Source organism: Phalacrocorax carbo, chromosome 1 (genome assembly GCF_963921805.1).
Source record: "Phalacrocorax carbo chromosome 1, bPhaCar2.1, whole genome shotgun sequence".
Classification (NCBI taxonomy): domain Eukaryota; kingdom Metazoa; phylum Chordata; class Aves; order Suliformes; family Phalacrocoracidae; genus Phalacrocorax; species Phalacrocorax carbo.
The window spans coordinates 95,823,713-96,112,070 of NC_087513.1; the positions used below are offsets into that span (position 1 = coordinate 95,823,713).

General features: G+C 39.2%; 1 protein-coding gene across 6 annotated transcripts; it reads right to left on the minus strand.

Annotated features, from left to right (window-relative positions):
* Window positions 1–18,891: 18,891 nt before the first annotated feature.
* CBLB (Cbl proto-oncogene B) lies at window positions 18,892–155,003 on the minus strand. Of its 6 annotated transcripts, none has more exons than XM_064467902.1 (19): window positions 154,892–155,003; window positions 153,616–153,774; window positions 144,225–144,475; window positions 86,040–86,186; window positions 74,179–74,335; window positions 69,022–69,143; window positions 66,214–66,351; window positions 64,315–64,402; window positions 61,823–61,954; window positions 57,469–57,672; window positions 48,978–49,163; window positions 46,372–46,737; window positions 43,673–43,767; window positions 36,316–36,459; window positions 31,918–32,006; window positions 31,687–31,818; window positions 30,271–30,420; window positions 27,856–27,975; window positions 18,892–22,733 (listed from the first exon to the last, which is right to left on the minus strand). In XM_064467902.1, exons 2-19 carry the CDS (start codon window positions 153,760–153,762, stop codon window positions 22,471–22,473), a joined length of 2,931 nt encoding a protein of 976 aa, XP_064323972.1. In that variant the 5' UTR covers window positions 153,763–153,774; window positions 154,892–155,003; the 3' UTR covers window positions 18,892–22,470. The 6 variants fall into 6 exon arrangements, with proteins under 6 accessions (XP_064323972.1, XP_064323940.1, XP_064323948.1 ...); XM_064467870.1 differs by lacking the exon at window positions 154,892–155,003 and adding an exon at window positions 154,320–154,793; XM_064467878.1 differs by lacking the exon at window positions 154,892–155,003 and adding an exon at window positions 154,150–154,274.
* Window positions 155,004–288,358: the final 133,355 nt, after the last annotated feature.

Genomic DNA, 288,358 nt, shown 5'->3' on the forward strand with positions numbered 1-288,358 from the left:
ACGTTAAAGCTGACCAAGAATCATTAGAAAAGATTCAAAGGAAATTAAATCAGGAATAAGAATTTCTCAGAACTAAAACAACATCTGTAAATTTCACAGGAGGAAAAAGTAACAGGCTACCCAGAAAAAAAAACAAAAACCAAACCTGCTGTCTGCAATAGCAGTTACAAGTATCCAAACAGGTTTGGAAAGCTGATTATAAAGATCCGGGTAACAATCTGTAAACCCCACCACTCTGAAACGGGTACCACACTGACTGGAACCAAAATAGTTACCAGGGCACATGAGAGAGCAAGACAATTTTGACCCTGTAGGAGCTAATGAGCTACAACTGGGAATAAAGGAGCTTTTCAATCAAATACATCACCTGTAAGGAAAAATTCAAAAGATTGCAGACCACTGTGGAAGCCAGCGTAAGCGGAGGAGAAATCAGACTGATACTTAGAAGGTGTTTGCAGCACCTCCTGACTGCCTCAGGTTCTACAGAGACACAGTCATGCAAGGTCTAGTTTCGTAAGAATTACCTGCTCGGTTGTTGCCTCAGGGTCTGACTCTCCTTTACATCGCAAGCTTGAGACATAACTGATAGAGGCTACAATGCTTACTGGTTAATCAACACATTACTAATAATTAATAAATCAGATAACCAAATTAACTAATAAACAGACTGCTGTTATCCATTTACATTATTTGGCTGGCTATTACACCCAGCTACAAAGCCACCGTTTATCACTGTTAAATCCTATTAGCCACACACAACTACTACTGAAACACAAATCCATCACCCTTCCCTCCCCACACCATTTAGCATTAAGGTGCTAAAGTTATCCCTCTTGGCTCCACCCTCCTACACCAGGTGCTTCCAAAGCAGAGCTGACGGGGAGTCCAGGGAGTAGCCCCAAGGGTTCCCGCCGGCATCCTGGCGGCCTTGGGCGGGTGGGACGGCTACGCTACCATCTGTAAAAGTTCATACTCTTACTGCTGGAAAACCTGCCCTCCTTTGCTCTTTACCTGATCTTTACCTCACTTTCCATTTTTCCGTTTCTGAAGCCATCTTTTTGCTCCCCTTGTCCCTCCTTTTCTCCAGCCAGTCTCCTCCCGAACGAACAACCTGCTTCTAGTTACTTCTTCCCCATTGGTCCCGATTCTGAGGCGTCTACCCAAATTCAGTGGTTTTGATATCAGTACTGCAGCAATCTCAGCTTTAGCTGGTATTACTGATACAGTTACCTAACTGAGGGCGGCCTTGCAAGACAGGCTCCCCTACAGCTCCCTGGTTCACACCAGTTACCTTCAGCTTACCTGCCTGCTCAGACAAATCGCTCTACTTGAGCCTTGATACTGGTTCCAGTTAAGTACAAGCGCTTTCCTATCTCCTGCACGAAGAGCGTGCGGTGCACATGACGGCAATTCATTTGTCCTGACTGCTTCCACTGGCATACACCATCCTGCTCTCGCTTAGCTGATGGATTACAAAGCATTGCCCCTGATGTGTGCCTCGGACAATCTGCAGGTTTCCTGCAGAGAGCTTAAAATACAAGACCTGGTATTCCAGCAGGACATCTTGCCTCCCATAGGTTAACTCAAAGTGATCTGAGGGAGGGCAAAATCCATAGAGGTCGTGGCCAAAGGACTCATTTGTGCAACAGACAGAGGTAGCCTAGCTGTAATGTAGAACAGAAAATGAGTTGATTTAAATCCACAACACTGAAATTCAAAGAGGCAGCAGAAACGTTGTTTTGCCTCCACCCCCTTACCCCCCAAATAAAGGCGACAGAGCAGCGTTAACTATGCCGGGAATGCAGCAAAGCAAAGCGCTGTGCAGCGAGCATCCCAAGCCAGCTGCACCAGTGCCCGAAGTAACCGGCAGACGCTGAGCTTGCTGCTTTGAGCAGAGAGCGATGTTCACCCTCTCACACTTCTGGTGCCTGAGCTAGTGTGAGTAAGCGTGCTCCCAGGGAGAAATTGTCCCACTTGAACACATCTGGGGCAGGGGAAAATTTTAGGTGCAATGTAAAATATCACAGTTAACATTAATGGGAGTTTGACTGTAGACAGTTAACTTTATTAGCCACAAAAATCAAGCAATCATCACAAATGTACCCTTCTGATCCCTAATCATTCTTGACAGCAGGTGGAATTTTGCTTTTTGAATTAGCAGCCCATCTTCCCTCACGTCAGAGATCATTTCCTTCCAGTACAGCCTCAGCGCCTGGAGAGCAAGGCAGCGTTAATAGGTTTCTTTTCCCCCTACTGATGCCAAACAGCCTACGATTAATCACACTGTCACCGGATCCTATTCTGATGAGAGAAGTAAGCTAAGCGTTGTTTATTTTTCTAAATATGTGACGCATTTACAATATGGTTTTAACAGTTGACACACCGAATTTCTGTGTCGCTGGTTTGAACAGCAAAATGACACCAGTTTAGTACGTGGAGATTTGCTAGCCATTTCTAAACCCTGGCTGAAAGTTCCCAGGCTTAATAAAAAGATTACAAGAATTATTTTCTCCTTTTCATCTAAAATCTGTTCTCAGTAAAAACCCAAACTCCATTGCCATTCCAGGTAACATTATGTCGGCAGTTGCTTCTTGGGTGTAATTAGCCTGTTCACAAGGTGCCGGTGACATTGCTTATTTTAACATTTTCTGGTAAAAAGGTTCAACTGTCAGAATTGTTCAGAATTTTTTCAGCATTGAACGGGGCTGCAATCTGTGATGGCTTAGCCACTTTTCATGTTCCTATGGTCTGAAAAATAAAGCATTGTACAACAGCGAGCTCAGGGCCCTTCAGCTGAAACCTCTGCCCTCCTGAGTGGTCGCCTCGGGCAAATGACAGCAACCTACCAGATTTCTCCAAATATACAAGTTTTGCCTCATACACTAAAAGCAAAGATTTCCCTCCTCCCTTATTATTATTTTTTTATTGCAATTAATTGATTTGATAGTGTTCTGCCTGGTTGTTGACTAAGTCCCAGTGCACGTCCTGTGATATTTAATGATTGTCTCAAAGCCCTGTATCATGTTCAGAACCTCACGAGGAAGTCAGACGCTATAATTTTATTACCAGTTTCTTATTGAAAGCAGAACGTCCGACTGAAGCTAATCTATTCTGTTGACACAACAAGCTTCAAACTCCTGGCTTACTCTTTCCGAATCAGAAGCCTAATCAAATTTTACTTGTTAATATGATCTGATTATTAACCTGCCCAGGAAGGAAGCATTTTTTTCCCCCAGTTATTCAAGTCAGAACCCTCCAGGGCTGACTGCCTAAGTCCAGACACTGGCAAGCAGTGGTACAGACCTGCCATCTTGTTTTGCTGGGGTCGGGTTTTGCCACCTCTTCAATAATGGGTAAAACCAGCCACCAATGAGCAAAAGCTCAGCAAATGTTGTGCTTGTGGAAAGGCTAGGGTGCCTCCATAGATGGCACTCCGGTCTACACTTAGCATCTCCCACATCAGTCCCACTGTGTGCTGGAGCTCCAGGTCTCCCTCACGTGTCCTCCAGAAAGAGGCATGTGTTGGATTACAGCCTGATCCTCTAGCCACCATCCCCCGTGAGGCAAGGTTATTGCTGCTTCCTCTGCGGCTGGCAGCTATTACTTAACTGCCAGCTGCGCTCCTTTTTCCTTTCCTGCCTCTCCCTGCGCTAAAGCATTGATAAAGCTGCGGTGCATTTGAGGGCAAGCAGCCTGTTGCTTTGCACGACAGCATGAGAGCATCCTACCCTTTGGTATTCATCTGGCTGTGATGAGGTGGCTGGGGGTCAGGGGCAAGGAGGAAACCTCATAAAAAGAGGCTCTGAAGGGAAGACGGGAGGAAACGCTACAGAGCAACAATATCAGACACATCAGGGAGCCAAGGGGTGCAGGTGGCAAAGGAGAGGGAAATGCATTCCAGAAAATCAGGGGCAGTTCTAAAGCCTACAGAAAAGCTGAGGAGCGGGAAAGGAGAGGAGAGAGCAGAGATCTGAAAGAGCAGGCTAAACATGCAAATTCAGACTAGAAAGAAAAGGCTGGCGAAAGGGAAAACACAGGTCAGGGAAAGCGGCCGAGTAAACAGCAGCAACCATCAGCAAGACAGTGGAACATCACTGAGAAAGGATACGCTGCTCTGCAAAGGGCAGACAAGGAGTGACACAAGGAGGACAGAAGAGGACAGGCTTTGGGGAGACGAGAGGAGATTAACATCCTCAACGCTTTTTCTTGTTTTGTACAGCCACTGTTACTAAACATTCTACGCTGAAAATACACACTAGATTTCTATGTGCAAGGAAGCATTACAGTAAAAAGAAAACGGAGAGGGAAACGTGGAACAGGGAATAAAATATGCCTAGTGAAGTCTACCTTGTGCTTCAGATTTCCACTGGCAGGCACTCAGAGTGGATGAGGAGGCTCTTTTGCACTCCTGTGGGGGCAGTGCTACTGCTTGGAGATTGGGGGAGGGAGGGGAAGGGCTTTGAACATTTCTGGAAAATGTGCACTTCTTCAGAGCACAATCCCTCAAAACAAGGGAGCAGTGACTAGAGTGAGATAAATTATAACATTCTCCCTCCACCACGTAGCAACAAAGATAAGCTCTCACTACAAATTAGTTGGTTTTTCATTTTTTCTGGAAGGGGAATGAGTAAACAAATTCATCTGATGATAGATGGATGTCACCATGGATAGTTCAGGAAACAAAATATTAGAAAAAAATCGTTCTAATTACAGCAAATCTTAGTGGATTTAAAGCATGTGGGGGTCATCTATCAAAATTAAAGCATGCTGTGATTAGAGAACCGCATTAGGACAGGATACATCTTGCATTACAAGGGAGCTTTCCAAATTAAAAACAACATACAGGGGAAAATGTCATTCCTTTGAGCTTTTACTGAAATCTTAGACAACTTGTAATTAATATGCATGCACAATGACTTGTAACTTGGTGGGTAATATCACTGTCATGTGCCTTTTTAGAACTTGGTAATTTTAATGCCTTTTTTATTAATATGATTAATACAAGCCAGTTTGTGTGGATGGGAAGGAACAGAGGCAAATCAAAGTTAGCTGTCTGCTTCATTTAAATTCAGATTGGTAGGAATGTATACTGCTCTCCGGCCTGAGATATCAAACGGGAAGAGGGGGGAAAAAAAACTCAGAGAAATCGAACCATTACTTACTGAAGAGGATTGGAAGTTGTCATCCATTTAACGGAGCTTGTTCAACCATACTTTGGGACATAATTGTACTTTCTGCAAAATGGCAAGATAATGGATAAAGATTTCAAAGGAATTTTAATAAAAGACAACATTTTGTAGGCTGTAAGAGAGTTTTAGATTGTCAAACACCCTCCAATAGTGAGCTGGAAAATTAGTGGGGCAGTTTAATCCACACTGCCTTGATTTAGGCTCACTAGGCTCACGAAATAGCTGCTGAAAAGTGGGGCTGCCATTTATGAGAACTCAAACTTTCTTCTATAATTTGAGACCCTGCTATAAATGAGCATGCAACACTGCAACTCAAGCTCAAGAAAAGAGGAGATGGATGCGTCTCTGAAAGCCAAGCCTATAGTGTCTCAGATTAATACCTTGTAGAGGATCGTTGCCACTTGGCCAGAGTCCTTTTGCTATTGAACAGCACTAAAACACAGGTGAGCCGAATATGAGCCGCAAGCCTACGTGCAGCTTGCTGGGACAATTAATATTCACCCTGCAGCACTGCTCCAAGTAGCCTCTTCTCCTGTAGCTGTGCTCTCTCTCAAGACCCCCACAGCTCCCCTCTCCCCTCCCTTATGCTGCCTGCTATGGCACAGGCATGGCGCAGACGTCTGCGCATGCAAGCGATCCTGCAGAACGCCCATTTTTCTTCTGTTTGCTACACACTTGAAGATCGCATGCAGAAACAGCCTTTTGTTTCAGGAACAGTTTGATTTCAGGGTTTACTAGACACGTGCAGTAAATCCTGTACACTCAGAAGGATGTGCCCTTCACGTCTTCCCGTGCCCACGCACAGAATGGTGGCCTAAACCTGCAGGGGGCTGGATTTTTCAGAAAAACTCTGGGCAGGGCTGTGTATACACACAGAGCCTGGGCCTGTGCAGATGTGTGCAACTCGGCTTACCAGAAAGCCCCTTATGAGGAGGACACAGTTGGGCCCCTGGTTTTACAGGGCACAGGCTTTTAGTAGGACTTTGGTCAAACCGTTCTGAAGTCAAGGGGAGAAATCACTATCCATATATTTGAGTAATTCTGAACTCTGATGGAAAAGTCTTCACAGAGAGAAAGCTGAAAAAATGGAATGAAACCAGCGCTAAAGAGAGAGTCCTCATGGGTGCAAGGGAGCATTAGAGATACTGCATCAGTGCTGAGTCAGTAACTAAGGCAGACACTAAAGGTTTGGAAAGAGCATGTCTTTGGGTAAGGCTAAGTGCGCTAGGCAGGCCATACCTTGGCGCTAGACCACCTTCAGAAGAGCTGTGCATCCACCTGTCAACCAGTTCCTGGACTCTTTTTTGCTTGTTGTTTCTTCTTTTATTAAGAAAACCAGCCACAAGCAGGAAGACTCTTTCTACTTTTCCCCTTCCACTGCCTCCTGCCTGTTTATCTTTTGTCTAATCTCCATCCTGGAAAGCCTCCCTCTGGCTAGTTTTTCTCTTGAAAGAAAGTGAAGCAGAAAGAATCAGTCTTCCAGCAAAAGCCTTTTTTTGCCCATCATTAAATTTCCTTCAAAGCATCTCAATTGCTATAAATCTCTCCCACCAACCTTATATACATGCCATAATTTTACCCTTTATCTTCACTGCTGCTGCAATTCTACCTCCTTTCCATATTCAGCTTTGCTTTATTTGATCGTTGTCTCCCATTCGTTTTTGATCTCATGGCCAGAGATTTGGGTAGTGATGTGACTTCCAGTCTTCCTTAAGCATGTGATTGGCACAGGTGATTAGACAAAAGGAGCAGGAAAGCATCCAAGTTCTTGCTTGACCTACACGCTCTCAAAAAAAGACCCCTCATTGGGGTCACTAAGTGTGAGGGTGCAGATAATACGAACATTGTGTTGTAAGGAAAGACAGCACTCGGGGTGCAATTTCCAGGGCAGAGTCAAGATACTAACCCCCCCGTGGCCAAACAATGCACAAGAATGTTTTTAAAAAGTAAATTAAAATAGTGCAGATATCCCATGAAAGAGGTGGCATACCATTAAACAATCTTTTCAAACAGAAGTGACCAGCTGGAATCCTCTGCTCTTGAGTAACAACCAAGTTGTTACAAGGTAGAAGCCGGATCATTTCAAAGCACACAAACATACCACATTTCATTATAAAACTTAAGAATTGCTAAAAAGTGGATGAAAAGAAATTGTAGAAAAGGAAAAATCCACCTAGAAAAAAACTTACTTTCCCAGTCTATATCTATATAGATATATAATCTGCAAAATTAGTCCCTTCTCTTTAACATCATTTCTCTGCGCTGTTGCAACCTGTAAGCTCTTACACATTTGACCTGTTTTTCACATGTCTAGTTCAGTGGGCTCCTGTTTAAAGTGAAACTACAGGTTATTTATAGTCACTGTGGAGGAAATCACCCAGCCAAGTAGATGAGTTTCTATCATTTGTATCTTCTGACTCACCTCAGGAAAACAGCTAGCACCATAGTCTTCCTGGCTATCACACCTTACTACAACCCACAGGGCATGCTAATATCTGCATTTTCATTAAAAAAAAAAAAATAAGAAAGCAAGCCTCTCCTTTAATAACAGGAGGCCAAGATCACCAGCTTAAACTGCTCCCACAGGTGGCACACCACAGTGCCCCTCCACCTGTTTCCCTAAGGACCTGGTTCATAGCAGGTAAGAATAAGGCAAGCACAGGGTCTGATGCAAGGAATAATATGGGAGTTCTCGCCCAGCCAGCAATTGCACTTCCCTCAACTTTGTAGCCTCCCTTCAAGTAACAGGGAAACACAACATCTCAGGCTGGTGAAAGCAGTCACATTAGTGTTGCCTTGAACAGCAGCCTTCCTCTGGAGTCAACACAGAGCAGCGGTCAGTTGCAGTCGACAGTCCACCCCCTCAGCAGCCATGCCACTGCTCATGTCTTGCCACAAAGCCCACAGCACGCCTTCTTCCTGAGACTCCCCCATGAGTCTATTTAACTTGATTTGAGAGATCCCACATGTTCACAACCTGAGACTCCTGCAATCAAGCATTTCACCTATAGATTGGGAGTTACCAATTCAGCATCACGGAGAAAACTGAAAAGGTGACAGCACTATAGAAACACACAGACAAGTATGATTCCAGCTGCCAGATGCTAAAAAGGAAACAAACCACTGACACATTTAAAAGCTTAAGGTTCTCAACATTGCATTGATATTTGACTGTCCAGGCAAGAAATGACGGCACTTAAAGCAACACTTACAGAGCTGGCCAGGCAGCTAAAAGAAGCCAGGTACTTCAGGACGCCACAAACAGCAGAGGAACAGGTAATGAACAGCAGCTAATGAGATGACAGATACTCCCTGTGGAAGACAGAAGCGGCAAGAAAGAAGGAAAGTGCTGAATGTTCCTGGGCACTGAAGATTGTACAGGAGGAGGAAGGTAACAGTGTGACATGTCAGGATCTTGAAGAGAGGCTCAGCTGAGGTACTTAGGCTGCAATAGCCAGCAAGGGTGGGAACACACAATTTAAAAATTTACTGAGGAAAGTCTTAATAACAGAGGAATAATTTCATAATGAACAAAAAAAGGGGATGAGGGAAGCTTAGAGGATATATAGGAATGTTCAAGATGATCCAGGAGAAAAATGTGAAGCATGAGACTGAAGAAGTTGAGGGCGGACAACTAGCTGGACACTAAGAGAAGCGAGCTGTAAGAGTATAATTCAAAAATGTGTATCTGCTTTTTCTGAGAATGAGACTGGAGGAGAGAATGGAAGTTCTAAGGGAGACCCTAAATGTTTGTAAAGGTATGAAGAGTTCCCCCCCCGCCATATTCCCAGTGTCTGCAAATTGAATCTAACTGCATTTCACAAATATCTGCAAAGGTATCTCAAGACCATACAAACTTTTTCTTGGTTGAAATTCCCATGCTACGTTTCACAGTTGTTGATATAGAGGAAATGGTGCCCATCAAGATATTCTTTTGCTTGTACTCCCCTACATGTCTATTTTCTCATTTTTTCCCTTATCTTATTCCTATTTGATACTACAGTAGGGTATTAATACATGTTTCCACCTTACATTAGGGACAAAATTATTCGTAGAGGACCTAGCTTTTTCTTCTGCGTTCCTCATTTGTCCAGCGTCTAGTTCAATGGGGTCATGTCTCACCACTGTAGCAAGAGTCTCCTTCCTGGATGAGATAAACAGCAGGAATGATAGCAACATATCTTTCGTTTCTGTGTTTTCTCTAATCTCTCAAAGGTGAGAAAAAATGCAGGCCAAACCCGGTGTCAACATCTGGACAGCTTCTTCCTCATGGAGTTCCACATCCTCTGGGGCTGGGGGGAGGGGGAATAAAGTTGTCAGCAGTTAGACTTCGAGGCAGTAGAAGTTTGCCTGAGGATAGGTTAGAACAGAATAAGAAGCAAAAGTTTCTTCCATTATACTAGGAGAAAAGCTTAATGTAAACAAGATACACAGATCAATCAGAGCTTAAGTTCCTTCTAATGGCTTTAGCCCAGATCATCAGCTTTTAACTGTCTGTTATTTCAGACCATGAGGTCTTTGGCATATGTACATTATTTCCATCTATCTGATTTTTAAATCAACAGAAGTGAGTCACATAGAAGTCAGCCTTCACTGACTTAAGTATTCTGATAGAAGCCTAAGAAATAGAAACTTACAGCAAGAGCTGGAGTCCTAAGTGCTTGAACAAGGTATGTTAGAAATACTGAGATCCCAGACAGACTTGTTTGGATCTGCGTTTAGATTAAACTTTCCTCCCTTATATGGCCTTTATCACAGAATCATAGAGTAGTTTGGGTTGGAAGGGACCTTTAAAGCTCATCTGGTCCAATCCCCCTGCAGTGAGCAGGGACATCTTCAACTAGATCAGGTTGCTCAGAGCCCCGTCCAACCTGACCTTGAATGTTTCCAGGGATGGGGCATCTACCGCCTCTCCGGGCAACCTGTGCCAGTGTCTCACCACCCTTACTGTAAAACATTTCTTCCTAATATTGAGTCTAAATCTACCCTCTTTTTGTTTAAGACCATTACCCCTTGTCCTATCACAACAGGGCCTGCTAAGAAGTTTGTCCCCATCTTTCTTATAAGCCCCTTTTAAGTACTGAAATGCTGCAAGTACTTTATGTACTTTAACCATTGCACAGTCTCACAATCCTGGTATTTGAAAGTAAATAAACCAGCTGGCACCAGTAGATCTATATAAACATATATACAATAAAATTAGCACAATCCATACAGTGATAAAATGACAATCACCATATCATGCCATGGCGATAAATATTACAGTTAGAGGATAACTGGTTTTGGTCTCTAATAAAAAGTGCATATTGGTGGGCGTAGGTGCTAAGACAAAGATGTTCATCTTACAACCGAACAGAAGGGCAGATACTGATACATGTTTTTCTTCCTTTTAACATACGCTATTCCAGCAGTATCTGGGAAGCAACACTTGCCTCTGATACTTCTGCAAACCCACATTCCTGCGCTGGACACATACTGACAATTTTTTCTCTTTTCTTTCAGCTTCAGTTTAACACTTTATCAAGCAATACATTTTTTACCTCCTTTCCCTCTAAGCAGTTTCTCCTTTCACTTCCCCACTGTTAATATGCAGAAGGCCATTGTTGTGCCACTCAGCTCTAGCCTCCTGTTTCTCCTTACACCACAGCAAGTGCTTCATGAGGAACTTTGTTTCTGAGACCCTATATCCCAGTACAGTGGGAATGTAGACAACACTGCCACTTGCATCACATAGAGAAAATCTGGATAAACAGGAGGAGAAACTATTAAAGAAAAAGACTAGTTAAGGGAGAAAGGAAACAAACTGTAGACACCCACAAAATGAGGTGGCCCTCATCACGTCCCTTGGCCCACGTGAATTTTGTTTTCCCAGCACAGGGAGGCAAATGCCATTATTTTCACCTACCCTTTGAACTTTTCATGACATCTCCTGCTGAATGCATGATGGTTTAACTCTTCTTTTAAACTGAACTAATAAAATTTTTGTGGTTGCAAAAGGACCCAAAAATCACCAATGAGAGAGCTTGGAGAAACAATAAAACTGACCCTGTAACGCTTTGTTCCATCATTTAGAGCCTGGCTTATCTCCCATTGATCACAGTTCAGCTGCAGAACGGGGAATTTCTGATTCTCTAGACAGAACACGGAACCGCTGTTTTGTGGCTTCCAGTTTGCCTTCTCCAGCATTGTGTATAACACCAACCTCCACTTTCAAAAGTGCAAATAAATGAGCTACAATTATGATGTGTATTTAAATTCCAATTTTCATACAATTAAGCTACAACTACGCTTCTCAAGAAATAGTATGCTCTAACAGCATAAACAAAAGAATCAGCAAAATTACTGAGATATTTTTCTTAGAGACATAAGCCATCTTCATATAATTTTTACTGCTTGCCACAGGGACACTACACCCAAAGGATGCCTTCCTCTATATATGACAGTTCTGGTATCAGCATTCCTAAAATAACTTTCAAAGCATTTTGAAATCCACAAAATCCACACGCACTGAATCTTGTGGAACCTGCCCCCGCCAAATTAATCTGACAGGGCTTTCATAAATAAACAAGCCCCACCCCGCCCCCCTGCCCCTTCCCAATGGGGAAAGGAACAAACCTGTCAAAAACCATGGATTTTACTCAACAGAGTTTAAAGACGAACAACTTCAAGCTAAAGGATTGAAAATAATTGTCAAACCCCCACTCAAACTTGCACAACCAAATACCCTGTTATTATCTGATATTTTTAGTTTCAGTCTCAAAGTCCAATTTCTCTCTAAACTCAAAGGCAAGTCTTAGCAACATCTCCTCCTGTCAGGAGATGGCTTTGTAAAACAGATCCCTTGGCTTGAGTCAGGCCCAATTCACTGATGCAACCGTAGAATGCAAAAAGGTGCCAAAGTCTTAAGGACTTTCCCCCTCTTTCTTATTCTCTAATCCAAGGAAGCCCACTGTCGTTGCAGCTTCAAATTAGCTGACATGCAGCCCAGAGATCAGGCAAGCATTTCTAAGCTTATTATAGGCTATTTTTTTTCCAGGAGTCTCCGTTGCTCTACATGTTATTCAGTAGACATGCAAATGAAGTATTGTCCAGTTTGTTCCCAAGTTCTTACACAAATGCAGAAGGAGTGCTCTCCTTTGTACATTTGTAAACTGCCCTACCGGCCTGGCTTACAAATTTCTGCAGTCTCTAGATGTGTTTCTGTATTGAAACTGAGTGAAATAACACATAAATTGTATTTCTTGAGCAGCAGAACTCACACAAGCTTTACTAGTACCACAGAAAATATAACCTCTACAGTTTAGGGAGAATAATATAACAGACAGACACAGACCTAGAAAGAGGGCATCTCCCTCCCCTCTCTCCTCCCCCTTCTGCCTTCTACACAGTGGAACACCTACTAAGAGCACTTTACAGATTTTCCCTGGATAAATACGTTTAAATTTTGATACCAAAAGCAGCTACTGATTTTAGATGCACAGATAATTTTAAGCGCGCCAGTTGAGAAATCTTAAAATAAGCTGGACTATCAGGAAGTCACTCTTGAAACTGTACCACCCGAAAGTGAGGTATCCCAGTTGCCCCCCAAATAATTTCATTGTATTTGTGCAATGGCAATTTTCAGCATGCCCGATGGCCGTACAATTTAATGCCAATGATGAGCACAAAGTGTAAATCAGAGCAAGGCTGCTCTGTAGTTGGAAAACTATTTCCACCACTCCATTGAAAAGTGAAACCCAGATTTCAATGCTGAGGAAAAAAAAGACCACCTTCCATTTCAAAGAACAACCTGTTGCAAATTCTGCATGGAGGAAGAATGAATGTGTAACTGGACTGCAGGCTGCTGGCACTCGATATAGGATAAAGTACAACCCTTAATATTGTGGGAATTATATGGCTGGGTAAGGATTAAATTGACATTCCTGTAACACACAGTTCTAGCCCCAGATTAAATACACCCTGTTATTCACATGTATTATGAGCCTTCCCAAGACTTAAGAGGAGGTCCTTTGCTGTAGTCTCAACATTTTCTAGATTTAACAGGTTCTCCATACTGGGCTCTGATACAAAACTGCCAGATGACAAATGAGGTTTTCTTTGCTTAGTCATTAATTTGCAAGACTTGGTGAACTTTCTCAGTATCAATTTCAAACCCACTTAATTTTAAAAATATTTTTTCATCTTAGAAGATGTTAATTAAATATATTTTTGCTATAAAGAACAAATGAAAGGCCCGTTCTTTCTGAGATTTCCTGTTAATTTAACACAGCATTAAATAGAATTATTAAGTCATATTATCTACCACCATTTGTGTTTTAGCTAATAATGCTGTTTACATTTCTCAATTTACTGGTGAAGGAATGGTCATCTTATGAACGATTTTCTTTCTATTTTCCTAAGAGTATTTTCTTCACCTGTTTACATTTTCTTCCTTTGCAGGTACCTCTGTCACATCCCTCCTTCCCCTATTTCCTCTGATAAACCTTTTTGTCCTGTTGTCACTGACTTGCCACCAAGAGATAACAACATCTTGTTCAAACAGTGTAACTGTTGGACAAGCATCAGTAGGTTGGCATAATTTCACAAACCGTATAAGGAGCAGAAGTTTTCTTAGTTGTTGATTAACCAAGGAGGAAACAAAATAATTGGAGAATATGTGGCTCCCTCAAAGCCACTGTTCAATATATACCTTGAAAAACAAGGAAGAATACTACTAGCATCTTCCTTTCTTTAAAGGGTTGTGCAATAACTTCTGAAAACTGAAATTAAAAGCTTTTCTACCATAAAATCCATTCTCTTAAAATAATAATAATAAGAATAAATGAGTGCTTCTCCTGAAATCCCTTTTATCCCACAAACACATTCTACTAACAAATCAGCCAACCAGTCAGCCCCCCTCTACACATCTCAGCTATCTTGACAGACTTTGCTACAGTCTTGAAAGGGAGAAGACCGGGCATTCTCAAGAGCTGTGGATAATACTGTAGTGGAGGGAGCTCAAATACAATGATGATACAGTACAAACAACAGAAGGTCCCATAATGGCAGATGACTGAAAAATAAATTTCAGCTCAACAAAGAAAAACCAATCCACATTGCTAAGATAGTTTGTACGTCAACAGGAGCCTCTGTGTATTCGCTGTTAGTTCACACTGCTGTACTCATCGCTAGCAAGAAATTAACCTTTGTCCCGTGCACGCCATCATAGGAACCTGTGCACTTCACAAAGCAAATTATATGAATCCCTAAATAAACATGGAAATGACAGGTGTTTCACGATAGGTTGAATTTTACAGCATTATGTCCATGGCACCACACGTGAATACAGCAAGTTACAGAGCCACAAAAAGTGAAAAGCACACCCAAAACATCTTTGAATGAAGCCACAGATAATTTTAATTTGGTCTCAGGCCCTTAAGAATTGTTATAGGATGTGGTTAAAAAGGGATCCACGAGCCAATCTGATGGCTTGTTCAGAGCCTGCGGTGGTGCCCTGGTCAGCCAGCATCTAACATAATAAAAACGAAGCACAGATACAATTAAGACTCTGCCTATTCTAATAATCTCAGAGACTGTTTACTCAGCAACACCAACACATCAAAGGAAAGGATGCCATGCCTGAAGACAAATCTGTTTAACTCCAAGCTAGCTTTGTTTACTTCTAATGGTCGTCTTGCTAGAACTAAAGCTCAAAACATATAGAAAAGCCTTGAAGGGCCTGGAAACCACCACGTTAAACCACTGGCAAAAAAATGTTGCTATTAGAACTGACTGAGCGGTTTGCCACACAGAATTTCAGAGCTGTGCCAGAGACCACAGCAAGGTGGGGGTGAAGACTACTAGTGTGAGGGTAAATGCTAAAATAAGGGTATTAACTATTGTGCAGGTCACCTAGAAATGATACATGGAGGCATGTAATGCCCTTGTCACGTGACTATGCTGTGACCCAAACACGGTAAGGTTTCCCCCACTGCAGTGCACCCTTGCATGCTACAAATTGCCTCCTCCACCCACACTCTGAAGCACTTGAACATTTTTCTAAGATGTCAGACTTTTTTCCTTCTGCTTTTTGCTGTTTGCTCCAAACTTCTACCTGTCTTCTCTCACCTGATTCACTCCACACTTTCCCCTTCAACCCTATTCCCTCCCTCCTCTTCCCATTACGCTACTCCTGCTCTCCCAAGATAAATCATGGTTCTAACATGCCACCTTCACCACCTCCTTGCTCACTTAGCTTGTACATTCTCAACCCTTCCCTCACCATCCAGCAGTCTTGTCTCTGGCTGATCTCTTCCAGGCGGGCAGTCGACATTTGTACGAGACCTAATATAAACTGTCCATTTCTGTTAGATTTTGGGAAAACTATAACGTGCACCTGCCAGGCAGCAGCACGCAAAACCAGGAACCCTTTATCTACAGTGGTGCTCACAAATATTGGTTCACATAAAAGCTACAAAATTATCATCATCACCACAACCTGACAAATGAAGAATAAAGGTCTTTTGGGGTCTATTGGTGGAATCATTCAGATGCTGCATTTTTACCTTTTCGGTCTAAGAATTTTCAAGCTACATGATACTTATTTCTTTGACACCAAAGGTATAGGGTCAATATTTTATCCTGGCCACTCATGGTAATCAGTTACCTTTATCTGCAAGTTACTTCCCAACTTCACTGGCACGTCCTACAGAATTTACCCCTTCAACCTGCACCTCACTCAGTACTAGAAGTAATCAAATATAATTGTGGCTTTCCAAGCTACGAGCCACATTTGTTGGACAAACTTCTTAACTGTCACGTTGAGACACAAGCCATCTCAAACACAAGGACTGTTATTAGGAGAGGTTGTCTTTATTGGTTTCTTTTCACGTCTCAGAAACAGAATAGGGATCTGCTGAAATAAGCAGTGGATTTCATCTCCGCCCCTGACAAACAAATCATGAAACACAAGAGCTTATTTCCAGGCCGAGAAGGGAACAGGAAAAAATGCCAGCGACAGTAACAAAGAAAACAGTCTTTCTCACAGAATTCTGAACCCATATTGGAAAACTGTGCTCACAGGGGCCCCATTTGGATATGGCATGGAAGATCTGTATAATGATTGAGACAGACAAGACTAGCAGAACACTCATGAGGGGCTACAGAAGAAAACAGAGATGTGGTTGAAAGCTGAGATGGGAGACTGTCAGTGTCTGTTGTTACCGAGATGAAGCATGTGCTGGTCGTGTCACTGTGAAGAGATTGGGGGTAGGAGGAAGAGAGGAAAAAGTCTTAGAGGGAGCAGATGAGGCTGCAGACAAAGTAATGCGTCTGTTGTGGGACAGAAGCAGGGATGAACTTGGCCCAGGCTGGGATGTGTGAGAGCAGGATTATTTGAATTTCAGCGTATGAGCCTAGACAATAAAGGTATTACTGATAACAGCTGTAGCAAAAAGTACAGAGAATAAAAATTTTGAAATAATGGTCCAAGAAGTTTATAAGGACCATATTGAACTGGTAATAAACATGTAAGCTTCAAGAGTAAACATCTGAAAGTAATATGTTCAAGCAAGAAAATAGCTTCAGAAAACTATGCCAGCCACCACCTTGAGGTATTTCTGAATGGCTGACGATGCAGACTTACTTCTCTTTGTATAGTATTTGAAATTCAGTGATTATTAATTTGCTAATTGGAATCAAGGACAAGTTCTCCTTAGGCCCAATGAAAACTAAGGAGTATTTATTATTTTCAGTGACCTAATCATTACAGAGACACATAGAAGAACACTATCTATTTTGGAGTAAATATATGCACCTCCCCAGCTATCTAGGGAGAAAAACTTGCCTTTTAAAATATGGATGACTGTAGCAGCTTGATTATTCTGCAGAATCAGTTCAGCTATCCAAAAGGAGCAGGTATTTTGCGGAGGTGAGTACCACGGCCTAGTTCTGAACTCCGCAGGCTGCCATCAGCTGGAATACTCTCTCCTCCATGCTTCACCAGACTAGCATGTACCTATGCATGTACATATACACACCCTTCAAAATACAAGATGAGGAGCTTCAAAACAGAGGTGTTGCCACTTAAATCTGTTTGAAGCTTTTGGTTGTTTTGCTAGCAACAAAAAACAGTCTGAGCAGAGTGCTGCTTCACGCTTCCCTCTGCTGCCAAGACCCCGGCATCCTGTTCCAAAACAGCATGTCTTTTAAAGAACTTCTTGGAGAAGGACACAGTAATTGAAGACTGGAGTAAACTTAACAAGTACTCCTTCACTCCTTCATTTGTACCAGACACTCAGGCAGTTCAAAACAGCTAAATCTTGTACATCAACAGGAGAGAGGGGCTTGGACTGTTAGGACAGAATCTTCTTCTATGTAGTTCTCTGCTCCTCTCCCATCTTGCTGGCTACCATGGCAGTTTTTGCAATTAAAAAAAAAAAAAAAAAAAAAGCTGACTTTTTTTCCAAACAAGTATTCCTGTAGTTAGACTGGCTGATTCCTTTACAGATTGAGACAGATGCAAGCAGCTTCACAGTCAGAAGATCAGTATTCAATGAGTTTGTGCTTTTGTTTCTGGCAGGTCTAGGAAGCAAGAATCTTGTCATGGTTCATATTATTCTGAGGCCTTTAAATTCCTTATGATGTTCAGGAAAGGTATGGGATTAAGTTTCACAAATTTAGGATTTATTTTGTGATTTAAGAGATCTGGGATTTAGAACATTTTCAACAAGAATTTTCCCTGCTAGGCATGAAATCATCTAAGGACAAATGGACTGTTTAGGTGCCAAAGTAACACACAGTGTTCTAAAATCTAAATTTATTATTTTCCTGATGGAGACTCATTGCAACTGATAAGCGGAGGCAGGTATCTTGTACAGAATTAATGACTGAGTCTACCAAACAAAAACTCCCGCATCGTTCCTAGAGCACCCAGCTGCTAAAATTTGATCATAACACAATGAAGCGACAGCGGTCTTTCACATCGGAAGAATAAAAATTAAAGAAATAGGCAGCAATAGTACACCAAACAGTTAATTTCCCTACTTAGTAATATGACTAGTGACCTATATAATGGACAAGGATTTAACATAGACTGAAGAAAGTACCATGAAAAATCTCATTGAAGGGCTAATCCGACCTGCAGGGAATGGTGTAGGGCTTTAAATAGTAATAGCTGCTTTGTCATGCATAGTAGAGTGGTTAGAAATCCTAAATTTTTGTCAGAATGCTGGAATATAGTAACAGAAAAAAAATGTTTCACACTCCTAAAATATTTTTTACATTAGGAGTACAATGCTTGAGAATGTAAATGCACAGGGTGTTAAAGAAATATCAGTGTGAGCTTACTGAAATATCCTTAAGGAAGAAATCCTGTAAATTAATGTACAATCAGACTATATGTTCACCACTTTGGATACCAAATATTTAATGATTATCATCTTTCTGCCATGCAACTATCACCTCTCCTTCCGAAATCACTGCTAATTTATAGATTTTTACTATTGAAATCTAGAAATGAAGTAATGCATGGGGATATAAAGCAAATGTCTCAATGTAATGATTCACCTTATTTTAGAGCAAGGGCCCATTTTTCTGGCTTACAAAACAATGGCTTCTAAAACCCTTCCACAGGATAGGCTATGTTTCTAAGGCAGCATATGAAAATTAATAATATTCAATAAAAGAGAGACAGAGTCTTAAAAAATCATGGACCAACCCAATGTTCTGTTAACATTAATTTTATAAAATACCTTACAAGAACAGATAAAGAACTTGAGCTTACATAATAACCAAAATTTAAAAAGAATGTTGAATAAAATATAAATTAATCGAACACGTCACTAAGTTTGCCACGTTAGACAAGTTTATAAAAGGCATTTTCAGATAAAATAGTTATTTGAAAGAAAATCCTTCAAAATGGAAACTACTGAAGTCCTTTTTCGAGAAGCCATTCCTAAAAGAGCTAAATTCCAGGTCAACAGATAGTACCTGAATTTGCTTAGAATATGGTATTCGTTTGCTTCAAAATTTGTCAAGTTTTAAGACACAAATTTAAATGCTTTCAGGTCAGAGTCATCAGTGCAAAGTAAAGCTTCAAGCTGAAAATGAGAGAAATATAACAGAAGAAATGATCCCGGTACAAAGCTTCCTAAATTCACATTATGAAAAAGAACTGTGCCAGATGCACTCTTAAGATACTGAACTTGAACAAATTTTACCAGTGGCAATTTTAGGGTTCCAGCCAAGCCACTAACATGGCTAATCACATTAAAGTCATTTATTTTATCACTCTTTCAATTTTTTTTCTACTCATAGTCTTTGGGTAAGACCCATGCTGATGATGCCCACTTACTTTGTTCAATGTCTGATTCAACCGATCTGCTTAAAATGCAGCCATTTAGCCAAAAGGACACAAAACGTGAGGCCAACAGGCATCAGAATGATGGTCTAAAGCCTGCAATGACATTTAATTGGAAGAAATATGATAGCGCATGTTTCTGAGTTTATCCAACTTTGTTCATTCAAGCGCTCTCACTGAAGTCAGTCTTCCTTAAAGTTATATATGTGCATAACGCACTGCCAGGCTCAAAGCCTTAAGTCTTTCAAAGGTTAAAATAAGTTTAGAGAACTAGACTGTAGCCAGATTAATTTCTTTTAAGCCTATTAATTCCTGCAGAGTAAACAGCAACACTCTAGCAAAGCAATTTCGCTCTGTTTGACTTTAAAACTATCAACCAAAACAAGTTTGAAATAGTCTTCACGTTCCACTATTTAGAAGTGTTATTAGCACACTCATTTAAAGATTAATGGAACTCCGGTCAAGTTACCACTCAGAATATTGCTCATCAAGGGTTGTTTTTTTTTTAACACATACTAAAAAGAAAAAAAAAACTGTCTCTGGTGGTCACAATGAGAAAGAAGGAGGAAAAATTTAAAAACCTTTATCTATCAGGCAACAGTTCCAGCCTCTAATTGAAACATAAGGCTGTCACTTAGACTAAACTGCTGCATAAAAATGAGAAAATGAGTTCTTCATTACAACTCAAAATTTCAAAACTCAATCTGCACATTGTTTGCTTATCCTTGTAAAGCGCTCTTTTTTCACTGGGTCATTGCTATACTGGCAGTTCTGCTAGAACCTCATTTAAGTAATTCCAGTGTTTAATTTAATAGCATGAATCATTTTGCATTTATAGTTAGCTAAAATGCTAGAGCGATGTTGTAAACAAAACAAATGAAGAAGAGAGTTCACGGCTACACAAAACTTCCCCCCAAAACAGAGGAAAGATATTTACTTGAACTAAAAGCACAGAATATAATTTCAACCAAAATTTTTCATAAACTGTGAATATGGAATCCACAGGAATTCATAAGGAATAAACATTTAAAGGAAGATGCAAATGCCCTTTTCTAGGACATAAACTCAGAATCATTTGCTTAAATCAAAATGGAACAGAAGCTTTTCCCTATACCCTGAATTCTCCTGATCATCTGTTATCACTGAAGCAGATTAATGATACCCATAGTATGCTTTGTGATGATACAAAATAATTTATTTAGTTTTAAGAATAGGTTCTTTGATGAAATGATGGACTTTGAGATATCACAGTAATCTCCACTGGGTGTTCCCCGTTATTTTGCATCCTGCAATTCAGCCATTTGCTGTCTTTAAAAAGTCTTTAAAGCAAATGCATTGGCTGCCGAGATCGGATCCTGTAGGTGATGTAACTTTTACCACTTGCGCTGAGTGAAGGAGAACACCGACAGCTGAAAGGGAACAATAAATACATATCTCACACCCAACTTAGCACGCTGTGAATTCTCATATACTGGTCACATCTCAAAATATGAAAAATATTCTAACTACCACATGGTTTCAATCTTTTCAACAGTAATAAAAGAAGATTTCAAAAAACCAAGAAAGCAGCAATCTTAAGAATTATTCTGGAAATATTTGGACTCTTGAGTGTACTAAGAACAGAGTTGTCTTCTCTCTCTTGCCTAAAATTGGGAAGATTTTTGATTTGGCTTGCATCAATTTGGGCTCAAAAATAAAACATCAAAGCCTGGAGTACCACTAACCATGTAAAGCAAAAATGCATTTCCAACTAAGCAGCTGGAAAGTGAGTGAATGAATTTGGGTATTAAAACCATACTTGAGAGTAATAAAGTGTGCAGGGGAGGAGGTTACCAAAGAACTTTGTAAAAAATATTGCTACAGTAGCATTAGGAATTAACAGTGCATCAAAGATTTAAAGTTTCCGTGTTAATACAAACTGATCCAAGCCACAACGAACCACAGGATAATCAGTCAAACAGAAAATTAACCACATTCTACTTTACAGAAGCTAGAACTGGAATTTACCTGAATACAGTGATTCAAAAAGATTCCTTCTAGTCTGGCACGCTTCAGTTTACATAGGTCATAGAGAATTGGTGCCGTTAGTGTGTAATTGAAAGACAGTACTATCACGTGCATTTGGCTTTTTTGAACATTTGCAATCAAATACTCAAATTGGAAAGAGCTTTTACATGTCAGAACTCAATATTGCTGCTGCGTGAAGTGTTTTATTTGTTGGTTGGGATTTTTTTTTGTGGAAACCTTGTATAAAAGACCTTGAGGACTACAGGTCATGGAATTAAACAGAAAGCTGCCCAACATTACCGTCAAAATACCTTTGAAAAGGCAGTTCATAGACAGAATAATGCATTTTACATTCAGATACTTCCTCTCTCAACAGCAAAGGAATCTCAGAAGAAAAAAAATCAGTAGTGAAGGCCACATACTTTTTGCATTTGATGAGCTGAAATGCAAAAAACAATTAAAGCATCTTGTAAGAGAAAAAAACCAAACGAACACAGAAATTCTGGAAAGTGATGATTTAGTTGATGGGGTGGCCAGCATGGAAACTGTTGGGAATGCTACAGCAGAACTGACCACAAGTACAAGGGAATATGAATAGGAACATAGTACAGGCATCAACTAGAAAACCGTAACTTGCCAACTTGTAAACAAGAAAAAGCATTTCACAGATTAGAAGTTCTAGGGAAGTAAACTTCTTTAAATTACTTTGTCAGTTCAACCCTGATTTTAAAAAAGTATGGCTAGCAAAAATACATAAGCCTCAGCATATTTATAAGTCTTGATCAGAGCAGCCATGAGCCTTTGATAAACGGCTGGAAACACACACCCTTCTGCTAAGGATGAAAGAAAAATACTCCATTCTTTCTTCTTCCTCTCATTCCCCAGTCCACACACGTATATGCAGAATTCACTTGCTCCAAGAATATCTTGACGCTGCTATAGATTGAGACGTGGGGAAACCGGTGGAGGAAAACAGACAAACTCTCTTAAAATACTACGGGCCACGTCAACATTATTCTGGGCAATTTCAAGTGCCCTCTTGACTTCTTCAAAGGAATAGCCCTCTCCCATAAGTTTTGCAATTTTCGCATCCACATTTTCCGAGGAACTGTCAGAGCTGTATGCTTTCCTGTGGTGTATTTCTGGTGCAGTCCTCCGAGGAAGTGGTTTAGGGGGCCTGGCTGGTGCTTGTGAACTATCTGTTTCAAATAAAGGAGATAGAAATCATTCTAAATTGGCTTAAAATAGTGTTATAGGTAGGCGAAGCCTCACGAACAGTTTAAAAAGTAGAATTCTAAAGAAACATAAAGAGATATTTTAATTCGCAATACATTTCATTTTAAAATTTGGACAGAAACTGAATTCCTCGAGAACATCCAAAATGGAAATAATGTAGTGAAATACTATTTTAATAATGTGATAGGAACGTGCAAGTTACAATGTGAATGCCCCAAAGTTGGAAAAAACAAGAAAGCATAACGAAACAGCAAAGATGGTGAAAATGGCCAGTCAAAATTTTAAAGGTTCTCCACTCTCAACCCACTGCTTGAGAACTTTTTCTTAGTCTGTTTGAAACAAACAAATCAATCCAATCGCAGTTTTATTCAGGACCATAGGTTGTGCAGAAGGGGAACCCAGCCAAATATGCGTGAGTGAGAAAAATCCTTCACTTATCGGTACATCTTGCAGGCTCTGTTCAGTCAGTTGGAGTTCATTTCATGCATAGCTGCTATGCGTAAGCACAGAAATAACTGGTTTCTCATAAAAAAACTCTAGTCCAGTTATTTTCAATGGTGAGAACAGCGCACAACCCTTCCTCTCCAGTCCCCCTTTGGAAATATCTCCCCTTTCCTTCACTTCTATGGAAAGGTTACCTTCACAGTTAATGCTGGTGCTAAGAATCATGATGTTCTGATGAAAAAGCTAATATTCAAACTTCCTAATCTTTTCAGAGTCAAGAGTTTTGTGCTCAAGTACACTTGGTACTTTACTGAAACCTCTTTATCCTTACTGATTCCACAATAAGAAGCTTAAATACAAGCAGGCATAGAGTAGGAAACACTTTCAAGAGCAAAGTATTAAAAAAAAAAAAAAAGTCTTTAATCTTTCAAAAAGGGTTCTAAAAAGTATCATCAACAGTGACTTTGATAGATAAATCAGAGGAATTTATGGCTGTAATACTTCCTGTTTACTTACACTGACAGCAATGGCATTTTGCAGTGTTAAATACTTCAGAGGCAGTTTTTTAGTGATGAAAGAATGCTGTATTTCTAGTACTGCTGTTACAACACACTACCTTACCATAACACTGGATAGCAGAACCGTAATTCAGCTGAGTACATTAAATACTTCAGATGAATGAAAATAGTTCACATTAGTGAACGTTTAACAAAGGTGTATTTTTCTCTCAGTGGTTTCCATGCATTCAGATGACAGTGTTGCTGTAAGTTTTAATTCTATTTCTTAATTCAGAGAAGATAAGCAAACAATGCTTTTAGCAAGATGGTGATATTCATCCAACAAATAGATGAGAGTAATTTGATTAAAAATTTACAGTAAGGGGCTAAGATAAATTTTGTTCTGATTTCATTGCCTCTTTTCCTTGCAAATAGTTATGACACAACCTACAGATAGTAGGGGCTATTTCATATTTGTTATGATTTTTTCCTCTCTGAAGATTAAAAGAATTATACAATGCTAAACATTCTAGTGAACACACTTGAAGCAGATCCAAACCTGCTGCGAAGGTGTGGAAGATCCATGAAACACACTGGTTTGAGAAATTAACTATAGCTCAGGAAATGTGGCTAAAAACTAAAAAACAAATCAAAAACAAGTTTGATTTTCTCATTTCACTTATTATAGAAAACTCAAGACTGTAACAGAAGAACATGCCTTATATTTAAAATAGCAGTATGTCATGTTAAAACCAATCAGTTTTCTTTCACAAACGTTTCAAGCTGTTTTAATATGCACATTTCATTAGGGACTTCATTTCTATAGAGGATGAAATGGAATTAATTTGCAAATTTTACATTTTCACCTGGGCTTGAAGTAGAGAAGAAATTTCTTATGCATAGTTCAGATCCTTCCGTGTTTGTGTTACATGAGGTATTTTTTGCTCTACCCAGTCTAATACAGGCTTAAAACTGAAGTTATTTCTTGTATAAAACCTCCACTTTGCCGAAGCTTCCAAACAAATTTTCTTAAGCAATCACATCATTTAGAAAGGTCATTTTTAATTCTGTCAGCAGATTTGCAGCATAGGCATTTTATTCTCACTACAGTGACATCTCTATATAGGACAGACACTTTAAGATCTTCAGCCCTCTCTCTCTAACTCAATTCCCATTATTATTTTTTTGAGCACTGACATCTCTTTCAATATCTTCACATCCACATAAAATTTTAGCTGAAGCTGGGTATCACATTGGATCCTGAGCTTAAAGATACTAAGCCTAAGCTGCATGTCCATCTGGGCACTGAGATAGAGGTATTTAAGCAGGACTTTCCTTCCCAACCTCCCATCCACTCTGATGTTTAAGCCACCATGGATGCTTAACTAAAAATTTAAATAGATTTTCTAATTGTGTAATTCAATTAACAGTTTCTGCAGCAAGGAGCTTCCTCTACCACTCACATTTCTGTAATTCAGCGCTAGATTTAACCCTTAGGTAATGGGTTAGTATAAAGGCAGAGACAGGCTCATTTAATACGTGTTTAAAAAGCGTGGAAGAAGTTGTAAGGTGAGAGCTCTGTGGCACAGTGGGAGGAGGATATCTGTAACGATGCCAACTGCCTACTCCTCTCTGCTGTGAAATGCCCCTCCTCTTTTCTCCCCTCGTTGCTTCTCTTATATGTTCCATGATCTTCCACCGACAGACTGAGTAGCATCAGAGAACCAGGTGATGAAGGCTTGCTGTGCAAGGCGCTCTGTGGAGCAGTGGCAAGTAGCTACCTCTAATCTAACTGGGGTATGGGAACAAATCATACCCAGGGGACATCGATACCAAGGAACTGACAGAGCAGGGAGAAAGAAAGAAAGGAAGAAAGGAGTAACTAACTGCATTTATTGGCCCATCAAGCTCTTAGGTACGATCTTCCTATTCTGCATTACTGCAGCAGATTAGTCCCCTTAGGGGTAGCTGGAATCCATCCTGAAATAATATGTGACACCCTCCCACCAACATTTCCATGTAAAGGAATTTAAATTTGCATGCAAGAGCTTTAAGAAGGCCAGGTGAGTGAATAGGCAGCAGAAAAATATACTTAACTAGTCATTTGAATCAATTTCTCACAGAATAGCTGAATTCAGTAAAATACAGCAGACATCTATATTAGGAGCCTAATTTTCTTCTACCTTTCCCACGTATCATTGGCTGTGCTTAGGTAAAATATGCTAACTATTAGTAATATCTCCTTCTCTTGCTTTTATTGTAATAATTTTAAAAAGTTGTGTTTAAGAAGTTTGAAAAACTATGTCTTTGGGACAGTTAGGTGCATAGTTGAGAACTATTTCTTACGTATTCAATACTAAATAGTGTTGCTGAATTAGAATAAGTTTCTCATTACATGTTAGCGATTCAGTTAAACATCACGACAGCAATCTTAAAAACAGTCAAACCGAAGCACAGAAGTTAAAGGGCTCCCCATGCTACTCTGGGGAGCCAGTGGCTAAATTATAATTGGATTTTAGAGTAAACTACATTTCTTTTCCAGCTAGTTCAAAGAATCACCATACGAAAGGGCTGAAATGAAGAATTTCCTAAGTAAACTGATTAGTTCAGAATAAATGCAAAACAAAAGTGCTGAGTAGAGTTACATCTCTACATTGTCTTTTTAAATCATAGGTGAAGGTGAATCAGTTCATCCTGAAGCTCATCAGTTCTGTTCTATGGAATTACTGCCACTGTAAAAACAACTTTCCAATTAAGCATATGACATGATCTATCACATAGTTTTCATTTAATTGAAAGTAAATTGAATATCTTGCTGTACATCACGCTGGTTTAGAATGATATTTATAGCAAAGGTCGACACATGTGGGTGTTTTAAAAGATGACTGTGGGAAACATACAGATGGAAAAGTATTTACTAAGTAACATCAGAAAGCTCCAAGAACTTAAGTAGCAAACATTTTGCAGTAATTTACGAAAACTAAAGATTGTTCTACCACGGAACTGCAAGAAATGCAGGAAAACTCCGTAGCTTTAAAAGGTAGTTATATCATTGTCATAATTGGTATTATAAAAGAATTTAAAATGCCCTAAATAAACCAGGCTAACATTGTAAGACAAATAGATTCCTCACAGTGTCACATAGAAAACATGCATGATAAAATACTTTATTTCTAACAACAGGTCAAAAAGAGAAACAATATTATATTGGAGAAGAAAAACACCTCCCCAAAGTGCTACTATTTACCAAAGGCATCACATTAATTCTCAAATGTGCTATTCATTAAAAATTCTGTAGCACTCTTTAGGATTACTTAATTTCCCCTGTTCTTTAAGTTGGAAAACCATATTATTTCATTCCTATACCACAACAGAGATGAACTATGTATTCCTAAGAAGGAGAGATATAATTACAATTTTTAAAATGTATCATTTTTCCACTTGTGATTGTTGCAGTTAAACACTGATGATCATTACAACTGAAAGACTAGAGAAATAAGGCCCTTTATTTCTTTATGCATTAAAAAAAGAGTTTTCATGCACAATTCATTCTTATCTGGAGAATGAATGATGGTTCAAAGCATCACTTGGCTCTTTCTTTGTCTGGTCTCCCCACACAGCAAAATTATGCAGATGGGACAATCTTTCCCCTTCCCCATATACAATGCACATCTGAAGAAAAGAAAATTTGTCTTCAAATTGGTGAAAGTAGCAAAAAGGATCAGAAAATAATAACACAAGAGTGAAGCTACTTTTTTTCTTTTAGGAGCAATGAAACAAAGATGGAAGTGAGATGCAAGCGGTCCCTGCAGAACTTATGATCTCCTGTGAGGTTTAAAGGTGGCAGAAAAATCTCTGCCTTTCTCAAAAAGTAAGGAACACGAGAACTCACATAAGCTTTCAGCTTGGCAGCTGATGAAACTGACACCATAATATCTACACCTACCGAGAACAGGTAGCCACTTCTACCTTTACTGATGAACTTTAATCTCTGTTATCCTTTGATGACTTTGTATTTTTTGTAAAGCAATATTACCATGACCATTTGTTGACCAAATGACAAAAACCGTATTGGGCTTTATGGATGAAAGTTATTTGCTCCATAAAGTTGTTAATTTTCTACAAGAACAGCTTTCTACCTTACCTGAAGAGGGAGGAAGTTGATCATAATCTTGAGATGTCCTATTTGTTTTGACGTTTTCTCCAGTTACTCTACGAGCAGGTGGCAAAGGAACATGACCAGTTATCGGATCAAAATGGGGATCTGTAATAAAAGAACATAAAGGTGTCTTAGAATAATTAGAGTTATTATTTGGGGGAGGGCTGATGCATAGAACCTAGGATTAAAATAGCTTCCCTTCAGACAGAGGAGCCATGAATCCAAAGAGGAGTGTTCCCCCGTCGCACATGCATATGCACATATACATCCAAATTCAACACTTCCATAGTAGACATGTAACTCTGTCTTGCAGCGACAAAACCAAGAGCACAGCTCAAAGGTGGTCTATCCTGCACTGACCATGGCTCTTCTGTTTACATCCATGAGGTACTTTTTAATTACCCAACCCTGACATTGCTAGGTTTGTGCCTTGGCAAAGCATGGAAGAGGTTGCGAAGCCTGACACAGAACAATTAGAAATATTCCAGCTGTTCGGTTTGGTTGGAGCTTGGTAATACTTCTGTACTTTGCAGTTCACAAAGATCGTAGGGCAGATTTTCTATTCATACAGTCCCAGCTGCGGGTAAATATTACAGGTCCTGGTAAAGGCTGCGACTAGGCCTTTCAGTTCTTTCTACTGCTTACAGGAACAGAATTTTAAAAATGAGAGAAATATGTAGTCCTGGCATATTGTGTGCTGTTGAGGATGCAGCTGAGCAAGTGTTAACATCATCCTGGACCTGGTTTCTGCTCTGTACTGTTTGTATGTGAGTGCAGCATTTTGCTGCTGTTGATGATGAGATTATTATTCTAATCTGACAGGCTCTGATGGATAGCTGAGAATTCACCCCCAAGACTTGTATGGAAACCAATCATCAAAAACTCATCACAGTCATCTACAGCAGTTTATTTGACAAGACGCAAAGTGATTAATATGGCTTTAGAAATACCACATGAATAAAAAAGACCAATCCACACAACCATGTATGCCTAAGTAGATGTATACACTTATAAGATTAATGAAAACTGCTATAAGATTGTATTCACTTTGCAAATATGAAGAACAATACCTGGCCTAAGATACATTTTCCAGATTTTTAATTAAAAGCTATTAAATGTTTTTTTTTTTAACATGTCAGTGATGCCTCTTAGATTATTTGGAAATAACACTTAATAATTTAAAACTCTGCATGTTTCTGGGAACTGCACATGGATTGATGGAGCATGTGTGTGTCTGTGTGCGAGGGTTTCTATTCTTATTCTTCATTCCCATTAGAACTGAATGGCACAGTGTGTGTTTCTGCATCAGATAATACAATTGAGGCATCTATTCAGACTGGACCGAATAACAAAAAAAATCCATAAAAGATCATTCCAGTTCAACATGAACTAGCTCACTTTCATCCCAGAGCTACTATCATTCACAAAGCCTAGCCACATGCTCGACAACCTACCAGGCTATTATTGAGTGACTGCTTGTCATCTACATTCTGGCATTCCTGTGATACTATCACCAAAACATTTCATCTATCCCTCTCCATCCAGCTTCTAAGAAAAGTAGATAGGAGGAGGAAGCCATCTAACCGGATCACAAGGTAGATAATCACTGAAAATATTCTTGGGACAGGTAAACTTAAGATACCAACATCCTTTGGAAGCTTCCACAGAGGAAAAACAAAGTCACTTGACAGTTATGCACTATAACCCACAAAAACCCTGTTGTAATCTGTACCATCAGCAGCAGACATATTCAACTTAATTAACCTGACAATCAGAAACACTTCAACTCAAAGACAAAATTTGTCAATTGTGAACATAGCTTTTATGCCTTTTTCAAGCGAAATACCAGACTGAAAAAGTGTCACAGTGATTCATGGGGAGAGATAGGTGAAAATTTGACTTATCAAAAAGGTTATGAACACAGGTGCCTACAACTGTTTTGCAGCAAAATTTTACAACAGTTCTAACAAAGCAGGATGTTCTTATTTTCTAGTTTTTCCTCAAGTTCCAACTGGAAGATAAACCCCATGAATCATATCTTACTACAGAAAACAATGGAGTTGACAAAAGGATACAGACTAGTGTTACCAGTTACAGCAGAGAACTTGGCACTTCACAAGTAACAACTCTTACGAGAAAAGTACAATTTAGCAAAATGCCTAGCCTGGTATAGAAATATTGACCTTATTTCGTTACTTTGGGATACTGAAAAGCTAAGTCTCTTTGTATTCTGAGTTGTTTCAACTCCACCATTAAAAAACCCCTATTTTTGAATATTTGTATAAAGAAGTATAGACAAAACAGACTTTTGAAGCCTGATGACAACTTCATCACAGAACAGATAAGCTTCTGAAGTGAAGGAAAAGTAAATAAAATACATTTTGTACTTTGTATTCCTACCAGAATGAAGGAATAGTTCATGTCCTGAAGGAGGTCGGCTTCCTGAGCCAGCAGGTTTTGTGTGCTCAATCATGCTGTGCCGAGCAGGTGGTGGTGGTGGTGGTGGTGGTGGTGGTAGTGAAGGGGGTGAGTTATCAAACGCATCTTCGCCTGCATTTTAGAAAAAAATTATTAGATGAGCAAGACATCATTAAGAACTGTAGAATAAAGAGTGAAGCTTAAAATTTATTTTTCTCTGGTTGCCAAGGCCGTTACTCCTAGGAATCACCTGGCACTTCAGTGGCTCCAGTAATGAAATTGTAAACCTGACTCAGTATGCATAATCCTCTTTAAAAGATGTTCTCAATGACCTTTTGCAGTGCTCAGTTTCTTTTCTGGAATGGGGGAGAGATTTCTTTCAGTGGCTCGATTGCAAAGAGTGTATTATAATGAACAACATCTATGTTTCAGTAGCTAAGGAAAAATATTGATATTCAAACATCAGTGCTGACTACATTGAATCTGTTACATTCATACTGTGTATTATCTTTGTCTGCTGTTCTAAAGCTCTGACCCCAGATGTAAACTGAATTTTCTAGGGTGTGGCAAAAGAACGTACACCTTACACAAAGGTGGTGCAGACAGGACTACGGTTACCAAGCAGGTGGTTCTGCCTTCGATTCTATGTACTCTCACAACTCGGAACACTTCAGGGACCAGAGGTAGCATAGTGCAGGAATATGGCAAAAATTCAAAAGGTTTTATGGAATCAGAAAACTGGGTGATGACACATACACGACAGTCTAACAATCTTGCAGCTGAGTTTGTCAATGAAGGTGTAGGTGGTGGCCAAGCACAGCCCCAGTATATAGGCAGAGCTCACTGACTTTTGTGTAGGAGAACAGGACAGAAATCAGGGTTGGAAAATACAGCTTTTGGTGACTGTAGGCAGCAGCGAGTTTTGAACTGTCACTTGACAGTAGGAAGAAAAAAAAAATCCAGCAATAAACTAATTTGATTTAGCTTTCTTTGACTTAAATACCACCTCTTTGGCATTCTTCTTTGTATTTGATAAAAGAAATGGAATTATTTAAGCTACAATAGGAAAAACCCTCCACTCTTGCATTAAATTACAATGTTCAAACTTCACATTAAGGGACAAAGAATTATAATTTATTTTTGGGAAAATGGTTTTGCTTTTCTTTATAGCTTGAATACAGATTTAGTATGCCTTCTCATCTGTCTTGCATGAGGGCTTACAGACAGATACCAAATACGTATCATTGACACAAATACTGACTTACAGCTGTAATATTTAGCCCATAGGTTGTTTGGTACTCTTAACATACTCAACAGTGGTTGTTTTTCAATAAACATGGCATGTGGTTCATCTAGGCAATGTTAACCATTAAATGCAATCAGCAAAAAGTCTGCAACCTAAAGGGGGCACCAGAAGATCATAATCGGAGGGTGTCCTGTTGAGCAAAGAGCTGTGTTTTGGGTTGTCTCTTGTAGGAGGTCGTGCAGGTGGCAAAGGTACCGGAACAGTAGGTGCATCATAGACATCTCCTGAATGACACAATCACAAGAAGTGAATGTTTTCTTGCTGTACCCCTAGAACAGCACAGAATAAATTTTCTTGCTAAATAGTGAAAGATAGAAACATACCTAACTCTGGATGTTTTGATTTCTTCATCTCAGAAGTAGTACTGTGTGTCCCATTCGTTACTCCAGCACACTGACCATTCTCACACACCCTGAAGACAGACATTAAACAGGCAGCAATCAACCAGTTATCCAAGTATTAATTCCCAGAATGACCAAATACCTGAGCTGGCAGTCCATTAGAGGGAAATGAATGAAAGACTATAAACTGTATGAATTTTAAACTTTACGGTTTTTTATACTGAGACCAGATACTGGTTAACTGTCAATAAAACTCCCTTGAAGGATTATACTGCTTTCTTGGTAGGATACTGACACGGCTTAAATAACTTACTGAAGGCTGCACTAAAAGATAACAGAGGAACTAACATTAAACATAGTCCTCACTTCAGAGCTAAGGTCATTAGTTTATTCACACAGTTAAGTCAGACTCCTATTTTGCCTTCCCAGCTGCTGAATTTTCCCTAGCAGAAACATGGTAAAGGGAAATGTGGATTTTGGTAATTATCCGTGCTGAAGTACACAGAAAAGTCACTAAACAAAATAAAACAAAATAACAACAAAAAACCCCAAACAGAACACGACAACACACCACTAACAATCACAAATTTCAACTAAACCCTTAGCTGAAAATAAAATAAAATAAATTTAAAAAATTGAACTAGCTAAAGCAGTTTAGCAGGCATCTATTCATTTCTGTGTCAAAAAGCTGAGTCTCACTGATACTTCTACCACAGTTTGTTAATTTTTTAAAACGGATGCATATTACACCCTCAAAATTAAACAACAGTATCCCATTAAATATGAATATCACCTAAACCAAACAGTACAAAGTTGCCTATAATCTTGTCAGAAAATATTGGAGGTTATTTTTGTATGACAACTCTGTTCAAATACTTCAGGGAAAAACATAGAACAAAAGCCTTTTCATAATATTAAATATTGTTTAAATAAATGTGAAAGAACTCGGAAATTACTCTTGTCATTGGAACTGTGGACTCTGCATATTCAGGAAAAACCAGAGAGTTTCTCTGGAAAAAGGCCACCGCGCTAAACAATTCCAGCTTGAAAATAAAAACCCCAACCCACCATGCACCATTATTACTACATACTGGCAAATCTGCTAGAGCTATATACAGCTAAAATTTCAGATCTTGGGTTTTTACCAATAGTATGAACATTAATAAACCTATCAGCTTTGGCCATATGGAAAGGAGGGATGAATAAAGGTCTGGAATAATTTAAAATATATAAACAGGAAAGAGGAAGTGAAATTGCGTTCATGGTCCCAAGAGTTATAACTAGGAGTAACGAAATCAATGTAAGAATAATTATAAGACTTAAAAGACAAAAGGAAAAAAACCTAATGGTAAGAGCTATTTTGTCATGAATTAATTTCCCCAGGGAAGTGGTAAAGGAAGTGTTGCTTCTATCTTTGAAATTAGATTGGTTCAACCTCTCAGATACAATGGATGCAACACTTCCTTCGACTCCTCAGCACATGCACTAAATAACTAAGAATATTTTCTACTTTAATTTGAATCTATTCTGCATTTTCAATACCCTAACCAGCCACAGGTGCTAAAATAACTTAACATGGCACCACTTCAAAAGTCTTCAGGTCATAATGAGCCCAGTTAAGCGATCAGTTTACAAATCGTGCTGAAATACCTGTTTACATCGACAGTAAACACCAGAAAAAATGGCAGTAAATCAGCACTAACAAGCAAGCTTTCTGTCCTTTTCTTTTCCTTTTGGAAAAAGCTTTATTAGGAAAAGATAGTGAATGTAATAATGTATCAATCTTCTAACAGTAGCCTAATCAGTAATGCTGAAATTCTTTCCCTCCATTTCTTATTGCTGAATTTGCCCTACACCTGGGAAGAGATGATCAGCTGTAACAAACCAGACAACTAACTGATCTGCCAGAAAATAAGACTATGAATAATTTTTTGTATTATTCTTGCAATATTTTTAGCATTGTCATATCTATTGGTAAAAGAGCAAAAAGTCTTAGAGGCAATACATATTTGAGGGTAGGATGGAAGAATGCCATAGTTCCTAAATGACAAAAAATCCAGAAGAAATTTTGTAGGCTCTTTAGTTTACTGAAAACTCTTAAGTACTACCCAAGAACTGAGGAAGCAATACTTAGGAAAGAGATAAGAGAAGGTGACACTGGGGGACAGAACTGAAAGGTGCTAAAAATTTATGTCAATTTTAAAAAAATGTTGTTAACACTTTTGCTAAACAATATGGAAAAGTTAACCTTTTATTGACACTTCCCTCCCCATGAGATTAAAAGCAGTGTGTTAAAAGAATACAGCATCAACCCAAATCAAGATTCTTTTTGAAAACTTTATCTCAGCGTTCACATCTAAGCAGTAGCATTAGCTAAAAGGAGATATTTTAAGTATATGGAACATCATATATATTAATATACAAATACTCAACAGGATTTTTTTAAAGTGCTTAGGAGAATGGTTTGTTTCGAGTTAAAATGCTTATCAGAATATATAATGAGAAGAGTTCGTGGTTTTAATCCTAGAGCAACCCAAATGACAAACTGAGGTACTTTCTCTGTAGCAAGTCCTGGATTAATGCCAAAACACCCACCATAAGCACAAGACCAAGTAAACTAGCTAAAAAATAAACTAGAAAAAACTTTTAAATCAGCTTTGCATCTATAGCCTCTATTAATAACTCTAATGGCCTGGTGAAATCCTGTAACAGCCAACTGAAAGCACTCAACTCTCTTTTCTGGAAAAGAAGGTTACTGGAAAATGAGAAGTTTCTAGTTTTCCAGCTGGTTATTTTCTCAAGAATCTTTCAGGGTGCTTCTAACATTTTAGTTCAGGTCAGGAGTATGAACTGAAACAAATCTCCACCAGCCATCGCCACTTACAGCACTTTGGTTTACATTGCAGAGCTATCCCAGAGCACTGCAGACTCAAATGCTTTTGGACGATGCTAACTCAAAAGATGACCTGCCAGAGCTCATCCAGTGTGCTGCAATTACTAAAGAGCACTCTAGCCACAGCACCATGTTAGGGCTAGTCTGAATCCAAAACTTCCCAAAACATACAGTGTGGATGGGGGGTCCTCACAATCGGTCCGCTCTACAGGCCCGCTCCTATTGCACCACGCTACTACTAACCTAGAAGCCTAACAGCCCTCACAGAAGCTGCCAAACCAAGGTAATCTGTTCGCATGCTGTTTTCTTCTGTTGCAGACTTCTTGTCTAAGAAAGGTTACATCCTGCGTAAAGCAACTCAGCCTCTATTAGATGACTTTGCAAGGTACAGAAGGACATTCCCATGCAGAAGCACAACACACTCAAATAAAAAAATGGCATAGGTAAAAAGGATTAGGGCCTTGGAATTATGTTTCTTTTTTTTTTTCCCCATTTTTTTGCTTGACTAACGTTGAGAGTTTCATTCATCATTGGGTAGCATAGGGTAGGTGGTCCTTCACATCACATTCTGACAAGAAGAGGCAAAAATGGCAATATGCTTTTTTTTTTTTTTAATAGCAGAAGAGTCTGAACTTTTTAGATCGACACTTGATTTTATTATCATACTTTTGACCTACAAAAGCAGTAGAGAATTGGCCCTTCTTTCTCCCAAGACTTATTCTCTTAATTCCAGATATTCAGATTTTTTTTAATGACTCAAAGGCAAGGAAGGTCACCAGGAATGACACAGCCTTCAGCTGCCATGTCCCTTGGCTCCAAATCTCCTTGCCATAATCCATAAAGAATTGAGAACCGCAAGTCTGGAGGTATTATTTTAGAACAAATTTAAAGCAAAAGAGATATATTCCATCTGAATTTAAAAAAAGGTTCTCTTCCTGAGAAGCACAAAGAAAATATACTGTGAAACCAGCTCAAAATGCCAAAAAGACACAGTACATATGCAACCAAAAGAGAATAAAAGTATGTACATACAGCTGCCAATTCACATATTTTTCTACACTGCATTGCTTCTTAAAATGAACTATATAAAATGTGAAAGTTTAAGATTTTCAAAGGTGACTTTGGGAATTTCAGGCACACAATCCTCCTAAAAATTATATTTGCAAGTGTTGTGGGGGTTGAATCTCTTGGTCAGTTCTGAAAACCTCAGCCTAAGGGAAAAAGGATCAACTGCAGAAATGGTATTCAAATGCAAAAAATACCCAGTTCTGGCACCAACAGAGATACAATAAAGCGAACTTCACAGGTTTATGACTATGGTGGTGGTCAAATGAAACAGAGGCATGAGTAATCCAAGCTTGAAAAGATAAGACATTTTAGGAGGGAGGCAAGCTTAACCATCATTATAAATGTTGAATCCAGTTAAATTTTTGAAACAGCAAAGTTTCTGTAAATAAGTTGCCTTCAAGGCTGCTAAATAACCTTACCGAGCAAGAGTTTTTATATTATGACTGTGAGGTGGTTGTGAGCTCAGTATTACAGGATGTGAAGAAGGAACTTTGTATTCATCATCATCATCTGTGTGATCCCTTGATTTATCAGACAGAGAATTTGCTGGAGGAACAGGGCACCTAAGGAGATGAGAAAAAGACTGGTTTTGCTCTAAGTCTTACATAATTGACCTCAGTATAATACAGTAAATACTCTTCTTTAGCTTTAATATCCTTAATACATGTCTGCTACATAAAAGGTAACAAAACCACGATGTCAAACTAAAACTTGTAAGGTTACTGGCTTTTTGGTCACTGAGAATGCTTACAGAAAAGGGCAGCTGACCTACGAATTAAACAGCTACTTCAAGCAGGCACAACATAACAGAAAATTGCAAAGAATTAGAGTACTAAATGGGCACTTACAGGCCTTAACCTGTTTGCACTTATCAAAAGAACTAAACAAAAGTGAATTCAGGGCAAACAGTGTTTAGCAGGGCTCAGTGAGGCAGTGGACATTCACCCTTTCAGTGAATTCTTGTTCCTGCCATAACATTTTCAAACTCCCAGAATTCATCTGTATTTTAAATTATTTTTACACCAAACAATAATTGTCTCTAATTGTCCTCCCAGACAGTGACTTATATCACTTCTTGAAAGCAGTGGAAGCCCAGGAAACAGGCAGACTTTACAATCTCCATTTCCAGGTAACAAGTTCCACCATGGAGAATACTGCTGGATATGAGATTTCTTTTAAAATTAAAACTAACTCCTACTCTCTGGTTTTCTGTTATATGACTATAAACAAAACGATGGGCAAAAATTTCATTTTAGTGAGCAGTCTGGGCAAAGTAATTTTGTTAGTTATTAGCAAGCTCAACATATCTTTTGGCCTTCATAAAATATAACTAGTTAGGTTATAGGTCTAGCAATCAACATCATCTACTCTTTTATACATGGAGCCCCTCCATTTACAGCAATTACTCCAATACATTAAGATAAATAAGAAACTCACAAAACATATGAACTACAGAAGCTTCCGTTAAGGACTTAATTTAACTTCAGCTTGATCACACATAAAAACCACAAACAGAAGGTTCATTCTTAAACTAGCTGAACATGAAGAGCAGTCAATGTATAACTTCAAAAATCATCTGGACATTACATTATGCAGCGAATAGCACCTTTATTCTTTGCTACAAAAAAGCCAACAGCTGGAGGGCCTTGAATAAAGACGTGCAGTGCATCCACAGCCATCCTGATTTGTGGCTTGAAAGTACGGCTAATGGCCCCTGAGCTGAACTACATGCTACATTACAAGATACATCTACTTCATACATCATTTAGGGAAGTTCTTAAGGACTATTAGGAAATATGAGAAGGGAGTGGACATTCTTTTCCTGTGGTCTAATTAGTTTGATTTTATCGTAAGTGCAGCTGAAACGACAGGCCAGGCCTGTCTCCTCGTTTTTAACACACGAGCAGCACCTGACTCACACAGCACACTTCACAAATGAAACTGTGTCTTTCACTATGTACTGTAGATGATGCAGCATGACTTCAGAACAAGCAGGTACTCTGTGAACAAAAACGAATAACTGACTACCATGAGTACTAGCCAGTCACTAAACAAACGAACGTATGAATAAATAAATGAAGGGAGAAAGAAAAAGAACAGAGAAAGAAGGGGGCAGATGTGCTGCTTTTGTTTGAATATATTCAAAGCCTAGAGCTCCCTAGATACTGGTAGCTACTCAGACTTAACTCTTCCTTCAATCCTTCACTTGTAACAATTTGTTACAATTAACTTGTAACTTTTCCTTCAATCAGCAAGGTACTTTTGACTTCAGAGACAAGCTCATGACAGATGAGAACCCAACTTCCTTTGCAAAGACACACTAGCCAAAGATAGGGGGAAAGAAGATTTACGGCACTGAACTGCAAACTATATTGCGGTTTGCAACCACCTTCTGTGGAGGGAGCAAAATTTCACACAGCAATGCAGCGTGTAATTGCTTTTTTAATCTTTGATTTCAGAGATGGACAAGAGTTTTGTGCCGCTGCTGTACCGCCATTTAAAGAAGAGAAAGCAAAAATGAACTGGGACAATGAGAACTCTGTAGCATTCTCAGGTAGACAGTTGAAAGGCCCACAAAGAATATATTTTCTCATTTTTGTGCATGTGCAATCATTCTTACGTGACAATCCAGCATGCTCTGGAGATCTTTTTGTATATTAGTATATATAAGCCTGTGTTTTTTGAAAACAATCACAAATTGAATTGCTGGCTTCTGCAGATAGCAATTTTTGCAATATTAATATCTAGACCAGAAATGTCCAATGCTGACCAATGCCGAATGCCCAATACTGACCAAACCAGGTTGGTAGTATCGGTTGAAGCCCTCTTAAAAGGCTGGGGAAAAAACCAACCAAAACCCCCCTTCTCTGAAGGCCCTATCCGAAGCTGGTTATAGGAGAGATTTTGATTCCCAGAATACTGTGAATTAGGTTAATTTTTTAAAGGAAATCTACTGAGAGCCTAATCATCATCTGAACTAAGTACAGCATTATAATAGCTAGTCTTACCAGCTTCCTGATAAAAACAGTTCTCAGACAGGAAAGCTGGAGGATTTACTTACTGACAATTTACAAATTAAATAAATTTGCTATACTCAAGGAATACAAAAAAAGTTTTCCCCTCTTTACCTAGTTCACGTCCCTGCTTTTTTCCTTATTTGTTCAGTAGACACAAGAACCTAACTTGTGTTACAACAAAGCTACACCTTTATTCACAGGATACCAGTGTGTATACATACGCCAAAATCAATTTCCCAACATTATCGCACTGCTGAGAAATTGTTACCGGTTTGGAGCTATTATTAAAGTTCCAAGACATAAGTTCCAAGTCTCCTGCTTCTGGATACTGCCTAGCCTTAGACAAGTCCTTGACACTAGTAAAGTCTCTGTTTCCCTACCTTCAAAGTAAGGAAAATATTTGCCAGACTGTAAACATTATTATGTGATTAATATTGGAAAGGTGCTTTTGATTTGTAAAGCAGTAGAAGAGTTAGAGTACTAACATATAGCTAACATACTCTCCAGTAAAGTAAATTTAAGAAATTAAAATTAAAATAAAAATTTAGGACAGTAAGTTGTCCCATACTTACATAATATTTTATTAACATTTCAGAATTCATATTTTTTAAAAAAATTATGTCACTTTTCCAATTTACTCCAGTTGTAATGGTATTTGACTCCCAACATCTTTTGCATTGTTCTGCTAGATGTCTATCCCATTTTCTCCATGATTATTGAAATGACTTCAAGATCAAATAGTTTTATTAAATCTCTATTGTTCTAAGAGTAACTTTATTGTTCTACACAAAACCACCTAGTAAGATAAATAGACAAATATTTTACAGTTTTTTGTAACTAAACAGATGAACGTTGTCATTGTAAGCGAAGACATGAAACACTTAGGCGTCTGTTTATCAAGCTGGTGAAATTTTCTATAAATACACTTTTAAAAATTTAACTGCTCTTACATCTTTAGATGATCTGTGTACAGAGTAATATAAATCTGACCAGTACCCTGTATTTATATACTCTCTAGTTCCCCCTCCTACTCCTTAAATGGAAATATTTTAAAATTGAAAGTCAGAATTACATTCCGGTAAGTGATGACTTTGTATTTTCTGGTTTGTTGAACAGACGGCTAGATATCAATCTCTCTTATCCTACTGAGCACCAAGGGCCAAAGGCAAAACAGGAAAAGATGTGGGAATTCATTTTTCTCAAGCCACTTAATTTCACACTTATTTTGAAGTATTCCACGGAAAGGTTCCCCTTCCATCATTTGCTGGTAAACCGATTCACGGAACTGAGGCACGATGAACTTGCAGTCCATGTATTCCAGTCCGGATCAGGACTGTGCTTTTGAAATGAATCCCTTTAATCTCCCCACTTGCCATGCTTTGATTCGCACTGAGAAGTGCACAACTTGAATACTTTTCAGATTAAACTAAAATACATGATACACTCCAAGTGTGCCCCTACTATGTCCCGATTGCTAAAGACTGTTCACATTCATGGAACAAGAACTACAGCTAGTTGAACTGCTGCTCCATTACATGTACAGTACAGACGTCAGGTCCTTACTATCAACCCTCTGTCCTATGCAGAGTACTACTTGCTAGTGCAGACAAAAGCTTTAATCTTGTAAGGCCTCAAGCAAACTCTGCTTCAGCAAAGTAAGTGTTAAATTATATGGACCACATGATCCAGTCAACACTTGCCAATTGCCCTTGAATGTGCTCTATCCTTAAAACCAAAGTATGTATAAAATAGTTCACCTTCTTTCATAGAGGAGAACGCAGGTTTCTATTTATCACAGCGTAAGCCTGCAACGCAGCGTGAATTACCACAGAACAGCTGATGCATCCAAACTCAGTGGCCTGTCAAACTATGAGCTAAGGGCACGTTGTGTCCTCCAGAGCATCATCCCTCAGATCTCTAGAACCTGCACGCCAGCAGAGCTCCTCCTAACACTGCTGGAGAAGTGCCATGCCAACGGCTGATTTCAAGGGAGCCAGGATTTTGAAGCCACAGTTGCCTTTAATGGAACTATGATTTCACCTTCAAAGTTTCTAAGAAAGATAGAAGGGATAGCAAGAGAAGTACCTTTCGGTGCTATTTTTCCCTCAACTACCTCAAAGCAACTAGATATTCCTAATGTATCTATAGAACACAAAAGGTATTTGGATGTCTCATTACACACTCAAAAATAGACACTCTCTCACAGAAAACACTGCAGTGCTATAAAGCACTTTTGAGACAAAGTGGGTGATTTTTTTTTTTCTACTGATGTAGCAAAATGGGACCTACTCATCGGAATAAAACAAACAGTATTTAATGTGTAAATTTCTAAGTTTGGGGGAATAATGGTTCTCTATCTTTGACAAGTTTTACTTATTTTTTCAATAAGAAAATAGCAATTTGATCAAAGCTGCTAAAAATAATCTGACATAATTACAGCAGTCCAATAAACAAATAACTATTTTAACATGTAGGGTCGGCAACACAGTGGCTGAGCAGAAAATAAAAATCATATGCTTGGTTAACCTGAGTCCAACAATTCATTATTAAAGTATAGTTAATAATAAACAATTTAGTAACATGAAAATAAATTGGCATTGTTTCCAGAAAAAAGCCACTAGTGTTCTTCTATTAATGTAATTTAGTAAAGAATAAAAGGAGAAATGTCATATTTGTCATGCCTTATTCAGTAAAAACTGACCAAACACGTTAAGTAGGGATATTTTAGGATCATGAAGTTTCGACTAAGGTTCATGTTGCCTCCTCATCATTTCATTGACCATTTCATTCATGGTCAATGTAGCCTTCAGGCAAACCTTTGAAATTACAGACTTATTATAATAACTAGAAAAAATAAAATGCCTGCAGCTGTATGAAACAAACTAGCTCTCAAGCAACAACTCTGCAGAGATCAGAAAGTAGGAAGAAAAATAAAAAAAATAATAAAAAAAGGAGAAACTTGCACCAGATTGATTGCAATAGCACAGTTGTGGAAAGCAAGAGTATTTTGGATCAAGTACAGTTCAACATATTTATGAGGGCTTAGTGCAGCCAATTTAATGGGAGGAAAAATACACTGTAAAAATATTCTCTCCGACAATTCAAATGAAATCGTGCTAAATATTATTTAGGTTATTTTTTTGAAAGCAATTGTTGTGGTTGGTGGAATTATTAAACTTTCTATTTTTGAAGGTATTTGAAGATAACCCCCAGTTATTCCACGTAAATATTGCCGCACACTATTTCTTCATGAAGCAGAATGTTTTGTTATTTCAACACTATGAAAAATAAAAATAAGAAACTTCCTTTCTCCAGAATTCAATTTGCTTTGGAATATGAAAGTATTTAGTTTGTCTATCAGAGTTATTGCTTTCTCTTTCTGACTGACAGGGTGTGGAACATCCCAGGAGTTGCATTGTATCATGGAAGGAGTAGTCAGTCCAAGGGGATTGATTACATGAGGTATCCAAACGGTACTCTTGTGATACCCGATCAGGTTACACAACAACATTCAATTACAAAACTGTCTGAATAACATTCTAAAATTTGCTTCTGAACTGAAAGTAAACATGGAGAGATTCAACTTGGCAATTACTTCACCTGAACACATGCTTCTGAATGAAAAAGTCAATGCTCCCCTGCACCTTTATTCTAGCACTTAGGAAGAAAAAACCCAGCATATTAATGAAATGCTGAAATATATTTGCCTTTTGTGTTACCACTAACTGAACAACAATGGGAAGAGTGCTGAAGGTACGGCAAAATTATAACACTAATGGGAAGATTCTCAGTATTAATATATACTGACTGCCCAATTATTTTTATTTAACAGCAAGAATCACATGGAGTACATTGGAAAGAAACTGTAGGATAACCTCAAGCATTGCTATATGCCCCGATTTCCTTACAAAAACACAAAAAATTGACAAACTGCTTCATAGCACTCCCAAGCTTTCTATTTTAAATACCTCTTGTTCTGTAGAAAAACCTGTGTGATTCAAAGTCCAAAGATACTCGCTAAACACAGCAACATCTTGGTACCACATAAACAGCCATGTTATTGGAAGACTACGAGTAGTCTGCAACTTGAAACGACAAAATTTCCCAAACGACATTCTGGACCTCAGGTAGGTGGGCTCCATTTAAAGTGGATACAAAATGTTTTTGTTTGTTTGTTTGTTTTGTTGTGGGTTTTTATTTGTGGTTTTTGTGTTTTCGTTTGGTTGATTGGGGTTTTTTTTCTTTCTTTCCTTTTTTTTTTTTCTTTTAAACCCACAAGAAAGAGAAGATACTGGTGCAAACCCTGGATAAAGCTTTATGTGTAGGAAGCCCAGAAAGCATGACTAGATTAGAGACAGTACGCACACATATTACACCCTTTATCCTTAGTACTTTCTCTTGAATCTCTCATCTCCTGCAATAAATAGCTCTGATCACACTTCTGTAGTAGTAGTGGAAGCAAAACCAGACAGTGTCTGCTCCCACTGCCAAATGCCTGCGAGCAAGATCTGCCACAATTTATTCTCTGTTCCTATAAAAATGTAGTATGTTCATTTAACATTAGAACTGCTCCCACTTAATCAATACAATTTATGTTTCCTTTGTAAAGCCACATTAGAGTTCATGGAAAATGTATCACCAGGTTATATTAGTTCATTTTATTTGTTTCTTTTTCCCCGTTTTTCTTTAAGCACCAGAGAACCAGTGCCATTATCTAGCATTAAATAACCCATTGCTTTTGCAAATAAAGTTAACTTACTTTATACTAGGGATGATGGAGGCAGCTGGAAGAGGGGGTGAAAGCCGTGGAGGGACGTCATATTCTTCATTTTTCAGATGACCATTTGAAAAGACCTAAAAATCGCACAGGTGTTACAGTGAGTCACTCCTCCCATTTATCACCATGGATGTTCATCAACTAGTTATTACAAAATAGACCTTGAGAAGATTATGGATAAAGGCTTTCCTAGAAGTTGACACTACAGAGCTATTCTCTGCAGTGACTCTCGCATACCTGTTTTAGCTCACCGCATTTGGGACCTGTAGAACACATTAGTTTAAAACCTCACCAAAAGAGGGAGTTCCACATCATGGTTACTAGATGGACTACTCAGTTACAGCTGAACTGCTTGGGGGGAAATTAAGATTTCAAGACTGCAAATCAATCAAAGTAAGAGATGTAAGTACAGTGGGAAAACAACAGGTACAGAATGCTAAATATATTAATGTTTTTTAGAACTCTGTGATACAGTGCCTGCCAGAATCCAGTCCTTACCCACAACATTGTCTTCCTGATTCTTGGCTTTTACCAATAGCAAAAAGATGATATTACAATTGATATATGACTCATGGATGAAAATTCATTAAGTATTTCCCTAGTGAATGTGCATACAGCCTGAAACAATAATTCAGAGTTGTCAGTAAGCTATTTAACCAAATAGCTTAGGTCTATAACTTGAAGATGAGAGGTTGGACTCGATGATCTTAAAGGTCTTTTCCAACCTATACGACTCTGTGTATCCAAATGGCATTTGGTTAAAGAAATACATATGTAACTTCTCCAGACTACAGTGGCACTTCTGCACTGAGTGGTTACTCTGATTTGCGAAGTACGCATTCCATCAACCTCAGTACTGCACCAGACAACTGGAATGCTATATGAAGATATAAACCCAGTATCCTTTTAAAAGCAGATGAAAAGCTACAGCATTTTAAACAACAGCCTAGCTGTAAGTAAAATTTTGGTGGTTTGCCTCAATGCTGGTAAAGCGACATTTTAATTATATATATAACATCATGGACTTCTTAAGCACCTTTCATCATATATGCCAATGTTCTTTACCAATACTCATTGAATTTCTGTAACATACTTTCAAAATAACCAAAACATCCATATAAAAAAAAAATTAAATAGAGATACAAAGGTTAAATAGCTTGTGACCTTGGGAAAAGCAAATAGAGAGGAAAAATGGATGATTGATAACTACCGTGACTTAACCACAAATCCATCCTTTTTAGCACTACCTATGTAGTCTTCAAGAGGAACAAAAGAAAAAAAAAAAGACTAAAAGCAGCTTTTAATAACCTGCTGTATGAATAAATTATTGAGCTGCTTGATAAAACTGATTAGAGCTGAACTAGGAATTTTTCTTAGGCCATCACCACTTGATCTCTTTCCAAACCTTCACCTCCCCAACTGTACATAGCCTTCCAAGTTGTCTGAGGCTGCCGAATACTAGAGCTACTCCCTCTACACTCTCTTCCCCAGATACCTTCAATTAACACATAGAAACAATCCTTCAAGGTTTTTGATAAAAGAAACACCATAGTTATATACATGCATACTATTCACTGCAACCAAGGACAGGAAAACATGTTTCTCCTGTGGGTGACAAGCAGATGCTCCCTAGCCAAACCAAGCTAGACAATCAGTGGAAAGGTTGCAAGTGACACCTCTGGATACCCTCAGCACTGACAATGGATTATTGGACATTACACCGGACAGTTGTGCAAGAGAAGTCCAAAGCTGCTACAGACAAATTATAACAACGTGCAACTCCAGCAGATGGAGTTCTGTTTTAAGTACAAAGGAGGAAACATACAGCTACAGACATGTGTATTAATATAAACAATTGACAAAGAAAAAGGGAGTTGCAATGCTAATTATCCCAAATAAGGCTTAGAGTACTGATGATAAGACCAAATCAAACTGGGGTTGTGCCACTGAGCACTTTCAAGGATGCTGCGCATATAGCCAGTGTTAAAAGATACAATAAATAATTCTACATTCAGCTTCGCTTTGGATGTATTTGTTTCCTCTTTCTTAGGGTCAAGGCAGGTTAGAATTTTTCCATTAGAGTATACCGAACATGATTACTAATTTAATGCTCTTTTGAAAATAATGTTTTATTGCTGAACAACACAACTGACCTGCAGAATATTAAATCTGACAATTTAAGTATATTTGTACACATCATCTGTATGTATTGCATACACTAGAGATTGAAGAGTTTCCAGGTCTTCACCTCAACTATGACAGACATAACTGGAATATCTACTATTCCATCAGCAAATATATACACGTTTTTGGCATAAGACACTTCCAAAGTGGACCTGAGATGCTATGTAACTATATTACTGCACACAGTGCTATATTATCATCATGCACCAACGGTGTGGATAATTTGCTAAAAGAATGTAGCAAATCTAGAGTTTTCTCTCCAAGCCATTTCTGAAGGTTTCATGTTAAAATTGTCACTTAGACCCCCACGTACTGTTGCTTTACAAATTACAGTATTTAACAATTTCTTTATGACCAGCTTATTATTAAATATCAACAGGAAAGATTCAGAAACAGCAGATCAGCACTGACCAATATAAACAGTACCTTAGTCAATGAAGGCCAGCACTGCAGTAGGGAATCAAATTAGGATTCTACACATTCAACTCATTTCATACCTTGGCACCTTCTGCAGGCAGCTCGTGACGCCTATGTTTCCTCATAAATCCTGGATCAGAACTTATGCGGTTGTGCCTTCCATTTATGTTTGAAACTGCAGTCAGTCCTGGTTTGGGAGAAGCATCACTCCCTATTCGACATCCTGCTAACTGACTCGTCCCAAACACGTCTCTGGGACACCAGCCTTCAAGGGGCATCGGCTGGTCTCTGGAAGGCACGCTTTCCGGATGATGGAGGTGTCTACTTATCCTGTTGTCTGGTGGAATTGGAGGGGGTCTTTCCGGTGGAGGAGGTGGAGGATCACGCAAGGGAGGTGGTGGTGCTGGCAGAGGTTTGTCTTGTTTCCTCACCATACAAGGAGAAGACTAAACAACACAGTAAGTTGAAAAAAAAAAAAAAAGTTAACATATAGGCATGCATATTTCTCTCATGATCAATTATGGCTTTACCATTTCTAATTGGGATATTTTTCAAGGCATCACAAGAGTACTTTCAAGTAGGTTAAATGTTAGTCTTGTCTCTGCATTCTGCAGACAACCTGGCCTCTCTTCAGAAAGCATGCTCCCATTTCTGCTGTTGTATGAGTAACCCAAGGAAGGAGGTGGATGTGTGAAAAGAAAACTGACTGAGGCAGATTTACCTGACCCATAACTTTTTTACAGAATCCTTTGCTTTGATCCTTTGAATTGCTTATTTAGCTGCTGAAATGAATTCTGAGGAATGTCTGGAAAAAGCTGAAAACCAAGTTACCAGAAAAGGAGAAAACCAAAACTTATACAGGTAACCGTATAGCTTCTAAGAGCACAAATCTGATAAAACCTAAACATTTTCCCTCGGGGCGAGTTACTAACAGCATTTTACAAAGTAACACTTGGGCCAGGTCTTTATGAAATGCTTTTCTCTTACCACCAGCTACCATAAGAAATACAGGCAAGATGATCTCCCTTGGAAGGTATAATTTTCATGGACTCTGGTAAGCCTGCATATTATTACCACTTGAAGAAATGGGAGTCCACAGAAGTTTTAAAGAATAGTGTTTGCTCTCACTTCACAAGCTAGCCCATTATTCTTTGAGAAGCACCTCAACACATTCCCTAGATAGAAAATGAAGTTATTCTGCTGGCAGGTCTATTCATATAAATAGGACAGTATATTAAATAAAGAAGTGTTTAATTCAGCTGCTTCTGAAGAAAAATAGTTATTCTCACTGTCAAGGCAGGAACATAATGGGTAGGTGCAGATTTTTTGTTAGAGCTTATAGTTATAGTTTTTCATTACAGAAAAAGAGTTTTTGACTGAAGTAGTAGCCTTGGCAGGTCTAAATTGTCTTTTATTTTTTTTTAATATGAAGTTTTTAGAAATATGAAATTATTCCATGTTGCCCCCATCTTATTTCCCTTTCACCCCCAACAGTATTTTTTTTTCAAGAAAAGTTTCAAGATAAAAGCCAGCATTTTTCAAAATAATGTCACTGAAAAATGTATAGCAATATTAATGGTATTTCTGATTTTCTGGTTTTTATAAGACATGAACTTTGTAAAAAAACACTATTGTAAAATTAATTTTTGATGGCTGTGCCAATAATTTAGCATATATCCTCGATGTGTTATAAATTCCCTTGTATAATATAAAAAATTATTAAAGGAGCTTACAGAAACTGTTCGAACTTCTAGATTTTCCTCTAAATTATGAACTGCTAGGATCTTAAAGAGAGGTTGATTTTCAAGCTTGAAGTAAAAACATGACAAAATAAAGAGGGTACTTCATCTTGGATTATTACGAGCACACAGGTTTCAAGTCATGTTTTGAACTTGAATTTGAATTAATCATCTATAAATCAAAATTTAAATCTAATTCCCCCTCTCTATACAGCAATCACAACAAAATGATCAATTCATAATAGACAGCAAGAAACAGTATTTGTTCTCATTCATGCTTATCCACTCAAAAAATCATTAACTCTTTACCATCATTAGTTTCACAAACCACAGCATATGATTTGTTAGCTATAGAGTCATTATTATTTCCCTTGAAACTTGAGTCTTAATATATGCAGTTAAGGTTTTGAAAGCAGTGTATCTGCACGTATTTTTCTTGTAAGGATACTGTGGAAATTGAGCATAAATCATCATCAGAGCTCAGCATACAATTTAAATGAGATAATGACCTTAAAATCTATTTTCAAGAAACTTTCATTTCTATTTATTTTCATGAATCAGGGTTTATTACAGAATTGATCCATTACAGCAATGTGTTTAAAATTCTCACCATAACCAAGGGCAATATAACCATCAGACAAACAGAGGTCACATTCGACCAAAATAGACATCTGACTATGTAAGGTACTATGCAAAGGGACAGGCACTTGCCAAAGTTAACTGAGGGAGATAAGAGATGTCATCAATGTGGATCTATCTCAATTTTTGCTAAACTACAAGGAATTAAAGTTCTTCTGGACAGAGAAATCTCCTGAAAAAGAAAATACACATGGAAAATTTTATAATACTCTATCTTCCAAAATAGCAAAGCAAGCTCACCTTGAAAACAACCAAATACAATTTCTCAGTATTCGTATATAAAGAAATAATGGTTCAATAAGACTTACCTTTGGTGATCCAGTTGGGCTGGCACATGGCGACCGTGCTACTCCCTTCTGAATAAGATCCAGACGAGGAGGTACAGGTGGAAGACTAAGATGTGGGATTTGCAGGGGGTCTGGAAGGGGTTTTCTTCTTTGTGCAAGAGGGGAAGATCCTGGGGAAGTCACTGGTGAATTCTGCCTCTCATTGCACTTCAACACAGAAAAAGAAAATATTACTAGCATTTACCTGATGACCAAGTATACAACTTCCATTCCATGACTAAAATATTTGATACTTGTCAGGTACTAACTAACACTCATTTATCATAATGGTCACCCTGTTGCTCTTAGTTAGTAGACAGTATAGGTATTCAGATTATGGTACTTAAAAAGAAGTCAACAAGTCATTCTACCTCAAAACTAAGATCCATGTTCACTTGTGATGAAAATAAAAGTATATATATTCCAGTAATTTCTTTAAAAACCAAGCAATCATTGCCATACAAAAGGAAACAATCCCAAATGTAGACATTCTACTGTAATACTGCTACTCTTGATGATCTTTTTATTCATAGAGAGTACTCTGCCAAAAATTCTATACCTGTCTTTTAAAAGCTGGATGCCTATGATATTGTCTGTTAACTACAGCCCATTTTCAAATCATACTTCCATAGAAAATGGAACGTATCTGTCTTCTGAAAACTTACAAATCAAAATCATCAGCAAACCAGTAGACAAAGCAGTTATTTCTTTCCTCATTTATTTGCTGATTTACAAAAATCATTTTAGGACTATTCAGGTTCCCATTTTAGCAAATACTAAATTAATGGCACACACACACTTAACCATCATCTTTTTTTTTTTGGTTGACTTGTCCTTTCAAGTCTTTCATCAGAACCAAAGATTTCAATCCTCAATACAAACTCCATCCATTTTTGCAAGTAGCTCCTGAACCTCATCTGGCTGAAGTTTAACAAACACAGTTGAGTTGTTTGCATAAATCAGTTAAAGTTACTTCTGTGAACCCACTGTATTTGTATCAGTGTACTATAAGCAAACCTGGATGTTTATGCTGTTCTTTGCTTCCCCTGACAGTAGACAGGAGTACCTGGAAGAGATTCACACCGAGCATCAGCCTCAGGCCACTTGTGCACTGAGGCATCCCAGTATTCTCACTATACAACCTGCCTACAGAGGCTAACAATCTGCCGTTTTCTTAAAGCAAGCATATAAAATTGCTCACAAAAACGCACCCATCTCTAAACGAAATCACTTTGATGAAAACCTTTCCTTTCTTTTTGTAAGCTTTTTCTCACCAATGCTATACATCCCATAGTGATGACAGGGATGGGACTAGGAAGTTCTTTAACAAGGTAGACAAGTAAACAACGCTGCCTTTCTTTACATATAGTGACTATGTTAAAGGATCTGAAAACTTCATAAATTGCAGAGGAGATCCAGGACAAGAATCTAGTATACTGACTCCTTACCCAATGCACTACAACTTAGTTTAATATTCTGTCCTATACAATTGGGATTGCTACCAGATTTCCTTCTGGAATAGGAGCTACCACAGTATTACTGGGTAATGCTGCAAGAAAAAATGAGACAGAGGAGTGAGGAGGTCTGGAAGAGCTAGAAGGCTGAGGTCGAATTCCATTGCCAGACAATTTTTTTTTTTTTTGATACGTAGGGTCTTACCACTTGGTCTACATGTGTAAGCTCGGTGTCACAACTACACATTCAATTTCAAGAGACTGAGCAACTCAAGCTTCTTGCTCTTCATGGCTACCAGAAGCTTCCCAGTTTCTCGTTTTTATAAAGTGGTCACAATGTTCATATTAAATAGCTTGCATATAATCCTTAAACTTTCTTTGTTTCCTTTAACTGGTGAATGTTCCTGACCTTGAGGATAACCACATGAATGACTGTGAGGTGCTTAGCCTCTCTGAGCATTATGGAAAGTTGAATAACTAAGCTAGATATGTATCTCACAAGCATGCCCGAGCAACCATAATTATAAAATAACTATAAACTGAATGTCAATTCATTTTCCTTAACAGAAAGCATCTAGCAGTTAAGTAGCATAATAAACACTGTATGATTTAATAGCATTAGTTTTCAAAGTTTAGTTATAACTCCATCAAGCATTCCTAAAAGCCAAGAGCCATGTAATATAATATATTCAATGCTTCGGCTTCAGCATCAGACAGAAGATTAATTTATTTCCCAAATTGTTTGAAATAGAACCAAATAAGGACGTGTCTCGTCTCCAAAAAGATACTATTATTTAAAATAAACAAAAGCGTTGCAGTATGCCTCCACATTTTAGGTGTTACACAACACACTGTGTCTCAGCAGGGAATTGCTCCGGAAGATCTAAGAAACAGTCCTATATATATAATAGGAGTTGGACGCAAAGAGTACGAAAAATAGGAAATACTGAAAACAGAGTACTGGACAGGAAACATTTGTTTGGAATTTAAGATGTTCTAATGGTCATACTATCACATCAATTAACTCGACTTCCTGGGAGGGTAACCTGACAGAGTCTCAAATGTCACACTGTGTGTAGTTATGGGAATCCACAGCTAGATGAACAACATTGCAGTGACAGCATTTTAAGAATATCCATCACTGTTTCTCTACGACAACCTTCTCTTACACAGTTCTGCTCGACAGAATCACTAGTCAAATTGATAGGCTCTACCCTCAGTAAGCCCAATGGTCTCATCCATGTGAGAGTTATTTTCTCCTGCCGTAACAACAGCTCAGCTCCAGCAGAGACAGAAATCATGGAAATACTCACTTTTAAAACCCACTGGGGACTGATGTTATTTTCAGATTTATGGAAACTAGTGGCTGAAAGACACACCTAATATGTAGTAGGCAATAACAAAACTAGAACAATGTGAAAATTTATTTAAAATTCAAGATTCTTAGAACATGACATGGTTTTAATCCTGTTGAAACAGGAGATTAATTTATGTCCAAAACTTCAGGTTCCGTATATATTTGGTATTTATTAATCTCAACCCACCATATTCCATGAATGATAAATCACAACTGCCAAAATGAAATGGAAATTCTTCCAAGTTTTAAGTGTGTGAAAGGACTTCAATTTAAGCTTACATCAATGCCTTGTTTCAAAATAGCTGAACTACTATTGCCTACAGACTCACTGCTATCAGAGCATGCTGTGGCCCCAGAGGTTTCAAAAAGAAACTGATGATGGCCAACAGGTCAAAGAGTAAATTTTGAGGCATAAGGAGGGGAAAAATGCAGGGGGGGAGGGGGATGGTGGGGGGAATAGCTGATAGCAAAAGCAGTTTCTCCCCCCTACAAGGAAACTTAATCCTTGTCACTGCTTGGTGCTGAAGAGAGAATGCTTTGCCAGGAGAAACTAAAAATTATGATTCCTTGTTTAGATCTACTGAAACTAAAAATAAAGCAAAGAAAACCAAATATTCCACACCAACAAACAGGTTTTCTTCAGCATTCAGTATCAGTTTTCCACCATATTCCCATTAAAAAAAAAAAACAAACAAACATATTTTTCTTGCCCACCCCCATCCAACCTGTCTACCTGCATCATTTCATGTTTGTTGACAGCTAGGCCAACAAGATGGCCGCGCTTCACGTGGGCACCAGGGCATTAACAGACATACATAATACCTACTCTTTTTGGCCGTCTCCCTAAGGACGGAGAGATTTAAAGTTTTTCTGTTTGTCACCTACTGGAGTTTTCCGTATATTTTCTGTTGACTGGAAATAAAGCAGCAACGAGGGCTGCACTGCGACAAAAAGATAAAACGAGCAAGCAATTAAGACACAAACTAATACAAATGAACTGGCAGTGACAGAAGACAGACCTTCAGCACGCAAATGGGCTCTGCTGCAACACACACAGACCTGTGCAATGAAGATGTAATTAAGGAAAAGAACACAGTCTCCTTTGTAACAACACGGACTTCATCTGGTTGGCATGAATGCTGCCAAGGGAAAAGCAGCTACGACTTACTTTGCAATTGTACTGCAGAGCAGACCACACTTGTGTTATTGTATCGAATGTATTTATTACTGAGACATACTGGTATCGGTTTGACCCTAGCGGCTGTAAAGTCAAGAATAAGACTGCTTCTGACATTGATTACAATTTCTAGTGAAGGTTTTTCTGATGGAAATATTAGCAGTCGGGCTATTGAATTGAGAGTTTTAGCTTCAAACACCTTTCTGCCAGACAGGCACATAAGAAAAGCATACTCAACACGAATCCTAACATGTGCCTGACTGAGGAGTGTTACCCTGATTGTTAATGTCCTGCTGGAGCAAACTCAGTAATATATAAATTGTATAATGAGACATCTAAGAAGGTCCAAGCAGACCTACACGAGAAGTGGACTTTTAATTTCCAAGTAGTTCCCTGAAGTTTCTTTATTTATAATCCGAGTAACTCACATATTTGTTATTTCTTGTTAGGATAAATCGAGACCTAGACAGATTAGCATAATCTGGAATTAAAAGTTTGTATGAGAATATGAAGTTACATCACTTAACACTGCTGGCTGTAAACATTTTTTACATAGACAGGATTGTTCTTTATTTAATCTTTCCTTTGCTGGCCCAAGAAAATGCTTGTGAAGGAGGGAGAGGTTGTTAAGGCTGTGAGAGTCAGTACCTCACTGCCCAAGGGAATCAGTAGAATACATTTTTACTAAGGGAGGCACACTGTCTCCCAGCATTTATGCCTCTTTCAAATACTAATAACTAAGCAGCTAAGGACTCTCTTGTTGCATGGCATGATTTTAATAAATTCCCACAAACCAGGCATACCATTAAGAAGTAAGTGACATGCATGTACGAGTTAAGAATGTGCAGCTGAAGGGAATACCTGGATACATACCTGAAATTTTTTTTTTGTATATTCCCGTATTTTATATGATGAGATAAACACATTATTACTATGTAATACATGCCTTTTTTTCACTACCAGAAAAAGTCAAATTATTAATATGGGAATGAGGGCAAGGAGTCAAAAGTGTAGTGTCCTCCCATATTTTGAGAGCCAATGTCTTTTGTCATGATTTGTTAACTTTGACCTAATGCTTCTGCTGGAACAACCCAAATAATGATAAAAAGTGGCTTTCAGGTTTGACAATTTCCTATAATCATTTTAAAGTAACAGTATGAATCAGTCAGTTTTTGGTCAGACAGCCAGGCAATTAATACCAGAGAAGACGGTAACTCTCCAGATAAGGTAACTTCATCCAGTTTTAGACGAAAACATTTTTAGACAATGTTAATTTGCTTTAAGCTATCAAAAACCTTAGAGCCTCCTATACTGCTAGGGCCTTCCTCTATGTTTTCATGTAATATTATTTAGATCAAACAATTATCTTAGCACTTATGAATTCAAAATTATTTGCTCTTAATAAGAACTCCTGCACTATGCATCTTCCTTATTTTCTTTCACTCTTTTTAAAAGAGGTGTATCAAGTTATGTCTTTTACAAGGTAAAGTGACAGATAGCCCTTAATTCATTGGGACGATGGAATATTAAACATTATGGAATAATAAGCATAGTCTACTAGAGACCCAAATGCCCTCTTTCAAAGTGAAAAAAAGCCATTTTTAGGGCCTGTTATCTGCACATTTGTTTAATGCGCATTTCATAACGTTGTGCTTGATTAGCACGAACGGTATAGAGCTGAGAAAAGGAACTCTTCAGGCAATAACTGCATTAGCTAATCTAATACCACAGGGCTGGAAATTTCTCAGCGATGAGACAAATAACAGAGGTTTTAACACCACTTTTCATCTTTCTTTCATAAAGAAATATCTGAAGACAACTTGGAAATTAAAAAAAAAAAAGCTGCTTGATGAGGCAGATAAACAGACTAATTGCAGTGGATTTCTCTGAAGCCTCTGTTACAGCTGATTTGCTGCTGCTGCTGACTCATACACAACACCTAGCAAGAAAGATTCATTTTTCTTAAAGTGTATCCATTTACTCATTCCATTAAAGAATGAGTAAGTAGCTTTGTGATTTTTCTTTTCCTTAAAGCAATTAAGTCTGAGGTCCCTCAGGGACTTAATTCAGATACCTCTTACGTTTTATAAGTACGCTTCAGAGACAGAGTGATAAACTGCAGAATTGGTATTTTTCTGATATCCCTCTTATATTCATAATTCATACAGGTACAGCAGGTGATAAAAAAATTATATCTTCTTTACACTTTGACGACAATTCCAAGAAGTGTTTTTTGGCTTTTCATTTTGTCCGGAAAAGCTCACTTAAAAACCAACCCAGACCCTCTTAATCAGTGATGAACCTGATTCTGTGTGATTCTAAACTGTGTTTACTGCAACTACTCTTTGCATTATGAATATATTCCAAGTCCCAAAGATAGTGAAAACTGGTAGTAACAGCTTATAAACATTTTAACAGTGCCCCTTCCACAAAGCTTTCAGGACAATAAGGATTGATTTGAATGTTTCTGCAACACACCGTGAAGCCCTACCGTCACTTTCATCAGGACTTCATGTCCGTGGAACTCTCGTCTTCTAGCAAGTTTAACATCCCAGCTCACTACTAGCCAGATATGCCACAAGAAGATTTTCTCAGTAATACCACATGGTCTAGCCAGGCGATTTGAGACAAAAGCAGCCCATTTGATTTTCAAGGATTAACAGCTTTATGTTGAGAAAGCATATGACAATCCTTGCAATAAAATAAGCATTGAATCATTTGTTCATTGGGATTACAAAGTAACAGTATCAGCGGGTTGACTGCAAGAACTAAATTATTGTCTTTGTCATCTAACGTCCATTGTTTCAACAAATCAAATGACTACAACACAGCCGTTATGCAGTACCAGGTTCATATTAATAAGAAACAAAAGGAAAATTCAGAGAGAGTAAAATCCTACATAATATCATAGAGGTAAAAAGCATTTCTTCTAGCAGACTCTGATGAAACACTGTTTAGCAGGAAAAGGAAACAGACAAAGCTGATGAAGGCATTAATAACAAAAAGTGTATATAAAGAATGATATACTCCACACAGGTGGTGTGGTTAAGAGCATCACTGGACAACCATTGATAACAGTTTTCAGAAGAAAACAGCAGCTGAAAATCACCAAATGATCTGATAATTCAACATTTTCAAGTAAGGGCTTCAAGAGGCTAACAAAGAGCAGAAAACACTGTTCTTAAACTTCAGAGATAATTCAGGGAAAGAAAGTAGGTTTTTTTCACTGAATAATGAAATTAAGGACAAAAAAATAGCAAGCAGCAAAGCACCCAAGCACTTGGTAGATACCAAAACCAAGACTTCTTATAGTAAAACCTATTGCTCCTTCTTTTGATAAAACCATAATGCATTTTTGCCTTATCATGGAAGTGATAGTGTTATAAAGGCACGTCAATTCAAGGCTATCTCACAGAGGTCAGGCTGCAGACTGCAGTTTAGGTCCAGGCAGGAAGGATAAACTGTTCCCAAGAGCAGGCCATGTTGTATTACATACACAACACAAGAATGATTCATACGACTTAAAGAGGTTAGGAAGGATATCAGAAGTATGTATATTAACTGACAGATACTCTGATATGAGGGTGAAACACTTTTTTTTAAAACAAGTACAACGATAAGGAAATGGAAGAGTAAGATGTTACAGAATTAATTACATGGCAACTATTCAATCTAGATGACCTTAGTAAAAGGTAAAATATAGAAAATGCACTGTAAGTTTCAGTGTGGCATGGCCTATAGCAATATCTATTGCAGGCTAAAATATAGTAGTGAAAACTAGCAACGTAAAATTAACTCTTGTTAATGACAGTGCTTATTTATCGGTGATAGATTGTGACTAAATAAAGATCCCAGAATTTAACATAGAGCACTTTCTGGACAAAAAAACACATCTCAAAACAAAAAGTCACTGTGAATAATCTCAGATACACTTTTCCTGTTAAAAGTACCTAATACTAAAAAATACAGGAAAAAAAAACATAGACAACTCACATGAAACATGATTAAAAGGTACTTGTGTGCAATATGAATTGGGTTCCAAGTCACCTTCACAAAGCAATAATATTTATAACCTCTTCAGAAACTCAAGTTTAATCATATAATATTCTGTGCATGTGTATACACACATGTGCAGAAAGCTAACGTATTCTGCATATATGAAATTTTTTGTTCCTTACAAATAACATTTCTGGGCATGGTCTGTACAGCGTATTTTGGATAAGAGACTCAGCTGGTGCACACTCATGCTTCCTCCGTTATAAACAGAGTTAACTCAGTTCATATCAGGAATTTGGTTTTTTTGCTCCTATTCAACTTTGGTATTATTGCTGCAATATTGATGCATTTTATTTTTTCAACCCAAGAACTGTTCAGTGAGTTGCTGAAACCTAGAGCATGAAGTGCAACCTCTTATTGTCGAAAGTTACAGGCAGCTTCATTTACAAATGTATAGCTTTATCTGTCTTACAGCATTTGAAAATTTACCTTTCGGACTGAAGCCAAACGATTCATCATTAAAGACTCTTCCCTATCGTCATCATCATCCAAGTCCAACATGGGCATACTAAAGCTATCAATAATACTGCAGCACCTGGAATTTTCATCCCTTGGATCAAAGGGATCCACAATGATTGGTTCAGTTCCTTTGATTTCACAGCGGCAGAAAGGACAGCCTTGGCCATCAGATTCCTACAGCAAGACAAAAAAGTAACATAAATTTTTTAAAAATAAAAAATTGAAGTAATTTTAAAAGTAGGTCTTACATCCTTCTATACAAAAATGCCCTTAACAGGTCTTGAAGAGCTTGTAAAGAAGCACTGGAATAAACAGGAAGCAGACTCACAGATAATTAACTGTACTAAATGGTAAAAGGACTGCACTTTTAAAGCTGTCTCTCCAAAAGATTAGGCTTCACTTAAAATAACTAAACAAAATGCAACCATTATCTCTACAAAGCACCAAAATTGTAACTGTCTTAGTGTTACAGCTCAGGAAGTAACACCTTCCCTTTTAGGATTACAATTTTCCTATTTCTTCAGAGGTAAGAAGGCGAGGTGTGTAGACAGAGATAATTAATTTTATTATGTATCTTTTATAAAGTATTTATTTTTCTTTTTAAGTTAGTAAATGCAGATGAGCTCTAGGGCATGCAGCTCTTATTCTGTGAAGAAGGTATATACAGTCCATCATGGCTGCAACACTACCATCATTCAGCAATATGCATACAGAACACGTAAGGCTACAAACCTTTTTGACAAGTTTAAGTAATAAACCTGGACTTCACTACATTTTCAAGTAAATTATGTAAAACAAGGAACTATTTTTATATGTTATAAGAAACAAGAATTACTTTAATTTTAATTTATAAGTGGTATAATATGTTAAATGATTTTCAAGCAGCTATATTTCCATTCCTTCTAATCATTTTGGAAATTTTTTTTTCCTCATCAGAAATAATCAAAAAGCCTTTAAAGTAGATTTCAGACTACTGAAGAACAAAAATATCAGAGGGAAGTCTTTCAAGCACTTATAAAGAATTTTTTCCATCAAGGCACAATGTAGATTTGAATTTAAAAAAACCAACCACCAACCAAATAAATAAAAAAACCCAACCAAACCAAAACAAAAAACACACCCAGAAGAGCCTGGAAGCTTTGAAAGATCAAGATAATCCAATCTGAATTCAGAAATCACGTTGTGTCATGTTTGCAGTCAGGTAGACAGAAAGCTAAGATGACACAAACACCAAAATTAATGCTAAACAACCTACCTATCCTGAAATATCATCAAGCAAGCACAGCTTTTTGATTTCTCCAATGTAAGGACAGCTTTAATTTTTTTCTAGCATTATTTTTATCCTGACACTTGCCAGTCTTACTAAACTGACAATTTTACAGTTTCTGGAAGAACTGTATTCCAAGGCCAGATAACTATGAATGATGTCGCCTGACAACAGTCAGATCTATTTGCATGGTTAGTACTGGATTTTCATTTTGTAAGGAAAGATATATGTCATCTACTTTTAGCAGCCTTGCATCCTAATTACAAAGGACTAGTCAACATCACTTACTAGCTCAAAGAGTGCCTCCAAATTTTATGGACCTACTGAAGTAATCACTGTCAAGTGAACAGAAGTCCTCCCTTACTCATACAATTCTTTACAGTTCCATTTTCTAAAAACCGCTTTACAGATAAGGCACAGAGCTTTTAATTTTCAAGGCTTTCATGTATCTGTGTTGTCAAACGGTTCTGTACTAGCAGTTCTCTTCTTGTCTTTTCAAAAGCACTAAGTTCACTAAAATATACTGGGTAACAATCACAGCAGCAGAGACTTTGTATTCAAAAGCATCAGTACAACTGAGAAATTAAAAACGAGATCTCAGATGTCTATATGAATACACACATTTGTCCAAGCCCACAGAAAGCTTATTTAGAACACAGAGAGAAGCTATTGTGAACCTTACAATGCAGCATATATGCCCATATGCTTTTAGAATCAAGAACAGACATATAGTTTTTAGACAAGAATAGGTTTCTGTGGAAGAAAATGACATTTTACTCCTATTGCATAATACAAAAAGGAAACAGTTAAACTAAGTCTTATTTGAGAGACTGATCTCTATGAAGGTGAACAACTCTGAATCATCTTCAGTATTCTATGCAGATCTGATGTTGCTTACACAAATTTTTTCTGCTTAGCGAAAACATCTGTATTGGACCTCTTGAGGCATGTCTAATGAGCTGTTATGCTGCCAGTGAAACACTAGCCCATCAGAAACTCGCAACAGCCGATGCTCTTACAGTTTAATATTTCTTCATTGTCTCACTAATTAGACAAAAGTTAAATTTGTAATGAAGTCCGAAAAGCACCTGGCCAATTACAGCTTGTTGCAATGTTCTGATGAAGCTTGATGTTTTCAAACACATCAGTTATCTGAGCCTAAAACACTTTGTTGTCCTCTTCCTGAATGCCTAGCCATTGGCCAAAGTACTGAGGACCTCAGCTTCTCAAGTCTCCAGAATAGGAGCACATTGCTGGCACATAGTATAGCACATGCTACAAAACACCTGGCAATCAAAAGTACAAAGATTTCAGTCCTTTTGCTTAGTCCTTTCAGCTAAGCCAAAAAGAGGAGAAGAGGAGAAGAGGAGAAGAGGAGAAGAGGAGAAGAGGAGAAGAGGAGAAGAGGAGAAGAGGAGAAGAGGAGAAGAGGAGAAGAGGAGAAGAGGAGAAGAGGAGAAGAGGAGAAGAGGAGAAGAGGAGAAGAGGAGAAGAGGAGAAGAGGAGAAGAGGAGAAGAGGAGAAGAGGAGAAGAGGAGAAGAGGAGAAGAGGAGAAGAGGAGAAGAGGAGAAGAGGAGAAGAGGAGAAGAGGAGAAGAGGAGAAGAGGAGAAGAGAAGAGAAAAAAAGCTACAGACCTCAGAATTTCAGAACTTTTAAAGTCAAAGATTAACATAGTCAGACCTCTGTGTTTGTCATTCAGAATGAAACTGGTAAGAACAGAGAAAGGGTACTCCTGAAATGAGAAATGTTGTTCCAGCTCAGCAGCTGCTTAGTAGTGAAATAGATATGCATATTTGGGTATGTCTAAAATGGAATTTTCTCAGAATTTCTAATCTGTTTGCAGTTTGAAAGACTTACATTTGGAGCATAAAACTCAAATTTCAGAAAGAACACAAAATCGGAAACTGAGAATACTCCTCTTTCAGCAAGCTTTATTGCTAATGGAAGAAAAACTCACATGATACTTCTGATACGTTGTGTTGGCTTGCCAATGGTGACTTCTTAATTAGGAATGAAAAACTATAGTACTTTAAGTCATACCTTAAAGTACCTTTCATGAGAATGAAAACTCATTAACTGAGATTAACTCATTTAAAACAAGGTCATAACTGGACTAGAGTCAAGGATTCTTTTTATTCTTCTCCCTTCATTTGTTACCAAAGACTGGAGCCTAACTGTGGAACAGAGTCCTGCCTGAGAATGGGGTGACTCTTCTCTCCCCAAAAATACAGATACGAAAGAAGAAGAGGCAGGGAGAAGGAGGCAGAACTGATTCAGTTTGAAAAGCACCTATTAGGGGAAAGTCTGAAGTTGTAAAGATGACTTTTATTTTAATTTTTAAGACAAATGAATGTTAACTGTGCTGAACTAAAGGTACCAGTCCTTCCTTTTCCCACAGTCTGGTATCTCCATGAACAAAATACACCAACATGGGTCACCAGGAAGCCTCTGTGTTTTTTGGGATATTCTGTAAATGACATTGAGAGATCAGCGTTTCCCCTCCACTCAATCTCTTACCCCAACAACAGTCTCAAGCTAGGTGGTTCAGTGCTTTAGATACTGTTAACCTGAAACACAAGAATCCGAAGCTTATTTTTCCACAGGCTATTTCATTTCATGACTTGTACTACTGACTGAATCCTCTCACCAAAGACATCCTGTCTCCTTATAAAACGTTGTCTAGTCAGTTATCCATTCTGGGCTGCTACCTGTCCTCTTCCTGCCTTTTAAATGCATCATGAAGTGACCTGAGTGGCTGAATTGGCACCAAATGCCCAGCTTTCACTGTCTGAGTAGATACTGCACTCAGGAAACAGTTTCCACTTAGAAGCAGTCAGCAAATGGCCTTAGCAAGCCTACAAGTCCAGACTTTAATGACTCCTGGAACTTTATATTTCACAGAGTTTGGTCCACAAAATGAAAGTTTATTGTTTTAAATATATATGTCCTTGAACCCTCTTACCAAATACCTGGAAAGTACACGTATACCTCATTGTAAACAGGGATGTAACAGAGAAATCCATCCTCTTCTTCACTAACTGAACTATGACAGTACCTGCCACGCTGTAAGACAAGAAGTGCACATAAGGTGTCCACAAGGCTCTATCTTCACATCCTTGTCATTCTCTGCACAGATTTTACACAGCTGAAAAGTGGAACCCATTTCACAGTACAATTCATACTGCTCCTGTAACAAAAGAAAGTCAAGTGATTATTTCTTTACTATGATTTTTGCACAAAGAATATACTTAAGCAACAGTTGTGAGAAGCATTTTCTGAGTCTCTTTTTCCAACACAGTCTACTTATTAGTCAAGGAAACTATTGGCACTGATCTACTTAAAACCACACCAAGATTACTGAAACAGCTTACTTTTTTTGCTTCTTCAAACCTATGATATACTACAATACATGCTACAAAAAAGGTTTAAAATATCTGTGCCTATTAGGTTTTCTGCAGACTTCGCACATGTAACTACTATGCAAGGCATACATCCTGCTTTTCCTTGGTTGCAGTTAAGAGGAAGATAACGAACTCATGGCTATAGGTGAGAAATTAAGTGATGAATGGGAACAAAACCCAGACTTCAGTTTTCTAGGAATAGGCTTAGTACTAATAAAAGTTGTTGGATTGAAAACTGACCAGAAAGAGGGCTTTCTACCTACAGCAAGGATTTAGTATAGCAGTATCATTAACTGAAGTAAACAACCCTTGTGAAGGAAGTATGGCAAGAATACCCGCCAGGATAACGTGGCAACAGCTATGCACAGATCATTCGGTACTTTGTATCCTACAAATAGTCCTTACAAGACTGACAGAAAGGTATAAGAACACCCTTAGGAGGAATAAATAATAGATGACATTTGAGTCCAGTTTTCTAGAATTAGGTATTTTGGGGGAACTGGCAATCAAATGCATTTGTGTAGAAAGCAAGCTTTTTTAGCCTTGAAAAACCAAATTTTGAAAGCTTAAAATAAGTAGAATCCAGGTCATGGGAAAATAAGTAGTTACCGCTGAGTAAATGGAGGGGAGATGAGGCTAAGAAAAAGAGAAAATAAGAGAGACAGCTCATATCTGCAGCTGTAGTATGTACTAAAGATGCTTATGGTGGAGCTCTCGCAAAGAATCCATCTGCAGCAATCTAGCCCTGCAGCCACTTTTACACCATCTTTTCACAGTTTAAGCAACTCTAGTGACAGCTTTAAACTACTGCAGTTCTATATTATTTAAGGCAGCATTCATATAGTTCAGACTGTTGAATTACTATCAGAATTATCTAATGGTGTCCTCATAACTACAAGTTCAGAAGCAACTGGATTCATTCAGTGAATTCAAAATACGGCATGAATGTCTTGTGTAGAACAAGGTAATCACTGAAAATGTCTGAACTGCTTTCCCTTTCCTTGAGGAAAAGTGAGGCTATGGGGCTAGAAAATTGTATATGCAACACAAATATCTGGTACCTCTGCATTACTCTCTCACTACTATTTTAAGACTGGAGAGAAAAGAGGGAAGTCAGATAAGTGGAAGTACTCAGACTTTCTTCAGGTAATTGTTTTTAGGAATTATTTTACTTAGGAAACAGATATATTCATAATGGTATTCCTGATAATACCATAGGTGGTAATGAATACTTATTTTCTAAAATATTTCTGGAAGTGGAATACACATAGAACACTCAGAATTAGAGAGGATTCAGCAGGTCATCCAGTCTGCTCTGAAGAAATGGAAGACCATCTGAAACAGTATAGCTTGTATTTAGTCTGATGTCTTTCCTTGAACATATGCTCAAATTTTCCAGATACTTTTGTCAGGAAAAATGTTCTACACAGTATACCTTAACCTTCTAGTGTTAATTTCAGCAGCATTTTTAATCAAGCACTTGTCTTGTGGTGGCTACTTCCCATTACTTGAGTATCAAACATCTGCACATTGGTTTATCACATCACCCCTTAACAAGACTGCAAGCACATGTAGATATTTTCACTTTCTCTGCCAAGCGACTCCCTTTAAGCACTTAATAACTTCTGCTGCTTTTCCCTGATCTCTCCTTTAATTTGCACAATAGACAAAGGAGAACGGAAAGAGACTCTGGAACTGGTATCTTTGTGATATATGGACTATACTTTTCCTCCTGGACCTGTCAAAAAACTGTAGCATTCTTATTCAGGCTTCAAAACTATCATTCGATCTTGATTTTATTTCTGTATACCCAAATGCTCCTAGCAAGAAAACACCAAGCTACATAAACCTGTACCAGAAAAAATATCAGAAATATCAGAAAAATCTTTAATAACCATTAACACATTTCTCACTTGGAAGAGGTTTAAAATAAAGAAAACTTTCCAAGCCATGCTAACTGCATCACCATCACCTCTGGAGTTTAAAGGATTATTATCCTGTTCTTCATTTAAGCCCTTCTATCAGCAACATATTTGCACTCTTATGAATTTACTTCTCACATTTTAATAAAAGCATATTATCACTGTTAGATGAGATACTAAGAAAAGTGAAGATTACAAAATAACTGGCAAACTCTGCATCATACCTGTGTGACTTTTATGTGATCGTGTGGTGTGGGTTCACATAGTCCTGTCAAATCAGGATTATAACTTCGTCCGTCTGGGAACAGATAGCTGCAGCACAAGAAGATTGTTATAAATATGCACATTTCTTTAGCTTTATTAGCTAAATAATACCTATGAAATTTCAAAGGGGTAGAACAAGTTACAGTACACATTAGCTAAAATGCATCATCTTCCCTCAGCCCCCTCTCTTACTTTTTGCGTGCAACTGAATCGCTGCATATGCATTTTGACACATTTGTGTGTACCTGTATTATGATATATATAATATTACACATGTGTATATCTCTGTGTATTATGACATAAATCTACATATATTTATGACAAGCATTACACTGAGAATCCAAGATGCAGACTGGACCTTAAGCAAGAACCAATTCAATCCTGTGGGAAATAAATAATAGGTTAAATTATATTACAGAGAGTCTAAGTTGTTCTATATTCAGATTTATGTTACCTCTAACTTGGAAAAAGTTTCTTTAAAGTCATGTTAAGTCACACTGTCAGAAAGCTATATTTACACAGGGTGGAAAAACTTCACCCTGCAATAAATATTCTCATCTCTAGTTGTTGTTTGCTCAGTTTGAGTCAAGTAGAAACACCACCATTGTAAGTATGTTTTTATTACAGGTATGAAATCATTATATTTGGAAAAAAAATTTCTGGACTTCGCAGGACTGAGAAAAATTGAAAGATTGTAAAGGGTTTCTTAGTCTTTTTGTGAGGATTGATCAATTCCTCCCCCCCCCCCTTTTGTTTTCTTTCATTATGATCACATGAATATAGACACATAGAATCATAGAATTATTTAGGTTGGAACAGACCTTTAAAATCATCAAGTCCAACCATTAACCTAGCACTGCCAAGTCCATCACTAAACCATATCCTCAAGCACCACATCTACACATCTTTTAAATACCTCCAGGGATAGTGACTCCAGCACTTCCCTGGGCAGCCTGTTCCAGTGCTTGACAACCCTTTCAGTGAAGAAATTTTTCCTAATATCCAATCTAAGCCTCCCCTGGCACAACTTGAGGCCATTCCCTCTCGTCCTATCACTAGTAACTTGGGAGAAGAGTCCGACCCCCACCTTGCTACAACCTCCTTTCAGGTAGTTGTAGAGAGCGATAAGGTCTCCCCTCAGCCTCCTCTTCTCCAGGCTAAACCACCCCAGTTCCCTCAGTCACTCTTCATAAGACTTGTGCTCTAGACCCTTCACCAGCTTGGTTCCCCTTCTTTGGACATGTTCTAGCACCTCAACATCGTTCTTGAAGTGAGGGACCCAAAACTGAACACTGCTTTTTGTGTCAAGGTTCCCAGTAAAAAGATTCTGACACCAGAAATGTATCTGCTACTTCAGCCCACCTCGTAAATATGTACTATTACTCCCTATAAACTTAGATCCTCTTATAATTATTAATCTTTTCAGTAAACTATTAGAACCTAGAAAATGTTCTGGCTGCATAATACATAAAAAAGCAATTACGTAGCTTTCAAATCATTGTCCAGAGCTAGACACATGAGTAACTGACAGTAGTAATTGTTCAATAAGCTTTTAAATGCATTTGGAAGTCCTGGCAGGTGCAGGGGGTAAGGAAGGAAGGAATCAATGTGACAGCTGCCCAATTTTATCTTCTTCTGGAATTTATCTGCTATGAGATACGGCTTTGGTTAACAGAATTACCTGGAAACAAGCGTTTTCCAAATGAATAAAAGGGATGGTCCTTAAACTCCAAAGGAATGCTAAACACTCTATCCAGAATCTCTGTATTAAAGATCTTTAATAACTACCCATAGAAGCATTAGAAGAACAAGGAAATCAGGGTTTCATACATACGGTGACTATAGGAATTTGTACTTACAATCCTTCCCGGCTGCCATCAATCAAAGCTTGAAACAGAGGCTTATTGTGAGGTATGGTCTGTAATATGTTCCCGTCGCCAGTCACATATCCAATGGCCCACTGTCCCAGGCGAGTGCAACTCAGTCTGAAAATGTAGCTTGATAAAAACAGGATGAATAAAATGTCAGTGTTAATCAGAGTTCAGCAAAACAAGTGAATAGAGCAGGGATGGCCTCTGGTTAAGACATTAAATTAGGTCTCTGAAGATTTGGGTCAGATTCCCAATTCTGCCACGTGTTTTTTGTATCTCCATAAATAAACCTGCATCTTTTGCGCTGTCAGTTCCTCATGGGCAGAAATAAGATAACAGTAGCACCCTACCCCCAACTTTTCATTTGCTTGCTTTTTAGTTCTCAAAGTGAAAGCTGCACATTCACTGCGAATAGTCCTATTGTGTACATTTAGACATGCCCATAAACCTTTTAGAAGAACAGCGTATTATATTCTCAAATCTCCATAACTACAACATACACCTTTTGTGCATACACACATATTCAGATGCAACAGAAATGTGGGATATAACACACTACAGGACTACTCTCCGAGCTTCTCCTGCAAAAAGGAGAGTGAGTCTTTATTTAGTGGAAACACATCCTCCTGAACAGAAGGAAATATGGTTTGTGATGGTAAGCCCAAGATCACCTCTCAAAAGTAAGTATCAGTCAACAGTCAGCCTAAGTCGGTTGATTACCATCGTGCCTAGTCTCAAGAGTTAGTAATGAGCTGCATGTATTTTTCTGATTTAGAGGCTTGGACAAGCATTGTGGTCAAATTTTGAACTGGTATCCAGTGGAAAATTCATCAGAGACATTTCACACTGAAAGGCAAATGACGAATAATGAAAACTGCTCTACTAGCAATGCTAATTTTGTGTGTACCAGAGGAGGTGAACAGAAGAAATATCACTTCTACTTCAGAAAATACCAGATAATACCAAGCCAACTGGACTTAAATTTAAATACTTTTGTGTGTTACAGGTGATAGCTGGGAGCATACATAATGTAGACAAAGAGCACAGTAGGAGAAAAAGGAAGATTATGGGCAACAATATTGGGCATGTTTAGTTCTTACTAAAAACTCTAGTTCCTTTAATGTCAGACACCATCTCATATGCAAAAAACTCATTCAGAAACGCATCCCACAGTGAAATACCACAAACTCAATTTTTTATTATAGAGCAGCTTTTCTTAATTATACATCAATATTTTATTTCCTTCCAAACCATTTAAAATGAGAAATCTTAGCCTCCCTGAAGTCTGGCAAAGCTCTAACAACCTTCAATAGGGCCAACATTACATTGAAGTAGTAACTATTCATTTGAACAGAATCTTGTCATTTCCAGGATGTTTTACACAGATTAAAGAAGCAATTTCACTTCATATCTCCTCTTCCACATTCCAGCATTTCACCTAAGCAATTCAGAAAGTCATTTCCTGATACGCAATAGAAAGTTATCTTGAAACTAACTCTATTTACAAGGAACATAAAGGCAACTTTGGGTAATTTCTCGATTACTTTTATAATCACAGAATCAGAATCATTAATAGCAAAAACACTAAGTATAGCAACCACTCTCAAAATCAACCTAGTTATCCGATTCCTGTAGTAGTGTTCATGAGTACCAAGGTAAAAATCAATGTTGTTATACTGGAAACACAAGATTCTTGTATACAGGCACTTGACCAGTCATACTTTACAAGATACAGTATATTGTTTGCTAAAAATCAAAATAAACCAAATACAGAATATGGGTGTAACTGTTGCTAGACTTCTCTAACAAGTTTCAAAATGATGCTTTTTTAACTATGTATACATGCCACCCTGCAGCAAAGGCAGACAGCTAAACATTAGGGAAAAAAGCTTCATAACTGAAAGGTAAAAGTAGCAACACAGAAGTTAACTAATATAGGAGTAAATCCATTAATGAATTTTTATTCCTCCAATCTGAGTGAAGAAAACAATAGGACAACAGAAGTTGCCAGAAGAACGGCACAGTACTGTTTAAATGGTAAAATGTTCAGTTTGAATAATTCAGTATGTATAGCACTACATAGAAATTATTTAAAAACCTCTACACATCATTATATTTAATCTGACAGATTCCTTTTCTAGATGCAGAGTTTGTGATATAGAATCGTTACTGGCAAAGACGAAAAAAATATATGAACATGGAAGGAACACATAAATTATGAATTTAATCAGTGTTTAAGTGTATTACCATGAAAGATGTTCAGATGACTTTTACTCTCCTGTTAAGCAACAATTCAATGCAAATTTTGAAAAGCAAATTATATTTTCAAATCTGCTTTTCAGGAATGCGTTGCTTGTTGTCCTGAATACAGAAGAAAGGAAAAGCAACATAATTTCTGTTTTTCTTCTGCTCATTTGCAGTTTAGACTTTCATGTGCTAATATCTGTTTGTTTCATACCACTGTAGAAGAATTATGGCGTAAATAACAAATCATGGTTACAAAATTCCTATGTCTTAAAATTTAAAAGGTCAGCATTTCTGAACGCATTTTTGGAGTTCTGAGCTTTAGTATTAAACTATTTTTAAAAGTACAAAATAAATAAAATTACAAGTATGAAAAAACCCTACTATTTCTCTGATTCACTGTTAGGAAAAAAAAAAAGCCCAAAACTCACTCCTTCAATATTGCAGTGGGTGTAAGTATCACGCAATATAGAAGTATGAACCTAGAATAATTATGTAGCTTCTGAGACAGCAAGTTTATTTGGAAAGCAATAAATCATCAAAACCTCTCACCTCCCAGGCTTAGTGCTGTATTTTTGCAATCTTGCTTTCACTTCATCGTATGTCAGGAACGCCATATATCCAGGATGGGTCACAGCTAAGAAGTTCCAATTCCTTAAGATTGAACCCCATGGCTAAAAAGAGAAGACAAATTAAACAGATGCAGCCAGGTAGTTACATATTTCTAATAAAACTCAATACAATTTGTCGGAAACACCTACAGTGTTTTAGCTTCACCTAAAAATTATGCACTTTTGGTTAAGGTTTAAACAGTACAAAAGGCTGTCCTGAATACCCAGCTTTGCTACAAGGGTTCCTTTAAAAGAATTATTCCAAGCACATCAAGTGTAAATTTTTGGATAAAGACTTTGAACACCATGAATTTAAGGGGTCTCCTATTAAACTACATAAAATATTAAACATGATGTTTAGTTAGAACCTGGAGAGTATGGCTCCACAATGGTTTAATAAAAACAAAATTAAGCCTATTTTGAGAGGTCCTGAGGCACTTTCATAGTTAATGATAAGTAACACTAACAAATGAAGCCTAATAAAACCACTAATTTGAGCTCTTGTTCCTTTTCTTAAGCTCTACTTCTTGATTTCTTCAGTTACCGTAACAGCATTACAGCCTGCCGTGGTTTAACCCAAGCCGGCAACTAAGCACCACACAGCCGCTCGGTGGGACAGTTCCTCCACAGCAGAAGAGGTTTTTTTCGGAAAGAGAAGAAAATATTATTTCCTCCCTGTCTTGGTTGTAAAGAAACTGTCCCGGGAGGTCCAGACAAGCAGTTATCCAAAGATCCATACGACGTCCAGTGCACACAACCCATGTGCCAGAACCCCAGCCGGCAAACTCAGCCCCACGCAGCCACTCGCTCCCTCCCCCCCCGGTGGGATGGGGGACGGAATCAGAAAGGTAAAAGTAAGAAAACTTGTCGGTTGAGATAAAGACAGTTTAACAGGGAAAGCAAAAGCCAGGCACACAAGTAAAGCAAAACAGGGAATTCATTCAACAGTTCCCACGGCAGGCAGGTGTTCAGCCATCTCCAGAAAAACAGGGCTCCATCACACGTAACGGTTACTTGGGAAGACAAAATGCCATCACTCTGAACATCCCCCACTTCCCTCTTCTTCCCCCAGCTTTATATTCTGATATATGGTGTAGGATATCCCTTTGCTCAGTTGGGGTCAGCTGTCCGGGCTGTGTCCCCTCCCAACTCCTGGTGCACCCCCAGCCTGCTCGCTGGTGGGGTGGGGTGAGAGGCAGAACAGGCCTTGGCTCTGTGTAAGCGCTGCTCAGCAGCAACGAAAACATTCCTGTGTTATCAACACTGTTTCCAGCACAAATCCAAAACACAGCCCTACACTAGCTACTATGAAGAAAATAAACTCTATCCCAACCAAAACCAGTGGACAGCCAGAAAATAAAATAAATATTGACAGCACTTCATCACAGTCTTTGCTGACCAGAATAGCAAATCCTTCAAAAAACTCAGTGAAACGTGCCTGATATGCTATCACTTCAAAGAATACAGAACAGTCCTTTACTGTAAATGAAGGATGATTTTTAAGTAGTGGATTAATACAAATATGTTGTGTCCATTGCCAGCATTTGGAGAGACAAGAAACTGCCTCTCAATGGTTTGGAAATTTTTTAATGCATTTGTCAAAGGATCAAGGCAGGTGAAGTTAAGCAACCCAAGAGAAGAGACTTGTGTTCTTGTGTGCCCTGCAGATTCCCTTTAAAAGGACTTCTAAGGGATAGTAAGGCAGAGATAAAATGCCTGTGTGACATATCTGAGCAGAGTATCCTAACAGTTCTGCTTGAGATTATGATACATTTCCCAGGCAAACACTAACCACTACTTAAACATGGATGACCACCTGTTTTATTTCAAAATTAATACCTCTTCAAATCAGACATATGAAAGTAAGGTTTCAGCACAGAGGCCATAAGAAATCCCAAGTGTTCAAATTTGTACAAAAGAAAGTGAGGGGGGTGGGAAAAAATCACAGTCCTAGATGCAACACTGCATCTTGGCAGCTCCTCTCTGCACCCTCAAAGATGGATGCCATGAGGGTTCATCACATGAAAAATTTTAGTTGCCCTAACTAGAGAGAAAAGGGAGTTGGCTCTTCCCCTTTCACCACACCAACACTGGCACTTCCTTCACAAAAAAACCAATGTTCCTTCTCTTGTTACTCAAGTGCATGCATATAAAAGCAAAAAAACATGATCAAACACTTAGTACTTTGACGTTTTGTTGGACCGTGGTAATATAAAGGCTTGCGACAGTACATTATAAAAGAAATTCAAGTAGCGTGCAAATTCCTTGGTTAATCACAACCATCAAGCTTCTAAATTGACAGTAGACAATATCTTCCTCAAATGCTTAGACGCTGTAGAGAGTATCACACACTACTGCTATTCCTAGAAAATGATGTGACAGTACGACTGAAAAATCAAAGGGCATGAACTCATAGCTTGCCTTATGCACACAAACAGAGTATTACAAAAGCAGAAACGTCAAATGGGAAGAGATTTGTACACCTTCTCTTCTATGGAAAAAATTTTACATAAAAGAACAATTTAACTGAACATTTTAAGAGTGACAAGAATGACTTTCCTTTCCTTCAAAGCAACTACATATTCTGCCATGCTAACTTCATCTCTGGTCAGAGAGCACAGCACTTAAAGCTGTGCATTCATACAGCAGGGAGGCAGGGGGAGCAACTTCATTTCTACAGGATCTCCACAAAAAGTAGCCTTGCTTTCTTCTGTGAATAATCATTATAAATGTAGCTTTTCTGAAACACAACCCACAGTTGGCAAAACAGTACTTTGATTTCTTAAACAATTGGGATTTTCTCTCCATGGGTGTATGCACACATAGTTATAGAAGCTGTTTAAAAACTAGAGATGTGAAACATAACCTCTGGGAGAGGTTCCCAGACCAAGTTCGGTGCCAGTTCACTGCAACAGTTACGCAGCTATTGCACCAGCTGGTAATCGGTTTGGCAAAAATTCTCTCTGCTTCATTGTTAAATTAAAAGTTAAACCTAACCAGTCTTCTCTCCTTAGATGTATCAGTACTGCTGATCCCCTTTTCCTAGCAAAAGGCACTGTAATGAACCAAACCAGAAATGGCCTCACAAAGAAACTAATGCAAACAGATACTCATTGGCTTACAGAACAAGGAAAATAAATCGCATTTGAGGCTTCTGGCCTGAAGTTTAATACAATCTATAGGAAACCACATAGGGTCAGAACAAACTGTTACTTCTCAGACCACTGACTTCTCATTTAAGTTTATATTTGATGTACAGATTAAAACAAAACAAAAACACCCAAACCCCTGTTATTTTTCACAAGCAGAACGATTGTGGGGGGTGGGAAATCCTACAGAAAGGAACCTTAAACAAACGCATTTCACGGTGATGTATATTGCAGTCAACAGGCCTCAGACATTTTGCAGTCAAGTCTGAGATAAAGATTTGGGCTCGTTTACTAACCTGAACACCATATTAGTTTGCCAAATACTGGATAAAAGGGAGAAACCTTGACAGAGTAGAAAATGATTCCAAGGCAGCAACGTTCGGACAGGAGTGCTTGGTCACATCGAGGTCCACATAAAGGGCAATGCTTAAGGGGATTTTGCTAAAGCAGCATAAAGTACAATGATCTATATTCTCTAGTTTATTATTTCAAAGAGAACCCCAAAGTTTTGTTGAAACCTCCATAACCTGTGTGTATTTTAATAAGTGACCAATGTTTGTGGTTAAATTAAACAGAGATTACTTACACCATAACATTTTCAACTTTGATACAGTTTTGACTCAGAATGGAGAAGAGATGATGACCAAAATCAAAACTCTGTAAACTAAAACCATTAATCATCTCCTGCCAAATCTTAATATCAACTTCATAATGGCACCCTTTCCCATAACAGTGAAACTAAGAAAGCTAAACAGAGATTATCACAGAATAACATGGAAGATGGAACAAACATAGGCCTGGGCTTTGACATAAAATTGGTATTTTGAACGTATCTCCAACAGGCTAAAGAATAATCACAGAATAATTTAGGCTGGAAAAGACCTTTAAGATCGTCGAGTCCAACTGTTAACCTATCACTGCCAAGTCCCCCACTAAACCATGTCCCTAAGAGATTGGTAACACTTTCAGTGGAGAAATTTTTTCTAATATCCAATCTCAACCTCCTCCAGTGCGACTTGAGGCTGTGTGACAGCTTATCACTGTAGAGGGTAAGAAAGGAAACAATCAAATAAATGGTTGTATAACTCAGATTCCTATATACAAAATACCAGGGCATAGTTTAGGAGGCATGGTTTAGGAGACATGGTGTGTTGGGTTGACAGTTGGACTTGATGATCCTAGAAGACTTTTCCAACCTTAATGATACTATGATTCTATGATAAGAAATATTCAAAGTGACAAATTTTAAACTGATCAATACATCTAATATGGATGCAAACCAGCACAGCCTTCTATATTGACTGAAATACTTCAAGTTCGTTCTGTAGAAGGGACACAAGGTTAACAGAAGCATGCAGCATACATACAAGCTTATCTCTGATAAATATTACCTATCAACAATAACACAGTTAATGCGATTCCCAAAGATAGCTCCTTATTGTAAATAAACAGCACAGCATTAATGACAAGAATAAGTTAATAAAGAAAAGAGTCGGGCCTACATTTAGCCTAAAAAAAAAAGTCATATGCAACTTTACTTATGTGTTCGTAGAAACACTTCATATAAGTATGTATAGATATAAAAGCACAATGAAACCACAAGTAAAACTTTGGTAAGTACCTGAAAGTCTACATATCTAGGAATGCATTTAACAATAGTGAAAAATAAGTAAGCAGCAAACACAAAAATATTGTAGTCATACTAAATATGTGCAGCAATGAAGAAGGTGTTGCTGGATGTTTTCAGTTTTTCAGATGTAGGTGTTGATGTCCTGAATATCTCTGAAGGACTAGAAAAACTGCACAATTTATTTTTTAATTCTAGTGTTTCAGTTACTTCAGTTTTTTTTAAAAAATAACAACAAACCCCTTCATTGACCCATAGATACTTGCCTCAGGGCACTAAGCTTCTCAAATTCATACAAATATCTAAAATTTTCAAACCTTACCTGAAATAATCTAGTGAAGATATCAAATTCAAATATTGAAATGTAGTCATTGCAGGTCAAGTCAATAGTAGATTTAAGAGCCATTGCTTCCAAACCAGAGCTTATCTGATGAACTTCATGAAGGCACTGCCTGAACATTTTCCATGGCACTATAGTTCTGTGAAAGGAGTGGAAATAAATTTAGTAAAAACACATATTTAAAATTTGATACCTTAATTAGACATCAGAACTGGACTTTTAAAGAAGTGGAACATTAATTTGGTTTCTCTACAGACAAAAAAAAAAACCCCAAAGAATCAAGTTTTCTGAAAGCAGGCCAAGCAAATGAAAGAACAGTTTACCTTCCGTTAAACACGGTCAAACAATGTGTTATTTATTTTACAATGATAAATATTCAAGCTTCCTTAGGAGAACAACAAAAAGAACACTGCAGAAGCTGAAATATCCTACTAAGCAGGTGTAGCAACCAACCTCACACCCTCTCAAAGATAAAGGACCAGCTCTGTGCTTGGTAAAGAACTTTCTTCACTGCCTCTCTTCTCAGAATGATAAGCATCAATTTAGTATCTAGTGCGATGACATTTTTTATAGCTAAAGGTCATAAACACTGGTCAAGTAATGTGAGAGCAATGAACCAGATACCACCAACAGTGGTCCAAGGCCTGTCATAGCCCATGACGGTTACAAGAATATTAGAAGACACATCATCTCAGATCTTTACCTTCACACATTCTGGCAGGACGGGGACTATTTTCAGACAGTAGTCAATGTGGGAGAAGGTGGGAAATCAGAATAGAAGGAAACTAAAATTATCCTCTCTAATACAAAGCCACGTTCTGTCAAATTCAGTTTCTATTTGTATAGTTATAGTTAATGCTAATTATTTATTTTGTCAACCAAGTGTTTGTATTTGGAATCTGACATAAGGCTGATCACTTGAAAGTGGTCTATTTTATCACTCTCAGAACTATGAGAAATTTTTCAATAAAAGCAATTCCTCTTCTCATGTCAATAGGGTCAAATCCAAGTTTTTCGAAGCCATAACACCTTCTCTTAAAAAAGTTCTGCCTCACACTGAGAGCAGATTATATGATATTTTAAAACCATTTTAATTAACCAAAATATAATCAACATATAACTATCAACCAATTTATAACTATTTTCAGGACCTAACAAAATCTCACACATTTATAGTAATATTTTGTTAATAACTGCTAAAACAAAAGACACAAGCCTCAAACTCACCGACAATTCTTGCCATTTTTATTAGTTCTCATTGCCTTGTTTTTATAAAAGCCAACATTATTTTATTCCAGTTTTTCTATTTTCTTATGTAGAAATGTATATTATTTAGTAGTACAGTACTGTGGGTAGTCGGAAAAAAAAAAAAAAGACCAACTGTATTAAGTTGGTCTTAGATATTAGACCATCTTAGATAAATAGATATTATGCAGTTAACCTAAATAAAAACAAGTAGTAAATTGAAGGACAACACTAAAGACACACTCCTGTATTTCTACTGCATCAGGCATTCACTACACTTGTAAGCACAAAGAAATCTACTTGTTACTTGGAGGCTTATATTGAAAAAGTCATAAATGATAAAATGTGAAGTTTAATAGATCTCAGCAGATACTTTCATCTGTGTACGAAAAACAGGAAACCACAAAGAGCTGAAGAGAGATACCACATCAGATGCCATTTAAGAAAGAATCCACATCAAGTTTTGATTATGGTAAAGAGAGAATGAAATGTTGCACTAAGTTCAGAGAACAAAGTTGGAAAATGTCAGTGCTTTTGTGGTGTTAAAGGTGTCTTAGTTCAAGTGCCTACTGCTTATCTAGTTCCTGTAACCATGGCTCTGCAATGTTTTCTGATTCTCTTTGTAAACCACCGTAAATGGCTACAGCACTGGGACTGTGCTGAAATGGGGTTAGAAAAGTTTGGTTGTTTTTGTTTGGGCTTTTTTTTTTTTTTCTTTCTCTTTTTTGGAGTGGAAGGCATTGTGTGGGGATTTTGTTTGTTTGTTTCAGGTTTTTTTTTAAAGGGTTAAGACAATAACCCTTAAATAAAAACCAACAGAGAATCTATCAGGAATTATTATAGCCATACTACACCTTAAAAATTGCATTTTCATGGCTCACCTGAAACAGTTTCACGAAAACATGTTCATTAGGTGCAATTAATAAGTAGGATCTTTTGCTTTCTATTCACTAACAGCCTGCACCTCCAAAGCACCACCAGCAACAGAGAAAACAAACATAAGCCTTCAGGAGAATATGTTTTCAGAGCTCTGTTGGCTAGTACTTTGGCTAAGACAGAAACCAGATGTTGGGAAATGAGCGATTAGCTAATAAAATAACATCTAATGTTATTTTTGGGGACCTCTCTGGGAACAAGTGTCTGAAAAAGTGGTGGCCCCAATTTAAAATTCACTAATTTCAGCAGATTTTTTTTTTTTCTGCAGATTTGTGGAATAGGCCTTTTACCTTCTGCTTTCTTAAATAAAGGTGAAAATTGGTTGTGGAAACATGTTAACTCCTATTTCTTAGTAGCTACATTTACACAACTATCATTCCTAAGTACTCTGAAACAGCACCAGCCAGGAATCATTCCTCCCCCAGTATCTCCCTCCAGTTTATATACACAAATTGCTGCGCTATTTTGAGACCTTGCAGACAGCACACGCTCACTCAAAATGAGGGTGTTACCAAGTCTTCACAAGGTGAAGAATTCTGCAACATCGTCTCCTCCTGCTCCTACAGCACTGAAATCTGGTGACCTTTGAGGCACACTGAGAAAGACCTTCCGCTGGCAGAGATCTAGAAGGGGGTCACGCAGAATGCCTCCCACGGCAATGGGGGCAAGGGAAGGTGAAAGCAGTTTTCATAGACAACTGGCAAGTTGAGTTTCTATTTGAATTAACATTTTGCTGCTGTTGCTTTCTTGTGTTTTAGGGGATATACAGCCTTTGAAGGCACCCTTTCATTATTCAAATCTGAAGAGTTATTTTAATTTTTGGGGAGATGGCAAGGGCAGTGGGAGGGCGAAGGGAACAGGACCAATAAAGCCAAGGTTGAGATTGGGACTGTCCTAGTTAACAGCATGCTTATATTGTTGTTTAAATATATATTTCTAAACAGACAAAAGAATTATTGCCTTTATAGAAAAAAAAAAAAAGATCCTGTTTGTAATGAAATATTGCCTGCAGCATTCAGCTCCTGAACCACAGAAGGTGTCTCCTATAAATATTTTCAGTGATCTTTGTCCTTCTAATACTTGTTACATCATGCCCTAATGATACCCTGCACTAGAGGCTGGCAGCTATTCTTCACATGCCTCACGCTATTAGGCTGACCTGTGGACGCTTGTCTAGGAGGAGATGAGTTAGTCAGCTCTGCTACAGCTCATCAGAAAGATGTGATTTGACATCCCAGTAACATCAGTTCCCTATAGAATTATGCTGAGGAAGCAGAGTGTCTCAGTACTTCAGGTATTTAATTGTAGTTATGTAAGCTACTCCTTGGAGCAAAGCACGCATGACTCCAGCTGAGACAATGTTCTGCAGAGTACCTCACGTGAGAGGACGGTACTACGCAGTACTTCCTCATAGTGATCTCCCTCAAATGTTTGATGCCCGAAGTTAAGAGCCTACAACACGTGAACACATTATGAACAGATACACCCAAGGCTTTGGTAACAGTTTCTCTTTTTATAATACAATTTGGGGAAAATAACAGGACACTGGAGTAACACAAAAGTATCTGACTACATTACATGTGCATACTGTTATTGTACTACATGTTACTTTATTATGACCTTCAATTAGTTCAAAATCTTCAGAGAAGTAATTTTAGAAGGAAACAAAAATGAGAAGGAAGCTGAAACGCACACCTTAGTAGAAAAAGCTTATGGAGGACCTTTTACAAGGAAAACCTAATTTCCATCTGCCAAACTTTTTGGAAACTATTAATCCCCGCAGCGTCTTTGTATTGCCTTTCCCCATCATTTGAGTAGAAGTAAGCCCACAGAAATTTAAGGAAAGAAACCACAAAAATAAAAAAAATGATCCTGAATAATTTTTCCTGACGAGACTTTCTGTGCACATCTTCTCTCTCTCAAATCAACAAAACTACCTGTATCTTGGCATTTAGCTTCGGGCTGTCTTCTTAGTTGAGAGTTCTGTCAAAAACCCTAAAATAAGCCATTTCGCCCCCAAGCCTCTCAAAATGACACCACCACTCCACATTTCTTCTGCAATAGTAACATTAGTAAGCATATTTGAAGAATGATGAATTTAAAATGTTCTGATCAAAGTATAAGCTTTTTAAAAAGACTTTTACATAGGATGGTATCTATTTACTATTACTGACACATGTCAAAGGGAAGTGTCACCATATAATCTCAAATACAGTGTTTTAAACACCACCCACACAACTTCCATATGCCTAAAAGAGAAGGATTCGTGTCCAGCATGTGATTTTCAAGCAACTTAGCAGAGGAATTTAGTTCCTCCCTTCCCTTCTGCCCTGATCATGTGCACGTAGGATTTCCTTAAACTCCGTGAATGTTGCTGCATTATTAAAAAGCAAAAGATACTAAAATAAACCTGGAGAGGAAGCAAATATTTTCTGAGCATGCGGAGTACAGCACTTCGGTAGAACTGCAGAGATAGCCTGGAATGTCAAGTGACACTGCTCCCATTTGAACCAGAGCAGACCACAGGTATGTCTAGGAAGGTAAACACGTACCTGTGTAACTTACACTTACAGTGAACATTTTTGCCTACAAGAGGCTCTCTCAAATGTCGCCAGAAAACATAACATGGAAAGAGCATTACTGTATCCAGAGCAAACTCAAAAATATTCAAGCAAATACTGACCCAGATAGAAACAACATTCTTTGCAAGTCTGTAGTGAGCAATGTGGATTTTGGTTTATCATCACTGAAGAGAGCATTTTCTTAAGACTGCTGCTTCAGTTTTATGTGAGAGGCCACATGTTTTCATTGCTTCTGAACTACCGAGCAAACAACTGACACACAGAAGGCTTGAGAAGTTCAGTCCTAAGGGAAAAAAGGAATTCTGCCATATCGTGCCAGTACAATCGTTAAACAGTGACATCATGCAGAACAAATATAGATAAAACTAACATGAGAAAAGAAGGTAAAAAGAGAGAAAATGAGCCTTATGAAACAGGGGAAATACACCCCCAAAAATATCCATTTCCAAAGCCACATAACTGGACATTGCTGGAGACAGCAAGTTAGCACTTCCTTAAGGGATGCAGGAAGCCTCCCTGAAGGGATATACTTATCTATATGTTTCCAACTTTGATGTCTAACCACAAATCCAAAGCACACCCATGCTTTTTGCACATCCTTTTACACTTAAAACACTGCCTCTCCTGCCTATCCATTGAGAATCTGTTCTCCTGTCTCACAACCTTGTGTGCCAACTATTAACAACGTTCTTCTCTCCAACCTTTGTACATGCAATTTTACCTTATTTTTAACCACCCTGAATGTGAAGACCATTGTCCTTCTCTGTTTTTTAATCATATCTTGCAACTTTCCATTGACTAGCTCTTCTCTATAATATTATCTATCTTCTCGTTCAAACTTGTTTATCTCGCATTTGTACAAAAAAGATCTAGCAAGGTTTATGTCTCACTAGCACCCAGGGAATGGTGCCTTCTGCCCCTAGCTCAAGTTTTTAAACAAGGTTACCAATAAGCCCATTTCCCATGCTGCTGATCAGCCAAGGCGGGGATGGTCTTCTAAAAGCCCCATTCCTTGTTTACTTCCTTCTCTTTAAAAGTTCCTGTTGCCAAAACACCTGTCATGATGGTGATAAAGGCTATGGCACTCAGATCACTGCCTCTTCCTCTTTCACCTCTTTATCTTTGGCTTCCCTTTACACATCAGTTCATACCCAGATTTAAAGCTCTCTGGGAGAGGACCACCTCTTCAGTCCGTATTTTTACAGTGTTCAGGCAACAGTAGGGCTCTTGGACACTGTCAGCAGCAAGAACAGGAAGTCAAGTAATAAATTAAGGGGATCAACAACATATTAAAACCCAGTTTATCTGAGGTCTCACTTTCTGACAGCTAAATGCTTTCAAGTTAAGTCACGCATTGTGGTGTGTCTGTTTTACTACTTCTTCTCTGAACCTGAGCCACAGAGGCTATGTCTGTTCTAACCTGAGCCAAAAAGCACTGACCACACCAGACCTACAACCACTCAAAATTTAGAATATTAATCTGAAATACCCTGTTTAACTGCTACTGAGCAATCAATAGCTACATTTCTTCCCTAAATTCCAGTTAAAAATAAATACATTTCAGGCCTTAGCTGGGGAAAAAAAAAAAGTATCAGAGCATTAAAATAGTAATGTATTTGACCCTAGCAGTGAAAGAATTTCTATTTCTTCAGAAAATAAAAGGGGAGGAGAAATCAATTTATCTGACAACAATAACACAAATGCTTTCAAATTTTTAAGGTTTCACAATGAAGAGTAAAACCTTAAAAGTTAAAATAAAAGGCAGAACTATGGAGAATTGAAGATCTAAGAACATTGACATTTCACTGCCCATTCATTCTGCAACACGAAGACAGCCACAAATCTCAAATTTCAATAGTTACAAAGCCCTGCATGACTTCAATGTAGCTTTCAAATTCAGAGGCTGGAAAGATCTGTTAGGTCATACCGCCCACTCCCCTCCTCAGTTCAGGATCGCTCCCAGTGGTATTTTGCACATTTTTGCTCAGAACAGAAAACTAGTAAAAGATGTAAGGTGATATTAAAATGAGTGAGGAACTGGGGAAATTAACATCAAGCACTATACAGTGATAAAAACGCAGGTAATGAAGAAGCTATCAGATTATGCCTTATATGCGTATTTACAACCCACTGGGGGTTACCAACATATCCGTAAACAAATGTAACTGCTGATTACATGCCATACAACTTCACAGTTCCATTTAACATTACTGTTTAGCTGTACATTTAACTATCATTTGCTTCAACACAACTATAATGGTAAACCATGGGTGAAGATTCACTCCACTAAAATTCCACTTGCTCCAGTAACTGTATTCCAGTAGTACAAAATCAAAAATCACACCTTCTCAATTTCACCTGCTCTTTCTTGGTACAGATCTTAACCTAAAATCTTGACCTTGACCATGGTATAAAGCTTGTGTCAATTTATTCCTTAGTTCTTTGTCAGCCAGCTCTTTTATTTTCTTTAAGAGGCTCTCTTCCTCCTCATAGTCTGTGAATATGCCAGAGAGCTCCATTCTCAGCCTACTCCAGTCATTCAGCCTTTGGAAAGTTCTTACTCATTCCTGATTTTTATTTTCATAAAGCAAATCCAAAGTTCCTTCTATTCCCCTCATTTCCCTGATAGCTTTTCTGTCAGCTTCCTTGACAAAGTTAATACACCAAAACCACCCTGGGCCTTCTAATTTGACACTGCTGACATCCTCATCTACCCCTAACTTGGATACATATTTTACTTTGCCCTTGCAGAGAAAACAATTCCTCCATTGCTTCCTTTGCCATATTGCTATTGCCCGTATTCTCCTTCAAAATCTCATTATCCACACCTTGATTTATCACTTCTCCCTATACACTCCCAAACCCCACATTAGCCTCTCCAGATCCCTTCCAAACATTGCATCACTTCCAAGGTTTGCCCTTCTCCTCTGAAACATGCAATACAGGAAAACCTCACAATTGCAAGGGCTCTGACTATTTACTCCTTTTGCACTCTGCCTATGTGAGGACTGATGATTCCCATTATCAACGTACCTGCTGCTCTCACAAGCACCATAGCATTCTCTCCCATCCAAGCTTCTCTAGCTACTGAGATTATCTTGAAGTTTTGTAGAGGTGTACCAGAAATGCAAAAGTTGAGGAGGTACATGAACATGTGAAGTTACCTCAGCGCATTGCTCTGATGGAGCCATTCAGATTGCTTGCTGAGTTCTACTTCTGTGTTTTCTACAGATATTCGAAGAGCAGCTAGATGTGTGATCATCTAAGACTTGAAACAGTTAGCCTAGCCATTCGTTTTGCTAATGAGTTTGAAGTAACACGAGCATACACCTGACTAACTTTAAACACAAAAAGAATGACGGCATCCTATGATACTTACTAATAATGGGATGAATAAACTTAGTTACAGCTGCACAATTTTGCTGCAAGTGTTCAGACAGACAAATGTAACCAACCAAATTAGAAGGTCCCCATTCATTGGGGAAGAGCAGTGAAAGAAATCAGATATACACTTTTTTCTTTTATTCTTCTTTTTTTTTTTTTAACTACAAACTGGGCTCTTTGAAATTGCATCTTTTGGATTTTATTCCTCAGCAAATTATAATATATAGCTTTCTGCAAGCAGAAGTGTAGGTCGCATTTTCAAAAATTGAAAGCCAAAGAGTCGACTTAAAAATGTAAATGGCTACTGACTTCCTTCTTGCTCTTTAGAGTATTTAAAATTAAAAAAGAAAAAAAAAAATGACATTTTAGAAATCGAGGCAGAAAATGGATTATATAAAAGCTTCCAATTCATTATGTGTAGAAACAGGAAGATTATTTTTATGATACTATTATGCTGAAAAAAAATCATAAATTAATCTAATAGTTCCAATTCCCTCCTTCCAATGAGATCAAACAATGCAACAGAAGTATTTCTTGTACTACAGTTTACCCATCAGAAGCTCAGACACAGCACAACTTACTTTTTATTTATGCTCTAACCTTGATCAGCATTACTTAGTGACCTCAAAGTAAGGGCTGCTTTTTGCAAACAAGTGAAGAGTCCAGGCTTGCCCTATAAAACAGAGATGCAGCCAGGGAACACACAATACAGTTCCTCCCTGCGCTCCTTCACTGCACTGCATACCTAACCAGAGTTGGAGGTTTCAGATAGTCCCAGGGGCCTATCTTTAGGTGGTCGGGTTAGAAACAGGTTTTTGTTTCAGATCAGTTGCCTGCAACACCCAAAATCTTTATGCAGGCTCTGCTTCTAGGGAAGTGATACTAGCATATTTGCAAACTAATTTGTCATAACAGGCCCATTGTAAAAGATGTGGCTCACAGGCATACCTGCCATATATTTCTAAATGGATTAGAAAATAATTAATGTTTTAAAAGCTTCAGGCATTTTGTTTAATGAAGAGATTAAACATAATGCCAAATAAACCTTTTTCTCATCTGTTCATTTGACATACATGCTGTTACATGTTTCACAGTTAGTTAAGCCCAATTAACTAAACCTGAGATAATGGCAAGGCTGCCAAGAACAGATCAACTGTTCACTGCTTAGAAGACAGGTAACTAGAACAGCTTTGGTTTATTATAACAGAGCTAGGAACACTAATAGCAGTGGTTGTTTACCTAGTCTGAAAGTAAAGCACCTGACAAGACAGAACTAAAAAAACTTCCAGGCTATACTAGATGACCAAGGTTACATATGTAATTAACTGGACATCCCCAAACTGCCTTGATTCCTAGGCATTTTAGGGTTTTTTGTGCATGGACACTTTAACAAAAAAACCCACAAACACCCCACACGCCAGAAAAACAAACACACACACCCCTTTAAAGTACATATGGGTGGAGAGGGGAGGAGGTCAGAGGGTTAGTATAGAGATATCATATTTAAAGTTGCATTTTATGAAGAAATTCACATAAGTGTGTGTGTGTGGGGGGAACCAAATCCTAAAAAAGGGCATGGCAAGAGACCTGGGGCCCTGACAAGGATTAGAAAGAAGCGCTCCAGGGGATGAGTCAGGAGAGCGAAGAGTCAAGTGTGAACAACAGAAAGACATGGATAGAGCTACCTTGTTCAGATGGACCGAGGCAGCTGAAAAATTCTTTTTACCAACCTTGTTCTGATGAAAACTTATTAATAGGTTACAGTTTCCTACCATATGACACCTCAAGTACCTATCTATTGTGCCATCTCCCACATGAAACTGGCAAGACCATTGGAAGGAAACGTGAAGGGAAGCACTTGAATCTCACACGGAAAGTACAAGTTAGTAGAGAAATACAGAGAGGAACACGATAGTGAATAGGGAAGCTGATGAAACTGGTTAAGATGAAATGATAGAAAGAAACAGCAGCTGGCAGAAGATGAGATCTGTAAATCCCAATGACAGAAATGCAATCTGTGATCAAGGCAGCTGGTAAAGGTCATTCAAGGACAGAGACCAACAGAAGATTCTATAAGAAAAGGACCATGAGGAGATTTAAATTCTGAGACTTGCTAAGCAAAAGGCAGAAAGAGGGGAAGAGAAAACAGAAACACTGATCAAAGACGATCATTAGTCATTTTTTCAAAGCTCCTCTTTTTGACTGACATGTTTTGTAAAAGCCTTATCTGATAGAGACCTCTACATCATGTAAACGAATGCTTCATATAAAGTTATCTGAACTTTTGTAGGTGTTTTGAAGATCATATTCACATTAAAATGGGTAACACAAAAGATGGTCAGATTCGTTTCCTCTAACAAAAAGAAGATTGATATAGCAAACTGACCACACTCTAACATTATCTACATGGGAAAGAAATTTGTTAGAAGACTGAAGTTACCAGGTAACATTATAATGAAACCAGAAAGCTGGAAGCTAGCAGTTAATGTGTTTAGACTAGCACCAAAAAAAAAAAAAAAAAAAAGAAAAAAGAAAAAGAAAAAAAAAAGGGAAGTGAAACTGTTGTAAATTCACACTGAACAAAATTAATTTGCAAAAGTGCCAACCTACTATGCTGGTATTCTAAGTAAAGAATTGAAGACTTATTTTAAAGAGCTGCCCTTGCTCAGAAAACGTAACAGATTGCTGCAGGAATTGTTCTGTGACTTGCTATGGCCTACATTGTGCCAGATATCAGACCTGATGACCATAATGACTGCTAAATTACACTGTAAAATATACAAACCTCTTGCATCCTCCCTCTTATGTCACTGTTATGTTAATGAACATTCCATAAGAGAAAGTGATGAAGCTATGCATCTTCTATGAGCCTGTATCTGTATCATAAATGAAATTGTTTCCCAGAAACAAACAAAAAACCCCACACCCGCCTGCTTTTACATTTTCAATATTGCATTTGCTATAAGGATTTAATCACGTATCTACAAGTCACACTTAGCATTCTTTTTATGACCCATTCTTGAACAATAAGTTTCTCCAAAACCTGTTTTTGATTAAGCCTTCCAACATATCTCCAGTTATTCTATCTCTTTCTGTAACAGAACTTGAGCAAAAGGAAGCATTAGTCCCCCGTGACTACGTTATAGCTAGCACAGTTGTAGGAAAGAAAAAGCTTTGAAAATAACAGATAAAAACATAATTTCAATTACTTAAAAGCCACTAAATATTGTAGTAGTTATGAAGTTAAAGATGGGATAAGGAAACATACTGTCCATGAGACCAGTATAAAGTTACTAATTCAGGTGCTAGAGTTATTATTTGTAGAATATATATTAAAAAATATGAAAGGACATGATTTGCCATGTACATTATGAAAACAATGTACTATCTTCACCCTAGAATGGAACTAATAAACTTCATGCAATGTAGTCTAATTTATGATTGAATGTAAGTGCCCTTGATAGACCTGCCCATACATTTTCATTCATTCTTTGAGGAAATTACAACATTGAAAAAAAAAATTGTTAATAATGAATTTAGCAATTTGAGCCAATTTTAAAACTTGGAACATGAAATTACTTTTTAAATGCCCACCCATATACTTAGAACCATTATTTGGATTTTTGAAAATATAATTTTTTTTTTCATGCTTATGATTAGAAAGATTTAAGGATTTTGCAAAATGTTAGTACTTACTTATCTCCAAAGAATTTTCTCCAGAAGTCTGCAGCATCAGCTTTGGTGATACGAAAGTTATCACCCTGGAATTGGCCATTTGGAAAAATAGCCTTGATTTCTGCTAGCATGTGGCTGAAGATGAGGGACAGCTTTGTTAGGTTTCTCCTGCAGAAATAATAGGGGGAAAAAAAAGTCACATCAAATCCTTAAAATTGAATAAATTGAATCAATCTTTCAGTATCTCATACATCCTGCATATTTGTGTAATAATCGCACAAGAAAAACACTGTTTTCTAATGAAAACACATCAAAGAAATACAAATCAGTAGTTTGAGTCTCCATGCACTTCTGAGGATGAATTTATCATAAGTCTCCAGGAATATAAAATAATTTGTTCAGCAACAGAACAGATTTGTCAACTGCATATTCCAGATACATTTCTGATCCCCATAAAGGTCAAGTTTGTGCATTTCTATTTCATTTAATCATTGCTGAAGCTGGAATTTATACTAATTAGACAGCTAATATATTAAAAAAAAAAAAACCAAAACCAACCAAAAAACAACAAACCCCCCAAAAAACCAAACACCACCAACCTTACCCCCCAAAAAACAACCACACCAAAAAGCTCAAAATATAATTTTATATGTGACATCAAACCTATTTCAGTCCAGGTTTCTAGAAGAATAAAACACAGCACAGGACTAGGTTTGTTCTTTTTTCCTATGACATTTTTATTCTTTTTATACTTTCCAGCTTGCCCTTACTGCAGCTACTTCCTATTCCCTTTTAAAATGCCTTCTCTTCAGTTAAAACTCGCTGTCAGTTTTCTGTGACATATCAGAAACAACAAAAACAAAAACAAAAAAAATCAAACTTCTCTGCTATCATCTCACTTCCATAAGCTTTCCAGATTTGTATCAGTTAATCAAGAACTATTTAGTTTTTTGCACAGAAACCCCATTTAGTATAGTGCAAAGAGCATAGAATCCTTAAATGCAAATAACCCTTTTGTATGGAAAAATGTGTGGGAGACGGTGGAAAGAGGAAAGAGAAGAGTGAAGTTGTCTTAATGAGAGTTTCCTTCTGGAGATTCCTTACATAATCCTTGCAGTAAAAAAGGGTATTTTCCCACCTGATATATGAAAAAGAGACCACCCAGAGGTGCAGCAGATTCTGATGAAGAATTTGTATTCTTATGTATTTTAATGAGTTAGAAGTGTCACCTGTCAAGCCCATCCATCTCACACAAGCTCAGGCACTACTTAATAATGCCTCAAATAAGTTAATGAAAAACACCCTAAAATGCTTATCAATCATGTAATGCATAACTGCTTACAGAGAGTATTTTAAATAAATTCAAACTTATTTCTAAGTCCCTAGCCACATGAAAAGAGTAAGATAGATCTTTACACATGCATACCAAGTAGCTTTCAGAATGCTCAACAGCTCAAAAAAAACAGTTGAACAGATTTCCTGGGGTCTTCCTAAAAGAACACTCAACTTAGTACTGAAGCAGTAATTATTTTAACTAAATTTGTGAACAACTTATGATAGAGATTCCTATGGAAGCTGTGTTGCAGATTTTACTATAGGTTTTGCTACCAGGAAAACTATGACAAAGATTGTTTTAAATTACTTATGCTTTCAAAATAACTAACAAACAAACCCACCCCTGATGAATACATGCTCCCTCCCCTCAAGATTCAGAATGGCTGTAGTACTCATTCTTTCAGAGTCCTTTAATTCCTACAGTATAATCAGATGTCTATAATTATGATGCCCAACTGTTCCTTATTTTCTGCATTTGTTCCTTGCTATCCCCCTTCCTATTTCCTTTATACTTTAATTACATATACGTGTTCCTCATTATTTTCACTCCTCAGAACTCAAGTCTGATGCAGAGAGCAAGCAACAGCTATTTTAATGTGGCTTCCGCAGCCTGCCTAGACCCAAGATTAAGCAAGAAGCCTTCTGTACTCAGGACAGCTGGGAACATGAGTCAGTGCAAGTTTGAACAGAGCTCTCCCTTGCCTGGTACACCATATACCTGCCTACATTAGCAACGTACTGTGCTGCAGGGGTTCTTTTCAGGTACAAATTTACCTAGTGAGCTCGTTGGAGTCTTGAGGCTTGAGTCCTGTAGTGAACTAAGGGATGCAGTCATCTACAGGCGGCATCTGGGGCACTTCCTTGCCTAGAGGGAGAGTGTGTGTGTGTCCGCATGCACACGTCCATGCACAGGCATCGCCTGTTTGGTACAGCTACACACTATGTGACCAGAACCAACAACTGGTAGGAGCTGAACAGCAAATGCACAGTATAGGCAATGCATCCAAAACGGTTGTATCTAAATCACAAAGCCTGTTCCTTCCCTCTTTGAACAGCACCAGTCACTGAGTGTATCAATACACTTTGTTTTAACCAACATGCGTAACAAAACAAAAGAAGAAAGTAAAATTTTTTTTTTTTTGTATTTGGATAAACAATTAAAAAATGTTTTAATATCAAACTAAGGTTCCTTATTTTTAATCGGACTGCAAAGCTGAAACTTGAAACCAACTAAGCTTATCTATGCCTGAACATACCTCACAGCATGTATGTGCAGCAAAAAATGACAAACTCTTGTTCATTTATGTATATGGAAGCTGTGTTTCCTCCTTAATTTTGACTCTTACTGTACCAGATTACTATCTCAAGTCCTTCGGTGTCAAATAATCATGATAAATCATGTCTTAACTTTTCACTTACGTACATTTTCTGTAGAATTGTGAAGCACATATTGCACCATTTTCCCTTAGATATGCTTATGTGATACCAGATGTCAGTAACTTACTGAGACAGAGATACAAAGCTCAATGATTTCAGAAATGGTTTTCAAGAATTATGCAAGGTACAGAGATGATGCCATTGGGGTGGGCCAGTGATTCTCCCTGCCTGTGCATTTCACTCTTCTGACAATGTCTATCCATTTTAGCACATGTACTTTTGCTGTCTTGTGGAGGGCTTTCCCAGGGCATCTCAAGAAGCACGTACTCCACTTTATCCACTTGGCAGTCTGCGTGGCTCCATTTTCTAAGTTAGGATGATTCCTTTTTCTCCCCCTCATAAAGATGGAGCAGTGCCAAAAATTTTCCATCTTATTTTCCATTCATAAATGTAAGACAAGGTATTCAAGTTCTATTTATGTGAAAAACAATAACTAAGACTATCAGCTTCAGCATTTTAGTGAATAATCCTAATGGAAGCCAAAGGACTAGCCGATCTGAGCCACCTATTTTAGGTCTCGTTCCTACCACGAGACTGTAAAGAAACCAATCTTTATCAACTCGGTCTGCATCTCTGACCGTAACACAGGCTTTTCTTCCCCTGGTCACAGTGAAGACTCTTGTAGTGGCAGAGGGGCAGTCTAGTGGCACAGAAGAGCTGAGCAGATACATGATCCGAAGACACCCTTTGACTCACTAGATTCTAGCAGGGGAGATCATAATCTCATCTCAAGAGGTCGTATTGGTGCTACATCTCAAAAAATGTTATCCAAATTACAGAGTAACAATGGTTTTAATGCCTCGGCAGCCAGCCGTCAGGGTTTGAAATTATAATATGCTTTCACTGGCAACCTGGAGTAGGTTAGAGGTGGGATTTCTTTCCTCAACTGTATTATGCCTGGTACAGAGCACAAACATCTCCTTTATTTCTGTAGAGAGAATGGGTTTCATGCTGATGAGGAAAACCTTATCTTTCAGAAACAAAAATCAAACAATGCTGCCTCTTTATTACCAAATTGAACCAAGATGATCATTCTCCACGATATAACAGCTACTGTGGTAAGATTTAAGAATATTTGAACACTAAATGATGCTGCATCAAATGCACTTTATGTAATGCACAGTGTAGGTCTCTTCCATATTATTTGCAATGTACTCAATACCTGTTACTTGTACTTCCTATGATTCATGCTTAGCTTTTGTTAACTTTCTTTTGCCAACTCAAACTCATGCCATACAGTTCAACCCCCTTGTAGACTTGACTTCTGAAGCACCAGTTTTTCAGTCATACTCTATTATTTGTTGCCAGACATGCTTGTAACATGACAGATTTACTGAAGAACCAGCAAGGTTTGAACTAACCCCAGAATGCCTAAGATATAAAGAGTAAAAATTTAATTTTCATTTAATATAAACTTGTAAAGGTCTATTGAAAGAGTAAACATCTTTTGGTTAATCAAAGGAAAGATGCATTTTCTTGATTTCAAAATTAATTTGTCCTTTGGAGTTATACTTCATCAGCAAGTTTTGTAAAATACAGACAGTAAAGCCTGAAAACACGAATTGTGAGTTTGATCACTTTTCAGTAAATTACTATAATATGAATCAATTTTCTCTTCAACTCCAGGGAGGAGGGTCAGTCTAGGGAATACTGCAAAGATTTCAGAACTGAAAGACTTTTCAAATACCCAGTCATATGCGATTTGAAAACAGGGCTTCCTAATGGTAATATTACAACATCCTAGCTATATCCAGAGCAGCAGCAGCTAGTAGCAGAAGGTCTGACGCAGTCCTACCCTCCTGGATCTATTAAACAGGAAAGTGAACACGACTGGCATGCAATAACACAGATAAGTTTTGGCCATGTCAACTTCGTAATCCTTGTATGAAAGCTAATTTTACTTTTTGGAAGGCAATATGGTCTAGCAAACAGAACCGGATAGGGAATTAGGCATTGTCACATCCTTTCTGCCACTGGCCTGATTGATGAGGTGGGAGGAACACCTGTGTCCTGAAATTACTGCCTGCATACGCAGATGAACAGAGTAAAATACTCAGAGCTCCAAACTTGGAGAGCTCCAAAAAAAAATACACTTGGCAGAATCAGTATATACATAAATATACAAAGTAGAGCATACATCTGTGCCCTGATCCTTCATAATTACTGGATTTCACAGATGATAACCAAGACAAAGTCATTTTAGCAATCTGTACTTACATCTCATGCAACGACTTCCAAATGCATAAACCTGATTACATACTGACGTGTATATCATTCCTTCTTTCATGCTTGTATATCACTATGTCCCACGAAAAACAATTATTTTTATGTTACAACTATACATATTTCTAGAAAAAAGCCATAGTGTAGAAAAGAAGTCAGACTGTATATCTCTGCAGTTATGTCATTCCAAAAATTAGGTTACTGCTGGATTTCCTTCTTCACTGCATCTAGCAAGCGTTTAATCTTTCTGCACCCACATAGATATACTTTGTTAAACAACAACCTGCTGTAATAAACAATACATCAACTTCCCAAGCTCATACTACATAACTCAATCCCCTGGCACAAAAAAACCCAGTCTTTAGAGCTAGAATAAAATCCATTTGGCAGCTAAGAATATTTTCCAGATAGATCTGCCACAAAAGTATACCAGACTATTACTAAATTGTATTACTCTACAATTCTTCTTCAGAATAATTGTACAAAGACAGCTCTGTTAGCTGGCAAAACTGCAAATCATAACTGCTTATGAACTAAGATGAAAGAAAGTCTGAAATGCCTTTGTAAGGTGAATTGTTTATTTTAAATTTTAAAATCCACCCCCCAAAAATAGTAAAGCTTCAAAATCCAAAGCATATGTACAGAGCTCATTTCACATAATTAGTTATATTCAAAACAGATTTTTGATCCATATGCTCAAGTTGCAGTAAAACACAGGGATCCTACAAAATACATGTTACTAATTCAAAGGGACAGAATAAAGTCCTCTGATTCAGGTCCAAAGAGGGAAGTGGAGACCCATGTTCCGAGCTCTTCCACTCTGCTCTCTGAGAGTTCAACATTTATGTTTTGTGCCCCAGGCTTCCACTTTGTTTAAAAAAAAAAAAAAAAAAAAAGCCCTTTCCAAATTATTTCCTGTTTGTATTTTGCCACCATGGGGAAAATCATAGCTGCTTATAAAGCCCCTTGACAGATTATACCTCTGCCATTAACTACTGACAAGTGACACAGACTGGAATGCACCAAATTCAGGACAAATCATGAAAAAAAAATTCTGAAGAAACCTGTGAATTTCTGATGATCTCCAGAAGGCACAGAAACATGATTAAAAATGATACACGCTGCTAGCAGTTCGCTCTCACTAATTCAGTATAGCCTGACTCCTTTATCCCCCTTCCTCTTCCAGAACTTCCCCTTTCACAGACAGTAAACATAGGAAGAACAAAAACCAAAGAAACAGAACAAAAAACAACCCCAATGCTGCTGTCTACAGGTGTACAATACAGTCAGATAAGTCTTAACAATGGAGCTTGCCTTAACACTTCAGAGGAAGTAAAGGAAACCAAAGGTTCCTGTCAACATGTCTGCAGAGAAAAAAAACTGTCTACCATCATATTTGGCAATCAGCTCAACTCTGTATCTCTACAATAATTATTTTTAAAAGCTATATAAGGGCAGGGCATTGTTCAGGGACCAAAGTATATAGGCCTATTCTTAGGATGAAATATTCCTAGGACTAAGAATAAGCATGAGCTCTATTTCCTACTTGTGCCCCTGACTCATGGAAGGAACACAGACAGGTAACTTCATTTTGCTGAGTTTTAGTACTCCTCATCTGTGAGCCCATTAAAAGAAAAAACAACCCAAAACAAAAAAAAACCACACCTGCCTTAAACTTCGTGAGGTTCATCCAATAATTAAATTAATCACATGCTAAACATGAAAAACAAGTATAAATTTGTAAGAAACCAGCTGGAGGCAGCTACTACTTTTCCATGAATCCTGGGAGAAGCTGAGCTGATCATGAGTAGGAAAGCAGTACCTTCCCTTAAATGTCTCTCCATCAGCCTCTTTCTGACAGATACAAGGAGTATTGTGAAAGTCTATTGCAGCTGTGCTATTCACAATGGATGCCAGAAGGAAAAAATGGCAGACTTTGGGTAAGATCTGGGCAAGGATGTTTGGGAAAACAAAGTTGAGCCCAATGTCACCTTGACTTTTCCTTTTCCTTTGCTTAAAAATCATTTTACTTTGATATACCACCTTCCGCCAGCGGTCTAGTTCCTTTCATTCTTATAAAGGCCATTAGGGTATAAAAATAGAAGGCAATGCTTGAAAAATTCAAAATTTCACTCCATCTTTCAAAACTGGTTATCAGCTGTTGTTGCTTCTATAGTAGGCATTTGCCGCCCTATTTATGCAAAAATAAAGGACGAACATAATATGCAATAGCTCAGTAAAGAAAACAGAACAAAAACACAAGGGAAGGAAGATGGCCAGGGTTTCTCCACATCTAAGTCTCTCTACAAACTGATGAGTCTGTCCACTCACTACTCTCTCTGATCTTTCATTTATGAACTGGCATGCCATTGTACCCACCAACATCTCTTAAGCAAAGTTCTAGCCAAAGATTACACTTGGTTTTTGCTAAACAAACACTCCACACAACAGCAATCATGAATAGCTCTCATCAGCTGGGCTTCACAGCCCACCTTTTGAAAATGTCACCACTTCCAGTTCTGCCCAAAGGACAGTTATCCAGAACAGATTAATATCTCAAGGTACTCCTATAGCGATTTAACCTCTTTTCTCACTAGTACTCAGGGATACAAGGTAACAAATATATCCATGAAATGAAAACACAAAGAGTGTTAGCAGGAATCAAAACAATAAAGAAAATGCAGTCTGCATAAAGCAGAATGCAAGTTGTCAAAAATGAAAAAAGGTGTGTTGACAAGCTAAAGATCTAATAAGTTTCCCCCATAAATAGTTACTCTATTTACTTAGGCAAAAGGACAGAAGTAACAAAAAAAGAAAAAAAAAAAACCCTAGAGACTGCTACTCATGGAAAGAAATTTTAAAAAACTCATTTAATATTTACAAGTATAAATACTTTGCAAAAGATACCCAATCCTATTACATTTTAAGTAGCAACATAAACTCAGAGTTAACAAATGTATTGATTCTACTATTGAAAATTTTAATTGAGCTACTATATCATCCTTACAGAACACATGATTTAACGTAATTAATCTGATATGTAGAGAGATTAAAAAAATGGAGCTGGACACTGGTTTGTTTAGTTTTATTTGATACTTTTTAACAGTCAGTTGCTTTTGCACTACGATTCCACTTATCAGTATCAACATGTTATTTAGCACTGTTCTGCTTCCTCCATCCTCCTCCTGTAGGTGTTCTTGTCTACCAAGATCCAATGTTATTAACTGAACACTGACTTAAGTGTAAAGCCAAATATCTGCATCTCTAAATGAAACTGAAGCTGTCACAGAAATCCTCAGGAACAAGTTTAATCCTATTTTTGAAAAGTTGAATTAAGTCACTGAATACATAAATACTTAAAACCTTTAAAAACATGAATGAATTAATATGAAACAAGGAAGAAGCAATTAGCGTGCTTTCACCATCTTCCAAAGCCTTCTTCAAGGGGAAGGAATATTCAAAAGTACACTTGTCCAAAACAAGCAGTCTGTTAGAGGTGAGGTTGGTGTGATATTTCAGTACCTGATCAGGACAGTAAACATATTGAATTTCATTGCAAAGTGAGGTCACTACTATAATTCATACTATCCGTGTACTGCAAGTTTAACTGGTAGCGTCAACAGGTGTTACCACTTCCCCATATAATCATCACCCTCATAATTCTTGTGAGGATTACTTGGTTTGGACACTATCCATGCCATGGATAGAGCATATCCGTGCAGGCGGAGCAAAGCTGCACGCAAAAAGGGACACTTCTGTGTGGGGAGCAGCTTGAGTGACTCTGGAAGGGGTGCCAGCCAGGGTTTGGCACAAATGCTGCCACAGCCAATGCCGACAGCGGCTCAAGGGGCGAGCATGGCACAAGGAGGTAGTGATGTGACTAAATGCTGTATCTGCTCGACAGCAATCTAGCACAAGCAAAGGAAAGTGGTTTAGTCCTGTGTTGTGCTTCATCTAGTTTGCTGTCATGCAACACCAGGAAACTCAGTGGTTCTGAGGTGTTAATATCAACAAAGCACTTGTGCCATATAGCACCCTGAGTAAATTTCTTGATATCCAGGTCTGCCTGTTATCTGAGCAGCAAACAATTGGTTACGCTTCACTTTTTTGGGTTGCGGTGTGCTATTTTCTTACACAGAAACAGTTCAGAACATGTACTGCAGGCTTGTTCTTTCAAAATTTTCTATTCAGACTTTTTTACCTCATCTTAAAACATGCTGTTATTATGTTTTCTAAGGGAAATAAATTAAAAAGAGACTCCCTAGAAATGAGCTTCCTCAGCAATTTAAAGTACTTACTTTTAAATTCAAAACCTATTGAATTCTGCAACAGTAGTTTCTTGTGTAGCCAAATATTTCTGATTGTTAAACAGTTAATCTAAAACTTTTCAGGCCTACTGCGCTTGTCACACTCAATGACTGTGGAAAAAATCTGCAATACAATCTAGCCATTTCTGAAGGCAGGGCTGGTAATACTTTTTGATGATGTTAAGAACTTCTGGCAAACTAACATGCTTATATGTCTTTTTCTCAGATATACATCATTGTCAAGTACCTAAATCCAGTTTTGATATTTAACAGTAAATGGTCTTTGGATCATATGTTCCTCCCACCACTCTTGTGAAAATTTACACAAATTTGGCCAGTGATGATGAAACTGAGGGAAATCTTATCCAAGAGGACCCAAAATAAAATTCAAAGTTCTCAGCTCCTGTGGTTGACTAAACTACCTATGAAACGTTTGCAGACAACTCAGCCCAAGCCAGCTTGCAGCTGTGGGGCACAATTCTAATACTTAAGAGTGGGCTTTCAACACCAAAGAGGATAGGATAAGAAAATTCTTCTCCATTTCTCTCAGTGAAGTCCACAACAAACTCAGAAAGGAAGACAAACTGTTTGATTCAAGGGCAAAGAAGAAAGAAGCTAGAGAAGGGAGATGGAAAGAAATAGATGGCAACATTGCACTCAGCAATGCAGAGCAGCGTAGGTGAGCCCATAAGAAAATGCCAGCGCTTTTAGAGAAGAATTTGAACAGCATGAAAAAAATAGACTATAAGGAGGATGCATTAAACATCAGGAACAAACCCATGTATTTTATGGTTGCTTGCTAAGGGAACAGCTAGCCTGTGCATTCAGGCCTACCCAGGCAACAGCTCCATGGAATAAGGAAATTTCATACTGTATCTAAAGACTACCACAATGTACAAATACAAAGGGGACCAACCGTGGTCACACATATAATCTTATTTCTGGCAATTCTTTTGAGATCTTACCTTTGCAATTTTAAAATATTATAATGTAATTTTTTTGTTTGTGAGTCATAATATATGTAACAGCGTTTTTACCGGTCAGATCTTCTGGTACAAATAAGGGATCTGAACAGAAGTTTTAAAATAACTTAGCACGTACTTTCATGCATTAGGAGTGTAGAGAAGTATCAGAACTGCTGTATTATTTTTAGATTATTTTAAAATGTGCCATAACCTGCAGAGGTGCATATTACCTGCTGTGTCACATATGATTTCCACTGAGTGCAACTCAACAAGATTGCAAGCTGTTCCCACATTCCTAAGAGACTGGCCAAAAGTAAAATTTCCTGGCTGAGCTGCTTCTGAGGCTTGGTCAAGAAACAATGCTGAGCTGCACGTTTTGGCCTAGAACTCAGCTTGGATTTTACTTTTTGGGCCTCTTGTACATCATTACTTCCATGTACTTGTTCCATGGCAGTGGTAGGAGCCTCTGATCAAAAGCAGTGTTTTTTGTTTTACAAAGACTAACCCTCTTCATCCTGCATGTCTTCCTGTTAAAAAGTATCATCATTAAATGAGTAGAGGAATTCATAACTCTATATCTTCAAATATACTTTTTCAGATACCTTCAAATATGCCAAAATAAGAATTTTTACCCTAAGCCTTGAAATAAGATTCCATGTAGGCAGCCACTCTCATTAAAGCATTCTAAAAATCATCATTAAAATATTCTAAGGGCTGTTTTTCACATGGTCTAAAATACATGATATTTACCAAAATGAAAGGCCCACTGAGAGCTAAATAACCCACCAATATATAATAATCAGCCTTCAAACCACATCTCATGTAATTCCTAGAGCTAAAGTTATTGAATTCCTATCAAACATATAATAAAAATTCCCATTTCCTCAGATGCACTTTAATCAAATCCACCTGAAATCATTCACTGAAAATGATTTAAACACTACCTAGCGCTGAGATGCAGCTTGTTTGCAACATTGAGTTAACAAAAATCTGCGTTGCATGGCTAAGCAGTGTCACACAAATGTATATGGCACAGAAATATACGAAATAAGATCTATGAAGTACTGAAACTGTATGCGGGTCTTAGAACACTCACTGTGTTTTACTGAATGCAAAGTGGCTTTAATTCAAAGAAGAGAGTTACTATCTCCAGCCAAAAACAGTAAACAATACAAATCTACCCTATTCGCTTTCATATATACCTTGAATCAATCGGCTTCCTGTCGTCTCACATATCAGGAGTGCCTCTAAACAATTTAAAACCAGATACATTGCTGCCAGGTTGTGTTAGGAACTTTATCTGTACAGAAAAGCAAGGAAAGAAAAGTCAAACAAAAATAACCACTTACAGCCCAGAGGATCAGGGCTGTAGATATCTAACAGGACAATTAGGAACACTCTGGCACCAACTGGGAATACAGCACAGACCTTGGGAAAAGTCTAACAGATTCCCTCTTTATACCAAGGTGTGTGACTTCATACCAACTAGAAAAAATAGAACTGGCTGAAATATTTTCATCAGTAATTTGGACTGCATAAAAGCAGATGCTAAAAATTGCAGGGATATAGCTAGACAGCTGTATTTTTCATGAAAACCAAGGCAGAATCTTTACCTTCAGGAAGTACTGATGTTATATTTCAGAACAGAAGCTGTCTGCACAAATCAAAATAAAGCATTTTACCTCTTCGCTCATCTCCCATGAGAAGCAAAGGAAGAGGACAAAATGAACAATATTTAAAAACTATTTTGCTTTTTTGGTCTAAAGTACAGTAACCAATGAAGAAATTTATACCGTGACCTGCTTACAGGATTTTTCCCCCTTTCAACTTTAATAAGCTTATCCTATTTCAATGACTACATTTATGAACATGGGTCATCCCCCACTGCTTTCAACCAGTGGTGATATTTTCATACGTGGACACTTCAATATGGGAGACAATCAAATGTTTTAAAGAAAGCTACATAGCCGTGGCCTAAGAGGGGTGGCCTGGCATGAATAAATAATTAGGCTAATAAAACCTGGAAGCAGGGGGTGGGCATTAAGGGTTTGTGCTCGAAATGGAGGGAAGTACGAGATGAGTTATGCAGGGATCTGCTCTGTTCAGCACACTCGTAGGAAAGCAGCATGCAGCATGGTGACAAAGTTTGCTGATTACATGAACTTATTCAAAGGCTGTAAGGCTGACAGATAACTTCGAATAGCTGCAGAATGACTGAACAACAAAAATGGCAGATGAAGTTCAATATATGTGAAGGCAAAACAATGTATCTGGAAAAAATAATCTTGACGTGATAGATAAAAGGGCAGGCTCTGAGCTGACCATTGCCACTCAGAAGCAAGACTTTGGATTATGATAGGTAATTCCATGACAATACCAGCTCTGTGCTCTCAGCAATAAACACACAAATCAAATATTATGAATTATTAGCAAATGAACAGAGACCAACAGAAAACATAATTATGCCACCATACAGAATCACAGCCACCTGAATGAGATATTTACAGGATATGTCAAAAGACAACAAGGATTATCAAAAGGTAAGAAATCACTTCAAACTGAGGATGAACTGAGTATTCTGGGACTCTTCACCTTGGACGAGAAACCACAGAGGAAATCTGACAGAGGTCAACAAATTACGAGTGGCGTAAACAAGATGGATGGGGACTGACAGTAACTAGAACCTTAAATGAAGCTGATGGGAAGGAAGCACAAAAAATCCCTGATCCACACAAGTTGTTGCCTAAGGATACTGTGGAAGCAAGTTTAAATAGGCTTGAGGGGAGAGTAGAAAAACACCAGGAAGAGCAGCTTCACTGGAGGTTACTGGAGTAACAAACCACAACGGGTTCAGGAAATCCCTGAGCTAAAAATGCCGAAAGGCTGGGAGGGTATTAGTGGAATGTACTATATTATGCATGTTTGCCCATTTATTCTTCCTTAGATATCTGCTTATGCTCACTATGGAAAACAAGAATGACCATACTGATTCAGATTAAGGGTCTGTCTTAAGAACTTAAAACATGGTGCTTAAGAACTTGAGAACATGGTACCCTATGTTCTCAAGTTCGCCTACTTCACTCCTCGCACAATTTGACTGCACAAAACTTTTAATACCTTATAACGTGAATTCTTAGATGCCTTGGTGAAGGGAAGCATCCTACAGCTTGACAACCATTCTTTTTCGCCTCCATAATTGAGATTGAAAGGTTGAAGTTTCCCAGAAAACGGACTGTATCATGAGTGTGGCTGTGTGTTCCACCAGGAGGGTGACCTAGCAAAGTCCGGCAGCAGGAAAGGGCAGGCAATGGTGTAATGCTGCATTAGGCAAAGATCCAGAGAAGTACCAGGGTCATTCAGGAGCAGAGTGCTACGCTGTGCTTTAAAATGGCAGATGCAACAAGAACCTAGAAGAGTATTTGCCAACACTGGAGAAGTGAATAGTGTTAAGAGACCTGATGGCGAAGTCAAATCACAGATGTCTTCCAAGATAATCAACTTTAATAGTGAGAGCCAAGTAAGAGTGCATTGCTAAAATTAGATCAAGAGGCTCATAGAGGGCAAGAGTCCAAAGAGGATGAGAAAAGGTTACTATACCACAGCTGGAGTGGAAACATCAAAATTCTGAGTGGCAACGTGAAAACCTGTACATTTTATTCACTGCTAAATCTTATCACATGCAAGCTATTAAAACAATACATATGAATACAATCACAACTGGAAATAAAATAGACTAAAATTCCTTCCAGTAAAAATATTTTTTTAAGGCATGAAGGTTCTAAGAGTCACACCCCATTTTTATTCCCCTGAGACTAAACGCTTGTGCAGTTTTGCCTAGCAATGCAGTTCACTTTGGTACTTGCAAAAGTAAACACGTTCTGTGATTATGGATTCCTGGAACAATCAACCAGCCCCTGAAAATAAATTGCTTTGAAACAGCAACATGAAACTAAAGACAAAAGTATTCTTCTATCAAACACTGAAGCATTCCAGCTCTTGCTACCAAAGCAAGTAAGAACAGAGAAAACAGCAAACACAGAATTCACATCCTGCGTTGAAACAAACAAACAAACAAAAAAAAATCTCTGGATACCAAGAAACCCAGCTGTAAGTTTCTAACCACTCTTTTTTCATGAATCATCTTAAAATCACTGCACTATATATTCTGGCAAATTCTTGCCACCTGAAAATACTTATAGTAAGATTATAGTATATAGAATGTCATATCTTTAGTTTGTGGACTCAACATTTCAATTTCTCTAATTACTTGAATGCTGCCACTAATTTTAAAAAAGCATATATTCTAAAGAACCACCAGGCTAAAATATTCACAGTCAAAAACATATTCTCACTTCTGGTTTTCAGATAGTCGTCTTGGGTTAGGAAAGGAGCATTAATTCGCAGAGTGTACCATGTGTTTAATTGCCATTTTATACTATGAATAATAGGAAGAGTGTTTAGATCTGAAGTGAAGGGAAACAGAATTTAAAAAAATAGAAGTGCATTTTTTCCATCTCTGGGAAGCTCAGAGCTCTAACGACCACGGCAGATGGCCTGCTGAGGTTTGGCACAGTTCAAAATACCCACGACAAACTGCTCCACTTGGCGTGGCATATTTGGCGTTGGAAACCACTTTTGCTCATACTAGCAGTTTTCATCCTACATAAGTGACATCTGACATGAACTGGCTGACATAAATAATATTGCTGTTGTAAGTCATATCTGAGTTACTACAACAAACACTTGTGATCAATAGCTATCGTTTGATGTTATAGTCAAATAAATTACGAAGCTTCTATCTGCTAAAGAGACTGAACAAAAAATCATTACCAAAATAAGAACTATTACATATTACAGCTGTCTATAACAGTTACATACTAAAGAAGCTTGTGCAGCCAACTTTAACATCATCTCAATCTGTATCAGCAAAAAGACATAGTTCCAGAGAGGTTTTATGCCGCAAGTCCCCGCACAGCCTGCCCTGTCCCTGGCTGGCTTCCCAGAAAAAAAAAACAAGGCCCTGTGCATCAGTTTCCACGAGAAGTCCCACAGTACTTCTTTACTCCTATTCCCTAATGGCTGAAAGTAAATTTTTCATCTGGCTCCCAGAGGCGGGAGAGGAAAGAAGGTGACAGACAGACAGGAAAGGGGGAACAGAGGAGGCAAAGGCCAAATAGTTTTCCTGGGGCTTCTGGCTTCCCACCCACCAAGCCACATTCCTCAGCTCCACAAGGGAGAGCCCCCTCTTTAGTACAGAAGATAAAATAGTATCTGACACAGAGCATTCTCTTGGTCATCCATGGAAAAGACTGAAGGAAAACATGAAGCATCCAGTGCGTTGCACTCACGTGCTCTCATACCAGTCTAAATCCCACCAGATCACAGTAAACATTTCGGAAGGGAAAGAACTGTACTTCATGTTAATACCCTGAACATATAAAATTCCCAAATACTTCTCCAAAGAGCCTGAGGATTAAAAGGCCTGGATGGCATGTCATAGTGACTCATTGCTTAAGTCCAGAATATTAAAAGATTAGCCAGCCAGAAGAAACTTTTCTTTTGCCATGAGTGATGTTAGTTAAAAGGTAAAGAGATCTAGAGAATATATTGTGAGAAATATCGTGGGAGGAGGAATTGAGAAGGATATTAAAAAGATTTTTTTTTAAAGGTGGGGAGTAAAGGAGGATAATATAAAACCCGTGGAAAACTGGAAAATGAGAGAAGGATAAAAAGGTAGAAATGAAAAGGGGGAAATATACATTTCTGATTCTTTCTTCAGAACTTTATAGTTCACATTTTCCTCCAAGTTTAGTCACCTTAATTGCACATATGATTCACAACAGGCTCACTTGCTAGTAACAGAATATAGTGACTAACAAGGCACAGTAAGTTTTGATTTCAATAGCTGAATAAGACCTCAGTATATTTGAAAAATTCAGTCAAAATGTACAAGTACATGATGAATAACTCTTAATTCGATTTTTCCATTTCTTGGTCTTTCTACAGTCTGGCTGCAAGGAGGCTAGTAATAACAGCAACAATGCACTAACACTGAGCAGTTCATCAACATCTTACACTACCTGTCTGTAACTTTCCTGAAGAATATGAAAGCTATTTATTTCCAAAAGCAAGCCCTTAGTATATGTTAGGAACAATGTAAATAATTTTGAAATGGGACTGTGCTAAGCAGCAGTTTCAGTTTGCAACGTTTACTCAAAGAATTACAACTGTGGAAATAAGAAAGTATTTAAAAGTATTTAATTCTGAACTGTCTACTTCACTTAAATGTTTTTAATAGCATGCTTAAGCAAAATGCCACTGGGACAATACAGCTCCTTTAGGAAGAAAGAGCAATGCTAAATAAATCACAGCTAATCTAAACTCTCAGCTCACTTAATGGTAATTTCAAGCGGAGATGAAGCGATAGGAATGTGTTCAAGACAGGGATCGCTTTTCCTGCAGAAGGAAGTTGAGCCCCCAACTACAAAGTTTAGTCAGTCAAAACAGAGAACATAAACATTGCAGAGGATCTCTCTGAAACAGGTGCGACCCTCTGAGCAGGTGCTGGGAGGTCACAGACATCTTGCTGCAGGCTGGGGACTTGCGTATGTCATGGGAGATTCTAGCTTTCCACACTTGCACCTGTGCAAATTAAGCCCCAGAAGTGTTAAACATCACCAATTCCAACTTTGTACAGCTGCAAGTAAGTGCACAGGTGCAGCTTCCCTGTCACACAGGGCCAACATGTTTAATGCCATGACCACATACCACCATTTCTTCCTCACGCAGCCCGCAGCCAACCCACTACAATGGGTATTTAAATACTTACAATGGTTATTTTTATCATCGAGGCTGTGTGTGGGGAGCTTGAGGGGGAAATCTTGGAAGCATTCAATAAAAACATCCATCCCATTTGTACACGGGAAACTTAAGCCCACTTTCAAGCTGCACTGAAGTAATTTCACAGTCAATTCACAGAGCTCAATGGATTCTCCTGTAAACAAGTCTTGGCTGAAACCAAAGTTCATCCCACTGTAAATATGTGCTATATTCAGATGGCCTAAATTCCACCTAGCTTGCTATGTGCTTATTTTTTAAAAATCATAAAGCAAGGCCCATTGAGAACCTGTGACAAAAAAAAAAAAAAAAACCACCCCAAAAAGGCAGCGCATAACCCCTTCTAAATTCTTTTCATCTACAATTATGCTTTTCCTCAGGCATTAGGAATGTCATCGAAAAAGACTTCTCTGGATTTAAAAAAATTCAGAAAATCATAGACAGTTATGCTTTGTTTCAAGAATTATTACCAGATCACATTTGTTTATAACACTTTACTACTTCTATGAATACTATCTCACAAACCTACAGAACTGCAAATATTTACAGTTTGGATAGAAATCTTCCTCTGCTTCCTCTTGAAATTCCTGTTAAAATAAATCCTACTCAATGATTTTTTATTACTCAAAAATTAAAGATTTGCAAAAGTTTCAGATCAAATATTTTTACGGAAAGCACAAATATATATATATTTTTATATATATATTTTATATATATTTATAAAGGGAACTTTATAAAAATTTATGGAAAGTGACTTATAATTGACACCATATACTCCAACTTCCTCTACATTAACTAAAAAGATGCTTTCAACCTACAAATTCAGGAAAATCCTGAAATAACGGACAGGCACAGAAAATAAACCACTGTACGACTTGCTGTAATAACAGCTTACAAACATCAATATATGTCATAGAAGCATTAGTCAAAATGCATTCAGTCAACATTTATCAGACTGCAGAGACTTATTCCCAAATCCAGAACTCAAAGGGACACTTACTATTTGGGAGCCACAAGAGCTGGGAGTCCGACAGGCTAAGTGTTAAGGGACAAAGGCTTTATCTTCAATGCTAAAAGCATGTGCCTTGTATCCATGAGTTGATTTGTATTAGTAACTCTATTATGAATTCCTAATCCAAACAGAGATCTCTAATCTTAGTGAGATGAATTATGACTCAACCTCAGGCAAGGATTATAATGCTGATTTTGTCAAACAAAAACCTCCTTTGAAGGTACTCTGCCTCTACCAGAGCTTTATGTGAAGCAACTATCTCACATCAACCTTCCATCAGTTTCATTAGCACCCCCTACCATCTTTCTCAACAGCAAAGCCATATATGTAGATTCAACCAAAATCCAGAAATCCTCTTTTCATGAATGGCTATGGCCTGCAGCACCTAGCACTATCTACTGAAAACTTACCCCAATGTGTAAGATTTTGATTCTAGGTGGATGTCTCTATTCAGATGGGTTGCTCAGGTGTAATACTGCTAAACAGACAAAAGTCAACATCAGAAATGCGGTGGATTCTTGCAAGGTCCTCCAGAAAGGGTAGCTAGAAAATGGTCCAGGGATCTAATCAGCCTCTGTGGCATCCCTCCTGACCACAAAATATTTCACTTCCTCAGTTCCTCACCCAATCCTTCACTGTTCATACAGGTTTCCTGGGATTAGCTCTCTCCATGTCTGAAAAAGTTTCAACTTGTGGTGAGGGGAGGGGTACGGCTTCCTGAAACTCCATCAGAACCAGTGTGTTTGTTCTGGGATACCCTCAGGGGCACTTACTGCCCCTTCTACACTATTATTCACCCTCTGGAGACTGTGCAGCTTGGCAAAAAAATCTCTTCAACAGAGAACAAAAGACTATGATGTTGGTTATCCTTCATTACACAGGAGGTGGTGATCCTTTTATTACCAAATTCATACAAATCATAATACCGAGAATATACACAATATATCATGGGGTTTACTGCAACCCATGTCATAAAAAAAATAATAGTGCTGTTTCTATGTGGTAAATGTCACATTAGCATATTATATAAAAAATAACATTTTCTTCTGCTTCTAATTTTATATGATCTTCCTAGCCTACCACCTTCACCTCTGCCCTTCAGTATTTTCTTTAGATTACATACATTCATTTTAACATTTATACAGTTGACTTGAAACATATTTTACAGCTACAAGTAGGAGTGAGGTAAGTATCAGCTATCTATATAACCAATAAAGTAGTTATTTTCTGTATGCCTTTTGGTATTAGAGGGTATTGAGATATACACACACACACATATATATATATATCAGAGGGGGGGATGTATGTGTCCATACATACACCCCCACCCCCACTCTACACCCCCACCCTCCCCACATATATATATAATTGGCAGTAAGCTGAAGAAGATGACAACAAGCCACTTCCTCTCCAACACTCACCAGAAAACTGAACTGGACATGTGTTTGTTCAGACCCTAGGGCCCAAACATTTTCTGTGAGTGCTGCCCCCAGCCCCATGCTTCCCTTTCATGTTCTCAGTTGCAGTTAAGACTTCTTAGGTACATGACATGTTAAAATCAGACACCAGTAACACATTTACATACCTTGCGACAGATTACACATTTTGCCCCCTCAGGAATGAAAGGCCTTCCCTTGCACTAACCATAAGTCATTTTTCTGCTTTGTGCTACCAAAGCACCTCAAAGAAAAGGCAGGATCAGGCAGTGATTCCATCACCGTCATCACTTAGAAACAGGGTCACTGTCTGGGGAGTGCTCCACCCATGGGGAGAGCCACCAGCTCCACCGAAGCCCTAAAGTTGGCACAAGGAGCCCCAGGAGCCCCGCACCTTCTTTCACAAAAGGCTATTATTATGTAAATAACTAAGGGCTAATGAGCCTCTGCACAGGGCGACTGAATTTGTTTTAAACAGGGTGTTAAAATGACCGCTTTGAGCAGGTTTTGCTATATGCTATAGCGGATACATGACTAATGTTTGCTTCCTTGATTTTAGGAAAAAGTGAAGAAGGCAAAGACACATTTTTAACTGTAATTTAAGCATTTAAAAGCCCTGGCCACGCTGGCTATAGGTATTAGGAAACAAAACAGGGCCACAGGGTGAGCGCTCCTACCTGTAAGCTCTACCATTCCCATGCTCCCAGGTGCCTTGGCATGACTCTGGCCCAGGTCAATTAGCGTTTTGCCATGCAACAGCCAGGTACCATACAGGTGACGGCTCCAGTGAGGGACCTTTCCCAGCAGACTGCATGGATCAGGTCTCCCTGTCCTGAGAGAAAGGCGTGTTCCTCTAGACATACATGTCATACCACACCATGGCCCCTAAGGGTCACACTATGAGCGTTAGCCCATTTTATTCATGAGCACAAAAATGGCCCTCAGTTACAGAATGGAAATGACATCTAGGGAGAACGGGTAACTGGTAACCAGGGATCTAACTCAGGAACATACTTAAGGCTCACAGACAACAGTGAACCTCAGCAAATGTCTACGTGCTTGATCAATTAAAAAGGAAGCCTGAAGATATCTGAGCTAACCTATAAAAAAAAGTTAGTGGTTTGGGTAACCAAAAGAAGTTTGCTTACCCAAACATTTGTAATGATCGTTTCTGTTGTAAAAAATATTGTGTTGAATGCCAGCAACTGAAAGCAAGAAAAAAGGAGTAAGGGAAGAACATCTTGTGTTTTTAAACAGAGGGCAAGAAATGATTTGGCATGCACCTTTTCTAATAAAAATGTACCAGAAATTTTACAGTGTAGAAACCTGAATATTCACTCTCAAAAGCACAAAGCCATTTCAGCATCTGTTGAAAACACTGCATTATCTCAGAACGTAACTATGACACAAATATACAGAACTATAAATACAATTACATCTGTAGTTTTTATCTAAAGTAATCAGATGTCATACACAAGAATATCAAAACCAGAAGGAAAACATCAGGTTTTGATAAAGGTTGAGATATTCTAGGGTTTATATGGCATTAAATTTTGCTCTAAATGGAGACAGACCAGTTCCTAGCCTAAAAAATGCAGAAACGTCAAACTTCATAGAGTCCACTTGAATTTCCAGCACTCCCATTGTTTTTACAGGAAAGGTGGTAATATGTAGTTAAATATAAAAACATGAGAGTTTGCAGGAAAGAATTCCTCCTTTGCCTATACTTGCAAAGCTGTATATTTTGTTTACACTTGAGCCTAATATTTTTTTAAATAACTCAAATATTAAGGAACAATGCTACATACTCAACAATTACCTGTAGGATGAAAGCAACCTTATGAAGAATTGCCAGTTGTTTATTCTTCTGCTATCCAACACTTGTTGAGTCCACTTGTAGAAAAACCCAGAAAATCCACTTCCTGTTTCAAATTGTGGAATTTTTTTACCTACTTTGTTTAACTGAACTCTCTCATACCAGATTTTTGCTCAAATGAAACTATTAGGGAAACTGTCCTCTGAAAGTGACAAAAGCAAAGAACTTCCCAAAAGTGAGAGTTGTGTGGAACTTCCTTACTTGTGAACACCCTGCTCCAAATTTTCCTATTTTAAAATCAACAGCAGTTTCCATACTAAAAATTAGTTACCCCAGTGAACACGTAGCAATTTCTATCCAGTTCAATAGGGTCAGAATTTGAGCCGGTAGGAAACAACACACCCTTCATGAAAAGTAAGCATACAATTGCTATAAAGTTTCTGCATTGAGAAACTTCGTAAGTCCACCAGAAAAATGCATCAAAACTCTATATAATGATTCTTCCAGGCATGATTTATCAGGCGGTATTATTACAGTTTCAAAACAGAATGTTAAGATCTAACCTGTACCTTTCTCTTCACATACACCATACCGGAAATCATTTAATGTAATTATACTTTGACGTGCAATTTCATAATTCAGCTCCTCTGAAGTCTGAGCTGACACTACACGAGTCGCTTCCCAATGTTCCTCCTCCCATGCACCACTCCCTACCCCTGCATGTGCTGAAAGTCCCCTTCACCAGTGCTGTCCCTCCCATAGCCACTCTGTCCCTCAGCGCACTGAGGTGATTCAGCTAAGTGGGGCAGGGAGAGGGGGGCGGAGCCAGGATTAATTCCTTGAGCCAAATCATGACTTTTCTTCTCCTCTTCCCGCCCTAAGTTTCCAACAGAAGAATTTCAGGAGAGGTTAGGGAATGAGGTAATAGCCCAACCACAGATCTTACTGGGAATAAAGGTCTGGGGTTTGGGGTGGTTGGTTTGGGTGTTTGGTGTTGGGGTTTGGTTTTTTCAATATAAGAATCAGAACACAGAATTAGTTTTTCTTTTCCCTTTGACACTTTTTTTCAGCTAAAATATGAGCAAATTGTTTTCCCCTGCAATTTTACTATCAAGTTGCAAAATCTCCCAAAACAAAGATATCTAATGGAAATTTTGACACGTGCTTAGTTAGAGCCACTCTAGTCAGTGCTGGCTTGTGCAAGTTCTTTCCATTTAAAGGCCTTTTACTTTTTCATACATGACAGGTTTTCCTGTAAAATTCTATATTTGGGATGGCTTTTTCCTCTCTATTTAAAATCACTGATGTGCTCTTGCCTTACAGACAGTTGGTTTGTTTTATTTCACGCTTTTGGTTGTTTGCTTTTGGGGGGGTGGGGGGGGTGGGGTCGTTCCCTTTTTTTCTTTCCTTTCTTTCTTTTTTAGGGACAGAAATTGAATGTGTTTTCTTACAGCTAAGAAAAGTCAGTTGTCTACCACTGAATTGCTTTGCATCCAGTGCATGTAAAACACTGCCAAGTCAAAATGGCAAGTTAAAATAGCATGGAGAAACCACTTCGGACATATGTAAGTAGCTACTTGAAGTAATAGAGAGGAAAGGCGTGCAAGGGCTAACTGGTCAGTCTAAAGCCGTATGATGTATAGATACTTTTTAGGTGCCAAAAGCAGTATTATGCTTTATATGTTTTTGGAGAGTTAGGAAGTCACAGAAAGCAAATCTCTTTCTGCTTATATTCTTATGAAAAAAGATCTTGGTTATTCTCCTGTCTTTTCACTGACTCTTGTGCTAACACTATATTTGCCGATAATTCACTTTCATAACAATCAAGTATAGTGGAAAACTAACTTTTTTTTTCCCTCTGGATCATTAAAATTGAAGCAAAGATTATTTAGCTGTTTCTTCAATTTTCATAAATCAAGACTGGAGCTCCTCTAACATCAGGTACATACTCTTGTGCATCTTAAAGTGGGTCATTTACGCTCTGAGTAAGGAAGGTGTTAGCGCTTGTCTTACACAAATGACTGAGTAGTTATGCAGCACACAAGAAAGTTCCAGAGTTCACCTTCACTAAGCAGTGAATATGTTGAAAATGTTGGGGGTTTTAATTATTGATTTTACTTTTCATAAAGAGCAAAGAGTGGAGACAAAGTTACTACGAACACTAATCATACTGAAAATCTGATAGTTACAAATTTTGGATGGGATGCAATTCTTCAACTGGGTATAAAGTTTTAACAACCAAAAAAAGAAAAAAACCCACACACACAACAAATGGAAAACTGGAAGCTTTATCTCACCACTGAAACAGAGGTACTGAAAATATATAGTCCCCACCCAAATATCGTTTACCACTGTCTTTCTTTCCTGTCTGGAAAAAAAAAAAAACAAACCAGCAAAACCAAAAGGTTCAACACTCAATCTCACCCCGCTCCCTTCGCTCACCATGAGCAAAAGTTTACAAGTCTCCTTCTGATTTCTTCATCCTTGAACAGAAATGAAGTCATCATCATCAGGAGCAGAATCATTTTGCCAAAGTGGTATGAGGTTATCCTACACCACATGATAGAGAAGGCAGTTTCACTCAGGTTTACTTTAATAAGCAGACACTCCACCTCTGGAGCTGATAAACAATTCCCAATGTGTTTTCAAGTTTGCAATAGGGGATGGAATATTTACTGAAATATGTATTTTGTAGGTTCTCATTCCTACAATAAAGACAAAGTAGTAAAGTACTACTGTATGTGATCTGTACAAGCAAGCCCATGAAGGCCTTTTAAGTTCCATCCGACCCTAAAAAGATGCATCTCATTTAGCTGCTTTAGAGAAAGAAACGTATCACTATTTGTAAATTATGTACTGCAAACAAAGCAAATGGAAAACACATTCTCTAGATAAAAATCAATTAGCATGATGCATGCTAGGTTCCATGGTTATCTATACTATATTCATACTCAGCAAATGAAAAGTCATACTGTGAAAACCTAGCTCTTTCTGTCAGTATCCTCTGCAGAATTCACAAATATGGCCCTGCCAGGATCCTTATTTTATAAACAGGAAACTGAGCAACCGGAAGCCAAAGCGGGTTTACCCAAAGTGGTCCAAGAGGCTGATATGAAACTAGATGGAGGCTGAAACCCTGGATTCCAGGTCCTTCTTCTACCATTAGAAAGCATCAGCTAGGGAAGAAAAACACATCTGCCCTGTGGTTTGAGCCAGACCACACCGCTGGTATTTGCATAGCAATTTAAGTAAAGGTGAAGTTCTGATACTTTCTGTAGAAGCTTGTCCCCTACCTCCCAGTCCATAACTTCATGTAAACTATTTTTGCCACGGCAGAGGTAAATGCTCACTCGTTTGCCAAAGACCCTTCAATAAATAAAATAACTACCCTTGGTCTGACACTAACGCAGCGTTTCACTCACATTACTGAGATCCTTCCCCACCTATTTGCTTAAACAGCTTCAAGTTCTCTAATAAAAGCTGAGCCTGTTCTTGATAGTTTTACCTGTCATTTTAGATAAAATTTTAACTTCTGATTTCATGTATTTAAAACATGTTTCATATACTTTCATTTTCCCCATTCTATATACAGAGTGCAATCTGTTTGGCATCTACAAAATTTCTTTAAATTTAACTTTATTAAGGTAAAGCCTGAGATGGGCAGAGAGCCCAAGCGTGGTTTTGTGGCTTGGCTTGAGTTGAAACAGAATGTGGTAATGAAATCCAAATCAAGGAAACCCACCTATCCAAGTCAGGACCATTATCAAAATGGCTCTGAAGCTTTTCTGCTCTATGCACCTGCTTTCTCTACAGATGCTGCAAAAATAAGGCCCAAACCCCATTCTGTCCTCCCCAACATGTACCGCTGTGAAATTGTATGTATAGGGATGACAGACCACAAGATATTCAAGCTGCTCTTTTCTGTCTTCTACAGTGGTGCTACTGAAAAATAACCACTAAAACAGGCCTACTGAGCAAAGACTCTCATGAGCAAGGGAGGTACTGACTACATTTTCAAATGCACCGCCAGATTATTTCTCATTCAATGATAATGACCACAGACCTTATACAAAAAAAGCCCAAAAAGTTCAGTGAAAACATCATAGAGATCCTCTTCAAAAGAAGAATTATCCTTCCACTTTGCTGAAGTGCAAACTAGCAGAATCAGAGCCGGTTAATTAAAATGCCACATAAGTTACACGGGGTTTTTTTTGCTACCCTTCTGTGCAGCTGGACAGTCACCAAATAAGGGGAATGAGAACAGCAGGGTAAGTATTTATAAGTGACAAATTAAGGACCGCATTTTGGAAACCAAGAAGCAGTTAATGATGGGATTAGTTTATAGACCCCCCACAAATGAAGGCTTGCTCATGGGCATGAGGAAGGATTACACAATCTGACAGAATGGGCTGGGCAAAGAGATAAGGAGATAATACACACCAAGAAAGGCACTGAGAAGAGCTACACACACGAGATAAGAGAGTTGATCAATTTAATTAAATGCTTTTTGTTCAAACACTTTTCTAAGGAGACATTCTCTGTCTCTGTGCCAATATTTTGATTTTTCAATATAATTTTCAATTTTATTATTATTTATTACTTTCCAGACTCTGTACGGTCTGGAGAGTAAAATTTCCCTAAATCTTTTCTTTCTCTCTGTGTCTCAGTTGTGTTTTGTAGCAGCTCAAATCATTGCCCCAAGTTTATTTATTCAAAACAGTGCAATGACCAAAAAGTCAAACTACACTGTCAGAAATGTCTACGATTTCAGTCGCACAATAGCAAAACCTCTCCCAACACACAAGTGAACACCACTTAGTTTTGCTTTCAAAATACTGATTAATTAGCTATTAAACAGTAGACAGCACAATCACAAACAGTGTACTATACATTCTATAAGCAAATATAATCATGTACAAAGCATACCAATTTTTAAAAATAGCCCTTTAGAGCCCTGAGGGTGATAGTTCACTTGAAAAAACAATGGGAACATTTAGCCATATCCCAAGTTTTAGAGTGCCTACGAGAAGTTTTACAGCAATGAACTTCCAGAAAAGTTGCACTACGTTAGATATGATTAAAACTTTACATTAATATATACACTACTGCCTTTGTGTTGCTTAAGCATTATAGTAAACATCATATCAAAAGCGACCTTTCAAATTAGACCACAGTTGCTTCACATCCAGAGCTCACAGTTCTCACCCAGAACATCCGAGCTTTAGTGATTTGTGCCTAAACAATTGGCAAACATGTTTTCCTTTGTTTACTGTTCATTAAGTACAAATACATACTTACAAATACTAATATTATGTGTCCTAATGTATGTTTAGAAAAATTAGGACCTTAAGAAGTCCTAGCAATGTACTGTCTCTACAAATACAGTTGTTTGTCCAAGGAAAGATTAAATGGTTAAAGCTATTTTAAAATTTCTACGTACTTTTTTCCCCCATGCAACATACTTCAAGTTGAAGATCTTTGCTCCCATTTTAGCCAAATTAGATGAGAAATTAAATATGAAAGACTGTACAGAGTATATAATTCCATAGCCTACTCATCTCATTAAATCTGTGAAATAATTAATCCAAGGTAGGTTAATTACTTGAGTCACAAAAGTGAGTTAAAGCTATCAAAGGAATATTGCTACTGCTTAAACACAGGTGAAAGCTGCTGTAGCGATACCCTGCCAAACAGTATCAAACACTGAAACTTTACTCTTTTTGCTGAGATGTAACCTAGCATCACCTCAGAGTTCACGTACATTTATGACTACAGCAGGAGGCTGCAGTGGGGAGGAGAGGAGAAGCAGAAGAGAAAACTGAGGAGTCAACACAGTCACGGCTGGTTTATACTTGCTATTGAAAATGCTTCATTTATTTCTAATATCACTACTTTACAGCAGTGATATCCTGACATGGCTGAACTTCTTCGTTGTTTGCATCTGTTTTGGTATATTTTGGTTTTTGCAAATAAACTGTTTCATAAACCAACCACATTCCCCAAAATTTTCAAATCACACTATAAGCAGAGAATTAATATTTACCTAAAGCACTAAGCTTTTTGATAGCGTTAGGAAGCTTCCTATATGTGTAAGTGCTTATTTTGTGATTTTTTTCTAAATATTTAGCTAATATTTGACTTAGAAAATTAATGACTTCTTACTTCAATTAAGAAGGAAGCTTTTCAGGACAAGGGGACTCCTAAGAACACTTTGTAAAGTTTGTGCTTGAAATAATCAGGTTTTTTCCTTCCAAATGACAGATGGAAGCATGAGACAGAAGGAAGACAGACTGAACATAAAATTGGATTTTCAACAGTACAACCACATACATGGCTTCCTGAAGCAATATTCTGAATGCCAGAAAATCCACTATCCATTGTTTGACACAGATTTAAAAAAAACTGTGTATTTGTCAGTTTTAAGGCACTAAAGATCAAGAAAAAATTAGTCACAGTACTATCAACACTCTTAAAACATTTTACTATGCATTAAGTGTAATACTTTCAGTAAGTTTTTTCACATCTTAGTGCTGAGTGTTTCTACTCCTTTCTAAAATAAGTCAAGACAGTAAAAACATCAGGCTACTGGTGACAACTCCTAGGAAAAAACAATCTATCAGGAGACAAGCAAGGAAACCCTGTTACTTCAATACTTAGCAGTAAGACTGTGAAAACTACCAGCATCCAAAATATGAAGTAATCACGTATTTAGCTGCACTGAAAACTACTACGAGTTGATTAAAATTGATTAACACAAACATTCAAGAAAACCCTAACAAACATTTATTAAAGTAATACAGGAACATTAATTAAAGCAAAGATTTTCAGCTAGCCCACCCTTTTCTGATAGTAGTTTCTATCAGTAATCATATTACTTCCTTTGCAGTTCTACACCTCAACTGCAACTTGCTGACGAACACCAGGTTAGATGTTCAACTTACCACTAAAACAAGCAGGAATTAGAATCAAGGACACCTCTGCTAATGGCCTTCCCTCGTTATGCAGGAAATATATTGCATCGTATATAATATTATCATCCATAAATATATTTCCTCAAAATATTTTGACACTATTCATATACTTTTGCCGTGTAAGGAACGTCACCAAAAATCTGCCATGTTTGCTGTAAAATCACATAATATATTTAGCCTGGAGACACATATGAGAGTAAAGGAACTTTCCACTACATGGAACACAGCAAATATGCTTGTTGGATCTGAACTGAATCTCTTATAGACTAATCAGTACTGCAGGTTGGTCACAGAAATGTTAGAGCAGCAGCTTTTGCCATGACGTGGAAAGTCTGACAAATCCAAAGATATTTTTGTAACAGTTAGGTTATTTCACAATATGTTAAGATAATTATGACATCTCTTGGGTACTTCACATGCTTACTGTAATAGATGCAATTTTCTTTCCCACAAGTAACTTGCCTTTCCCCCCCCTCCCCCCTCTTTTCCTGCTTATACGTTTCAAAGCTCACAGTCGTAAGTGCTAGTCAACCCGTCTGTTCCTGGGAGCCCCTCAGAAACATCACCCACCAGTTTGTTCATTCATTCACTTACTTGCTGCATGCAAAGAAATCTAAATGTTTTCTTTCCAATTACTTACTTTCCCTAAAATTATCAAGTCCATTATTTATGCAGCAGTAATAACATTTTCTCCCAGGAAAAAATCCAAGGTCTGGGATTCTTTTTTGCCTGCTTCTGATATCATGTTTGACATTTTCATACCTTAGGATGGGGCTTAGCTTTTGTCCCAGGTTACATCTTTAGACACAGAAAGATGTCAGCTTCATCTCACTTCTGGCTACAATCGGTTTTTTAGGAAGTTATAAAATATAAAAGGATTTTAATTGTGATTTAAAAAAAACCCCACACATCAGTAATTCAAAACTTCATCCTTATAATACGCTAGTTAAGAATTTTTGCAAGACAGAGAAACAAGAAAGCAAAGGCTGTCTAACAAATAGGCCTAATCATCATCATAATAAATAAAATGATGATTACTACAACATAGCCGGTTTCAGAATTAATCTGGTAGAAAGATGAAAGGCACGTTATTTGCTTTTTTTATTCAAGACATACTATTCTTCAGGGGGGGGGTTAAGCTATCTCTCCAATTTATAGTAGTTAACTAGATTAACTTTTCTATTAATCCAAATGAGAAATCTTTTTTTCCTCCTTTATAAGTATTTTCAAGAATTATTAATTTTTTACTTTCTCCTCTAAAAGCATAAACTCATTCATTTTATGACCAGTAAGAAGATATAGAAGAGGAACACTGAAGATTTCTTTGCCTAGCAAATTAAAAGCCAGATCATACAAAAATAGAACCTCCTACACAAGCATACTTTAAATACATTTCTTAGAAGATAGCCAGTAAGCTATTAAAGAACAGTCATGATACATGTGAGAAGCTTCACTTCTCTGAAACAGTGAAAGCATTCTCTCTCTGCATGTACCACATTTGTTAGTAATATCAGAAAAAAAGTTTTCTTTCTCCATATTTAGGCACAGTATTTGACGTTAATTTCCCAGATTGTTCCTCCCCTTTGATGTTAAAAAGATGGAATGCTTCATGATAAAGCTCCTAGTAATACCAGTAGAAATAATCTGTAACAGTTGTCTGTGACTGCGTAAACATAGAGAGTAGTATTAAACAACCATAAAAATTTAACTGTTGAGGCAGCTTGAAGTTTCCCTTCCAGAAGCAAAAATCAGCATTGGACAAAAGTCAGTTGGGAAACAGAATTTCAAAGCACTGCCTGAAACAGGACAGAAACAAAGGAGGACACTCCTCAGCAGTCAGCAGCACCAACTGCAGCAAAGACGTCTGTCAGTGGCAATACTGAAAGTGCCATTAACATACAGGCTACAGCAAAGACAGCTATCGTAAAATCAACATTACACCCTCCTTCAGTCAATCGGCAAAGGTAAAGATCCAGTCCTGCACTCAGGCAACACAACAACAATTGCATTTCAGAACATATCGTACAAATCCTTATGCTTTAGAAGACTGTAGTAAAGAAATGCATGTTACAGCAGCTGGAGCACCTTCTGTTTCTCATACTTCCTTTTCTGGTATTCCTCATGGATCTCAAAAAAAACAGCAGACAGACCCTGATATTCAGGTTTTCTGCCATTTGGCTAAGCAGTTCACAAGACAAAACTATTCTTTGACCATACCTCAGAGCTCTATAACCAATTCCACTGTTTCAATTGCAAGATGAACACTAAATATGCTCCCAGAAGCACCTGCTCAGTTCTTTTTAGGCTACGACGGTACTCTACTTAAGTTTAACAAGACTTTGAAAGAAGCTTTGTGTAAGTTACAGTCTTTTTTCCCATTCTAACATGCCTACATCAGAAAACAAAAACTGACCCTATATTAAAGCAGGGATCCAGAGGAGGTACCATTTCTCAACCACTTCTGAAGTCACTAACCTAAAATTAAGACTAACGAAAGCTGTTTCAACTGTGAGCCTTTACAGGGCCCGGTGTAGCAGATCAGACCGATCAAGAGATGCCTGCTCATTACCGACACAGAAAGGATTGCCTCTGAAAGGGATCTGGCATTCACAAAGCTGTGAATGCAAGCAAACTCCTGAATGAGCTGATGCTGATGCGGAAAACTTGAGAAATGTCTTAATCAGACAAACAAAAATAATGGCCACTTACCTTTACTGTTACTCTTTCAATTTCCCTACTAACAGCTAGCCTCATGTGAATGCTCTGAATAAAAGCTATTATTGTGAAGCACTCAGACACTACTGTGATCTGTTTTACAGATGCCATAGTAGAAAGTAATGGTTTAATATTCAATAATGGATATGGCCAATAGGCAGAAAAACGTTTGAGATTACACAGTGCGTAATAAAAATACTGAAAGAGTCTTAATTTATTAGGAAATACTTGGGTTATGTACATACTGTGCCATGATAACATATAATGCTGAATATAATGTAAATGAAAACTATATCCAAATGCATATATACAAAATGGGTCCTGAGGTATCACATCATGCAGATCCCCAGAATAAAAGTAACTGTCTCCTTTCCTGAAAGAAGTCGGACGTATTTCCAATCATTTGTACCAAACTCATCAGGCCAACTAGAGAAGCCATCCCTGTTTTTCTTAACTTTCATATACTAGGTATCATAACTTCTGCAGTTCTAACACTTTTTAAAATTCACGTTATACTGGCACAGAGTCTACGAAGCAAAGAGAAATAGCAGACTTTGCAGGGATGTATTTGTGGAAATTAACAGAAATAGACAAATATTTCAACTACATTACAGATTAGACTATAATCAACAAAAAGATAAAATATCACACTAAAAAAAAAAGAAATAATTTACTGCCACTGTCTTGAATCTCAAGCTCAATACCACCTCTTTAGTTAAATTTCAGTCACAAGGTTGTATAAATACTGATTCTGAAATTGTGTCCTTCCTATAGAGGCAGGCAATAATCAAGAGAAAGTTTGGGTTTCTCCTGTTTCAATATTAGTGCCTTTAGTACTTTGATATATTAGTATAATCTTAAAGAAGGTCTGACAAGCCAGTCCACTGTACTTAAGAGTTTCAACTTCTAAGTTTGGCTTTGCCATTTAGTGCTTCTGCCTCAAGCCATGGATGTAACTCATATTCCTCAAATGACAGTCTAGCTTTGGGTTAAAAAATAATCTTCATTTTAACTGAATGATGTTTTTGCTTGACTCATCAAAAATAATGTATTTACAGAAACACAAGTAGCTGTAGTTTTCTATTATAAATGCAAATTTTTCTTAAAAGATTTGTTAGACAATATTCCTGTCTCAAAAGCCAAATCAAAATCAAATGCTTTAAAAAATTTTACCCACTGTAAAATAACTCAGCAAGGGACAGAGTAGCAAAGGAGTGCCCACAAAGAACCCTAGCACAAAAAGATACTCCATTTAGCGGCCAGCTCCAAAAAAAAAAAGTTTCCCTGAATAAACTGGAAATACCTGAGACTACCTTGTAAGTCTGGGCTTGTTCCTATATCACCACAACTTTATTAGCCTGTTTTAGCAAAAAGGATTTCTTAAGTTGGCTAGTTCTAGCCACTAGCAGAATCACTAGCAGTAGACTTCATGGAACATCAATTTGTCTGCTTACCCTTGGTCTTGTTTTCTGCAGAAGCTATTATTTCTGTTAATGTAGCGCAGAGAAGCCCCAATCAAAACTGAGGCCTTTGTTTGGTAGACTCAGTACAAACCGTAACAGGGAACCCTAATGACTTCCAGAAAAAAAGGAGGCACCCTCAGCAAGTCTGCAGATGACACAGAACTGGGAGGAGTGGCTGATACGCCAGACGGTTGTGCTACCATCCAGAGGGACCGCAACAGGCTAGAGAGATGGCTGGCAGGAACCTCAGGCAGTTCAACAAGCAGAAGTGCAAGGTCCTGCACCAGAGGAGAAATTACGCCATGCAGCAATACATGCTGGGGGCCGCCCAGCTGGAAGGTAGCTTTGCAGAAAAGGATGTGGGCATCCTGGTGGACATCAAGTTGAACACAAGCCAAAAATGTGCCCTTGCAGCAAAGAGGGCTAACAGTATGCTGTGCTGCATTAGAAAGAATGTTACCATCAGGTCAAGGGAGGTGATTCTTCCCCTCTACTCAGCATTTGTAAGGCCACACCTGGAGTACTGGGTCCTGCCCTGGGCTCCCCAGTAAGAAAGAGAGACAGAAATACTGAAAGAAGTCCAGCAAAAGACTGCAAAGATGATTAAGGGACTGGAGCATTTCACTTGTCAGACAGCTAGGTTTGTTTAGCCTGGAGAAGAGAAGGCTCAGAGGGGATCTCATCAATGTCTGAAAATACCCAAAGGAAGGATGCAAAGAGGACAGAGCCAAGCTCTTTTCAGTGGTGCCCAGTGACAGGACCAGAGGTGATGGACACAAACTGAAACACAGGAGGTTCCCTCTGAACATCAGGAAACACTTTTTCCTCTAAGGGTGACCGAGCACTGGCACAGGTTGCCTTGAAAGGTGGTAGAGTCTCCCTCCCTGGAGATACCCAAAAGCTGTCTGGACATGGTCCTGAGCAACTGGCTCTAGGTGGCCCTGCTTGAGCAGGGTGCTTGGACCAGATGACCTCCAGAGGTCCCTTCCAACCTCAACCCTTCTGCTATTCTACAATTCTGTGAACCTTTTTTATTTTACAGACTTGATTCAACATAAATATTAATTATGTAAGGAATCATAGAACTCATTAATTCTAGGAATAGATGCATGGTTACTGCTGTCACACTCTGACAGTAATCTAAGAACAAAACTGATACAATACCAAGAATTTTATCCTTAATTTTACAAGGTACAAATACCTATTGGTATTTTAGGTGATCATATAAAGAACCCAGGTTACTGTGAGAAACAATTTCTGGAAGTCTCGAAATATACATATTCATTTATATTAAAAATTTGAGAGCAGGGGAAGAGTATATAAGAATACCAGAGCAAAGTTAAGAGCATGTAGCAACTTTTAACTAGTGTTTATGTATGGAAACTTAGTTTTACCAAAAAGCCTCAGTTCACTTTGATTGTCATTTACTATTATAAACTTAACCCCATGCCTGAGCACTCTCAATTAAATTAATAACTCAGTCTTTATCAGTATGTGTATCTCAATTTCCAAAAAAAAAATCTTACTTGCTTTAAATGCTAGATTTAACATAGCACATACTTAACTTCAAATGCAAAACAGAAGCATCCCTTTTGGAAGTGGCTGTACGGTGGCTATTTGTGTGTCTGATACCTAGAACAATATGCTAGTCAGGCAAGGACACAAAGATCCTGACTGGATCATACTCAAGATACAGTCATAGAGTTCCAGTAACACTTCCTTATAGACACAAAACCTAATGAGCTTTGCAGACACAGATAGCTGCTCTAGAAGTGAAAGGATGAGTGAAAGGTTAAACTTTCACAGCTTATAAAGTTTTATACTACAGTTGGAAAGGGTAAAAATTAACTTAGAAGTCTTACAGAGGTGTTGTACTAATTTAAGCTTAAATATATCTTTAAAAAGAGTTAGAAACCTATGAAATTCTTCCCTGTGCAAGACTTCTGTAATGCAATAGCACCCTGAATACTTTGCCATACACTGCAGTCCATTGACTTTTGTCTTGCAGGTCTGCTGCAGGAGAGGAAGTTTGGAACTGTGGAGGGGCTCCTGCTCAGCACATAGTCAGTAACAGCTCAATAAGGGGCTGCCCCTGTCAAGGCAAGATTTAATCAGCAGTATTTGAAATGTAGTTCAGACTGCTGTGCTAGCAGAATTCATCCAAACATCTCACAGGGAGGAAGCAGACCATGACAAATATTTCTTTTTACTGGCACTATACATAGAGATGAACAGCTGCTACAGTGAAGTACAAACCTGCCTACTATTTTCAGCAGAAGCAGGAGGACAGTCATTCTTTGAGCTGTATGACCTCTCTGATGGCAGAAGTTGTTGAACTGACTCGCTCTGTGCTGCTGTTTGGCATAACTTTGGAGTCTGCAAAGCAGACTTTCCAATTCCGCGAAAGCTGGCCTTCTCTAGGCTGCAGGGCGTAACTGTTACAGATTCTATAAACCCACTATATGCCTCTCACAGCCCAGAACATTAATGGGAAACCGTTTGCCATAAAGTGTAATAAACAGTGAAAATGCAATAAGCGTGAATTTAAGATAAATGCTTATGGAGAAGATGCTGCTGAAGCTGTTAAGATGACACGCAAAACCACCTCAGGGAGGCACACGTACAGTCTTCCCGGAGCTGTGGGTGCTGCGGCAGCCCTTCAGTGGCAGCACTCCCGCTCCCACAGCCTCTTGCTCCAGAGAGAGTGGGGATAGTGCTGACAGACGCAGATCACTCCTCGCTGTTTTAATTTATCTTATGTTTTCAGGCATGGATTCCCTCACAGCCTGCTTACGAGACTGGCCTGCTTAGTGTAGCTTATGTGGACAGCCCTTTCAGAAGACTGCTCTACAAACGATCATGATGATTGCTCGTGTAACTCAGAGAGCAAGCAAATTCAGCGAAGGAACTACTGATTTGAAAAAGCAAAGTGTTCTGGAAGGTACAGTGGCAATAAAATCCTCTACTTACTGAACCACAAGAAATTTTCAAGAAAGAGATAGTTGTATTAAAGGAACCACTAAAAGTTTCAAGTGATTCAGACGTGCTAATATACTGAAGTCTCCAAGTTTAAAAAGTGTGAAACTAGAACTAGAGGAGTCATCTTTCATCATAGGGCCTTAAAAATTATTTCACCCTAGAGAACAGCTTACTTTGAACACCACAGACGTACGTGCGCACACACAACCGCCACTACGAGCAGGCATGTTAATAAAGTGCATGCATGTAGAGACCTTAATGAGACACACATCTGGCAATTGCCCAAGCACAAATAGCAAAAATGCATGCTTTCATCATAGCAATAGCTCTAAATGCTGGCCAGAAATTAAGAACACCTTGTAGCAAATACAAAGAGACGAAGTCAGTAGAGGACTAAAACCCCACGGAGTTACAAAACTTGCCATATTAAAAAGTATCACAAAATAAGGCACACAGTGGAAGAGAAGTATCTCAGATATTTATATCCAAACATGCTTGCCTAAATTTAAAGCCAGCTTTTTTAGTATTTTACTGACAAATACACATCTTACTAACAAACTTGCAAATGTAAATTGCATCACTGAGGCTACGATCTCACTATTCGTAGTCTAGTAGACTGCAACCACTTCTTATGTCAGCAGGCATAAATAGAGCAGCTCAAGTAACTAGCCCTTACTCATCACCTTTCCTTACTGAGGGTTTATATGCTTCCCTTCAGAACACAAACTCCTGGGAGCAAAGATGATGGCAAAGACGGCGAAGATGGCGAAGATGGCAACACAGACCTGGTCAAGAACATCTTTTGAGTTATTTCAAATCAGTAGAGGTACACGTGAACTTGAGACTTGTTTGAATTCACTGAACACTTTTCAAGAAAATACGCATGTCTTACACATTAGAATACATCCTGAGCTGCAAAATGTCAGTCTCTCACTGTGTTATATTTGTAGTCTAGCAAATCTATGTTCTATTCTTCCAAGCATAACTAAATCCTGCAGCTTAAAAATCTGCATGGCTGATGAGTTTTGAAGTACAGCTTTATAAGGACCACATTCACCTTCAATGTGAATAGGCCACTTAAAATGAAGGACTTCAGGGCAATATTATTATAGTCAGTGCTCTACCATCTTCAGACGTACCTTTCCATAAAATGCCATAGGATTTCTTCAAACTTCCTATAACTGTACCTCTTCTTACATACATCTGAATGTTATTAACAATGCTCTCTACTGAAATACATCTAGACCGTGTGTTGTTTCCACAATTATTCCCTATTGAAACTAGGGGTGAGAAAGCCATGTTGCTATATCTCAAAGATCTTGCTCTGTTCTCTGAAAGCCACAGGCTGCATCTAGAGTGAGCAGGCCCAATAGTCTGTGGCCACTACATGGCTGGAAAAAAGAAAAATATATTCTTGATTTTTACCTATTTATATCATTTTGGTAAGGCTTTGGTCTTCCATCTATAATCAGTTTCCTTGCAGCTCAACCTCACACACCTTTCTGTATAAAACATACACATAAATTAGCAGACACAATCAAGTAACCTTGCATCATGCTAGCTGCCTTCTTCCCTCCAGAATGGAATTACATTAGCTCAACAACTTTTACAGCTTAAAGACTGAATAGAAGTCATGCTTCCTGAACCACTTGCTCATCACTAAGGAACAATTCAGTGTATCTTCTCCCACACTAAGTTTCCTCTGTTCCAACATCACTCATTTCTCATAAATCACATTACTCAAACTAAAGGTTGCTGGGAGGTTTCCTCTCCAGTCATTTGAAACTGAGGACTAAATTTCACTGTGTGGTTAGGTGAGCTTCACCCAGCCTGTATTTTCAGTGCTACTGTCATGCAGCTGGTGTCTATTAAACACACACTGTGGGGTCATCGTTCACTGAAGGAAGCATCAGATCTTCTCCCACCCCCAAACTCCCCACAGCAAAAAAAAAAAAAACGTGGAGGGGGGAGGCTGGGGGAAAGAGACAGGAAATCTCGGTTATCAATCGACGACATCCTGTTAACCTCACTCACACGAGTCTGTGTAATACATACTCAGTAAGTGTTAAACTGCAACCAGAGTGTGTGTGTGTATAGATATATATATATAAAAATCTTCTATTTGATGCCAGCTTCTACAACATTAAAACAGATAATATTTGAGGACAGTTATTTATACATAGCTATGACTGCTCCCTGAAAGAACCAAAATAAAGGGAGGACATGGACTTTCTCCCAAACTTGTGAGGAAAACAATTAATTTGTTTTCTCCTTTTTTCTTTCTTTCTCCTTTTATTCTTTCTTTTCTTTTTTTTTTTTTTTTTTCCCTTGAACACACACACCCCCCAGTCCCTGGGCAACTAGCTGCAGGTGGTACTGCCTGAGCAGAGATGATCTCCAGAGGTCCCTTCCAACCTTAACCATTCTGTGATTCTCAGTTATCCAAGACCTAAGATCAGCACATCCACTGGAAATGCAAATCTGACAAGACATAAAATTGAAGAATTGACTCTCCAACACTTCCTGAAAAAGCAGTTTTTGTTAGAGACTGAATTTCCATTAGAGAAAGGTGAATTTCCATTAGAGAAATTAATATCAACTCAAAAAGGAGTAAAAGATTAATAAGATTCCCATGAGATTCAATTAATGAGCTGTGTGAGTCAAAAAGTTTGAAACTAGTTTCTGTGTATCCCCAACTTTGCCCCAACGTACTATCTGTTCAGGGACCACAGTCCAGACGGGAGCATTCCTCCACTGAAAATGGAGACACTCAACATGAGATGCTGCAGCACTCCCTACACTCAGGCAGCCACAGCAACAACAGCTGACGCAGAACCATTTCTGTTCTTAGGGCAAGATCATTTTTGAGAACAGCAGTTCTTAATTCAGTACTTCTGAAGAGAAAATTCAGTGTGACCTTTGGAAATAAAAATTACACCATAAAAATAAAATATAATCAAGGCCCGTTCAATTTAGTTTTAAAACCTACACTCCCTCTTTGGCATTTGAATACTCAGATATAAGAGCTGCAGTACAAATATAGGTTTAATCATGAATGAGTCTTTAATGCCCACTGCTCAACTGGATGCCTTTTTCACATGCTGTCATGAAACATTGTATCTTACCTCCACTACATGTAATTAACACCAAAATGCTCTATTTCCAGTTACTGTAGCAGATACTAAGTTTATTCTCCTGTTTTCAAGCAGTTGAAAAACAAATGCTTATGACTGATTACATCCACTTACTCTTGCTCTGTTGAAGAAATAAAAGCAGAAATATCTCATTTTTCATGGAAATTTAGTTATGTACATTGGTTCTACTATTATTCATTATATTCACGATTGTAGGCATAACGCCAGGCAACGTCTAAAGAGTTTTTAATCCAGCTTGGTGACCACCTACATGAAAAGCAAATCTATCGTAGTAACTCTCTGTCTAGTGTGCTAGTTCCACCAGGAAAGATTGTCCTGGTCTTACAGCAAATCCCCAGATCAGAATGCAGTTCAATTATGTCAAATACCTTCTTATGTATCCTCCCTTTTCTAATCAAAATATGAAAGCAGCAAAATCTTTAGCATGACACAGTAATACAGAAATTGAAGCAGGAGTCTGAAGATCTGGTGATACTGTTCCTGGCACTGCAATGAACAAGCTGCATAATCCTAAGAAAATTAGTTTCACACCTCTCTGTACCTCAGTTTCCACAATTTCTAGTTGAAGAAAACGCAAAAATGGTTTTAGGTTTAAGAATCAAATACCGTATAAAAGCTAGGAATATGATAAAAATCCCACTTCTACTTATTTCACACAGAACACTAATGGGTGGGCCTTTGTGCAATACATATCAACCACTGGGGGCTGAGGGTGGGAACCAAATGCTTCAGAATCCTTGTCTACAATGTACGATGGTATTATATATGATCATATATCAACTTTCACAAACACAACGCGACATTTAAAAATACTGTTTAAAAAACAAGTCCGCATGCGCATTTACCTTTCAGCAAGTTTTAGACAGGGACTTGACAACATGTATGTAACTTTGATATGTATAAACTAATGCCTTATATAAAACTTATGATTAAAATAATTATGCAAAGTTTAAACAGGAGAGGTTTCGTTTTTTCTTTAAACTTAATACTAGAAAACTGTTTTGCCAAGCCAGATTTTAAAACTTGGAGCAACTGCATCTCCAACAGTGAGATAAGTAATACAAACCAAGAACTGTAGAATGCTGCTCTCTGTTATGAATATTTGTGTTAGCTGGGGGGGATTTCCCCGCACCCTCCAATTCAAAACAGTTCAGTGGGGGAAAAGGCAAAAGCTCAGTTTCTCACATCCTTAATATGACCCCTCAGTCAGTATTACAGATAGGGCAGAACTTTGCTAATTAAAATACAGTGGGATAATACCACCTTTCAGAGGAGCAAAATTGCCTGTTGCCAAACTGTGACGCGTGTATTCTTCAGATCTGCTACCGGGGTTGTCTTTGCCCTGAAAATGAGGATATTTTATCCTGCAAACCAGAAGATGCGCTGACTTCCAAAAGCATGCCCTAATAAAACAGTCTTTCAACAGAATGGCGGCAGGAACAGTACAAGCAGCAGCTTGGACGGGCAGGATCTCACTGTTCAGAAGGTTTGTGGACGACCATTGTCCAGCATTCGCTTTAGAACTTGTGCTGTGGGACAGAGAAAATGAAACCAAAGCACTGCAATTATGCCACTTCATTTAAGTTAAAAAAGAACACATGACAAATTAGAAGTTCACTGGTGGGTAAATTAGGTTTGAATAGACTTTCCGCTGTCTTCTAAATCTTATTTAGTTCTTCACTGTGAAGAACACTCCAACCCTTCAACTGGCTTTGACTTAACAGAAGTGGATAAACTTAGTTCATTCTCCGATTTACCCACAAATTCCAGATTAAATAGACACCATAAGCCAAGTGGAATCAAATTAAATTACACATGTTGAAACACTCCTTGGAGAGAGCTATTGACTGTGAAAGTTGATTTTTCAGTAACAAAACACTGAGGTCACATATAGCGAGGGGAAATTAAGACACGCCCAGTCACAGAGACAGCATTTTGTGTGTTCTTCTTGTGAACTCTGTTAATAAATTTGATAAACTATTCTAAATGACTGAACCTCTATCCATAAAAAGAGATTCAGAGAGAAGGGAATCTGAGGAGTTACTTGCTTTTATACATACTAAATAACAGATCACCGGCTACTAAATGTATGACCTTGTAACAGAAAACAGAACAATGCTGTTCACTTCATGTTTACTGTTTTTGCCAAAAAGTCACAGGCCACAAAGTTACCAGATTCACGCGTGGGTCACTCAGGACTTCCCGTATTTAACTCTTCTTCCACTCTTTCCCTGCAAGCTTTTTTACCCTGACCTTTTCTGGCCATACCTAACACCTTTAAAATTGTTACTCACAAGAGCAGCGCACAGCCAAATATATCCCAACTCTGACTGCACCAAATTCAGTCCACTTACTTACAGAGGGGTAGAAGTAAACTGGTCTCTTTTTTTAGCACTCATCTCCATGATATTACTCTGTCCCACACTTTACAAATGGAATTTCAAATAAATTTGAGGCTTTCATATCTTATTAATACTTTGTTAGGACCAGAACAGTGAGAAAATACTTCTGCTATTTAATTTGGAAAGCGCAAATTTAGGCTGCATCAAGTAGTTATCCTCCAGTGGTTCATCTGCAGATTTCTCCAAACAAATTATACTAGACAGGGCACATATTGAATTGAGAGGCAAAGCAGAACTCCCAGCACAAATCAAGCATCTAAGTTAAAAAGCTAAAGTGCGCTTGTTTAAATCTCTCTGAACATAAAAATCTAACTACCCTTTGTAACACTACTTTGAAGAGGTAGAGTACTATACAAATAAAACTGTCACTCCAATATTAGCGACATCAAAAAGAATAAAGTAAGCTTTCTGTGAAGGTCTGGTGAACACTTGCCAGACTAGCAAAATAGAAACGTATTCTAATTATTCAAAGATGAAAGAGTATCTATTTAAAAGCATGTGATTGTTTGAATAGTCCTTGATGGGACAGCATTAGTACTACCTATTTCTCTCCATTATAAGCTAAAGAGTATGTAAAATCTCAACTGCCGTGTAAAACTACGTTATAACACTGCAGTCACAGACCGCTGTATTTGCTAACTATATTATTTTTCCTCCCCAGGGGGCCATACATTCATCCTAAATTCACAGGAGAATCAAGCCTTGTGGAAGAAGAAACCCTGGGGACATTTTAGCAACACTGTGGTGGGGAGGGAAGGCTAATCATGAAAATGAGGCAGAACTATTACAATGGGAGCTCCAGGGCATGTAGGACTCATACAGAAATGAAAATAATAGTAAAATAAGAAATATGACTAATCCAAGGCTACTTGAACAACTTCTTTTAGTTGTCATGATGGGTATGTATTTTACCAGACAGCTAGTTACAAATAAGTAAGTTAGAAATAAAAAGTATTTTTGTAATATTAAGCCCAGAAAATGTATGGTCTTCATGTAAAATGCCAGAAGGATACACAAAACCAGTACGTTATCAAGTACAGTTTGTTAAGCAGAATCAAATCTGTACAGAATTTAAATAACTCTCAAACTCCCAGAATCTTTTCAAACACTCACAGACTTGCACATGGTTCCACCCCTGTTCCAATATTATTAGATGGTATCTTAAAGAATAAAGGCCTAGAAAAAAATTTGATTTTGTCTGAGGTTACTGCAAATTGCTTCCATCTTTGATGTGGAACATTCAGAGGAAACATAAATATGAGCATGGGCATCAGACACAGGAATTTAGTCAGACATCAGTGCAGTCCGATTTTAAAAAGATAGAAGCACTTACAAACATGGATAAATTAAGTAAACAATCACATTTTGCAGATGGAGAAAATTAGGACGCAGACTACTTGAGTCTTCCAATGACATTTATGACCACCATCCTGAAGAGGTATTTTACTGCAGAACACAGTATTTGCTGACCATCTATGCAGATTTATTGCACTCTAACTTAAGAGTTTTACACAAGATTTAATGCCTAAGTGACCTGCACACTAGATTACAGCCACGCAGTTTTCCTGGGCTAACATTAAAAGGAACTCAGACTACAGTGATTCATCTAATCAGAAGGGCAGTTGGCTTGTAAACCCAGCACATTAACGTGCTGTGAGCTCTTCTGGCTACCAGATTACATCCAAGTCATCACCTAGATCATTCTGTCCCCTGCAACCTCCGCCCACCCCAAAAAAGGGCCAAAAGGTTACACTAGTGTTTGCTTCAGGATTTAACCTCTCTAGCTCATGAAGGAGGCTACACTTTTACAACATCTGGGCTCATTGTTCTTTGTAGTCGAAGTTTCAGGTTCCAGTAGATTCTCTGAAGTTTAGGGGGGTTTGTTGGTTGGTTGGTGGGAGTGCATTAACAGAAACAGGGAATCTCACATTGCTGTCAATTCAATATTCCTTTGCAATGGGTATCAGTATTTATTGGTCTTTCCTAAGGCAGGCACAAAAACTAAATAAAAAGTCAGAAATTTGTGTATTCGCTGCCACTGTGCAAATTAACTGATCTATTGCACATTTAGTTCCTCTCAAGAGGTTCAAGAAAGCCATGAGTAGGATTCACTCCATATAAAACAATAATTAGAACAATAATCTACCACTGCAGAACTGTGGGACCACCTATCTGATGTCCTAACACAACGAGTGGAGCTGCACGACAGAACTGCTTTTAGAGGAATGTCCTATTTACCCACCTTCCCTATCGGGGACATACAGGGGAGCTCCTTCCAGGGGAGTAGGTTCTCAACTTGGATTTCAAAATGTGGAAGAACCTTGATTTGCTTATCTTCAAATTGCAGGCTTTTCTAGTTGGCCTGCTGCTCCTCAAACACAGGCCTACTTACAAAACCCTTTGCCATTTAGAAGGAGGTTTTTAGACAGCATTCAACCAAACAGGGCTGAAACCATATTTGTTCAAAATAAAACTGCCGTTCAGCAATTCTAATCACACATAAGTAAATCCTGGGCTTATAAAATGACAACATTTTGGTTATGGCGTGTAGTTTTTGAAACTATAGAAGCAAGTTATTGTTTAAGCACATAAACTAAATGTTAGAAGTCTGGCGATTTCAAAATCCAATCTGAACTCTGCTCCTACACAGCCACCCACATACTGTACAGAATCAGCATGTCCTGCCACACACACAGTTTGCTCTGCTGCATGTATTAAACAAGAAGGCTTCTGGATTAGAGGAAGGCTACTATCAAGAAAATGTTACAACTTGGGGGAATATCATTTAAATACAAGGAAATCTGCCACAGACTTACCCCATTTCTTTTGTATATAAAAAATAAGATTATTTTGACGTGTAAGGGAGACATCAATTAATTCTAGACTATTACGATGATAGAAAGAACCTCAATCAGCCGAAAGAAATTCAGTGAAACTGGAAGTTCCTCATACTGAAATGTAATTATTAGAAAAACATCATCCCTTTTTAGACTAGGCAACAGTCCCAAGACCAAGCACAGGGCTACCCTATTTTACTAAAAACCTCATAAAATTCTTCAAAAATAGTGGCATCCACTATAGCCTCAGTTCACTGAATGAGAAGGTACTGTTTCAGAGTTAAAAAAAAGTAAGAAGAGTCTGTCATGACACCATGCCCCTCGAGATCTTCCATTCAATTTGCATACATTAATTTAATTCAGCTTATGTTCACCTAGCAAAAATTCACACTTGAAAACTACAATGGCTGAGACTGCATGTAAAGTTCCAACACAGAGACAACTTTCAGACGCAGGCTAAAACAAGCTCTTAAAATAGGGAATTATTCTGGAAATGCTGACACATCTTTAACACTGTGAGTGGGCGCCAATATAATACACACATTGTGTACACATATGTTGCTGTCTTCCTGGGAAGCTTAACTGAAAGCCCACATGGTTGATGTGGGACAGCAGGAATGCCTCTCTGAAAGCACTCATCCTGCTTATTTGTAATATCTCAAACGAAACCCGAGGCATATGGTAAAATTATGCCGTTTCACAAAACAGCACTTATGATGGTCAACGATCCTTTTGACTCGGAACTACCCTTGACACTTAAAAAAAAAAAAAAAACAAACAACCCCACACCTTGTTGACAGAACTTCGAAACAATATTAAGCATTTAAATAAAAACAAACCTTAAGAGGTAGAAATTTTGAGGTCATCAGCACAGTTTAATAAACTGAGTTGCATCCAGTATAAAAAGACTTATTTTAGTTGTCCTTTTTTTTGCTAAAGCACACACCCACTGTAGCGGGTCAGACTCCCAGAAGAATAATGAAACAATAGATGGACCATCTGCTGCTACATAAAGCACATTGAAAATCCAGGAATAGAGTATACAGGAGTTGTACTAAAATCAGCATTATTTCACCATTTTCTTTCACACCAGACTCTTATCTTAGCTACGTTTTTATAAACAAAAACAAATAAAAAGCTGCCACACAGGAAAGTTGTAGGAGCTTCCAGGCATAAATGTACAGGGTAAAGTACAAGATGGCACGTCCTTTTGAGAAATTTTTTCTTCTCTTGCTAACTCTAAGCCATACAAAAGGTTCCAGTGGCAAATATTCTGCCTCCTGTTTGCACAGCAAACAGCTGGCGTTTATGGAACTGGTGTTCCACAAGGGTACAGAAGGATATGGCAGGTATCTTAAATACCACCTCATGGGTATTCACAACTTACACAATGTGTTCACAGCTGTCAGTTGATTTCACCGTAAGGCTTACTTGTCATTGTCCGCCCCCCAACCCCGCCAGCTTGTTTATGCACATCAAGAGTAAAGCAGTCAGAACTCCCTAATAGGCTTAAAACAAGCGTGAACAAATAAGTGCCCAAGGAAAAGATTGCCTTGGGAAGACTTCCTGAGGAGTAGGGGATTACCTGAAAAAGAATTGCAAATAAACAGAGGAATAGTACATTTATACTTCCTTTTATCCTGACAGGTGTTCATAAATTTGGCCTCCACAGATATGGCTCTTTTGTTCCATTATATTGGAAGGATTTAGCCACTAGATACTTTTACTGTGTTATGACAGATACCAGGAGGTGGGTGTTGCCCTTTTGTTGCTTTGTTTGTGTTGAGTAAACATAAGCTAATTTATTTCTCTAGTATTTTAGCCATTCATATCTTCCCTAACTATCACCTTTCCAGTAACTGGGTGGGTTGGGCTTATAGGTTTCAAGAAAGTACTTAAGTCAAAACTCCTTTCCATCGTCCACTCCAATAATAAACTTCATTCCCAGAAATGACAGATTTAGTAAAGGACTGATTTTTAAAACAAATATCCAACAATCGGTCTTATAAGTCCATTTAAAAATAAATTTTAATATTCTAACAAACCGTGTTTATCTTTTATGTTGCCCATTGGTAATGCTAAATTCATACAGCACAAACAAATGAAAATTCTTTAAAACTCTTAGCCCTTTCAGAAGAGCATTTTGTACAGACATTCCCTTTAAGCCACTAAAAAAAACTGCTGCGTGGTGTTCAAACATGTCTCTTCCTGGCACTGGGCTTCATTAAAGATTATTTCAAAGTGACTGCCAGGGATCATGATCCTCAACCTCACAGAACAGCTTCCCTCCCCCATTTTTTTCTCCCTCCCAATGAAAGTGGAAAAGTGAGAGAAAACAAACTACTCTTTCTCAGTGGCACTTAGACAATTTCATAAGGCAAGGTTCCTTTTAGACAACCATTACCGGCCTGTCAGACAGATATGCGTGTAGCTGGTGAAACCACATATGCACAGACTGGAGGACAGCTGCGTACCAACTGGGTCACCAGTGATCCATACTACTGAACACCTCCCAGATGAGCACTGTCTTTTTACATTACTGTGCTCTGCAAGCGATTAGAGACCCGTTCCTCATAGGGCATTAATTATGGGGATTAACAGTAAAAGGAAACACATGAACAGGATGTTACGTACTTTTTTTTTTTTTTTGCTTTGAATCTTTGTGTGTTTGCTACAGCCATGAATTATGGCGTAAAAAGGATATGCAGAGTTCTGAACAAAATAATACGGTCTTCCAGTCTGCTGGAAGAATGGAGTAAAGAAGTCCATTTAAAAAGAGTATAGGGGGAGGGGGAGGATTTCAGTCTGCTAGCAGACATATGACTTCCTCAGCTAGACAAAATAAATTGGCTATATATGCCACATTTTCTGTATTTTTCCAATTGCAGCACAGAGCACGTATCATTAAGTTGTAAAAACACTGAAGCGTTGGCCACTGGGAATGAGCTGTCAGTAAGATGCAGTTATGAAGTGGATTAAAAGTTCATCTGAAGTTATAACAGACACAAGCCTTTATCAGTGCTCCTGTCATCCACCATTACTCTGCTACTGTAGCCAAAAAGCATAGAACCCCAAATACTATTCTTTATTCTAGGAAATAGAAAGGACTTCTGAAAGTCCTGCGCTGTGAATTAAACGGCATGATACTTAATAGACATAAGTGACCTACAATGATCGAGGTAACCAGTAAAAAGTAACCTAGCTAGAAATAAAGCATAGGTGTCCAGACTCTCTCTTTTTAAAAAATAAAAATACAGCCTGTTCATTATGACCGGCTCAGCATTATCGAGATGAGCTACCAACTGAATATGTACTTTTCATGTTTTGGTGTTTCAGAGCTGAAAGTTAGGACGATATTTCATTACAAAAACACTAGGGTTTTCTTCTAATAATTTAAAAACAAATACTTGGAAATAATTAAAAAAAGATTAAAAATCTAAATTATAACATAGACATCTCCTTTATTGTTAGTATATTAGGTGAGCAGATGTTCTTAACAGAGTTTATAATCACTTTTAATGACATACAATATTTGGAACACAGGCTCAAGGTTCACGACATCAACCTCCACTTCAGAATTTTCACAACAGGCTTCATTTGAACAACAACAAACAGAAATATTTTCAGGCTCTATTTGTTGCATTATATCTTTCTTAAACATGCATGACATTTGTATTTACACAGCTCTATTCTGAGTGCACTGATGGAAGGCTTACATACCATATTTGCTGAAACTTGCAACTTTGAGTTTACAGAAACTGTTGATTTTTCTTCCCTCAGAACTAAGCATTCTCCAAAAATAAGAATGGTGTACAGGGAGTTTGATATTAAACCCTAAATAAAGTAATCCAGTAATATGATTATTTTATTTTGAAAAGTTACGTAATGACTAACCTTCTGTAGCCCCATAAACCTGTTTAAAATGTTGACATGCAAAAATCTGAAGGTGCTTCTCTTCATCTTTACATACCCTCCCACTAGAGCGTAGTTAGAATTAAAGGTCTGCTCTTGGATACACATCTGTAATGACTGCTTTTAAAAAAAATTAAATATTGTTCTCACAAATGTTCTTAGGTACAAGATGTTTTATTACTGACCCTGCATTTCATACTTCCCATGATGGACATCCATGACTCAGAATCAACTGAGATGAGTTCACAGAATATTCTGTTGGCTAAGGACCATTTTCCATTGGAACAGTTTGAAAACAGATGCTAGTAAATTTGTCTGTCTTGCATTAATGCCCTTTAACTTGTAACAAGAGAGGCAAATTTTTTCTCATGCAGTCATTTTTAAACAATACAGTATTGCCCAAAATGTACTATTTTGGGAGTGCTAACTAACAAATGAACTTATCTCCTCGTAAAAAGGCAATAATATTTCTGATATAGAGCTAACGAAGGTGTTTGGTGGGTTTTTTTTCCCAGGACAAAAAAAGAGGTTAGAAAAAGCCTTTAGGATATCACAAAGGCCTGGCACACAGAAAAAGAAACATATTAAGCTTATTAAAATGTTTCTTAGTGTAAGCAAAACTAGAATTTGTTACAGAAAAATCCTCTATGCAAGCTGGGGAGTGATCACAGATTTTCTAGTAAGTGTGTAGGTTTCAGTTCTTTGAACAAGTTAGTCAACGGATACTAGAAAAAGCAAACACTGGACCCCAGATATAACTAATCAAGCTCTGCAAGAGACATTATTTTACTCACTTGCACATAAGCCCATGGATACTCTTCTTTCTGCCACCAGTACCCAGTGGCTAATCCAATTCTGCAATACGCCAAGTACTTTCTGAGAGAATCTAGATATTCTCTACTCTCAGTCATATCAATATAAACAGATACTGTGCAATACATTGAGTCTGAGCTCAAGAGAAGGAGAAATAGCAATTAATCAGGAGCTGATAAGACTTCCATAGCTTATTACTCAGTATTTCTACTATCCGGAGACATTTACATTATGCAAGTTAGATGCAAACTGGACACTAATATTTAAAATTAGTTATGGTTGTGGATTTTATTTCTTTATATACATCTGTTCATTATCACAGACAGAACAAGGTAAGGCTCTAACTATTACCAGCGACAGCGTCACGTAAGAATTGTGGAGTAGATAAAGTAATCTTCACATGCATTTTTGCTACAGAAGATCGGAAGCATTTTCCTATTTATTGTTGCTTCAAGTCTGAAAGCCATATAGTTTCACTATTTTATCTTAAGCGAAAGAGACGTTGCTTTGTGAACTCTCCCACAATACTATCAAATAAAGGGGAAAACAGTAATTAAATCTAATTACTGTTCCCAACATTTTTTTCCCCACTGTACATTCACAGAGCTTGCCAAAGATCAACTAATAACAGTAGAAGACTAACTCATCAGGTGGGCTGTGCAGGTTCACAATGGAGTCCTGATATATACGATGTATTAGATGTTATGCTGAAATTACGTGTGTGCTGTCTGACCATTCCAGAATAAAAAAAAAAAAAAGTCCTTTTATAAGAGATTCTTTTATAGAGACACCACAACAACCTTACCCACGCAGACATTAAATTTAGCTCAATCAACATGTTACCATTGATTATAATCTTTCATTATGCATTCCAAAAATGCTTATTTCTTACATCTCTGCTACTTTCATGTTTCCCCTTCAGTTTACTGTGTATTATCACATTAGGAAGAAACACAGTTAAATCTACCTTTACATCGGACGTACCAGAAAAAGAGTGAGGTCATATTTATTATGACCAACTACTACTGAAATGAACAAACATAATTAATTAGTTGTTCACCAGCATTCTGATCTGTCAAGACCTTTGCAAGTATAAAGTCAATACATTCTTCAATATGTATTTCACTTGACACCATGTAAAGAATTGTTGCAGACTACAGTTAAGATTTTCCATTACAAAACAGGAGAACTCTACAATTCTGACATGAGAAATCAGAGCAAACTATGGTGAAAACACAATGTTTTATCACATGCTAGAGACAAATACAAAAATATTTCAGTAATAAATCCTTTAGCACTACCTCGGTTACACTCAGAACAGAAAAATTCAAAATGTATTATTCACCTACATTACAAATGAGATACTGATGACAGTCACCTGGCTGCTTGCTCAGGAAGTTTCATGCCTCAGAAGATCACTTACCGACTTCTTTTTAATTTGTGTTACGTGTTAAGAATGTGCTTCTTTTCAGACACAATTTTCTGTTGGTCCTTTCTGTGTGCTATTTCTCCTGTTTGTTTGGATTTTTTTGGTTTTATAGTCGCATTCATTGCACAGTCTTTTATATAAATATCCCACTTTCTTTCAAATCAAGCAAACAATATTCCTGAGCTGGCTCTCAAAGAACATGCTGTTAAATCATTTGGAATTGTTTAATATAATATAAAAGAAAGAAACAGGCCAACATGTTAATCTTACCAGTAGCAAACCTGTTTTGTGCAGACAACAGCAAATCTACTTTTTGAACTAATACTTTGTTCCTCCAATAGCAATTAATAATATGAAAGCTTTGCCTCAGTCTAGAACATGCACAGTATTATTGTAAAATCTGTAAAGACAAAGTTAACTTGAGAACGTGAAGCCACTGATAAAACCCCATGTATAGAAGGTACTCTGAATGCAACTAATTAAATACTATACTAACTCTTTTGAGCCATTTTTAAGATTGCTAAAGTAAATTAACTTAATATTGAAGCAAATAACAGAACGGGAAAAAGAGAAGCTTATTTATGTCAAATGATTACAAAATATTTGAGAAATTAATGAAATTATCAAAGTACTCTCTCTTTCCTGCACTTTGCATTTCAATGAATGGAACTGGTATTTCCATCCATTATCATCTCCATCAATATCTCATTCTGTGTCTTTTGTTCTGAATTCAGTCAAACTTCAACTGTGTTAATCAAAACATATAATTTTGCCCCTTTTCAGATCAAGGCTATTTCCTACTCTGTGTAAGTTAGTGAATCTTTCTTTACTATAGGTTTAGACACATAGTAAGCATGTCTTCTAGCCTGATTTTTGATCGAGCATTCTTTGGGTAAAAGCATTCTTCTGGCTTTGCTTTACTTTCATCAAAGACAGGCAAAAGAGCTTCTATTAACTAAACAAGTGTACTGCTTGGTAGTGATTATTCTCAACTTCCTTTTCGTTTCTTTATAGAATAAAAGCAGATTTTTATTCTTTCATGTTTCTAGTTTTTAATGAAAACTGCCACAGAACATTAGGGAAAGGAAAACATTTATTTTTATAACCTGAAATTAAAATTAGATATGCTTATGTATTTAGACATACATTTCATAAAAATGGAAACTTTCTTCTACAAGCTTTCTGTGTGCTTCTTCTTGCATGATAAGTAGTGTTCACGAGGCTAGTGTTGAAGGCACCATAAAACAAACACCTAATCACTGAATATAGAATACTTCTGACACAGAGAAGCAAAGACCAAATTTTCTAAAAATCAACTGCGCGTTCAAAAGTGAATGATGCAAGACTCCTTCAGGTCCATTACAAGAGCCTTCCTTTCTACATGGTGAATTCAGGTGTTGGTGCTCTCTGTTCTTCAAGAAGATCCTAAAGTTGCTATCTTGATATGATCAGCTGGGCTTTATCATACCTAAGAACATAGCTCTATTTATAGTTGGCAACCGTGGCCTGCCTCCACAAGCACAGCTGCTGCCTGTAGAGAGCATGCAGACAAGTATGGTGACGGGATATGAGATACTGAGCTGTTACAATGCAGAAATGGGTACTAGTATCCTCTCTGCCAAACCAGAAAGAGTACTTCCAGACCTCTCTGACCAAGAGTGCTGTATTTTCAGAAAACCACCTATTCTTCCCACCTCATTTTGTCACCCTATACTGCCTTCCAAAGCTGAACCAGAACAATGTAGAAAAACTATGTCAGCATAGGCATAGCGTCAGTCTCATTGTATAATCCTAGTAGAACTGCCATTAGCTTTATAACAAAGGAAATTAATATACAACACACGGAAAGTCTTGAGGACTGATTCCCCATAACCTTGTGCTTTTTGAGAGCTTTCACACCTGCACAAAGTGGGTATAAATGTTATGGCATCTTCATTTGGCAACATTATCATATATACTTTTTACAGGTATAAATGATTACACAAAGCACAACAAGAAAGAGATCAGATGGTGTATATCCCCTCACAACCAGCTGAACCAGCTGCTCAGATATGACTGTCAAAACCACATTATTAAGAAAATGTTTGAATAAGACTTTGCACTAACACAGAAAATGCTGCCTGATTTTATAACAGAGTAAAAAGTAAAAGACAGACTAAGTGCACACATTACCCCTCTTCTACCCAGCTAGATAGGAACCAAGGAACTAAATCAATTATAAGAATTTTCAAGCCACTATTTTTTCATTTAGGATCTTGAGTGGTTTTAAAATCCTTGTCTTCCTCTGCAACCTGAATAAATAGTGGCCTTTGAGTTATTTTGGTACAAATACTTCCTTTCTTCTCATTTGGTAATACCCTCTCCCCCAAGTAATGAAGATGATCAAAAACATCTAAAAAGTTAAATATTGCCTTACAACAACTGCAGTCACACAGCCTGTTTGCATTTATGTTGAGAACAAGCTGTCATAACACTGCCCTACCATTTGAAACCTCCACGTGTTCTCACCTGCCCTCTGCAACAAGAGTCTCTTTGTCTGAAAGGTGTGTTTGTGTAACATTCCTTGTTTAATTTAGACTAGAACCTAAAATAGCATATGGCCTATGCTTCACTAAATTTGTGCTAAAGCTCGAGTACTCATGTGGTTCAGGTACACAAAAGGTTTCTTAAAGCTGTTTTGGTTCATATCTGGTTTTACATCACATCTAAGGAACAGGGAGGGGAGAAGATGGTGGAAAGTCTCACCATAACATAAAATCTTCCAAAAAAACCCAAAAAAGAACAACAACAACAAAACGCAAAACAAACCACCACAAAAAAAAACACTAAACAAAAAAACCCCAAAACAAGCAAAAAAACCCCAAAACAAGAAAAAACTCAATGCATTTCTTTCTCCCATGCAACCCCATCCAATTAGTCACATACGCTCTTTTCCTCAGAAGCAGCCTCTATTTATTGTAGCTAAGTTCCATTCCCAATTACCATATTATAGGTTTTACATTGAAAGAGAAAGCGTCCTCTTTTCTCTAGGGACAGCACAAGAGTTCAAGCAATGAGTCAACACTCCAGAGGACTTTCAAGCAGAGTAAAGCAGTTTCTTTTCCTAAAAGCCTAGTGAAGGAACCATCTAAAAATACAGGTAAATAAATACAAGAGAGGAAAGGACAAATACTAGATTCTCTGGCCTCAACTTCAGCAAGACTAGAATAAAGCAGTGAATATATCTGATCTCTTAAACATGTTGACTTAGCTTAAGTATAGGGGTTTACAGGTCACATCAGACAGCAGATTAACGGTACATACAGCCCAACTGTTCAGCTCAAAATTTACTGAAGACCAAACACTACATAATGTGCTTGGAGAATGGGACAAAAACACAGGATTCTAAGGAGCCAGTAACTTTCACCACAAGATCACAACTTGAAATCCAATCTGCTTTGGTGAAGGTTACTATCCAACTACCATGGAGTTACCGATGCAATGTTAACAAATAGCCAAAACTGGCTCTATGAGAAGATCCATTAACATCCTTTTCTAAATCTGTATATTCTATTTGTCAAACAAGAAAACCGCCAGCCAAAACAATCTTAACTTGTCCAAATAAAATCGTCCTGAACTAACAACATACTCTTCCTGATCCTTTTCTTAATCAACAGAATCTCCTCTGTCTGGAGACACAAACAAGTTACAAGGCTAGCTAAGTTATAAACTTCTTAACTTCCTGTAAATAAAACAGCAGGTTTGTGGTACAAGATGAGGTAATTCAAAGAAGTAGGGTAAGCTACCTCTCACTTACCACAGGACAGAGGTACATAAACGGCTGTTACTGTGTTGCAGCTGACATAACAGAAATCCATCCCATGTAACTTCTTACCAAGTCTGTACTTTTAGAATAAGGAGGGAGTGGGGTAGAAATTTCAGCAGTAGAAAGGTCTCTACCGAGAATACTGCGTACTTCAATGTGCCAGTTGAGGGACTTGATTCAAGAACCTTAACTGATCTCAGTCATCAACACAGACTGAAGGAAGACAAATGGAATACTTTACAAACTCACTAACCAACATGAACAGTAACAAAGTGGAACCTGATCTATCACATAAACCACAGGTATAAGACCTCCCTAGAAGGCTTATAGAATATAAGAATTCTGGACTAACAAAATAGGTAAGCGGGCTGTAAAATCTAGAAGCATACAATTTGAATCAAGACACCAAAGGACCAGATGTGCAAGAGAATTCAGCAAGACTTTCTGTACAGGAACAGCAGTGGTTTTTTGATCATCTTGAAGGACTTCTTGACTGACTTTCCTTACATGCACACCTCTTTCTAATCAACCCCAAAACAACCTCTTCTCTTCTCCGCTTGCCATCTTCATCTGTACTGCCCAACACTTAAGAATTATCCATCTTTCATCTTATCTTCCTCTTCCACTTCTGCAATGCCACTTACAATGAAGTAGCCAACTAATTTTGGCCAAATCAAGCAGCATTTAAGATATTATTAAAAATAAGTATATACCTTGGTTTTATACTTTTCCTCTTCTCATATAAAGGGCATACAGCAGAAGGCATGCAATATTAAAACAGAAAATGAACAAGTTCCATCTCAAGATGTAGTCTTCCAAGGACATGATTAACAGATAAGCACAGGAAAGCTCACACTTGTCTCCATTACTAAGAAATGATTGTGTTAGCCATGAAGACCATGTCCAGCATCTTGAAAGAATCCAAATGTAATCTCCCCGTTGCCATTTTATTCCTCCTCTATTCTTATTATTGTAACTTATGTGCTTGATTTCTACACCTGGCTAACATATTTACCTGAAAAAACTGCCAGCCTACAAAGTTTTTACTTTTTCTGGATACATAATTCTGGACTGCAGCAAGACAAAAGGAAGTTTGGACTTCACAGAAATTATGCCTTCCAGCTTTAGTCTACTTTCCAATAAACAACAAAGGGAGAAGAAAACCCATGCAAGAAAAAGAAAACCCCAGACCCTCAAAGACACAGAAGGCCTTTTAAGAAAAGTGGATTCACCTGAACCAATATTTTTAATAAGCCTGTGTTAATAACCTTTAAAAAGGAAAATCTGTGACAAAAAAAAAAATAATCTTTAAAACACTTCATACATAGAAAAACTTCTGTGCAGCCTATATCTAGTACATTTTACTGAATTTATTGATCACCTCTTACTTCATTAAGCAAGAGGGCTATGAGAGGACATAATTTCATACTAGACACCATACCGAGGAGGTAGATGTAATTCATATACAATAAACAAACTTGTAAGCCATATTTTCTCTGCTTAGCTGCTTAGCAAGACTCATCCCATAGAGTACGGAATGACAGCACCATCTACTCTTAAATGGCTATCATATGTGTTTGACATGGAACACCATCACAATGTAAGCTTTTTGTTTAGCCATTTGTATGTAATCTGACTCACTCTATCTTGTTCCATCCACAGGATCTTTGAGAACTAAAATTCATGACAAATTCTTCACAATAGAGTAATTTTGGTGTTATCAGGCAAATAAAATCACATGTATATTGGCACTGGTTCCTAAATGTACCATCACCATAAAAGTTAAAAGATAATTCAATAACCCTAATAGGTTAAAAAGTATACCAATCAAATATGTACAAAGTATGCTTCCAAATGTAGCCAGTTTCTCTTTTTCCTTATGATCTTCTATTCAGAAACCACAGAGATACTAACAGAAAACAAAACAGAAATGTAAGATTGAAAACCACAGAAACTGGCCAGGTGTCAACATAAGAGGCAGCTTTTGGCTTGCCTTCTTTAAAAAACTGTCTATGCTTCAATTGGACGGTCATTTTAGAAACATCTTCAAAAGCACTTATTTAAATGATCACTCCTACATTTGCATTATGACATTAACAAATAACGTACTTAGGTTAATGCAGGCATATTTGGAAGCAAAGTTTAAATCATTAACAGCTTCTTTTACTAACTTACCAAGAATTAACACTATTAAGTATGTGGAAGCACTGCAGAGCAAACAGGTACCTAGTCACTGGGCTCAACAAACACGTACATATACCTTCATTCGACTTTAAACTAGGACATGCATACAGATAAAACATCACCAGTATACGAAAGAGGATGCACTGAAGTCACAAAGATGTAGACTTCAGGTTGTAGCGGCATGACACATAAACTGCTGGAACAATGCTTACGCTTACTGGGGTTGTTTTTTGTTTCTGACTGCAGTCAGAATGCAGTTTGTATAGGAAACACAACTAGCAACTTTAGCAAAGGGAAAACATTTCTATTATACTCCCTCAAGCTTCGAACTCGATCAGTCAGGCAAAATAATACTACTTGTCACCTTCTGAAATACAAATTCAGGGAGCCTGAAGTAGTAACTGTGATTCAGTGCACTTCATTACTATGTTTTGTTTTAAAATCCTTCTTTTCCCATCATCTCACAAGAATGGCCCAAATAAATGGCAGTAAATATGCTAACTGCGCCTTCTTCAAAAACTGCTTCACAAAAAGACATCCTTATATCACCACTGCTACCCTTATGCAGGAAATGAAGTGCGTAGTTGGAAAGAAGAAAGCAACTCTAGCAACTAGATACAGTTACTAAGGCACTGTTTGAATGACTGTACAGAGCATAGAGCAGACTCTGAAAAATTGACACAGAAACTGGCTTTAATTTATCGCTAACTGTAAGCAGAACCATAAGTAAATCTGGATTTCATACAAGATAGGAAAGTCAAAATAAAACCTGTTTACATAATGCAACCATTTATGTCAAATTTCCCTTACCATAAAAAGTTCTTATTTCCTTTGCAACACAATGACTTCTGTACATACAACAAATGGGATATTAAAAAAAGAGCCCAGAGGCTCAGTGCTGAACGGTTCTTCCAGAGGTTCTGGTAACAATGCATCTACAGCAAAAACATTCCTTTACTTACTTATGAATTCAAACACAAACAGCATCCATCAAAATCTTTACTAATCAGAAAAATAGTTCAAACAGTGTATTTTGCTCCTTTTATGCAAATTGCTCCAAGTATATTCACAATTGGACAGTCTCTACATACTTAAAAAAACAAATAAAAATCCTTAGACCTTAAGCAAGCTTCAGACCCCCTATCAAGCACAGGAGACTACCACACTACACTGAATAGCTATAAACATTGCTGAAGATTCGGAAGGAATATATGTATAAATCAAACATAACAGCAGTGACATTTACAAGAACATAGACATTTCACTGCTTCTACCAACACTTTCACCGTCTGTAAAACTATACTGCAATCCTGCCTCTGAGCTCAGGTGCAGACAGAATGGCAAGGATTCAATCCTCCATTCGCTTCCTCTCCATCTCCCATTCCCCACTCTCTCCTTTAAAAAGGGGAGACTCTGGAAAAAATACTGTATCTTTTATTCAAATAGATTCAAAGTTATACCACACATGGTATATACAACATTGCTGCACCCCTTCCCAAAACAAAACTGCAGATTTTGCAGAGAGGTTCTTGAAATATTGTTTCGAAAATATTAGGTAATAAAATCAAATATTAATAACCTCTTCACTCACCACCAAGGGCACACATAAAGTGGACATTAATCCCCGTTATTAAAACTGGACCATTGCAAATCAGGAATACATTAGGTTTCTGAAAAGGTTCCTCTGTACCAAACTAACTTTATCATCACGCTAACATCACACAATATCTCAGAAAAGTTAATATTGCTTTGCTCCATTTCATCACTTGCGAAAGCTCTACGTCAATATTCATCATGGCTCGACAATTTTAAGAACTGGGGTAGGGAGGTCAAGCTCAATCCAAGTAACAGTCTCTCTCTCTCGCTCTCTCTCTGCGTGTGCCAGAGTAAAAACTACATATTGTAAGGCCCTGTGAACAAGTAATTACAATGAAATGAATGTTTTATGAAGGAAATGCACTTGGTTTTAAAGGTCACAAAGTGACAGATAAGAGCACACAGTGGAACAAATCCAGCAAATTACTGATTGACCTGCAGGGTCAATGAATCCAAACAATAAATATTTCTGCTCTTTAAATAATTAAAAATGTCAAAACACAATGGCTGCAGACAAACAGTGTTAAGAATGCAGACAGGCCAGACAATCTAATTCATATTTAAATATTTCGCTTACCTGTCCTGTGACTGCTCCTCATACATCCTTTCCTTTCCTTCTTTGAAGAGTCTTATAGCCCGTTTCGATTTTTTCATGAGACTGTCAATGTAGATTTTAAAATACTCATTCTCACTGAGTTGTGCAAGTTTCTGGTTGTCATCATATTTGCTCAATATAAGTCGCAAATGTTGGTAAGTGTCAGGTAAAATGTCAAGTATGTAAGGTGGGCTGTTTTTGAGTTGAAGCTTTGGGTTTTGGCACAATCTTACCTATAAGCAAAAACAAGAGAGTGTAAAAGACAGGAAATATGTTGGGGCAAAAACTGATCTGACATCTTAAAATTAATAGGTGTAAGCATACTTCTCTAACCTCCAGGCACAAAGAATTAAATCCTACTTCATATATATTCCATGAAATCCCAACATAGTCTTTAATGTCAAAGGATGTAAAATTTAACTTAATCCCGTCACATCTATGAAAAGCAAACAAGCTTACCTACATAGTTTGGGGTTTTGCTTTTAAGGTAAGAATGTCTTTGCCTGCCTACTATGTGCTAAGGAGTATATTAGCCAAACACAGTGTGAAACTAATGCCAAGAGCAGTAGTTTCGTACAGATTTGTTTGCTGCAGGTGAACTTCATTATGGATTTTTAAATGTCTACTAAGGACTGACCCTATAAATTACCTTGTCATCTGCAGGCTTTCTCTTTTCTCTATCCAGCAATATAACCTCTTAGAAGCTACAGGAATTTAAACTTTGAGAGGTCTACGCATATCAAAATGGTCTGAATGTTGCCAGTGGTTCAAAAGCTATTAGCTACGACAGACAGAAATTAAGTCATTCACAAACAGGTATCATAAACCAGGAAACAAAACATTATAAACTCAATGTTTTCCAGTTCATGTTTGTAATAGAAGATAACATCTTAATGGCCTTTGAATCATCACGTTCCTAAATGGCACAAAAATTAATTGAATAATATATGTTACTTAAAAGAATAAGCTTCAGATTAATTGAACACCCGTATTTGAATCTAGTCTCCACTGGAAATGCTTCTGGAAGATGGTGGTACTGGTTTTGTTTCCTGAACATATGCAACGGTAGTGTAATTAACTCCTGGCTACCTAAGTTCTCTGGTAGTTTGTTCTGTAATGTTCTGTACTAGAAAGCAAAAGGGATCGAAACTAACAGGTAGTTTTTGAGTGCTATTGCGTTGAGCTATCCATGCTTCGCTGAAACACTGCAGAGGGACACGTTCTAGACAGGTGTGTGCAGCTGTACATATGCAAATACTTACGAAAAATTAAGTTCATGTGGTATAAAAGTTTTATAGGTATCCTTTGGAGATTGCCACATTATATATTATCAACTAATATTACATACTAGTGGCTTTGACATTCTTTTAAGGTAACTAATGAGGCTGTAGAAACATCTTAATACTGCTGAAGCAAGCAGGCTCCTATATTTCTACTAACGTATCAGAAGTACATTCCTGAGCACTTCTGGGGGATAAAATAAACGTGTATCCTATAACATTCACCTCTCTAAACTCAAAGCTGTATCGCTATTGCTGACCCCTCCTTTAATTTCTAGATCTACACCGTTAAGAAATTCACTGCCTTCAGACTGTTGCCACCAACAGACATTCATGCACCACAAACAGCAAAGCAATCACATAATTGTTTCTTCCCTCTGAAACATACACACAAAAACGCACCAGGCAATTAGATTTAGGTAACTGGGGTCACAGTGGAGACAAGAGTAGATGAAAGTCAAGCACTACCAAGTTTTAAAAAAAGAAGTCTAGCACCATTAGAACAGTGCAAACTCATAGCTACTATAGAAACATGACATTTGCAATAGTTCCCCTCATTTCACTGATCAATTTATTAGTATTATCCATTTATTAGGATTATTTAGGAATTTCTGTTATTACTTAGTAATCACTATTTAGCAATTGCTTTAGTAATTTCTATTATTCTTTCACCTACTAGACCAAGTAATGGATCAGGAAACCTTCTGATGTGTTGTAGAACAGACAGAGAAATTTACAACCTCAGCAGGAAACAAAAATACTGCAGATAGATGCAGGCAAATATGAATAAATGAGCACAACACTGTTCAACATACTAAAGAGTGGTTCAGGGCAGTTAAGTATTTCTAGATATAAAGAGCAAAGAGAAGTTTCAAGGCAAGCTCTACAATGATGTAGTCATACATAAAGGAATTCCTTCTAAGTTGAGGAAGAAGCTAGAAACAAACAAACAAAAAAAAAATGTAAAGCATAAAGATGTTTGGCCATCTCTTCATCAGGTGATGAAGTCTGGAACTACAATCCATAACTGCAAAAGCGAGACAGCAAGAGACTCTGAAACTGAAAATAACTTGTTTATATTTCATATGATAAAGAGAAGGTTATCAGGATACAGAAAAAGAAAAACATGGTCCAAGTCATGGGTTAGGAGATGCCTGCAGCAGCAACCTCAAAGAATAAAGGCTGGATATGATGGCATTCTTTCAAGCGCAGAAAAGCAAAGCTGAACTTACTGATATACAAAAATAAAAACTGGATGAGAGTTTTAGATTGATGCAGAACGTTATATTTGTCTGTGAATCACATCTCAATCTGAAAGATTCACACACAGCTTTTAAAAGAGCAGTTCAAGTAAAGGAGTTGCCTGAGTGAAGGCAGGATGATGGTATCACACCAGAAGATCAAGAAAGGAACTAACAAGAGACGCTTATGAAGTAGATTAAACGCTTTCTTTTAGTTGCGCTGAAGTTAAGCTGACAGCTTGAATTCTTTAAGGAGATTTCAGAAACATAAGCAAAGAATTTTACATGTGTATACAGATCTGAAGATCATCCATGCAGAGGCATACATGAATTTCTTTTTGTAGAAGAGTTAGCAGAACCAGAACCTCAAAGAGAGAAGTGAGAACTTTTATGGAAAATGTAGACATTTTTCTTGTGAACTTTTGTCCTCTGCAATTTCTGATTTAGCGAAAACTTGAAATAAGATTGACGTTCTCCTAAAGCCAACTACAGATGACACAAATCAACATCACTGATTAGGCACTACAACTATCTGGAGCAACATGCATAAGGGTAAAAAAAAAAAGAAAAAAACCCAACAGCTGAAAGGAGGAAAATATTTATTCAAGGGGAAAAAACAACTCAGCAATGAGCGCCAACCACAAGCAGAGAAGACTCTAATAACTTTGAACTGCTCATTTATCCTAACTTAAGTTTAGCGACCAAAGAATTCATTCTCTCTCTGAGGTGTACCTCCTTCGATCAGATGTGCCAACAAGCAGAACAGAAGTGGTTTCATATATATTAGGAACAACATTAAAAATATAAAGACACCCGGAAAAAGCAAATTGCTTATGCTGGTTGGTGTATTTTCAACAGTCGGTCCATTCAACTATACAAAAAGTACATCCAGTTATAAAGAAGAATTAGTTTCTCTTTCTGATGTTCTAGAAAGCCTTCTTCAGTCCAGTATCATTACATACAGTCATACACACATCAAAACAGGATCCTGTGGTCATCATGGTTTACAAGGCTTCACCCTCTGCTGCATTTATAAGGATAAATACAGCACATTACTAGAACCTCCAACTCCAGAACAAGCCTTTAAGTCATGCAAAAAATTCTTCTACAGTACAACTCAATTAGTCTTATGCATTCTCATTGAAAAAATGCTAACAGTTAGTTCAAGTCAGTGATCCAGTGAAATAGTACAAGGCTTTCTTCACTTTATAGAGTACACAACGTTTCAGTCCAAAGGAAGTAAGTTCGTAAAGACGGCTGGTAAACCATATGGTTTCCAGAGTCAGGATGTCCTGACACATACCACAGCAGTTCACAATTAAAAGAAAGACATCTGCTGACGCAAAAGATTTACCAATGCACCAGAAGTGGCGCACATACCTTTCTTCAAAAGAAAACAGAACTCAAAACAAAAGAAAAAAAAACCCAGCCAAAAATAAAGACCTCCATATTGCGCTTTACAAAGCAGCCCTCACCAACACTTTAGGAGCGGACATGAATCATATCACTGTGAGATTTGTGTATTGTTATGACTGGAAGTAAGCATGTATATATTTAGTAAGCATTCAGTGTAAAAAATGAAAAGGAGTCAGTCAGCAAGTTAGTCAGAAATGTCTGTCACTGAGATAAACTGAGACAAAGCTACGCTCCTTTCACTACCTCACTCCGGGTAAACGCAGGTACTTACTCCAAAATCACAGAAACAATAGAGTGCAATTCTGATTGTGAAGAACTAAGGTATCACCCGCACCTACCAGAAACAGGTTTTGAAACAGTTAATTCAGGAACTTCCAAGGCAAGCTTACTCTAGTGCCAATGGAGGAAAAACCCAACCTCCTCTTCCTCCCCAGCCAAGACAAATGCCACTACTCAGAACATTTTTGAAAACATTTTACTTAAATTATAAGGCATTATGTCATAGCATCTCAGAGATGAGAGTAATGCATTCCTGTCGTATTTAGACAACGAATTTCATATTGAAAACTGTACGTCTATTCACTTTTTAAAGCAAACAATGAAGTTGAAAGCCCTGGCCTCATTCGACAAAAGAACTTCTGTTCATGCAAAGTATAGCAGCCCTAACACAATCTGTTTAAACACCTAATGCTAGTCAAAGACAATACAAGGAAAGTAACACAGCTAAAACAGAGTAAGTATCTAATGAGTGGGACATCCGCCAAACACTGCTTTGAGCTGCAGCGAACGGACTATAACAATCAGAGCACCAGTGCTTGCACACTTCCAAAACCACACTTGCGAACCTTCTACTGAACTAGTACCTTCCACCATGCAGTATAAAAAAGGCCAAAGACTTTGACACAGCATAAAGGTAGCTCTGCAGTAAGATACCATAACAATTCTCCAGAAAAACCACAACACACAATGCTACCAACAATGAATTCTGAGGAACTTAATCAGAGAGGGGCTAATCAGGAAAACGGATGAAATCTTAACATTATGCCCCTTCATCATACAGCCCCCTGCCAGAAATTACATTAAATGCAATGCATTTTATTTTCCACAGAAAGATGGAAAGAGATGGACTTTCTTTCTGAAAGAAGCCTTCTCATTAAAACATAAATAGAGGTGATCGATCACTGATCTTTTTCAGCTGAGAATACAGTAAGTGCTTGTTCAACAGCTACCACACTGCAACTGTGTCATATGTTTCCATACTGGAGGAATAAGCAATAACAATGCTGATGTTCTGATGCAAAACGACAGCTGACTTCAGAGACTCATTTAAAATTTCTTCTAATTAGAAAATGAGAAGCTTCCATTTCTCTGCTTAAATGTTTATTCTTTTTCCACAAACAGCGTGTGCAGGACATATCAACTTTGACCAGGTACTACACTGAAGAACACCATGGTTATGATTGATGATTGTCTTTTCTAGATCCTTTGTGGAACCATGACCTTTAATTGACTTGGAAGGTTGCACATTAATGTAACAAGTACATAAAATGTTGCAAAGAATAACCCACAAGCACACAGTTTCAACTGCTGTGCTCTGTATATTTACTTAGATGCTGTTGAAAACTTGGATGCTGACAAATATTAATTTGAAGAAAACCACATTACTAAGTTACAGAGGTAATACAGCTTTTACTCACTAAGTCAATGGTATGAGCTTTGGAGACACGCTCTAATTTGCTCTTAGCTAATTGTTAAATAGCAAATCAAACTACCATCCCCATTTATATAGTTGAAGTCAAACAACTGGGTGGGCCATGACAGACCGCCCAAACAGTTTAGACAATATTGTTAATCTTCACAGGAGAAAATATAACTGTTTTCAGGCCCAAGGCATAAGAGTACTAAAAAGTGACTGAAAGTTGCTGAAATATTCCTGGTTTTAAAAAATCCTGTTCAAAATAAGTCACAATTTTATTGGCTTGAAACCCACAACAGTAAGGTGTGCACAAGAGTACTGCCAACTCTTAATAACCTGAGCAGTATATTAACTTAACTACTCCCATGTTTACATAATAGGCATTCTCTCCCAAAGTTGTTCTCAAGATAACCATTATCCTCTAATAATAATACATGGATAGTTTCTAGGTTTTAAAATAATTAGGTTTAGAATTTCAGAAAAATAAATCCTATGCAATTTATGCATAGTTTAAAGGAAGACAGAGTTATTTGGTAACAATACTTTTTTTATTTACATGATATCAACTTTCTGAAAGTTCAGAGATATATGGTCAACTTGCTTATACAATGCTATAACTAGCACTGGAAAGCAAGGCTAGCCTTCCAAACCATAAAAGGAATATCGTCCTTTGCACTGCAAAGAAGTTAAACAAAATACTTTTGGTTCTTAATGGTAAAGCTACTGCCTACCCATGAGAAAAGCAGCAGGGAAACTCAACACTGATGCTAAAAGCTGATGCCCCTTTGGTAATGCAGTTAGCATTGTAAATTCATATGAAGAAAGGCGTAAGAGTAAACCTCAAGAAGAACAGATCCCAGTGGATGAAATATAAAAAAGAAGATGCAGATGTAAGATATACAGACAGATAACAATTCACTTTCACTGATTACTTACAAGATATTTTTTTTTAATTCCCTGCAGGTATGTTGCTCACAGGTAACTTTTACAAACAGGGGTCTAACCAGGAGCACTATCCCAACATTCTGTCCTGCTAAAGAACTCTTTCAAAACCCTTGATTTTTTCAAACCAGTAACAGAAGTTTAATGAGAAAACACTTAAGCAGAACTGCAACCTTCTGCCTATTCTAAAGTTGAAGCATCAGCCCATGAAAAAGAAACATTACCATGAACTCTAAACAATTCCAAAGCATGACATACAACCAATTTTACACAGAGAAGTTTGCATGGTATCTAAGTAGCCAGAACTTTTACATACACCATAAAACTACTCTCTCAGTATAGTTCTTATAGAGTTGCAATATCTGTAGTATTGGTTAATCCCTTATTGTTGAAAACAAATAATTAATACAAAAATTCATCTGCCAAAGGAGGGAGTTACAGAAAGAAATGAATGAAAGGTACAGAATGGTAATTTTAAGAAAGAAAGAGAGAAATACAAACCGGAAATTATTGAGCTCTGCCCCGTTTTAAAAACTGCTCTTTTTTTATCCTTTGGTCAAGATAATAGCTTTGCTTTGTTTCCATTCTCCCTTTCCCTAACATCTTTAGGATGGGAGAAAACTTTAGCTACCTCACTGCAGCAAAAAGATGGTTATCACAGCTATTACAGTTAAAGAATAAACAAGGATAATGACTATTATTACAACAAGCAAAATAGGCCTCAAAGCCACAATCTTACCACGGGTGGAACCCCACTGACTTTGCAGAGCCTACTGCCTTCACTAGGTATTAATTTGATCAGTGAACCACCACAGAGATCAGTCATAGGACACACTCCAGAAATGGGATTTGAAACAACAGTTGATCGAGCAGGTTTCTATTTCTGATTCTAATCCTTGATTTTGATCTAGGCAGAGGAGAAAACGACCTTCGTGTACCTACTGCCACATAAGGCTAAGAGACTTAAATTTTTTTGCCAACATATCAAATTTGCTGAACCGCATCCTTTCACTATAAGTACCAAAAGCTAAAAACTCAAGCAGCAAGCTACAGCATTCTCACACTATGACATCATCCTGTCTGGTATACTTTAATATAATTTGGAAATAAAATTTGATTAACTGAAAGCAGCTTAAAGAGGATACATTAAAGATCCAAATTGAGGACACTTATCCAGTAAAATGAAAAAGAAAGCACAGCGCAACGTCCAGCCTTTCCAGTGACTTCTACAGAACAGGCCTTACTGGCTGTTCTGATGCTTTGTTGTAACAGGGACAAATACAGTGATCCGATGTTAGCTGACTAAAAGCAACCCACAAGTCCAAGCACCAGGGTTTAGGTTTTCTGGTAACCATGAATACACAAACCAATCTGGGGACAACCTTACCGTATAGATTTGTAAATGGCCTGACACAGGGGGAAATTAAGGCGTGCATTCCCCACGTGGTTTCAGTGAGGACGAACCAGGTTCCTGGATTCCAAGGCAAGAACTTCCTTCCACTGAAGCAGAGTGCCTGCTTCCAAGTGTTTATACTTGTAGTTCTTATTACAAGATGCTCACAGTTTAGAGCATCCTGATCATGAGCAGGGAAATGTCAACAAAGTCTTGCAATGATAACCGTTTCTATCAAAGCTTATGGTCATCATCAGAACCTGTGGTGGAAATACAGACACTATCCTTGGAGCATCAAAAAGGAGAGCATACACAGACTCAATCAAATACCATGAAATTACCACTTGTCAAGGCATATAATATGAAATGATCTCCACCATGTCAGTATAACGACTTATGAACTTTAAGAAATGTTAAACATCTGCATTTTACATGAGCCACAGAGAAAGCAAACAGTTACACTAACTCATGAAGAATCACTGAGTTAATATCTAGTAACTCTCTTGCCATACAGGCCCAAGGCTAGCAGGTAGTAATGCTCACTCCCCAGCAGTTTCAAGAGGAAACTCTCAAGTGTCATCACCTCATATGCAAAGCAGAGTGCCTGCATCTCCCAAAGGGTTATCCGTATTATAATTAAACCGTTCCTACCACTGGCAAGGATCTCTCTTAGTTATTCTATCATCATACAAGCTGTCAGTCTGTATAATGCTAAACAAAATGTATCAGGCTGGGGCAGAGAACCTTAAGATCTAAAAAACTATGGTCTATCCCCCCCACTTCCTGAAAAATTAGTTTCAGTACAGTGTATTTCTAGTTTCAGAATGAAGAGTAGATGTACTTAGACGTCATTAAAAATGCCGATCACGCACTTAAAAAGTTAGGCATGCCATACTAATCTGTTTACTAAACTGACAAGAGTGACATCCCCCAGTCCCCAAGCACATTCCTAAAAGCACAAACGTATCTATGTTGCCATCATGAGCACGTCTCACAAGACAATCAGCTTAACTGAAGTTTCATACTTCAGAGGTCTTGTTTGCAGACTAACAACGTGATCCAACACGAAGCGCACAGAATATGTGATTACAAGTCTAAGTCAAGCAGCTTTTCGTTAGGGCAGCTCTTCAAGTTTGAGTCATTTTAAAGGATCTGAAAATAACAATAGCCTAAGGCAAACACACACATTTGTTTTCCCTCCGCAAACCGAGATTAAAATAAAAAAAGAAAAACATAGCCAGAGGCCATAGGGAAAAAAAAAAGACGACAAATGGTGCTTAAATAACCTAAAACATAAGTCTGCTTACTTCCCCAACAGGCGCAGCCTAGCAGCAGGAAGACGCCGTTTCCCCAGTGTGTACCTATTTAAATAGCCCCATTCTTCGTCGTGGGTACAGACACTCACCACTTTGTCCATAAGCTTCCAGGTCTTCTCCACAGTCCTCCGGTCGGCAGCTGCCTGCTTGGGGGGCCCCACCGCATCCTGAATGGCATCGATGAAGCCCAGGATCCGTCCCTTGCGCGGGTTCCGGCCGTTGAGGGAATTGGCCATCTGGGAGCCAAGCTGGCCGCAACGACAGAGAAACAGAGACTCACAAGGTGCTCCCAAAACATCTTGTCATAAAACTCGCCACAGCCAGTGAGGTAACACTTCCTTCATCACAGGCAGGAAAGGGCAAGACCGGGGCATGTTTAGGAACAAGTTTTAACTTTTCACGACACACAGCGTAAACCCACCTGGCCCCGGCTTAGACCGGCAGAAGCCATCCCGGATTGATTGTCAACACCAACAACAAGCGGCAGGGGGGAACCCGGCCCCGGCCGCGGCCGCCCGAGGGCCCGGCCCGGCCCACCCCGCGCCCGGCGCCGCGCCGCTCCCCGGCCCCCGCCGGCCCCGCCGCCCGGCCCGGCCCCGCCGCACCGGGCACATGCCCCTCACCAGACAACAAAAGCGGAAGACGCGGAGCGGCCGCGGCGGGGGAAGGAGGAGGAGGAGGAGGGGGGAGCAGAAAGGCAGCAGGCAGGCAGGGATCCGCAAGGCACGGGAGCGCCCGGGCAGCGGGGGCAGGCGGGCAGGGAGCCGGCTGCCGCCGGCGCACCCATACGTACGGATCGGCACCGCACGGCGTCGTGCCAGGAGCCAGAGGAGCCGCCGAGGACAGCCAGGAGCAGGCGGGGAAGGGGCGGGGGGAGGAAGGCTCCGCAGCCCCCCGCGGCGGCCGCTTCCCCCCGTCCTCAGCCCGGAGCGGCGGCGGAGCGTCTCGTCAGATGAGGCTCGGCTCTCCTCCCTCCGGCGGCAGCTTCACCGCCCCGGGAGGCAGGCGGAGCGCATCCCGCACCCCGTCCCGCCGCCGCGCCGGGGCGGGAGGGGGGTGGGGGGTGGTAAGCGTTGCCGATCACCACGCGCGAACGCGGCGCCGGCTCCACGCACACACCGGCCGCCCCGTGGGACTCTGCCCTGTGGCGCTGCTGCTCCTGCTGCTGGTGGTGACGGGCGGCCGCTGCCCCGCGGGGAAACGCGGGCAGCTACTGCCCCGCCGCCCGCATCGCCCTGCCCGCACCACAGCCCAGCCCGCCCGCCGCTGGGTGGGTGGGTACGTGCGCGCGTGTGTGGAGAGAGAGCCCTACACATGCAAGAAAGAAATATAGACATAGATCTATCTATATATGCACACACGCACAGGTCTGTATGTGGCACCGCTCGCAGCCCCCGGCACGCTCTGGTCTCCCCTCACTCCTAGAAAGTGAGGCTGGCTCCCCAGCGGCCCCGCCGCCGCCGCCCCCGTCCCCTCCCCCTCCCCCTCCCCGCGGCCGCTCCCCTCCTCGGAACATGCCCACCCCTCGGGACAACACTCGGCACCGCGCATGCGCGCCGCGGGGAGGGGACGCGGTAACGCCGAGGAACCGAGCCTTCTTCTCGCAGGCGGGAGCCACCGGCTCGGAACAGCCAATCCGAAGAGGAAACTGTATTTGCTTGACGTGCCCACCAGCAAATGAGCGTGGAGTTCGAGAACAGGGCGGGGTGGAGGCTGAGAGAAGGCTTCAGAGCTGGGGAGGGGGCTAGCAGGCGGAGAGCTGACCAGTGGTTGGCCTCGGAGTGAGGGAGGTGGAGCTTCCGGTCCCGCCTCGTTCCGCCTACCCTCCTGCGTGGGGGCTGAGGGGACAGTCTGAGGCCTTCTTGGGGCTCAAGGGGGGCGGCTCCCAGGGGACGCAGAAATCTGATATGGCTATAGGGGTTTTGGGGGCTAAAGACGTCGTCAGGGCCTGTGGCAGTATGTCCCTCCTTCCTCTAGTGAAGTTGCGGTGCCACTGCTTGCTGGAGCGCTTGGCGTGCCTTAAAAATCAATAGTTGTTATTGCCGCCTTTTTGAGTGTGCCGCCTCTGCTTCCCCTAGTGCTTTTGAGAGTTTGTTGGGGTTTTTGAGGGGGCCGCAAAGAACAGGAGCTTAGTTTCCTTTTGTACGGCTGGTTCCTTTGGTTTTTTGGGGGTGTGGTTGTTGTTTTTTTTTGGGGGGGGGGAGGTTTGTTGTTAAGCAAGGGCTGAGATTTCCCGTGTTGGAAATAGGCCAGAGAGCCACGTGAAGCCGTGAGGGCTGCGAGGCTTGCACCACCACTCTGAAAGGTGGTGAGGGGGATATGTTAACACTTTCTAGTTAAAAATACCAGTTTATGTATGTTTATTTTTGTATGAGCACTTCCTGTGGGGTTATGGTAGATAAAACCCAGCTGATCAGTGTGTTATGCTTTTATTTTATGGGCAAGTTTTCCTCTCCAATTTGTATATTACCTGTGAATGCTGGAGTGGAAGGAGGTAGGCTTACCTGTGTAGGGTACAAAACATTTGACTTCAGATGCTTTTGAAGATGTTCCAGGGAGTAATTATACTTAGCAAGTGTTAATCTTCTAATTAATTATCATATAAGGAAGCAAAAATACAACACTTATAATTTTGAGGCTGTTTTCTGAAGACAGTTGTACCAGAGGAGTGTTTTTAAGTTTTGGTTTTCTGAATATCAGCAAGTGTTCTCTGTAGTGGTTTCCTTTGTAAAGGTTTTTTAAAAATGGTTTGCCTTCTTTCTTGATTCTGCCCTCCCCCCCCCCATTTTTCTGATTTTGTCATTTATATGTATTTTTAGTGCAGGTATCTTCCCCCTTGATTTAAAATGTGTCAAGTTACTCCTCTGGGCACACAAACAACAATAAAATCATATCAATAATGTCTTCTTCAAAGGTCATTGTTCCTCTATAGCTTTAAAATATGAATTGGCAGGTACTTGCCTTAAGTGGGTTGGAAGCTTCTCATTTCACTGTAGGCTCCGTAAATTATTCTCTTCCCTGTGTTGTTTTAAATGTCAGTTTAAAACTCTTCTCTGGCAGCTCTCCCTATCCTTTTTTTTGTTTGGAGCTCAGCTTGCATAAGATTAGGTTGGTAGTGACTGCTCACTCTTTTGCTGTCTCTTGGTTGTGGGTAAAGCAGAGGATCTGATGTTTTCTCTGAACTTGTTAAGTCATTGGTTCTTTTTCTTGATTGCTTTGTTTTCATTGTTGTTGTGTCATTCTCTTCATATTCCACACGCTGCCAAGAGCTATGATCTGTGAGTTGCACTTGGTAGCTGTCTGGGGCTGAGTCATGTTGTCTTGCAGTTCATCTGAGTGCAGAGCGAGCAGCTTGGTTGCCTGCATCCCTGTGTATGTGTGTTGCGTTATTAAGAGAATAGCCAGCTCTATGGGGAAAGTGAGTGGTTTTCAAACAGCCTTTTTTCGTTGCCTGTGCCGTATGGTAAGTGCAACTATTCTGGGAATTAGTCCTCAGGGTCATACCAATGTAGGTTGGAAGCAAGCCAGCTGGGAGAAGCAGGGGAAAGAGATACCTATGGCTTTAGTGTCAGTGGTGTTAAAGATGGGTCAAGCTTTTGCCTGCTATGCTATGAAAGAAGTAGAAGATGCAGCATTGCTTTTGTGGTTTCAAGCACGCAGAGTGAAAGGACTGTTAGATAGAAGACAGCTGAGAGGTAAGGCTGAGAGAGGAGGAGCAAACAGCTGCCATGTGTTTGAAGTGTGAGGCGTGTGCTTGTTAGCAGTGGAGAACATAAGGACTTATCTTGCTCACTGGATCTGTAGGATGCATAAGGATAAAAGGCCCTTGAAAGGGTGGTGGCCAAAGGTGCTGGCCACCTGGAAGACTTTGATGCAGGCCAGCAGCAGTATGTTAATGTAGCCATCCAGAGGGACATGTGAGAGGTTATTCTCACTGCCCAACTTCAGGCTCTCCAGCAGCCTAAATTAAGAAGCTAGTTTGCTATGTATAGGTCCACTGGGAGACCACAAGGTGATTCAAAGCAGAAGTCTAAGTCAGATACTTTGATTCTCTGTGGGAAAGAACATCTTTCTTTTTGGGCTATACGTAAGGTGCATTGGTAATTGTGATGTGTAATTCTGACCCCCAAGTTACGTACATACAATTAAAATGCCTCCACAGATCTCTCTTACTCAAAGCTCTCTGACTATTTTACTTGTTATTTTACTAAAGAACATTCCGGTTTGGATCGGCTGCTTAGAAGTGGGTTAATCACTGTATGAAAACACTGCAGAACAGAAATGAGGTAAGCCTGAGGTGACAAATTTTGAGAATTCCACATTACATGAGACTGATCCCCAATGTAGTTAAGGTACTAACCAATCATATAATGGTGTCTGGATCACTGCTGTAAGGATTTAGTAAAATCCTGTAATGAAAATGATGGAGTGAAGGTAGCTGTGAGTCAGGATATGATAAAGGAATCAAGACAGTGTGAAAGAAGCCTTGTTTTGAACTCTTAAATCCCTTTGTAAGGTAAGGATTTCAGATCTGAGCATTTTACTGAAAGGCAAAATCATGCAACTTCTTGAAAAGCCTAGCTGCTTGCTAGACGGGAAAAAACAGAGTTACAAGAGATTAAAATTAAACAGTTACATTTATCCATTGCAGTATTTTCCTATCTGTTAACTGCTTGTGGTTTTGTTGGGCGGGTGTTTTTGGGTTTTAAGTTTTTGTTTGTGTCTTCTTTTTTTTTTTTTTCTTTGCTTTGCTGGTGACTCTCCTCTGGAGTTGTTAGGGTTGTTAGACAGCCTTGTGAATGAAACCATGTTGCAGCTCTTGAATGCATTCCATCAAAGAGCCATTGACAGTACTTGGAAGCAAGAGAGAGATTTTGGTTTGGTTTCCTTTGCTCACCAACTATTAAAATATTATTGATTTTCTGCAGTCAGTCAATGTATGTGGTTTGGAAGCTGTTTTCATTTGTGTGGGTTTTTTGCTGTCCTTCAAGTGCCTTTTTGCCCAAATATGCTGAAACATAAGACCAATGAGGAGGTCAGATGTAGGTTTTATTTATAGGCATGTAAATAAGATAAGATGTTGCCTTTGTGTATGGTATAATTTTTTAAAGGTTTTTACAGTATGCTGAGTGAAGTGATATTGTAGCACTGCTTGCAAAATCCTGTCAGCTATTCAAAAGTTGAATGTGAAGTGACTTCTTGCTAATCGTAACAGAATACCCTGGCTATTCCAGCATCCTTAAACTTTCAGAGTAATCTCTTGGTGTTTTGACAGCATGTACAATATTGCAAAAAGGCAACTGTTCATAGGGGTGTGGCATTCTGCGGTGTACTGTCAGGCAGCAGTTTAATGGCTGACCTCTGACGAGGTCATGCCCTTCACAGAGTGTGCAGTGCCCCAGCAGAAGGCAGGTGGTCCCTCTTCGAAGGGGAGCTGAGGCTCTAAGAGCGATTAGAACCCACTGTTGTTTTGATGCCCTACATCCATCTGTTCTGTAAAAACACCAAACAAATGAAAAACAAACAAAACCAAAACAGAACACACCACAACCCAAACAAACAAGCAAAGAAAGATAAAAAATAAAAATTGTAACAAAAGATACCTTTAAGTTCCAGGACTATTTGCTTAAATACATTGTCATTAGCCCATTCAAGAAATGTACGATGTCTTATGCACACCCCCATCCCCGCAGAGTATCCAGTTATTACATAGTCACCTGTAATAGCTGTTAAGAATATTAAAGTAGAACAAGTGGAAAATCCTTTCATGTTATTATTTTACAGTGCCCTCAAGGACACCAGGTTCTTCAGATCTTAAAAAATAGTTAAAACATTAAACTGTTTCTTCATGATTTTGGGGATTGTTAATCTGCAAGCCACTGTTGTGGGTAACTGTTAAAGTAGCTTGCAACATATTTATCTGTTTTATCATAGAAAACTCAGAAAGCAAAACCAGTTACCTGTGGCACTTGGAATTCTCTTACTGATAATTTAAGTTGGTATAACAACAGAATCTTTTCCTGCCTTAGTGGGTAATTAATTAAAGAAAATTGGTGGTAACAATGGCAGGGTGTTGAGTTATTTTTAGATTATTATCCACTTAATTCAGCTACTTCTAATTATTTTTTTTCTCTGTCTACTTAGGTTATGGTTTTTCATGGTCACTGGGTCCTCACGCCTACATTTTTTAAAATTTTGTTATTGGCTTCTAGGAATGAAAAAAGATTATTTTCACACAAGAAATATGAATAATGTAGCAGTTTAACCCACTTTGCTGTCAGACTACTGTTTAAAAAGAAAAAAAACAAACCACCAAAAACCCCCTGCTTTTCAGAACTTCTGTGCACTATAGAAATCCATCATTGCTCTAGCAGGCTGTTGCAGTACAACTGATGACAATACAGTATTCCTGCATTATTTCTCTTTGCCGAGGATTTAAATCCTCTTTTTGTCCTTGATTTGGAAAGAGAAGCTAAATTTGGCTCTGTCTGTACCTGTAAGTAAAATGGGCCAGGCATTGTTCTTGGGCCCTGAGTCCAGGCAGCATGGTAGGGCAGGGCTGGTAGCCACCATTCTTACTAAAATCGCACCACCATCACCCCACCACACCCAGAATACCTGCATCCAGGGAGTGATCCCTGACCTGTGCTAACCCTGAACCTCCCTGGGACTTTAGGAGGAAAACACCAGCTGACATGGGCCAAAACTACTAGGGAGTATACTAATAATCTAACAGCACAGATCATCATGTGCCTGGGTCATCGTGACTGTAGTAACTGTAAACAGATATAGTTGGAGTGCGTGTGCATATTTACACGTGTGCACACACACAGTGTAATATGGGGCCTCTCATCTTTGTTAATTTTCATGGGACTTCAAATAATGAAATTTGTTTTCAGCTGGCTGCTTGAGGAGTGAACTCCTTAAAGGGCACATTGGAAGTACATTGGCAAGAATTTTACTGACTAAGGCTCTCAGGCTTACATCTTCAAATCTTTTATTTGCACTAGGAGGAAATCAACTTAAGTATGATATTGTTTCCCATGTGAAGTATAGCAACACAATTTGCTTGACTGTGAGCAATTAGAAAATGCATTATCTATTTGCAGAATGAGTATGAAAACTAACTGTGGGGCCAGGCCTGTGTTTGTCTACACACCTCGCTAAAGAGTTCGTTTGCTGTAAACTAGACAGCCCACTTCAAAACACATCTCTGCCTTAATATATTGTATTAAAAAAGCGTGTCAGCTTAATTATAAAGCAATCTAACCCTCAGGGAGCAATTTTGCTTGAGTTCTTCTGTTTCTTTTCTGTTATTAATTACATCCATCTGCCAGAGCAGGTGCAAAGGCTTTAACTAAGTTCTATCATTTTAGCACTACCTCTTGAATTTACCCCATCTGTGTGATACCATAAAGATAATCATTGTCGATATCTTTTTTTTTTTTTTCTCCTGTCAGGATCTTAGTTCTTCCTAATCTTGGACTGATAAAACAATAGCAGCAATATTTAACTCGAACATCATATTTAATATTCTGCCCAAATACAACTGGGATTTCTTGTTTGACTTGAGAATTAGGAGCTTTCATTCTTTTCCGTTCAAATATCTTTTCTTTCACCAGTATTTCTAAGATTTTCAAACTGTGGTGTTTGTATAATATGCGCCTAGGGACTTTCCATTGCCATCTTTCTCTGGAGTAGGAGTTGCCCTTTGACAGGAAACAAGCCTGTGTCTATTGAACACTGTTTAGCATAGTAAAGACTTCCTCTGTGCTTCTGCAAGTTGAAATAACCTCAATTAGTGGAGATTTGAACTATATTACTAGCAGCCTTAATTGAAATATTCAAATGAGACACTGTTGTATAGACTCTTTTGCAGCAAGCAGCAATGTTTTCACTTCAGTAAGATAGTGTTTTATAGCTAAACAGGGAAATCATGCAGAGCTAAGAAATCATAGCTTAAGCATTATGATTTATTTGCTTGAATTTCTTCTTCTGTGCCACTTATTATTGTAGCCTCTAATATTCTGCCCATCCTTCTAGAAGAAGACAACTTTTTGAGCTATAATCTGCTTGACTCCTTAACTATGATTTGTGGTGTATCTTCTGTTTCCTGTATGCTTCAAGTTCTACCAATATTTTGTTTGTGAGCAAAGACAGGAACCTTTTGTTTTTGACTAGTGTAGTAAACGTGTTGGATGTGTTTTTTCCCCTGCTTACTTACCTTCAATTAAAATAAGTTATTTTTTTCCAAACAGAAAGTAAACCATATGTTTTGTAAGGCAACTCACTATTTTAATGAACTGAGTAATTTTTGACCTTCTGCATGGGTGATTTGCAAACACAAACTGAATGCATTTGATATTTGTAATTATTTGCTGAATGCTTCAGAGCATTCAGTTATTCTCAGACTGAGTTGACAAGATTTCTGCATCAGTTACTCATTCTACATAATGCAATTAGTGTTTGTATTTTTCTACTTCATTACAAGACTACTTTCTTTTTAAGAGGAAAATGAGGAAGAGTGAATCAGACCTCTGAGGGGAGGAATAAGTGATTTTTGCCTTTCTGAAGTATTAATTTTAATGCATTAAGCAGTCATATTTTGAACAACAGTGAATACTACATTGAAACATGTTTTTTCAGTATTCTATTAATTCCATTGTATGGGGAAGTATAATGCTTATTTTCATTAAGTTTCAAGTTAAGGCATGTTGTGTCAAATGAAATATAAAGAGGTCAAAGTATAACTAATAATAAAGTGAAGCTTGAATTAACCTTTTTGCTGAATTTCTGTCATTTTCCTGTCTAGTTTTCAATATATCCAGTCCTGCATGGATGCCCCCATTGTCTAGGCAGTCAGAAAGTGTCCAGCAGAACATTGTCACCCTAGTATCAAACAGCACAAAAGTAGCTTTAATTACTGAGAATGAGATTTTATTTTGGTGTAGGGTTTTTTTGTTGGAGTTTGTTTTGGTTTGGTTTTTGTTGATTCCCCCCCCCCCCCCCCCCCCCCCCCCCGCAGGTCTATTTCCCATGTTTTTATTTTGTTCAGTTACCAGTCACTTGCTGGTAAATGCAAAACCAGCTATACTGGTTTATAAGCCTGTTGCACTAGTACTTTCCCCTCTCCTTTCTGTTATTCTTGTTTTGTTTTGTTTTGTTTTGTTTTTTAAGTATTCGGTATCTTACAATTTTTCTTTAAATACTGTAGCACTATAGGGCATAACAAAAAATGTCTTCTTACATAGTTCAGTTCTTCTCAAACTCTTACTTTATCAGAGCTGAAGATGAACAAGTAATCTAAGACAATTTCTCTACCTAGCCAGCAGTCGTCCGTGCTCAATGACAGATTCTCATAGGCTTTAGCCTGCTCTTGCACAAATTAGCCAGACTGTGTCCCAGTGCTTACTCTTTAAAGAATAAAGAATTCATGACTGAAGCCTTGTATCGCTGAACAGCCGTATAATTTTGACACCAATACATGGTTGGTACTCAGTAAAGAGTCTGTCATATTAAGTGAAAATTTCTCTAGATTTTTTTCTATGTAGGTATGAAAAAAGGACAATTTTCATAATATTTTCTAGATCATCCCTATTTTTGAAGTTTGACTTATTTTTGTTCTTTTCTCTTTATGAAAGAAGGATAGTCTAAATGCTGCAGATTTCCATAAGAAATATTGTGAAATGTTCTTATGTGTTAGAATCTTGGAGAGCTTGTTGTGCTTAACTCAGTCATGGTAGAATTATCAGCAAGTGAATTTTTAATGTTTGATGATGTTGTCCAAGCCTACAAAGAAAGGCTGGAGGAAGTAGGAAAGTCCTGTGTCTTGGAATTTTTTTTTCATATGTTCTTCTTTTACAAATAGACGATGTATCTAGAAATTTGGAAAGTAAATAGTAATTTGTTTAGATGCCCATTCATGAATCTTTGAAAAAGCAGGCTGATCTTATTAAAGCAGCTATTTGGTGATTTCTGAAAACTTATTGAACATGCACTGAGGTTCAGAGTTGCTTGGTAATTCTAAAAACCTTGGATGCTTCCATCTGCTTGTGTCTATTTTTCTGAAGTTGTTTTGGAACAAACACTCCAGTTTTCACATAGGTACGTGGCTCAGAGCATTTATTATCCACGTGCAGCATACTTAAATTTTGTAGATTGAAGGGGAATAAAATGGGTTCATTAACTCCCAGTTCCTTTGTGCTATATAAATCAGGTTTGGACTTCTTTGCCTCAGTCTTCACCAGCAAGTGCTCAAGCCATACCACCTAAGTCACAGAAGGCAAAGGCAGGGACTGGGAGAATGAAGAACAGACCATTGTAGAAAACTAGGTTCAAGACCATCTAAGAAACATAAAAGTGCACAAATCCATGGGACCTGACTGGCAGATGAAGTTGCTAAGCCACTATCCGTCATATTTGAGGAGTTGTTGCAGTCCGGTGAAGTTCCCACTGGCTGGAAAAGGGGAGGCATAACCCCTACTTTTATAAAGGCAAAAAAGGGAGACCAGAGGAACTACCATGCCAGTCAATCTCACCTCTGTGCCTGGCAATATCATGGAGCAGATCCTCCTGGAAACTATGCTAAAGCACACGGAAAATAAGGAAGTGATTGGTGACAGCCAGCATGGCTTCACTAAAGGCAAATCGTGCCTGACAAATTTTGTGGCCTTCTGTGATTGGGTTAGAGCATTGGTGGATAAGGGAAGAGCACCTGATGTCATCCACCTGGACTTGTGCAAATTATTTGACACTGTCCTGCATGACATCCTTGTTTCTGAATAGGATAGACATGGATTTGACAGATGGACCACTCAGTGGATAAGGAATTGGCAGAATGGTCACATTCAGAGTGTGGTCATCAATGGCTCAATGTCCAAGTGCAGACCAGCGACGAGTGGTGTTCCTCAGGGGTCAGTATTGGGACCAGCACAGTTTAACATCTTTGTCAGCAACCTAGACAGTGGGATTGAGCGTGCTTTCAGCAAGTTTGCTGATAACACCAAGCTGTGTGGTGCAGTCAACATGCTGGAGGGAAGGGATGCCATCCAGAGGGACCTTGACAGGCTTGAGAGGTGGGCCCATGTCAACTTCATGAAGTTCAACAAGGCCAAGTGCAAGGTCCTGCACATGGGCCAGGGCAATCCCAAGCACAAATACTGGCTGGGTAGAGAATGGGTTGAGAGCAGGCCTGAGGAGGAGGACTTGGGGTTGTTGGTTGATGAGAAGCTCATCGTGACCTGGCAATATGCACTTGCAGCCTGGAAAGCCAACTGTATCCTGGGTTGCATCAAAAGAAGTGTGACCAGCTCTGGGGCCCCCAACATAAGAAGGGCATGGACCTGTTGGAGCAAGTCAGGAAGGCCATGAAGATCTGAGGGCTGGAGCACCTCCCTGTGAGGGCAGGCTGAGAGAGTTGGGGTGGTTCAGCCTGGCGAAGAGAGGGCTTCATGGACAGCAGCTGTCCAGTACCTCTTCAGGGCCTAGAGGAAAGCTGGAGAGGGACTTTTTACAAGGGCATGTAGTGACAGGACCAGGGGTAATGGCCTTAAACTGAAAGAGGGTAGATTTAGATACAAGGAAGAAATTCTTCACTATGAGGGTGGTGAGGCACTGGAACAAGTTGCCAGAGAAGCTGTGGATGTCCCAGTCCTGGAAGCATTCAAGGCCAGGCTGGATGGAGCTTTGAGCAACCTCGTCTAGTGGAAGGTGGCCCTGCCCATGGCAGGGGGCTTGGAACTGGACAATCGTCAAGGTCCCTTACAACCCACACCATGCTATGATTCTTCTGTCAATATGCTTTTGGATTATTCTTTCTAACCCAAGGCTGTATCTGATAAAAGGCGACATGCTCAGCTGCACTGCTGATGTGTCAGTGTCAGTGGGACTGGATCAATGTGCACAGAGCCTCAGCAAGACTCTCCCCATATTCTTCATGTGGATATGATACACTTGCTCCTTAGCTGTTTAGCTTTGCTGTCTAATACAGGTGAAGAGACTGTATAACTTGCAGGGGATGAAGTCCATATGCTGAAAGTATTGATTGAAGCTTGGCTCAGGACTTCCAAAAGAGACTTTTTAAAGGCATCTTCTGAAGGAGATGAACACTTTAAAATAGAGAAATCAATATACTGAGAGGGATTTCTCCATTCAGTGACATACAGAAGCCAAGTGTAGTAATTTTGTCCCTTTTTTGTACAGTCTCAATGCAACTTCTAGAGATGCATGGTAATTCTTACTACCTTTCTTCTTCAAAACCCTATGGTCAGCTAAAGCAGTGTAACGGCAGGAGTAATTCACTTTATACACGCTGAATAAAGGTACGTTCTGCTACTCTTATGTTCAATGATACCTTACTCCCAAAGCTTTTCAACCCAATTTTGTAACTTTACAAAGCCTCACAGCATATTAAAGTCCACAGAGTTACCTTGGCTTAGTTCAGCTGAGTGTCTGTTCCTGTGCACCTGCCATATCTCCTGCTCTTGTAAAATATCTATTTTAACTTACTGTCACTGGGATTACAGGTTGTTGTGGCTTTTATGAAAACCAGGCAGATCTGCACTTTTAGAAAGCAGAGCATGGTGGATACTGGGGTGTGTGTGACAGAGTGCATGCCAGTTCAAATATTTAAAAAATGCAAAACACTTTGTAAAGGGAAAAAATTTATAACGTGCATCCCTTTTTTTTTTCCTTTGGCCAAGGCTGAAAATATTTTCTTGTGAGCTTACTTCCCTTGACTCATTGGCTTTCTATATTTTTTCCTTCCACTTGACTAAACTATGCCAGTTGGATTTTAAATCTATCAAACATGATTACTGAGCAGTGAAGCTTATGAAGAATGTAGCTGGTTGGGCCAAAAAGCAGAAATATAGCGTGTAAACTACTCAGAAATCTCCTTAGGATAAATGGGGAAAATTTGCAGAATTTGTCATGGATGAATACTAAACAACTAGAGTTCTGGAAGGGTACTTGGAATAAGGCAATTTGGATAGTAAATAAAACCTTTTAAAAATCTTGAAGGAATGCAGTGATTACATAAACACCCTCATGGAAAATGTGTTCAATTCTAGGTCCTCTTGTGCTACTGTGTAAAGGTGGAACTAGCAGAAGGCTGAAATATCTTCAAATGCAGTTGTACCAAAGATCTTCTGAAGGAGGAAGAAAGGAATTGGAGAAGGTCAAAATAACCATAAGAACAGTCAGAGGGAAGATGCTCTAAGCAGTAAGCTGAGATTGAAATCTGTTTAAAAATAAAGGCTTGTGGCGTTAGTTAAATGGCTTGGTTTCACTGGCATTATCGTACAAACATTACCTTTGGATTTAATTCCAAGTGGTCCGAAGTGTTCGCTGTTTTGGATGATTTGAGGGCCCCCTTCCTCAGCCCAACTAAATGAGTAAAGTTGTCTTCAAACAAATGGAATAGTATTTATACCAAGTACCTAGTCATTATAATGGTGTAGGTGAACGGTTTTTTACAGCTCAGCATTGTGCTGATAGCAGCAATGGTGTGAAAGAAAAACATTGTGGAAAACTCTGTATGGTTAAACCAAATGCATTTGTTTACCATGTGTTCTGGAGTTTCTGAACTCCTCCTGGAGGGTACACAGCTAAAACTGTATTTACTAAGGTGATACTTTACCAAGATATTTATTTTTATAAGAAAGAAATATGGGATCTTGTTCACTGTTTGGGAATAGATCAAGTGCTCTTCACATAATTAGTTGCATAGCTTATCCGTCAGTCAGTTTATAGTTCAGCTTCTTTTTAAAAGATACTGTATGCTGATGCTCGTTCAAGCTTTCTGCATTTTCACTTTGACCAGCTTATCTGTTTGGCATTAGAGAAGTCACAGTTTACTTTGAAAGAATACTTGTTTAATGAAATAGTGAAACTTGACTGAATACTGGAGTCAATGCCTGGGAAGTGAGTTTTGAGCTCAAAAAAAATTTGTATTCTTTGTGAATATCTGAATGTAACTCCATCTACTGAGTAGAACAGAAAAAATGTCATGAGACTTTTTTTAATTGGGCCTGCCAGCCAGAATTTCAAATATTAAAATACTCTTTATAAGCTGCTTGTGAATAAAAAGTAGGATAAGAATTAATCAGAAATTTGGCAATAATTTCAAGTGTAATAAATTTCCTGCAGTTGCAGCTCTTCTATGAAGTAGTGTACCCACAAATGCAGTTGTTATGTGAAGCCTCATTTGGATCTTGCTTGTGCAATTTATTGTATTTCAGTGGAATTTTAATATAGTCTTGGAAATTATGTCAGATTAGCCCAAGAAAACAGTAGAAAAAGGGTGGACTATTCTTTTCAGTGAATTTACTACAGGCTCATAGGAGTGTGAGTAATATTAGGTAGATTTTGGTTTTCACTCAGGTGAAGTTATTTTCAGAATGACAAGCTGAAAAACATTGGCAGTAATTATGACTAATGTTTAACTGTATTGCATGAAGCATTTAAGCACTGTGTGGTCTGAGATTATCAGTCTCACATGTTTTCAAAGCTTTTTTTAAAATGGTAGTTTTACAATGTAGTGGTAGTATGGTATTTTTAAGATATACTGTGCATTTTCAGGGGAGATGTAAAATTAGAGAAAATTGACATCAGTGGGACTCTCTTGGTTTAAACCAGAATGTAAAATGTGACTCTCCAGATCAGCTGAATTTTCACTGTGGTTTTTCAGGAGTGATTAACAGCATAAATGTAAAAATGTGTGTTCACAAAATGTGCATGACTTCTACGGGAAATTCTCCATTGTTTGGGGTCTCTCTCTGTCTATATATAGTATGTGCGTATGTATGTATGTGTGTGAGGACTAGAAAAACAAACTTAGGCAACTTCTAATATTTTATTCATACAGGCAGAACGGTATCCTGAGGAAAGCGGACACATTTTGTTTCAGAGTTTTTCCATAGATGAGCTTGCTTAGATGCAACTTTAAATCTCAACTGCTTGGTTGTAATTCTCAAAGGGCTTTTTTAAATTGGACACCGGAGGCTGCCTAAATATAAAACTGGCTCAATTTCTTTGAGTTTTTCCTCTTTTCTGAGTTAAAACTTACCCATACAGCCAAATGAGTCAGTTTCATCTTCTCTGTGTACAGCTGGTGTGATGGAAAGAAATGGACTTTTTAAATAGCCATGACAGTCGTAGTTATTGCAAAAGGCTAATTGTGAAAGGAAAATGAAAGAAATTAATTGGGAAAAAGTCTAGGCCAATGATGACTAGTAGTGTGATAACTTACAGTAAAAAGAAAATTACTTAAAACATTACATGAAAGCCATGTATTTATAAAAAATCTCATAGTGGCAGTGCCCTACATTCTGTCCTTGCTCTGCGTTGTACTGGCATGATGACTGGGAGAACTCGAGTCTATGAAGTCATCATTAAAATTAAATTTTAAAAAACCCTTACTTATCAGACTTATCAAATCATTGAAACTTTTTGAAATGCTGAGAGATGAGTAAACCTGTCTTCCATTCTTACATGATTTGTGTATTTGTAAATCATCACTATGCAGAATTTTACTTTTTGTTTTAAGGTGAGGAGGTTTACTTGTGTCCTGAGGGTGCTGTATTCCTATATTTGCTCAGTCTTCTCCATGACTACTTCACTGATTACAGTATCATGCCTAGTTTTTACACAGATCAGAAAATACCTTGTTCAGTCAAAGTGGCATCTAATTTTCCCATATGCTTTTAAGCAGCACAGTTAACTAAGATTTTGAGTCTCTGTTGAATTCCCACCATCATTCTTGGTTTGTTTTGCACATTATTTTAGTAAAGCCTGTTTTACATGACTATCCAATGGACAAGTGGAAAATAATGGCGCATCAAGGAGAACTTTTTTAAAAATAGTGAATGTTCTTACTGTTTATTTTGAGGAAAAAATGTTAGACTCACCAGTAAAGCATTAAACTATTTAGAAGAGATCTTCAATAAGATTCTAAATTCACTTTGAAGTATTAGAAAAGGTGTAAAAGGAAGGTCTGCCCTTTGTTTCTGTCACTGTCCTTTTTTTCTTCTATGCCCTTTTCTTCTCAGCTCCTCAGAGGCTTTTGCTTACAGTGTGATAGTCATATTGTGTGCATCACAATAAAGCAGATACAGTGGTTCAGTTGTAATCTTGGCTCCTACTGCTCATGAACTCTCTTCCCTTAACCTTGCATATTGGTCACCAGGAAGTTTGGAAGGACAAATAAGAGGGAAAAAAAAGTTATGTTCCATATTGAACTTCTACTATTCCTTGTTTTACAAAGGTGACAGAAAGAAATTTCACCCACAACAAACAGATAAAAGGGTTGAAATGGCCCCTGCCATGTTCCTACTGATGTTTCCTGGAGTAATGTTCTGGTTAAGATTTTACTTCTACTCTGTCACCTTCCTGCCTAGCCCCCTTAATCTCCACTGTCAGTCACAGGCAGAAGTGCTGAGCTCTCCGGACACTGAACTGGTTTATGAAATAATACAACTGCTGAATAGGAGATAACTTGTTGCATATGGTGGGTTGACCCTGGCTGGATGCCAGGTGCCCACCAAGCCACTCTATCACTTCCCTCCTCAACTGGACAGGGGAGAGGAAATATAACAAAAAACTCATGGGTTGGGATAAGGACAGGGAGAGATCATTCATTTATTACTGTCACAAGCAAAACAGACTTGACTTGGGGAAATTAGTTTAATTTATTACCAATCAAATCAGAGTAGGATAATGAGAAATAAAACCAAATCTTAAAACACCTTCCTCCTGCCCTTCCCGGGCTTAACTTTACTCTCGATTTTTCTGTCTCTTCCCTACCAGTGGTGCAGGGGGATGGGGGCTGTGGTCTGTTCACCATATATTGTCTCTGCTGCTCCTTCTTCCCCAGGGGGAGGACTCCTCACACTCTTCCCCTGCTCCAGCATGGGGTCCCACACACAGGAGACAGTCCTCCATGAGCTTCTCCAACATGGGTCCTTTCCACAGGCTGCAGTTCTTTATGAACTGCTCCAGCGTGGGTCCCTTCCCTGGGGCGCAGTCCTTCAGGAATAGGCTGCTCCAGCATGGGTCCCCCACGGGGTCACAAGTCCTGCCAGCAAGCCTGATCCAGCGTGGGCTCCTCTCTCCATGGGTCCACAGGTCCTGCCAGGAGCCTGCTCCAAGACAGGCTTCCCATGGGGTCATAGCCTCCTTTGTGCATCCACCTGCTCCACTGTGGGATCCTTCACAGGCTGCAGGTGGATCTCTGCTCCACCAGTAACCCCCATGGGCTGCAGGGGCACAGCCTGCCTCACCGTGGTCTTCACCACAGGCTGCAGGGGAATCTCTGGCACCTGGAGCACCTTTTCCCTTCTTTCTTCATTGACCTTGGTATCTGCAGGGCTGTTTCTCTCACATGCTCTCACTCCTCCCTCTGGCTGCAATTGCACAGGGCTTTTTTTCCCCTTCTTAAATACATTATCCCAGAGGTGTTATCAACGTTGCTGATGGGCTCGGCCTTGGCCAGTTGTGGGTACATCCTGGAGCTGGCTGGCTCTGGCTCTATTGGACATGGGCGAAGCTTCTAGTAGCTTCTCACAGAAGCCACCCCTGTAGCCCTCCTGCTACCAAAACCTTGCCCCACAAATCCAAGACAATTGATATCGTTGAATAGGAAGCACGATACTTGACTGTGTCTAAGGGCATCTCTGTGGGTGGGGTTGGCTGTGTGTCTTCACAAGGCTTTGGATTCCATAGCAGTGTATCTAATGGAAAAGAAGAATAAACAGGACAACTGAGCTCAGTTTTCTACAGAACATTCATGTGGAGCACCTTTCTTGGGTATAGCACTGCTGCAGGCTTGCAGCTGCTAGAATGTACACTAGTAGTGGACTGATAAGCAATGGTGGTCAGCCATGGTGTGAGAACTTTACTGTGCAAAAACTTGCCATCTCTTATTGTTTCAGATCAGTTTGATGTTGGACAACTGGCTATTCAGGGCAACTCGGATGGAAAGGTAATCTGAAAAAGTTGTTTACTGTATCATCCTGGGAACCTTCTCAATGCCCAACACTTACTGCTTTCCTCTTCTGCATCATCAGAGTTTCCAAAACACAGGGGTCTCTTAAGTGGGCATATACTTCTCTTCGTTATTTCCTAGTGCCAATGCAAATGCTTCAACCTCAGAGGCACTGAAAGGCCTCTTTCACCTTTGTGGGAGATATTTTCATATGATTGATTGTGCAGAACTGAGTTGTTGCATCACACAGAAGTATCTGGAACTGTAGAAGTCTGCTGGAATGGATAACAGAACATGACCGCTGTAGATTGTGATGAGACGTTTCCTTGTTATATTGCGAGACTGGATGTACCACTTTCTTTCTGGGCTATAAGCCTGTTTGCTAGGCACTTAGGCATTGGAAAGAAATGCTATAAACGTGAATGCAAACTGTCACAGCAAAATATCTGTTGGAGTCCAGAAAATGAAGTTAGAAACTAATTACCTTCGTGTTGAAGACAAGAGCTATTGAAATTCACATAATGTAACCCATATTAACGCTTGTGCTCACTAATAGAAATCGGTATTATAGTTGTGCTGTTTTGAAGCTGCTCTCAAACAGGTCTGTCTCCATTTCTTGGCTGCATGACTTTGAAAGAGGGTGTGAATAGGTTGCCTGAGTTGGGGTGCTTGTCTTGTGTATTCTCACTTGCTGCTGTCACCAGACAGTTTGGTTGTATCCCTATGACTTTTTGAAAAACAGTGACAAAAAAGGTCTCTCACATCTGTTTGTGTCTGTAGTTTGGCATTGTGTCCCCCTCCAAGGCCAACATGGCCTTGTCCATTGAGAAATGCTCCAGGGAACTGTTCCTTTAAAACACTTTGCCGTCCTCCACCACCGTGCATTCAGTATTTCCTGGACAAAGCTTCTTTGCTCTTTTCAAAAATCCATGTGTTTATTTTACAGGTGATGGATCTTTGAACAAACCATGGCTGATAATGACAATGTAGAAAGCCTGGATACTTGCTGTCCTATTGCTAATCTGCTGTGTTTCTGTTCCTACACTTTTAAAAAACATTAGCACCTTCTATTTACTTAGCTGTGACAAAGTTCACTTCCAAGAGAGCCTTTTCTGCCTTCCTTCTGGGCTGCCAAGAGGTTTCCTAAGTTACTATCCTCAGCACTGCTGCTCTGTAACGAAGGCAGGTGCGTGGGTGGCTGACTTCTGTGTGGAGGGAAGCAGCTCCTGGATTGGTAACTGCGTGGGTGTGCTTTCAACTGGATGTCCCTGGAAGGAATTCGTGGAAGACGTTATCCCTGATGAGAGTTGGCACCAGATACAGGCAGACAGTGGGGAATGAGGGAGATACTCAGTTCTCTTGTTTAGCAGCATTGTGTCTGCCAGCTGATGTGGGAATAGAACAGAAGACGGTCCTGAGAGAGCTGCTTTTTCTTGCAGTATGCACACCAAACAGAACTGCTATCTTTGACTTCAATTATCTTTTTTAATGAGGATATCTATATTAAAAAATATTAAAATATATACATTTTTATAAGGATGAAGTGCACTGCCAGATTAGAGGAAATCTGGAGTGCTTGTTCCAGAGCTGTAAATGTTTTGAAATGCTTTGGAACACTTACCTCATGAAATATCAACTTCAGTAAAAGCTGAATGCAAGGACTAGCTAACATTCACTTTTTTCAGTTGGTTTTGCTCTCTTTATTTGCTCCTTCAAATATCACATATTGGGTGTAATCTGTTTAACTTTTAACCTATGTGGGGTATATGCTAGAGTTTAAACTGCCCAACTTGCTTAACAGGAGGGCAAGAGAAGAGAAAGGAGAATGAGTGTGAACAGCAGAGCAGGCATGAAGACAACAAACTTAGCTGACTTCTGGAATTGCAGCTGGAATGTTGTGGAATTTGATACAGATGGAAAATAGAAGTTGAAAAGCATAAAATTTCCAGTGTGGGTGCCATTTTGAGTAGGCTGTGTGGGTGGAGAATGGTGCTAAATGCCAAGCAGGCAAGTAGAACTGAGAGTCTCTTTCCAACTAGTAACAGACAGCTAGCAATGGAAAAAAAAAAAAAAAAAAAAAAAAAAAAGATAGTAGTTTAAATGTCCCAATGCAGCTGTTTTGTAACAAATCACTAACAGTTACTGGCAAAGCTCAGCTCATCAGCATTTGCTACTTTCTTTCTTGACCATAGAGTTCTTTTCCACAGTAGTTTCAGTATGATTTTTATGTAATCCTTATTTAAGATCTTACTGCATGTAGTCAGATGGTTCATGTGGCTCTGAAATCTTTTTTTGGTCACACTGTGTGACATATAGCATGTCAACAGTGAGTTTGAGTATTCTGGTTAACTATCATTCTTCAGCATGAAAGTAGCATTACTTCAATGAATGCAATGAATGAAGTGTTGTTGCTTATAGGGTGAGCATGTAATACTAGTGTTACTGTACATCTCTGTTCCTGCTTTGTCCTCAGATCCTCGGTTCAAGCTCTGATGCTTTTTTTTTGGCATCAGGCCCAGTTCCAGGAGCAGATCTTTTCTCTTCATTTGCTCCAGATGTATTTCCTGTGTGTTCATGTGACTCTCCTTCAAAAAAAGGAATGAGCATGCAGCGAAGAACTCATCAGTGAAGAAGGTGGCTTTCCCTTTAGGAAACAGCTGTGGTAACTCTTAAGAGGCAGTTCCCCACCTTGAGAGTGCATGACAATACTTAGGGTGTCTGGTACATTATTATATGGAGGAAAAGGTGAGGGTCAAATTTATTCTGCTTGATAGTCACTAAGTATTGGGAGTGACCTTGGCTACTTGTCAATCACTGGTAGATCCCAAATAACCTGAAAGAATCTGATATTCAAGATGGACTCACACCCCTTTGATGGCAGAATTCCTTTGTAACGAATGACCCAAAACTTTTCTTCCCTCATGTGAGGCTTTAGAAGAAGCTGTAAAAGCTTTTGAATAATTTATATGTGTAATAGTTCTGGATCAAATTTGAACTAAGTGGGAGGTCATTAGTAACAAGAACGTGTTCCTTAATTTTTCAGAAGGATCTGACTATTAAAATGTAAAGCAAATAATTTAACTGTGCGTGCATAGGAAATGGTATAAGGGTTGTAATCACTTGACTTTTATTGCTCTAGGAGAATTTTTTTGTTAGTCTCTGGCTTCGGAGAGGAAGGTATACTTCTCACAATCCTGTCCTCTACAAAAGACTACAAGAATCCCTCACAGTAATATTTAAACATCCACTTTCAGGTACAGCCAGAAAATAAGGCTGTGCTATAAGTAGTGCATACCAGAAGTGGAAATGACTCAGTTCAACAAGCTTCCCAAATTTATAGGTGGTTCCTCTGAGAGAGAACTGACACTGCAATGCATGTGGTCATTATCTCTGTGAAAGAAGCACGCATGCTCTTGTGATTGAAATTTAGAATATAAGAGCAATGTTGGGTGTGAGGCAGTAATTGGGAAGTCATTTGAGATGCAAAAGCAGTGAAAATGGGATGGGTCTGTATACAACTGGAAACCGTAACCATGGGTTGTTGTTCATAAATAATATTAACTTCAAGTTTTCCTTCCACTGATTTTCAAATGGTAAATACAGGGCTTGGAGGAGGGAGGTTGTTCTTTTATCCTACACATTTGTAAAGTATTTGGAACGCAGTCCTGGTGCTTCCAAGTCTTCCTGCTGCAGCTGGGGGAGAGACGTCGTAATGCTGATGTCTGTTCATGACTGGCTGTGTTTTGAAATTGTAGCCCAAGCAAAGGGAAGTGCATAATTTTACCACCTCTCCCAGCTGTCGTCACGAGAAACACTGACTCAGACACACCTGTGAGTCAGAATTCCTCTTGTTTCCTTCCTGCTGCCTGATAGTAGTAATTTGCCTCTTATTTCAACTGTAACCTTTACTGCTGTTCTCAACCTCTGCATTGTCTCACTTAATCTGATCAGGCAGCAGGACTGAAATTAAGCTGTCTGTTACTGTCCTCTTCCAACCCATCTATTCTGAAAAGAGAGCAAACAGTCAGAAAAGTACTCTGTTCCTCTGTGCTTGAGCACAAAATCTGGGTAGACAGTAAAGAATTATAAAGGGACTTCTCTTTTTCTCTGAACTGATAACTAACCAAGTCATAATCTACATCAGCAGGAACTGGACTGAAGAAAATCAAAGGTCATGATGTTTCTTAAATGCAGTGGAGACTCTTACACAAGATGCTTCTCTGAAGAACAGCCATGTGGTTTATTTAAATTAGTTTTTTTTCCTCTTGTTTCACAGGCGGTTGTGCTGTCGACTGAACCTCTGTTGTTGCGTTACACTTTTACTTTCCAGAACATAATTCGCTATTGATTTTTAACCTCCTGTTAAAAGTACCTACTCTTTCAGCTTATTTTTTTTCAAAAACGATCCATTTATTTTCATGCTTCATGTTTTGGCTGTCTGCCTTGGTTCCTCTGAAGGCTCTGGTAGAAGTGCTGAATTACCTATTTTGCCAAGACATTTCAAGTTGGGTAACTGAAATGAGAGATAATTTAGGAAGAAAAAATTATGTCTTTGCATTGATAATTGTAATGGTAAATTACTTACTTAGACATGCAGACAATTAATCTCTAATAAGGAGAAAAAAACCTACCCTACAATATATTCAGACATCAGTAAGAAATGAAATGAGTTAACAACAGGAGAAACAAATGGTCTGTGGTTAATTCGATCACTTCCTTTGCTACAAAAAAGCAATCATCAAGTTTTAGAAGGCTTATTCAAATGTGACGGGGATAGCCCCTAAGCAACAGTAGCAGGAACATCCACCGCTAATCATTTTCCTTTGCCAGTTTTTATTCCAGTCCTGCAATTGTTCTGCTCACAAAAAGGAAATATGACCGAGATGGTTTTGTTTGAACAATGACAGTCAGACTAAATGTTCAGAAGTACAGCTGCTGAAACTTCTTAAAGATCTAAATTTTCATTAAAAATACTTTATAATTAAACGTAGCATATGTAACATAACGAACAAACCTTGTGCAGAAGTTGTGTCTGTTTTCCTTTTATTAAGCACAACCTGCTTCAAGCTGGGGAATATCAGAACAAGAAGTAAGGATGTTAAAATGCTAAGTGCCTTTTGCTTTACGTGAATAGTGGGACAGAATCAGAGAATCCTACAGATGTTTTCGTTCCTTAAAATTCAGCATAGTTTGGATTCTAAACTATACACAGAAATTTAAATTTGAGATGGAACCAGAGCTAAAGGAGGCATATCTTATGGATCTGATTTTGAGTCAGATTAATAGAGGAGAAAGCTTAAAAAAAAATCATTAATTTTATCATCTAACCCAAAATCTAGTAATGACAGTCTAAGAGCTTGGCTCTGGCAGATCTGAAAAAACTCTGATCCTGTTTCAGTGTCAAGCCTGAATTTGGCTGTTGTTCAAAATACAGATTAAGAGAGTACATCCATGGCAAATTTTTCATTTTAAACAGCTTATTATTTGATAAGCAGAGTCATTATTTCCCCTTCACCCCACATCCCAGTGCTGCCACACCGTATGGCCATTTCATTATGCATTAACTTCTTGCATACAAAAAAGTCCTGTTTAATTTTGCAAATTCAGTATATGGAACTGCTCTTTCCCTTTATAAGCCGTTGGAGTATCTCTGCAAGCATTTAGTAAGAAAACCTGCAATTGTTCTTCTTTGGAAACACTTAACTCATAGAAGTTTGTTGAAAGGTTTGGCATTGCTCAGCAAACAGCCCTTTGGGGTGTTCTGCTAGGGTGAGAGACGATCTGCCTGGATTCAGTATTCATTCAGGACTTCTCACCTTCAAAGCCTTGCTTCCTGAGCAGTTGCTAGATTCTTTGCTTACTTGGCGTCATCACCAGCGTGCAAGAAATTTCGCGGTAAGAAAATGCAACCCACTTACCAATGACTCACACTGAAGGGGCTCAAGAGAAATAGGCCAATGCTACCAAGTTCTTAAGGTAAAAAGACCAGCAGAATCAGCCATTAGAAATCCTAGAGCAAAAGTAGCTTCTGTAATGCAACACAATGTCTATGTGTATAGAGCTCCGTCAGTGGATATGTGTCATGTCTGTATGACATTTAATGAAAGCTTTCAAAGGAGAAGCCTCTTAATCTGATTGCTAACAAAAGATCAGCACTTTTGCTAATGGTAACAGACTTTCAGTGTATTATCTTTGCACTGCAGCAAGAAAAATGCATTGGTCAGTAGTCTTTGTTATATATAATATATGATTTGCTTTTTCCATCTTGGAACAGGGATTTGATTTTTATTTTGTTGAAGTTCTCTACCACATATTTGTGTATTCACCTCTTTTAGGATGTAAGACCTAATTTTGTTGGTTGTTTTTTTTTTTTTGCATGTGTGTGCATTTTTTGTGAATTTGCTTTGGATGATGCTGGCCATCCTCCAGTTATCTTCTGTGTTGGAAATGAGCATTTGCAACCGAGAAGCTGCTAGTGTTTGCAGAAAATCTTTTCTTAGGCACCTAGTCTTGCATGGAGTTGAAAGTGTTTTCCTTTGGTTTTGGCTTTTTTTTTTTTTTGCCATAAGCCACAAAAATCTTCTTGGACAGGTGCACAAAAAGTATGAAACAGAACTAAACTTGTGAAGAAACAAAGTAGTCATTACATTTTTTTTTAACTTGGGTTTTTTTTTCCTTCTCATTATAAATATGTTGCATTTAATATAAAGACTAACATACTCTCCAAGTGTAGGGGAAAATACTGAGGGCAACTGGCATGAAGTTTCACTAGTTATAAATAATTATAATCTATAAACTCTTCCAAAGAACTTTTTCTGTCAGGTGAGTAACTAGTTTGCAAGAATAATTGTGGCAAGTGCAGCATAAACCATGAACATGTTTCAGTTAAAGGGAGGTACATTTTATTAAAGAATGCATTTTAATTGGGTATTCATAAATATATTAACAGATTATATTCCTTTAGCAAGCCATTTATAATAGTTTTTCTGTGTTATTACTGTTTGTATTATTAACAGACTGTCTCTATATGTGAGCTCATACCCTCTGTTAAATTGAGTAAGAGTCTGCATCAACCAGCAGCAGGAGTGGAATTTATAGTTCATTCTCTCTCTACCTCTTTTGGGGAAATTAACCACTATTATGTATACTTTTGGGAAGCACCTCAGATATAAGTTTTTGACTGCCATCTGGCCAGTCTACTTTCAAACGGGCTCCAGATCCTGGAACGCTTACATTACATAGGCCATTAATGGATGGAGGAATTCCTTTTGGAAGCAAGAAATGGTAGCAGCTGAATAGGAACATATTTTTATTCTGCTAAGGGTTCAAACCATACTTTCAATGCCCAAGCATGTTTTCCTGCTTGCATTTTGATTTCTATTATTTATTTATATCCTTTTGGAATGAGCTTGTGCATGGTTTTCTCTATGAATTGGGCCACCGAGTATATGGGTCAAACTCCTGCCTGCCAGAAAATATTTCATCATGGATGCATCATTTTCAGAATAAGTATATACAACTTAGCAGGCAAATACTTAAAAGCTCTTTATTTTATTGCATTTGGAAATCTAAGACTCAGTGAAGGTGAATGACTTGTGATTGTGAATGATAGAAAGCAGCAATAGTAATACACTGAAAGTAAGTGTAGCTCATATAAAATATATAGAAATTATATATATAGTATTTTGCAGACTCTGAAAAACTTAAAACCTCTGACAGCTGTGGAAATCTTATGATTTCTTTAACCACATACATGCTCTGTACCCCTAATAAAGATTCTAGTAGTGGTACATTCATGTTCTAAAAAATTTAATCAGTCTCTGGCAATGTGGCTTCATGAAGAGCTTGAGCCAGATTTTGAAAGATGCCTGTGGTTGGTTTTCAAGAGTGAGTTACACTTTTGGGGCTGCAAGTTCCCTTTACAAATAGGAGTTAGGAGCCCCTGTTGAGTCCTTTCTGAGGTTATTTATGGTAAGTCATGAGTGGGTGTTAGAAGCTAAGCTGGTAAAACAATTTAATGTGATATACTCCATCTACGTGCATAATCCTAGACTGGGCCACTTATATGCAGGTAATCATCAATGTGTTTGCAGGAATGATATCTAGAGGAAACAAGGAAATTGGGAACATGTGGTCAACATAGTTCTAGCTCTTTGCTAGATAGTTCCTGTTAAAGATCTATATGTCAATGTGTTTTACAGTAAAGTGAGTGTTGCCAATCTCTCCTGGTCATCCGGTAAAACAAAGCATGTCTGTCTCTGTATGACTGAGCCGTGAGTGAAGGAACTTTGCAGCCTGTACCACCAAACCCAATCCAACTGCGACATTGCAACAGTCATTTCTATTGCTAAAGTCCTTGCTTCTTTCAAGAAGTACTCACTGCTCCCGTGTCACCTTAAGCGTAGTAGGACCTGGAAAACATGACTGATCCTTTTCCAATAAAAATGTCTCTTTGTCTCTTCTTTGGGAATGCTGTAAGGAAGCATGTTGTGTATAAAAGGACTTCCTTCCCAATTTAAGCAGGAAGAGAAGTACATGTTTGTACACAAGGATAGAATTAACTGCAAATCTTCCTTTCCTGTGCACCCCCTCCACTGCACCCCCCTCCCCTGGACTTTGTTTCTTTTTAATCCTGTAGTTGGTATCAGAGTGACAGCAGGAGGCAACTCATGTTTCCTACTTTTTGTTTTACTGCAGTATAATTTTTAATGCTGCTGACAGACTTGGATGCTGAAATGCAACCCCTGGTTATTCACAGAGCAGATATAACAGACAGCTGCAGTTGCATTTTCTTGAGACTGTTCCACAAGTAAGACTTCTCCCCAATCTTTGGGGACCACTTAGTTGGGAAAGTGGAGAACTTGGTGTCAGTATTTATTCAGTCCTTGGACTCTTTTCTAAGGTTATGCAAAATGTCATGGCAGCATTGTCATAGCAACCAGCGCTCACTTGAAACCAAACACTGACCACCACTTTTACATAGAGCAGCTTTTTCTTTCAAACATGTGCAGATTGGAGCTAGAGGCCTATGGGTAGAAATGCTTTGTATGCCAGTATTGATGTGCTTAGCTAAAAGCTAATTTTATTAGAATATAATTGGTGGTGGCAGTGTAGGGAAGTAATTTCATGCTTAATTTTAACAGTTAAGTTAGGTGCCTATTTCTCTCAAGTGAGGGGGGGAGTTGGGCTCATAAATTTCATTTTCTGAACTGTAACAAAGAAGTCAAAAGTGGATTAATCCTCCTAAAGCTGTGTGCTGTACAAATCTCCAGTGCTTGTGAGTGAAGAGACAACATAAAGAAGTAACTGAGTACCTACCTGTCAGCACTTTAACTCCTTCGCAATTAGTAAATATGCAGTCACTTTGCCTGTGAGCTCTTGAGGTCTGGGAGGCGTTTAAACATTCGTACAGATGTTGGCATATTTTTATACACTTTAGGCCATATTATTCCACTTTTATTTAAGTGCAGGATCTTAGAATCTGGTCCTAAGTAGATAGTGGTGTATATGCTTATGATATTATGTGAACATTTAATTTATTTAATAAAAGAATGTAATTGAACAAAATTGACCAGTATTTATGGTTTTAAGAGCTCCTGGAGAATAATGGGTGAAGGCAGGAGAAATTAAGGGTCTACAGTAATCCTGCTCCATCTTGAGTCCTTTCATTATAATGCATACTAGCATATTATAAGTAACCCTGTATCTATTCCAGGGCTTAATGATTCATTCTGAACATATAAAATAAAACTTCCATTTATATAGACAGCTGCATAATTTCTGAAACTTTTAAGGGTTTGGAATTGTCCTCCAAAGTGGTTAATTCCCATGTGGTGCATATTTCTACTGCCTTTTTTTGTAAATGAGTATGTTTTGGTTCCTCCTTAACATTTACAGGAACAGGAAGCAACAATGCTATTACTACTCTGGGCCTGGATTTCTGGTTTTTTCCAGACAGAGCTCCTAGCCATGAGAAGTGAGTATGTCACTTGGCAATTTGAAAAGCTTTACCTTCTTGAAAAAGAAGTTACTTGCAGCACCGTATAAGGGCATGAGTTTGTTCTTGTTGAGCAACAAGTTTTTGCTAATAGGGCTGTTATTTCTGTCTTCTGGAACATTCAAGTTTAACAACTTTATACTTTTTTTCCACAGCACTTCTGTGTACAGAGAGAAATTTTCAGATTAGCAGCAGCCTAGCTGACGAAGCAAACGGCATCTGTAGCAGAATAGGAAGCAAGTCAAACAGCAGGAGTATTTTATCACCACCTCTGTAAAATGAAACAGTCAAGTTGTGGTGGAGTTTCCAAGGTGGTTTCTAAGCTGTGTTAGGTTTTTATTAGTGAATGATCCTAGTGATTTACATTGTCGCTTGTTTATGAATAGTAATATTTACTACACTAAAACCATGTAGATAGATTTTATATTAGATTGCCACTTCAACTCTAATTCACAGTTTAAGAGTTTTTCAAGTCTTACTTTATTTTAACCAATACTTTACTTCAACCAATATGAATAATAAAAATGCCTTGATAATTGAAGCTTTCCATCTTAATTAATTCCATCAGTGTAATAAAAAGAATACGTTAAAAGTTTTGATTACTTAAATGCCATTCCAGCCTACAATACAGCAGCTGTTTAGCAACAGCCCAGTAACTCTGTTTTATTTTAGGGAGGTTCTTGATTCCTTCTCTCTCTCTCTCTCTCTGTCTCTCCCCTCCTTGTCACATTTCTTCTTTGCCCTAAACTCAAATGGTTTTTAAAAATATATTAAAAATATAATAATAAAAAAACCCTGACTCATCCTTTGCCAGACAGTGACTCCATGGTTCTGGTTTTCTTCCTTTAAAAATCTGACTAAGGACCATATCATACTGTCCATTGCAAGGAACACTAAGGAATTGGTAGAAGCCCTGCTATTAGTTTGTGTGGGAAGAGGAAGGAAATAGCAACCTATGAAGCATTCTTCCTTACCTAGTAGAAGTCTTAATATACCGTGCTTTCTCAGGGTAGGGAATCCTATGTGATTCTGGAAAAAAAGTAGATTCCTGCCTGCTACAGAAGGAACAGTGTTGTCAGCTCTCTTAATTTTATTACGTGTTATATAACGCCTGATGTAGTTACCTGTACTCAAAGGTCCAGCTGTGCCCGTTCAGGTTATTACCTCAGGAGCGCCCGAACTCACTTCTGAAAGAAGTTCCTAACTGTTGTAACAGCAAAGAAACACCTTGGAAGTGTGTCTCCTAAACACCCCAACAACAGAAGCAAATTCATTCTTGCAACTGATTTTTAAAAATAGTGGTCTCCGCCAGAAGTCTGTGATAGCTGAGTGTTTGGGGCTGCCAAGAACTGTCTGTTCTGAAACCAAGAAATTACACCCAACATGGAGGCTGAGATGGGAACTTAAAGACTTTAAAGAGTCAGGTGGCCACAGAGTCCATATTTCCTAAACAAGGTATCCTATGGGGCAGAAATTCTGTGGTGCACAGCATATCCTAAGCCACAATTTGGGTCTCAAACTCTGGTCTAAGCATGGCTGGCACACAAAGTTCAAAGTCTGCAGAAACATGCTAAACAACTATGCTTTATAGCTCTGTGTGTCTACTTTATGGTGGTTTGCAAAACTGTGCGTTGACAGGAATACCCTAAATAAAGTACTCTTGTAGCAATATAATGTATTTTTGCCTTGCCCTTTTATGTATCTGCAGCCTCTTGCCCTCCCTCCCTCTCTCTCTCTCCCTGCCTCCCATTAAGAGGAAACATTAGCAGGTTTGTTGGTTTTTACTTACTTTTTTACATACTTTTTATTTTAACATGAACAAGAGTTTTTCCTCCTGGAATGCAATTCAACAGAGCACACAACCATTTCTTTAGCTTTAAAGTTGTTAAAGTGGGCTCTGGGTTAAAAAGAACTAGTTCCGAGCCTGTCTCTATAAACAGTTTCTTCAGGCTAAAACCAGTTTCCTTTCTTGAAGGATCCTGGGGGATCCTTGTTGTAGATAGATGTGTTACACGATTATCTAATGAGACTCGCCCTCCTCCCTTATCAGTTGATCTCTGTGCAACCTGATCTTAAGCCTTTCAGTAGACAGCCTGTACCACAGCCTGTTATGTTTTGAGAGTGACTGCGTTCCCCTAAAATGATATGGGGATCCCATTTTCCTGTCACAGGAGTGAATGGTGCCAGGCATTTAAACTGTCACAGACTGCAGGTGCTCCTGTCAATTATTCTCTTAATGATATAGATAATATGAAGGCCATGCTAGTGCCAGGAGACATTTTGTCTTGCCTTTCATTTGTAGTCAGGTTGCTACTAAATATTACATATTTGGTGAAATGTCCTAATAGAAAACATTGCTTTTTAAGTTAAACAACTTTCTTCCCCACCCCCACCCCCCACCCCCCCGCCCCTTAAGTCTACCAGTAGCTGTTTTTCTTTTGATATACACATTGGGTCAAGCAAATTGCTGCTTGAAGTGGCTGTTAAAGTGATATCAGCAAATGACCTGAGTGTAACTTTGGGAAATTTTTGGCATGATTTCCAGGAGCTGTAAGGCAACTGAAGTAATAAGCAATGATGACTCACAGCTGAAGTGGGAATTTACAGGAAAGAGTGCAAGTTATGGCTTTTCCCCACTGTGATTTCAGGGCTATTTTTGTTAGAGGTAAGGGAACTTTTGAATGCCTAGAGAGAAGGCAAAATGACCAGGGAAATAGATATTCTTACAGAACAATGTAGGTGCATGGGCTAAAGTATTAATCATCCCTAAATTTTGGTGCAGGAAGAACCAGGAACTAGCCCTTTTTTTTCTTTGGGTTTTTTGCTACAATAATGGAAACTGCTGAGGTTAAGGTGCATCCATATTACCTTCAGGGTCTCAACGGTTGAAGTTATGTGGTTCACAAATGAATTCTTCAAATTAGAGCTACTGAAGGAGTTCACCGCTGTCCTCAGTATGACTGGACTGTAAAATCCCCTCTCTGACTGTATATTTTACTGTAACTGGGGTGAAGGATGCAAAACGTTATGATCGGTGTCTTCCAAGCCCTGTGTTACACATAGAGAAAGGTTTGCATATGCAGAAGCTGTTTTTGAAATCAGGATAAAAAAAGACATTACTGCTTTCAGCAAAACAAACAGAAAAATAACAAAATCAAGCTAGTACAACATCCCTTCCCTTCCAATGTCTGCCGGGTCTTTAGAAAGCTCTTTTTGAGATGGACAGAACTGCTTTATGTAGCTGGCTGGATTCAAGGTGGATGTTTGTGCTTGTGTATCTGTGAAGGCCTAGCAGACAAGAAAGACTTGATCATCTGAAAGACCAAAAAGAAGAACATGTGTTTTAAGGAACCTCATAAGATAAATTCTTGTGTTACAAAAGCTGTCTTCCTACTCCTCGCTGTGAACGCAGCAAGGAAACGTCTACTTACGGGTGCCCTGCCTGTAGCCTGTGTTAGCATAACTCATCCACACCCACAAATGCATACAAAACTTTCCAAGGCTTTTGCTTTGAACTGGCATAGTGCCATCCAGGACTAACAGCCAAAAGGAAAAATTCATTTCAGTGACATTCATTGCCCTAAACCAGAAACAAAGTGGAAAGATATGCTTCTCTCTTTCATGCTTGCGAAGTTTGAGGCAGTGCCAATATAAACCACGACTGAAGCTGTGAAATGATGCAAGTCCATGTTCAAATTCAGTGATGCAACCTGAGTTTACACTAACTGACGTACTTTTAAGGATTCAACCCATTTAAAGCCTTTGGACAATGAGAATTATCTGAAAACTTTCCTACTGGTTTATTCTTCTCATTTACATATGTTTGCTACGTGCATCTCATTCAAAGCAGACAGGCCTGGTTTGCCTCTGTTTGCTCTGGAAATTTGCATTAAGAACCATTGTTAGAATCAGCGCTCTGATCTAAGGCTGTAATGAAACATGTTGCACTCCCACTTGGAAACTGGAGCGGAAAATGTTGGTATATACATATAAAGTATACTAAACCAGCTGATGTTAATCTTTTAAGGTGAAATAAAAAACTATTAACCTGAGAAGTAACAGAGAGTTTCTATGTCATTTTGGGGGAGAATGTACTGTTCTGTGTCTTGGTTCTCTACAAACTGCTCAGATATTTGAAGTTATGTTGTCAGTCATCCAACCAACCATTCATTGCATTACGTGTTCCCCCGAAAATAGATGAAGTACTGAACACAAGACCAGACAGGTAAATAATGCTAGCAGGTCAAATTAACTTGTAAATATTTTTTGGGGGGCTGTTTCCTATGCACTTTGTGAGCTCTGCTGTACTTAAGTGATAGGAATCTCTTCCAGCCTGGTCTGGAAGACCGGTCCAGGTCTACCTGTTGCAGCATCTTCTTTTGTTACAATACTTTATGGACACCAGGAGGAATTGCAGATTTGTAAAACTTAGGTAGCAGAAAAGTTCCTTCTCTTAGTATTTTTCTTCTCTTTTTTTCCTCCTTTTTTGTCATACAGTCTTAAAATGAAGGTCATGCTTTTCTGGCCTTTGGCAGGTTGCAAGGTATTCTGGGCAATGGATATGGACGGCATACTGGGACATTTCACATTATGTATATTACACTTGTTTGAAATGATAATTTCATGCCTATAGTATGCTGCAGGCTCAAAAGTAGCCTGTGCCTCGGGTACTGTGTTTTATGCCTTTGCTTTTTTTATTACTTCCTTGTAAAGCTTCAAAAGGGAAATGAAATTTTACTATACCGAAGGAACGCTGCTTACCTCCAGTTGTTAGAGTCTGTATTTTTCACTGAAACCAAATGCAGGAGTCTCACTGACTTGAAGAAAGGGGCTTTAATTTATCCTGGCTTGTTTACCAATGAGGAAATGTGAAAGAAATGCATGTCCTTATATCTGAAGAGAAGGTGAAAGAACAGCTAATGTGAGGAATGCAAAAATCAGTTGGGCTACAGTAATTTGAGACTGTATTTGAACTTGGAAACTCTGAGCACCTCAACTTCCAGATCTAGATGAACAATAAACATTTCAGCTGCAGTCTAAGCCAGGTACACACAAGCTCCCCCAAGCCAGCCAATCTTCCCGTGACCTGACAAAGCAGAAATGCATGCACGTAACCAAATAAAAGCCATAACTTTCAGGCAAGTTCCTGACCCGAATGATGAGTGGATCAAGACCTGGGAGTTTATATGTTTATATCTGTATAGTTTATATGCAAGCTAAATAAATACTGTAGTCAGAGGTCATAAGGCCAGGTTTTGAAATGCCCCTGATACAATTTGTCAACCGTGTTCATTCACCTAACTCCCTTGGAAATTAATGCATGGATACCACTGAGAATCTGGACATAGATGCTCACCTTTACCTTTAAACACCAAAGAACTAAGATTTACGGTAGCGCGCGGTTGGGGAACTTGGTTGGGAATGCCAATGTAAGGCAAACAGTTGCAGATCAGGAAAAGTAACATGGGCGGTCATTAACACAAAGTAGTAACAAAAAATGTTAAGCAGATTTTAGAAAGGCATGGGAAAATATTTTAATTCATACATTTAGAAATTTAAAGTAGAACAGTTCACAATGAAAACTATTAAATGTACCAAACCAGTAAGTTCTGTTACTGCGAATATGGAATAGAAAAGGCTGTGTTCACTTTCCAAGGGGAGCACTAGGAGATCAAAATTTGACATTCAAATCTATTGATCTAAATTTAGCTTTTAGGAGGCATTGTCTCCTATGCAGCTCTCTGTTCATCTCCAGGTTAAATTTTTTTTGCCTGCCAATAAAAAATGAATAGAAATGCCGAGGCAGGTGATGATTATGGAACATAAACTCAGCGTGTTTATGCAGCAAGGAGAGTAGTCATAGAAGAGGTATTCAAACCTCAAATTGTTTAGTTCACCACGCAGTTTGATCGGATGCTAGAAAAATATGAAATTTTCTAGAAATCAATTAGCATACAGTTTGTTAAAAGCAGCATAAAAGATTTTGTACTTTAATGTATCAAACGTCATTATTCAGCATAGAAAGCTGTGTTAGATAGCAGAACATCTCTATAGAAAGATCGTCATGGCATCACAGGGAAAATTTGTTTCTGAATCTGTGTCATTAAAATGGAAAGAATTCAGTATATCCTTTCTAGATATACACAAGGTAGAGGACTTCACCAAAAACACAGAGGAATGGATTTTCTCATCTCTTCAACATGCGTTTAAAATTCAGATCACTGGGAGTCACGGAGAAATATTTCTCTGTTAGGCAGGATTGATGCTAGTTTTGTTTCAAACAGAAATGATTACTTGCTAAAATCCTTTAGTAATGACTATATGGAGGAAACTTAGGTAAACCAGCTGTTTTGCTCTGGAGCGGAATACTTCCAAGTTTTCCACACCTGGCACAATTTTAAGACGTCTGTGCAGACAGCTTTGGCAACAGTGGGCCTCAAGAAAAGAAAACCTAGTGTGTCTGTAATTTATGTAAGGCTTACTAAAAAAAATTTGTCTCTCTCTTGACACAGTCAAAGCTACCTGCTTTTTCTTTGCAGAGCTGTCCACTTTTTGGCTAACTGCAGTAAAGACAAAGGTCAGGAAACTTAAAGAAACTATTGTATTCATTCTCCAAGTAGTCATTAAATCACTAAGGAGAATGAAACTGCAGATGCCTTTGTTCATTATTATACAAAAGCTTTACAAATCTGAATCAACTCTAAATCCTTACGCCATTCCTAACATCCTTGACATTCTTCTCTGGAAAAAAAAATTACAAAATTTTGACTTTTCTGTCACAGAAAGACATTTAATGTAGGCAACTAAACTACTGAGATCCAAAAAGTGTGAGGTCCAGATCGCTTCAGAAAGGAAATTTACATCAGATTGAGAGCCTGGTTTTGCTTACAAAGCGGAGTGACTTCTAAATTGCAATGCTCATTTCTTCTTCAGTGGAAGACATGTTCACTTTAATTACTGAAATGGCTTGTGATCCCATCTCTTTTGGTTTGGCTTCTTTGATAATATTGACGCTGTATTTTTCTGAGTCCTACATCTTGTTTAAAAATTCGCAAAAACATCCAAAGTTCACCATCAGTGAATGATCAACATATCAGCTGAGGATCTGGCCTCTCCTATTCAAACCGGAAACACTATCTACTGTATCACAACACATTTCTGTACGTACTCTGCCAGCTTGTTACAAGCACCACAGCTTTGCTGTTTTAACACTGAAAGTTACCTAGAGGTCGTGCAACGATAGAGGCCACCACTGTGGCCTGAATAATGGCTTTCGTCTGGGGCCACTGTGGAAGACAGAGAAGTAGTTGGATGCAGTCTTCCTGCCCCGTTTGCTCTGGGTTACTGTTCTGGAAGGTACGATCTAGGCAAGGTACAAAGGCAAAGTAACTACTGTGCAAGCTGTTATAGGTAACACGATAGAGTAACAGCAAAGTGATCCTACAGGTTCTGGCCAGAAGGCAGAGAGGAAGGCTTTCAGAGAGGGCTGAACTGGAGAATTCCTTGAAGTCCCTCCTCCCAGCCGTACATTCCCATCATCTCTTAATACTGAAATAGTCCAGAAGCGGCATGAGTGTTTGTCAAATTCATGCAAATATTAATTATTCTCTTGTGAGAAAATCCAAACTAAGGTTCATTGTGCAAAGCACGTAACCAAATTTTACATTTTGAGGGTATAGGTCAGCCCACGGTTCCATTTCTTACCAAGGTAATTTGGTGAAGGCATATTCAAACTACCATCTCTCTTTTCAGGTACTTCAGCAGGTAAGTGGAGTTTAATATGTTTCATGATATGATCCCCACATCAGAAGAACTGCAAAACACTTAAACAGGGCACTATATTGAGATGAGTCATTATTTTTTGCACAATTGGCCTAGGATACACCACATTTGCAGTAATCTGCCACTTCTGTTTTCCTCAGTTAAGTCTACCCTGTGCTCAAGCTTAGTAATTTATGTAAATAAATTGGGAGCCCGTTTTTATAGAATAGGTTTTGATCTTTCAGAATTTTTTCTCATTACTAACTTAACAAAAGTGAAATACTTTTCCTAATAACTTCATAATCATGCCTCACTGTTTCATTTTTCTTTAAGTAGATCTCTAGTTCTGCAGTACATGAATGCCAAGAATATTCCAAGTCTCAGTGCAAAGGTCTCAGAAAAGCAAATCTAAATAACTTTAGAGTGAAGAAAAGTCATTCTAATTGCCATCTTCTTTATCTGTTATTACTAGACAGAGAAAAATCCATGGTGATGATTTTGCCTTTAAGGTAGCTTATTCACCATAGACAAAGTTCAGGCTCAATGCAAATTTTCCTTAAGGAATGACTAACAGAAATATGACTCTTGTGTACCTTTTTGGGGCTAATGAGTTAGGTCAGCTCTAACCACTAAGCCCCTTCTCAGGTTATTTTTATTGGTGGCAAAAAGCAATCAATCAACCTTGAATACGTTGAAGCCAAGTAGATAAGCGTATTCCACAAGGTCTCTTGGCTCCATCCTTGTTAAATGAAATCTGCTGGGAGTGGGTCATCTGACCTTTGCCATGTAGGAAGCTATACAGGAAATGTGAGAATGTGGGGATTGTTAACACCAGTGGAATTTGAGGCTTGAGTTACTTGTGTCGTGGGTTGCTTTCCTACTTGGTGAAACGGACTCAGAACTCTCTAGTAGTTTACCCTTTCTTTGTGCCTTCTGTAGCCTCTGTCAAATAGGTTTAGAATGAAGCAGTTGCATTATGTATGAAATGCTGGTGTGTTCCAAATGCAGCAAGACCCTGGTGGTCTCATGTCACTGTATGAACAGAGAGCTTGTTGGAATTGACTGAAGTTTGGAAGCTAACGAGTAGGTATTTCTGTGTTCTGCAGTTGTTGAGGAGTACAGGCTTCTTTCACCTTATCTATTTTCAGTGAAATTACTGAAATTGATTCTGAACTCCCCCTTCCTGTGTTTTTTTTTTTTGTTTTTGTTTTTTTTTTTTTTTTACATCTGAAAAAAGCTCAAGTGCATATGGGTAGGCTTGATCCAGAACACTGTGAAGTGTTTGTTAAGACTTAACAACAGCTTGTGTGAAAAATATACCTTAATCTGAATTCAAATTCTTCCTTGTGGCTGAACCAAATACTTGGACCTGTCCTTGAGCTTGGGTACATTTTTAAAGAAATACCTTCTTACTTATATGAGACACACTTATCAACTTGTGCAGCTGAGTTATTGTGGGGAATGGGCAGACAAATAACATGCTAGGTTGGGGGGGGGGGGGAAGCTAAAGCGAGTGGGGAAAAATCAGAGCAAATTAAATTATTTACAAAATGCTGATTTTTTTTCATATTCTTTGTCCTTTGGTTTTTGAACTTAGTCGTTAAGTGCTTTTGTTTTTGTTATGTCATTGAACTAGTTGTGCTGTTGGAGGAAAAATATTGGGTATTTTTATTTTCCCTGTCTTTCTCTGTATGTATCCACTAGTTCAGACTTACAAAGTACAGATATTTTTTTTCAGCAAAGCCAAGTAGCATTATCACCTTTCTTTTTTGGTTTTGGCAATTACAAAATAATATATTCTTTGAAATGATAAAGGAAGCTTACAGCATATGCCAAAAACAAAGGGGGCCAAAATAGTACCTTAAAAAATTATGAGAGGTGTGTAATTTTTAAGATTTTTATCTTGGAAAATCTTCATTCTTAAAGTTCCTAGGATTTAAATGCAGCTTTACCAGATTTCACGTCCCTTGCTAATTCTGGAATATGCTAGTTTTAAGTGATAAATCTTGAATTTATTTAAAAAAAAATATATAAAAGTTTTAACAAAAATTAATTGGTGCTGAAAGGAAAAAAGTCACTATCGCTATTGTTGATGCTTTTGGCATTTTAAAAAATTTTTAGTAGAAGGTAGAAGACAGCATGCTAGAGTGTTTCCTTCTCAGTTTGTAAGTATCAGATAACTATGTATTTATCAGTGTGAACTCCTTAGACCACAACAGTTATTTCATTGGTATTCAAACTGGCTTTGTTGTCTTTATAAGCTGTTGTCAAAGATTTGGGGGTAGGGGGGATTCAATGCATTTAAATATCTTAAATGCAAGCAAGATTATCACCAACTGCAATTTGAACTTTGAGTGGCAATGCTTCTGGTACACTAGATAACTTCTCCTTAGCTGGTTAAGTTTAGTTTTGATGGAAGATCCAGCCTCTGTTTATGTTCCTGTCTGTATAACTTACCATTAAAAAAAAAAAAGATAAAGATAGTAACTGCAGTGATCTAAAAATTGCTGATTTCCAAGGGGTTTCAGAAGAAAGAAAGGATTTGTCACTGTATGAATAAATACAGACTTGGGGAAAAATAGTCTTTTGTTATATCAGACAGTGACAATGCATACTGGTTAGCGTAAATATGGCTTAATTAACTTAATTTTAAGTTTAGCTTGAACGACTCTGTCAATGTGTGTTCAAGACACTGAAGTGTTTCTTTTAAAAATTCCTTTACTTTGTAGAGTATTCAGCCTCCAGGAGTGCTCGTGCATAAAGAATTTGTGGTTAATTTCTAAAGTAGGGCTTAGGAGTTATTGTGTATATGCAAATCCTTGCAAGTAGAAATGAATTTGTTGTATTTTGTTTATTTTCTTTGGGATATACTTCAGTAACAAGTTCCTCTGAGTCTGTCTGTGTGTGGCCTTAGCTAAGATTTACTGTTCTTGATAAGCCTTGTCCTAAGAGTCGAGTCTTGTGTCAGACAGAAGGAGAGGAAGGAGTCTTGGTAGAGATGCCATTTTAGAGAATACCTTTTGCTGCTTTGCAGAAAAATAAAATGAGCTAGTAGTATCAGTACAAATATTTATTTCATAAATTACTTAGTAGCAATGTATACACATATGAAACTGTAGTCAGAGGCTTGTCTTGGTTGCCAAAAGCTAATGCCACTAGAGCAATACAAGCTCACACACTGGGATAGCTACAGACTTGTGTGGATTCTGGGAGTGTGTGGATTTGCTTCCGTTACCATCTACACAATGTGTTGAGCATGGTGTTTAGCTTCCATACCTGTAATACGGGAATAATCATCTTCCCCATTGGTAATGCACATTTTATGATAAGTAGCTGCTTGTTATGTTGAACACCAGCTATAACCTATTTTCATTTGTTGTCTTTGGTGTGATTGATTACAGCAGAAGCAAATCTGAGGCCCTAAGCAGAGGAATAAATCAGGACTTGCATCCTTTAGAGTGCTTTTTCTTAAGTCTGGAAAAACTAGCAGTAGTAAATTCGAGCAGAATTGCAGACCGGTAGTACACTCTCTAATATATGCTATTCTGTACTTCCAGCACATAGGTGCATTAGTCCCAGGATATCACCCATTTCAAAACATTAAATAGGCATAATGGGGTGATATATTCATATAATTACAGCTAGTGGCAGGAACAGAATTTGGAACCTGTTCGTGGGCACTTACAAGGCTGTGCCTGAGGCAGTTGAATAGAACAAGCTGCTTAAGACCACAATAGGTATATCAACTATCCCTTAAACACATGTCCAGCAGCTTTTGCTTCCTACTATTGCTGTTCTGTGAAAAAATGCTGCTCTGGTGATGTAGGCAGTGCTTTCCATATTGTCTTGTTCCCAACCTGTTAAAATTCAGATTTAGCAGTCTTTGCCTTCAAAACTGGTAGCGATGGTAGCCTGTAGCGTCATATTGTTAATCTAAAAGCACATTTTGTGGCTTTAAACACCAGGCAGCAAGAGTCTCTCTAATCAGCTTTTTTCATTTTCCTTAAAGAAAATGGGGGGGGACAGGACGACCACAAAAAAACAAAACCAAAAAACCCCACAACTGAATACAGAGCTTAGCAGAACAGCTTTCCAATTATAAGAAAGTAATGGAAGTTGGAATACAGTTGCATCCTTCTTCCTGACATGGAACTTTTCCCTCCCAGGGATGTAAAAATGTTCACTGCTTTTTGTCTTTGGTTCTGAGCACATACTTCCAGCCTCAGTCATAAACTGCATTTGGACCAACGGGCTCAGAGTGTGCAGGTCTGATGGTGGTTTCACCAGAAATACCAGGTGAACCCATAATTTCTAGACTAATTAGATGGCATTTCTAATGACTCTCTTGGTTTCTCATTCCCACATTAGTTTTAAACCTGGAAGATGAGCTGTCTTTTAGAGCTTTATGAGCTAATAACTGATTTGTATGGAGTTTCTGAATGATTGTCTGGAGATTATTCTCCCATAGGAAATTCCTTCATCCGCTTTAAAATTGAACTGTTACCTAGCACTTGATACAAGTGGGTGGGTTTGGTATAAAACTCAAGGGGACGTTAGTTTTTGCCTGTGTATGTGCTCATGTTGCAGAGGGCTGGGGGTTGTTGCTCATACTACTATTGTCTCTGCTGGCTTTGACAAAATAGCAGCTGGTTCTACTAATGAATGTTTAAGGTGCCCATTTTTTCTTTTCAGTCTCGATGTGCTGCAGGGAAATATATTCTGAAGGGAACATTTCATGACACAAGTATTCATGAAATGACAATATAGTTCCCAAGGTGTGGTCTCTGCTTTATTTCCTTGACAGAGCTCTTCCACTCTTTCCTTCTACTATGGTCAGCCCCATGAAAGATGGAGAAGAATAGCTACATGAATCAAATCACCTTGAACTTCGGACAGAGTCACATCTGAATAAGAATAGTGTAGTTTTCTGAATGCAGAGGATGATTTGCAAAAATCATTTGGTATTCCTCTGAGCTTGCCACTGGGAAAGTCAATGGTAAAACTCATGGACTTTAAGGAGAACATGACTATGTCAACTTTTAACCTTAGTCGTTCATGTTTGAAATGGCTTGTATAAGCCAATACATGTCCATCCAGAGCCTTGGCAATGATATCAAACTCTTTTTCTTAATCAATGCATGCTGTCCAAATTAAAACTCTTTCTAAAAGCAGTTGGCCAGCTGCTTTATTAAAAACTGAAATTAATTTCTTTAAAGTAATCTTCTTGAAACTCTATCTTCTAGTAATTTATAGGCTTTTTATTTATATACTGTGAAAACAGCAGTTACTTAAAAACAGTACATTCTCACACAATTTCACTTATTTTAAGGAAAATAACACAAAAGCCCTGCTGCAGTAAATGTGTAGGATAGATCACTGCTTTAAACTCTGTAATTATAACCTCACAAGTTCACAAAACCTAGGTTAAGAAATAAACAGCCCAATAACCTATGGCTTTTGACTGTCTTTCCCCCCCCCCCCCGCCCCCGTTACGGTCATGATTTCAAGCTTTTTTCCAGAGGACCTAGAATTCCTTCTACTTTATTCATAAATATAATAAAACGCCTACTGTAGCTGCATGATTTGGTGAAGATTTGCTGAATATTACATTACTTCTAATAAGGGGTATAAAATACAGTGTAACCTGATACTTACTCCTTTCATTACAAATTCGTTCAGTATCTTTTGAACTTTCGTCCTGGTTGTTCCTATGAGTCACGTTATGATAACACCTGTAGTTTCTGTTGGAAATGAAGCCTGTATTGTATTAGGACTTTGTACTGTAAGAGAACACCCTCTCTAAAACTGCCATTTAGTTATTGTTCCCCCACCACCACCAGCTGCCACCAAGAGGTGAGAATTTATGTATTGTTTGCTTATTTTCGGTGAAACCTGTCTTCCACTTCTCCAACCAAGTGTCAATTGACTTCTCAGCCTGAGGCTTCAGATCAGCAAGGCTCACTTCCAAAGAGAATATGTGACCTGAGTTTGTAAGGGCTATGAAGGCTCTTGCTCTTTCTTAGGGAAGTCATCTTTAGGTGGGAGGCTTCAAAGGTTTGGGCCAGAGCTCAAGGCTTGCACACACCTGGAGTAAAACAAAACAAATTAAAATATTCAAATTTGTAGTGAGAAGTAGTATAGGCAACACACAAGGCCAGTGAATCAGACATAGATTTACTAGTAAGGAGGTATTAACACTCCCTGCTGTGGCATATATCTCACAACAAAGCAATGGGTGCGAGCAGTGATACTGCCACCTTTAGTGATCCATTTCTTGGATGTATCTGATGCTGATGTAAACTTTGAAATAGGCATTGCTGACTGATAAGACCCAGAGAAATGCCCCCGAACAATTGCAGGTGACACAAATAATGCTTTTTGTTGGAATGAATGCCCATTTGCTTTTCAGGTGTTTGTTCATCTCTAATCGCCTACACATTGTCTGTTTTGGACTGCCTTGGTAAAACCAAAAGAGCTAGAGGATCTGATTTCAAGGACTCTCCTGGAGTCTCTACACAACAGAGACACTAGTAATTGAAGCTTAACATTATCCAACTCTTAACACTTAGAGATATTGGCTCTGGTTTTTGTTTTCTTTCCTCCTGTCCACCTCCCACCTTTTTAAAGGATAAGGTATCAAACCAGATTATGCTTTTTTAAAGTTATATCACTGACGGGACATAACACTACCAATCTTCCACCCTGCCTTCTGCCTACCTGAAATGAAGAAGCAAGTGGAGGCCGTGGGCTTCCATTACCTATGGTAAATCTGCAGGATCAGTAGGGATCTGTTCTGCTTTTATGAACACATGTGCAACCACAAATTATAAACATCTGAAATCAGTGAGTTGTTTAGTAACACGCTATTGTGCAAACGCCCCTCTCCTTTATAATTTTCAAAGCAATGTACAAACACTACATGTAGCTATAATGATCAGTGGTAATTTTACCTAGCCCTTTATTTCGCAGTTTGAACATGCATTTACCTGTCTTATTGATGCATAAGCTGAAACCAAAAGAGGATAATCCCAAGCTGTCTCTACTAAAGCTAATGGGGAGGGTCTGTCCTGCTTTTAGAACAAATTGGATCAGATTATGAGCATCTTGCCTGAGGCCATTTAATAAATGGTTTATACAGCTAGGAATGGAACAAAGGCATCATAATTCTACCATAATTGTGTTCTAACAGCTCAAAAATGAAAACATAGCGTTAAATGTGTCTTTTGTTAATGTGCCTTTTAACATCAACACTGTCAACTCTATAATTTTTTTTTCAAGAAGCAAACTCTATTTTAATCTTCTTTTGATTTTCTAATGTTGAAGAGATTCTTAAAGATATGTGGTCAAATTCAAACCTTTGTGCGGTTGGAAATTAAGTGTACCTATCAATGGAGTAATGTATCATGCATTTTCACTGGCCTATTGGTGAGGACAATTTGGCCTTTTTAATGTCAAATAAGAAACAAGTGCTCTTAACTGGGTAAAACTAGATAAAATCTAGTGATCATCTGTTTATTAGGGGGTTTGATGCTGACCTGTAGATTTGGAATAAAGAGTGAATTATTCCTGATTTCCACATGGCCACAAAGCAGATATTTAAGCAAAAAAACCAACCACAAACCCCTAAATATGTTTTTTCTTTGTGCCTTTTTTTGTCTGCCTGCACTTTATAAAGGGAAGAACTTTAGGTGGTAAGGATGATGTTGTGTTTGCTTTTGACAGTCAAAGTGGGTTGAGCTTTTGGTTTCATCTTTAGGCTCCAGGGAGGTGCCTGAGGCAGCATGAGCAGAAGACGGAAAAAGAATATCTTCAAAAAGATTCAGAAATAATTTTGATAAGACTGTATTTCCTTGCTTGACTTGACAGGTTTATTTCTTTGTAGTGCCACTGGCTATTGCTGTCTTTGATTCTCCTAACTCAACATACTGCAGTAAAGCACTTAATACCATACAGAATCTAAATTTTTTTTTACTAAGGCAAAGTGAGGGGTGGGGGAGGAGAAGCAACAAAGATGGTGGATTTAGTAACAGCTGTAACCAGCTCATTACAGGGCTTTGAGTTTTGGTTCCTGTTGGGTCCCTGTGGTAATTCAGCTTTAAGTGACAGAAGTCTTGAGAGATGGTGACATGAAAGCCTCGAGGAAGAACAGGGAAACAAGCTGAAGCAGATTAGGCAGTAAAGAAGATGTATATGCAGCAGAAAGAAAAAACCTGTGATAATCCTTGTCTACATCAATATAATTGAGTTATTTGTTGTTCCCTCCCACCCACCCCCAGCTACATATATTTGTTTCAGATACACAGTATGGCTTTTGACGCCATGTGTTCGCTTGGAGCTCTTCTTTTTCTGATTGCATGCTGCTCAGTATATGCGCAGGAGTGTGGGAAGTAGTGTATTGGAGCTGCCAGCTTTTGTCCCTCTCTTTTAAAGCAGTTGGGAAGTTTGCATTATGTCCCGGCTTGTGCAGAGGAGCCAGAATGGGAAAAAACACTTCCATCATTAGCTTCAGGATCTGGACCTTCTGAATTGTTGGGGGGCGGGGGGGGGAATAAAAATGCTTGGAAGTCTTAGGCCAGAGGGAGGAGGTTATGGTAGCCATAAAGGTGGTCATAGGCAAAAATAGTGGTGGTTCTTTTTCACGTGGTAGCTGTCTTGTGCATGGAATTGCTGTTCTCCATATTAATAGAGGAGTTCTCCCCTAAGTGGAGGGGATAAGAGTAAATTTTTTGTTCTTTTCTGGACTCTCATTGGAGTTTATGTATAGGAAAACTTGACAGAAGAGAAATGTACTCACTGGACTTAGGAATCTCATGTAAACATTTTTATTTGGATTTTTCTATTTTTATTGAAATAATCAAGAGTGAAATTTCATTTTCTTCTTCCATCAGCCCAGTATTCAAGAAATCAGCAGAAAGGGGAGGGGTACCAAGTTGGCTTTGGGCAGAACAGTGGCAGTACTGGCTGTATGGATATCATTTAGTGCTGCTTAAATTTGGACATCAGCAATTTTGACAACAATAACTGGAATGGGAAAGGTACTAGGAGGCAGGGAGTGCTGTCATTCTCCTCATGGAGCACTAGGCTGGTGGGATGCTATCACTTACATAATCAACACAGAGCTGCAGTACCAGACCATTCTAATTTTCTCACTCTATATGTTGAGGAGAGAAATACTGGGTATGTCCAAAGCTTTATGAGGAGCTACTACTGTTCCTGACCCTGCTGTCTCATTTGCATACTGCTTAAGAGCTCTGGCAAAGCTGTCATCAAGGTTTATTACAGGATGAGGGAGGAAAGAAAATGAAATTCATGCAACAGCAGAGAAGGAAAGGCAGAGAGAGAAAGCCTGGAGGGAAGAAGGAAGATGAATATGCCATTTGGGATTTTTGAGACAAACTGTCCTCTGAGGGAGGCTGCGCTCAGCACATGCTTTGCTCATTTACTCAAAACTGAGAGCTATTTTGAAACTGCAAGTCTGTCATACAACTGTGCATATAACATGTCTGCCCTGCCACACTTGCATCTCCTTCAGGGGGTCTCTGCCGCTATGATCTCCTCCTAAGCACAGCGCATGAAAATAATGCAACTAGTTATCACTGTCAAATAACAGTAAATTTTGAAACCAGCCCATATCTGCTCTGTAAGTCATTCTATTTTAATTTAGACATAATGCGCCACACGGAAGATATGGCAACACTTCTCTTGGCTTAAATGAATCTGTCCATTAAATAGACTTATCTATGGCTCTAAATCCAAGCCTACAGCACTGTGGCAGAAAACAGCTCCAGATTTCTCTGCAACTTGGTAGAGCTTTAATTAATTTTTTCCCCTCTTCCATGGAGGAGTATGGACTTGTGATTATGCTAGAAATCAGGATTACATAAACTTGCAGTTGATGCCTGTTGTGTGGCCTCTGGCCAACTCTCTTCACCCTCAGTAAGTTTGCAGATGACACCGAGTTGGGTGGGAGTGTCAATCTGCTTGTGGGTAGGAAGGCTCTGCAGAGGGGTCTGGACAGGCTGGATCATGAGGCTGAGGCTGATTGTATGAGGCTTAGCAAGACTAAGTGCCGGGTGCTGCACTTGGGTCACAACAGCCCCATGCAACGCTACAGGCTTGGGGAGGAGTGGCTGGAGAGCTGCCTGGCAGAAAAGGACCTGGGGGTGCTGGCTGACAGCCGGCTGAACATGAGCCAGCGGTGTGCTCAGGTGGCCAAGAAGGCCAATGGCATCCTGGCTTGTATCAGGAATAGTGTGGCCAGCAGGAGCAGGGAAGTGATAGTGCCCCTGTACTCGGCACTGGTGAGGCCGCATCTTGAGTACTGTGTTCAGTGTTGGGCCCCTCAGTGCAAGGAGGACATTGAGGTGCTGAAGCGTGTCCAGAGAAGGGCAATAAAGCTGGTGAAGGGTCTAGAGAGCAGGTCTTATGAGGGGCGGCTGAGGAAGCTGGGGTTGTTTAGCCTGGAGAAGAGGAGGCTGAGGGGAGACCTTATCGCTCTCCACAACTGCCTGAAAGGAGGTTGTAGCGAGGTGGGTGTTGGTCTCTTCTCCCAAGTTACTAGTGATAGGACGAGAGGAAATGGCTTCAAGCAGCATCAAGGGAGGTTTAGATTGGATATTAGGAAAAATTTATTTACTGAGACAATGGTCAGGCATTGGAACAGACTGCCCAGAGAGGTGGTGGAGTTGCCATCTCTGGAGGTGTCCCTCCAGGTTGCCATCTACACCTGGAGGTGTAGATGTGGCACTTTAGGGCATGGTTTAGGAGGCATGGTGGTGTTGGGTTGGCAGTTGGACTTGATGATCCTAGAGGTCTTTTCCAACCTTAATGATTCTACGTTTCTATGATTCTATGGTTTTCTTGGTATATTATCCATAGACTCTTCTGCCAAAATCCTGAACATTACAAGGTAAGACTTTAAAAAATTCAATTCTTGTAGTTAGTTCCCAAGTCATTAGGTACCTTAAATGCATGTGATAGTCAAACTTTAGTTATCAGAGCATTAAAATTCATGCTGTTATTTATAGCTGTCAGTGTGTACATTTGTGACACAGGATACAACTGAATAGCTAACACAAGATAATGAATTCTGAAAAGCTCCAGAATAAAACTGTGGATGCTTACGAGTATAACTTTTGCCAAGAGAGCAGACTCTTCTTTTAGAGTATATCTTTCTGCTCTCAGCAGTAAGAAGAGAGAATATATAAACTATATAACAGCCAAGGGGCTTAATATTCAGTTTTGCTACAACAGATTTGTAAGGGAGGGGGATAGAATTTGCAGGGAACATTCTGCCTCCTTTGCTCTTTCAGAGTTACAACTTTGGAAAATGAAAAACTTTATTCTCTTTGCTGTATTACTTTTGATATTGGCACTGCTAGGCAAGAGTAATCTTCACTTATCTGCTTCATGCACCAGTGAAATTTTTCATGGCAGTGCCTGTGCAATTACATCTGAAATTTTCAGTGTCTAGTATTGGGACATGAGAGAACTTGTGAGCTGAAACAGTGCAACAAAGGGTAGAACCTAACTAGACAATATGTGAATTAGAGAGCAAGTTTGACATTCAGATCAAATGAAAAAAACAGGCAGCAAAATTGTGAAAAGTTTCTCTTGATCCTGTGTGATTCTTATGAGACACACAAATGAAATAAACCTGATTTCAATCTCTTTAATAAAGTAACGATTTGCAGATAATATTCAATCTTCTAGGCTGTGCCAGGCTTGGTATCAAATCTAATGATATTTGATTCTTAAGAGGCCTTGAACTAAGGGTCTTGCCACAGGAAACTGTCTGAACAAGAAGGCTTCAAGGTATTCAGAGATGGTGGTTGTCCTGCAGGCTCTCCTGTCAAAACAGGACCAAGATAGAGACAGAAGGTGAATGCTTTGTAGCTTAGACCAGGAGGAAGGAGAGAGAAATGATGGGAAGAGATTGATACTAAAGTTTGGGGAGGCTTTGATGCAACCTCTGCTATAGGTACTTGTTTCCTTAGAAGGCTAGGGGGAACTAACAAGAGGGTGGGTGGAGGAAGGAGGGCTTGCTGTTTTCTATGGACAATGCATCAATCCTTATTCTTCATGGTCTCCCCACTCCCTTGTCCTGTCACTTCTTTTTACCCAAAATGACTACATGACAGTTACCCAACTGCTTCAGAAGTGAAATATAACTAAAGCCAGGGGAAGAAAGTATGATAGTGACACACCCCTACATCTCGTCATCTGGCAGAAGACTGTGCAGCCAATCTCTCAGCTGTTCCAAAGCAGCAGGTGTCTTTGGGTGCTCATAAAGGCTGACTAAATTTTCCAAAAAATCTATGTATATGTCTGTACTCATAACATAAGCTAAAGATTCATTATGAGAAATCTGATATATTCTTTATTCAGTTATCTTCCCCACCCACAATGGGACAGCTTCTGCTGCTTAAAAATGAAAGTGAGAGTGGCAGGTGAGAAGGGAGAGACATTTTACATACCTGACATGTAGTTAATTTTTCACATCTGAAAGCCACGTACATAGAATCATAGAATTATTAAGGTTGGTTTTGAGTGTTTTCATTGAAAGGTGATTCATCAGCTAAACTAGTTTAATAGCTGCTTCCCACTAGGTATCCACAGAATAACCCCCACCATTTGTACCCAATGTACTTGGAGGTAACAAGTTACACTGTGCTCTGCCTAAAGTGAGAATAATACTACTTGGAAATGTCTTTTGTATGTAAGGCATGGAGAGTGTTCTCTGAACCACAGACAAAAGGTGTCAAAGATGTAAAGCAAAGAACCTTTTCAATGCTGAATACTACCCTGTTCGCCTGGCAGTGAAAATGCTTGTATTTTTCATCTGGACAAACAGTCTGGAAGTTGGAAGAAGTAATAGAAGAGGCATTCTTCAGAAAGCTGAAAACCCCCTCATGTTTCCAGGCCTTAGTCTTCATGGGTACTTTAACCAGACTAGTGTGTGCTGAAAGGTTAACACGGAAGGGCACAAGTGATCCAGAAGGTTTATGGAGTGCATTGATGATAACTTGCTGACACAGCAGGTGAAGGACCTGACGAAGGGAGGCACTCTGCTGGGCCTGATACTTGCAAACAAGGAAGAACTTGTCAGGACTATAAAGGTAGGGGCAACCTTGGCTGCACTGACCGTGGGATGCTGGAGTTCAAGATCCTGAAAGAAAGAAACGAGGCAAATAAGAGGATCACAACCCCATGAACCTCATGAAGTTCAACAAAAGGATGTGCAAAGTCACAGACCTTGGGAGGAATAACCCCATGTGCCAGTACATGCTGGGGGTCAGCTGACTGGAAAGAAGCTTTGCAGAAAAAGTCTTGGGGGTCCTGGTGGACACCAAGGTCAATGTGAGACAGCAATGTGCTCTTGCAGCAAGGAAGGCCAACTGTGTTGTAGGTTGCATTAGGAAGAGTGTCACCAGCAAGTTGAAGGAGGTGCTCCTTTCCCTCTACCCAGCCTTAGTGAGACTACAGCTGGAGTGCTGTGTCCAGTTCTGGGCTTCCCAGTGCAAGAGAGACATGGACATACTGGAGTGAGTCTACTGAAGGTCTATTAAGGTGATTAAGGGACCAGAGCATGTGCATATCTTATCAATGTGCATAAATGCATCTTGAGAAGGAGTAAAGATGGAGCCAGATTCTTCCCAGTGATATCCAAGAGGCAATGGGTGTGAACTGAAATACAGGTAATTCCACTTAAGCACAATAAAAAATCCCCAACTTATTACTGGGAGAGTGGCTTTCCACTGGCTTGGTTCCCAGACAGTTTGTGGAGTCTCCAACCTTGGAGATGTTCTGTGTCCAGTTAGACTTCATCTTGAGAATCTTTTCTTTAGTTTACCCTGTTTTGACCAAGGGGTTTTGACTAGAAAATTTTTAGAGGTCCCTTCCAACCTCAATAATTCTTTGTACGAGTATATGAAACTGAAATATGACCACCATAGGATCCAGAACCCCGCTGAAGTCTTGTGAAACTGATACTAAATTATAACATTCAAACATAAAATTATGAATAAAACTGAGTGATGGATTTTCCATACTTTTAAGAATTAATAAGCACCCTGATCTTTCTGTCAATAGCTGAGTCCCTGTGGATGGACTGTGAATAGAGTTTGCAGATTTGGCAGCATTGCAACCACTTTGAAGAAGAGAGGAAAATCCCCACCTCATCGGAGGCATCCTACATATATCAGAGATTTTTAATCTAGCTGGTAGTTGCAAGGTAGGACTTCTCATTATAGGCTCTTTGAAGATAGAGAAAACTTAAGCACTTAATCAGTGGGCAATAAAATAATTTTTAAAATGTTAAGCACTTTATCAGATTTTTTAAATACAGGTGTATATGTGCATATCATGGACTAAGAATTGTCAATGACATGCACATGACACACTAATATCAACTAACATGCTAACATTTTGGCCAGCATGGTCACATTGGTGATGCTTGGCTTGGGTCTAGTTCCTGGGACTTTCTGGTGTGTACAGTTTTCCTTATAGGAGGTAGGAAATGGTTACTTGGGCAGCTAGCCCATACTGCTGGGTTTTATGTGCTTGGCCACGTGTAGACAGAGACATTTCTGCATCTATGGTTGGGGGTGGGGAAGGAAGTGGTATTGGAGCTAAACTAATTCTGTATGAGTCCATGAACACATTTTCTGCAAAGAGAGCTATCAAAATGTGACTCTCCTCTCATCTGCCAGATCCCTTTAACCGTGGGGCTCTTCCTGTGTTTGAGCAGGGCTCACTGGTTTGTTGGTTGTTTTTTTTAAACATCTGGAAATAGTAACGGTAATATCCATGTTTTGGAATAGGCTTTAGATAAGTGAGAGTATGCACTAATAAATTTAGGACACTCATATTTGGTTCCCTCTTCTGCTGCAGAATTTCAGCTTCACATCTTCCACCTTTCACAAATATGATATCTTCTTACATTCCCTTCCTGCATATTTTCCTCATTTGAAGCATCCTGTAAGTCTAAGGCAAAAATCAGAAGCTAAACAGTGTACACCTCATGTCATGGGAAAAGTTCTATAATCTTCCTTTATGCCTCTAACACTATCACCGATACTTTGGCTCTAAGCAATTTAATCCCTAAAAGCAAGTTTAAATGTTAATGCAAAGTTGGTTTTCCTTGTTACTGGCTCATCTGGCTATTGATTTGATTGATTCTTGCTATTTGTTGTTTTTGTATATCTGATCAGCTGGAAGGGCAAGACTGTCTTGCTGATGACAGTCTTCAAGTCTGAGAGGGGCACCTCTCCTTGCCACATCTGGTTTTATGGAATTACTATGTAATAGAGTGAACTTGTATATTTAGTAACACTGTGTGGCAAATATATGGTTACATAGAGTAAAATCCGAGTTATCCAAACCTCCATTTATAAACAGTCTCTATAATTCCCTCTTCTCTTGACTGCTGATCATTTGAACTCAATGTTATCCAAATACACTGGATAAACCAAATGTGGTTTGGCAACCAGGCTTCTATTATATTTAAGCTCGATTCATAATGTGGCAATAGTCTGGTAATGATACATATCCACTTTTCCATAACGTACTCAAAAACCTGTGGATAAAACAAGGTTGCATAAATGCTAGGCCGGTTTTGCTTCAAATTACAGTGGTGGGAGAAGAGAATGTATTTTTAACAGCACACAAAAAAATGTTTCCTGCTTACTCAGTTACAAAGGACTATAAGGAACAGTGTAAATGCCTCCATAGTGCTTTCCATGATGCTTTCCCTCACTGTACTGCAAATATTCTGGATATGGAACCTCTTACTGGATGTGAATAAAGCCATTTGAATCTGACCCTTTTTGTATATTGCTAATTTTCAAGAAATTGGTAGCATGCTGCTCAGCTTCCCACCTTTGTCCGCTGACTATGCTCTGGAATAGTGAAACCACCACCACTTCCCTTCCACAGCAGAAGTTGTTCCTTCCCAGCTGATGGCTTAAATGTGACTCCAGCCACACCCGTTTGTATCTCCTGCTCTAAAACAGGAGGTTATAATAAAATTTTCCTGAGGCTTCTGCCATACCTGAGGGAAGTATAGCTTGTGTGATTCAAACTCTACTTTGCAGGCTTAGTCTCCTGCTGAGAGGGGTATGACAACCTAGTTCCAGTTTAATAATCCATAGAAAGGAGGTAGAGCTCACTGTTCATAGCTTTTTGGCTGCTCACCACCCTGGTGTGCAAACAGTCTTATCCACAACTGCTTCAGCTCTCTGATGCTTCCTTGAGTGCCTGTTGCTGGAGGAATTAATCTGTTTCTCTGGAAGGAAGAAAATGCTCTCAAGCCTGTAGTCAGAAGTGTCTGTAGAACCTGTAGGCAGCACTATGTTAATCAGGTATGTTTTAGCTATCTTACACTAACCTGGCGGTGTGATTTATATACAGAGTAACTGCTATGTGAAGCCTGACCCAAGTCTATGGCAAATTAAAGGTATGCCCAGTAGAAACAATTTACAGGATTGAAGCCTTTGTTTCTCATTGTGGCAGATGGTATGTGTTTTGTTTACCAGTGGTCATATGCTGCTAAGCCATGTTTCCTTATAAAAAAAAAAAAAAAAAAAAAGGCATTTCTGGGCAATGCAGTAGGGAGGTTATATGTGAGGCCCCTTATTTGCTCTGCTGTAGCTGTTCCTCTGGGCCATCTTGTTTAGACTCTGGTCTTCCTAGAAAAGTTGGACTAGATGATCCCTGAGGTCCCTTCCAACCTGTGATTCTGTGATTGGGTTGGATATTCTGTAAGGAAGGGAGATGTCTCCTTCCCTGGGGTCCAGCAAGCCTCTTTGGTAAAGAAAAGTACCTTTAGGATATGAGAGGGAAAGCCAAACAGATGGGAAAGCTAAGCCTCTCTCTCACATGTATACCCAGCTCAGAGTTGGCATCAGGAGCAGGCAGGCTGGTGGAAGAACAGCAAGGGGAGTAAAAATGAGGCCTCAGAGGTGAAAACCAAAGATATTTGTCAGAGTCCCCAAGGGGACTCTGCAGAGTTTGCTGCACCATAGAAAACAACTGATTGCTGGAAAGGGAGCACACCTGAAAAAAGGATCCTTCCTACCAGCAGACAGGCATTTTTTGTTACAGGATTTCTATACTGAGTTTTTATATATATTTCTAAAAAATGTTCAGAATGTATTGCTTCTAATAAAACCTAGTGCCCAGGTTTCAAAACCCTTTTGGTGTATTTTGAGGAGTTCAGCTTGTGTGAGAGATTCTCTTGGGAGAAGCTGATTCTAGTAATTTTGAATTTGAGTAAGTTTACAAAAATTCCTTCCTGAGGACAGCAAAACCTCAAAAGTTTGTGGGGTTTCCTCTTTTGTTTGTTTTATATTTGATTTTTCTCTTCTCTAAAACAGAGATACCAAATTCTGTGAGTATTTGGAATTTGAATACTTTAAACCAACCCACCCCTCATCCCGGAACTTCATCTGTAGCCTGGAATAAATTTCCACAAATATTTATATAAATGATTGTGAACACATCAGAAGTACAATTATTCTATGGAATGTCACTATTGTCTCACTCAATGAGAAGATCCTGCCTTTCTAAAAGTTTTGTCAGCTCACTGGAGTGGGTTTTTTTTGAGTACTAAAGAAATTCCTGCTGATGACAAATTGTCTTTGCATGAAGTGCGAACCAGATTTTTCTGACCAGTTGTGCTTACTAAAGTTCCCACACTACTTTTGCAATAACAGTGGAAGTGCATTTGTTTGCCAGACTATTCAGTCCAAAATTCTATTAACATTAGGTATGCTTTGCCTCGTGAACATACTCTCCTACTTCTGCCATGTTCTCAATGCAATCTTTAATGGAGCCTAATACCCTTCCTTTTGTCTTGTCTAAAGCCTTAGCATTTTTCTTTTTTTTTCACTAAAACACATGGATTCAGGAAGCTCAGATTCAAACTGTAGCTTCACTGCAAATCTGTATAGTTGTGACAGTTCACATCACTTAATGATATGGGGCCTCGTGTGCTTCTTGATTTTGAGTAACTGGAATAGATGGACATGAGTCTTTTCCTCGCCCTGTGGTTGAGAATGGACACTTTGGTTTGGATTTATTGTCAAGATTCCTCCTGAATTCAGGAAACAATGAATTAATACCTGGAAATGGCTGTTGGAGTTTTGGTCTGTCAAAGATGTGGTTAGAAAAGTCTCTCGTTCTCTCGCTCAGTTAGTGTGTGACCTTCAGTAAGTCCTTCCACTTCTGCTTTATCCATTTTCAGTTGGTAAAGGATGATAATGGTTATGAAATCTCTTTAGGTTTTTTGTAAGAATTAATTGACTAATAATTTTAAAGCCTTCCAGCTCATCAAAAGATAGTTCAGACTACTATTTTCTGCCCCCCCCATTAATGACCTAAGAGGGGTTTGAACTAGTGAAGAAGAGGTGAAAATATATATCCCATTATTAGCTCCAAGAAACATCCACCACTTCTAAATCATAAAAAGGAAGCACAAATTGTTTGGCAGTGTTTCCAACACTGGCCATGAATGATTCTTACTGAAACTGCTGAATCATTCTGTACAATGTTTTATGTTCTTTAAAAACCTGCATGTTCAGTAAATCACCCTGCAACTCCAATGTTATTAAATTAACCAATGAGTTTTATCAGGCCATTAATTCAAGCTTTTAAAAATTTTATACAGCTACTATAGATTTGTGTAAAGTATTCAATATGCTTGATCATTCTGCATTGATTTTAAAATTCAAAAGCATCAGCCTGAGCTTTAGCAGCACCTCTTTGGTTTGAACCTCCTTTAGCTTAATGGCCTTAATTTGCTTTAACTGATACCGGTTCAGTGTGGAAAATTTAAGGATCAAAGTAAAAATGGAGAAAGGCAAGAGAATTGTAGAACAGGCTTAGGAAACAAAGGCTGTGGGATAAAGGAAGAAAAAGTGAATTTGGGCACAGTCCAGCCAGAAGAGAAACAAGTATATATGATGTTCCCAAAGGCCACAGGTAGAGTGGATGTCGTGTTGCCATTTGTGCTTTTGGAAACCTCCGAAGATATGGAAATCTCCTGATGACTTTGTTGGAGCAAAATCAAGCTTTAACCATTTGAGGTATTCCACAAAGAGGTCAAGGAGAAGTTGTTTCAATGGATATAGGAGCAACGAATAAGCAAGTATAGGCTTTATTTGAAGAACAGATGGGATAATTGCCCCTTTTTACAGCACTGATAGAGAAAGCTGGCAGTGGTCACTGCCAGGGGAGTTTGGAGAGACTTGATAGTTGCGCTTAGGATGTGGAATAGAGAAATCAGTTTTCTGAGGAGAAGTGCAACTTTCAGCTTTTAGTTTTCTCTTTGTCCTTTGATCTTCCTAGTGGGAGTCCTGAATGGACTCCTTTTTGTAAAAGATGGTCCTGTTATCAACTGGATACTTGTCTACATGCAAATCCTACCATAGTGTGGTCATTTACTGAATTTAGTAAATACCTCAAGGTTTTTATTATGCTGTTAGCATACCTTTCAACTAAAGAAAGTTATTTCTGGGGATGAATGAACAAATACCAGAAGTTTTAATAGTAGAAGAGTGCATGTAGTTTGAATGATGATCAATTTCTAAGCTGGCCTCTCTTCCCTCTTCATCTATTGACAGAACTAAGCTTAGAGAAGTATAAGTTTTTTTAAGCTTATAATTCATATTGCTTGCTGAAGCCTTAGGATATCTTTCTTACAGGAATAGGTGGCATAATAGTAAAAGTCTGGCCAGTACATTTTTATGACTCCAGTTGCTGTCCACTGCATGTATTACAGTCCAGCTGATTAAAGACTTTGTGACCAGTGGCCCTGAGGATCCTGTCACTTGGTCCTGTGATCTTCTAAACCAGCTCCATTGCTCATTCTAACAGCAGTTCTTTGTGGCTCACTGATTCAGATTTCTGACCTGATACTCGATTTGGGAGTAGTGATACTATTGCTCGGCTATCTCTAAATCCCATCACTAGTATCTTTCCATTGTTTCCTGACTTCCTCAGTCACTGATGTATGCTCCAGTTTACTGGGCTTCTAGGAGGAAGATATAAAAGTGAATTTTGTAGCTAGATGTTCCACTCTGAAAGCATCTGAGAGCAATTAGGAAGTAATTGCATTGAAGTAATAGAATATTTGAGAGAAACAGGTAGTGTAAACACACCACTTCTGGGATTTCAGGATATGGCAGTGCTTCTCCCTGGTCAGAGGCTGTGGTGGTGGACATTTGCACATCACAACAGTTGTAGAGAGCTTATTCTCCCAGGTGAATGCTGAATTGCCCTCAAACTGTGCCCATTCCTATGGTCTTTTGGCCAGAAAGTCCATCTTTCACAGTGATGGGCTGATGCCTGACAGGCTAATGTTGGCAACGTTCCTAGAGTTGATTGCTTGTGTCTCTTTAGAGATAGCTACCCGTACTGTTTTCTGTTAGGATGCTGTTGGTTTTGGAGAATAGGTAGTCTTTTGTCTGGCCCAAAACACAAGAAAGAAGACCAGTACAAAATAGAATTTGCAGCTTCTTTCAGATGTGTCTCAGTTTTGAAATATCCCTGCTTAGCAAACTTGTAGCATTTGCTCTTTAAATCCCTTGGAATTTACATGTTCCAGGATTAACCTGTGCTTTCCACTAACTATCCACTTTTACATATGTGGAAGAAGTAATAGCGGGTATACTAGTAGTCGTCTGGTTTGTTCCTGTACTGAGAGAGGATAGCGTGGCCACAGAAGTGGTGCAGAATGGCTGGGCCTTGGGGCACAGTCTCTCATTGAATCTTGTTGTCATTAATCACTATTGTCTTTTAGTAGTTGAAAGTAGAATGATATCTTCCTAGCTGCAAACTCTGCTATGTATGATGAAATGCTGTACTAAGAGTTCTGGAGGAATTAACTCTCCCATTGCTGCTGCCTTTCCTGTGCTTGCGTTGATATAATGCTGAATTTCTGCACGAACATTTGGAGAGAATCTGTTTCTTGTTCTGTTAGCATCCTGTTTGGACCAAGGGGAGTAAACGCTTGTGGAATCAGCTGCTTTTCACTATCAAGGAGGAGATCAGTATCTGGTCCTAAAGCATCATAGATGTGATGGTGGGTCTTTAGAAGCTACGTTCTAAGAACAGGTGTGCTAATTGGCTGTTTTACAGCTCTGATAGAGGAAGCTGACAGTGGCTGCTGCCGCTGCCTCTTTCACATGTGAGTAAAGTTCTGTGATCATACTGGTAATTACACTGATATGCTAATGTCTCACCTTTATTGTCTGGGAAATCAGATGCAGTTTCTAATTCTTTTTTTCTGTTTCATTTTGTGGTGTCACTCTAGTGAGCAACTTGATTTTTTTTTTTTTTAATAGAAAACCAGTTTGGGACAGAATAGAAATGCAGTACTTGAACAACCTGAAACCCACTTCTTTCTTACTCTGAAAGTGGAGATGCAGATTGAAATTCTATTCCCAGTAATGGGCCACAGGGAGATACTTCTTAATTTTGGTGGAGAATCCAGGTTGAAATCCCAGTCTGAATTTTCACACAGTGGATTCTCTCTATTTAACTTTTTCTCCATAGATCCCCAAGTAAACTTATAAGCTTTCAAAACCTTCACATTTTTCATGTGTGTTTTCCCTTATTTTGGCAGAGACTATCTTTTAAGGTGGTTCTTTCAACAATTACTTCCATGTATAATCAAATTTCAGACTCTAATAATGGTAAAATGTCACTTCTTTCAAAACTTTGTCAGTATTTGTAGACCTTTTCACAAAGGTGAAAATAATTCCTGTGCAGGCAAACCATGCGGTGTCCTGGTGAACCAGTAAGTTTCATTAACTTTTTCAGGGGGCAGGGAGTTTAATAAATGCAGTAGCTGTGTGCTGGATCTGAGGGAGAAAGAAGAATTTTTTTTTTAAAGTGAATGTTCCTCTTGAGCTTCCTATACTTACAGCTCTAAATGAGACTAATCTGTGGTAGGTGCTGAGGCTCTCAATATGGCAGGGTAAAGTTTGGCCTATAGATTTACCATGGACCAGTTTTGTATGGCACTTGCAAGAAATACCATGGCAATAGACTGGCACATTTTTCACAGCTGAGATCTGAGTTATGGCCTTTAGGTCAAGGTCTCTTGCTGCTAGGCTGTAATTGTTGAATTAGCTTCTCAGGTGACCTGAGGTAGGATGCTGCTTCTTGCCTGTTGGAGAGCAACAGTGGGAGCTCCTTTGTGTTTAGATCTGCGATGCTGAAGATTCAGTAAGTTCAGCCTGCTTCCCAGGGGGAAGTTGGGAGGGTCATAGGCAATCTCCAGTAGTTTTGTCACTGTTATGATTCAAATGTCTGTACAGAAAATCTTTATAGATCTTTCTTCCTCAGGTCTCGGAATCCTTTCCCCTCTTATCAGCAGAACATGAACAAAAGCTTCGAAGTGTTGAAGAAAGGAAGAAATGGGATTTGTGCCTGGATATGACTAGGCTAGCTTAGAAGAGGCAATGGAAACGTACCTGGGGGAAGGGGGGGAAGGTCAGTTGCTCAGAGGTAGTATTTCTGTGATGTACTTAACTAGGAGAGAATTGTTTCTTGTCTGTCGCCTTTTGTATTCAAGGTACTGCAGAATGCTTTGTGATAACCAGTTAGAACTGCAACGCCTATGTAAGCAAATGTAGCTGCAATTATATGTTTGGCAAAATCTTGCATCCTGTCTAGAACAAGTTGAAGGTGTTATAAAACACAAAGATGTTTGGCTCAGGCTAGAGCATATTGTACTCCAAAACTGTTCCATAGTCCTAGACATCTGTCTAGAGCCAGTGGCAAGCATCAGACTTTCTTAATCTTTCCTGAGCCTGTGTCTCTATTAGACAAAAGTTTGTTACACAATGCCAAGTTCATTGTAATCAAATACTGAATCTGAACCTACAGAAGTCCACCCTTTCATGACTTCTTATGTATTCTTTCAAAATTGTTAATCATTTAACATATACTGTTAAGTACAGATACCTAGAGGGACTCCTGCAAAACCGTTCAGAGAATACTAATGTTGGACTATGAGTAAATAGGTAATGTAAGAAAGCGTAAAATTTACTCAAATTAATGTTGAATCAGCCTCAAAACTATTCACATGCTAATGAGCATTTCCTTCCAGTTGTCAGAGTTAGTTTGTTGACTCTTTTTTTAATTACAAAATATATATATAAAGATAAAATCTTCCAACCCCTGCTCAAGCAGGGTCAGCCAGACCAGGTTGTCCAGCTGGGTTTTGAATATCTCAGTGGATGGAGACTCTGCCGCCTCTCTGAGCAACCTGTGCCAGTGTTTGATCACCTTCACAGTAAAAAAAAAAAGTTTTTTCTTTCATTCATGTGGGGTTCTTTTTGAATTTCAGTTTGTGCCAGTTGCTTCTTACACTGCTATGTCTGAGTTTTGCTGTACTTTCTTTAATAGCTGTTATATTTTGTATATATAACATTCATATAACATATGAATGTTATCAACACAGTTAATTTCTCAGTTTTGATTTTGAAAACATTCACTTGCTAACACCCTAGTTTCTTCAGGGAAAACAGGTCCCATAAAACTGAAGCCTTTAAGAGGCAGGAGGGGAGTCAACAGGCTGCAAAAAAGACTTTTGTCTAAGCAGACAACAATAATTTCTTTTGTTTCTCTTCTGATTGTGCCATGGTTATAATAGAGCTTAGAGGTCTGGGGGAGATAAATAAAAAGACCCCAAAACCAGAAAGAGCTTGATTCAGGTGATTCTGGGCCTTTACATGTAGACAAAGTAGATGGGTACTTATGACAAGCAACTGATGGCTCCAGTAAAATCATAGCGTTAAGGAAGAGTACCATAAGAATAATTTTTTAAATTTGGTTTTCTGTCCTCAAGAATGAGGGTGTTACCAGGTTTGTCCTTTCAATTTCGCAGTCACAGCAAAATTATTCCTCAAGGCAGGCACTCTTTCACTGTATGGCTAATGCCACTGAGCTCAAACTAACTAATCCCTTCAGAGATACAGGAGAGGAGATAGACATTGTTTGTTTTTTTTTTTTTACACCAGCATAGGTAGAGATTCTATACTTTCTGTGGCTCTGTCCTCACTGTGCCTCTACACTGTACCCTCTTCATGACCCTGCTGAAGCTGTGTAGTGGTGTCGGTCGGGAAAGAAATCTGAGGGAAAGTGCGGCTGGTTTCTGTCTGCTGGTTATGATCCCCTCCCTCCTGGCTGGCAGAGCCAAATGCAGAGTAGGGCCATGGCTTTGCATTTTCTCAAAGATAAGAAATTTTGTCTATGATGTGGACAAAAGCTTGTAGTAGTCATAATCTTGACTCTTATCACGGGAAAGACTTCTTCTCAGGCCATTATAACAACAGCTAAAACTCCGCACAACCTCAGCTGTTACTCTTGAGCACTTCAGAGAAATGCATTAGTTAATACCTAACTACTGTAACTGCCAACTGGTACCTGGGTAAGTCTGCAGTTTCTTTTACTGCAGCGTGCTGTGAAATAGCTTGTCTGTTCCATGGGATGCAGATGTTTTCCTTGAATCTGAGAAACTCTGTGTAGAGGTAAACACACTAGTTGTTCTGAATGGACAACTCTTTTGTGAACCCTTATTTCTCAGATATGTTTCCCATCTATTCTGTTACCTACCCGTTCTCCCACTGCCTATGAATTTAGTGCTAAGTTCTATGCCAGCGTTCTACTACCTATGGATGGCATAACATCGGTAACAAAAATTGCTTCATACTCTTTTACAGAGGTGATACCTGTAGGAATATGTCCATTTAATGGTCCCCAACACTTTAATTCATTTTTGCATCAGTAAATGCTAAAGATGGAAAATCTGATTGCTAGCTATACCTCTATCACATAGTAGCTCTGGTTTACCTTTTTCAGTAACTATAACAACATCCATGCCTTTCATGTGAAGGTTATCAGTATGATAATGAACCTGTATGAATAATAATTTATCCAGTTTAGTGGCCAAATAATTTCAAATCAACAAAAGCCTTCTATTTACCTCAAACTAAAATGTTGGGTTGGTTTGGTTGTTGATGTGTGTTGTTTTTTTTTTTTCTCTCCCCTAAATTATATCATATCTATTTCTTCCTGTTTCTTCTTTAGCAGAAATTTTATTTCAGTTTTTGGAACACAGCATTTAGATTTTTAGAATTTTTTTCTGTTGGAATTCTCTTCTAAATTGTGTGAATTGCTATAGTAAACTTCAAATAAACAACTTTGACATTTTTATTTTCTGTAGTATCTCAAATATAGCATTTACTTGGTTTTATTATTCTGTCGTGTTGCAAGTGTTTAGACACTCACCAACAGAGCCATATTTATGAACTATTTAGAAATCACTTGGACCCAATGGAGGCTGCATTCTACTAAACAGATGCAGTGTAACAGAGACCCTTCTCAATTTAAGAAGCATTTTTCACCCTTCTGCTGACAGGACGTCATAAAAGTACAGTTTATCATATCACATCCTCCCCTTACCTTAGAGAAACTTACTCACCCTTCTTACTGAAACAAATGTTTCATAATTCAGCACCGCTTCTAGTGACATAACATGTTCATAACAGCAATTAAAAAAAAATTGTAAATACGTTTAATACAACAGTTCAGAGAAAGGTGGGGGGCAAAGGCAAAATAAATCCACAAGAGGTTTTAGAATGAGGTAGCAGAGATTTTTACTTTCAATTTTTGTGTGAAGTACAAAAAAAGGAGGAACAAGAACTTTTCTTAGTATCTCCCTTCTCTGCCCCTCCTGTTCACCAGCCTTCAGAGCATTAAATTGCTTTCTAGTTCTGAGTAAACAGACTCCTAATATGTTACACAATGGCAAATAGAACACGGGATACAGTGAAGCTTTAGCTTTCTTTAAAAAAAAAAAAACGAAACCCAAAAAACCCAAAACACCACAAAAATCCAAAACAAAACACCCACCCCCCCCAAGCAAATCTTGTCTCTATGGCTTTACAGTTTTGTGTATGTTACGTATGTTTTGCATTGGTTTGTGAAATTGTTCATGATTGAGCATTTACAGACACTTGGTATATACTGAGTTTCTGATTTATGAAATGTGCCTAGTGGCCACAAGATTTATGATTCATATCAGTAATTTATGTGTCTGGTGGCACCTGATTTATTAAGCAAGAAAATTATTTCCCAGTCAGGCAACTGCTTTGTGAATATGACTGATTTTTAAGTGTAGGAAATAATGGATAGTTCATGTACCTGATTTATAAGTAGCATTACTGTCATACATGTGGTTTGAAACTCAATACTTTATACTTTGGATGTAAATATCTATTTTATTAATAAAAATGGACTGATTTATAGGACTGATTTGTAAATCTTGATTCTAGATTTTAGCAGAAGTCATGCTCTGATGTACTTTATTTCTCAAACAGGTTATTTTCCAAGGTCCAGATTTTGTAATCACAGTTTAGTTTATGGATATTTATTTTACATTCTTCTTGCTTCCTGCTCTTACCAAGATGAATTACTTTCTTTGTCCTTTTTAGGGTACTGCCTTGATGAATGTTGTATATGGGTGTTTTTCTGTCACTTCACACCTTCTCTCATAGTGATGCTTTATGCACAGCCTTCATATTTACCAATAATTTCTGACCTCTGATTTTTCTTCTGGATGCCACTTCAAGTGCATCTAGTGCTTTTTCTCAGTAGCTGCATACAAATTACCACAGCAAACAAACTAACTATAGAAACTGTAAGCCAAGGTTGATAATACTTCACAAATCTGTTAGAGGCTTGGGAATTTGGGCTATAAACCAAATACTTTGACATAGCAGGCTTTCAATTACATAATTAAATCAAATGGATTTGTTCCATCTGAGATCAAAAGGAAAAGAAGGTGCCTGTAAGGTGGATCTTTCTGTGGTTTTCAATCAGCATCGGATCATATCTAAAACTGACATTGCAGTATTTAATTTTTTTTTCTCTCCATACTGTTTCTCTGGTGAAGACCTAGACTAAATTTTTACTGAAATCTGTACCCCCAACATATTCTTTTCCACAGTGGAACTCCTGAATAAAGAGCAAAAATCTTGAGCTTTTTATTAAAAAACAAACAAAAAAAAAGTAAATCAAGCTTTTAACTGCAAATAATACAGCAGACTTGAGTCCATTTTTGGTATAGCTTCAAAAATATTAGTACAACCAATACAGTAGACAAACACTTTCTGACTGAGTAATTCATAGTGGGAATTCAGGTCATTATTGAAATGCTTGTTATTGGTCATCTGTGTTTGTTTTCTGATTAATGGTTTAATCTTCATACAGTCACCACAAACTGCTACTAAATGAGTTGCGATTACAGTCACTACAAACATATGCAGGAACAACTCAAGCTTACTAATTTCTGGAGGAATACTGTAGATGGACCAGGAAGATGGGGGCGAGTAAGAATTTGCAGCACTAGTTGTATGTAAAATTACAGCAGTATTTTGAGGCCCTGACTTAAGTTTGGTGTCCCTCATTTTGCAGGGCAGCTGTCAAGTTGAAGAAAGAACAGTTCATGGATAGGAATAACCCAGACTGCTTTCACATTTAGGTTAGGGACAGATTCCATTATACATGGTACATTATATATATATACATTATAAATGGTACATGGGCAGTTGCAACGTGCCACGAGAGAGAAAATGGGAGCTATGACCTCTTTAGTCAACAGTTAAATTCTTGACTGTTTCAGCAGACATCCCTGTTAGTATACCAGTTTACTGAGGATTTATATCACGGTGAAGGTGGGGCATGATCAAGCAAGATTACCATAGCGTAAAGCCAGATGGAGAGGGTCAGGAATACAAAACCTTGCAGAAGCTGTTAAATGTCATATAATCACATCCTGACTACAGGTTATACCCCTGATCTGTAGAGCTTAAGGTGAATGAGAGACATCAATGGGGATGGAAAGGAATTCTGGAAGTTCAAAGCAATGAAGTGATTGGCCCAAGGCTAGAGATGGTGAGAATGAAACCCAAATATACCAGTCATGGGGTAACCAGGCTTTCACAGATTTATATGTAAAACTTTGTGTTCTCCCTTTTCTAGCCTTGAGTCACTCCATTTAAGACAATGTAAGCCATGATAAACTGTAAAGGGTTTTGCATAGCAGAAACTTCAACCAGATCTTATGTTAATTAGAATAAACTTGAGTAGCTTCAGATCTTGTGAAAGGCATCATTTTTATGATCAAATTCATGTTGAAGAGATTCACTAACAGCCCATTAACTCACTGTAAAAGATTTGATAAGGTTTAGATGAGCTTTAAAATTGACTATATTTCTTGCAACATTAATTACAATTTAAACTTTAATATGCTTACAACTGTTGCTTTTTGAATAAAAGGACAATTTAAAATGACAAAACATTAGGTTTTTATGGATTCTCCTTCATTTACACTACCATATTTTTAAGTTACTGTGGGATTAAATACTGTAACTTCAATTTATAGCTGGCTAGAAAATGTCTGACAGTTTTGTATAATGAAAATTTGCAGATGGAGAAAATACTTAGCAATTGTTTTGTCTAATTTTATCCTGTGAAAACTGAAAAGAAATATTTTGTTTGTTGAATTGAATCGGAATAATTTAATAATTTGATTATATTGACTGAAGTCTGAATATTTGGCTTCACAAATCACAGAACAGCAGAGTTGGGACGAAACTGGTCTCCAGATTAAAAGAAGATTAGAGCTGTCTGCAGCACATAGAAAGAGTTTTGTTATCTTGTGAAAGTCCTGCTAACCTCATGGTTTGGGATTTCTCTTTGAACTACAATATCCATGATGCATTGTGTTCTGCCTTTGCCTTGGTCCCATCTGTCCGTTTATGAATACACCCAAGCCCTGAGTAGTCTTGTCCACTGACTCTAAGTCAGACAGAAGGAATGGGAAATAACATCAAACTTCACTTTCCAGACCTACTGCGGTAGATCCAGTGGAGAGAATTTTGTGTTAAGTTAGTTCAAAACAAATCTTTTCTGTTTGATTTGATAAAATTATTTTAGTCAATTTTAAAATGTTACTTTTATGTATGCATTTCTGGAAATATTCTGTGTTTTTGCTTTTTCTTTTACAAGTATTTCAAGTTTACGTTCCAATTCATTTTAAAAATCATAGATTTTCTTATAGGACAAAAGCAACGATTTACAATGAGTTTCAGCTCTAGCTGATTCACTAGTGTTTGAGCAGGCACAAGGCTTTGGAATCATGCATTCAGTTACAGCACTAGTCCCTGTGTGGTGAATCCTGAGGGTCTTAATCAGTACCCATAGTAAGCTGCTTTGATTCCAGAACTGAAAGGACAGCAGATTGGATTCTCAGCTGGTGTAAACCATTGCTGACTGGAGACTCCCACCATTTACATCGATTTTTCGTTAGGTTCACTGTTGTTGACTTCTCATTCACCCTTTACATACACAAACACTTTAATGGTGTTATGTAATTGCCTATGCATTTCTGTTAGTTTCTCACTTCTTGTTTTTTAAATTTTTCAGAGAGATATATACACATGGTATATGTGAATATCTTGTCTTCTATCCCTTTCCTTAAAAGGGTTGTTTTACTTCCCATCTTCAGGTTATGAATATAGCCTATGAATTTATCATGAGTTTCAGGATGCTCCTCACAGCTGTAACGCTTGCATTCCATTCCAGTACTTTTTCTCATGAGCCATTTTTAAGATGACATTAATGAGAAACATCGCTGGATGAATTGCTCAATTCTGAGTGTGTGTGTGTCCGTATGCGTCTAGGACTCGGGAGGAGAGACCTTTTGGAAATATCTATTCTTGGCAAGCCATGAGCTCTCCTATTAACACAAGGCATCTTACAAATGTGACTAACAAGTGAGTGTAATGTTGTTTGTATCATGCGTCATCAAGAGATATACACTCATTTTATGTGACCTTGCTTCCTCTGTCATAGAAACATAATGACTGTATTGTTAACTCTTCTTCTGATGGCTAAATATTTGTGCAGCTAGGCTCCTGTGTTTAGGGTCTCCTTTTAAAGTACTGCAGTAAGTCTTAGGCATGGTATTTTGGAATATTAAGGTAGATATTGCAGCTTCTGTGGAAACAAAATACCAGCTTGGGTAAAGAGCGCAGAACCGCTGGAAAGAAACAAAGCAGGCAGGGTAGCAACCAGGACATAATCCCATATGTACAGGTTTTCTCATTTGGCAGTTTCATTTCCTTCCCTCACTTGAATCAGCAGGTATAGAGATTCATGAAAGTAAGCTATGAATGCTGGGACAGAAATGATGAACAAAATGTGCTTGAACTTCCAAGGTTCAGTTGCTAGCTATGGCCAAACACAAAACCCAGAGTGGTTTCTGAGTTTTACCTGAGCTGCTGTGCCTGTTTCTTCTCTACACATTTGCTTGTAATTTGAAGTTAATTAAGCTGAGTGCATAAGCTGCAGGATACATTGCATTATTAAACTGTATCACAGTGACTTGGATCCAAGGACCAAGCTCTGCAGTGGCCACCTAGGAAGCGCGCGTTGCCGAACGAACATAATGACTAATGGAGTTAAGACACGGTTATTGGAGTACAGTGTTACTGTGGTGTACGTAATTCCAAATTGGTTTCCAACAAAGCTGAGTCCCAAACAGTGTTGAAATACTGAATTCTTATAGCCCAATGTGTTGAGCTATAAGGAAATATATATATTTGATATATATATACGGAAAGCACATATTTAAACAATCAGAAGAGCATTATCTTTAAGAGCTTTCTTGGGAAATTCAGTGACTACAGCAGTTAAACTGCTGCTTTTAGCTGTGAGAGATAAAATCTTAAAGCAATACTTAAAATTTGAAGGAATATGATGTGCGGTAATGGTACTAATTTGTTAATCTCTGATCAATAATATCCAGTTATTTCTATTGGAGAATGTAGTAATAACTGAGACACAGCTGAAGTTGGGGGTGACGAGTTTCTTATTTAATTAGTTAAGTTTGTGTGGAAGTTTCTCAAAATGACTTAGTCATGCTAAGCCTGCAGGGTGGCAGCAGCACAAACAAGGAGAGAATAGATCAGCAGTGAGGAAAAATCACGCTTACTTTCTGTGGCTGCAAACCACTCCTGTGATAGTAATATCAGAGGTCGGTGGATTGCTCCTGTTTCACTTGAAGCCAGTGAGATTTTGCATGGATTTCAGGAAAAAAACTGGAGTGGACCACTGAGTAGACCTCAAAATTATCAACTGTTAGTGCAGCTGAAGTTGCCTTAGAGCTTTGATGTAGGGCTCCGGATTAAGCTTTGGGTGCTCACACCACCCGTCCGCTAGAGTCTATCACCCCCCCAGTATGTTCAGCAGAATGTCCTTGTGCACAGCTCTGACAACTTAAAAACACCAACGAGGTGTTCAACCTAAGATGCCAAAGCAAGAAATAAAACCATTGAGATGCATGCATGTATTCCTTTCTATTGGCCCTCTAAGGATGGGTGGACTGCTGAGTGAAATAAGGTTATAAACTGCAATGGCATGATTGGCTAGAGATCATCTGTTAAATCCATCCTTAGTTTCATTTTAGTTAACAACTCCCTGGCTTTCTTCAGAACACAGTCTGGCCTCAGTAATTGACAGTGGGTTGGATGCTAAGTCTGTGAGCTGACAAACTGGGGGAGAGCTCGAAGATGATGGTTGCTTTAAGTATTCTAGTTTATATTTGTAGCTGAAATTTTTTTGTTTCTACAAACAAAGCTGCATGTTTTTGTTTGTTATAAAATAAAAAAGGACTGTTGACCTTCTAGCATAACATTTAGAAAGTGTGTAGGCCTTTTAAAGATCTCTGTCCCATGTTTGGGTGACTAAGTTGGTTTGCTATGAATTTACTTTAGAGGCAGTTTACACTAGCCAAGAAACTGGCCAGAATTCTACTGATTCAAGGTAAATTTTATCATTTTTTGAGAGCTGAAGGTCCAACTGATGTTTGTGTTTCTTCACACATGCCAGTCAGTGGAATAAGGATAATGTCCATTTTCCAACAGATCTATTTGCCATCCAATATCATTCAGTACCTCAATAATATTTTAGATGCTCTTATGGGTCCAAATGTGCCCAATGCTTCCTCTGTAAAACTGTGCTAGGAAAGGGCTGGGACCCTTACTTGAAGAATTTCTAGTGAAGTCTATGATGTCATTAAGCACCAGTGTTCTGAGAAATCATCTTTTCTCTCCCTACTTTGTAATATTAAAATCGGTAAAAGTCAAATAGCTGGCTTGCATCATACCTTTTACTATTTGACTAGATTAATGTCTGTAATAAAATTCAGCTTAAAGCATGAGTCATAGTTTGTAGAAGAATGATGAACTTTAGTAACCACCATAATAAGACTCACTCTTTTTTTTGCCCTCAGGTATACATACATAGATTACACTTCTTGTCCCTAGATAGCCAGGAACATGAGCTTGGATAAGCATGTATAGCTGCTGCAGTCCTGAAAAGACCTAAGCATTTGCTCACCTTTACTTACATGATTTTGCTGAATTTATTTAGATAGGCATGCTCTTCATTCAAGGAAATGCAGCAGGAACTATTGCCTGGAATAAAAATTTTGTTCAGCTGAGGTGGTGTAAGCCCAAAGCAACATCCCAAAATAGGGGAATACCTTCAGCTGTTAGTTCAACAGATTATTTTGACTTCTCTGTCTAACCTTTCAAAGCTGGTAATGCAGGTTCGTGGCTCCCAGTGAATTTACAGTGTTATACATTTGTGCCTGTGCCAAAAACTGAAAGCAGACGCTCTGGATCACTGAAGCTGGCAGAAAATGGTGAGTCGTTGACCAGTGCCAAGATAAAACATCTGTAGGATTAAAAAAACATGACTGAAACCTGTGCTTTTGGGGAGTAATTTGCTTAAACAGCTAATATTTATGTCTGCAAAACTCTCAAGAATGTTCATCGTTCATTGCAACAACATAAATGTTAATAATCAAGGACTTCAGGAAACATTTACAGAGATGACAGTGTTCTCTAACTAAATTATTAAACATCAGATTACTTTTACATATGAATCCTTCTGTACTAATGTGCCTAGGAATTGCTTGGCACTGATTACAGGAAAAATAATTCTTTGTGAGGGGGTGACAAGTATGATTTTGAAATCCAGACTTATGAAAAATTAGTGATTTTATTTCCTGGCGTTCACTTAAGGGGAAAATGAAGCAAAAATAGTGTTGCTGAAGATGTTTTACAGTAGAGTGAATTGAAAGTAAAGTTAGCAGGATACCACTACAGTAATAATGGGGGAGAAGGATGGGCCTGGGCTTGAGTGGGGGGGACATTCTAGCCATTCTTCATCACACGAGCCAGGTTGTGCACTGCCGCAGGGGTGGGGCAATGTGCCTTAGAGTTTCCTTGTAAATCCACGGTAGCTGTAAATAAGAGGGGAGTGAGAGAGAATTAAAATGTCTACTGATTAATGCTTTACCAGCTCATCTTTCCAAGAACAAGATTTAGGACATGCTTGTGGAATGAGCTGATTTTCTGGGAGCAGGCAGGGAGAGAGGGAGGGGTTAAGTTAGTCCTTAGCATGTTCTGTGATGCTGAGGTATGGGAGCAGGGAAGAGAGATGACATCTGGTGCTGATCTCAAACACCCACACAATGAGATGAATAGATCATCGCTCCATCCTTAATTCCTGTTTACTAGGAATCCCAGTTCTTTGCTGGAATTGTGTCACCATACGGAATAACTCAGTATGCAAGTCAGGTTGCTTTACTTATGGTACATTTCTTTAACACAGAAAGTGAAGAAGCAAAAATGCTAGTATTTTTAATTTATTTTAAACACAGAAGAAAAAAACTAAATGAAAAACCACTGCCCTTAAGTAGCACCTCATCTTTTTATCACATGCCTGTCTATCTCGATAGGTCCAGATCCAGAGAGAATTTGTCTAAGATGGCCATCATTTCCCTTTTTCCTGCTACATAGCTTAGAATTTTCCCTTTCCTTATAACATATTTGTGGGAATTAGAGATTTGTTGCTCTTTGAAGACTTGATCACTAGGTGAAGGTTTCTGAAAGAGGCAGGATTTGTACTGTATTCCTGAAGAAACCAAGAACAACCATATTTTAATCTCTGAATGTGTTTCACAACCAAGGGCTGCAACTTAAGGGATTTCACATGCCTGATCATGTTGACAACCTAATTCTTTAAAGTGGAATTGGGCAGGTAGGGATGACTACTCATCTACCCTGCATTGCTTGCTTTGAGGTTTAGTTTTTTTCTGCCAGTTTATGGCATTATGGGAGGGGATGTTAGTTCTGAGCCACCTGGAGCTTGAGATCCTTTTGCTCAGAAACTTACATCAGTGCCCTTTTTTACCCATGTATTACCACTTCAGCATTTGTCTAGTCGATTTTCGTTGCCTCAGCATGCTAACTGCATTTTTACTAGTTGAATTGCATCCTCCTTTTTTCAGACCTCTCTATTGCCCTTTTTTTTTTTAAGGATCATTTTGAATTCCATTTGTATCCTCCATCATACTGGCAATTACTCCCAGCTTGATGTACCTGCAAAATTAATAATCTTACTGTCTCTTTTCATCAACCAGTTTATTAAGGAAAGCATCAAATAGTCCTGTACTTAGGGTAGACCCCTGTGGAATCTTGTGGCCTGTTTTCCAAAGATGGTTTCAAAATCTGTTCCCATAATGAAGTATACATATTGTCTAATAAACCATTTGAAATGACTTTTTATATTGCTTTGAGAACTCTAGTGTGTGGTTACCTCATAAATGTTGTGGTATAAAATACTACCTTAACAATTATTTCTTGAGTTTGCTTGAGTGAAGAAGTTTACTTTGATTTCTTTCTTCTAAGAATACAAACAGCTGTAAGACTGTTAGCAAGGCCCTTTTGATTTATAGGGCACTGCAAGTGAAGGGAACATTTGAAGCATGCTGCTATCTGCAAGAATGGCAATAAAACTGGAAAATCCCCTAATATCTGCCATTATACATGCTGCATCCCAGATGGTAAGAAGACTAGGCTGATTTATGCTTATCTGGTCCCATAGGCTGCTCATGATAAAAATGTTCATGACCCTGCTTTGATGGCATAGATCTGCTCTGAACTTGGAATAGCTGTTTTACAGAGGGATCTTCCTCTTATCTTAGCAGGGGTCTTTATGTTAATAGCTGTTCTTCAGTAAGTTTCAGTAGTTGTTATGGATAGGAATAGAAGCTATTTTCCATTGTGCTCAGAGAAACTCTCAGGGGGTGTATTGTCTGGGGCCTCAGAGAAGTGGATATGGAAATAATCACCTTACAGAACTCGTGTGAGGGGCCAAGATGTTGTATGAGGACTGCCAGAAGTCATGCAGATGCTGTAAAAGGAGGCATAGCACATTCGTCAGGATAGAAGACATCTGATCTAGTCCACCAGTACTGTGCCAAACAGAGTTACCAGTTAGGGTCTGAAAGCAGCATTGCAAATTTTACCTCTTTAGCTGGGCTTGGTGACATGTGACTGCCAACATCCAGACCCAGGCTGGTTGTGTCCATTCAGTTTGGATGTGTACACCGTGCTTTATTCATGCTTCCATTTCCAGGGTTAACACTGCTCTGGTTTGTTTTTCTGTAATCAGCGGCATACACCTGCCTATACCCCATATGTGCTGACACTGTTGCATCAGTTCAGCTAAAGGCAGACTTTAAAGTGTCCCTTTTCTTGCTGCTGACATCTCACTTTTTAACTGAAAGCTGATATTTTGGTACAGCCAGAAGTTTGATACCCTAGATGTAGTCTAAGTACAAATTTGAAGAGATGCTGGAAAAACAGACTTTCTGTTTTATCTTCTTAGGTATTTTTGAGTATGGTGTCAGAGCGCAGGACAAGCTCTATTTGTGGTTTCAGCCATGTACCAGTCTCAGCCTCAAAATACAGAAAATAAAAGAGAGCTATTCTGCATTTTGTTATATGGCCTATATCCACTGTTAATAAAAACTGGTATTTGCTGTGTATCTGCAAGTGATGTCCTCGTGAAGAAGTGATGTTCCATTACCCTCACCTAAGCCTGTGGGTCTTTGCAAGAGGACTTGCATAGATTTGGATGGATTCAGAGAAAGAAGGGTCACATGCTTTAACAAAATAGTGAGCCTTCCAAGCATGTGAAGTACCACAGCCCACAGCCTTATGTTGTGCTCACAGGCTGAAATATTTTGTTTCATGGATCACTGCCTTTAGTGGACCCAGTCCTGCTGAGCAGGCATCACTTGACTTTGCAGGCCTTCTTTTGATGATGAAATTCCTTGCTGCTACTAGAATCTAAAGAAGAAGCCAAATGGGTTACAGGATATCAAGCAAGCAACAGCCTCGTATGAATGTCTTTTGTGGTAGACCTGTGTCTCTATCACATTTGTGATTAATAAGTGCCTTAACAAATAAGTATTTGATAACAAGATCTTTCTAACAAGAAGCATCGCTGCCACCAACAATGAAAAAGCACCTCTACAGGCATAAAGATACCTTCCTGCATTTGAAAAATGTCCTCCTCTGTGCATTTTAAGTCTGACACTTAGTGAAGGTAGTTTTCTTAGCTGTAGACTATCATGGCTGTGAGGGAAATTTAGTACCTTTAATTAGTGGAAAATACTGCCTTTCTCTGCAAACCTGTCCATAGTAATTGAAGAATAATATGTTAAACCATTATGATCATTAAATATGTGAAGAGGGTACACTTATTTCAGTTTGCCTTTTAAAAAATGGCTCATTAATAATTTAAAACTCTTTGCTTCAGGGTTTTTTTAAACACCTAACTAAAAATTAGACTTCTAATTACACGTTAATAGTACGGTGGCAAAATGGGAGGGAAGAATTGTAATTACTTATTCTCACTGGTCTTATTTCAGCAAGTCATTTAAACACATGGTTTAAAATCTTCTGTAGTCAGAGAAGAAAAGGACGACAGGCAATAAGTAGCATAAAAACTGAAGCCACATGGAAACTGAAACTGCGGTGTAGAAGTGTTGTTCTGCAGTGCTCACTAGTAGAAATGTGTGAAGGGTGGAGGTTCCGTTTCAAGAGAAGCTTTGAATTTGGAATGAAACCAAAATTGGAGTCAACTATCTTTTCCAAAGCAAAATAGAAATAAGGATACTATTCTATATGAATATAGAGATTTATTTTCAACAGCGTCACAGTAGTTCATTTTGAAAGGTGACAGGAGAAGTCTTTCTGCACTGGCTTATTTCCATCATAGATATCCATGTTTGCTTTTTGGGAAAGGGGAAGGCTGTGTTCATGACACTTGGTCCTGGGTAAGTGATGTACTGAGTCACCTAAGATGTGATGTTTGGCAGATGCTAGTGGAATGGATTCTTGCTTTGTAAGAAGGTTTCTTAAAGTGCTATTCTTTTCTATGAAATAATGCAGGTTTTGCTGTTATGTTTTTAATGAATGATGTGTGTGTTAAGTACTGGTGAAGTAGTCTACTGCTTTGACTCACTCCTGCTGTCACAATATAGCATTTTATTAACTTGTAAAGAGCAGAGAACCTTTTTAACTGACTTAGACAAATCTGCTAAATTTCATCTGGCATCACCGACTTTTCTTTTGTCATTAATCCTCACGTTTCTGCTCAGTTTTCTTTATTATGTCCAGTAGAAAAGTAAACTATGAGATCAAAGGTAGTAGAAAATAAGAGCACACCCTGTTTTATTTTAAGTCTTCCTCTGACAGGTTGGTTTTTCATTTATATAAGTACAGATCATCTTAGTGATGTGATTGCATGGTGTGAAGGATAATACAGACCTGGGATGTATCTGCATGTTGGTGGTATCTTGATGACTGTTAACTGACCAGATCACCTTATAGTTGCTGAAAAATCTTGCAAGCTTTACACAGAATCATAGAATGATTTGGGTTGTAAGGGACCTTGATGATCGTCTAGTTCCAAGGCCCCTGCCTTGGGCAGGGCCACCTTCCACTAGACCAGGTTGCTCAAAGCCCCATCCAGCCTGGCCTTGAATGCTTCCAGGGATGGGGCATCCACAAGTTCTTTGGGCAACCTGTTCCGGTGCCTCACCACCCTCATAGTGAAGAATTTCTCCCTTATATCTAATATAAATCTACCCTCTTTCAGTTTAAGGCCATTAACCCTTATCCTATCACTACATGCCCTTGTAAAAAGTCCCTCTCCATCTTTCTTGTACGTCCCCTTCAGGTACTGGACGGCTGCTGTAAGGTCTTCCCAGAGCCTTCTCTCCTCCAGGCTGAACAACCCCAACTCCCTCAGCCTGTCTTCAAAGGAGAGGTGCTCCAGCCCTTGGATCTTCTTCATGGCCCTCCTCTGACTTGCTCCGACAGGTCCATGTCCTTCTTATGTTGGGGGGCCCAGAGCCGGATGCAGTGCTCCAGGTGGGATCTCATGAGAGCAGAGTAGAGGGGAGAATCACCTCCCTTGACCTGCTGGCCATGCTTCTTTTGATGCAACCCAGGGTATGGTTGGCTTTCTGGGCTGCAAGCACATATTGCCGGGTCATGCTGAGCTTCTCATCAACCAACAACCCCAAGTCCTCCTCCTCAGGCCTGCTCTCAACCCATTCTCTACCCAGCCAGTATTTGTGCTTGGGATTGCCCTGGCCCATGTGCAGGACCTTGCACTTGGCCTTGTTGAACTTCATTAAGTTGACATGGGCCCACCTCTCAAGCCTGTCAAGGTCCCTCTGGATGGCATCCCTTCCCTCCAGCATGTTGACTGCACCACACAGCTTGGTGTTATCAGCAAACTTGCTGAAAGCACGCTCAATCCCACTGTCTAGGTTGCTGACAAAGATGTTAATTTGTGCTGGTCCCAATACTGACCCCTGAGGAACACCACTCGTCGCTGGTCTGCATTTGTACATTGAGCCATTGACCATAGCTCTTTGAGTGTGACCATCCTGCCAATTCCTTATCCACTGAGTGGTCCATCTGTCAAATCCATGTCTATCCTATTCAGAAACAAGGCTGTTGTGCAGGACAGTGTCAAATGCTTTGCACAAGTCCAGGTAGGTGGCATCAGGTGCTCTTCCCTTATCCACCAATGCTGTAACTCTGTTGTAGGCTTTAGACTTCACATTGATGAATCTGTGGTTGAATCAGGGTTACCACTCCATCTTTTGGCTCAGAATGTAGCAAGTCTCAGCTCTCTACTTTAAGGAAGATCTTTTCTTACTGTTTTTCAATGAACTCTAGATGGATTGAAAGTTCTTCATCTTATCCCCCAGAAGTTCTTTGGCTAGTTTCAGGAAGTCAAATCTTTAGGTTTTTTGTGGTCTTCTTGCTGTAAAAGTAAAATGGCAAAATAGTCTGTATTGTACTGCAGCAACAAAACATTTGGAGGCTTGTATTCTTTTTAATGTGAGAGAACCTGTCAGCAGATTGTCCATTTGACTGATTGCTTTTGTAACGTAACATATTTTGGTTTCCAAAGGGTTAGAATTTTTCCCTGGCTCATGAAGTTTGTGAGTGACCTTTTTCCACCTCTGTGGTTTGTTCTTCTTTTAACAAAATTCAGAGCAGAATACCATCAGTTTCTATAATTCGCGAAGATATTAACAGATGGTTTAAAGCTTAAGCCATATAGGCCGCATTTAATTTTGCTGCCACAAAGATAAAGCTCCACTTGCAATAGAAGGGAATGGCAAGCAAGAAATAGAAGAGCTGGAACAGAGAGGAAGGCTTGCTGCTCTTGCCTTTAGGCTGGTATTGTGCAGCTATTAAATGGTGCTGGAGGGGGAAAAGATTTTTCCCCAGCAGTTTCCATTGCCTCATGCACAGACTGTTCTTGGTGGGATAGCAGCCACCAGTTTGGTGTTTTAAACAAGTAAAGGTCATGGAAGCATGACTGTGTCTCGGTCCACAACATTTTATGAACCTGGGCTACAGCCTATTCCATCACTTCTAGGGCTGGTCTTGCTAGTGAATTAAAGGAATGCCTCTATCACTACAAAAGTAAGGACTAAGGCAATAACTAAAAAAGAGGGCCTTTTTCTTGCTGATGTGTGTTGTTTTTTTCCTAGTCTTTTGAAAGATACCGTCATCATCTAAGCCTAATTCAACTTTGCGTACAGTGATACATTGTCACTGACTTTCATGAGTTTGGACCTACATCATCAGCTGTGATGTGTTTTAAGTGGGATCATAGGCACGTATGAGAACTGTCAGTAACGTACAGGGACCATCTTTGGCAACTGTTGCCTATGTGCTGCGGCTCTGAAAGACCATGGCTATGTAATATGCTGCACGTTGCCCTTGAGGAGAAAGCATGCTGATGCTGCTGTGTCCCTTCCAGTCTCACTTGACAATTCTCCACAGTATAGCAGTAAGGCAGTGACTGAGAAGCAATTGCTAAGTAATTCAGAGAGCCACAAAATAACTGGACTGGATCCCAAGGCTTACTTAGTGAATATACAACACAACAACGCAAAGGGTTTGTAAACAGTCTACATGATTAATCACGTTGTCCTCTTTTAAGGTTTTTCCTGTTTAAAGAAAATAAAATGGAAAAAACGCTTTTCCTGGGAGAAACAAAGTCATCTTATATCCACATTGAATTCAGTCAAGTAATTGCAGATGCTGTATCTTAATATCTTGAATGAAGCAGGAAGTTTCTCTCTGATCATGCCTAGGGAAAGGACCAATGGGGAGAGTTAATCATTACTGAAGGCAAGTTATTGCTTTCCTTCAGCTTTCTTCCCTTCCTATTTCAGTTGCCCAGACTGTGAGCTGAAACTTTCTTACACACTGGATGCACTTTCATAACAAACAAGAAGTTCAGCAGAAAGAGGCTATTCTGTAATTTTGGATAATTAGTGAAATAACTGTTTAGGGGGAAAAAAAAACTCTCCAGGTCAAAAAACCCCTTCTATCACAGGAAAAGAGTGACCTAATTCTATACATACATTTATCTACAAATTTTTACTGGCCACTCTTTATAAACAAAGGCCCTAGTCTGCCAAAAAGCTGAGGAATGCACTTTATACTTAACTTTATTGTCATGAAGACTGCAGAAGTAAATTTGAGTCAAAAGGATGTAATCTTTTTTATCAGGATTCAAAGGAGCTTTGACTTTCACTAAAATGACAGAGGGACCTGATTATTTTTTCTTCTCCTGTGGTTTCTAGAATAATGGTATTTTGTACTTGTGCAGCTCTGAAAGCACTGTACAAAGGTAAATATGAATAAATAGATTTTTCTATTTTTTCCCCAAGATGGAGGGAAGCAGAAACACATAGATAAGGAATCGCATGCCCCAGGATCTTAGCGAATCAATAGCAGAGCTGAGAACCAAGCCCAGGCATCCTGATTTCCCATCTGGTACTTGCCTTATACTGCACCACACTCTCTCTGGTGAAACTATTAAACTCACCTGTGGCTTTGCCAACAGAATACATAGCTGCTTCCCTACTGGTTGCTTTTCCATAAATGACCTAGATGAGAGAGAATTCTTGCCGTGAAGAATTAGGTGGACAAAATTATGGGAAGAGACCCAAATAATGGAGCTAACTTGTTTTAGGGTTTGGAAATGTGGGGAGTTTTTATAGGAATTGGAACTGCAGTACACGTGTATTTGCAGTAGGATTTACAGGCCACTTTAAGGATGACTCTGTAGAAGTGATATGGGGAACTGTGAGTTGAAACTGAGGACAAAGAACAGCTACAGAAAGTCTCTAGAGTTTCTCCAAGGTGAACTGGCTTTCCTCTTTTTAATCTATACATTAATATTGGATTTAGAGACCCAGACAACCTATTTTCAAAGAGTTGAAATGATATATCTCTGATCACCCTTTATTATAATAAATATTTATGTATTCAGAATTTTATAATCCCATTGAAATAAATAACATGATTAACAGCAGCAAGTTTAAATGCAGGTGCTGTAGCTTACGTAGTCAATCCAGGTTAGTAGCTTTATGCTGTCTTCTCCATCCTATATCGGTTGTGCAATGTAGTCTCGAGCCTAGCAAATCTCTGAAGAGATGACTCCTGAAAAGAGAGACTATCCGGTGTTGTACAGGAGGCTGTAGGCAAATCATGGCTGAAAAAGCAGCATGAGCAATGTGTGTGTGTGCTAGAACAGCCAACAGGCTGCTCGTAGAGAAACCAAGTTGGAATGGAAGCCCTTCCAGCCATGTGAATGTACATAGCAACTTCTGCTGGCCAGTGCTCCCCAAGGCTAGCTAAGACTAATGTGTATGATATTGGTATGCTGAGAAGCTATGTATGAAAAAATAGACTTTACCTAATAGGTGAAATGGAAGCTGTTAGAGAGGAGGGAGGGAATTTGGAAAAATACCAAACTCTATTCTCTCCCCAACCAGAGGGTGAAATTATCTGTCACATAACCTACAACTTTTCTTTAAACTTAAGCTGCTACTTCAGAATGCTCTTGACTGTTTAGAATTTCAGAGAAGAGCAGTTGGATCATGTGAGTTCACCACAAAGTGTGGATTCCTGAGAGCCTTGGCTTCATCTTGGGATGCCTTGGGACACTGCTTTCCTGAGCTGTTTCATGGACTCATTTTCCATTATTGCACATTGTTTTATCACCACATACCACATGCATCAGTGGAATGTCTCACACACGTGCCACATCAAGGCTAACAGAAACAGACCTTTACTCTTTCCTTTTATCTTCCACCTGAGACTCTGAAAGAGCTGCTCAGTGGGCATTACTTTAATTTGCAGTTAAGGATGTGATCAATACCACAGAATTCGACATCTAACAACAGTCAAGTTACTTAGTTTGCGGAATTCCTATTTCTTCCAGGAGCTGGCTTCTTTCAGCACAGCATCAGCAGGCATTAACTCTGGGTCCTAAATAACGTTAAAAGTAGGTACGACCCTCCATTGCTGCTTTCCAGACCAAGTGTCCCTAATGTGCTAGGGGTTTGTCTTGGCTCTCTGTTTTTACCCACAAGATCTGCGTGTACCACCCCTCAACAGTTTTAGGGACAAACAATTCTAACAATGACTTGACACCTCAAGCTGTTGTGGTGGTAACACATAAGGGGGCTGGTATTTTAACCTCTGTCCAGGGCATGTGTCTCTAAAACTCTCACTAGTGCCCCTTGCTTCTACCTCTTGATTTGGGAGACTGGTCTCCTCATCATTTTCATCATGTGAGGGGCTTAGTGACCCTGCTTTTGCCTTAGCATGGTTCCCTGGAATTCCTTTACACCAGTGGATCTGTGAACCCCACAAGACACACTCCTTGTTTTCTCTTCCCAGTTCTTAGAGAAATTATATCAATATTGTCATGCTTCTATGTTGTGGTGCCAATTTCCTTTTTCCTCATAGTAGGAAACTGATATGTACGCTCCCTTCCTTTCTTACTCACAGTTAATCCCCTGGCTGTTTTTATTTTCTCTCTGGGTTACGTCACTAAAATGAGAGTGGTCCAGACCACAGATGCATAAAACATTATTCCTGATGAAATTACACAATTTACTGAATGTACAGTTTACATCTCCCTTGAACAGATAAAGATTACGTTTGGAATTGTTTTAACAACTAAGGCAACTTAGTAATGATGGTGTAATAGAGAATAAAATATTTAAAAAGGATATACTGACTTTTCTTACAGCAGCAAAACTTGAGACATCTACAGTTTTCCATTTATTTCTCTCTCCTGCTTCTGAAATAACTTTAAAACAAACAAACAAACAAAACTCACCCAAAAAAAGTCTGTCTTGGGCATGGAATGTAGCTGTACGCTTCTATGGGAGAACTTATCTTGGGCCGCATATCTCCGGGACACAGGGCTCTACCCACCCTGGGGACAGTGATGCACAGACATCAATATGATGGATACAAAATGTCCGTTTATTTAGCTGCGTCACACGCTTATATAGCTCTTGCGCTTCCTGTTCCTGCCACTCCTATGGGGAGGAGTCTATCTTTCCGTCACAGCCCGTGATCTTCCGGTCGCCGACCCCTGTCTATTCCCCTACAATGGAAGAGTAAGGCCTTTGCACTCTTCATCAGTGCATCCTTGTGGAAGTTACTAGTGTCTCTGCTGAAGGCTAACATAGGCATTGTTAAGCACATGTTAACACGTGCTATGTTAAGCACATGTTTAGCCATGTGAAGCAGCAATATTTTCAGGTCTTAAGACTTTTGAGGTGCTTTTCGTGAAGCCTTAGATCTCCAAACTGTTGTTATAATCTGGGAATCTCTTTCATTTTCTTTCAGAAACTGATATTCCAGTCCACCGGGGAACCAGAGGCAAAGGTTTCTGCCATTTCCCAGCATTCAAAAGCTAAAAGGAAATCAGGAATGCTAAAGTTACAACTTGAAACTCCAGCAGCCTGACTTGAGTGTTTGGATTTTGGCAATAATGAAACAGCTTTACAGCAAGATGACAGAAGCAGATTGCATCTGAATACAGGGAATTCCTCCTTCTGCTTTCTGTAAGAGAACTTCTTGCTAAGGGTTTTGTTAAAGAGTGCCCATATGTTCTGTGTGCTAGAAGGATGGGCTGCGCCATGTTTGGAAGGGATCTGGTGAAACGAACGATGGACTTGTATGCAGCTGGACAGCCAGATGCCATGCCCTGTTTGATTTCTTGCATTATGAACAGTCAAGCTGATTTTAATCTCGATTGACTGGAGGATCCTTGAGAGAAATCTCAGGGAGTGGAAAGAGCTGTTAACCTTGTGCAGTTTGTATAGAAAAGCTGTTGCTGTGAATAATTTTTTCTTTTTCCTGGAGAAAACATCTGGTCTTGGATCAGCCCAGGACTATGTCGGTTTTTAGAAAATAAGCCATTTCCAGGGGCTGACTGCTCTGAGAAGAGGCAGTAGTTTGCCTGAGTGGGAGGGAAAGAATATATTTGCTGCCTCCTTAATGTCATGATGTACAACTGACTTCACTCTGTCCTTTGAATGAGATGGTGGTCCTCTGAAAGCCCAGTGGGATCAAGGTTGCCTGCAAGAGCTTCATTTAGTCTGCAGGCTGTTAGAATGAAAACCACTGAGGTCTCCTGTTGTGGTTGAGCAGGGAGATGAGCCTCTCTTTTGCCTCAGGCAAAAGATAGTAAGTCTGTTCAGAAAAGCAAGTATAATCTACTTTTCTGATATTTAGTGGTGATAATGGCCAGGGATAAGGGCTGCACTATGCTATACACTGTTAAGTTAATCTGCAGAGCCTCCATTCATGAAGACTGCAAGACCCAACAGGTGTGAGTACAGACCTACAAGTACAGGAAAGGTGGGCTCATCTTTGCATAAATTAATATCAAAGTGATCTAACCAGTGCCAACAGGCAGTAATCTGTCAGCATCAAAGCAGCTATAGGTGTGACTCTGGTTCAGCTGTGGTAAGATGCAGACGTGTCAGCTGCTCTGCCAGCGCAGAACCACAGGAAGAATAATAGTGGTTGCTACTCTCTCAGACTCTCTTTTCTCCTCCCTTCCTCCCCCACTTCCTTTTCTTTCTCTTTTCTTCCTCTTGCAGATGCAATCTGCTGACACTTTTGTCCACTTGGACAGAAAGTCTTGGGGCAGAGTATTGGTCCTCGTACAGATGGAAATTTCCTGTTGGTGTGTGGCTGAGGGAGGTGTCAAGGCCAGCTGCCACATCAGGCAACGGAGTTTTAGCTCACCTTTATCCTTTCCTACCTGTCCCTTCAGGCAGAACAACACTGCACACAGGCAACTTCCTGGAGGCATCAGACCCCGTGAGGGCTATTGCTCTAATGATCTAAATTAGCCCTGTCCTTTAAGTTCCCTAAATTGCAGAAAGACCAGGCAAACTAACTGGCTCCTTATGTCTTCTCTGCATGCCCACATTTCAGAGGGACTTTGGTGTGGCTGAGAACTTTCCACTTCTTCAGACATTTCACTCTTCCATTGCTCTGCTATGCTTTATTCTGCCTAACTGCAATCAATGTTTCCAGGTGTTCAAATAGGACACCTAAATCCTTTTGCTTGGTTGGAGAGGGGTCTGATAAAGGAATAAGTCAGGCACAGTTACAGCCAAGTCCAGTTGCTGGCCTAACTTTGCTGCTGTAACAACTTTCTGTGGACTGGCTTTCCTGAGAGAATCTGGGGAAACACTTGTTTGCCCATCACTTAAAGCACGGGATTCTAATTCTGGTACCAAGGCATTGCCATAGTAACACAGAGGAAAAAATTCCTTCCTTTTTTCAGGGGGTGGAGAGGGAATGACAGACAGGTAGACGCTGAGGCATGTAGCCAGGGAGAAAAGAAAGTGTAATGGCTTGTGAGGAAGGGATTTAAAAAAAAATAGTCAATCAAAATCAGATTAACTTGAAAATGCTCACTGCAGAACTGCCTTCTGCTAAAATCTAGTGTCAGGCAATATTGCATTCAGTAGAAAGCTGTAGTCACTGTGGGGTGTTAGTGCTTCACTAGCCCATTCACTAGAGAAAGGCCAGGGCTGGGTACCATTCCGATGGGTTTGATGCCTGCTTGCTTTAATTCACTTGCAAAAAGCTCAGACAGCAAAATCCCACCTCTCTCTCCTTCAACAAGGGAAGACTTCTACCCTCCTTCCCCCCAGTTTATTAACTGGAAGCTAAATTTATCAACCTGAAAATAAATTTCTAAGCAAGTTGTTCTTATAGTCTGCAAGTTCTGGTAACCATTTCCTCCCTCTTACTGATTGCATGGCCTCCGTTCCCTCTCCTCCTTCAAACACCTATAAAAACTGTTGATGGGGAAGGTAAGAATTGATTTGAGCCCGCTGGTGTAGAAAGTCAAATTTATCCACTTTGATTTTTCTCTTGCTTTGGCCAAGTGGTGGAAAATTGCTTTTTGCTCCTAGCAAAGACTCAGAACTACACTGGGATTTTTTGGTGTGTGTTTTTTTTTGTTTGTTTGGGTTTTTTTGGTTTTTTTTTTTGTTTGTTTTATGACTTTGTGCTTCTTGGAGGGACCACAGAGCTGTAAGCTATTTTGTTGCTGTAACTTTTATTTTTAGGTTTTACTTCAAAGCTTTATACTTGTGGGTTTGAAGGATTCCTACACTCAGAAACACTTGAATGGAATTGACTCATAGACCCGACTGATAATGTAAGTTTTGTGTGTCTATCCTATGGATAGGGATTTCCTGTGTCCTCCGATAGGAATCTTTTGTGGTCTTCTGTGTGTGGCTTGTGAAAGGCCTATTTTTAGTAGTCTTCCTACCATTGTGCTTAAAACACTGGGCAGAAGCAAGAGGCGTTCTCCAAATCTCAGCTGAAACAGTTTGCCAGTTTTCTCAGTTGTTTTCATAGGGAATTTAAATCTTGGGTCCTAATGAATTGCAACAGTTTTTACATCATGAGGTCCTGGTCAAACCCGACAACTTACCCAGTCTGTGCATACACCTTGCTGACTGTATAGTCTTCTTATGCCGTCTCATTTCAAGGTGGTATTTCTCATCATTTCCTCTTCTGTGTTATGATGTTTCTTTGAGGGTTTAAATACCTACTGCTTCCCAGAAGGGGGGCTGAATTTCACTGGTGCCTTTTGCATGCAACCACAGGACATGGGGTAATCTCAGAATATTTGGTACATTTGGGCCAGTGGGTTTAGTGAGAGATGTGTGCCTGTGGAGAGAACCCTGTGGAAGCACCAGAGAGGCTTGAGAGAAAACACAGGACAGAATTAAACTAGATGCTCTGATGAAGGATACAAATACAAAATACAAACAGATCAGACACTTCTCTGGGGACTAGCCTGAAAGAAAAAAGAAAAAAAAAAAGGGACAACTACTATTTAAAGTGAATGAATTCTCACTTCAATGATATTGCAAAGGTATCTGATTGTATTATAGGGTGCAGATACAAAGCAATTCCTTCCAGGGCAAAGAGGTTATTTTTTGCAACTTTTCCCTGTATTGAAGAGAGGGTATCAAATTTTGTACATACATTTTTGATCTCCATTTTCTGAAAAGGAATTTCATGACATGGAGCTTGGACTAAAAGGTCAGCTAAAAGGATATGTTTCAAGAGTATGACCCAGGAAGGACTTCATCCCCACTGTTCTCTAAGGTTTAATGGGGAAAAAAAGATTGACATTAAAAAAAAATAAAAGAGAGGAAAACAATATGTCTTACTAATTGGCACTTACGTTGGCAACTTCAACACTGAGACAATGGGAAGAATTAATAGAGCTTTTTCAGAGTAGAGGTGAGCTGTACTTTTAAGGTTAGAGTGTTAGGTTTGCCATACATATGAAGATATGTAATACCTGGCAGGCGGGTAATGAAAACACACTTTTTTAGGTGCAGCAGTTGGACACTTAGAAAATAAATCATGTACTTTGAATCTGATCCCTTTAAACTTAGATAGTGCTATAAAAGCTTAGAAAGGGAGACAAGCAGCACATTTTAAAAAGTCATCCATAATAATTTTTTAAGAGAAGTTTGGTAAGTAAGAATTAAAGCTGACATCGATCTTTGTTCTGAGGAAGCTGAACATTATTTATTTTTCTCCAGCATTTTCACCTTTGTATAAACTACCACACTACATAAAAAAACATTAGAAGATACAGATGTATTCTCCTGGGGTTCTGTCAGCTATCTTAGAAAAAAAGAATGTAACCATATGAATTTATGATCCTTTGTTTTCTGGGTTTTCCGTGAAATCAAAATACAGCTGAACATTTATACGTGCATACTAAAGATGAGTAGGTTGTGTGATGCAGATTTGTGGATTTTTTTTCTGCCCAGCTGCAAGCATGAGAAGAGGAACGGTGCTGTGGGCAAACTTTGCATGCAAATCTCAGTTCCACAACTCAGTCCATGTGTCTGTATTGCAGCTGACCTGTACTTTTTAGGAACCTCTGACCCGGTTTGAGAAACTAGATATGGAAATGAACTGAACACCCACATTTGACAGCTCAAAAGTCCCGAACTTTCTTTGCCCTTGATTTTATTCCACAAGATGTTTGTGATCTTCAAGGGTTGTTGGATATGCATTTATAAAAAGCAGAACTTATTTTGTAATGTTCAGGATCAAAACTATCACTCTCACCTAAATTACCTGAATGGGAGTCTGATTTTGACTGTTGTAGAAACACAGGCACTGACTATGATTTTAAATCCTCTGTCCAGATTCATAATCTCCATTCTAATAGGATAATTGAGTAGCAGCAGGCTGATCGGAAGCTCATCTTTAATGACCGGTCGATTAAGTTCACCATCCATCTCCCTAGCGTAAAGATGCAAACATAAAACCTTGCACACTGCTTTGGAAGCTGGAGCTCTGTCTGGTGGAGCCCAGAGTCTCAGACAGCCCTGCCATGCTGTTGGAAATGCAAGCAAATAGGATGTACACAGCCTGCGAGCATGATTGGGAGTGTTTTTGAGTGTCACTGTTCATTTGTGAGCCCTCACCTGGGTAATATGACCATCCCCAAATTCCTGAGAGATGTTAAAGTACCATCCTTTGTGTCCCCTCGTGGCTGATATAAGCAGTGATGTCACCTAGACTTTATATACTGTGCATCGGTAAGTGAGACCTTAGAGAGATGCATTTTCAAATCTGTTTTAAAGTCGTTCTGAAATCAGCTGGTCTTGTTTTCTGTCTTCTAAACACACCGTATCTGTAGATAATTAACTCACTGTAAAAAGACAGTTGTTGTGGAAAAGCTAGAAGGCACATTCCTCCCTCAGGCTAGGTCTGACATGGGGTCTGCTGAAGTCACAGCAGGCCGTCTCCTAATTTATTTTTAATTTACTGGATATGTTGCCTCGGGGTCACGTTATTACTAGGAAATCTGAGGTGATTTATGTCATGCCTATGCAATTTCCACACACAAACTTGCTGCAGACACATTGCAGTGTTACGATGATCGATAAGAAAGAGGAAGTCCTCTCATAAGGCAGTGCATCTCCTGGGCTTCCTGGGCTGAGTGGTGAATTACAGGGACATAGAAGAATCGAGGATTCTTTTCAGATAGTTTGTAGAATTTTTCCATTCAAAGCCATCTCCTGAAATGCCAGGCACTAAAACTTGTCTTATTGACAGGAGTGCTCACAATTTTCCTGAGCCCTGGGGGCCTCAGCCAGCAGGCAAAGGTGTTATCTTTAAACAAGAGGTACAAATGACAAAACTGACAAAGCTGAATGTGTGGAGTAGAGGTCTGCCTGACGGAACCCTGAATGAACCACCGCCCAGAATAAGACTTGAAATTCAATGACTTGTGTCCTGCTTATGGGGTACTCTGTGATCCCAGAGCACAGAGTGTTGCTGGCAGGTGCTACCCTGGAGAGACCTCCCCTCATTTATTTCAGCCTTAGGATTTAAAAAAAATCAAAACAAAAAAAAAAGTTACCCCTGTCAAAGCAAAAGGATACATCCCTAAAAATGTCTTGTGGGTGTTTAAGGAGAAGAAAATACCTTGGGAATTATGAATTTACAAAAGGTGATTAACAAAGAGTAGGAAGGCGAGCACAGCAGGTCCTGACGAAGACCCTATTGGATCAGGAAAGCCTCAGTGACCAAATAAGATGACTGTGGTAATCAAAAACAGTACTGCAGTGAGAAGAGTTTGGATGAGTTGGGAGCAACAGAGAACCGGTATCTGAGTTTGCATCAGAAGTGAATTTGTGTGAAGAAATGAGGATAGATGTGAAGCTGAGCTGCCCTAATTGCAGGTCCAGTCGTTGAGTTTATCGGAAACATTCTTCCCCTTCCTTCTTTTGCTGACCCATCTTTTTTTGTACTTTTGACCAAAAGAAAAAGGTCCTCAATGATAGCAGGCAGCTGGCTAACTTTTCTTGGTTTTCATTCTTTTACTGGATTATGAAAGACCGTAACCAGATGACAAATATTGATAATCTCTTCCTGGAACAAGCTGAGGGGTTAACAAACAAATACGGTGGTTTGCTAGGAGATTCCTAATGAATGCAAGGACTTCCTGATGGCTTTCCTTGGAAAGAAGAGCATGAGGAGGGAAGTGGCTTGTGCACGATTCCAATCGCATAAAAGGCCATTAGAAACTAACTTGAAGGTAGCCTCTTTTGAGTTGTATTTTAAGGGTTTTGTCTCCCTCATCAGTAGCAAAACTCATTCTATTGGGCAGTTATGACAGGAAGGATATATAGCAGACTTTGAGCAATAAGTGTTTAATGTTAGCATCTGCACTTTCTCAGCATCACTCTGACACTCAATCTGTAACAGAAATACTGACTTTACAAGGATCTAGAGATATAATGCCCTGAGAATTTTTTTTTCAGATTCAACAAGCACACACAAAATTCAAGAGCCGCAACGTTCATACATCAAAGTTTTTGTGTGTAAGAAGGGCAAGAAAGTAGCCAGAAAATAATTTTAGCATTGACAAAACCCAGCATATAGGTAAATTATTCCTATTATGTTCTTCTGGCAGACTTTCATGGTAATAGTTTTCAAGATACAGACAATAGCAGGGTCACTGCATGGCCGTGTTTCTGTGGAGTAATGGTGCCTGTGATGTATTGGCTTCAAACCTGCTTTATTAAATCTCTTCTCCTGAGTCAGATCCTCAGATGGTGAAAACAATTGTATCCTTGGCAGAGCATCTGCCCCCTTGTTAGAATTTTGTTTTAAGTCAGAAAATAAAATCAAAGCTAGTTGGATGCAGCCACATGTGGATTCCTCGATATAAAATGCTGGCTTGCACTCTCTTCTACTTTCACTTTGCCCCAGACTAACTTAGCTATTGCTAAGGGGTTTATGTGGGACTTGTGTCTTGGAAATAGACTTATGTAGTCCATATCAGTATGGATGATTTTCTTCTCTACCTAGCTAAAATAATTGGGTGTGTTTGTGCCAAGGTAGTAGTGTGCACTCTGTGCTCCAGTTTGAAAGTGTTACGTGAGGATAGAAAAGTACCAGCGCATGTATGTGGCAGATGAAGGGCGCAGGCCTGGCCCACTGAAAGTAACGTCGGCTTCTCAAGGACAGTGGTGGCGACAGGATGTTAAGTGAGTCGATGAGCAACAGGCTGAGAAGTCTGGACTAGAGCCTAGGTCACTTCACTCCCCCTCCCTGGTGCTTCCTGTCAGGAGAGATTGCTTGTTACCAAGGGCCCGGACCCCAGATGCTTCAGCTGAAGTGTGTGTTGTAGTGGGCAAATTTTCAAATAGGTCAGGCACCGTGACCTGGACTGTTGTTTAACTGTGCTTCAGTGTGATCAAAAAGATGAGTAGGAGGGGATGCAACTAATGTGCTGGGTGACCTTCACCGAGTGACTTAACGTCGCTGCATCTGTATTTCCCGTAATGTGAAATGAAGATTGCTACACACATGTCTAAAACTGCCGTTTAAGTTTCTGGATATGATCCATTATTTAAATGTAGATGATAAACTCTAAATGTTGCTGACTTTCTGAGATGGTCTGTCAGATTTGCACTACACACCTAGTCCAGGGAAAGGGACTCATAGGATGCTTAGTAAAATGGTACCCCTGTTCTGATACAAAGTAAGAAACTCCATCTGAGATTGATAGGACATTTAAATCCCCTGCTCTGAGAACTGACTGAACACTTGTTTTTAACTGCATACTTTAAACAACAAAATTGGGTTTTGCAGTTCTGTGTATAATGAATTACAATGAGTTTATTCACAGTACTGAGAGTGGAAAACATATATAAGATGCATTTCAGCTTCTTCAGCATAGTGTATGATTCAAAATGACTGGACCAAGGATGACTAAACCTTTCTCTACCCTCACCCACCACCCCCAGGTATGTTTTTGGTTAAATTGGCAGAGTTGTCTTTATGCTTTTAGTTACGTGAAGCATGTCATAAGGGTGGATAGTGCTATAGGAAGGGGAAAAAAGCTTGGTCAGCAATACAGTACAGGTACAGACTCCAAACTCTAGCATCCCTTGGTTTGTTTCACCTTTCAAATTCTATTTACCACTTTAGAAGCAGATGGTGAATTCTGGAAGCCAGCAGCAAAACAGGCAGGATCATGGAGGAGAGATGTATAAAATGAAGCTCGGGACTATGGAAGCCCAGTTGTCCTGAACAGGTTAAGGGCTTTGAAAAAATCTTTGAAAACCAGTGGATTTTGAAGTGCTTGGCTTAGTGGAGCAGGGTAGGTTCAGTTATACTGTTGCACTTGTATTATGTTATTGCTCGTGGTGTATTTTGAAGATGAAATACTGCCTGTTTTTCCCCTCCTTCTTTACAACTTCTGTCTAATTCTGCATAAAGTCTCATTTACACTTACAAGAGTTTTACCTCTGGATCTGAACCTCGTTGAGCTGGGTGCTGCACTTTACACAAAGCTGTGCTATCTCTCTCTAAAGGAGCTTGCAATCTAAATAACTATGGTAGGAGGATCTTAACTTTCTGCAGCCTTGTGTAGCTGTTGACGTTTGCACAGAGAAGATACAAAATTTCACCAGATTACAACTACTTAGCAAATTCTGTTCTTTTAGTGAGACTTTTCCCCAGCTTCATGAACAGAAAAAGGGAACTTGCAGGGCAGTGGGGGAGCAATGTTTCATGGTTGAAGTGTAGGGTGAGATTTTAGTTTTGCAGCATGCTTACAGCCCAGGAAACATGAAATGTGAGGATGTGATCATACCACGTTATCCTGCTATTCAGTTACTTAGTGCCATTGCACTAAGCCATTGCTGCAGACTGTGATTTTTGTCAGCTGTTAAACTGAATTTAACTTCATCTGTTTTGGATGACGGGTCACCCAGGGAAAATCACAGTGAAGATAGTAACAAGCCCCGTGGTAGGAAATGTTCTTCTGTTTCAGGACTGACCCAGCTCGGTGACACTAGTGACAAAATTCCGTTTAACACAAGTCACGGGATCTGGTGTGGCAGGTGAGCTGTCTGTGACTTGCAGTGCTCTGACTGCAGAGGCTGGCCCCTGCATGGCTGAGGAGAGCAGCCAGACTCTCTCAGCTCTGCCACCAGTATTCCTAACAGCCTGCAACTGAATCCCACAGGGAGCTGAACCCCTACCCACACTGTGTGCCTTCCATTCACCCCAGGACCGTTATGGTAGAGATAGGGCTGTCTGCTGTAGGGACAGCTTTCACCCAACTTTACTGTTGGCTTCCCTCCCACCCCCTGAAAAGGGAGTTCTCCACCTGTCACTCATGCCTGGAGTCCAGACATTTCCCTGTTAAACCTTCCCCTCCAGCAGAACCACAGGTGATGAAAGGAGTCCTGCACATGGGATTTCCCATTAGGTAAATCCCCCTTACCACTAGCTAAAAGCTTCGCCCTAATAGAATGCTGCTGACTGCCCTTTGAGAAGCCGCTCTGTGCCTTTGAAGTATTGAGGCCTGAGGCTCAAGTGGAAATGAAGGAGAGGCAAAGGAGCATGGTCGGAAAGCGGTGTTTTCCACTTTTCAAGTAATTAGGGTAGACAGGGAGGCCCTTTACTAGCTGTTCGACGTTGAAATACTTTGTGTGCAGCTGTGTGCTATTTTGATTTTCAGGGTAAATATCAATCAGAAAACACTTTTCAGGAGCTGACCCTGTGTAAATGGCCAGTATATGATGGAGAGGCCCCTTAGGTAGTATTAGTTCTCATGTTCCTGCTCTTCCAGTATGTACTCAGATCTTGTCAGGATAAGGTCATTGCTTGCACTTGTGTTATCAGGTGTCCTATATTTCTTAACACAGCTTTGTCCCAGACCCTTTTTTTCAAAGCATACAGCACAGTTGTCAGGGTTTGTTTTTGTCAGGGTTGGACTCATTTGTGTGAAGCAATAATCCGTGGGGTACTTACTCATTACACAAAATTCTCCCACTGCCCTAATAGATGTGTCCCTAACTTAGTGCGCATAGTTAAAAAGGATCTGAACATAAGCTGAGAACAAATAAACCTCGGCCATTCCTTCCTAAATGTACTGTGGGCATATTCATTATTGCTGCAGGCTGTGTTTGCCACTCATGCTGTAGTAAAAGTGTCCATTAAATGTAAGACCTGCAAGCTCATTTTTTAAGAATTAATATTAAACCTTGTCTTGTACTGTCTGTAGCAGCATTTTACTTAACGGTGGATTTTCCCCTTGGGCTATGGGGGACTCTCTAGCAACTTGTGCATTTCTACCCTATTCATAGCCTTGTTCACAGTTCTGATAGAAATGGACATCTAAAGCAATGGAAGTGAAAAAGCCAAGCCTGATGCTGGAAGTGGTGTATGTTGCAGACATGCACTTACCTGTGTATGGACTTATTTATAATATATTTGAGAGGCACAAAATATATTACAGAATAGGAAAAACAATGTCGTGTGTATTATCCACATTCTATAAAAACACATGAAGTCAGAATGACAAAACTATGGACCCAATTTCTAATGTGGCCTCAAAGTTTGCCTGCTGGCTGGAGGTCAGCTGCTAGGTTATAGGGTCAGTCAGCTTAGATGACAGATAAAATCCATATGCCTACCAAAGGGGGTGAGAAGGAAAAGTACAACTCTCTAGTTTTCTAAGCAGCGAGGTCCCAGAAATTTCATTTCCAACTCCATCACTAACTCAGCATAGGTTTTTAGTGCAGTCATAAGGTTAACAGTTCAAAGAATGTTCATTCAGTTTGAAGGTCTCAACATTTGAAAAATCTTGGTCTTTTTTTCTCGGAAGTGCTGTGAACTTCTAATGCTGCTATTGGAGCAAAGTTACCAAAACACCTGGTACTTCACTTATGGAGAGATTTGTAGTTAGAATACCCCTAATCCCCAAGGTTACCAAAATTAATAGACATTTCTGAGAATGTTGCCTTTATCTTCTCTGGATCTAGTTTTCATCCTGTACAATGGATGTAGTCATGCCTTACAGTTTACACAGGTACTGCAATGTCTGATTAGTGTACAGGAATGCTTTGTGATCTTTGAATGATCTATTTTCCAGACAAAATTCAAGGTAGTATTTACACTATCAGAAGCTTTGATGAATTGGTTCTTCAGAGACTGCCCCAGTCTCCATTCCCAAGAATAATCATGTAACTGCTTTTTTCAAGGAAGGTGCATATGTTAGTGGCGCTTAGACTAGGACAGTACCCCTGGCTCATCCTCACTCCCGTGTGGAGGTGCACTGGAAGTTAGGGATTCACAGAGTTACACTGTGAACAGTATTTTCTTGCTCTGCCCTGCCATGAGTATAGCTTGAAGTCCCTCTAACACTGGGCCAATGCCATAAGCTCCTGTTCCCTGCATGCTTCATGGAAGCTGTTTACTGTTGGCAGATCATAATCTGTTCCGATTGTGGTATCACAGGTGTTGGCATCCCAACTCCAGAGTTGGAATGGAGGAAGGTAATTATCTTGGCATTTTTTTCAGTCTGTTTCAATGGAATTTCTCCAATTTGCAGGATCAGCAGTGAATGTATTACACAGAAATATATTAACAATAAAAATGCATTATATTTGTTTAGATTCCTGGAAGGGAAAAAAAAAATATCCTGTTCCTTTATTTGTAACTTTAAGAATGATTTTGAATACCTGGCCAGCTGACAGTTTGTCAAAGTAGTGGCATAAGGCAGAGGACATAAGAGAAAGATGTCCAGTCAGACTCTGGTTTTGCACCAGAGCAACATCACTGGGTTTGATTACTCTCTTACATTACACCAGTATTTGCAAGATCAAAATCAGGCCTACCTTTCAATCTGAAGTTTATTTTCCTCATGGTAACTCCTGCTACTAGAATCTTTCTTGTGCAAAAGAAGGGCATTTGTATGAACTTAAACCCAAATACAGCCACGGAAATGGAAGGGACAGAAAGACCAGTGTTACATTTAGCAAATGCTTGCGTCTGCTGAGGTGTTAGTGTTCATGCAGGTTGTAACTTTTTTCTGCTTCTGTTTTTTTTTGAAGCTGTAGTGGAAAAAAGTGGTGTCTTGAGTCATTCTACTGTTTATCACCATCAGATCAAAGGGCACAGAATTATGTTTGTGTTTTCACAGAGGAGATTGATGCTGACACACAGCTGTCCTTTCCTCCTTCTAAGCACATCAAGACTGAATGTTTTGCAGATTGTAAGCTTGGCCCTGGTTAGGGGTCTGAAATAAAACTTCTATTGTCTCGAGTGTTTTGGTGTTTGCTCTAAAGAAATCATCAAGCTCGGTTGTTTATTTTTTCCTTCTGCAGGAAAGGAGGCGGGCGGGGTAGTCATCCGTGCATCTGTGTGCAATCCTAGCTTTAAAAGTCTAAAAATAAACAAGCCCCACAATCCACCTGTTCTCTGGCATTCTTGGACAAGGGACAATGTGCACTTCAGAATCATTTCATCTTAAAAAACTTGTGCAGACTGAAAACAATATCAGTGGTGGTGTTTAACACTCTAAAATTTAAAAAAAAAGTATTTTTAGACATCTGCACAAACACAAATATTTATTTCTAACAAGGCCAGAACACCACTCTTTAAATACCTCCTTGTAATCCACTTTTTCTTTCATCTCTTGTTCAGCTCCTTCAGAGGATTGAGTTGGGTGTGAGAAACCATTGACATACTTCTGTGCTGATATGAAAGGTTAAAGAAGGTTATCTCAGAGATAGGGTGTACACCCAGGTTTTTTTGCACACAGTCACAACTAGCTTAAAGCATGACAAATCTTTTGCGGAGCAACCCAATGAGCTGTGGTCTATATATGGCATCAGTTAAGGTTTGTGCCATGGGGTCTACATGGAAATGTTGATAGCTAAGGAGGAATGGAAAAGATGGCGTCAGGGCAGACTAGATGCTGTGGTATCTGTGACCCTACAACTATTGCTAACCTACAACATTGCTATTATGATTTACATAATGATAGAGCAACAGCAGAACCCTCTATAAGGGTGTATGAGTGTGTCTGTGACCCCCTTTGAATTTCCAGAGATTTAATTCCATTTTCTCTGGTGTGTAGAAGTATTTACTCTGCCATAAAGACAGCCAATATTAAGAGCTGAGGAGGCAGCTGTAGTACATGAATAGACAGTTGTTGCATGTATTTATATACATGCATATACATAAAATAAACACAAAAATCTTTGTTCTACTTATACTGAATATCTTTCTATTTTAATTATTAAGATTGTAAGACAGTGTCCATTCATATGCATTAAAAAAGTTCATTTTCTCTGGATCTGCTCATCTCCCTTTTTTTTTCTTTTTTTCTTTTTTCTTTTTTCTCTCTTTCTTTGCCTTGTAGTGCAGGAGCATCCAAAGCATAAAAAGCAGGATTTCCTGACTGAAAAGGTCATAACATTGTCATCTCTGGTTAATTTGGTTTGGGTGGAAAAACTGCTCACAGAGTAGTCTTACTATCAGGAGTTTATTTGATGTCTGTGGGTGGGGAGGGGATCTCTGTCCAAACCATAGGTTGCAGGGTTTCTTAATTCTTCTGTGTTATGATGCTTAGAGACACAGTGATCCCTTGTAGAGAATATAGGTACCCCATCATCTCCAAAGACAGAAGCTGGTTTAGCTAGAGAAAGCAGTAAGAGGCCCACACGAAGACAGAGAAAACGCTAAACTCTGGAAGGGAGGGAAGGCTCATATGGTGTTACACACCAGAGGAAATCCCCTGTGGGGAGTCAGTAGGCTGTCTTTACGAATTCCTGGATTTTGTTCATTTTTTGGACTTCTCATGAATCTCACTGGATTAGCTGCTCTTTGCTAAAATTCCAGGGGCATGTTTCAGTCTGTTCTTTCTTAATTTCCTCAAGCAGGCTGGTGTGTTTTCTTTAAATGTTTATTTAAATCTTTGTCTCTCCATCTCAGGATAGGTTCTTCCCTCTGTAGCTGTTGAGCTACGCACAAGGTCGGATGATTACTCAGAACTTCCTGGAAAGCCTCTTGTTTGTTTTAGACAAAAGTACTCAGGAAGTTCCTCAGCTCTTCCAGCAGAGCTGTACTGGCAGCAGCCTTCCAATCCTCCAACTGCACTCACTGCATTTTTGGAAGACAAGCTAAAATAATTTTTAGTCCAGTACTAAACCCAGGGTATGTCAATGTTGTTCCATGTATTTCAAACGCTGAGACTATTTTTGAGATCTCCCGAACCTCAGTTAATAGAACTATGTCTCGTCACTCACTGCGGTGGCACTGTGACAGTCAGGCTTTTTGGTGTTCCCCAGCAAGCCTGCCATCTTCAGACTAGCATGTTCCAGCTCCAGACACAAATTTGGTGCCTTTGCAGCTCATCTTCCCCTTCCGCACACAGGCTTTCAGTCTCACTCAGTGAGGCTTCACCCCACTTCAGCCGCTTTCTGCAAGGCACAGACTCAAGCAGCTAAACACATGTACATTAAAGAAGATGAAGGAAGGGGGGAAAAACCCAAATGCGAACTCAAATAGCTTGGCACATGGATTCTTTTTAGCCTCACAGCCCCTGGTCGCTCATTTCAAAGCACTTGAATTTATATAATTAGACTCAATATTTTCCTATGATGTTGGGTGATGGAGCAATCATTTTAACGTACTTGTATCTTGGTGCTATATGCTGCTCTTGCAGCCATCTGAGCAGAAATGTGGTGATATGAGTATGGGAGGCAGTGAGAGAGCGTTGTGTGTAGTCTGTGTGTAAAGTTTTAATTCTCCCACCAGCCATCTCATACTGGTATTGGCAGTGCCTTCCTGCTTCTGCATCTCCGAGTCCTCCACACCTAAATGATGAGATGTCTGTGGGAGGGAGGCCTACAAGCTGTTGAATTCAGCTGTTGCCTTAGAAGTGATAAATCTCTGTAAACAAGGCCGGCCACTACCAATGTGAAAGTGTTACTGATGTGGCTAAACTAGTTTAAAGACTACTGGTGCGTGACAGCACTTGTAAGGCTGTCTTTAATCAATATAAGTTCTGTTGGCATCTTAGCTTCAGCCACGCTAAGTTGTATGCTTTAAAAATTGATTACAAGGGCTCCACAGAAGGGGCCTGTATTGACTTGGTTTCCATGAGCTGGTCAAATATTGCTGTTGTAGACAAAATAATTTTGCTATCAGCTCTTCAGTTTGCAGCCTGTGTCTGCATTTGCTCTCCATGAAAAAGGGGGGGAGGGGAGGAAGCTGTTGGTGCTGGGGCCTATCCTCAGCTTTAACAGCAGGACTTGGAGGTGAGACGGACTCTGTTGCCTTCCTGGCAGCCCTGAACCTCGCCCAGGGGCTTATGCATCTGAAGGAGCAGGGTGAACCTCAAACTGGACCCTAATGATTTCTCTGAAAAAAAAAACCAAACCAAAATAAACCCACAGAAACACAAAACACCCTGAAGCACCCATGCCTCTGCTACAGGAACCATTGCTCTTTAGCCAGGTGAATCTCACTCTCAAACAACATTTGGTGGAACCTAATCCAAACGCCTTGAGCCTGAATTAATTTCCAAATTACTGAGACTTTGTATCACTGCTTTTTGGCAGTTGCTCACGTGTGTATATTCTTTAGATACACCACAGATTTGTTGGGTCTCTTCCTCCACAGAAAAGAGGGTGCTGACAGAAGACAAAGCAAGAAAAAATAACTTAATGTTCAGCTCAATGGATTCAGTTCAGCTGGTACTGGAAGAGTGAGGTTTGTTTCTCTTTGTCCTGCCGGCATGCCAAGAAGGCCCACTCTGCAAACAGGTGGGACTAGGCAGAATGTAAGTGCAATTTATCATTCCTGTTGTTTTATTTTATCAGGAAACTGGGAAAGTTGGTTTTGCAAGTGGTTGTTGCTAGTTCTATATCCCTGTCTTTTTCCTTTGAAATCAGATCTTGGAAATTTGTGCCAAAGTGTCATGAAATATTGAGTTATATTGAAACTGTAGTTTAATGCCTCTGACAAAGTATTAGTCAAGGCTGAAATGACAAGAGCTAGTAGCACTAAGTGTGCTCTGCACTTTAGTGCTCGAAGGTCATCAAAACTGGGTCATAACTGGTGCTCATGTAGAGCTTTCCTGGCTCAGAGCACGTGAAAGCAAATTCAGACTCTACTTGGCAGATGTCTTTAACATTGAAGCTGCAGGTTTTAGATTATAGATGCCATTTAAATAAAATAATCTTGAATTACTATTGCAACAAATAAAATTTGTACATGTCCTCTGTCTTTATGAAATATTGGTGCCAAATTATAGCAATTTATAGCTATTTCAAAACTGGATCCAAGCCCCACAAATATGTTCACAAAACTGTAGCCATTTAACACTTTACTTGCTTGAGGGGGAAAAAAATTTGCTCATTTCAACCTTTTAGTGCAAAATTTGTAACATTGTTTTTGTTGAACGTGTTCTAAATCTTTCTAACTTAATACATTATAACTTTTTTTTTTTTTCATTTTTATGCATGGAAGAGCTTGACATCTTTCTCTAGTTCAGCTTTTTAGCCTTAATGCTTCTGAAATTGAGAGATGATTATTATTATGGATCCTTTATCAGAAAGTGGCCAGACATTAGCATTCAAAGTATGACAATAGTTCTGTAGTGACAGGAAAATGATGGTCAGACTAGGCAAGGAGATTCTGTAGTAAGAAACAGATTGCATCCTTGAGGAAAATACACAATGGTTGTGGATGCTTATATTTTGCTGTGCTGTTTTTATTTCTTGCATTCATGATGTCTAAGAGCTCAGAAGTCAGTTATGCACAGGCACTCACAAGCTTTGGTCTATCTTTTTATGATTGCCAATACTATCTCCATTTTTAAGAAGGGTGTGCACACATGTGCAAAAGAGGAGAAGACGAAGAGGTTGCTGAGTCTTGCATTTAGTAGGACAGGAGGAAGTCTGCCAGCTCATTACACATGGGCCAGTTCACAGTCAGACACTGGAAGGTTACAGCTTCATGTCTCCTAATATGGATTGGATTCAAACCAGCATACCAGAGATGAAGTGATTTGTTTGCTTTTACTAGGTCCCTCAATACTTTCAACTCCTGCATTCCCTCTTCCCTAGATTTGATTATATTAGTCATGCAACGTGTTTGTGGCTAAATAAATATGTATGAAGTGTGCACCACTTGTTTAGCAACTGAGGAATTGGTTATGAAAATTGCCTGCTAGAAGCATTTTCTACTTAGGCAGCTCTGCTTATGCTGTGGTATTTTTTTGTTTTTCCATTCTGCACCCAGCCCCCTACCCCAATTTAATTCTCAGTAAGTGATCGTGCTAATAGGTATCCACTCAATTTGTAAGAAGCAATTTGTTTATTGTACCTGTGAATCGATAAGGATGGATTGTTTGTTCAATAAATCTTGTGGTCATTCACTCTGTAGTTTAGTTGCCTAACAAGGCTAAGCCTCTTCCTTAACCTGGTGTATGTTTAATGTTTTTTGAAGTCATTAACATATTGCTTTCCTTAGGCACAACTTCTTTCCACACACCGTCTATGAGCATTTCCACAAATAACAGAAGCTCAGTGTTTCCATGAGTAGTAACCACTCATCTTCAAGTTCCTGGAAAAATAGCCAGAAAGGAATAAAGGAGGCCAGAACAAATTACAACTGGGAATCCATGAGTATATCTGTGGATGATATTTTCCTGTTGTTCTGCTATTCTTAGAATTTCACGTACTAGTAGGCTTTTTAAGACAGAACAAACTTAATGAGACAGAGGACAATGGTAAATGCCTAACATTTTGGTGACAGAATCATGATTTTCTTTAGTTCAGATTTCAAGTGATTTGTTTGGCTTATATTTGAACTATCATTTAATTTGTTTAGAAGACCAAGGTTATGAAAGAGGAATTGCGAATGCTTTACTTGGAATGGATAGGCTAAAACTTCCCAGAAAGTCTTGGAGATCCAGCAGTTAGTACTAATGGTGACAGCCATGTGTTTTATAATCTTTTGAAGGCAGTACGTCAATCTAGGGTGAAAAGAATTCATTGCAATGGATCTGAAAGAATGGCAATCTAAGTCTGGCTTTTCCAGCAGACACTCTGTAGTATTTCCTTAATAGTAATTCACCTCAGGAGACTCCATTTTGTAGATTTGAACTTAGGGCTCGTGAAACTTCCTATACCAACTTACGATTCTGTGCTTCAGGGTAAGCACAGGATAGCATTTTTCCTACTGCTCTTCTAGTGGGGGAGCCCTGCCAGTAACGCAAAAGGGTAGTTAAGACCCCATGGCTCAGATGGCTCAGCTGATGAGTACCATTTGTGATGTCTGTGTCAGGTCTCTAGGCACTAGAGTGAATTATTTTAGATTCACTGTGAAAACCCTCTGTCAGAAGGAGGTTATTTTGAATTACGACCAATCAGGGCTGAACTATTGATTTAAGGAGGATAAGGTTTTTTATGCCATAACCTCATATTTAAAATGAGGAATGTGGCACTTCCAAGCACGGGGAGTGCCAGGCTCACTCCCAGTATGCATGCAAAAGTTGCAAAAAAACCCTCAATACTGAAATTTATTTGGAGGGGAGGGTGGGCAGTGATATGTGGCTAATTCTAACATTTAAGGTCCCTTTCCTTCCAGATTTGCGTTCTTTGTGCTTTACTCGGTCAAGTAAGGTGGAAGTACTAGATTTTTCAAAACCATAGGTGAGCTAAAAGGGATAGACTCTGCAGTCCTTTTCTGTGTGAAGCAGAGTTTTGAAAATCTAGTGGTTGCTTAATACTGCCTGAAATTATTTACTACTTCCTGTAGTTATTCAGCTGCATCTTCATTTTTGTCCTGTGAATCTCTAGATCTCATGGCAATGTATCTGAGGGCAGTTCATTCTTCTTGGACTATTCTGGCACAGTCATTATGCTTTCAAACAGCTGCTTGATTAGTAGGGGGAAAGAGCAGCTCTAAATTTACTGTGTGGGCTTTTTAACACAGACTTGCCAGCCTACTCTTGTGCAACTGAGACACTTGATTCATTCTGTCACTCAGTGGAACTGCCTCATCTTTACCATGTTTGATGCTTAACAGTTTGGCTGAATTTGCCCAAAAGAGGAAAAAAAAGCAAAAGAGAACTAAAATGGATTTTCCTGCTAAATTAAAACACAACTTTAGCTGGAACGAGACATTGCCAAGATGCAGCAGCCACTACTACTTGCGCTGCTAGGGAAAGCAAGCAGCAGCGACAATGGATATCATCTGGGGAAAGAAAGAGAGGTGGAGAAGCCTGTTGCCCTTGCTGGGCTCACCAATGACAACCAAATCTAGAGTGGGCATGAAGTGGCATTCGCTTTAGCGTTGACTTGGAGAGTCATCAGGCGTGACAAGAGCAACTGAGAGAACTGTGCCAAGTTGAACTCCGATGCTGACAGGGAAGCCACCTCTCAGCCAGAGGTGCTGGTGTATGCTCTCCTGGATTGCTGCTTTCCAAACACTTCCTTAGCCATGTTTTCATTTGGTCACATTGCAAGTGTCTCTGACTGACCCTGTTACAGAGCAGGCACCTTCTCTGCCATAGGCCCAAAACAAAGGTAAAAAAGCACGGCCCTTACCTCTAAGCATTATTGTCTCTCCTTTTTTTTTTTTCCCTTCTTTTTAAAACTGGCTTTCTCATCAGTTATACAAAATCTTTCCAAGTGGCAATATACCTGACTTTACAGCTTTCAATCTGCCTAAGCGCAAAGGTAACTGAGAGGTGCATTAATTACACTGTCCCTGAAGTACAGCCAAATTGCACAGCATTCTTCTGGAGTAGAGAGAAATGCTGACTAACCATAGTACCAGTTTACAGCAGCTTCACATGTTTCAAGCACATTTTCGATCATGTTGTGTTTGTTGTCTTTTGGGTCTTTATCATCCCCATTAAAACAGGGTGAATGGGTTTCATTATGGCTGTTAAAGTTTTGTGAGGGCTTTTTGAGATTGCTTTATTTTCAGATAGGTTTTCCTGTTGGGGCTCCTCTTGCCAAGGAGATAAGGAATTCTCAAAGCCCTTGTCCATATATATGGCAGTCATTTGCATTGCCAGTCGCTGCCTACCCTCTGGAAGAACATTTCTAATTATTTCCATGACCTGGACTCGGACCTTAGTTCTATTTGGCATACTTACAGTTATTACAAAGCACTTTTATGGCATTTTTAAGCAGAAATGGAGGCTTTTTCCTTTCTACAGAACAGCATTTTATGTGTGTTTCACTCCACATCCGGTAATTGGCATTTTCTGAGCAAAGAACAAAACTATCAGTTTAACAATTACCTTTTCCATCAAGACTAGTTGTATCTGCTTTTGTGTAAAGCCCTAACTTCTGTTTTTCTCTTTTTCAACAAAAATAATTTTTCTTAAGTTAAAAATCTCTGATTTTTTTTTTCACTTTTTGACAAAAAGCCATAGCAAATCTAGATGACACAACTTCTCGTGGGTTTTTGTTTGTTTAGCCAAAGGCGGAGGACAGAGGTAGAAAAAGAAGCAGCATTATTTGTCCACCATTTTAAGAAAGATAAGGTAAGCTTCAAGAATAACAGGATCAGTGGGGGCTGTCTTGGTTATAGACTCTGCTTGTATTCCCCTCTTTACCTGTTCTGATGCCACAGGTGTTACTGGTTCTTGAGCAAATATGGATGTTAGTGTAATTTAATGATTTGTTTATAGACCCTAAGAATAAGGAATACCATCCTCAGAGGAAGGATAACCTGGCAGTGAACCAACATGCCTTAAAGAATGAAGTCTTCTGGAGGGTTGGACAGTGTCCCAGGATGCCTCAGTCACTTTGTGTAACATATTATATCAACACTTCCACCTACAGGAGTTCAGCAAAAGGCATACAGCACTTTACAAAATGCACAATAGAACAGAAATCAAGGCTTCTCCGGTATGGTCTGACCTTCCTTAATATCCAGCATTTTGGCATAAATCCGTAGCTGTATCAGGAACTGTTAAGATACAAATCTTGCCTCATGAATCCAAACATTTCCACGGGGACCCATACTTTGAAAAAGGCATCTGTTGTTGCACTGTAACCCAGCGTGCTAGAGATTTCCACTCTCTTGCTCTTCAGGTTTTAAGTGTGAGCATGTGTGATTTAAATTAAAACCTTACAAACGTCCATACATCAGAGGCACATCTGCATAAAAACTTGGCTTAGGGTAATGTGCACATTACTATTTTTGGTTTATGTATAGGTATATGACAGTACCAGTATTCTAGCCTGCGTGGTAGTTGTATTACTTGCACAGATGTTGTATATATCTCATTGCTTTTTCGCAAGCTGCTGGTAAGCCAGCACAAACAGAAATGTCTGAAAATAGGTGGAGGGGATTTAAAAGAAAATATGCCATCATTTGTGGTATCTTTCAGTTGTCCTGGACTTTGAGGGATACTGTGTCCAGTCATCCACTATCATTGCTTACACTATTTCAAATTATTTACCCAAAGAAAGGAAACTGTGAAGCTGTAGCTTTGCAAAGTATTTACACTGAATGAATGGCAAGTTACATTTCCTCACTTTGTCACTTTCTTGTTGGCCAGTGCCAAGCTCAGAGAGATAACCCAGAAATAGCAGGCAGGTATAAATTTGCATCTTTAAAAGAAGGGAGCGGTAGACATTCTTGTCCTGGACAGTAATGCACTTAAAATTGTGCTCAAGCTCAGTGGATTTCAGTGAAGTTTAGCTAGAGAGAAGTGCTAGGCATAATATGTAAAAGCCAAGGTTGCTTAGCACCTTGTGGAATCCACTTTTCAATAAAATGCACCAAAATAGCAATTAGATCATCCCCATCAAAATTATCAATAAGAAATAAATGTTTTGACAGTTGCTGTGGTGGCTTTTATTCTATGTCATCTCATATACTCATTTTAATTTCCTCTGCTGGCTAGCAAAAGCTCAAGTTTCTAAGGTGATACCTGTGAGATTTGCTCCAAATGCTTGGTGTCTGTGTATTTATATGCCCCAAGCTTGCTAGGAGTTTCATTCTTTTTTTACAAGAGAATTTCAGGCTTGGTCCATTCGTGTTGTCATCTCTGGAGGTAGTCAGGTCATATCAGCAAACCTGACATCCAAGCATTTGGCCTAAGTAGGAGAACATGAAGGACAGGGTTTCTGGTTAGCGTGGTGACTGTGGGACAGAGAGGTCAATATGAGGAGCTTTAGTTGCTCAGTGACTGATATAGTAGGTGGCTGCCCTTCCCAGGTGTCTGGGGTGTTTTCAGTGCAGGCACTGCTGAGAAGGAACATTCTCCATTTAGTAAAAGGAAGTTAAAGGCACCCAGGGAAACAGGGCAAGGTGGCAATTGATTTGAATATTTAATCCACAACTTCACTGCTTTGTTTCCTTTAGCTCTTCTAGGCTAACTGCTGCTTTCTGGTGTGTTTTCTAGTTAAGGAGGTAAAATCATGAGAAGTTTTTAACAAGTGAACTGTGGAAGGAGGCAGTAAAAATCTGCTCGTGGAGGAGTTGGGCAGCAAGACTCGGGGGCTGAGCTGAGACACATGGGCAAAACTTATGATAAAACATTAAAATAGAGAAGTAAAGCTGACTTGCCCAGAACTGTTCAGCAATACTTCCTGTCAGATCTGAGAAGAGCATTGATACCAAGCAACAGAATACAAGGTTACTGACGGTCATCATATCTATAAAGGAGTCTTGAATAATTGCAGTTAGCTTCAGGCTGTTGTATAAGCCTGCTTTCACGCTACACATAAAACTACTGCTGTGAGGTATCTGAGGAGTTCTTGGGAGGCTCTCCAGTGAGCTCTGAGCAGCAACATTTGGGAAGCTTGTCTTAATTAGAATTTCAGACAGAAACAGGAAAAAAAAAAAACCAACCAAAAACCAAAGGCGTGAAAGAGAGAGAAAACCACTGAAACAATTGTGTCTGCAAAGTCAGACATCCAAAAGGTCACAGTTCTTGGTTCTTCCCCAGTGTCCCTTGGGTATTTCACCCTAGCGTGTTCACAATCTTCTCTATATTAAACCTTGTAAACCACTTAAGACACTTAAAATGAACAGTGCCAGTGTTAATTTATCTGTCCTTGGTGTTGGAGGTTAAGTTGCAGATTGACACATTACTTTATAATATAATATAGATTGGAAAGTTGTGATCAGAATGAGATAAAAATCAGTATGTTTACTCAAAATAAGTAAAACTGAGCAGTAGAATAATTATAACCTTTGAAAGTCACCATGGAAATTTAACATTCTCTGAAAATTATCTTTGCTTTTCCCATGATAGAGAAAGTATGGCTTTTTAGGCAGGGGATAACTAATTTCTCCTCTTGGTCCTTTGGCCAAATAGTGAATTGCAAGCCTGAAATACCCACACGCAGACGTTGCACAATGCATAATGATACTGGAATATTTTCTATACCTTATTTTTGAGAGTAGTTGACTTGAGCAAGTTTTTCTGTTGGTATTTTACAAGTTTGCAAAGCACACAAGGATCCTTGCATTTGTATCAGCACTTACAGAGGTATATTTTGCTTTGGGGAAGACTACTGGCACATTCTGCTTTGGGTCAGATGTTTGCAGAATCAGCGCTGAATCAGCTTTTTGTTTTCTTTTTTTGTGTATTACCGTAATTACAGTAGGTGAAAGCATGGGATACCAGCTCTATGCATGATTCATCTTTTCATAAAAAAAGACTGAAGTACACTTGTCAGTCCTTCTCCAACTACTTCTGTTTAGATTGTAAGAATGAGTAAATCTAATACACGGTTTCCTTGAGGTCTTTAAAACTGGCTTTAAAATCAATTATCAAAACATCAATTTCCTCAACATGTTGTGTGCTATTTAGTCTATTTGCAAATGTAAATGCACTCTATTAATTTAATTGATCTCTAAACTTTCACTGAGCTTTGTAGATGGAACCTTACAAAGTATCATTTTCTTTCTATGCTGATGAAAAAATCTGTTGGCCAGCCTTAATGTGCCAGCATAATTTTGCAGGTGAATCTCAGCAACCAACCAGGGACTTCACAAGGACTCTCAATAGATCTGACACTCTGTATGCCTGAGGGAAGGCCAGTGCCTCTGTTACAAGACCCATTATTACACTGAAGTCATCCTAAATGTGACGCTGTTGTCCCTTCTTGTACCGCTTTGTCTTCAGGACTGCCTTTTACATAAGCAACGTCAGACCTCTGAGTTGGCTTCCTAATGAGTGACAAAATCAGCAAGGGAGTGTCTGAATGGTAGTTACATACTTTTTGTAATGTACTAAGGAAGTGTTCCTGGAAAAGGGATGGTCACAAAAAATGTAGGTACTTTCTCAGAAACATGAACTCCAAGTTGTTCACAGGGGGCAAGCCTGATTCAAGAACCTACTCTAAACTGTGGATTTAGAAAGTTATCTAACTCTCCAGCAGCTTGCATGACTTCATCTCCAAGGCCCACTGGTTCTGTGTAAAGCTTTGCGTGGTATAGGTGAACAGAGAAATATCAGCTTTTCCTGTTTTCCCAGCAGGAACACCTTTCATACCTTTCAGCTGGCATTGGCATTAATTCAGTAATGTGACACATGACCTGGTGAGCACAGGGTAGGTAGGACCTTGTCATGCATCTGTTCCACAGGAACAGTCTGTGTGCATGCCTCAATTCTCAGCGACCATCAGTAAGTCAAAGATGACTGGGGCAGTCTGGCCCTACCTGGGCAGAGGTTAGGGGACTCTTTACTTGCTACAACTAAACAACTCCATGCGGTCAGTTACTAGCCAGCTGCTGGTGCATGGTACCTTGTACAGATGGCACAGATCTAATAAACTCGTTGCCTGAATTTTGTGTGTGACAATGCAGAAGGCTCATGAGCTTGATGAAACACTTAAAAGATGGCTCACAACCACTACATTTGGTTTTACCAAATTACCAGGTTTTGATTGCTTCATTTATGAATTGTGAACGATATTAACAAGTGGTGTGTGTTCGGTGAGGATGTTTTTCTGCCAGCTTTACATTACGTTACATGGTTAGGTTAATTTGTAATTTACACAAGACTGAGATCAGAATCAGGCAGTGTCTGTGAGGTTAAATGGTGCATGCAGTATATGCTGTTTTTAAATAATATGTATATACTGAAGGTGGTGCTGTATGTGGCAGTTAGCAAGATCTTTAGGCCTGTTTATCTGTTGATGCCAAGAGAATGCAGAAAGAATTAAAAGGTGGTTTGGAACAGTACTGATTTGCTTGTTGCTAGTTATTGCAGCTCGTAAAGATGTTGATTTGCATACTGGATATATTCCTGATTTGTATTTTATGGTTATTTCATTTCCTGATATGGTTGTAATGCAAATGACCTTTATATACTGAGGAATACACTGTCCTCTGAAAAAAGGCTGGAAGGTATTCTTTTGGAAAGGTAGGGTGCAGGTAACATTTTACAGTTGTTCTGATTTCTCTGTTCTCATTTTTTATTATCAGTGAAAGTGAAAGCTCTTCTTAAATCCAAATGTCTAGCTCTCTGCTGCACCCACCACGGCAAAATCCTCCTAACAGCAGCTGAATTCCTTCAATTGAGTCTTCCAGAAGACCAGCTCCAGGCAGAGAGCAGGGAGAAAATACATTGTGTCAGTGGTCTCACTGAAGTTGGCTTCACTGGAGCAAAGAGTCAGATTGGACTAAGAAGTAGAGTTATGAATGTTTGAGGAAAAAAATAATAATACCCCAAACCAGGAATGAAAGTATTCAGGCAATCTTAGCTGTAATTATCACCCTGTTCTTGTTATAATGATGTTGGGATTTATGTAACACTTCTCATATGTCAATTTATCATCAGATTGCTAATTATCTCATAACACAGACAGTTCCTTGCCTGCATGTGGCTGCAGAAGAGTGCAAGGATCTTTCCAGCAGTCACACATACAGGGAGCTATTGCAATTTTCTTTTTACTTCGTGTCCTTAAGAGATGACGCTTTTGTGAGCACACCATGCATGTGTGTCTGTGTGTCTGCCTAATAATGTCAGAGCACTTCCAGCCAAATATGACAGAGCACTAGAGGTCCAAAAGATTCAAATGTACTAAAAACTTTAGGGAAAATAGAAGATTAAATACAGAAAAGAGACCCAATTACTATTTCCACTGAGGGAAAGGCTCCAATGTTTCCCATTTTCTATGGGACACCAGAGATACAGATACAGACAGGGAAGCAGCAGGAAACACTTCAGTTTTCACCTCCTTAGACACAAGAGAATCCCATCACAAGACAAAGGGTGATGGGAAACCAGATTTCATTGCTTGTGATAAAGTGGAGGAAGAGTTAAGTCTGACTTCCTTTACAAACAGTGATTCTGAAGAAGCTCCTCTCCTGTGAACAAGCAGAGGCGAGAGAGGCAAGAAGGCAGAATTCAGCCTCCACTTTTTCAAGCTTGCCGTAAATTACTTTCCTTGTCATGCAAGATGGGTATCATGTAAGGAACCTAGACTCTGGAAAAATCAACTGAAAAGATATTTTCCTGTTGGAAAATGCTATTTCACTGAAATACAGATTTTGTATGGGGGCATGCCATTTTCAGTCCAATTGCATGTAAAGAAATTGAAAACCAAATATCAATAAGATTGTGCCTTCTTTGCCTAGATATTTGTCTTTTGTTTACGATACATTTTGTATTGTATTATAAAATGAGAAAAAATATAGGAAAACCTTCTAAATTTGATCAAAGCAGAACTTTTTGAAAAGCCTGGAAGAGACCAATTGAGATTTCATGAGAAAATCAATTTATTTTTCAGATTCAGAAGAAAAATAAATTTCAGAAAGTTGAAATTTCCTGTAGACCACGATTTTGGTTTCTAATTGCTACCACTATGGTCAGAAGTAGCCTCCTTCATCAGTGCTCTATCTAGAAGCATGTCTATTTCCTTCTAAATAATTTATTCCTTATATGTAATGAATTTAAATGATGGCAGTCTAGCAAACTTTCTAGACTAAAGAATGCTAACTTGATTATTTTTATCTCTATGTATGTGTGTTTTTGTGTTTTCTCATGCCACTGCACATGAGTTGTAAAGGCTGTTTCTATATTTAAATGGTATATGCCAAGGGGGAAAAAAGTGTATTGGGGTGTAATTGCTAAATTCTGTGAATACAGCCATAGACCCAAGTATAGTACAGTTAGTAATTTTTTCTTAATTTATTTTTCCTTCTGATTGAAACATAGGATTTGGTAAAAATGTCACTGTTATCAGGAATTTGTTTCTCAACACAATTCAAAGAGTGTTTCTGTAAAAATTCACTCTTGTTTCCTTCCTTTAGATTTTCTTAAGAGGGAGTAATAATGAGGAGCTCATATAGAGAGTAAGAGAGCAAAATCATTGACACAGCAATTTTTAATTCTTCTTATTCATTTTCTAAAATTCCAGAGATCTGGTGCATTTTGAAGGTTTTGACAGCAGAAACAACAGTCACTAAGTCCATGCTAAAAGTGATTTTAGAAATGCAATATCTTGAAGAGGCTGAAGTTTTCTTTGATTTGGGCTAGTATACACATCACAAAGTGGTGATGGTGGCACTGCAAGCTAATGGAGAAAAATGGTAATCTTCTAAAGAGCCAAGCACTTTCAAATACAGTGATTTTTCTGTCCTGAAGCTTTAGAAACCAGATTAAAAGATACTAACTCACTCAACTTCTGTAGTGTCTCTTGCAAACTGAAATAACAAAGATATTCTGAACTTCTCTACTGGAAGAGGGAGATACTTTTTCACTGGAAAATGGTTAAACTCACTTCAATATATTTAGCATGTTAGGGGGAAATGATCTTAATTTTGGCTAAAGTTAATAAGAAAAAATATATTAAAACCAAGTGGAAGCTTATTATGTCATGAGCCCATGGCTGAGGATTTTCTGCACCTGGAATATGGTGCAAGGAGGGTAATAGAAAAGTAATAGCCTGTAGATCTGTAAAGATTCCTAGGCATTTAATTTTCGCAGGCACCTCGTTTGTGCCAGACGCTCTGGTTTTCTCCTCTATGTTTCACTAGGCCATTGCTGTCAGCATCTCTGCGTTGCCCAGTTTTGGGGGAGAAAGCAAGCTAAAATAAGATTAGAAGATGCTGAGACTAGGCAGTAGTCCTGCACACTAAACAACAGTTATTTAGAAATTATCAAGTCAGCTGCCTGAGAAGTAGTCTGGCGAAGCTGCCTCCAGCAGTTTGACAGGTACCTGGAAGTGCAGCTGGGACCAGAGCAGTGGTCGCTGGTCCAGGAGAGGCAGTTTGTGGCGTGGGTACAAAGGGAGCTGGTTCAGTTTTTCCACTTGTGAACTGTGGAGTGCTGTGTGGGATGCTGCCGGTCTGGCCTGAACCGGGTAATGATAGCTGGAAACTGTGAGATCTGATTTGGTACAAAACCTGTGCTCTCCTTCACTGTTGCTTCATTTCTTTATTAGTCACCCAGGGCTGGATTGCTCACAGGAGCCTTGCGTGATGGTTGTTTGGAGGTGTTTCATGATGCATATTGAGTTGACCCTGAAAGGTACCGAGTGCTGTGGCCTTAATCCAGCCTAACACATCAACATGTGTATGAAGTTAAATTCACAAGCCTACTCACTGCTTCAGACTGAGGTTAAGGGCTTTGTACGCTGCATAAAACTTCAGTAGCTGCACCTGTAAATACAGAGGCAAAGTGGAATTTTGCTCCTTAGACGTGTGAGAGGAGCTGGACTTCTAGGTGTCTTTCTGAACCAGAAGCCTAGAGTAATAAAATGTTTCACCCCTGCATGTTTTACAGTCTTGGCCTTTGCTGCTACCATCTAGCTTTTCTCACCTCCCCTGGCATTCTTCATCAAAGAAGAAACATTAGTCTTGCAACTTCCTACCTACCCAGAAGTGTGAAAGATGCCTGAGTTCTACATGTGAAAACACATTGCACCTGTGGTAAGACAAGTGTGAGTGGTGGTAGTGAGAGAGAGAGATGAGGTAAAGCGGCTTATTGCATAGCTGCAGAGGTGGACGGCTTGTGAATTCTTATCAAAGATTCATCACCTGACTCCTAGCATTAGACAAGCATGCTCTGTGCAAATCCCTGGCCGTAAATAATTATTAATAGTAATCCACTGTAGCTACAGAGTTCAGATGTCAATATTAATGAAGTGAAACTAGCAGCAGCTTTCTGCATGAATTAAGTGTTGACCATGGCAGTTGATATTAATCAGTTGTGAATAGCAGTGAGGTCAGATGCATGCAAATGAAAAAGATCTTTCTCAAACTATTGCTTATGGCTTTGCCAGCTATCTCATTTCTTTCTAATGTTTACCCTTTGTCACTATCCAGTTGGTAGGTAGAGTGGTACAGATGGGTCTGCATAAGAGCTCATGTGCCATAAATAGCTGCTTCTGCTCTTGGAAAATGATCAGTATCGCCAAGATTGTGCTGTGGAGTGAGGCAAGAGTGCAGGGTGGCATACTGGTGAGACAGAAATTGTGTATAAATTAGTTGAAATGGGTTATTTTCTGGGAAGCTTGAACTTGTGGGAAATGTAGATCTTGGTGGATATACAGTTCAAGAAGCCTAGAGAATTCCTGTAATAAAAAGAGAAATGATCTAACCCATTTTGAGCTAGGCAGTTTGTCAAAATCCACAGCAATCTGGGGTAAGAAGAAAAATTTATGTTAGAAGTCAGGCATTTCCTTGCATGTAATCCTGCTTGCTTACAAAGAATATTCATGGTGGCTTTGTTAATAATTCAGACTCTTTTCTAGCCAGCCCTTATCAGAAGTGTGTTTTTTTTTCTCCCCATAGGATTTTCTCAGGACTGTATTTCCTGAGCGTGTGCTGGCTGTCTTCCTGAGGACCAGGAGCATCCTATGCTGCTGCTGCTGCAGGAAGCAGCAGTAGAAGTAATGGTGAGGGTTGAGAAATGGGGACAGGAACTATATCTTTCTTACTTCCTCACGTTAATCATGTAACACTCTATGGCTTTCTGCTGCTTTGTTCTGCTCCTTTGGTGTTTTGTTGTTTCACTTTCTGCCTTCTTGTGTGATCCATGTACAGCTTTGTCTCAGGTGGTGGTGGGCCCATGTTATACTCATGTTATGGCTACATAAGCATAGTAAGAGGAATCTTAAATGGGAAATGAGGCTTCTGGTGAGCTTTGTTACAGCTCTTCAGAAGAAGGTACTTAGTTCCATGGCACAGCAGCCCCAACAAGATCAGCTCACCCAGGGAAAGTAGATGAAAAAAAAAGAAGATGAAGAAAACAAACAAACTAAAAGGACATTGAGAAACCTGTCTGATAGGTGGTCTTTTAATCAAATGAGTGGGTGATTTTCACAAGTTAACTGTTTTTGTGGGTGAGTGTAGACTTTGAAGAACTACTGATGTCTGCATACTGGTAGAATAGCTAAGGTTTCAGGGGTCTGGGAAGCTGTATTTTGCTGTCCTTTGTCTGCCTGTGCCCACCTTTGCAGGGGCACAGTGGAGCTACCTAACCTGTCATTATTGTCTATAAATGCTTTTGGTTCAAAAACATGCATTTGCATCATCGGTTGTTGGCACTGTCTCCATTTTGTGATTGCAGGTGTGTTCAACTAACACAAAATTCTGCCCTTCTAGAAGTGTTGCACTGTGCAGCAACTTACTAGTGTATTGATGTTCTGCTCTTTCCCCATGGTGAAGTTCTAGAAGTAAATGAAGGGTAAACAGCACCACTACCTACCCGTGTTTGTTACTGAGATTTGGGTGAAATCCTCATTCTCAGCAAATCTCTTTCCCAGAATCTCTTCTGTTCCCTCTATGGAGAGACTGACAAGCTGTAGGGAAGGATTGCTGACCTCCTGCCCTTTGGGCAAGCAGGTTCCACAGTAGAGTTTCCCTTTTTTCCCAAGGGTTTTGTGATTGTGTCTCTTGCCTGTGTGTGTGGACAGCAGGAAAGGGTGCTCTTTTGTGGTTGTCCCTGTACCGGAAAGCACCACTGTTCACTGTGGACAAGAGCCTTCAGTCAAGCTAAACCTGGAAACAAGACAACATCAGTGCTTTTTAAAAGCACTGGGTTTTGAAGAACTTGCCACATCAGCCTGTGACTGCACTGGGAGGAGAAAAACCTGGGGGGTGCATAATGTTTCTGGAGCAATTATTTCTAAGGGATCATATTCTGTCCTCAGCCTTAAGGTAGGATTGTTGTCTGTGCCTGGGGGACACAGAAGCCAATGTTGTCAAGGTTCCTTTGTTAAATGGTGGCAGACATACCCATACAAGTCTAGAAGATTTCCCTTTCCTCACAAAAAAATCTAACACAGACTGCGATCTCCTTAATCATCCATGCTATTGATCTTCAGAGCATGGCTTTGAATGCCACCATCAAAGGCATCACGGACAAAAGCACGAGTCTCATTTCCTCACACAGAGGAGATTTTTTAGGCTGCATGATACAAAAAGTTAAAAGCCTAGAAGAAATATTTTAAGATACTGTCATTTCATTTGAATTGGCTCAGTTATGGGAAAAGGCTCTTCATTTTATGAGAGTGATTCTAATTTCTATTTTAAGTATCAATTGAGCTTTTGAGACTTTGGCCTTTATTGGAGAATGCATCACCACAGGAAGCATTGTTCAAGGCTACGTACTTTGCAAAAGCTTTGGGATCCTTATGGCTGCAAATCACCAGTCCACCTTAAGTGACACTATCTGTCAAATTGATAGTTTCCCAGTTTTTTAGCAGAGACACATACATCAGGACACACCTGCATTTCTGGCTGGAATTTCCCATATAGACTTGACGCCAAATCCCATGGCTTATGAAGCATAGTACAGGAGCCAGTGTGGTACAGAGAGGGGTTATCTTTCTGTTCCTCTTTTCTAGGACAGTATGGAGAATGCATCGGTTCTTGGTGTATTTTAGAGAATCCAAAGGGTAAGTTTTATCTCACATCAGCTGGAACAGTGCCCTGTGCTCTGCTCTCAAATACTGCGTGTTCTGGCTATTCTCTATCTCCTACCACAGTCTGTGAGAAGCGCACCTGTTCTTAGGTGGGAGTTTTGTTATTTTTATGCTGCGTGAGGATCCCCTGTGGCAGGAAAACTCTGCCCTTGTGCTAGGACACAGAAGTAGCGCATGGGAGAAAGAGTGTGGGTTTAGGGTCTGACCCTTCAGGTAAGGTTATAATCTGTAGTTCTCTGGGTAGGTGTCTCAATCTTTATGCGGTGCACTGAATTCAATGACAGAAGGGTGATTTAACCATAGTTTCAGGTCAGTATCTGATGGCAACAGAGAGCTCACCTGTGGGAGATGTGCCCAAGTAAAAGAGCTTCTCAGCCTGGTGACAGAACTTCAGGAGGAGGTGTCCAGGCTGAGGAGTATCAGGGAGTCGGAGAAGGAGATTGACTGGTGGAATGGTACTCTACCATCCCTGAAACGTATGCACCTGCCAACCATGGCACAAGAGACAAAGGACTCCCTACCCCTTCATCACCGGGCAGAAGGAGCAGACCCAGGAGATGGGGGAGAATGGAAGCAGGTTACTGCTTCCAGGACAGCAGGCAAATCCACTCTCAGCCTGCCTCACCTTCCCAGGTGCCTGTACACAACAGGTACGAGGCCCTGGAATTGGACAGGCAGACAACTGATGGTGTGGATGAAGGTACTTCTGAGTTGGAGGTGTCGTCTAGGCAGCCTACTCCCAGCATTGCAACCACTCATGTTAAGGAAAAAATAAAGGTAGTTGTCATAGGTGAGTCCCTTCTGAAGGGGACAGAGGGTCTGATAGGCTGTCTGGACCCAACCCACAGGGAAGTCTGGTGCCTCCCTGGGGCCAGGGTAAGAGAAGTCACTAGAAAAATCCCTAGTCTGGTAAGGTCCTCAGACTATTATCTACTGTTGGTTCTTCGTGTCAGCAGAGAAGAGAGAGAAAGGAGAAGTCCAAAGACAATCAAAAGGGGTTTCAGAGCCTTGGGACAGTTGGTTGAAGGACCAGGTGCTTTCATAGTATTTTCTTTGATCCTTTCAGTAGCAGGGAATAATATTGAATGGAACAGGCAGACTCAGCTGATCAACATGTGGCTCCAAGGTTGGTGTCATTGGTGGAATTTCAGTTTTTTCAGTCATGGGATGGTCTATTCAACACCAGGTCTGCTGACATCCAATAGGATGCACCTTTCTTAGAAGGGGAAAAGGGCTCTTGCTCAGGAGCTAGCAGGGCTGATTGATAGAGCTTTAAACTAAATTGGAAGGTGGAAAGGGGTAATACCAGACTGGTCACAGATGAGCAATGGGATGGCATGCCAAAGTTTGGGGAAGTGCGTGCTAGTGAGATTCTTCAAGCCATTCCACATGGTGATGGACACAATGAACTGCCCTTGAACTGCACACAGCATGAGGAACAAGCAAGAGGAGCTAGAAGCTTTGGTCCAGTCCCAGAGATATGACATCATTGGCATAAGTGAAACCTAGAGGCATGAGTCCTGTGACTAGTGTGCCATGATGGATGGTTAAAAGCTCTTCAGGAGGGATAGGCAAGGCAGGCAAGGCAGTGGGGTGGCATTGTATGTAGTGGAGGAGCTGGAATGCATGGAGCTTGTCAATGGAACAGCTGAGACCTCTGGGTAAGGATAAAGGGACAGACAAATAAAGCAGATGTTGTTGTGGGAGTCTACTATAGGCCACCCAGCCAGGGTGATGACACTGATGAGTTATTCTTTAAGGAACTAAGAGATGCCTCTAAGTCATCTGCCCTTGTCCTTATGGGGGATTTCAACTTGCCAGGTGCCAACTGGGAATACGACACAGCTGGTACAAACAGGTCCCGAAGGTTCCTAAACCATCTGGAAAATAACTTCTTGGTACAGGTACTAAGGAAACCGACCAGGAAACGTGCCTTCCTCAATTTGTTGCTTATTAACAGAGAGGGCCTCATGGGTGAAGTGGAAATTGGTGGCTGCCTTGGCTGTGGTGACCATGAAGCAGTCAAGTTTAAAATGTATGGTAACAGGAGGAAAGCTGCCAGCAAGACCTCAACTCTGGACATGAGGAGAGCAGACTTGAGGTTGCTCAGGGACCTGCTTAGGAAGGTCCCCTGGGGAAAAGCTTTTGAAGGTGCTGGGGTCCACCAGTGCTGGTTGCTTTTTAAGTACGACCTCCTAAGAGCACAGGAGCAGGCAATTCCAAAGAGTAGGAAGACAAGCAGATGAGGCAGAAGACTGGCTTGGCTAAGCAGGGATCTTCTAGAAATAAGGAGAAAAAAGAAAGTGTATGGCCAGTGGAAACAAGGCCAGGTGACATGGGGGACTGCAGAGATGCTGTGCACCCCTGCAGGGAGGGAATTCATGCAGCCAAAACTCAAGTAGAGTTGAAGCTGGCCAGTGCTGTGAGGGCTTTTTAAAATATGTTAATGGAAAAAGGCAGGCCACAAATAACATTGGCCTGTTACTTGATGAGCATGGTCACCCCACATACAGGGGCATAGACAAAGCAGTTGAATATGAGTCAACAGTGTGCCCTGGCAGCCAAGAGGGCCAACCATGTCCTGGGGTGCATCAAGCCCTGCATTGCAGCCGGTCAGGGGAGGTGATTGTCCTGCTCTACTCTGCACTGGTACAACCTCACCTTTACTACTGTGTGCAGTTTTGGGTGCCACAGTATATTAAGGATACAAAGCTACTAGAGTGTCCAGAGGAGGGCCACAAAGTTGGTGAAGGCTTTAGAGGGGAAGCTGTATGAGAAACGGCTAAAGTCTCTTGGTTGATTCAGCCTGGAGAAGAGGAGACTGAGGGGAGACCTCATCATGGTCTGCAGCTTCCTCACAAGGGGAAGAGGAGGGGCAGGCGCTGATCTCTTGCCTCTGGTGACCAATGACAGGCTCCGAGGGAACGGCAGGAAGATGTGCCAGGGGAGGGTTAGTTTGGATATTAGGAAAAGGTTCTTCACCCAGAGGGCGGTGGAGCCCTGGAACAGGCTCCCCAGGGAGGCAGTCATGGAGCCAAGCCCGACAATATTCAAGAAGCACTTGCACAACACCCTCAGGCACATGGTGTGAGTTTTGGGGTTGTCCTATGCAGGGACAGGAGTTGGACTCAGTGATCCTTGTGGGTCGCTTCCAACTCAGGACACTCTATGATTCTGTGAGATAATGGTTTTGTTTTGAGGGTTTGCTTGATGGCTGGCACGGTCCTTTGGTTTTGCTTAAAGTGTCTTTTTCCAAGGTCTTTTGAATTGGACTATTTACTAATAGCTGCAGGAACTCAGGATTCAGCCAGTTGGTTCCCCCTGCCTTAATCTTGTTTCTGAACATTTCAATTAATGTTTGCCTGAACTGGTTTTTCATTGTGAACTGTTTCAAATGAGGCTGCTGAGTCCCACAGCCTTGAAATCACTTTCATTTAGAACCACGAGTTTGTAAGAGCTTGTCCAGAGAGTACGAGAGCAAACAAGTGGGAGACACTTTCCTCCTCAGCTTTCGCAGGTCCAGCTGGGTGTTAGCTGCCAACACATGTCATTTTAAGAACCTACAGAAACAATCAAAGCTAGCTTAACTCTCCAGTTAGATCCCAACCTTGCTAACAGCAGACTCAGGCATGAATGCCACATGTTGTTATGCTAAAGAGTTTGCTGAGGAGTTGCATTTCCATGCACTGACCCCTAAAAAATTTACTAGAGCTCCCATGTGCTTCCTGCTGTGACAACATAACATTGTCTGAGGGAATGAGGAGATGAGCTTACATCTCCTTGCCAGCACTTGAAAGCTGTTAGCGGAGACATGTGGAGAGATATACAGGTCACATCCTGCAGTTTCATTCTCCTACACAGGATCAAGAAAGGTTTTTATATGTGTGGAAAAGCCTGAAGAAACCCTACCATTAAATTATTGACTGAGGTTTCCCTTTGCAGCTATCCAAAAGGAGTGCTTGGGTTCTGCATGACCTTCCTGGATATGTAATTAAATTATAAATTGTATGCTGTCCAGTCTTCTTTAAGAGCTATGTACTTGGGAACAATTAAGACTAGTCCAGAAGGTATCTAACTATACTAGTAAGTTTGGGAGTTGTGTAGACATACTGAAAATAGCTTTCTGTTACCACGCTACACCTGTTTGATGCAGCATCGTGGAACATTGCATAGGTTAATTGAACTTAGATTTTAGGCCTGTGGTTCATGCTGCCATGGCTACAGTGGTAAGGTCCTGAGCTAATTACCATAAAGATAACAACATCATGTTACTTCAGTCACTGAAGTACACGCTCACCTTGAGAAAAGCCTGGCCAAAGGATATGTAATAAAGGATTTATCAAGCAAGCTTTTGTCCTTCTGGTTGCAAACTATAATAGCTGTGATGTGGAGAAAGACGGCTCGTTACAAACTGATTTCATTTAGGATACAAGAAAGTGGGACATCTGAGGTCTTACAGTTCCAAGGCAGTATGTTCCTGTGAAGGCAGAATCATGATAATTTGTTGTGCCCTGTTTTGCTCCTTACTAATCTCTCAAGCTCATAAAGAAAAGGGACATTTTTAATCACATAAAGTATAAATTTTAAGCATTTCCCTAAGCCTTATTAATATAAATGATTTAACAAAATATATCATTAAAAACATTCCTATGCAGTAGATGTGTACTTGTGCTAATCTTACCTCTGCAACTATGTTTTTCCATTACTCCAGGCATGCCAGTAATCCTAGGAACAGGAGTCTTGGTCTACTGTGAAGTGCTTTGTGTGCTGATGGACAGTTATAATTGATTGCTGTACTCTAATTTTATTTCTCTCCATGAAAAAGACAAGCTGCAAAAGCAATCTTTTAATAAATAGATAAATAAATAAAACCTCCTTTCTGCTGCAGCCTTCTATGACAGGAGATGATAAGCTCTTTTCTATGTAGGCCTCTAGAGAGAACACAGAGCCAGAGGCTGGTTGACTTTCCATTGGAATAATGAACCCAAAGAGTCAAATGTGAAGCTGCTTTACCAAACTTTGCTAGTAGCACTGTGATCCACAAAAAATTTGCCAGGGAAGAAGAGGTCCTATGAACATTTCCTCTCCTGTTCCCAATGGACCTATAGGAGTTGTGATGTTAGGTGTATTTACTGTTCCTTTTTGCTGGGCTTTTGCTTGTTAAGCAAATACTGCCAACCACAAATTCCGTGTGGTGCCTGGGAAGTATAAGGGCTTAAACCAGGCTGAAAGTCATTTCATGGGCCCTGAACATCTTCCACTTTTGGGTATAACTGACTGTTAAAGAGCCCAAATTGTGTTTTTAAGTGCAACTACCAGCTATAGGGCTAATAGCTTTTTCATAATCCAAGCATTATAACTTCAGGTATTCTTTAAGCCACAGGAGCAGATGGTTTCATTCAAGTAAAACCCTGGGATTTTTCATGGCAGAGAAGAAAAAGAAGAGAAACCCAGGAAAAATACAGTAGAACTGTAATTGTTCTAAACCAGAATATTTTCCAAGAGGCATCAGAGACCCTTTGACGCATGCCCAAGCTTAGCAGAACCCTTTGGAATGTGCTTCATCGTGAGATCACAGTTTTAGTGGAGTCTTTGTCCAAAACATAAGATAAGGCAGCACGGTTTTTTTTCTTTAGTTTCCTTTAGGTTAGTTTCCAGTATTCTTCACTCAGATTGCCTCATTAGGCAGGTTGTTTTGTTAGAAGCATTTGCTTCTGGAGGATTCTGGCAGCAAGGTGGGATCTTCCTGCAGGAGGAAAACAGGTGAAGTAAATGTTCTCTCTTACCCCTGTCTTTTTTCCGTAACAGAGGGATCAATTCTGAAGTACAAGTTTAAGACATCACTTAAAAGGTAAATAACCCGTAATTGCACCTTATTAAATGGCTGTTGCTGTATGCTTCTATGGGAGAACTTATCTTGGGCCGCATATCTCCGGGACACAGGGCTCTACCCACCCTGGGGACAGCGATGCACAGACATCAATATGATGGATACAAAATGTCCGGTTATTTAGCTGCGTCACACGCTTACATAGCTCTTGCGCTTCCTGTTCCTGCCACTCCTATGGGGAGGAGTCTATCTTTCCGTCACAGCCCGTGATCTTCCGGTCGCCGATCCCTGTCTATTCCCCTACAAATGGCATACTATTTTAAAACTTCATAGCTAGGCACTCATTTGTGTAATTTGTGCATCAAAATATTATGGTATGTTAGTTTCCATGAGGAGAAAGCATACAGTAGCCACCCAGTATGGCTCGATGGAAAGAAGGAGGAGTGAAGGAATATTTATGATTGCCATGGCAAGGTGAGGGTGCACAATTACCCCCACTGCTGCTCTAATGGATTGAGATTATATGTGGCAACATACTGGAGCAGGGGATATCAGAAATGTATTTGCTAGGAGGCTGATGAAAATGCTTGCAGAGAAAGTAATTCTTTCCAAAAGTCACTGACTAATCTAAGCAGGGAAGAGTATCAATCTGTTTTGCTTAGTTGAAGAGCGGCTGTTGGGATAACCAGTATACCTATATTGTTCTCCAGTCAATTAAGTGCAGGACATACCTCAGAAGAACAAGGTGTTACCATAAGCCAGAAAAATCACTGCAGCCAGGAAGTAAATGAGATGGATGAAGTTGTGGCTCCAGTGAAGACAGTGGTAGAAGTTCCCTGGGACAAGGACTTCACGTTGCATGCTCACTCCTGACTGTGTCAGAGCTACCCCTTTGTTTATCAGCTGTAGCTGGTAAACATGATTTAATGCCAAAGGCAAGTAGTTTTTTGTGGCTTTCTTAATGTTGCTGTACCATAACATCTAAATATTTTCAGAGGCTATTTGCTTTAAAATAGTTTATTTTAAGTCTTATAGGAACTCTTCAGAAGCATCCTTCCTTTTATTTCAGCTTCAAAAAATGTGACTGTAGTATACCAGGATGAAGAGATTCTACTGTCCTACCTTCAGTTAGAATGAAATTGTAAGGGGCTTAAGGTGATGTGTATAGACAGGAAACTGCGTCACCTTTACTTTTAAATTGTAAACATTCCCTACATATAAAGTGGAGAAGGTTTTTTTGGTGACTTTTTTTTTTTTTCTTTTTTCTCCTCAGGGTCACTGCAGCCTATTGAAGGTATGGGTACATGTATGCACAAACATGCAAGCATGCCCAGTTATCCTGTACCTTTTGCTTTTCTCTGTCTTTCATCTAAAATTTCCAAGTGTACAGTCCAGGCCGTGGACCACTCTGAAGATAATGATGGAATCTTTGAACTTGGCACAGCTCCCCAGGGCAGAGTGTTGGAGGTTTGATGTGTCCCTGGCAGCTGTGTTGTTGGAGAGGCATGGGGCATTCTCCTCTTAGCTGGAGTTTCTCAAGGGCTGTGGCTTCATGCCAGATCACTGTGCTGGAGTTTAGATAAGAAAAGGCAAAGCCAGATCAGCATTTTCTGGGATAGGATTGAGTCTCCAGTCAACTGGAGATTGTAGAAAGCATTACTCATGGGTGCTGCCATGATTGGAACTATTATTTTCCAAAGAATCCAGGGAACTTCTAAGCTGGAGATTGATCTAGTATTGGTATGTTCATGCTGTGGAACTCTAAAAACTCTTGCTTTTTTCATACTGTAGAGTTACTTCTATCTGATACATAATCAAAGTCAAGCAGTAACATAGCTATGCTTAGTCACTGGGATAGAAGGGTGCCAAGTCCAACAGACTGAGCAAGTCTAAAAACTGTGTCTTTGTTTTACTTTTATTTTGGAAACTGAATTACTGATAAATCCAAGAAATCTGTGGATAAGAGCACATTCTGAAGCTGTCTTTACTGACAAAAGATGCAGAGTAACTAATTTAACCACATCCTTCCTAATGGAGAATTTGTATTCCCGTGTGGAAGAACCTTGCTGATAGTTCCAGTCATTTGCTAATTTTGTTGAAAACAATTATGCCTGCTAGCTAGACAGGTGTTTAGCTAACGCATCTCCAACAGTCAGGTGTCCAACAATTTATATTTTCCAACATCTTTTCCTCTTGGAGAAATGACCTGTGTGGGGAGTTTGAAAGAATGGAGTAACTTAGTCTAGAGGAAAAAGTACTGTGGCAAGAAGGATGGGGGCAAAGTAACTTTTCATATATGCTGCTGTGAAGTAAAAAGGAAGATTTTTCTCACATAGTCCACTCCAGTAGAGCAGGAAATAATGGGCTTCAATTGCAGTATGACAACTTAAAGATAGCTGTTGAGAAAAAAATTCTAACAAATGAATTGCTGGAATAGATCAACTGCAAAGGTTATGGAGTGCCTGTCATTGGAGGTTTTTAAGAACAGGTCAGGCAAGAATCAGAGAAAATTGAAGTTAAGCTGCATTTGGTACTGATTAGTTGTCTTTAAGCTTACTTTCAGTGCTTTTTCTCTGATTCTTGTAAATGACTGTGGCAATGGCTTGTTGCTTGGCCTGGCCAGAAGGGGAAAAAAATTTTTTTTTTTTATATCAAGGAGCCATAACAGCAATTTTTCAACATAAAATTACTATGAAAGGCATTATCTTAATCTAATGAATGCTGTTCAATAAACAGTTAAACTAGGAACAAATACATTGGTGGGGAGGAGGAGAGGAGTGGAGAGGCATGTTGGAGGGGGAGACAATGGACCCTGTAATGTTGTTAGCCCATGGCTCCAATTTATAGAAAAGTTGCATCTTGTCTGTCTTTCACCTTAAGTTGTAGGATGGAAAAACCATCACCCTCACCACCAAAAACCCAAACAATCTACCACTCAGCCAGTCCTGCTCCATAGTAAAAACAAAGCAAAAGTGAATGGCAGAGCTTTGCCCTGTAGCAAGCTGGTGAGAGGGAAACAGGTCTGCTGCCTCCACAAGAGATGCTGCAAAGAACTCACATGTTAATATAGTGAAAGATTTAACCGGTGCCTTTCATATCCCATCTGCTCTGGCTGACCCACAGATAGGTCTGGGGACCAAAATTATCATAGCTTCTAAAATTTACAGAATGGGCTTTGTGTAGCCCTAATTGCCTTTGTTGCTGCTCCAGCCACATCCATACAATATACAAGAGTGTTCAGGATGAAACCATTTAGCCTTGGTCCACATTGCTGGTGTGAGAGGCTGTATTTTGTAATAAGGCTGGGGGCTCTTGGGGCCCTTCTACATTAGGTAGGACAGAGGGGGATCTCCCTCTTCTGAAAAATTCTCATTGATCATTTTCTTTCCCCATACCCTTTCCTGAAATACACACTTTTAAATGTAGAATATTCAGTAGAGGCATTATGCTCGTTTGCCTTTAAAACTTTCTCTGCAAGTCTCTCACTGGCATTTATCCCAAAAAGATGTTAAAAATATATCATTGAGGAAACCAGTTTAAAGCTTACTGGAAAAGTCTTTTGTTTAATTTTGGTATATGCCTAAGTAAGCATAATCTGTTAGTTGCAAGATTAAAATACATCCATAGAAAACTATCCTTACTAAAATACGTACAAGGCATCACGACAAACCATACCCAATACTTGAGCTCATGTTTTCCTGTTGATGTTGAGGAAACCCTTTCAGGAAAATAGGAAGAAAAATTTTATTTTGGTATTTCTGGTGACAAAATATACTATTGCATTTTTTTGTCTTGAAATTTCTCTTGGAAACAGCCACATCTCACAATCTCCACAGAGAGGGCCCCATGCTGTAAGTGATCTTATCACATGTATTTACGTAACAAAAAGACAAAGCCTCCCTTGACATTCATATTGATATTCCCATTGACTTCCACTGCCTCCCAAGTCATACAGCCATGATGTGCCTTGAACCTATAGCAATATGCAGTAAAGCAAAAATTACTCTCACGATTTAACTTCTTAGCTAATAAAATATAAACTCCTTAGTTTACATTTGTTTCTGAGAGAAGAGCTGTATAGCCATAAATATTGCCTATAAATTGAACCACGTATCTTCAGATCAGGAGGCTGAAACGTGACCTTTTTTTGCATGCCGAGGGTTTGGGACAGTGTCTGCTGAGAGAGGTCTGGCATCTGGACGTACTATTGTTTCCCCTGCCTGAGAGCTTTCCTCTTACAGACTATGTAACCTCAGTCTTGAACTTTGTTTATACCACAGGAGTCATGTTCTCCATGACTCACAGACCCTTTGGCAAACAAAAATATTTAGCCTTTATTTGAAGGGTGAAGAGGTTTCAGAGCAATCCCAAATTGAGAAGCATGTTAGCTCTGCTGAGGAGACAGCTTTGGGAGAAAACTGCTCACATGGACCTCTGGCTAAAGACAGAGGATCTTAGATATTGTTCAGCAGTGGTATGAAGTGAAGGGAAATAGAGGGAAAGCTTGGAAAGTGGGTCAAAATTCATAAGTAAAAAAATCTGTGGCTGACAGGGCTGAAGAGAGAACCCAGGTGCCTGATCCCTGAACACCGAGCATCCACATCATGCATCAGGCCTCTGGGTCTAGCCTGCCCTCAGAGGCCACGGTAGGATGCTGAAGTCCATCAGACTGTCTTTACACTTGTCCAAGTCTCTTCCTCATTAGATGTCGGACAGGGCCCACTGAATAATGTAGGACAGAATTTATGTGTAAGAGCCACCACTAATGAAAAATTGTTTGTCCTTTACTTCCCCCCCCACCCCAAATAGTAAAAAACTCTAGAAAATTCATAGGAAAGGCAACATAAAATATACTTTCTGCTCTTAAAACCATTCTGTCATTGTCTATGTGATCCAAATCATAAATTCTGTGAAATGCTGGTAATTTGCTGTAATCAGGCTCTCCTGTAAACAGGGAGAAGAAACGGTGAAAGGTAAGTACTGAGAAGAGTTGCAGATAAAAAAAGCACTGGGAAAACAGAGAGGAATGGAAAGCAATAAATCAGAAAGCACTACTGTATCATCTCAGGCACCCAAATGCTTGATTAAAGTTTGTTGCCATCTGCTGTGGGGGGAAAAGGGGAGGACACAGGGAGACAGCTAGGTGGTGAGGGGCAGCCTGCGGTTTCCCTGGATGAGGTGAGCCTGTATGAATCACAGCCCATGTGGTTTGTGCCTGCTCACCCACAGAACGACTCAGGGGAGGTTCCCCTTCCACCTTCCTGGGCCTGGGGAGTCCCTGGGGGCTTTCCCAGAACCATGTAGCCCAGGTCCCTTAACACAGCTGCCGCAAATCCTAGGGAAGCTCATCTACGGTGCAGCTTTTCCAAAGGGAGGACCACCATGCAGGAGAATGCTCTCCATGGAAATGGTGTTACAGTCCTTGGCAGTCATCTTCCCCTTGGGAAACCCCAGAGAGCAGAGAGGCTGGAGGAGGTGCCTTCTCTGCTTGTGCCTGCAATATCTGGACCTACTTTCTGGGCCTGCAAGTATCATTTTGCCTTCAAAGGGAAGTGTAAAGCACACAGAGGACTGTAAATCTTGTTGGGGGGAAACATGAACAGGGACAAAAGAGGAAATAAGAGGCTGACAAAGATCATGGTAAGAAGACTGTGTTAAAGGTCTTGTGGACATGTATGCTGGAGACACTGTAGTTCTCTGAAAGAAATGGTGAGGTGGGTCAGCTTTCCATTGTTTCCTGGCTATCTTTGAACTGATAGGAGATGTTTCCATTGGGCAGTGGCCCAGAATTACTGTGACAGTTTAGCAGGCCCTGCACAAAGTTCACATCCCTTTTTTTACAAGAAAAATGTTATAAATGGCATTACAGTAATCTGAAAAAATGCTGTAATATTAGAATATTTTGGAACAGAGTAGGTCTGGGATAAGAATAACTCAAAATAGACCAGAACTGGCATTAACTGTGAAGTCCACATGTTCATGCAGCCAATGAACAGAACATGACATTGGTAATAGTACTGCTAGATATAGTTTCAGTCTAGCTTATTTCTTGATCCCTTCTCGGGTGGTAAAGCAATTCCAGCCAGAGCTGTATAAACCTGGGGTTCCTTGTTGTACCGCTGAATAATAAGCATTAAGTGGTTGATGTCCATTCATATGTTTACCATGCTTCATACTGATAAGCTTTTTCTGCAGGTAGGGAAAATAAAGTCCCATATTAACCACGGCTTTAGTGGGGCTCTGTGGCAGAGGCCTATGAGGCATAATAGAAAGTAATTTACTGTCACAGACAAAGAAGCCGATTCTCAGTCACAGCAGTTGGTTGAAATGCTAGGTTATATTCACTGAGGATCTGGCTGTGAGACCTGGTTTGGCATTGTTATCCCATATTTACACTAGCATAAGCCAGTTGGAAATCACCAAGGATTTGGGGTGTGGTGCCTGGCAGGGAACACTCTGACACCCATTTTGGTTTAGTGCTTTCTTGTTGGGAAAAGTGAACACATTCACAAGTGTAATAGAACAGAAAATTAAGAGCCACTTTTTTGGCAAGAAATCTGCTATTACCATAAAGCAACATGATTTATATGCCAGTTTGGTTTTTTTTACTGGCATCTCTGAGCTGCAGTGACATTATTCAAGCTGAGAATTTCCTGAGGACAGCATGTAAATGCTCCCAACTACAAGGTTCCTTTCCTTTTGTGTTCAATGTAAGCATGTTTTTAAAAATTATTTTCAGTCTTGAGATGGGGAAAGCATTCTTAGTGTATGTACGTGCCTTTCATCATACACCAGCTAAGATGCTTTTTCATTCTCAGTAATTCAGTGACATAATTTCACTGTAGTTAACTAAGTAATTATTTGCCTTCAAGTGAGATCTAAAAAAGAGGCTGGTGGGAGGAGAGTCAGTCATTTTCTTCTGAGCTGTGACCTTTAGAGGATGAGCCATGCTTTTGCTATGTCCACTCTGGCTTGCTGAAATGCAGTTGGAGACTTCCCCCTCCCCCACCTTCTACCTAAGACTTACTGGAAGCATCACTTAAAGGACAGAAGGCAGCCTGTTTGCAGTGCTGTGTCTCTTACAGGGTGAAGATATTGAAGCTCCTCATGTCTGAATTAGCTTCCAGTTCATTTAGAAGTGCAGCTCAAAGGCTCTCATCTGGTTTGTAAAACTTGATGTAATTTGCATTCTTTTTTTCACCATTCACTGCTGATGGTGCTGCAACAGCTGAGATCTGTTGATATGTCACAGCTTACAGATATCCATTTCTTGGTCTTCAACAGCAAGGAGCTTTTGTCCCCTCTTTTCCCTAGTAAAAAACACCCTGATCCTATGATGCTCTGTTGGATTCCTTGTTTCCATCCCCAGCTCCTCTCTGAAAGCATAGTTTGGGTTCAGATGAGTGTGTTGTGTCATGGAATTGCAAGGACCTTGAATGCAGCTGCTGGGATAATTGGCGACTTGGAATTTAAATGGCATCTTCCAGTCTTCCATACCTTGTCCAAGTGCAGCTCAAAAAGCTGCACAGAATTATGATGTAGTTTCAGATGCTGTTTCTGGAAGCTCCTGATGCTCGGATACAGGCACATCGGAGGAAATTCAGCACACAGCAGCACAGATGATTAGAGGGGCTGGCATGATTGCTTACAAGGAAAGATAAAAAACGTGTGATGTGTCTAACTTGGCTAAGCAACAGCTGATATTGCACAGGATCATCCTCTAGATGGTTCAAGTGCCAGATAAAGACAAATGGGAGGGATCGGTGTGGACATGTGAAATGGGACAAACCCAGAGCTAGGAAGCATTTAGGCTGAATAGCAGCCAGTGCTAAAAAGAGAAGGACCTAGGTGATTGGCAAGTCCCAACCTTTCTCATACTGGGAATTCCCAGCATCTTAGTCTCCTCTCCTGGGAGGAACAGACCGGAAAAAGAGAACAGACCAAATAAGAAGGGTAGACAGGTTGCAACCCAGCCTTTTCCAGGTGGAATAATTTATGTATTAGATGTAGCATGGTTCAAAGAAAATGGTGGAAACTCGATGAATCATAAACACAGACAGGCCAGTGTACCCATGAATGCTCCACAGGGGTCGATTAGGAAACTGTAGAAGGATGTATTAGAGAGCCTATTAAGACTTGTTCCATCTTTAAACTAAGATTTATGCCAAATGCACTCAGCAAATAAAGAGAAGCTAAAAATAAAATCACAAGGCATAATGATTTCCAGTTGTATTTACTTCCTGTCTCGTTCCAACGATCCGACAGTAAAGTTGGCAGCTTTTATCCCTCTTAATCCATGGGTCACTGAATATGCACCATTCTCAAATTCCAGGGTTCAGTTTGTGCCACATGGATTTCTCTCTGGTGAGCAGTTCGTATGACAGAATTTTCAACTTTTCTAACTTTTCTTTCTGATGTTTTAATTTCTTTTGGATATGTGCAGCCAATACATCTTTCCAAGGTAATCAAATCATCATTGTATTTAAGTCATAGGAAAAGAGGAAAGAATAATATTAATCCAAAGAACACGTCGGCTACCCACTCTCTATTTAGTCTAGTCCAGCAGCTGTTCTCTATGTACGCAGGTCATACAACACTGTGATACTGTGTGTAAAAATATGTCCTAATGCCAATTACCGTATCTTCTAGTATCTTTTACCTTCTGTCTAGTACCTAGGGATGTTGCCAGTCTAGGAATGTCCACACTTACTCTTTTCAGCCTTTCTCAAGCTCAGGCTGGTGCAAAGGTATGGGTAATTTACAAATCACTCAAACAGCTATATAAAAGCCTAATACAAAATTCTTATTGTTATTCTCAAGTTGTGATAATGTGATTATGTGCCCAAGAAACAGGGACCTAGGCATGTTTTTGTCTTTTGTACACATATAAAATCTGGTACTACTTACCTCATTTCGCTATTTGAAAATCAATGAGATCAGGAGAGGTGTACTTTTTTTTTTTCCACTCTTATGATGCTTTTTGGGAAACCCTGATGTAGTAATGATTCATGCTGACTAACAGAAGATCAATTTTTGAAGAGTTTCAGAAGACACTTGTTTCTTTTCCTGGAATTGTGTGGATTCCCTTAATGCAGTCGCTGAAAAGTTACACAAATAAACTTAGCAGCAGGAACATTACCTATAGGACTCTGTCTGGCTAGCATCAGTCACGCAAGTCTGGAAAGAATCTGCCAATGGAGGAGTGAAGGGTTAAATTCTGTTGTTGGTTTTTGTGTTTGTTCCTACTGAAAACAGTAGTTGTTTTGGAGTAATAGAGCAGTACTTGGCCTTAAGCTTTTCTGAACAGCCAAAAAGTGCTGCATTATCTGGATACTCTTTGCAGACTTTCTCCCTCCAGGAGAAAACTGTATGTACTGGATGTTCTAAAAATAAATGAATAGTGCTGTAAACATACAGCCTCATAATTAACCCATTTTGTCTAAAATGTGTCTTCCAAAATGTGCTGAACCTTGCTGGGATGATGGTGTTCAAAACCCAGCTGTGGTAGACAGCTCTGGACAGCAGCACTGTAATAAGGAGAGAATTTGCAAAAGGAAACCTGTGACATTTAAAAAAAAATGGGACAGATGAAAGAGAGGGTGTAGGCTAAAATCAGAATAAGGCAGTCCCTTCCTCCCTTCCTTCCTTCCTTCCTTCCTTCCTTCCTTCCTTCCTTCCTTCCTTCCTTCCTTCCTTCCTTCCTTCCTTCCTTCCTTCCTTCCTTCCTTCCTTCCTTCCTTCCTTCCTTCCTTCCTTCCTTCCTTCCTTCCTTCCTTCCTTCCTTCCTTCCTTCCTTCCTTCCTTCCTTCCTTCCTTCCTTCCTTCCTTCCTTCCTTCCTTCCTTCCTTCCTTCCTTCCTTCCTTCCTTCCTTCCTTCCTTCCTTCCTTCCTTCCTTCCTTCCTCCCTCCCTCCCTCCCTCCCTTCCACCCTCCCTCCCTCCCTTCCTTCCTTCCTTCCTCCCTCCCTCCCTCCCTCCCTTCCTTCCTTCCTTCCTCCCTCCCTCCCTCCCTTCCTTCCTCCCTCCCTCCCTTCCTCCCTCCCTCCCTTCCTCCCTCCCTCTTTTTCTCTCTTTCTGTAAAAAAACAGGGAAAGGAGCAACTCCCTAGGCAGGGCTCAACTGGAAGTCTTAAATCCCTAAATAAATGTCTTAGGAAATAGGTATTGATCCTTGCTTAGAGAATAGTGCCAAAGACATTCATCAAAGGGGCAAGTGAAAAGACTGGGATTTTTTGTTTGGTTTTTTTTGTAGTTTTTTTTTTTTAACATCCTATGAACACAAGCAGTCTGAGTGGGGTCTTTATTATTAATATTTTGCACCTCATCCCATGCCACTTGCACATATGTTTTTGAAATAAGGGAGATGAAGTAAAATTGTTCTTATTTTTTTCTTTCCTGTGGTCTATTTAGATGAAAGAGTGTGCAGTAATTGCCATTAGGCATCTGGCTACCCCCACAGAGTGGGTACATGCCTGATTTTGCTTATTCTCTGTAAATGTTCTTGGATTTTTCCCCTTTGCCTTTAAAGATGTTAAACTTACAGCACTGCCTCAAGCTCTGTTTATTGAATTTCATGCTAGGATGAGCGAGAGGGGGTTAATAAACTCATCCTTGGTGTTCCTCTCTCTCTATATGTGCTCTTCCCTGGCCCTGCAGCTGCTTTGTACATCTCGCACAGCTGTCAGTAGCTGGAGTGTCCAGTGCTGCTGGTGCTCGGTCACATGTCTGGCAGGGTAAGTGGAAACAGGTATTCTCCAGGTATTCCTGGAGAACACCGACCGCTCTCTTGTGTTTTATCTTTGTTCCCAACAGCTAACAAGGAGGACTGATGCAAGGGTCATTTTACAAGTTGGAATTTAAAGGGTCTGTTTTAAAATGGGAAGGGGGAAGTTCTGCTCTCTTTCGATAGGTGTGTGTGCACAGAGGACTTAAGCCAGTTTACCTAAAAGGAGGACGCGCCATGGATTTAGTTTTAGCAAGGTAATTCTCTCTGTGGAAATCCTCTTGTCTGTCTAAGCTTGATCTCTTTTGTCTGAACTTTGTCCTGTATAATTTTTAAAATTCTAGTGAGAATGCTGAAAGACCTATGCCCTGATTTATTGTTCCCTTTAGCTTGTTCAGTTTTGAATGTGTTAAGAGATTACGAGCATGCTTAGAGGAGGTTAATCTTAATCCAACTATACAGACTAGCTTGGACTCAAAATGTTCAGCCTGTGCTTAGGAGGAGCTTAGGATATAAGATATAATAAGAGCCTGCTTGGTCCTGGATATGTAAGATTTACCCACATCACCAGGAACAGAAAGGTCAACCTGTGTTATCTTGCTGTCAGTGTTCAGGCTCCACCTCAGGGAGTTCCTGAGACTGCTTGTCCTCAGCCTGTACCTGGGTGTATGTTTGTATATAAGCAACAAAGAGAGTAAGCAGGTTTGACCTGGAGAACAGCTTCAAACTTGGGCTTGACTTGCAGTGTAAACATACCTTTAGAGGCATTTGAAGAAACAGCAACCTGTCCTTAGGATGTCTTGAGGAACTGCAGAAACATGTACCAGCCTTAGATGCAAACCTGAACAATAAATGGCTAAATACTTCCAGTCATTGACATGAAGAGTGTGGTATGCGAGGGAAGGTTTTCAGCTGAGGTTAGACTGATTAAGAATGGTTTAGGAGCAGCAACTATGTATTCAAGTTGTTATTCCATAAAATATTTAGGGCCGGATAGGAACAGACTGAAATGCTTAAAGGTGCAAATATATATTTATTTGGATAATTAGGACACTGCAAAAGACCCCCAAACCCCAGTACCCATCTCCATCTATAGGAGTTTAACTAATTCTGTAAATCTGGGCCCTCAGATATTCTAGAAGTGAGAGATGTATAAATGTCCTGCAAACTGACAGCTAGCTAGATAAGCGAAGACTGGAGAATTTGGAAAAACTAAGCACAGCCCAGTAATGAATTGTAGTCATGACTAGCTGTCATTGCTGTGTTGTCCTTAGCAAGCCAGTGACGTAGCAAGAGCATCACTATGATGTCCTGACAGATTATCAATGACAAAGGGTACTGCGTTATGAGACCTATACTAAAAGTACTAAAATCTGCTGGGGTAAAAAACAAAATACAGAAGAGACAAAAGATGAAAGAAAATCTCCTGGAAATACTTTTTTTCCCCTCATTTTGAAAGTTGCCTTTTCCAAGTCGCTAACATTTCTTGAATGAAGAAACTACTGATTTCTCATCTATATCTTATTTTTCTCTAGTAGTGTTCTAGGGCATTACAGCTAGCATACATCATCTTGTGTAAAAACACCAGACTACTAGAGAATTCAAGAAAAGCACCTGCTTTTTAATTTCCTTAAAATAAGGGAAGTTACTGCATTTGGGGATTTGCTTTAGATTTATTTCTTGTGTAGGAAGCCAGCATAAGAGCAGGAACAGAAATGTTCATACTTTTATGTTGGACTATATCCATTCCTGTTTGTGCTGTATTTCAAAGGTGAGAGAACACTGACTTCTCATTTAGGCACCATTTAACTAACAGTATCTTCATTAAGTGCTATAAAAATAGGGATTGCCAAAAAGGGAGTGACTGCAGCAGTGGAAGGGTGTTCTTGAGAGTCTTCTACAGACAGCTGCCGCTAAGACAATGACAAAAGAAGGATAAACTCTTTCTACCTCAGTTTTGGTGAGCGTATGCACCTCTTCTTGCTCACGTAAATAGTTTGACAATAACCAGGAGATAGCTTCCAGGCAGCAAAGATGGAGATGCCAACATCCAGCAGCTATGATGTAAGAAACCAGCGTGGAATATTTGTCTTCATCTTGAATATTGCATACGTAGAGCAGTACCTAGGTAATTCACTTTGCAAAAATGTGAAATGATTTGCCTTCTCTCATAATTTGTCTGTGTCAAGGAGGTCACAGCCATTTCATTACTTGTTCAGTTTATGTGTGAGGTAGTCATATTACTGCAGTCACACAGGATGGTTTTGTGAGGGCAAGGATGTACCTATACAAAGAGATTTAAGAGTTCGTACATAGTTTTACACTTGTGCAGGTTAATATGCTTCATTTCAGCTTGGAGCTGCAGAATAGTTCGTGAGATGTTCACAAGTACAGATGACTCAATCCAGCTGGAAACATTTTCTGATATCTTTTTTTATGTTCCGTTTCATTGTGTGTAAGTGCTGCTGAAGGAGCATTGTGTAGGTGGAATTACTTAAAGGTTAGTAAGGGTGATGTCACCTAATGGGACTGTTTGTTTGGACTCAACAGGATAGCTAAGCAGTAAAGTATGTCTGATTTCCTTCTTCACGCAAAGCTGATGCGAGAAAGTTCCCAAATAAAGAGTAGTTCACACAACACATGGAGAAGATTAATGATAAGAGAACAGTCCTGAGATAAGAGAACAGATTTTATATACATACAAAACAAACCACAAATCATCTTGTTTATCCATCCTTACTCAAACTGATCACTATTTGCTCTCTGGATTAGTTGCATTAAGGTGGGTTTTTTCCCCCCATAATCACAGGGATGAAGATGTTTTCAATTCATTGGTGCCCTGACTCATTGGTGAAAAGTGAGCATATGATGATTCTCTGAGAAAGACCTTCAGAGAATATTTGAACTTTCCTTGCAAGTTTATAACCACTTTGCTGCTATAGGCAATCCTCTTCTTATGTGTGATATGAATTTTAAGAGAGACATCCATGAATCAAGTACCAAACAAGTGCCTGTTTGGGGACATATGCACAAATAGTGGAGATGGGTTCTCTTCTCTTAACTGAAGGGTTAGGTACAAGGGGAGAGAAGGAGGACAGAAAGACTGGAGAGAAAAAAGGAGACAACTGCACTGAAAGAAGGAAGGGGAGAGGTAGATAAGAAAGATGACATGAGTGTGAAGGAAGGAAAATGGTCTGAGAAGAAGGAACTGAGAAGCCTCAAGGGAAGTAATCTTTGACACTGAGAAGGTTGTAATTTTCAGTATGATTATTCTGAAACTGGCATCTGAAGCTTAGAGTGTCTCAAGAGTGTGAGCTGAGATGTGCCCGTGCTTGGGTTTCTTGTGAAGGGTGTGTATTATTTTGTGCAAGATACTGCCCTCAGCTGGGTGAAACATACGTCAGAGGCATATGCGTGGTACCAAATGTGCATCCTTAGCTACTGGAAATCATGCTGTATTTCCTTAATAATCTGAAAAGTATTGACTGAAAAAAATAATACACTCTGATACAAAATTGAATAAAACCTCTCAGTGAATAATCTTACTGGTAGGCTGTGGAAATGAGATGAGAATTAAAAACCTCCCAAACTAGCTTCAGTTAAGAAAATATAGGTTTCATTTTTCCAAATTCAAATACAGATTTTCTTTATTCTTGATAAGGCTGAATTCTGTTCCCAGAAAGTGTGCCATTAAGGTGAGCTGACAATACACCAGCTACTGCTTACCACTATGTCAAAGGCTTATGTCTCTGAGGTACTCTGACAGCAGCCTGGGGCTTTTACGTGGGACTGAAATGATAGGTGACAACTTTGTTTCAGGGAATCAAAGCAAAGGAATAAAATATTGAATACATCTATGCATAGTTACACAAAACCTGCAAATTTTTAGCAGTCCAATGATGAGCGCTTTTTGACAGGACAAGAGGAGTGTTTTTGGCAAGATTCTATTTAGGATGTACAACTTTTCACCAGGGCTTAATCTTCAAATTGGTCAAGACATCTCTGCTGCTTTCCTCACCATGTTTTCAAACCAAGGTTTTGTGATTCAGCACAGAAAAGTCTAAAACGTATTGACATATGGCCACTGTTTGCAGAATCATTTCCTTAGGTATAATCGATGATGCAGTCATGCTCACGCTCTCAATTCACACATGGCAACAGAGGTAGTAGAGTAACAGTGAAGCTAGGGTATATGAAGATTGATCTTTTTCCATGCTATGCTCTTCATTTTTGAATTATCCATGTTGATACGACGTTTTGCTTGACTGCTGACATCTACCTATGTCTCAGAGTGGGAGGGACAGTGCACGTCTGCACACTTCTGGAGAAAAGAGGTTGGGGATTGCATTTCAGGAGACCAGAACCATTTCACTGGTCTGGGGTATAATAAAATCATGTCCAGTTTGCTCCATGCCTGTGAACTGCTTTCCCCGGCATGGCTGCTTAGTATTCTGATACACCTCTCAGTGGTAACCTACCCTGGCTCATGGTTTTTGCAGCTACCTACCTCTGTGTGACTTTGGACTAACTTTTATTTTCCCCAAGACGCCTGTACATTACCAAGGTAATATATAAGATCATTTGCTTTAGAAAGAAGCAGGTCTTTATCCTTTATTTTGTGTGGTTTTTCTGTTGGGCTTTTTTTTTTTTTGTGAGCCCTCCGCTAGCCTAATTCTTCCTGTAACTGGTGAGGGTTTTTCCTTTATGGTCATAGTTTTCCAGGCACCTGAAAGGGTAGTGATATATTGCAAAAATAAGTGTTCTTCCTGAAGTCACAGAGTATTCACCATGATTTAAAGGAAAATAGCTTTGCCCTTTTTTCCTTAACTGTTTAGGTTTTTAAGACTTAACTTTTTCTTTCTTTTTTTTTATTTTTTTTTTTCTTTTAGCTCCTGGGAATTTGAGGTTTATGTGGCATGAATAAATGGGAGTTAGATGTCCTAGTAACCAGTAGAGAAAGTGTTCAGTCATTTTTTGTTTTCTGACAGCACTGGTGGGAATCCTCTCTCCTGCTTGTCATAAAAAGTCTTTTGTGCAATTCTCCCCTTTCTTTAGGCTTTAATGCAGCAAAACACTTTCAGCACACAAGTGGTCTCATTTGCTTTCAGTGACAATATTCACAGACTTAACATAAAGCATGTGTTGTAGTGCTTTGCTGGGTCAGGGCCTGCATTATTTGAGCTGCATATCAAGTCTGCATCTATGTTATTCTAGAAGTTTTGTAACTCTACAGTATCAATTCTTCATTGTCCTGAGTATTTTCATAGAATAAATGTTTGTAGAAGAGCACGGATTAACCTAAACACATGTGGATAGAAACACAAATGTGCACCTAGCTGTGCTCATCAGAGCTGGGATATTCAAGGCAGTCATTTCTTATATGGGTACATTTGCAAAGAACAAATTTTGCATTTTTTTCCCCAATACATTGTGTTTCATTTTGAGATTCCAGAACGATGACTTAGAGAAATAGTCAATAAAGTAATTATAATAGCCAAGCTTTGCCTACCCATGTTCAGGCCAGGCATGATTAATGGTGAATTTCCCACTGAAAGCACCAGTGGGTACTAACATTACTTGAAACAGGTCCCTGGTTTACTTGGGTCTAAACATCTGTCCATCTGAAATTTTTTTTCTTCTTTGAAAGTTGGCCTAGCTTCACACAGAGTCAAGAAAAGAACTTTTAGGTGAAAAGACAGGTTTGGGCAGCCCTCGCTTTTTGTCAGTAGTAAGCTAAGGGCATCCCTCATATAACTTCATTACCTCTCTTCATGCAACCTTTGGAGCTTTGCCAGTATAGGGCAGGGTTAATGTGGGCTGACTCTCAGCAACCACAGTAGCCCAGCCTTCCGTCAGGTTTCTGCACTGCAAAGACCTACAAATGTTATTGCTGCCTCAGTCTATCGGCATCCGTCTGTACACATCTGAGGGCGTAGCCCAGGG

What these genes read in the sequence shown, in the direction of transcription:
- CBLB (XM_064467861.1), bottom strand. Translation starts at nt 153,977, where the DNA reads ATGGCTTCTGCCGGTCTAAGCCGGGGCCAG. An exon ending in GATGGCAGCCGGGAAGGATT is followed by an intron (nt 64,403 to 66,213) that starts GTAAGTACAAAT and finishes CTTGTGCTGCAG; the next exon opens with CTATCTGTTCCCAGACGGAC. An exon ending in TCAACTTCCTCCCTCTTCAG is followed by an intron (nt 22,734 to 27,855) that starts GTAAGGTAGAAA and finishes TATTTGAAACAG; the next exon opens with ATAGTTCACAAGCACCAGCC.